Source organism: Zootoca vivipara, chromosome 11, assembly GCF_963506605.1.
Source record: "Zootoca vivipara chromosome 11, rZooViv1.1, whole genome shotgun sequence".
Classification (NCBI taxonomy): Eukaryota; Metazoa; Chordata; class Lepidosauria; order Squamata; family Lacertidae; genus Zootoca; species Zootoca vivipara.
The window spans coordinates 42,611,982-42,900,339 of record NC_083286.1 but is presented as its reverse complement, the minus strand read 5'-3'; the positions used below and the strand labels follow the sequence as shown (position 1 = coordinate 42,900,339).

At 43.2% G+C, this 288,358-nt stretch overlaps 4 protein-coding genes across 4 annotated transcripts; 3 read left to right on the top strand and 1 right to left on the bottom strand.

The window, feature by feature from the left end:
• The first annotated feature begins 135,077 nt into the window (after window positions 1–135,077).
• ITGA1 (integrin subunit alpha 1) lies at window positions 135,078–204,822 on the top strand. The gene is made up of 30 exons (XM_035100484.2): window positions 135,078–135,380; window positions 149,680–149,800; window positions 150,223–150,335; window positions 153,595–153,683; window positions 155,704–155,818; window positions 160,250–160,377; window positions 163,546–163,694; window positions 164,466–164,616; window positions 165,619–165,784; window positions 170,012–170,085; window positions 172,015–172,159; window positions 172,359–172,501; window positions 173,528–173,671; window positions 175,676–175,933; window positions 176,900–177,030; window positions 178,424–178,587; window positions 181,809–181,945; window positions 183,720–183,830; window positions 184,304–184,389; window positions 185,520–185,655; window positions 186,333–186,413; window positions 190,938–191,014; window positions 191,843–191,932; window positions 193,023–193,125; window positions 194,200–194,313; window positions 194,964–195,068; window positions 196,146–196,250; window positions 200,464–200,556; window positions 201,489–201,605; window positions 202,455–204,822. Exons 1-30 carry the CDS (start codon window positions 135,311–135,313, stop codon window positions 202,497–202,499), a joined length of 3,561 nt encoding a protein of 1,186 aa, XP_034956375.2. The 5' UTR covers window positions 135,078–135,310; the 3' UTR covers window positions 202,500–204,822.
• On the top strand, window positions 135,387–149,673 carry PELO (pelota mRNA surveillance and ribosome rescue factor). Its single transcript, XM_035100485.2, has 2 exons — window positions 135,387–141,144; window positions 144,228–149,673. Exons 1-2 carry the CDS (start codon window positions 140,419–140,421, stop codon window positions 144,657–144,659), a joined length of 1,158 nt encoding a protein of 385 aa, XP_034956376.2. The 5' UTR covers window positions 135,387–140,418; the 3' UTR covers window positions 144,660–149,673.
• A 6,795-nt stretch (window positions 204,823–211,617) lies between the features above and the next one.
• ITGA2 (integrin subunit alpha 2) lies at window positions 211,618–275,376 on the top strand. Its single transcript, XM_035100567.2, has 30 exons — window positions 211,618–211,903; window positions 227,128–227,251; window positions 231,490–231,599; window positions 232,599–232,690; window positions 238,418–238,532; window positions 238,645–238,772; window positions 239,083–239,231; window positions 239,522–239,672; window positions 240,898–241,063; window positions 241,683–241,756; window positions 242,009–242,147; window positions 243,558–243,703; window positions 243,926–244,069; window positions 244,756–244,959; window positions 246,019–246,155; window positions 246,495–246,634; window positions 253,366–253,517; window positions 255,197–255,307; window positions 256,758–256,840; window positions 256,988–257,129; window positions 258,093–258,185; window positions 259,158–259,234; window positions 259,382–259,465; window positions 261,801–261,903; window positions 263,071–263,181; window positions 264,761–264,865; window positions 265,638–265,751; window positions 268,126–268,215; window positions 272,162–272,278; window positions 274,940–275,376. The coding sequence occupies exons 1-30, from the start codon at window positions 211,828–211,830 to the stop codon at window positions 275,027–275,029; spliced, it is 3,567 nt and encodes a 1,188-aa protein (XP_034956458.2). The 5' UTR covers window positions 211,618–211,827; the 3' UTR covers window positions 275,030–275,376.
• A 4,936-nt stretch (window positions 275,377–280,312) lies between these two features.
• MOCS2 (molybdenum cofactor synthesis 2) lies at window positions 280,313–286,119 on the bottom strand. The gene is made up of 6 exons (XM_035100828.2): window positions 285,968–286,119; window positions 284,407–284,528; window positions 283,247–283,393; window positions 281,370–281,495; window positions 280,701–280,853; window positions 280,313–280,436 (listed from the first exon to the last, which is right to left on the bottom strand). Exons 1-3 carry the CDS (start codon window positions 285,977–285,979, stop codon window positions 283,267–283,269), a joined length of 261 nt encoding a protein of 86 aa, XP_034956719.1. The 5' UTR covers window positions 285,980–286,119; the 3' UTR covers window positions 280,313–280,436; window positions 280,701–280,853; window positions 281,370–281,495; window positions 283,247–283,266.
• Window positions 286,120–288,358: the final 2,239 nt, after the last annotated feature.

The window sequence follows — 288,358 nt, the reverse complement described above, 5'->3', positions numbered from 1 at the left end:
CCGCACGCTCCCTTAAATGCGTGAGCCGCGCCCCCGAGGAGCATCCCGATTGGGTGCGCCATGGGCGCGCCGCGGCGGGGAAGGAACCAATGGGCTGGGGGGAATGCTAGCCATTCCCCCTCCACGTGAAGGACTCATGGGCCCACAACATCTCCTCCCCCCGAAGAGGGAAGAGATTTTTTTGAATGCTCCCTGGTGTAAAAATAAATTAATAATCTTTGTAGATTGAGGGGGTGCTAATCTTTCTCCTAGGGGACGCAGGTGGCACTGTGGTTTAAACCACAGAGCCTAGGGCTTGCCGATCAGAAGGTTGGTGGTTCGAATCCCCATGACGGGGTGAGCTCCCGTTGCTCGGTCCCAGCTCCTGCCCACCTAGCAGTTCGAAAGCACATCAAAGTGCAAGTAGATAAATAGCGACCGCTCCGGTGGGAAGGTAAACGGCGTTTCCGTGCGCTGCTCTGGTTCGCCAGAAGCGGCTTTGTCATGCTGGCCACATGACCCAGAAGCTGTCTGCGGACAAACGCCGGCTCCCTCGGCCTATAGAGCGAGATGAGCGCCGCAACCCCAGAGTCGGACACGACTGGACCTGATGGTCAGGGGCCCCTTTACCTTTACCTTTAACAATTACCTTCCGGTGGGAAGGTAAACGGCGTTTCTGTGCACTGCTCTAGTTCGCCAGAAGCGGCTTAGTCAAGCTGGCCACATGACCTGGAAGCTGTATGCCGGCTCCCTCGGCCAATAACGCAAGATGAGCGCCGCAACCCCAGAGTCAGTCACGACTGGACCTAATGGTGAGGGGTCCTTCTACCTTTAATCTTTCTCCCTGATGTCCACCACTTCAAGATCCTACCATCACATTCTGCATTATTGGCAGAGGAAGCCTAACAAGCACAAAGAAATTCAGAAATGTGAAAATTGGGTCGTTCTTCTTCATGGAAATAAATGCAGCAAATTAATGTTTTGTTGAGGAAGTGCTGAAAACAAAATTGTGCCCGTCTAAAACCACAATTTCCTTTCATAGTACATGATCTTGAAATGCTGTGTTAGTGAATGGTGCATAGAGCTAGTTCCAAAGCCTTGTACTTTTTCCAGTCTCTTATTTCCTGTGCATCTAACCCATAAATTACCTTGGAAATAATTGCAAGGACTCCTCAAAGAGAGACTGTGCCCCCTTGTGTTCAGCAAAATCATCCATGCTGTAGGGTTTCACCGGGCGAAGCAAATGGACCTCTGAAACATAAAGAAAAGCTTACAGCACAGTCCAGTCTATTCAGAAGTAAATCTCACTGACTTCAAGGAGGAATACTCCAGGTAAGTAGTTTTAGGGTGACAGCCTTGGTCAATTACTGCACCTCTTTCTCATCATTCTATAGCATTTCTCTAATGGGTGAATGAATACATAAAGGAATAAATTAGCCACGCAGGTGCCTGAGATATTCCAGCAAGAATAATAATAAATGCATGAGAAATGATGGTTATCTTTTAGGAATATAAGCCTTTTAAAACAACTAGCACAAGGATGTTTGAGGAGGGGGATATTCAGAGTGAGATGGCAAGGTAATCCAATTGCTACCGGTATATATATTATTTTCCAGAAGAGCACTTGCTCTTCTTATTAGTAGAAATTATAATAAGTAAATATCAGATTCTGGACAAGTGACTTTAGAGGCAGTTGGGAGTAAGCATGCAATTTTTAATGCAATTTTGGTATACTGATTTATTTATTTTTAATGTTCCTTAAAGTCATTGTTTGCTTGTTTTTAAAGCAAAGTGTGGCAATTTTGTGGTGTCGGCCAGATTTTATTGATCTTCGTATATTTTGATATGGTGCCTTAGAACCAACCTCTGTAGCTCATCATTTGAGATTATTTGGGAGCATGGTGACTCCATCAAGCCTGTGGCAAGCTTTTTGGCCAGGTCTTATGACCGAGATGAACAGCCAGGATCCAGGTGAGGTCACCCCTACCCATCCCCATCTCCATCATGGGGAGACTTACACTGGCCTCAACTCAACTGAGCCTAAGCTGAGGCAGGATGAGCAAGTTTTGCCAGTGTATTTTCAACTGGGCAAAGTTTGGGGACTTAATGCCAGCTGATCTGGAGCTCTGCCACATCCTAAGCAGCTCATTCTGGCACATCTTGGCATAGGATTGCTTCCTCAGTGTTTTACATTCGCTGCTGCAAACTTCCTAAAATTATGGCCCAAGAGACTGGAATGTGAAAGATACAATATTTTAAGTTAACATTTATTATTATTATTATTATTATTATTATTATTATTATTATTATTATTAACAGGATTTAATTACTGGTTAATGGATGGGGGGTTGAGTGTAAGGAGTTTAGATAAAATAGTAGGAGATATTCATACCATTCATAAAGTATATAAAATGGTGATGAGACAGATTTTGAAAACAGTATGATGACCTCTGTTGGGAGACATACACACACACATACTCATATATATGTAAGTGAGGAGGAATTCAAAAACCTTTTAATGAGGGTGAAAGAGGAGAGCGCAAAATATGGCCTGAAGCTCAACATCAAAAAAAAACCAAGATCATGGCCACTGGTCCCATCACCTCCTGGCAAATAGAAGGGGAAGAAATGGAGGCAGTGATAGATTTTACTTTCTTGGGTTCCATGATCACTGTAGATGGTGACAGCAGTCACGAAATTAAAAGACGCCTGCTTCTTGGGAGAAAAGCAATGAGAAACCTAGACATCTTAAAAAGCAGAGACATCATCTTGCCAACAAAGGTCCGTATAGTTAAAGCTATGGTTTCCCCAGTAGTGATGTATGGAAGTGAGAGCTGGACCATAAAGAAGGCTGATCGCCGAAGAATTGATGCTTTTGAATTATGGTGCTGGAGGAGACTCTTGAGAGTCCCATGGACTGCAAGAAGATCAAACCTATCCACTCTGAAGGAAATCAGCCCTGAGTGCTCACTAGAAGGACAGATCCTGAAGCTGAGGCTCCAATACTTTGGCCACCTCATGAGAAGAGAAGACTCTTTGGAAAAGACCCTGATGTTGGGAAAGATGGAGGGCACAAGGAGAAGGGGACAACAGAGGACAAGATGGTTGGACAGTGTTCTTGCAGCTACCAACATGAGTTTGACCAAACTGCAGGAGGCAGTGGAAGACAGGAGTGCCTGGCGTGCTCTGGTCCATGGGGTCACGAAGAGTCGGACACAACTAAACGACTAAACAAATATGTATATGTGTATGTATGTGGATGCCTTAAATGTTTTGGTGGAATTGTTTGATTGTGCATTTTAACTATACTTGGGTATTTTATAACTGACTTTATACTTGTATACAGCTTAGAAGCTAATTTGGCATGTAAGCAGTATATAAGATAATAATTATTTACGGTGTTAGATTTTAAATTTTAAATTTTTGTACTGTTTTAAATACTGTACTGTTTTTATCTTCTTCTTCTTTTTGCCTGGACAGGCGTTTGACCAGAAAAATGGCCTAAAATATTTTCAATAAAGTAAAATAAATAAACTTTTTGCTTGTTTACACTTTCTTTGGTCTATTGGGAAGCACAGTTGCTCTACTATATGTATTTCTTGCGTGTCTCCTTAAAGTACTGAACGCATGAACAAATCAAGATTATTTGCCCACACTCTCCCTGGACAAGTGTGCTTGACAGGAGTAAGTGCTACAGCGCTAATCGGTGGTGGCTTCACAAGATCTGCACACCTTTGCACTTCGCAGTGGCACTGAGCTGCATGAAGTATCACTTGTGAGAGCATTTAGTGGACTTTCAACATGGGAGTCAATTGGCAGCTGACGTGGAAACTGAATATGGAATCCAGTACCAATGGCAATCGCTCAATTGGCTTCTGCAAATAACTTGGGTTTCTATGAGCTGCTCACAAGGATTTAAGAAAATTTAGAAGAGCCGTGCTGGATCAGACCAGATGCCCTTGTGGTCCAACATCCTGTTTTCCGCAGTGCTCACCTAGATGTCCCTAGGATGCTCATTCCAGGGTTTTTGACAGGAGACGTATCCAGCCATAAGTGGAGATTAAAACTGGGAGCTTCTGAAGAAAAATAGGTACTCTGCCGCTAAGCTATAACCTTCCCCTTTCATAGGCGAAAAGATGGTCATAGCTTGATCCAAAACCATCCAGAGATGTATAGATAATAATAATTGTCAGGGACTGGGCAGAGGAGGAATGGTGGAGACTGTCTCCCCAGCCTAACCCTTCCAGAGAAGAAGCAGACAGTTCAGAATTGCAACAGGGGTTTGAGGGGGATCACAGCTCAGAGGAAGATGGGGAAAGTTGGGAAGTAATGGGAGATGAGGAAGAGGCAGAGCCGGAGCAGCTGGCTGACACGTTATCACTAGAAAGCATTCCAGACCCACCATCTCCCAGAACCTGGCAAGCCTTAAAAGTAGGAGAGCAAAGGACTCAGAAGCAAAGGCAGAAGCACTCAGACTCAGAAGCACTGCCACACGTAGAAGGGATGACGAATGAGGAAGTGGGAGAGAAGAGGAGGGGAGATTTACTTGGTGGCAACACCATTATTCCAAGAGACTACCTTTCTTAGCCTCTCTCTGTGAATATTGAATTAAAAGCATTGGTAAGAACTTCCTTGTCTTATCCATTCCTGGCAACCTACCATGGGGGCTGGATCCTCTTGACACCTGACATAATCAGCCCTTTGAATTGTTCCCAGAAACAATCACATTACAGCAGACAGGGCCGTCTTAAGCACCCCTGGCGCTGTGGTGCGCCGGATCCCTCCAGCGCCCCCCCCGTTTCCCAGTGCGGTGGACGGGTGGGCGCAGCGCGCCTGCCACAGGCGCTGCTGCACGGACAGGCAGGCACAGCGCAGTTGCCGTGGGCGCTGCTGCGCGGCAGCATTTTAATCTGTGAATTGAAACAGTCTGTGAATTGTGAATTGAAACAGTCTGATAAATACATATTTCATCACAAAAAACATACAGTGGTACCTCTGGTTAAGAACTTAATTCATTCCGGATGTCCGTTCTTAACCTGAAACTGTTCTTAAACTGAGGTACCACTTTAGCTAATGGGGCCTCCCGCTGCCGACGCGCCGCTAGAGCATGATTTCTGTTCTCATCCTGAAGCAAAGTTCTTAACCTGAGGTACTATTTCTGGGTTAGCGGAGTTTGTAACCTCAAGCATTTGTAACCTGAACTGTTTGTAACCCGAGGTACCACTGTATTTTAATTGTGTCTCAATGTACACATTTCTAACTATATTTTATCCTATTGTTATACAGCACCTACTCCATAGTACTGCATATTGATATTGCCATGATGTTTCACCATATGTTCTCAACTGTTCAGGATATACCGTATCCCAGCTGATGTGAGCCAGCTGATGGAGGCTGTGATCTTTCTGGTCCTTAATTATTCGTGTACATGCCCAAACATGCACGTACCTAGGAGGCACAATGTTTCCAGAATTAACATCTGCTTTCTAGAAAACGTTGGAGAAGAATGCCTCACGTAACTCTCACCAACAACAAGTTAACAAGGAAACCTAAAAGGCAAAAAGAGGAACAGTGATTTACCAGCGATGGGTATCAGAAAACAGGAGTTGTGCCTTGTAACTTGGGGCAGATGTAGTGTTTGGGTATTGAAGCAGTCCTTGATATTTAAGTCAAGGGGAAGAGGAGTCATTGAAGTGAAAGGAAAAGTCTTCTTCACCCAAATGTGCCACAGCCAGGCTGATACTAGCATCTGACATCTTTGGGAAGCTGCTGGAGCAGCAGGTGTCTCAGCAGCATCACTGACCAATAGGGGCTGCCATTTTAATTTCCTACAATGGCATTTTTTTAGCCTTAAAAGTAACTATTAAAAATAAACCATAGGGATGTGAACAGATTAAGAGATTCAGGATTCAAACATGTTATGTTTGCATGGCCTGATTTTAATGAAAACCTACAACATCAAAATGGCAGACACTTTAATGAGTGTTCAACACTGTATGAATGTAATGGAAATTGGTTCTCAAGGAGTTGCGGGGGTAGATCTTCCAACAATTGCCTCCCTCTGTGGCTACAAGAACATCCAACTAGCCACTTAACTTTTGGAATATTAAGAATACTTATAGGCAGCAATCCTGTTATTTCACAATAAAACTTGAAAATAGTTTTTTCCCCATAACTCACTAAGAAAAACACACACATTTTCTTTTTAGAAAATGACCTCTTAAACCCATAACTGATAAATCAATGAAATATCCATAAGCGTATATTCTCTAAGAATCAAGGTTATGCATTTTGCCAGAGTAGCTCTGCCATTGACGTCTTTCAACACTGGTGGTTACCTTACATAAGAGGATTTGACAAGGTTATAATTTGTGTTACTAATGGAAATTCATTTCTAAGAATTAACCTCTAGGCTAGAAAGAATGACAGATATATTCAGTTTGTTCTCAAATGAGCATTTTGAATTGAAAATCCCTACTCTCTTGACTTCCCCTCCTCCACCCCAGCCCAACTTCCATCCTGCCTTCCACTGTGTCTCTCACACACAATTGAATTCTTAACAGCTGTCACTCAAAGGGGCTACAGAGAGACCATTTGAAAGTAATATTTTGCGCTGTGTGACATCTCATTTTTTTCCTTCGGAAATCATAATTTTTTTACACACCTAGTAGTCTTCCTAACAGGAAACCAGCTCTGCCTGTCATTCTGATTGGGGAGAAACCTTGTTTTCCAGGTCACCAGCCTGAATCTTGGAGACAAGATATTCATGAGGGACCTGTGCGGGGAATTTACATCTCGCCGCAGCGTTTTCCTCTCCATTTGTCAGCATGCCAGGTCAGTGAGCCGCTCCCTTGTCAGAGGGAAGATAATGGCTGCAGCATTGCCTCCTACTTATTACACACTCAGTGCACCTGACCTTCTTGTGAAATCCCCCCAAAGCATTTGGATTTTTGGCTACCTTCATACACAAATGCAAGATCCCTTTTAAGTGAACCCTGCAATCTGGATTGGAACTTTCAATGACACCGAGCTGCCCCTAACAACTACCTTTTAATGTGAGAGTTCCCCCATCACCACTGTCTCTATCTCACACACATGCCGTCCTTTCTACACAATATATATATATATATATATATATATATATATATATATATATATATACACACACACAATATTAATGTTTATCTGTGGTCCTCAAAGTGGGAGGTGATGTTTGATGTTAGTCAATGTGTGAGAAACTCACTGACCTTGACTATCCACAATCAAGGACCTTATTTCTGTATGAATAGTTTGGGGGAAATCACCTTTTCCTCCTTTTGTGCACTTAGGGCTTAATGGGAGACATTAGCCCTCCTAGTGGTTGGCAAGTCCAACTGGCAGTGACTCTCCCTGGCCTCAAATATTGACTCTCTTAAAGCTTTGCTGCCTAAGATCCTGTTAACTGAATAGGACAAATTGGGACTTTGTGTATATAAAGCATATGCTGCACTACTGAGTTATGTCAGCTAGAGCTAAATCCTGCAGTGTTGGATACTACAATGCACACTAGGTGGGACTGCCTTTGAAGGAAGGTGACTCAGAAACTACAACTAATCCAGAATGTGACTGCTGGGCTGGTGACTGGGAACGGCCGCTGCAACCGTATAACACCAGTCCTAAAAGACCTCCAGTGGCTCCCAGTATGTTTCTGAGCACAATTCAAAGTGTTGGTGCTGACCTTTAAAGCCCTAAATGGCCTTGGCCCTGTATACCTGAAGTAGCATCTCCACAGCCATTGTTCAGCCTGGACACTGAGGTCCAGCACTGTGAGAAGTGAAGTTACAAGGAACCAGGCAGAGGGTCTTCTCAGTAGTGGTGTCCTCCCTGTGGAACGATCTCCCATCAGATGTCAAGGAGATAAGGAACTACACAACTTTTAGAAGACAACTGAAGGCAGCCCTGTATCAGGAAGTTTTTAATGTTTGATGTTTTGCTGTGTTTTTATTATGTTGGAATCTGCCCAGAGTGGCTGGGGCAACCCAGTCAAATGGGTGGAGTATATGAGTAAATTGTTGTTGTTCTGGTCTGGTCTGAGCGCGGTGGCCATGTCTACTTTACTAAAAAATAGTCCTCTATTTGAAGGGATGTTCAGACCATGTCCTTTCAAAAGACAGAGAGCTACAGGGACAGAGGGAGAGCAGGGATCACCAGCAACCACCCACTTGTGCCCTGCAGTCCTACCAGTTTCTATCTTCAAGCCTCCATCTTCACTATACAATGCAGCATGTGAACCTTGCGTATAATTGTACAGAAGGCCTTTGAGTTGCATTCAGTTGTGGGGATTCCCTTTGGCCTGGTCCAGAAGTTCCATCTGGGACAGAATGCAGCAGCTAGATTGTTGATAGGGCCAAGCAGTCTACAGGATGTGAAACCTCTGCTAAAAAAATATATGCACTTCTTTTCTTCTTGAACTTGGGTTCAAGAAGAAAAGGGATGGACTCACGCATAGGCGTAATTCATTTCCTGGTACCAAGTGCATCTCAGCCAGAAAGAAAGAAAGAAAGAAAGAAAGAAAGAAAGAAAGAAAGAAAGAAAGAAAGAAAGAAAGAAAGAAAGAAAGAAAGAAAGAAAGAAAGACACAAAGTAGCTGCTGTCAAGGAATTAAAACAAAGAACCAGAAATCTGAGAACAACAGGCAATTCAAAAAATAATAGGCACAGCATCTCCGCAAATCATAGGAACAACAGGGTGTTCTCCCTCCCCTTCACCCCAAATTTAGAATGCATTCTTCCTGTTTTCATGTAATTATTTGCAAATAATCTGGTTAACTTTATAATCAAGGTATTTCCTCTTGGCTCCCCGGCTACCCATCAGGCTGCCTAAGAGGGTGGTTGACATCCTAAGGTGTTCACGAATAATCAGTGTTAAGAGCTGCTAATATTAAGAGTCTGACTAATGAGTTATTTTTTTATAGAAAAGAAGAAGAAGAAATAAAAGAAACAAACAAGAAAAGATGTGTTTGAAGGGGAGGGTGTTGTACATTGGCTTTACCATGATGCTTGCAAGGAGTTTGACTGTTTATCTTCCAATATCCATTTCTGTAATAACCAATTTAGCCGTTATATTTCTGTTTCTTTTCCTATGACTGATCTTTAAACTTCAGCTTACTTTAGAGGGGCATGAAAATGAGAAGCAGGGGTGTTCAACTATGTTTGTGTGAGATGGGGTTTTATGTAGTGGCACCTGCTATATTGAACTCTCTGCCACAAGAAGTTACAACATTTAGGGCTTTTTCTTTAGTTTAGGGCAGTGGTTCCCAACAGGTGGTCCGGGGACCCCCAGGGGTCCGCGAGCTATGCCAGAGGGGTCCGTAGGATGCTATTAGAATAAAAAATATATTAAATATATTTTGTATGATAACAGATTTTTTGTTTTGGCCACTTCCTGCATGAGCAGAGTCTAGCGCAAAACTAGAATTAGATAGAGGCAGTAGTTCTGCTGTATGCCGTTAAGTGGCGCTTTACAAACACTACTGTTTGCAAAGAGGCAGCGTGCGCATTCTACTAACGCTCACCTCCCCAAGATGCTTTGCGTGCGTCGGCTTCATTTGTGCGCTACTGCGCAGGTACCCTGTCTTCTCCATTCCCCTCCCTCCTCCCTGGCGCGCGCTGCCTCTTTGCAAAACAGTAGTGTTTGTAAACAAAGTGTTGTTTTTCGCGGAAGCTACAGTTCGCGTAGTTAAAAATGGACCGTTGGTTAAAAAGTGGTTCGTTAAAACGACAAAGGCCTACAGATGAAGAGGAAGAAAATGTGTTTGATGTTCAAGCAACTGTAAAAAACGTATAAATATAAAATATAAAAAGACTCTTAATTTGGCTCTCACTTTTTAATTTTAGGATTAGGAATTAATGGGGGTCCTTGTCACAATAGCGGCTCGATGAGGGGTCCTCGAGAAAATTTTGTTGGAAACCCCTGGTTTAGGGAAAATGTAAGTAGAGACAACATTCTAGTAGTGCACACACTGAAGCTGACTGTTGGAAGGTTCAAGAACCTACAATAAGAATTGTTCCCTTGAAAGGTGGTGAACTCCTTCCTTTGAGGTTTTCAAGCAGACGTTGGATGGCCACCTGTCCTGAATGCTTTGGTTGAGATTCCTGCATTCCAGGGAGTTGGACTATATGACCCCCAGGGTCCCTTCCAACTCTACAAATCTGTGATGTTAAGAGGCAGATCTGGCCCCCAACTTGGACCGCTTTAAAAGAGGATTGATTGAACAGCTGCCTTGAGGATAAGGCTACAAACAGCTGCTTACCCCGATGGCTACTTTATAATTTCAAGTTTTACTTAGTCAATTAAAAAAATAAAAGAAACAAGAAAGGGATTTCAAAACATACACCAAAAGTGTTCATATATGCTAAATAGAAAATCATATGGTATTTTAATTCAAAACTATTTCATAGGCTTATTGAAAGATACATATTTGAGTTAAGATTTAAGTTTTCATCCTTACCTATGTAAGGAGATAGATGATAGATAGATAGATAGATGATAGATAGATAGATAGATAGATAGATAGATAGATAGATAGATAGATAGATACTGTAGACAGATAGATGATAGATAGATATGCAAGCACAAAACTTTATGATTTCTATTTTCACTGTCCTTTCTGTTAGACTAATACATATTTGGTGAGGTTCTTCTGTGGGGCCTGTTAAAGCTTGACATAACTTAGGGACTCAGCATGTCTTAATCTGCTTCATCTCTTATAAGATAAGAGTGCTTGCCACTTGGGTCGGTTCCAAGCTCTCAGAGCTAATTCTTAAAAGAGACCTGCCAACATTTAGAGAGCCCTCGGAATCCATCACTGATATAGTACATCTTCTGCGAAGTGCTTTTTACCGTAAAGGTAAGGACCAAGGGAGTCTGAAATGAAATTAGAGTCTTTGCAGTAGCAAAGAAAAAGATAAATAAATGGGGGCATTCCCTTGCTGTTGAACTGGTTGCCATTATGTCTAATGTATCTCAGAAACTATGTTCAGCTAATTTCAGGGATCATGTGTTTATGGATGTGGTTGAATTCGTCATGGATACTCAGAGCTTTTAGAACTCCTAAAAAGCACTAAGACATGGGCACATATTTAGCAAAAGCCACAGCATTACAGACTTTGATTCCATGATGCTCAATAGAGAGCCACAATATCCCTGCACCTCCTGAAACAGGACCAATCACAGAATGAGTTGAGTCTGTGCTGCCAGAGCATGGATAAACTCCATTTCCCAGCTTGTCTCCCAGGATATGTTTTCATCTGATATTAGTGTTCCTAATACATTATCCCACAACCCTCTTAGATCATAGCAGATGATCTCTTCCATATCTTGACACACTGTCTCCTCTGGTGAGGAAAAGGGCTGCCTGTGGTTCATTCTGGCAATCGTAGTAGACAAGTGTACTTACTAGAAAACTTTTTGCACTGGTATGTAGCATATGGTTACCAGACGTCCCCGTTTCCCGGGGACAGTCCTTGGATTTACAAATCTGTCCCCGGACAAAATCCCCGGAATGTCCCCAGATTTATATTTTAAGTGTTGTAGATTTATTAGCAGGGAATGAATGTTGTGTGATTGGTTCAACGGCACAAGACACATCCTACGGGGACTTCCGGTGAGGCAAAATGGTGGGCATCACAGCAGCGAGCAGCTCCTGAAGCCAGCCAGAGCTAACCGTGCTACCAGGCTGGCTCTGGGCTGCTGAGACTGCCACCACTGCTGAGGGGGAATCGGGGATGCCCAGTGTATCACCTGGGGGAACCACTGACACACATACCCCGCAACCCAAGAGCGAGAAGCGCCCGGCCACCCGGACGACTGCCCAGCGGCGCTCTGTGGCCAAGAAAACCCCAGAGCCGACGCAGGGAAAAGGAGGGAGAGTAGAAGGAAAAGGAAGAGAGAGAAAGAGGAAGGAGAAAAAAGAGGGGAGCCCCGACCTTGCCATATGGCTGCCACTGCTGCCGCTGAGGAGGAGAGGTAGGAGAGCACTGGGAGGCAAGGACACGTGGCCAAGCCCAGGTCCAACCCGAGCCTACTTCATGGTAGCTAGTGCTCCAAGAGAGCAGGTCGGGGCCCAGAGAAAGGCCGTGCGACAGAGGAGACCACAAAAGAGAAGATATTACTTCTTTCTTCCTTTTTAATAACTTTCTTTTAATAACTTTTCTCTCTCTCTCTCTCTTTTAAAAGTGTCCCTGAATTCTTTGGAAAAAAAATCTTGTAACCTTAATGTAGCAAACCCCTCTGGCCTCCGTATAGACCAAACCAAAAACCGAAAAACCCCTGCACTAAGATCTGAGTGGATATTTCAATGGCTGTGTATTGGATTGCATTGACCAATATTAAAGCCAACTTTCAGATGTAGTATGGGAGTGAAGTAAGCTAACAGAATTATGGAGTGTGCCACTAGATTGCAAGTTTTAGCACCAGCCTCTCTGTGGTGTACTTATGATGTACAAGGAGTTTTTATTGTACATTCAATTCAAAAATATGACATATCCCTCCAATTCTGTAGGCCTGTAGGCCAGAATTCTACCATCTCATTATGTATTAGGAATAGAAGTACTCTTAGAGTCAGTAGTGCAAATACATAGATTGTTCCTAGAATTCATTGCCTGCTACAAATATATGACTATTGGCAGTCAGGCTATCTCACTGTAGAGATCTGTGACCCACAGGCACCTTCTGAATGTGTTCATAAAATATTTCAGAACATCTGGAGGGCACAGCGTTAACTACTACCCCAATCTGAAAAGCCCCAAATTTTCTCTCCCTGTTCTAATTAATAGAATGCCACCTCCAGGGATAATAAATATGTCAAATTGTTGTCAAAATTTCCAGATATCATGATCTCCGTTGTAAGTAGACTATTAAGTGGATCATGGGTTCTCTGTTGAAGGAACTTCAAAACTTGATAGGGATGCCAGTGAAGCCGCTCATGAAAAGCAATTGTAAATGTAATATATCAAATGCGTAAGTGGTTTAATGTTGTAAGTCAGTCTTAGTGTGTATTTGAAAGTGTACTTATGGGTGCTTACATTTAAAATTGCCTTCTGCAGCCTAGTGTCTTTCAGATTTTGTTAGACTTCAACTCCTGTTATCCCTCATTATTGGTCATGCCGGCGAGGGCTGATGAGAGTTGAAATCCAACAACATCTGGAGGATACCAGGTTGGAGAAGTCTGGCTTTGGAATGATTTTTTTTTTGGGGGGGGGGAGAGAAATTTGTCATAACATGCTGGGTCCCTTTTTTGACTTTCAAATGTATGTTACATGAATCTAGGAGTCAGATTCTTAAAAAAAATAAAAAATAAACTGTGTCCAGCTCTGGGCCCCACAATTTAAGAAGGATGTTGACAATCTGGGATGTGTGCAGAGGAGGGCAATGTCATACCTCAGGGACTCTGCTCCCCCCCCCCTTTGGCTGTAGATAAGCAGGACAAAGTGAAAAGCATCACTTGCAACCTGATCTCGCAACCACTGTGTCTTTTATGTAGCCACCTATGTGACCTTGGACTGGTAGGCTGGACACTTTCCAGTGTGAGAGAGAGTCTGTTAGCTCTCTTTCTTCCAGTTCTTCTTCACTTTGCTGTTCCCCCCCCAGTTCATCCCAACTTTTGTCTTCAGAACTATGCCCCTCTGCAAACCACTGTTCCAAATCTATACTGCTCCACTGTTCCTGGGAAGATTCAGGATCCTGGTCAGGAGCAAGGGGAGAAGGAGGCTCCCATCATTCCTCATCAGAGCAGTCTTCCTCAGCCTGGTCTCTGACAGGCAACCAAGATGATCAAAGGTCAGGAAAGCAAGACTTATTAGAAGCAGTTGAAGGAGCTGTATATGTTTAGCCCGGAAAAGAAGAGACTGAGAGGAGATATGGTAGCCATCTTCAAATATCTAAAGGGCTGCCACATAGACAATGGAGCAAACTTGTTTCCTCTTGCTCTGGAGGGTAGGACTCAAGCCAGTGGCTTCAAGTTATTAGAAAGCAGATTCCAACTAAACCTCAGGAAGAACTTTCTGACATAGCGGTTCGACAGAAGAACAGACTTCCTCAGGAGGTAGTGGACTCTCCTTCATTGGATGTTTTTAAGCATCCAACCGTCATGGATGCTTTAGTTGAGATTCCTGCATTGCAGGGGGGTTGGGCTAGATGACCCTCAGGGTCCCTTCCAACTCTACGATTCTATTATCTTCATTCTTATTGTGCTAAATGAAGACCCTAGAAAGCTGGTGACATAGCATTAGATATCTATATATAATCTACATCTAGATATTACTTCATCTTAAAGTCTAATTTCCTAGATGTTTTGAAATATTTTAATGATAATAGTGATATAAGAACAATACAAGTATTTAATGAGGTCGATTCTACACACACACACACACACACACACACACACACACACACACACACACCTATATACAGAATAGACATTGATAAGCCTGCAATAAGAACAAAGAATCTTCAACAGACTATTATACATGAAAAATGGATCAAAATGGAAAGGAAGGAAAACAACAACAAAAACTCTTTGCCTTGAATTACAGAAGACTGGTAAGACCTATATTATCACAGCGGGAATAGAGATGCTTCCATCTCAAGCTAACTGGATTGTTCATGCAATTGTTTTCGATATAGATGCATATCTAGCACTGTAGTTTTGTGGGACTGAAAGGCTTCCTAACCCATTAGTAGTCTCCTGAGCCATTTGGTCTTGGGGATTCATAAGTGGGCTATGGAACCATTTTTCTGAGAACTTACTGTTCTGAAGTCAGTGCAGTTTGCTCAGGCCAAAAAGTCATTACCATCCAATGACTGCCGGGTCAAGTGGAGCAAATTAGGAGGTAGTCTCTTTTGTCCTGGCAAACAATCATTTTTTCATGTCAATGGTAACTGTTGGCTCTTTGCCCCACTGATCACTATTTAACTTACTGGTATACACAAACCAAGTAAATGTAATATGTCGTACCTGAAGATATACTGTATGCTACGAATACAGTCAGGAATTAGCTACTTCTGGGTTTGTTCAATTGCCTGTGGACTATATAGTATGAAATAACTTAGGGGGGGGGCAACTAACAGTTTTGAGTTGGCAGTGTTACTTGTGGTAATAAACTAGCCAGACCTGGTTGTAAAAACATGACTAATCTAGATTTTCCAATTCCGTCATCACAAATGAAGACATGGGTAGCCTTGAACTTTGTGGTAAGCAACTACCGGTAATGTGAACTAAAGGCCACAGTACTGAACCTCAGAGGCAAAACCCATTGTTCTGTATCATAATTTATTTTAGGGGAATAATAGAACTAGGAAACTAAAAATGAGACAAAATAAAAAAAATGTCCAGTAGCACCTTAGAGACCAACTACGGTAAGTTTGTTCTGGTATAAGCTTTCATGTGCATGCACACTTCTTCAGATGTCATGATACAAATGAAAGCTTATACCCAGAACAAACTTAGTCGGTCTATAAGGTGCTACTGGACAATTTATTAATTTTTTAAAATTTATTTCAACTGTGTCAGACCAACACGGCTACCTACCTGAATCTAAAAATGAGACAGTTTCCAAATTCTAAGTGTGTGTGAGTTTCTTGTGGTGAGAAGAAACTGATAAGGGAAAGAATGTGTCAGGGCACTTCCCTTTTTAGGGATCAGCTGTCTAGACAATTTGTTGTTGTTTAGTCATTTAGTCGTGTCCAACTCTTCGTGACCCCATGGACCAGAGCACACCAGGCACTCCTGTCTTTCACTGCCTCCCGCAGTTTTGTCAAACTCATGTTGGTAGCTTTGAGAACACTGTCCAACCATCTCGTCCTCTGTCGTCCCCTTCTCCTTGTGCCCTCCATCTTTCCCAACATCAGGGTCTTTTCCCGGGAGCCTTCTCTTCTCATGAGGTGGCCAAAGTATTGGAGCCTCAGCTTCAGGATCTGTCCTTCTAGTGAGCACTCAGGGCTGATTTCCTTCAGAATGGATAGGTTTGATCTTCTTGCGGTCCATGGGACTCTCAAGAGTCTCCTCCAGCACCATAATTCAAAAGCATCAATTCTTTGGTGATCAGCCTTCTTTATGGTCCAGCTCTCACTTCCATACATCACTACTGGGAAAACCATAGCTTTAACTATACGGACCTTTGTCGGCAAGGTGATGTCTCTGTTTTTTAAGATGCTGTCTAGGTTTGTCATTGCTTTTCTTCCAAGAAGCAGGCGTCTTTTAATTTTGTGACTGCTGTCACCATCTGCAGTGATCATGGAACCCAAAAAAGTAAAATCTCTCACTGCATCCACTAGACAATTTGGATGGAACTAAATTACAAACCAGGTGACCTAGGACCAGCAATTTAGGCATATGCAGGGTTTCAAAAGGGAATGAAAGAAACCTAGAGAACTATGCATGTTTGTATAGCAGCTGAGGTCCAGGATATACAACATGGGATATATGTAAAACTGCCCAGGACTGTGTATAGATTTATCTAGGAACACAGAAAATGAGGTACTTCTAATGAGCAAAAGAAGCTTAAAACCATTTGTATGAAAGCTGCACTGAATCTGAATCTGATATCAAAAATATATAGAGCCTAAACAAATGTCATTGCTGATTGCGCAGATATACCGTAAATGGTTCAGATAACTTTGGATTTTTGTTTGTTTTGAACACCAGATTCTTTAAATGAGGTATTGTTTTACTGACTGTCCTATAAACTACTTGGTGACCATCCATGGTGAAAACTGATCTATAAATATTGGAAACTAATAATATGTAGGGGACCCCCCCCTTACCATATATTATCCCTCTTAACTATACAAAACGAATTCCACACCCTTCTAAATGGTGCAGAACTCCCTCCACACTTTGCTTCAAGATGTATACCAGATAGATTATATGCCTTGGGAGCAGTGCTGGATTGCATTGCATTGACCCCTAAGGCATTCTGGGACATATGGCCTGCAGGAAGTGGTGAAAATGCTTCATTCGGGGAAGGTTCTGTTGAGCAGGGGTGTGCAGGGGTGAGATGGGGTAACACACCTTGCCCCCCCCCTCAAACCAGATGCATTTTCAAAATAACCAGTTAACCCTCTCCTCCAGGACTAAATGGGATAGCACCTTCAGTATCTGTCTTATAGTAGCCAGAATGTTTCTCTTCTCTGCTACAGTTCATTTCAGCAACAGCTTCCACTTGAAGGCCCCTTGGGGCGCTTTCTCTGTGTGGAAAGTCATATAGGAACACAGAAAGCTGTCTTATATCCCATTGGACCACCTACCTTAGCATTGTCTATACTGATTGGTAGTTGCTTCCTGGGGAATTTTTTGCAGCCCTACTTTGAGATGCCAGAGGTTGAAATTGGGACCTTCAAAGCAGATGCTCTGCCACGGAGCTATGACTCTTCCTCCATGAGGTAGCCAAGACCCTGGTAGCAACCAGAATGTCTTTCTCCCCCTTCTGCTACAGTCTCAGTTATGTGCCACTATTCCTAGGCACACACAAACAGTAGGGGGTGCCTGAAATAAATGTCCCCCGTTCCTTTCTTTGCTTCCACAAGTCTAAGTCACCAGCTCAATGCGGTGGTATGAATGCCGTTTTCTTTCTGCCGTTTAATTACTATCATTATTATATAGATCCAGTAGCAATTATCTCTTCATACTGTCTCATTATGTTTTGATCAATTCACATAATAAAGGTTTCATGTAAATATAAGGTTAGGGAACATTCCAGAAAACATGTAATTATGGAATGTATAATCAAATACAATCACAACTGCAGAATGTTTTCCAACAATCTGAACAATTAAATGTTTGGTCTTTTTTGTTGTTGATTATGTGAAAAGAAAAGGAAAAAAAATCCAGCTCAGTCTCTCTCCCCCCCCTTTTTAATATAAAAAAGCCCAGATGTGGTGTTTTTTAAAAGTGATGAGTACTAGGGAGCTTTATTTGTTGACCTCAAATTACTTTCCTTCTGTTATATTGATAACATCTAGGCTTTGGGGGAACTTGCTTGCTGGCACCAAATCTTTTCAGCTTTATTAATGATTCAGATGGCAGTTTTTGAAGAGACAAGCCCCACAGAGAGGGAGCACTTGATTAATGACCTGGAAACACTTTTCCTTTTCAGCTGATTAAATAAAATTGACTGGATTTTTACATTTTTATAATAAAATGACCCGCAGGGCTGAGATGCCACGGTGAAAGCAGCATGTTCACTCTTCAGCAGATTTTTATTTTGTCACTTGTAAAAATGAAAGGGCTAACCACCCAAGCAGAAAAATGCACTTTATCACCGTCCACTGCCAACATGCTGACAATTGCTGCATACAAATACAGAAATGTGGAGGAAACGAGACGGTGTTTACACTCTGCCTGATTTTGTCTAATGATGACAAAAGGTTGGTGACTTCTAGGGGGGATGAAGAGGTGCTATTTAATTATTATGCCAAAGAGTCACAAACCTAGCAATGCACTAAACAATATTAAAAGTCTTTATAGAGTCATTTGCAAATGAGGTTGCATATAATTCTGCTAATATGTGTTTTACTGTTGGATTATTATTATTATTATTATTTACCTCCTCCCCCGCCCCCATTTATATCTGTCTGCCTATTGTGACTGTACAGGGAAATAAGGAGACAAGATACACAAGTTGGATGAATGAGGCTCTCGGTTTAATGATTTAAGTTGTGGCAACAGTGCAGGAGGCTGTAATATATGAATTATGGGGATTCGCCCAAATTTTCTGTTTGTGCTGCAATTTGTAGGCAAAATTCCATGCTTTCCAGGCATGGATCCTAGCAATGGTTGTTGTTGTTTTGTCCTGCTGTTTTCCCCAAGGAAACGAGCTGTTTATCCTAGAATCGAAACAAACGTCAGTTCGGTTTTCTGCAGATTGACATTTGTTCTGAACGGAACAACAAATGGAAATTTGGGTGAGTCCTGGGTGAGCCAACACTGCTAAGAGAGAGGGGTAGTACTAACTCCGGTTGCACTAGTGAAAACCCTCGTACTGGCTAATGCAATGATTTAGTTGAATACAGCTCACTGTATTCCAATGCAAGCTAATTTTTTTAATCCAAAGGGGATTAAGGGAAGAGGTAGAGTGAATACTATCCCTCTCTCTTATCAGTGTTGGCTCAGCCCCCCCCCCCTCCTGGGCACCACAGTTCAAGAAGGATACTGACAAACTGGAACATGTCCAGAGGAGGGCAACCAAAATGGTCAAAGGCCTGGAAACGATGCCTTATGAGGAACAGCTTAGGGAGCTGGGTACGTTTAGCCTGGAGAAGAGAAGGTTAAGGGGTGATATGATAGCCATGTTCAAATATATGAAAGCATGTCATATGGAGGAGGGAGAAAGATTGTTTTCTGCTGCTCCAGAGAAGCGGACACGGAGCAATGGATTCAAACTACAAGAAAGAAGATTCCACCTAAACATTAGGAAGAACTTCCTGACAGTAAGAGCTGTTCGGCAGTGGAATTTGCTACCAAGGAGTGTGGTGGAGTCTCCTTCTTTGGAGGTCTTTAAACAGAGGCTTGACAGGCATATGTCAAGAATGCTTTGATGGTGTTTCCTGCTTGGCAGGGGGTTGGACTGGATGGCCCTTGTGGTCTCTTCCAACTCTATGATTCTATGATTCCTCTTTCCCCTCCCTCCTCCCTCCCTGCGCCCCCCCCACCCTCCGGACTTTCCCCTCCCTCCTCGTGCCGCCACCCACCCAGTGCCAGATTTATGTACAGTGGTACCTCAGGTTACAAATGCTTCTGGTTACAAACACCTCAGGTTACAAACTCCGCTAACCCAGAAATAGTACCTCAGGTTAAGAGCTTTGCTTCAGGATGAGAACAGAAATCGTGCTCTGGTGGCACGGCGGCAGAAGGAGGTGCCACTAGCGAAAGTGGTGCTTCAGGTTAAGAACAGTTTCAGGTTAAGAATGGACCTCTGGAATGAATTAAGTTCTTAACCAGAGGTACCACTGTATAAGCTAAACAAGCTATAGCTTAGGGCCCCACTCTCTTGGGCGCCCCTAAAAAAATTAAAGGGAAAAAAACTGGATGTACATTTCCAAAATACAGTATAAGATTAAAAAAACAAATAAAATAAAACCTACATACAACAACAGTGTTTTGTGTTGTGTAGGCTCCTAATTTGTTATGTGCAAATGGTTTTAGATACCTATTAGGTCCATAAATTACCATATAGCATATAATCAACAACAAAAAACCAGCGGCAATTTGTTGTTGACAAAGGACTGCTGGACATATAAAGGGGCCCATTACCTTCAGTAGCTTAGGGCCTCATCAAACCTAAATCCGGCCCTGCCCCCACCCACCCATATTTGCTCCAGAGTTTTGGGAGAACTGTCAGAAGAGCATGTGGGGAGGAGGAGATGAGAGATAGTTCCATTGGGCAATGCTTGTGCTGATGGAACAATCCGCTATGTACTATGTTGAATTCAACCCAGTGGGTTTTTAGATCCTTTGAAGAAGCCCTTCTGGCTGGCTGCCAATAACTGAAGCACATTTAGTAAGAACTCAAAGAAGGGCCCTTCTCGATGGCTTCCGGGCTCTGGAATGCCTTGCTAAGAAAGGCTCACTTGGCCACATCTGACCTTCCATAGACAGGCAAATATATTTTCATTTAGACATGCCTTTAGTCCATATACTCACTTAGACATAAGTTGTAATTGGCTTTAAGTGGTTGGGTTGTTCTTTTTTTTTTTACTGATTTTTATTTTTATTCTACCTGCCTCATTTTTAAGGTTTGTTTATTTTACATTTTATTGCTGTTTTATTGTTTCCTATTATATCTGTGTTGTCATCTTGAGCACCATTTAATGCAGGCATAGGCAAACTCGTCCCTCCAGATGTTTTGGGACTACAACTCCCATCACCTCTAGGTAACAGGACCAGTGGTCAGGGGTAATGGGAACTGTATTCCCAAAACATCTGGAGGGACGAGTTTGCCTATGCCTGATTTAGTGGGAAGGTGGCATATAATTTTAACAAGCAAATAGATAATATATAGTACAAACATACAAATCTTGCTGTTTTTCAGTCAGTCATTGCAATCCAGTGGTTTCTTCTGGGTACAGCAGATGCGATGGTATTCTTGCATTCGTAAAGGCTCACCCCCATTCACTTTAATGGAGAAGGAGTACCTTCCAAGTGAGATTGCTGAGAGTCATTCATTTGGGTTGAATTACACTCATTTGTGGCAATACATTTGTGTATAACTTGACAAACCTCACTCTTTTTATAAGTAGTGTCTTTCATCATAGTTGCATAACTTAAGACCTCATTTAGCAGCTGCAGTAATCATGGATGTGATTATATGACTCAGTCCATTAGTATTAGCTTGGATCATTTCGTTCCAAATGAAATTAGGGCTCCTTCTGAATTTCTACACATTGGGTAGAAATTTTAAGATCCCTTCAGACAGAATCATGTCCTGAAATGATATGCAAATTTTCCAGGATTTATGCACGGTTTTGCTGGATTGATCCAGGCAGTGCTCGGCTGGTTTGAGTGACAATAGAGATTCAGTATTATCCTAGGTACAGTTTCTTAGTTTCATAGACAAGAATGCTGCTTATACGGCCTCCAAACTATAAAAACCCATAGTTTGTGAGTGAATGAAGTACAAATGTAAATCTGAGTAACGTACAAATGTAAAAACACCAAAGACTTGCAGTTGAGAACTTGTAAATATTGGAAGAATAGCAGTAAAATCATTAATGCATTCACAAAATGCAAAGTATTCATGATGAGTTTTGCATTTCCATACCCTTGAAAATACCATCCTTGCAAGTTTCAAGGACAAAGTCTTCTTTCTTTCTTTCTCTTTCTCTTTCTCTTCTCTCTCTCTCTCTCTCTCTCTCTCTCTCTCTCTCTCTCTCTCTCTCTCTCTCTCTCTCTCTCTCTCTCTCCTTTTAAGCAATCCAGATATTACATCCATAAATGTCAGTGGGAAACACACTAGAACTTAGCATGCAGTTATACACAGTGGCCTCCTGCTTTTAGCCAGTTAACCTCCTAACCTTTTTCCTGGGGTGAATATTAGAAGCCACAGTTTCAACACGAATGCCTTTCTACATGCAGAGCTACAGAACATATTCTTGTGGTACCTTTGGGGGTGAATAATTGTCTTGCTAGCAACAAAAAGGAACCATATTTCCCTCTGGGTATTCGTCAACACACCTTCATCTAGTTTACATGCAGGGAGAGTCACAGATCATTAGCACAACATATATTAATCCATCTAGCAGATGAGATACATGAGCAAAGACCACATAGACACAGTAAAAAAAAGTATATATATAAAAAATCAAACTACCCAACAAAGATTTGTTAGTATTCCCCCAAAGTGAAATAATATTAGACTGCCCCAAAGACATTGATCAAAACGTGTGCAGATCATTGCACTTGCAAAGGAAGTCTCTCTCTATCAACATCAAAATCATTGGACTGGGAAATCTGTAGTGTCTAAATGATGTTTATAGGTTTTTTTTTTCTGTGATGCCTCTATTTAGTGATACGATCCATGTAACTGCTTGCTGCCATAGGACACATATTTAAGACTCAATTGAAAAAGGAAATGGAAAATGTGGTCAGCCTGATGCAGGGTATTTAAGGCAGAGGGAATAATCTGTCAGTTCACATTGGCAATGTAATTTTTTTTAACTCAGTGGCATTCACTCACTTCTTGGGAACAGAACAGTGAAGAACAAGACAGGGAAAGTAATTCAAGTTGGATCCAAGAATCTAACCAATAGATCACATTATGACATATTTTGGCAGCAGCCCAGGAGATCAAGCATTAGGGTCATGATGCTGCTCAAGGACACAACCACTGACATCATCATCAGCCTTGGCTGAGTTGTCTTCTGCTAGGACACTAGAAGCTGCCTTATACCTGGTAAATCCACTCCACTTCCCAGTGGGGAGGAGTTGCGGTGGACCACGTGGCCACCCACTCCCCTCTGGGGGCAGGGGATGAAGTCCCACATCACCCGGAGGTTCCTGCCCACGTCATTGTCCAGACAGCCAATCTGATGGCAGGGGAGGTGTGGCCGTGCCCCATTTAAACTGAGGTGCGAGCCAGAGAGCTTCCGCTTGGCTCACTTCCTCAATCTTCCACCCTCCCTCTCTAATTTTCAGGTTTCGACATTTCCCTTGCTATGTACTTGGTTGGTCGCTATTGAGGGGCCTGGTAGGAATTTTTGGCTATTTGGTTTTCACCTACCTCGTAGCAATCATCACAACTTTGTAAGGTTTGGCAGTTAGGCATTGATTAATCATATGTTGGGATGCAAATCATGTGGTCTACAAGTGAGCTACATAAGAAAAACTCTGCTGGATCAGGTCCAAAGGTCCATCAAGTCCAGTATCTTTTTCTCACAGCTACCAATCAGATGTCTATGGTAAACCCACAAGCAGGAACTGAGTGCAACAGCTCTCCCCCCACTTGTGGAAAATAGCTATTGTGGCCAGCCCCTCCCCTCAAGCTGCCCATGATCCAAAAGCAAGTGGCCAAGTCTCCTCCATCTTCTTTGTACAATATTCTTGAGGTTTTTTATCAACAATGGAGTTTTGCTTAATCCTCCTTGCCATGCACACCAGTTCGGCCACTGGTGTGTGGCAGTGCAGCTAAAGCTGATTCATCAACTCAGCCTGGTGATGAGTCTTCTCGATATTCTTCTCTGGAGTCTCCTTGTGTTGAAGACCAACGTACCTTCCATAGTTTTATAAAAGTTTCACAATATAACCCAAGTAGGCTCATCATCTGCCAAGAGCAGAGATGAACTACAAAACTTCTAATAAGTTGAGGTGAAGCCTTGCTCAGCAACTCTTTGTGTTCTCTTGGGCTCAACTAGCTGTAATCTCTCTCTTCCTATTACAAATGGTCCCCGTATTTTTCTAACCCTCTAGAATGGGTAGGAGACATTTTTCAGTCCAAGGGCCTTCTGGACAACCATCCAGAGGCCAACACCCTTTGAAGACCAAAGGTGGATAGAGCATCATATGTGATGTGTGCGTAATGTGTGCGTAACTAGTTTCTACACTAGTTTCTACACACATTTGCACATCTTCCTCCATCCTCCATCCGGAGAAGCAGGGGGAATGATCAGAGTTCAACAACTCATTCCACCAGGCAAATGCCCTCAGGGTATGAAGAAGGACTTTTAAGGACTGCAACCTGGGGAGGGTTCTAAGGACCAGGTAAAGAGATTCAGAGGTCTGTATTCCAGCTCCAGGCCTGAGTTTCCTCATCCCTGCCAGAGCACTTTCTCATCTGGTCATCAGACATCGGTACAACAAAGCAAATACACAGCTCACAAATTTCATTGCTCATTCTGCCCCTGCTTTTTAAGCACCTGCTGAAAACTTGTCTACTCTGTAAGGCTTAGGAGGGCAGTTAAGAATATATCTTTCCACAATAGTTATCTGATTTCTGATTTCAACTTTTTAAATATTGTTTTTTATTATATGTTTTTATGTACAGCTGCTGTGACCCACTTGGATTTTTTTTAGAAATAAATTAGTGTTGCATATAAATATATTTATTTCACTGGGGCTAATTACTGTATTTAACCGAAAACTACACAGCAGATTCTAAAAGCAATTTGAGGAATAACCGCGTTACACACTGATATTACTACTTATTTGTAGCAACAAGCATTTCTCATCCTTATTTCTTGAAACCAAGCCAGCTGATTATGTATCTTGAACTGTAGCCATCAAATTGATTCTTCATTTCCTTCAATCATACCTTCATCACTGAAACCAGGTCACCATGTTATTTTATTTTTACAAAAATAAAATAAAAAATGGAAGTAATTATTTTAGCTGCACGTATTAATCAATAGCATCATTGTAGCATAGGAAAGGTCAGAAACCTATGATGGATGTGTTCTCAGGGACCGTGGTTTCACCTGCCAACATTTTGGTCCATTAAAGTAGTTTCTGTTTACCTTGGCTACTTTATAATACATTGCCTGTGGGAAATCTTGGCAATTATCTCAGCCATTAGGGACAGGAAGAAGCAAGGTAAAGACACTTGTTTATTATTGTTGCCTAGCAGGGATATGCCCCAAAATCAAAACACAGAAATTCAGTCCATTGATGTATGTCAAAGATGAAAGTGGACCATTGTCAAAGTGCATCACAAGATTTAAAGAACCTATTTAGTGTTTATGGAGGCCTGATTTCAATGTGACACTTGGTGTGCCAAAAAAATACACCCCTCCACAAGCATTCAGCAAGCACAACTTATTGCTTAAACCAGCTGAAGTCACCTGAGAAGTCTGTGGCCTGGGCAACCACTGCTGTACGACTGTAGCAGGTGCAGGATAACCATATATGCATCTCCTTAAAGAGAAAATGCAGCACCCAAAAATAGGACAAAAGAGGAGACAGATTTGCATACAATTTGTGCATATGCGGGTGGCGCTGTGGGTTAAACCACAGAGCCTAGGGCTTGCAGATCAGAAGGTCAGCGGTTTGAATCCCCACAACAGGGTGAGCTCCAATTGCTCGGTCCCAGCTCCTTCCAACCTAGCAGTTCAAAAGCACCTCAAAGTGCAAGTAGATAAATAGGTACCGCTCCGGCGGGAAGGTAAACAGCGTTTCCGTGTGCTGCTCTGGTTCTCCAGAAGCGGCTTTGTCATGCTGGCCACATGACCTGGAAGCTGTACGCCAGCTGCCTCGGCCAATAACACGAGATGAGCGCCGCAACCCCAGAATCGGTCACAACTGGACCTAATGGTCAGGGGTCCCTTTACCTTTACCTTTCAATATTTATTATTTGGCTCCATTTACAAATTGCTTCCCGTTAAATATCTCAAACTGATTTCACTGCAAAAGCAGCAGCATCAAGAACAATTTAAAATAATTCCATATATAAATATAATTTAAAACAATTTCATAGATGAAAACAATTCCAACACCAACACAGACTGGGATAAAGATCTGCACTTAAAAAGTCACATAGATGCAAATCTGGAGATAATTCCTATAATTTTAAAATAAAGACCATCCATTGCATCAATAAGAGCATGCACGAAACCTCCAGAGCAGAATTTGGGTGGATTCAGGAGACTGTAGAGGGCAATTTAGGGACATCACCTTCTCCCTTATGTGAGAAAAATTTCTGTAAGCAGATCTCCCCTCCTGGGATCTCTGAATCCAACCCAAAGGTGCTGATGATGGCTAACCTGTCCATAATCTGAATTTTGGCCACGGGGTTAATTTCAGTGGGACTAAAACATTGGAAAAACCCCACTGACTGACCCCCCCACCCCATCTTTATCAGCAGCACAACCTGAGTATGGCCACGAAGCTTAAGCGAAACGAGGCACTAATGGCAGTGTTGGATGTTGATCAACATTCAACTAAATCAATGGCCGCTTAGCCTAGTTACAAAGCGATGCAAAAACGGGAGATGGAAAAAAAGCTGGGCGAGCTCTTACTGCCTCTAGAGCAGGCCACCTCGTGCAAATAAACATGCAGCTCATTGAATTGATTAGTGCTGGCACTAAATGTATAAAACACTCGATGAAGAAGCCAGGCAGGGGAGCAGCAATCTGTCCCAGTTCTTCTCGATCCAATGGAAACTAGAAACTGAGGAATGCAAGTGTGGCAGCGAAGGGCAAGCCAGCCTTCTCTGAGTGCCCCTGCCCCTTAATGGCATCTTGAGAAACAGCTGGTCAAATGCACAAATATTGATTCAGTTTATGGATATCTGGCATTACACCGTTGCTGTCTCTGGGCAAACACCTTATCTAAACAGATCTGACATGATTATACCATCTGGTTTTATTTCCGGAGTGCTTCCCCCACATTTCTTTCTTTCCCTTTCCCCTCCTGAAATGGGTAGCCCGGGTGATTAATTGGAGTGATTTATAACTCGCATGCTCTCCCACACCAAATGCGCCCATTTGCTTCCTTCAAGGTGGCTGATCACTTTGCAGCAATAAAATAAAATAAAAGGCACAAATTTCGGCATCCAAGATGAGGAGAGTTTGCAGTTAATCGTTAACGGCATATAACAAATCTTGCCCCACGCATTCATGGGTGACTGCAGTGAGAGGTTGATAAGGGCTCCATCCTATATTTTAGGTGCTGTGTGCTTTTGACCACGCCACATTTACCACACATTAGTGAGAACAAACAAAAAGAGATGAGTGGTTCTGAAGAGACAAACAGGTAGCTAGCAGGCCTTTCATGGGGATTAAGAGGAAAACTGGAGATGAGACTAGATGGGGGGGGGTGGCCCTTGGGAGATGTGATCTGGAGCTTCTTTTTATCTGTATGAAACTCCCCACACATTGACAGCAAGGCACACACATTGATACCTCTTAACCTGCACAGGGCAAATGTGACTGAGGTGTGCATTCAGTAGGGATCGTATAGCCACATTCACACCATACATTTATATCATTATGGTAGCAACAGCCATGGCTTTCCCCAAATAATTCTGGGATTTGTAGCTCATTAAGGGTGCTGGGAGTTCTTAGGAGACTCACAGAGCTATAGTTTGCATAGTGGTTTAACAATCAATCCCTCTTCACAGGTTCCCCAACAACTGTTTTATATGGAATACTGCTTTGTCTGGGACGCAGGTGGCGCTGTGGGTTAAACCACAGAGCCTAGGGCTTGCCGATCAGAAGGTCGGCGGATCGAATCCCCGCGATGGGGTGAGCTCCCGAACTGCCAACCTAGCAGTTCGAAAGCAAGTCAAAGTGTCAGGCGTCCCTTTACCTTTACCTTTACTGCTTTGTCTTGGGGGTTGCCATGTCCCCAAGATATTTGGCTAGAGGAGGGTGGGCTCTCACTGGACTATGTAGCCTATTCTATTCCCCCACAATGCCTTGGGGATGATGCTACAGCATGAAATTTCAAATGAGACATTGTGGGGGATTGGAGGAACACATACAGCCTCGGATTATTTATTATTATTATTATTTATTAAATTTATAAAACCACAAAATACATAATAAAAACAAAAACCCAATGCCCCCCACAAAAAAACCCATTTCAAAAGGGCATAGGATGTAAATCAGATCAGCCAAAGGCCTGGTTAAAAAGGAACGTTTCTGCCTGGCACCTAAAGGTGTATAATGAAAGCGCCAAGTGAACTTCCCTGCAGGGGCTACAAACATGTTTAAAGGAGATGGGAACTAATTCAGACAATAATTAGATTTGAAACTAGAATTTCTCCTGTCCCTTCCCTCAACAGTCCCAAACTTTCTCTCTCTCTCTCTCTCTCTCCTTTTGTATGGGGACTTTTTAGCTCAGCAGCAGATGACACCCTTCATCATCGCTAATTGGTAAATTGTTGTCTGTACTCATTCTGCCACGTGGTCACTGTAGCTTGAGCCCCCATGTAAGTGCAGCACCAAACACAAGCCTTCAAAGGTAAAGTGTTGTGCTTAAAGCAAAGGTAATTCTCCCTTCTTCTTTTCCAACATGTGGCTTGCATTTCCAAACCAGGCATTTGTTATCTCATGTATAGGCAGCAGGCTGCGCTGGTGGAAAATGGAGCTAGGGTAGGAATTCCACTACGGATGTCATTAGACCAAGGCAGGTTGCTGCATTGTCCGATTCTGACAGCCATCATTTCAGGGGAACTCAACTTATTTCGTTTCTTACATTCCAGAACCCTGGATAGTTCACTGTGGGGAGGACTTGAACTTCGGCTATGTGCTAAAATGTATTTTAATGTTTTCGAATGTGTGTGTTTACAAGATTGTATTGTGGATTGCTTTAGGGACAGAAATATTGTTTGGGAAGATGTGGATGATAGAGCTACAAAACGAAACCCCCCTTTTTTTCTTCCCTTTCAAAATGTTGCCCAGTCTAGCAAATCAATAGTGTGTCTGACAAGACAATAACAAGCACCTAGAGAGGAATCTCAGTGCTATGGCAATCTTCTTCCACACTCCCTTCTTTCATGAGAGGATGTAAAAGTCAGGGATCATGGGAAATGTTTTCTATTGGGGGGGTTCCTGAACACGTTATCTACTATTCCATCTTTCTGCTTGTGTGTGTGTGTGTGTGTGTGTGTGTGTGTGTGTGTGTGATTTATTCTTACATATAAAAAGCTCCTTGCCTCCAAAGAGATCTAGGTGACTTACATTGATTTGCCCTTCCCCGTTTTCTCCTCACCACAACTTTGTGTGGTAGGTCAGGCTGAGAGACAGCAACTGGCCCAAGGTCACCCCGTGAGTTTCATGATTGGGAATTTGAACTCCGGTCTCCCAACATTATACCCACTATTCCACACTGGCTCTGCTAAATGACACTGAAACTGCCAAAGAATAAAAGGCGGGGGGGATACACTTAAAAGGTCAACTGCATACTTTTTCATCTGACAAGAAATCCTTCCCCAACTGCAGAGGCACTGCTAAAAGAGCATTTGGCAAGTCCTCATGGACCAACACAACTGAAGAACGTATGTGGGGGATTGCACATTTGGAAACACCCTCACACAAAAATATTTTTCTGTGTGTAAAGTTTACGCCTCTGGGAGAAGACTGCCTAACACACACACACACGCACACACACACACACACACACACACCCTCCATGTGTCTTCAGAGTTTGTATTAGCTCATGAGGACATCTCATCATGTGCTCTTTTAAAATGTTTTAAGCCAGGTCTGATCTGAAACACACTTATCTGTGCATGTGCACCCCTTGATGTCTTGCCAACTATCCTTCATCAAGGATTTCAGATGAGAGCATTGTTTAGGTCCTAGAACATGTGTGGTGCAGGGCAAGGTGGTGCTACTGAAATGTGCAAATAATGTCACATTCATGAGGGTGCCAGATTGGTACAATCTGCCCTCTTGAAGAAGATGAATCATGCAAAAACACAATCTGTGTCGAGTTTGTGTAGTGTTAGTTCTAAGGTGTTGTGTGCATGGCCAAGCGGGAAGTCCTGTTTCCCCACAGTTAAGTTATGATTCTGGTGGCGACAAGCCCAAGAGATATACTGTACCGAAAACACATCACTCCATTTCACCATGACATTTTGCAAGGTGTACATTTGGGGAAAGATTTTGCTGATTTTTCAGGAGGGCAGGCAAAACTTGCCCCGAAGGTAGGGGCTCTTGTCTGTTGTGTTTGAAGGGCCCCTGGATGAGATGCCATCTGGGCAGAGCTTGTTTACCAACTTGGCCAACTAAATGGCTTCCTATGGTGGCAAACGTTTGAGCTGGCAAAATTAGAGGAGCAGTAAAATTCAAAGGTGCCCCTAAATATTTTTCCCCTCATGGACATTTCTCCATTGAGGTGTGACCTACTCCTGAAGATGATGCCCAATTGGCTGTGTTCAACAAACCCAAATCATCACCTTTCCTGCCTCTCTCCACCTGGCCCAGGGTGGGGCCTGACAGGATTCATAAGAACTGCTGCTGCTGCTGCCACTCAGCAAGGACTGGGGTATTTGGGGAAAGGTTTTGTCGGGAGTTTTTACTGCTATTGATATTAATTTTTTGTATCTTTTTATGTGGAAATTGTTCATTTTGGTTATGTAGTTTTTGATGTGTTTTATTTATCTTTAAGGGACACGGGTGGCGCTGTGGGTTAAACCACAGAGCCTAGGGCTTGCCGATCAGAAGGTCAGCAGTTCGAATCCCCGCAACGGGGTGAGCTCCTGTTGCTCGGTCCCAGCTCCTGCCCACCTAGCAGTTCAAAAGCACATTAAAAGTGCAAGTAGATAAATAGGGACCGCTCCGGCGGGAAGGTAAACGGCAATTCTGTGTGCTGCTCTGGTTTTGCCAGAAGCGGCTTAGTCATGCTGGCCACATGACCTGGAAGCTGTATGCCGGCTCCCTCGGCCAATAAAGCGAGATGAGCACCGCAACCTCAGAGTCGTCCGCGACTGGACCTAATGGTCAGGGGTCCCTTTACCTTTATTTATCTTTATGACTACTTTGCTATGTTTGTAACTATGTAAAACTTTTCATATTGTAAGCCGCCTTGAGCATTGTTTTAACTGTGGAAAGGCGGCATACCAATAAAATGATGATGAGGAGGATGACAATGAGGATGAGGAGGATGCTCACTTCCACTCTTCCCCTGGGGTCAGAAATGATTTAAATTAAAACAGGCAGCTGGAACCCTGGTTGATTGTGCTGTATTCTGCTATTTGCTGCTGTGACCTCACTTTGCTGTCTTTGGGGTTGTTTGGGATCCCCTGGATTACCTAGCTTTCCAACACTGCTCCTCATAGTCTTCTTGCCTCCCTGTCTAGGCACCTGCCATGTACCCGATGGAACTCATTTCATTCATTCTGATTTGTTTGCACAAAGTTTGTGGGGATGTTTGGATGTCAGCTATTTACTGAGCATTGGTTCTGCTTTATTTGCAGAGAGGTTGTATGTGCAAAGCAATAATAATCCCACATTTTCTGGTGCACTTCCTATTCACTTTCCTTATTATTTCAGGAAGTCTGAGGAGGAGGGCAGTTTTCTTGCACAAGACCCCTTCTAATTGCACAACCTGGATTTGCTAGTAAACAATTGAATCCCACCCCCAAATAGCAACACTCTGGAAGCACCCATGGGATACCTCTGAGAAGGGCTTCTGCGGGGGAAAATTTTGACCTGCCCAGGTGACAACACAAAATATAAAGAAACGATAAAGGACCACCACTATGATACAATAGATAAAAGTCCCAAACTTTGGGGGGAATTGGCTCCCCGCAAAAAAAAAAAAAAGAATCACCGCCAAGTTTGTCCCTCTTTCTACAGCACCTGATGAAATTTTAACCTAAGCTCAGAGAACTTTTGCCTGAGCATTCAGTGCACTAGTTAGCCATTGGATTGTTCCCTTCTTTAATTCTTAAATCTCAGTTGGGAAGTTAAGATAGTGCAACTTAGTCTTTTTCCCCCTCTAATGTAAAGTCAGTGCAAATTCACCAGGGATAATTTTGCCCACAGTCTGAAAAAAAAAGTGTGTTATTCGCAGAGCTAGATACCAAGGCGTGTCGGGTGGAAAGGCATCAGGTTGAGAAGTAATCAATATGTGTGGGAGGCTGGAAGGGCGAAGCAACACCAATGTCATCAGAAAGTCATGAAAGAGGAGGCGGGAAAAGAGTCCCCATTGCAAACTTTCTGCTTCCTCCCAATTAGAGTGTTTGACCTCTTTTGTTAACTAGTTGTTGTTGTTGTTTTTATCATTCTGTGGTTAAATCCCAAACTTATGTGCATGGTATTCATTCCTACTTACACTTCTTTGTGCAAGGAAGGCTTGTGTGAGAAGGAGGAAGAAAACACTTTGAATGAAAAGGAAAAACTCCATTGGCATTTGTCTCCATTTTACATTAGCTATGATCTCACAGGTGTTCTAAAAATAGCTCCACAGCAAGTCGCCCACCGAGCAAGGTCTGACTAATGTATTATCAAGACTACAGAATGCTTGGGAGATACACGGGCCAGCCTATAGCACCCAAATTGTTATAGGCTATTGAGAATGGCCCATAGCTCAGGGGTAGAGCATCTTCCTTGTATGAAGTGGGTCTCAGATTTAATCCCCGGCATCTCCAGGTAGAGAGATGAACCACAGAGAGCTACTGTCAGTCCGTGTTGGCAATAGTGAATGAGATGTATGAATGGTCTGACTTGGGATAAGGTAGTTTGGGGATATAGTAGGCTGTCTTTGCATATCATTAGCATGAGGCAATTGGGAACAGCTCATCCAACAGTACTTTTTTTCACCCAAGGCACCATGTCTCAACCTGGTGTCCTCAAGATATTTTAGACTGCAATTCCCATCAGCCCCGGACAGCATAGCCAATGATCAGGGATGATGGTGGTTGTTAAAATAAAACAAATGTGCCTTGATTCAGTTTATTCCACCCTAATCATTGCCACCAGTCAACACAACACAAGGAATAAAGCTATTTCATTTTTCCCGCCCTTAAGAGGATGAAATTAAGAAGTCCCTTACTTTGCTTTTGGTACTTCTTAGTAGCACTATTGCAGAGGAAATAACTGGTCTTACATTAGAATTTGTACCTCTACAATCCGAAAAGCAAAACAAAGAAGCAAATTCCAAATATATGCTTGGTGGGAGAGTAGACCTTCATGGTGAGTTCTGGCACCTCTTTTTCTATAAAATTAGCACTGATTGTATTGGCAAGCTGCAATGTGTGCACAGGAGGGCGACCAAGATGATCAAGGGTCTGGAAACCAAGCCTTATGAGGGAGTTGGGTATGTTTAGCCTGGGTAAGAGACGACTGTGAGGAGTTATGATAGCCGCCTTCAAATATCTCAAGCGCTGTCACATGGAAGATGAAGCAACCTTGTTTTCTCCAGCTCCAATGGGTTCAAGTTACAAGAAAGGAGATTCCAACTAAACATCAGGAAGAACTTTCTGACAGTAATAGCTGTTCAAAAGTGGAACGGACTCCCTTGAGAGGTTGTGGACTCTCCTTGATTAGAGGTTTTAAAGCAGAGGTTGGATGGCCATCTGTCATGGATGCTTTAGTTGAGGTTCCTGCATTACAGAGGGTTGGACTAGAAGACTCTCAGGGCTCCCTTCCAACTCTACAGTTCTATGAAATGTTCCCCATCCTGTGCTCTCATAATTTCATCCCATACTCAAATGTACCCCACTATCTATTTACCTCCCTGAACTTGCACCGGTCCTGTACACATTTTTGGTTGCATACATCCTCTTCAGTCTCAAACTGGCACATAACAAGCACATAAAATTAAACCCGCAATGACCTCGTCCCAAAGCTACACGCAAGCGCCGGCCTCTCCTAGGACTTGATTCTTCTCACTTGCGCTCGCCGCTGTGAACTCTCTTTTTCTCTGGTGTCAGCTGCTGCCATCTATCAAAACAACACCTTTAAGAAGAACAACTGAGTGCCAGCACAGGGCTGCCAACCCTGAGAAAAATCAATCATAATATTGAATGTCCTGAGCTCTCTTTGCTTTGCTTTATGGTTACAAAAGGAGGGGGGAAAGTTGTGACAGAGGGCATGCTGACATTTCTTGAGCCGTTTTTGGGGGGTTTTTTTTAGTTGTGGGCAGGTTTAAGAGGTGGATATTGAAGCCTACTCTGGACGCAGCATGATAGGGCTGATAAAGAGCAGAAACCATGCCCATTTGGGATGTGACCTTTTTCTGACTTTATCTATTCCTGACGCAAGGCGGGTGGAATGCACCTTCTTTTATGGACTAGAAATGTTGCTGTCTTGTGGAATAACCAGACTCTGTTAATTAGCCTTCAGTCATACTGGAGATCATTAACAGGAAAAGGTCAGCCTTTGGCAAAGGACGAAGGCAGCTCTATCTGAAATGTGCCATCTCCCTTTCCTAAGCCAGCAATGGGCAATTATCGATCTCCTTTGGGCTGCTTTCTGTGTCACAGCTTGCAGTTTCTAGTCTGTAGAAAGATGCAGCCAGAAGAAGAGGAGGAGGAGGAGTTTGGATTTGATATCCCGCTTTATCACTACCCGAAGGAGTCTCAAAGCGGCTAACAATCTCCTTTCCCCTCCTCCCCCACAACAGACACCCTGTGAGGTGGGTGGGGCTGAGAGACTTCAGAGAAGTGTGACTAGCCCAAGGTCACCCAGCAGCTGCATGTGGAGAAGCGGAGACGCGAACCCGGTTCACCAGATTGCGAGTCTACCGCTCTTAACCACTACACCACACTGGCCTGCGAGCTCATTCATAGGGACCTCTTTACTTTTTCTTAAGAAGTGGATAAATTATTCTGATTGTCAGTCATTCTCCAAGTAGCCAACCCACATACAACTAAAAGAGCATCTATGGTTGAGAAATCAATTTTTGATTAATTATATTAGGGGGTGAGCAAACTGCTTCAGCTGGTGGACCAGATCCTCCACCCCTGGCAGGTTTCTTTGACAGGTGGATAGGGCCAACTATATGTCACTCACCTGGTGTCCATAGTCCCATTTTCCCTTTGTCGTGTGGCTGAGTTCCCAGCAGAAGATGGCTGAGCTACAGAATTCCCCATTGCACTTGACGTCAGAATTCCCAGCAGGTTTGAAGTCAGTGCCTATCAGCTGATAGGGGACTAACACAAGTCATAGTTACATGCAGTTAAAGCTTACAGTACACAGAATAAGTGGATGTGAAGCTTAGCACGTAGAGAAGGATTGGCCAAGAATTTCCTCCCAAAGAATTCTGGGAGCAGTAGTTTGTTAAGAGTGCTGAGATTGCAAAGAGGCCACTCACAGAGCTACAATTCCCAGAATTCCCTTTGAAGAGAGATTGTTAAACCACCCTGTTAATTGTATCTATTTGGGAGGAATAGAGGTCTCCTAGCAACTCTCCCAAAATCCTTGGTGGGGAGCCATGACTGTTTAAAGTGGTGTCTTAGTGCTTTAAGTGTATTGTGTGAATGTGACCACGGTGTGTTAGAAGATCAAATTTGCTTATCCTGTCTGGAGCAAGGACAAGGAATTGGGGCAATAGTGTCATCAGGCCCATCTTAGCCATAGAGGCTAGTGGCGTAGGGAACCACGGCACCGGGCACTGGAGGGCGCTGGAGGGCGCCAGGGAAGAGGAGCGGGGGGCATGGCTCGGTAGGGGCAGCAGCCTGCCTGCCGCCAGGGGGAAGGCAGAAGGAGGCAACTGGCGGCAGAGAGCCAGGTGAGCAGCAATCAGCCTTCCATCCCTCCCTCCCTTCGCCCGCCCCTCTCCGGCTGGTGTGCGCACCCTGCTCGGGAGGCGGGCGCGATCCCTGGCGGCCGCCCCTCCTCTCAGCGCTGCAGTTGGTGGCTGGAGTGCTTCTCCAGCCTGCCACAGCAGCCAGCCAGCACCCTCAGGGGTCGCCCTGCCATTTCGCGGCGGAGGGTGGGGAGCTCGGAGGCGAACTGGCACCAAGCAGCAGCTGCAAAGGAGAGCGGCAGCGGAGAGAGCTCTGCTGCCTTTTCCCACAGCCCCGTGCCTGCTGCTGATGCTGCTGCCACCTCCGCCTCCTCCTCCCCATCCCAACCACCATCTTCCAGCCCCTGCAGTAGCGGCGGCTTCTGTCTTCGTTTCCCTGCCTCCCCAACGGCACCCTCCGCCCCAGGCTGAATTTTGGAAAGGGAGGGGGCGCCGGAGGGACCTTTGCGCCATGGCGCTGGATGTGGTTAAGAAGGGGCCTGAGTGCAGGGCCGGTGCTAGGTTTTTTTGCGCCCTTGGCGAGATCACCTTCTGGCGCCCCCCCACACCTTCCCGCTCAGTGACTGGCCAAGGAGGCGCATGAGGGGAGGAGCCTGGAGTGTGGAGTGTGTCCTCCGCTGCCCCGCCCCGCCCCGCCCCGAAGCCCGCACACTTTTTTTCCTTTCCTTTTTTAAAAACCCGTCTGTCTAACAACTGGGCGTGGGCGCGCTCAGATTCCCCCGCCTCCCCACCTGCTTCGATTGATTGGTTTGAGTGACCCCCCCATTTCTGGCTCCATCGTGTGCCCCCTGCAGGGTATTGCAGGGAAGCGCCTCTGCAGCAGCAAGCAGCAGCAGGAGCGAAAGCGGCAGTGGCGGTGGCGGTGGCGGTGGCAGAGAGAACGTTTGCGAGTGGGGAGACACACCAGCGCCCCCTCCATTTTGGCGCCCTAGGCTAGTTCGCCTTAATGGACGCATCGGCCCTGTCTGAGGGAAAAACATAAATCTAGGAAGCCAGGGACACCCAAGCTGAATGGAGATAGCAAAAAGAGATAAAAAGCTTGTCATCTGCTGGCATAGGGAGGAAAGGGGAACTAAGACTGCATTCAGATTGTGTTCGTTTTACTGTTTAAAATGCTCGTGCTTCTGTCCCAATTTCTAACATTCCTTTAAGACTGCAGAACCTGTTGCATTTTTAAACTGTGGCTTTTTTATTTATATGTCATCATTTCAAATGGTGGGAAAGAACTGTATACGAGCATTCTGCCTCAAATGTCGTCACATGAAATTATCATGCAAAACTCCCAAGTTTTTCTGAGTTAACAGGGCAAGAAAAAAAATTTGTATAAACAGTTAACAAGGAAATGAGCACTAAACCTCCACTAGATTTCCAGCAGAGGCTTTTACATCATGTGAATAATCACATAAAATATGGAAATTATCAGGAAACAATCCAATTTGAAAAAGAAATAGTGGCTAATGTGGCAACAGAACTAGCCCTCTGGTGATAACTTTACATCGTCTTAATCACCTAGGTGTAGTTTAGGTAGGTTTTGGATTCTTGGGGACCAGCACCAGAAATGTACCTTTACGAAACCATCTGTTCCTTATCTATTTATCTGCAGGCCACCCTCTAGCAAAGATCTCAAGGAAATGGGCAATGGGATGGACAAGTGTGAAAAAGCGAAAAGTGGAAGCTGTCAAACCATCCAGGAGCAAAAAGAGAATCCACAGGAGTAAAAAAGAGAGTGCGGACCTCACCACCTAGGGGGGAAAGGGACAGAATTATGCAATGCCAGCTGCATGAGAGGTAACCAACCAAACTTTGCTGCTACATGGTCCAGAGAATATTCAATGTCTAAATGGAACTTTTAACATTTAAAAAGCCCTAACAGGAAAACCTTTGCATTCAGGAGGACATTTAGCTATAACTATGCACTTTGAAGAGGTGGTAATAGCAAGCTGAAAGTTCCTTATAATGCCCCTTAAGAAGTTCTGCTGGATAAATTATGTGCAGTTTTTTAAAGGATTTATTCAGGTATGCCCTATAAAAAAAACATACAGAAAAAGGATGGAAGAGATTGCTCCAGTGAGCACATGATGGTAGTCAAAATCTTGTTTCAAAGACCTCTGGGAAGCACTTGAGCAGGGCAGGAAGGCAATAGATGTCTCCCACAATTGCTCCCCAGAAGCTGGTCTTCAGCCAGATCCTCTGAATCAGGCATAGGCAATCTTGGCTCTCCAGATGTTTTGGAACTACAACTCCCATGATCCCTAGCTAACAGGGCTAGTGGTCAGGGATCATGGGAGTTGCAGTTCCAAAACATCTGGAGAGCCAAGGTTGCCTATGCCTGCTCTGAATTTTAAAGTTCAATATAACCATCCGGACCAGTAACATTTGATAACCAAATATTACTAAGATGGAGGGGTCACTACTAGCTTCTGTTGAGACAAAACACATGTGGAGTGTTTAATCACCTTTCAAACCAGTTAAGCTAGTAGTCATCCCCACACCTTTTGGCCCCAAATTTAATAAATTGATTCTGCATCGTGTGAGTAAGTGCTTTCCCATTTCTTGGTTCGTAATTGCAACACAAGCAGAGAAGCTCTGCTGGAAGCTGCTGGGGTGGAGTAGAGACAACAGGGTAATTGTCCAAGTGCATATAAATGCACATGCATGAAGCACACAAAGACAGCTCACAGGGCACAGTCAGCCATTTTGCAAACTGAAGCTGCTGGAGTATACTCTGAACCATTTGTACTGTAAGACAACGATGCACCCCCACCCCCACCTCAGAACATCCTTAGCCAAAAGAACAAGCAACCTCTTGGTTTTTAAACCCTTGTGCAGAGTACCATAATGGGGCGAAGAACAGGTGGAGCAGAGACTTTGGTAGAGTTTGGCATCAACACTTGGCATTCTAGGGCAGTAGTCAGCCCTGATATTTGCTCCAGGCCCATCTCATCAAGTAGCTGTGTCTGCAAACCTCCATCGTCATTTCCCATAATGCCCTGGAGTGGCACGACAGCAGGCATACCCGAGCACTGTGAGAAAGCGTGTTCTCCAATTAGGGAGAGCACGGGTTGCGGAAGGGTTAAAAGACATCTCCTGGGTTGGGGGTGGTGATGGTTGAGAGTGTGTGTGTGTGATAGGACCATTCTGGGTTGCTGGGGGGGGGAGCATGTAGCGATTTTTGATTGACAGGGACTGGCCCTTAAAACCTCAGCGTCCAGCAGTTAGTTTCACTTTTGCAAAGTGCTTCGTATCTCCCTCCCGCCCACTGCCTTTTTTCTAATGGTTAGCCTGACATTGCTTTGCCTGTCATGGGGTCGCTTGCCTTGTAAGGGCTCAGTAGGAATTTTGCCATTTGGCTGATTGACTGTTGCCATTGGTTTTTGCCTACTGCTTAGCAAATCGTCACAACTTGTTAGGTTGGCGGTTAGGCATTGGTTAATAATTCTGGTTGGTGGAGGGGTAAGGCATGGAGGTGCCTACCCCTCATTAAAATGCTGCTCCACATAGAAGTATTCCGTTAAAGGAATCCTGGGGCTCCGGGGCTCTAGTCCATTCACCCCCGCAACAGGCAGGGCTGGGGCCATTACAGAGCACGAGCCTTGGGGAGCATTTCTGGTCGAGGGGAGAGTGCCTGGACACAGCTACCTCCTCTCCCATGGGGTGTTTACTTGACTTCCCTATACGGCTAGGGAAGTCGGAGCTGATCTGTCCCAGGTGGGGGACAGATGGATTAACCAATGCCTAAGCCAACACTCACAGTTAATTGTATTTAAATAAAATTGTGGCCAAATTAATGCCAAAACCCAAACTAAAATTCTGTGTGTGGTGTGAGTTATTTAGGGGGGATGTCTGGCAACCTCGTCACGCAAATTAAAATGGCACCTCCCAACCATCCATGTTGTGCTACCACCATCACTCTAAGTTAGCCTGAGAGAGTCCATGAGCCTAAGTAATATTAACCCCCTCAAACGTGGAGCCACCTCTGACTTCAAATATGATTGGAGGTTGGAGTTGGTAAATAGGCCTTGGCATGCCATGTAGTATGTGTAAAGAGCGTGTTCTCGTTTTTATCTGCAAAATGTTGGGGATTCTGCTTTCCGGACAGGACAATGTGACTCAGGGATCAGCAAACTTTTTTTCAGCAGGGGGCCAGTCCACTGTCCCTCAGACCATGTGGGGGGGCCAGACTATATTTTGAAAATAATAATAATGAAGAAATTCTTATGCCCCACAAATAACCCAGAGATGCATTTTAAATAAAAGCACACATTCTACTTGTGTAAAAACATGCTGATTCCCGGACTGTCCGCGGGCCGGATTGAGAAGGCGATTGGGCCGCATTCGGCCCCCGGGCCCTAGGTTGCCTACCCATGACAATTTGTGACCTAATGGGACTAGCTTTCTTTTCTGGCAGTTTTTGCTATTATACTTTCACTATGCCTAAAATTCTTTTTTTCTTTTTAACCAAAATGTTGAATAAGGGGGAAAGGCTGCACAGATGCTGAGTCTGCTGAAAACAGAATTTTTTTTAAAAAAAAAAGAGGAGGAGGAAGAAGAAAAAGAGGAGCAAAGCCTAGCTTTTTTAATCTGATGTCTAGGCTGCATTTAAAAAATTGGATTGAAAAGAATTAGATTAGATTAGACCTTCTGGATTTAAAAATGTTAAAGCTCCATTTAGACCTTAACACAATCTCCTTCCATTTTCTGGAGCCATCAAGCTGAGCAGCCCCTCTCACAACTTGCCCCCTCCCCCAAAGTTATTAAATTTGCTGCTGCTGCTACTTCTTTTTTTTTCATTTTTAAATATCCTGGTTTCATATTGGTAATAGCAAGAAATCCTCCGAGACAGATCTAAAAGTTCCTTTTTGACCTGAGTGGAAGAGCTAGCATTTAAGCTCTGGATTTTACACGTATTGTACACCACTGCAAATATATAAATATTAATAGCTAGGTGGTGGTGGTGCTTTGCTTTTTTTTCCTTCCTCCCCAGAAGCGGAATATGTGAGAGTGCTTTTAAGTGCTTGGGGTTTTTCAAAGAGCAACAATGTTTTACAGTACGGCTTATTTATAGTGCATTATTATGAAGAAATGTACCATTAAAAAGCAGCCGTACACTTTATACCGTTTCTGAAGTACCTCTCTCCTGCAGTACCTATAAACAAAAATTACCCAGTTATATATGCAAGCTACTCCATAGCACTCCAAACATGCAGATGGAGCTACACTTATATCGTAAAAAAAAAAAAAAGATATCAGATTGCATTTCGGATTAACACTCACCCTGATCCAATGGAATTTGGATTGACTCTTGGCATAGGAGTGCAACAGACGGGGGGGAAATAACATTGCACCACTGTGTGGGGCTTCTGAATGAGGTTCCTGTTTGCGGAGGTGATCAAATGTTAGGCAGTGCTAACATGGTGGAGGTTGTCTGTTTCGATCAGGGCTGGTGGTCCTTCCTTGTTCATTTTCCATGCCCGAGATATACCGTAATCAGTGGCATTTGAGAGGCATCTAAGGCAGAGCTGTGGAATCTTTTTCAGGCTGAGGGCCACATTCCCTTCTGGGGGCCACATGCCAGGGATGAGCAGGGCAAAATGCAAAAGCGAGTAGAACAATGACTAGGAATTTTGCCTTTGTATAGTAGGCTAGTTTCCACTCACCCACCCGTCTCTGTTTCTCCATCCAGGCAAGCGAAAAGCACAATCAGAGTTCAACGAGAGGTTCCAGCCAAGCAAAAGCCATTCAAGGAAGCCATTCAGGGCTGGTGAGAGATTTGACTTGGAAGGAAAAGCCTACACGCTTTTTGTATGAGGTTGTAGATTGGTCCTGCTAGATCATCAATGGGAAAATACAGGCTCTGGGGTCAGAGGCCTCTCTGTATAGCCTTCTGTTGGTTTCGCTTTCTCATTTTTCCAATCCTAAATTCAGGTCTCCATAATTCCACATCTGTTTGTTGATTTATTTTACCCTTTAAGAAAAAGTCCTTGTGAAGATTCATAAGCATTTTAGTGCAAATTTCTCCTAAGTACACATTTTTAGTATACTTTTCCCCCTAACATACACATATCTTGCAAGGCAATTCCCCCCTAATACTTGGATCCGCTATTTTCACAAATACATGCATTTTTATGCACCATCTCCCCTAGTACAGTGGTACCTCGGTTTATGAACACAATTGGTTCCGGAAGTCTGTTCAGAAACTGCAGCGTTCATAAACTGAAGTGAACTTTCCCATTGAAAGTAATGGAAAGTGGATTAATCTGTTCCAGACGGGTCCGCGGAGTACTTAAACCGAAGCGTTCATAAACTGAAGTGAACTTTCCCATTGAAAGTAATGGAAAGTGGATTAATCCGTTCCAGACGGGTCCGCGGAGTACTCAACCTGAAGTGTACTTAACCCGAAGCCTGGGTGTAATTGGTTCCAGAAGTCTGTTCATAAACTGAAGTGTTCATAAACTGAAGCGAACTTTCCCATTAAAAGTAATGGAAAGTGAATTAATCCGTTCCAGATGGGTCTGCGGCATTCGTAAACCGAAAATTCATAAACCGAGGTGTTCATAAACTGAGGTTCCACTGTATATGCATTTTTGTACATATTACTTGGCTGGAGAACTTTACTGAAAAATTTGTAGAGCTGCCGACTTCCAAAGGAAATTCTGGTTTGTGGGTTGTTTTCCAAAGTGCACACTGAATTGAATTGAATAACTCATCTCTACTGCCCACCCCTATATGGGACCTGGAAGACCACCTGAATTTCCCCTTCATCTGGGGAAATTTTATTCATAGATTGTGACCTTCAAATGGGCATTCTGCCATTGCCCCTGGAATGCCTTTTCCTCTACCATGCCCGAAGAATCATGTGCCATTTCCTTCAATGACATTGCCCTCGCATATCTTTCTGCCCAGGCTAAGCCCTGTTATTACTGAATGTCTGTTTTTATCTGTTTGATAATAACTTCATTGGTTTTATGTTTGTATCTTTGTTTTTATGATACCGCTTTACTGTTTTTATGTTGTACTCTTTATGAAGCGTGAGAGATTTTTAAACACTTCAGTTTAGAAATGCTTCTGAATTAATTTGTTAATAAAATGACGTTTACAAATGTGCAGACTGAACTGGTGTGGCAGGATGGTGGGAGGGCTGCCAGTCAGTGTAGACAATACTGAGCTAGCTGGGATGGTGGCCTGACTCAATATAAGGCACCTTCCTACGTTCCTGGAATTTGACACTGAAGTATTGACCAGAGGTTTCCTGCAGGAAACAAGCGATGTATCAACTATACATTTCTCTTTGAATAACCTGTATTCACTTCCCCAGCAGTGCATGTGTAAGATACGATTCAGCAATTGCCCCTAAGAACAAAGCAGCGCCAAATGGACAGAGAAGGCTTGTTCACACATTACACTGGACACGGGTGCAACCTGCCTCAACAAGTGTAAAAGTGTTCATGTGAAAGATGGTGCATTTGTGGATTTGCACATCTCAGCTAGTCTGCACACACTGTACACTCGTTGAATGTTATGTGTAAATAGCAGCAGTAGTAGTAATAATTTAGTATTTATACCCCGCCCATCTGGCTGGGTTTCCCCAGCCACTCTGAGCGGCTTCCAACAGAATATTAAAAACACTATAAAACATCAAACATTAAAAACTTCCCTAACCAGGGCTGCCTTCAGATGTCTTCTAGAGGTCAGATCGTCATTCATTTCCTTGACATCTGATGGGAGGGCATTCCACAGGGCGGGCACCACCACCGAGAAGGCCCTCTGCCTGGTTCCCTGTAACCTCACTTCTCACAGGGAGGGAACTGCCAGAAGGCCCTCGGAGCTGGACCTCAGTGTCCGGGCAGAACAATGGGGGTGAAGACGACATTCCTTTAGGTACACTGGGCCGAGGCCATTTAGGGCTTTAAAGGTCAGCACCAGTACAAAGGCACAGCTCAGCTATCTCTGTACACAGACTGTACACTTGTTGAATATAACATTTGAACATCCCAATAAGTGTGTGCTGGCACTGGCTTTTATTTTGACCAATTTCTTCCTTGAAATGATTTTCACCTGCGCCCAAGGCTTTGCGCAAAGTGCTGTTGTGCTTTAGTTGGAATCTTTGGGTACCAGACTTTAATTTGATTTAAACAGCACATTGGATGCACTTAGCCTTATGTACTGACACACATTTCGTTGACAAGTCCTCGAAACGCTGCCTCCCCCAGCAATCGCTGTTCCTTCTAGTGCTGGTAGCTCTTCTTGACCTCCCTATAAGTATTTTCCCTCTTTGTTCAGCTTTAATAAAAAAAATAAAAATCAAGATCACAGTGTGAGATGCCTTGACTGACACTCAACTGGCATTCAGAATGTATAGGAAAAAAGCTGTTTCCTTGACAACAGTGGCTTATGTGTTGTTGCACGTCACCCCAATCTTCAAGCGGTGTGAGATTCCAGGGGTTCCAAGCACCTACCCAGGATTCATGTTTCCTTTGGGAATGAGGCGCCGTGGAGAATGTGGTGTCTTTATGATATATGGTTTATTTGCACATATACTGTATACAACCTGAGCCTACAATGGAGCGGATAACAGCATTAATATCCCATAAGGGTCTTGTTTCTCCCATCGACGCAGCCATGGATTTAAATCAAACATTCCTCTGACTCTCTCTCTCTCTCTCTGGTTTGCTGCTTTACTTCCAGGTCACATCACTGCAACTCAACTCTAAATTCTAGCCTCATCCTTCTAACTAACTGCAAACTGGGGGGGGGGGCTCACCCATTTGCCATCTCACACGGAGTTTGGATTTGGATTTGATATCCCGCTTTATCACTACCTGTTATGTACTGAGCTGAATCATAGAACAATAGGATCCAGAATCAGCAGTCTGATTGGTCCGCAGGAGCCACCCAATCCAACTCCAGGTGGAAGTGAATCCGCAACCTGATTGGCCTGCAGGAGCAGCCAATCAGGCGGCTGGCAGAAGTGAATCCGCAACCTGATTGGCCTGCAGGAGAAGCCAATCGGGCTGCTGGCAGAAGTCAATCCACAAACCGATTGGCCCACAGGTGTAGCCCTGAAGTAGCCAATCACGCAAAGCCCATTGTGTAAATAATGTATATAAGCAGATGGTTTGGGGGAAAGGGCATTCTTCTTCTCTTCTTCTCCTTGATGACTACGAGCTGAATAAAGAGCATGAAATTCACTCTTGACTCCGAATATATTTCACTACCCGAAGGACTCTCAAAGCGGCTAACATTCTCCTTTCCCTTCCTCCCCCACACCAGACACCCTGTGAGGTAGGTGGGGCTGAGAGACTTCAGAGAAGTGTGACTTGCCCAAGGTCACCCAGCAGCTGCATGTGGAGGAGCGGAGACGCGAACCCGGCTCCCCAGATTACGAGTCTACCACTCTTAACCACTACACCACACAGAGTCCCTTTCCTTTGTTTCCCTTAATGGCTCATCACCCAGGCTCATCACAGAAAGCTAGCCTGGCTTATATTTTAACACTTGCTAGATCCAGGGGTTAGAAGGATTTGGCATATACAGGCATACCTCGGGTTACAGCTGCTTCAGGTTGCGTCTTTTCGGTTGTGCTCTGCACCGAACCCGGAAGTACCAGAACGGGTTACTTAGCGCTAAATCGCACTTTGCACATGCGCAGAAGTGCCGAATCACGACCCCCCCGCGCGCACGCAGACACGGGTTGAGAACGCTGCGGGTTGCGAATGTGCCTCCCACACGGATCACGTTCGCAACCCAAGCGTCTACTGTAGGGGGAAAGAGGAAGCAGTCCCGACCAAAGAAGATTGGCAAACCAAGTTAATGGACTATGCTGAAATGGTGAAACTGCCGGTAACTGGAAAGCTCAGAAATCAAGATGACAAGATTTAAAAAAAAAAAAAAAAAAGAATGGGAAATCTTAATTATGTATTAGCAAAAGTATTGTAAACTGGTTAATACATTGGCAGGATTTTGAGAACACTTGCAATTTTAGAGATAGTACAGGAAATTTGAGGTTAAAAATATTTGGAGTAGAAATAATACGCAGTTGAAAAGAAAATCTAAGCAACCAGGGGTGGGGGTGGAGGGAAATAACGGGATTCGGAGAATCCCATTTTATGGATTTGATATTGTTTTCGTGTATATTTTTCTATGTTTGTTGATGTTATTTTTGTTGAAAATTTAAAAAATGAATGAAAGAAAGGATCTCGCATACAACCAACTTCCTCCCCGGCAAACTCATAACTCTATATACACTACTTTGCCTTTGCCTTTTACTCTGTGCATTTCAGATTTTCAGAATACTTGCACACAGACTTGTGCAGATGAAGAAAGAAGCCACAAAATGAATGGTGGTCAATGCAGAGGGACTTTCCAAATGTACATCATACAAATATACAGAGAAGTAACCGCTACTGAGAATTTCTTCCAGTAATACAGCAGCAGACAACCCTGGCATGCCTTTGAAAATATTACACAAACATTCTCATATGAGCAATGTGAGTTTGGAGTGACTCATAGAATATGTCTTCTTCTGTTCTGTGAACTAGAAAATATCAATGTCAGACTTGCCAGTGAAATAGAGAGAGCAGCTGTGATCTTACTATGCTGTGGCACCCTTTGTGTGAAAAGTCTTTTGTGTAAGTTTTTATTTTCCTTGTAAAAGCAAGCTATATTGTTGGAGCTGATTCAGGAATCACACTGATATTGTTTGAAATTCTCCTCACCTCCACTTTACCAAGAAGCGCTATAGGCAGTGCTGGCTCTACCATTAAGCAGAGTGAGGCAATTGCCCCAGGCGGCAGGTGATGGAGGGGCAGATGTTGGAAACCCTCTGCCTAGCCATTCCCAAACATACACCCCTAAACTAGATTTCTGACCAAAGAGAGGTGGGATTCCTACTAAGTTCCTGTCAAATTTGCATGGAAATGAAAATGCAATGAAGTCCCTTAGAGCAAGTGCCTGAAAAAAGAATGTCTGGCAGGTCTTCTATCTTGACCATGAAATGGATAGAAGAGTTGTGAATGGTGTTCTTTAAGGAGGGGTAGATTACTCATTGCTCATAAGGCCACATTAGTGTTGTATCCAAAGCAGGCAAAGGCAACCTTGGCTCTCCAGATGTTTTGGAACTACAACTCCCATGATCCCTGACCACTGGCCCTGTTAGCTAGGGATCATGGGAGTTGTAGTTCCAAAACATCTGGAGAGCCAAGGTTGCCTATGCCTTATCCGAAGGCATAGTTGCCAAGTTTTCCCTTTTCTCGCGAGGGAGCCTATTCAGCATAAGGGAATTTCCCTTAAAAAAAGGGAGAACTTGGCAGCTATGTCCGAAGGATAGCAAAATTCATTCCTGTTTTAACCTGGAACTCAGCTCAAGTTTTCATGATTTATCAAATTATTTTAGTATGAGCAGTTTTATACAGTGGTACCTTGGTTTTCGAATGTAATCCATTCTGGAAGACTGTTCAAGTTCCAAAATGTTCAAAAACCGAAAACTCAATACGAAAACTCAATATGGAAGTCACGTGGCATGTTTGACTTCCGAGGCGCGTTCAAAAACCAAAGCATTTACTTCCAGGTTTATGGCGTTAGAAAACTGAAATGTTCATCAACAGTGTCGTTCGAAAACCAAGGTACCACTGTATATGTAAACAATGAGGACCTGCTAAAAACATCTGATCTACATCCGCCTTCACCAATCTAAAGTCCTACAGATGTTTCGGGTGAGGGCCCAGGTTGGGGAAGCATGTTGTTTGCAGATTACATGGAACTAAGTTATAAGGAAAGAAAGGGTTTAGTTCAGTATTTGCGTGAATCAGACTTTGAATCATGTTTTCCTCTCTGGCCTTTCATTTGTGAGCGGACATTTTTTTTTATCAGAGAAGGACTTCTGTGAAGTAAGCCCTTGCAAGCAATTTCTCTTGAACTCTGGGCTTAGCTTAGCTTTATGAGTTCCTTTCTCCACCATTTCATTGTTGCTTTTTAAAAAAAACAACATATATATGCTTATTTCTCATTATAAAAGATCTTCATTTTCTCTGAAGGGTATCCATATTCTTTCTTCTCTTTCATGGCCCAGATGGGAGGGGGTGGTGGAAACAAAAAGGAGAACGCTTTCTTAAAAAAAAAAAAGATGAAAGGATGAAAGAAGATCAATGTTCCAATTAAGGGGAATATAAAATTCTACGTCCAAACTATACTTCACTGAGTGTGCTTTTGTGTGCGCACCGTGCTTTCTGAAAGAAATGTATGCATACTAATAAAAAGATAAGGGTGGATCAGAAGCCAAACACATACGCTGGTCAATATGTTACTGGAAATAATAGAAAGGGGTAGTGAAAGAAAGAAAGAAAGCTGTTTTTGAAATTAAGAATTGGCCTGCCTATATGAGCATGAAACAAGAAGCTTGTTTATTTGATATATGAAAACCTAGTAAACATAATGTGCTCTTATATACAGTGGAACCTGGGGTTACATACCGTCCTCCTTATGAACGCTTTGGGTAACGAGCTCTACTAACCCAGAAGTAGGTGCTCCTGGTAGCGAACTTTGCCCCAGGATGCAAGGGGAAGTCGTGTGCCCATGGCGCGGCAGCAGCGGGAGGCCCCATTAGCAAAAGCGCACCTCAGGTTAAGAACGGTTTTGGGTTAAGAACAGATTTCCGGAACGAATTAAGTTCTTAACCGGACGTACCACTGTACTTATGTCAGGAAGGGGGAACCTGTAGCCCCCAAATATTATTCAACAATAACTTGCATCTCTCATCCCTGACCATTGGCTGTGCTGGCTGGCTGAAGTCAGGAATCCAAAATAAACTACCAGCCCGAAGACTGCCTCGCCAGAGTGGTGCATGCTCTAGTTATCTCCTGCTTGGACTACTGCAATGCGCTCTATGTGGGGCTACCTTTGAAGGTGACCCGGAAACTACAACGAATCCAGAATGCGACAGCTAGACTGGTGACTGGGAGCGGCTGCTGAGACCATATAACACCGGTCCTGAAAGACCTACATTGGCTCCCAGTACGTTTCCAAGCACAATTCAAAGTGTTGGTGCTGACCTTTAAAGCCCTAAATGGCCTCGGTCCTGTATACCTGCAGGAGTGTCTCCACCCCCATCGTTTTGCCCGGAAACTGAGGTCCAGCATCGAGGGCCTTCTGGCAGTTCCCTCACCGCGAGAAGCAAAGCTACAGGGAACCAGGCAAAGGGCCTTCTCGGTAGTGGTGCCCGCCCTGTGGAACGCCCTCCCATCAGATGTCAAGGAAATAAATAATTATCTGACTTTTAGAAGACATCTGAAGGCAGCCCTGTTTAGGGAAGCTTTTAATGTGTGACATTTTAATGTATTTTAATCTTTGTTGGAAGCCACACAGAGTGGCTGGGGAAACCCAGCTGGATGGGTGGGGTACAAATAAATTAGTATTAGTATTATCTAGAGAGCCACTGCAAAACTATCGCTGATTTAAATTTATCAGTCTATCCTATGCTCCTATGTAGTGCTCTCTTTCGGGGGGGAGATGTAGGGGTACGCATACCCCTAAACATTTTGTGCTTAGATTTCCACTGCTTAGATTTTGTGAATCTAAGTTTGGCCTCTTTGAGGGGCAGTATTTCAATATGAGTAGGAAAATGAGAGTATCCCCAAACATCTTTTTAGGAAGGAAAAAAAAAACACTGTCCCTACCGCAGGGACTCAGAATAGTTGACAATATCCAAAATCAAAATGAATCATTGAGCTACAAGATACCTTGAATATTATGTAGCAAAATTCTCTAATTTTGCCACCCACAAGTGTGGTGGAATTTTGGGGGAGGACACCTCTGGCCACCTCATCTCCTTACAAGTTGTCCCCCCCTGCTCTCAAAATACAAGGACTTCCTCTAGCTTTGCCCCTCCCTGCCCCAACCCAAAATGGCAGTGCCATTTTTATGTATAAGCTAAACAAGCTATAGCTTAGGGCCCCACTCTCTTAGGGGCCCCAAAAAAAATTAAAGAGAAAAAAATACTGGATGTACATTTCCAAAATAGAAGATAAAAAACAAATAAAATAAAACCTACATACAGCAACAGTGTTTGGTATTGTGTAGGCTCCTATGATGTAAGTAATGGGCCCCACCTGCTAGCCTGCTCCCTAAAATATCACTGGTTTGCTCATTTTTATATAATAGGGTGCCTACATTCTGCATGGACTGGTTGTAACAATTGCTTTGATAAAATACATATTTTGTTATGTGTAAATGGCTTTAGATACCTATTAGGTCCATAAATTACCATGGAGCATATATTCAACACAAAAAAAAACAGTGGCAATTCGTTGTTGGCAAAGGACAGCTGGGCATATAAAGGGCCCTATTACGTTCAGTAGCTTAGGGCCTCATCAAACCTAAATCCGACCCTGGGCGGCAGGATGGAACCCCCAGCACAGCATGTGGGGAGAGGATAGGGGAATATTGAATTCCTTCCTATCTCCACCACAAACACACTGCAAGTGAAGGGTTGAAATCTTGCATGGCTCTAAGGAGCAGCCTGCAGGATTGAATCCTCTGGTGAGTGGAGAATTCAGTTCTCCTGCGATCTGCTTCCCCAATTCATTCCTTGCAGGGGAATATATTGGGGCTGCCTGCTTCTCCTTTTTCCTGCACCCTGACTGCCCTAGATTGCTCTGGGGACCAAACCAGGGCAATCCAGGGTTGTCTCTGTCCAACTTGGGCAAAAACCAGATTCCCCCCCTCCCCCCCAAAAAAAACACCTGGCCCAATTCAGTTTGGGATAAATCCAATGCACAGCCATACTAAATAAACTCGCATGAATTACTCAAATTCTCAGTCTGAATCAGCCTTTTTTTCAATAAAACCACCCTGATTTTATATTATATATTACATTTATATCCCACCTTTTCTTCAATGAGCTCAAAGCAGTGTACAAAGTTTTACCCTCTCCATTCTTACAACAACCCTGTTAAGTAGGCGGGTGTGCTGAGACTTTAGCCTAGGTCTTCCCCAGTCCTTTGAGGTTTTTAGCTGGCATTGCCAAATTGTGGAGTAAAGCAAGTGCATTTAGAAGCAGCTGTGCTGAAGGATAGCTCCTTATGGCACCAGGACGGGTCACCAAACGCGGTTGCAGCAAAGGGCTGCGACTTGGATTGGCCGCCATTGACAGACAAAGGTGGAAAGGTGCAGGACATCACTGCAAATTGGGAGCAGAAACAATTCCCACAGTGCTGCACTTACCAATATTAGTTCATAAAAGTAAAAGGAATTTGTTTTAGTCTCGGATAATCCTCATACTTGTTCAGTAATAGAAATACAGAGATGGAGCTTCAGCCATTTAATACCTTGGGTGGGATGCACGCAGGCCACTTTCCTGCGGAATGGTGAAAACTGTTCTAATTCCATCTGACAGAAGAGGAGATCTCTGAATTTAAAGAAGTGTAACTGCAATCACATTTGGCCCATAGCGCTTGGTCAGCTGGGGATTCCTGAGGATTTTGGCAGAGGGAGGGAATTCTATTATCTCTTTCCCCGTAGGCATCTCTTAACAGCAAATCAATGAAACTTAAAAGAAAACCCACAAATGTCTATACCAAAATTAGAAATACCATTAAGGGGACAGAGACAGGCTAGAGACCATCTTTAATATATATGAAAAGCTTTCTATAAAATTTGAAACGTTTCTAGGTGATAGCCAAGGAACAAGTTCATGAATTTCAATCGGAGTATGACTTGGTTGGAGTAGGGACGCGGGTGGCGCTGTGGTCTGAACCACAGCGCCTCTTGGGCTTGCCGATCAGAAGGTCAGTGGTTCGAATCCCCGCAATGGAGTGAGCTGCCATTGCTCTGTCCCAGCTCCTGCCAACCTAGCAGTTCGAAAGCACACCAGTGCAAGTAGATAAATAGGTACTGCTGTGGCGGAAAGATAAACAGTGTTTCCATGCGCTCTGGTTTCTGTCACAGTGTTCCATTTTGCCAGAAGCGGTTTAGTCCTGCTGGCCACATGACCCAGATAGTTGTCTGTGGACAAACACTGGCTTCCTTGGCCTGAAAGCGAGATGAGCACCACAACCCCATAGTCACCTTTGACTGGACTTAACCGTCCAGGGGTCCTTTACCTTTTACCTTATGACTTGGTTGGATGTCGTCGTCCCCACCCCAAATATTTGCCCTCTTCTCATTTCACTTTGCATATTTCCTCCCCCCCCCCCAAGGCAAAAAGAACATTGCACAGTTCCATCTAGATAGGTATTCTCCAAACTTGACAAGCAGCAGCTGTCCAGGGTTTCAGAGAACCACCCAATTTGGGACTGCAGGAAATTGAACATGCGGCATTGTGCATACACAGCATGTGATCTGCCAAAGGAGCTCTGGCCCTTTCTTTCAATATAGAGCTGCTCCTATTTTAAAGTGCTAATGTAACCTTCTCCAAGATTACTTTCAGCAGAGAATAAACATTTTAAGTAAATGAAATACTTGTACATAAGTAGAGGGCCTAATATAGGACTCTCAAGTTGTGGAAGGAGAGATTTCAGAACTTGTGCAGATTTGAGCGTACATTCTTATTCTCAGGTTAAACATTTTCTCATTCTCTGGCTAAACATTTTCACATTTCACATGAGGAATCCAGTTTTACCCTGCTACCCAATGGTGGTGCCCAGTGCCCAATGGGATTGATAAAGCAGAAGGAAAGGGGGCCAACATTAGATGGAGCCAGAGCCCCCACTGGCTGGTTGTAGGTAAGAAGATAGGCTGGTGGTGGCCAGGGAAGCAGTGCCTCATTTACCCTCATGCACCAGCCTCCACTTCTTCTCCCCTAAATATAAAATAAGTGCTACCTGACGTTTTACCACTCTCTTGATTTTTCCTATTGTCGAAAATTGGTTTCCTCCTAAAACATTCGCTTCTCATAGTTCAGGATACATTGCACCCATCGGTGCTGCAGTTCTGCCTAGATTTATCTGATCTTCTGAGAATCTCTCTGCCTAGTCCCAACAGTGGCTTTGTGAATGCTCTATAAATGGGCAAAGAGGTCCTGTGTTTGTTTGAGTGGGTGCTGTATTTGCTCTAGAGAGAATCAAGCCCTGCTATAGTAGGGGCTAATAGGTACTCAGTTCCATGTAAGTAAGCTGTATTGCAGGCCTCGTCGCAATACAGATCAGTGCTATTTTTCTAGAAAAAGGGGTGCTGGAGCTCACCATGAACTTCTCCCTTGTTCTCTTAGAATAGCAATGGTGCCCACCGGATAGGTGCCAGAACTGAGCTCTGGTGAGCTCCAGCTGAAGAAAAGCCCTGCAGTGGCGTAGCAAGGGGGCGATGGAGCAGGGCGGCCCGGGTGCCACCCTGGAGGAGGGTGACACTCGGCGCCCCCCACTGGGGAACATTTTTTTATTTTCTGTTGCATGAGATTTTTCAACTGTTCTTATATGTTCTTGCAATGCTGATTTCATATCTGAAGTCGGTTTTGTTCTGTAAGCTCTAGGTTTTTTTGTGTTTTTTTGCAATTCATGTTTTTCACTTTTCGCCAGAGCTGCATTAGTGGGGGGGGGGGTTTTGACACACACACAAAAAATCCACACTGGGTACCACCTGGGCTTGCTATGCCTCTGAAGCCCTGGTGGCAATTAGTGCCATGTAACAGGTGGCGCTGTGGTTAAACCACTGAGCCTAGGGCTTGCTGATCAGAAGGTCGGCGGTTCGAATCCCTGTGACGGGGTGAGCTCCCGTTGCTTGGTCCCAGCTCCTGCCAACCTAGCAGTTCGAAAGCACGTCAAAGTGCAAGTAGATAAATAGGAACCGCTACAGTGGGAAGGTAAACGGCGTTTCCATGTGCTGCTCTGGTTTGCCAGAAGCGGCTTTGCCATGCTGGCCACATGACCTGGAAGCTATACGCTGGCTCCCTCGGCCAATAATGCGAGATGAGCGCGCAACCCCAGAGTCGGTCACGACTGGACCTAATGGTCAGGGGTCCCTTTACCTTTACCTTTAAGAGGTTGTCCACACTGTGGAACATGCAATGTTAGGCACACCATTAAAAGATACAACTGGATATGACAAAGATCAAAAGTTCAGACCCTCCAAGTGTCTCTATTTTCCAGGGACAGTCCCAGATTTACAGAAGCCGTCTCGGTTTCTGATTTGATCCAAGAATGCCCTGCTTTTCCTTAGGATGTCTCTATTTTCATCAGAGAAATGCTGGAGGGTATGGAGTTATGCTACCCCCGAGCCAAGGAGACAAGTAACTACATAACCTTTAGAAGGTATCTGAAGGCAGCCCTGTATGGGGAAGTTTTAAAATGCTTAAGGTTTTATTATGTTTCTATGTGTGTTGGAAGCCACCCAGAGTGGCTGGGGCAACCCAGTCAGATGGGTGAGGTTAATAATAATAATGATAATAATAATAATAATAATAGGTGTCCCTATTTTCATCAGAGAACTGCTGGAGGGTATGAAAGTTACAGATGTACTAGAAATGTTAAAATGGACATGTGCAGGACATTTGGCAAGAGACAATTCGGGTTGATGGAATAAAACAGTGCTAGGATACAGACACAATAATTTCAAAAACCAAGGGGACAACTACCTATGCAATGGATGGTTGACATATATTCAAAGATGGTTGTGAGATGTTGCAGGAGAAGAGGTTGTCCACTAGGGGGCAGCATTCCAATAAACGACCTTTGCACACAGTGGTGTCTTAAGACTATATGAAAATGTAAATTTGGGAAGTCTACTTCTAAGAGGAGGCACATTAAGCAAAATGCTGCAAGCAGGTGAAATCTCCACAAGCTCTGAAGTGTGAACTTCCAAGTGGATGCTTGGATGATCTATTCCACTTTTATGAGTGCCATAAAATATTTACCAGGCCTACATCTTTGTGGATTTTTCTCTATGAATTCTGCATGCAAATAATAATGTCATGGTCAATTTATTTCTATGCCGCATTAAAACAGTTCACAAAAAGTTCAAAGTCTAAATACAACAACAAAACATAATAGGGCATCTAATATCCTGGCAGCATATCACTAAAAAGTCATAATCAACAATTAACAGTTTGTTTAACATATATAAACATTTAAGTAAGCATACAGCTTGCTAAGAGGTCAAGTAAAAGTATCAATTAAGCAGCTCCCTCTCTCCCGAGCAGTTCGGAAGGGGGAAAAGGTAGGGTTGCCATATTTCAAAAAGCAAAGTTCTTCAGCTTTTAGGAAACTACCACCCAAACTGTTGAACTTTTTTGGAGGAAACCTAACCCAAAAATTGTGATTTTAAGCTTTTTGAGCTGTTTCGGCTGCTTTTTCCATTGCGTTGCCATACATCTGGGTTTTCCCTGACATTTTGCCAAATTGAATGAATTGATGACTGCTGGGAAAGCAATTTTTAGGGGGGGGGCGGATCTCAGTAAAGACTAGATGTAATCTTTTCTGTGCATAAGAGCACAGGAAACAGCCTTATACTGAGTCAGGCCTATCCCAGTTCATCTAGAGATACTGGGGGTTAAACCTGGGACCTTCTTTATGCCAAGCAGATTCAGCCCCTCAAAGTGTCCCTATTTTCCAAGGATGTCCCTGATTTAGAGAAGCCGTCCCGGTTTCTGATACAATCTCGGAACGTCCCATTTTTCCTTAGGTAAAGGTAAAGGGACCCCTGACCATTAGGTCCAGTCGTGACCAACTCTGGGGTTGCAGTGCTCATCTCGCGTTTTTGGCCGAAGTAGCCGGCGTACAGCTTCCAGGTCAGGTGGCCAGTGAACCAGAGCAGCACATGAAAACGCCATTTACCTTCCTGCTGAAGCGGTACCTATTTATCTACTTGCACTTTGACGTGCTTTCGATCTGCTAGGTTAGCAGGAGCTGGGACCAAGCAACGGGAGCTCACACCGTCGCGGGGATTCAAACCTCCGACCTTCTGATCAGCAAGCCCTAGGCTCTGTGGTTTAACCCACAGCACCACGCACGTCCTTTTTCCTTAGGATGTTCCGATTTTCATTGGAGAAATGTTGGAGGGTATGGAGTTATCTGACCCCCAAGCCATCTGAAGGCAATCCTGTACAGTCATACCTTGGGTTGTGTACACTGCGGGTTGTGCACTTTCGGGTTGCGTACTCTGCGGACCCGGAAGTGTTCTGCTGCGCGCGCATGCACATAAGCGTTCTGCACACTTTGCACATGCGCAGAAGCAATCTATTGGCACTTCGCGCCTGCACTAAAGCACCGCTCGGGTTGAGTACTTTTCGGGGTGCAAACGGCACCCTGGAACAGATAGGGTACTCAACCCAAGGTACCACCATATAATGATCTTTGTTTTATTATGTTTTTGTATATGTTGAAAGCTTCCCAGAGTGCTGGGGCAACCCCATATGATGTGTGGGGTAAGGTAAAGGTAAAGGGACCCCTGACCATTAGGTCCAGTTGCGGACGACTCTGGGGTTGCGGCACTCATCTTGCTTTACTGACCGAGGGAGCCGGTGTACAGCTTCTGGCCAGCATGACTAAGCCGCTTCTGGCGAACCAGAGCAGCACACGGAAACGCCGTTTACCTTCCCGCCGGAGCGGTACCTATTTATCTACTTGCACTTTTAATGTGCTTTCGAAATGCTAGGTGGGCAGGAGCTGGGACCGAGCAACGGGAGCTCACCCCGTTGCGGGGATTCGAACCGCTGACCTTCTGATCGGCAAGCCCTAGGCTCAGTGGTTTAACCCACAGCGCCACCCGTGTCCCTTTATACCCTGTGTGGGGTATAAATTGTAAAATTATCTTTATGGAATGGGACCTCCCTATTTTCATCAGAGAAATGTTGGAGGGCAGGCAGGTGCTCTGCTACTAAAATGTGTGTCCCTGCCCCTTGTGCAAGTCAGTCAGGATGACCATTTACTAAGTAGGTCCTGCAACATCTGGAAGGCCACTTCCTTATGCATCAGCTTTCCTACATGGAGATTGTCCATGTGGGGAAAACTGTTGTGTGTGACACAACCTTGAGGACTGAATCATTCCTTACACCTAAGAACTCAGAACCAAGCAAGGGAATTTATGGCTCTTCCCATCCCCTCCACACACACACCCCCTTTAGCCACCAGCTAGATTTCATTCATATTCAGCATCAGCAAGGAAACGCACTCCAGGCATCCAAAGCTACATACCCAGGTACCAGTTTGTGATTTGATTAACCAGCTTAATCCCATTAGAAACTGATCTTTTAAACAGCAGGAAAACTGCTGACAAAATGCCAACAGGAACATTAAAATGCCATCCGTGGATGGAATTTAATATCACAATTAACTGCAGCAGTGCACAAGCATGGCAGGTGTTTATTTGTATTTAGCTGTTGGCTCAGTCAGTTCTGGGGTGGAGGAAAGGGTGCCTCTGGTTTTTTGATATCTGCTTGCTGTCATGTTCTGCATGATGCAGGCTTTCCATAGGAACCTGGAGAAGAGAAGGTGAGAACAGAATGCCGGACACCATGGACCTTTTTGTTGGATTAGCAGGGCTTGTCTTACATTGTAAGGCAAGTTAGACTGAGGGACTGTGCTATGATTTAGCAAGGATTTGAATCCAGGTCTTCATCTTCTAACCCTCTGGGTAATACCCAATGCTTGTCACACACAGAGTAGATCCATTAAAATCTATGCATGCAAGTAACTTCAGCTCATTTACTTCAGTGGATTCTACTCTGAGTAGGACTTAGTTGGATACTACCCAGGTTCTTACAAGTCTTATGGCCCTTTAACAGCAAACTAAGCGAAACATCCCTCAATCAGAATCTTTGAAACAAAAATAAATAAATAAATTCCTTCCAGTAGCACCTTAGAGACAAACTAAGTTTGTCATTGGTATGAGCTTTCGTGTGCATGCACACTTCTTCAGATATGAGAATCTGAAGAAGTGTGCATGCACACGAAAGCTCATACAATGACAAACTTAGTTTGTCTCTAAGGTGCTACTGGAAGGAATTTTTATTTTATTTTCTGTTTTGACTACATCAGACCAACATGACTACCTACCTGTAATCAGAATCTTTGCTTTGTCAATAAATGGAACAGGGAAATAAAGACCTAAACCTAAAACTCAACCTTAAAGCATTAAAATAGGAAGCATCTTCCTGTTTTATTGAAGCATACATTTTGTGCAATGCACTTCTTATTGCACAGCACTGAATTATATACCTTTGTTTTCTTAACTAGATTTTTCATAATGGGCCCTGTAACTGAGACCAGGAGCAGGGTAGAATAAATCAAGCGGCTTCTGAATATGCATGCAGACCTGCTTCAATGCATGTGGCATCTTAGAAAAATGGAACTATGGCCTTGGAAGTGTGTGTATTCTGGAGAGCCCTGAATATAATTTACCATGTCTGTACATAAACATTTTATGCTTATAGCATTGCACTACAACCATTTGAGCTTTTGAGAGCTATTTTTTCTTTTTTAAGAGGAAGAGATATAAACCGCACATGTAACCTATTCAATGCCAACTACTAACAAATCTAAAATATCTGTAGGTCATTTACTGCCCTCTTTTGGATCAATAATAGGAAGTAGGGAATGAAAAAGCCTCGGTTCATCAACTGTTAATAAACACTGCATATTCAGTCTCAGCCATAGTATTCTGTACAGTAATCTGATCACTCTTGTTTAGTTACAACAGCACTCCTCAACCTTCCAGATGTTTTGGACTGTAACACATCAGCCCCAGCCAGTATGGCTGTTATAGCCCGAAACATCCAGAGAAGGATGCTATATAGTTATGGGCTGATCAGCTCAAGACAGTGCTATTTTTCTAGACAAAGAGGTGCCAAACTCACCATCAACTCCTCCCTTGTTCTCTTATAATGGCAATGGAACCGAGTTCTGGCTGAAAAAAAGCCCCAGCCAGGAATGATGGGAGTTGCAGTCAAAAACATCTGGAGGGCACAATTTTTGAGAAAATAGTTGCACATGCCACCACAGAAATCTTAAAACCAGGAGCATAAAGTGCAAGTGTCATGTACACACAGAGATAAAGTCTAGAAGTTCATTTTAAGGAGGCTATGCTGTCTGGGCCAATAGTTTGCTAACACACACTAACATAAAATCTATCTCTTTTGCAATGGGCTTCCAGAGAATTGCAAAAGTCTCTTGCCCTAACCCAGGTAGCAGAATTTTCCATGTGAAGAGTTACAACACAGATACTAGTTACAGGTAGGTAGCCGTGTTGGTCTGAGTCGAAGCAAAATAGAAAAAAATTCCTTCAGTAGCACCTTAAAGACCAACTAAGTTTTTATTTTGGTATGAGCTTTCGTGTGCATGGTGTATCTGAAGAAGTGTGCATGCACACGAAAGCTCATACCAAAATAAAAACTTAGTTGGTCTTTAAGGTGCTACTGAAGGAATTTTTTTCTCTTTAACACAGATTCTGTCGCGGGCATAGGATAGGAAATATTGCAGGAAAATTTTCACGTTTTTGGAACAATGGCCAGTCATTCCTGAATAATTGCCCCTTCTGAACTGGAGCCGATGGGTGTTATTATGAATTTTGGTTCCCGGGGTGGGGTGGGGGGAATTAGTCATAAAGCGGGATTCCATATCAGAATAGAAACAGCACCCTTTGCTGCCTGTTTCTCCACAAGGAGAAAAAACATTGGCCTGCTTGCCAGAAGATCTATTTGGGACCCTAGAAGGAGAAGAACAGTAATGAGTTAGGACACTGGCCAAGGACACCGTGATTAATATCAGCAGCTCAAATTGCCCATTAGGCCATCTTGCAAGAGCCTGTTTTGAAACGACTGCATTTCTAAATTAAGGAGATTGTGCTACAAAGGACAGCTTGCTAAAGATAACATTATTGTGTGCTTAAGGAAAGGCTGTTTGGACCACTTCTGAACCAGTGTGTGCATAGGTTCAAATGCAGTGCTGGACTGCCCAGTACAATCTGTTATGATGCCTATTGTGGGGAAGAGGGGAAAACAGTATCTAGGTCTTCCCCTGTTTTTTAAAATACCCAGTACAGCTGCCTAAGCATTTCCTATATTTCTGTCTTTTATCCTAAACAATGAGCTCAGGGGCTAGAGTCACAATCTCAGGAGATATAAGCCTCTTTGCAAAGGGGGAGTTCACAGGTACATCGCAGTCCAAACAAACCAAGGTGAAGCATAAAGAATCATAGAACCGAGTAGAGTTGGAATGGAGCCCAGGGTCATCTAGTCCAACCCCGGGCAATGCAAGAATCTATATAAAGCATCCATGACAGATGGCCATCTTTAAACCTTCAGTGAAGAGTCTACAATCTTCCAAGGGAGTCCGTCCCACTGTCAGACAGCTCTTACTAAGAATTATTCAGTCTAGGTCTAAAATGTGATCTCTATATAAGATCATTTAACAGTTCAAGATCAATATCACCCAGAGTTCAGGAATCATACAGGACTATGGTATCTGTCGTCTCAACCAGCAGGAGACAAAAACCTGTGTTATTTCTACCAACTGGAAGGTTCAAGAGAGATCTTATACGGTCTGGCCTCCTTTAAAAAAGAAATGAACGTTTATTTTTTCATTTATATACATTGCAACACTTATTCAAATATAATTCTAACATTTCAAACTTCGACTCCCTTCCCCCTCTTGATGAGGTTCTTTACATTTATTTTCACCCTTTCCTGCATACTCCAAATTATCTTAATTTATTTTTATTTACCTAGTCTCATATGTTTTTTTAAAACTACAGGTTTTCACAATAATCCTGCCAGTGTCTTAATCTGCTTACGGTTTGTTTGTAAATACTCAATAAACCATTTCCATTTCTTTCTAAACAGCTTGTTATCTTGATTTCTTATCCTTCCGGTAAGTTTCGCCATTTCTGCATACTCCGTTAATTTCTGTAGCCCTTCTTGTCTCGTCGGGACTTCTTCTTCCCAATTTTGGGCATACAACATTCTTGCAGCTGTAGTTGCATACATAAATAAATTCCTATACTGTTTAGGTAGTTCTGACCCCATAATTCCCAAGAGAAAAGCTCCTGGGCTTTTTAAAATAAATAAATGTTATCTTAAACATCTTTTTTAAGCTTCAAGAGAAAGACCTCATATGGTCTGGCCTCCTGGATCACACCCTAACCAGAACTGCTGGCAGTGAAGGCATTTAAGGGATTGCTTACTCACAATGAATTCCCTTACTTATAATGACTCTTGGTCCCTGGATGTATGCTTTGCCATGGTTCTGTGGCCCAGACCCACTTGGTAAGGATGCTGAGCATTAGGATAGATGCTCTTGCACTCATGTCCTGCTTGCAGGTTCCCTATAGGCACCTGGATGGCCAATTTTGATAACAGGATGCTGGACTAGATAGGTCTTGGCCTGATCCAGCAGGGTTCTTTTCATGCTCTTCTACATGTACCATGTGATTTTCATCATGAAAACAGAGCTAATCCTAGTTACTTCCCAGAATCTTTCCCCTATCTCTTGTAGCTACCATTAACATGGGTGGCGCTGTGGTCTAAACCACTGGGCCTCTTGGGCTTGCGGATCAGAAGGTCGGCAATTTGAATCCCCGCAACGGGGTGAGCTCCTGTTGCTCTGTCCCAGCTCCTGCCAAGCTAGCAGTTCCAAAGCACGCCAGTGTGAGTAGATAAATAGGTACCACTGCGGTGGGAAGGTAAACGGTATTTCCGTGCAGTCTGGTTCCCGTCACGGTGTTCCATTGCACCAGAAACAGTTTAGTTATGCCGCCCACATGACCCGGAAAGCTGTCTGTGGACAAACACCAGCTCCCTCAGCCTGAAAGTGAGATGAACGTCGCAATCCCATAGTCGCCTTTGACTAGACTTAACCGTCCAGGGGTCCTTTACCTTTACCTTTTGCCTATCCCAAAAGTTGTCATTCTAAGTATATGTGCATCTCTCTCTCTCACACACACACACACACGCACACACACACACACACTATCTTGGCTTGATTTTGCTTAATATGGAAATGCATTCCTCAGGTTTTCAGAATATTTTCTTCCTTTTCCTTTGTGCATTTTTAAAATACTGTATCACCTTTAGAGGAAACAACTGGGGGGGGGGGGGAAACCCCAATCTTAAGAAAAGGAAGTGATTATCTTGTGCTAACTAAGGGCCCCTCTTTGGTTGCACAGCATCGTAGCTCTTTCATTTCCATTCCTAGGTTGTGCCTCTTTTTTCTTTTCTTTTTAAGAAAGAGGACATTCATTGTCTTTCAAAGAATGTTAGAACCAGTGCTGCTTTAACACATGTATAAGCCCTATACAGTAGTAGCTTGTGGATACTCAAGGGGTTAAGATAATAGGAAAGACAGAAAGAGAGAAGGTGAACCACAGCTGTCAGCTATTTTATGCTCAATTCTAGTTTCCTTAAGGGGTTTCAAACTGTCACTGTGATCAAAGGCTCGCCACTTAAGGCAGCCCCTCTGCAGCAGAAGGAGAGCAACACTGATCTTTTTAGTGTCTTCTCTATCAGAACCCATAATCTAGAGGTGGTGCATAACCTTCATCTAAACAGCATTTCCATATTGGAAATAAAACATATTGGCAAATGTATGCCCTGCCACAAATATGCACTTTCCCTGCATCAGCAGAGTAGCAGCAATATGGAATTATAGCTCAATATAGTGAACAGCTGCCATTCATGCAGGTATGGGCTCAGCCCATCATCTGTGCTCAGTGTGGAGGCAAAGGGAAAATGTGTGACACCATCTTTGTGTTCCACTAATCCTGGAAATAGCCATTACCCAGCCATAAATCTAAGCTGCAACTTTCCATTTTTACAATGTGTGCCTGCTTTGGAAAGCCATCGCCCAGCTAAGCCTGCTGCTTTCAGAATGGTACTACTACCCAATGGGACAGCTGGCTGGAGTTAGATACAATGCAATGCAAAGGGGGGGGTGGGAGAAAGGGGAGCCAAACAACTGGTATATTGTAATAGCTACAGGGATGAGGTTGTGAAAGGGGGTATAGCTCTCACCTAACTCAGACTGAATTAATTCAGACTGCAGAGGAAAGTCCTTTACTGAGAGATACTGTCACCTCTAGCATTCTGTCAAATGTCCCATAGTACCCTGTTTCTCATATTTTAAGACATACCCATAAAATAAGCCATAGCAGGATTTTTAAGCATTCAAGGAATATAAGCCATACCCCGAAAATAAGACATAGTGATAGGCGCAGCAGCAATGCCGGCCGCGGCAGGAGGAGGAGGAAAAAAATAAGACATCCCTTGAAAATAAGTCATAGTGTGTTTTTTTGAGGAAAAAATAAATATAAGACATGTCTTATAATATGAGAAAGACGGTACTGAGGTTATGGGGAAAAGCCTTGAATGAATCCCTGCCAAAACAGCCTCATGCACTATGGATAGCCATTTTGTTGTTGTTGTTTAGTCGTTTAGTCGTGTACGACTCTTCGTGACCCCATGGACTATAGCACGCCAGGCACTCTTGTCTTCCAGTGCCTCCCACAGTTTGGTCAAACTCATGTTCATAGCTTCGAGAACACTGTCCAACCATCTCGTCCTCTGTCGTCCCCTTCTCCTAGTGCCCTCCATCTTTCCCAACATCAGGGTCTTTTCCAGGGAGTCTTCTCTTCTCATGAGGTGGCCAAAGTACTGGAGCCTCAGCTTCAGGATCTGTCCTTCTAGTGAGCACTCGGGGTTGATTTCCTTCAGAATGGATAGGTTTGATCTTCTTGCAGTCCATGGGACTCTCAAGAGTCTCCTCCAGCATCATAATTCAAAAGCATCAATTCTTCGGCGATCAGCCTTCTTTATGGTCCAGCTCTCACTTCCATACATCACTACTGGGAAAACCATAGCTTAAACTATACGGACCTTTGTCGGCAAGGTGGTGTCTCTGCTTTTTAAGATGCTGTCTAGGTTTGTCATTGCTTTTCTCCCAAGAAGCAGGCGTCTTTTAATTTCGTGACTGCTGTCACCATCTGCAGTGATCATGGAACCCAAGAAAGTAAAATCTCTCACTGCCTCCATTTATTTCCCTTCTATTTGCCAGGAGGTGATGGGAACAGTGGTCATGATCTTGGTTTTCTTGATGTTGAGCTTCAGACCATATTTTGCACTCCCCTCTTTCACCCTCATTAAAAGGTTCTTTAATTCCTCCTCACTTTCTGCCATCAAGGTTGTATGGATAGCCATAGTGAACTATAATGGTGAACTATGATGGGTAGCCAATGATTTTCCACCAGCAAGGATACAGAGATGACTGTGCTGGTGTGAAGTGACTCAGCAAAAGCAACCTTCTTGGAGCAGTGCCCACTTGCTTGCCCAGTCCCATGGCTCGGGATGCCAACCACACAAATGACTGTGCCCACCTCACTCTTCAAAATGAGAGCTTGACGCCATGTCAAGTGTTGGATCAACATCAAGAGAAGTGACATGATAGCCATCTTCAAATATCTAAACAGGCCTTTGGCTGTTAAACAATCTATGGCCTTTTGAATGTGTGTGTTGTGTTATTGTTTGTTGTTGTTATGTTATGCATTTTGTGTTTTTATGTTGAAAACTGCCCTGTGATCTTTGGATGAAGGTGGGTATATAAACGTAATTAATAATAATAAACAGCTGTCACATCGTAGTGCCGGTTTTACATATAAGCTAAACAAGCTATAGCTTAGGGCCCCACTCTCTTGTGGGGGGGGGCAAAAAATTTTAAAGGATAAAAACTGGATGAACATTTCCAAAATATAAGATAAAAAACAAATAAAATAAAACCTACATACAGTTAGAGCCTAATAATTATTTCACTATTAATATACTTCTTAAATTGTATTTCAGTTCAACAATTACTTTGATAAAATACATATTTTGTTATGTGCAAATGGCTTTAGATATCTATTAGGTCCATAAATTGGTACCATATAGCATATATTCAACACACAAAAACAGTGACAATTTGTTGTTGACAAAGGACAGTTGTACATATAAAGGGCCCCATTACCTTCAGTAGCTTAGGACCTCATCAAACCTAAATCCGGCCCTGGTCACGTGGAAGATGGAGCAAGCTTGTTTGCGTGACAAAGCCCCCAGAAATCCCAAAATAACTCACAACTGACACGATATTTTAGGTTTGGGTTTTTGGCATTATTTTGGCCACAACTTTATTGAAAATACATTTTAATTCTGAGTGTTGGCTTAGGCTTTGGTTAATCTATCTGTCCACTCTAAGGGACAGGACCATTTCCATCTGACCCCCATTGGGTCAGGACCATTCCATCTGCCCTGGTTGGGCAGGACCAATTCCATCTGACCCATTTGGGTCAGGACCAGCTCCGACTTACCTAATGGTCGGTAAGTCAAGTAAACACCCCAAGGGATTGGAGGTACTGTTCGCAGGCACTCTCCTCCCCCAAGGAGTGTTCCCCAAGGCTCGGCTCTGTAATGGACGCACCATCCTTCATAGCTGCCAAGTTCTCCATTTTTTTAAGGGAAATTCCCTCATGCTGAATAGGCTTCCTCGTGAGAAAAGGGAAAACTTGGCAGCTATGCCATCCTTGCCTATGGCAGGATGATGGACTAGAGTCCCTGAGCCCCAGGATTCCTTTAACGGAATACTTCTATAAGGAGCAAGTAAGGGGGGGTAGGCATTTTTATGCCATGCCCCTCCTATACCATTTTAACCAAAGCCTAACGGCCTACCTAACAAGTTGTAACAAGTTGCGTGTCAGTAGGCAAAAACCAAATGGCAACAGCCAATCAGCCAAGTGGCAAAATTCCTACTGGGCCCCTGAATACAGGCGACCCCCGTGAATGGGCAAGCAGTGTCGACTAAGCCTAAAAGCAGCGGTGGGCGGGCGGGAGATTCGCAGGCTTTTACGAGAGTTAGGGAAAGAGAAACTAGCGTGGTCATTAAGTAAGAAGCGGCTGTCAATCAAACTCAGAGGCACGCCCCATGACTCAGCCTAACTACAGCCCACCCCCTCCCAGATTTCTTTTGGGCTCGTCCGCAACCCCCACTACACTCTATGAGCGTAATGGGCTTTTCTGTTGCTCCAGCGGGTAGGACCCAGACCAAGGGATTCAAATTATAAGAAGGGCTATTCCAACTAAACATTAGGAAGAACTTTCTGATGGTAAAAGCTATTCAACAGTGGAATGGAATCACTGGGAAGGTGGTAGACTCTCCTTTCCTGGAGGTTTTAAACAACGGTTCAATAGCCACCTGACAGGGACTCTCTGGCTGTGGTTCTTGCACTGCAGGGGTTTGGACTTCCAATGCTACAAGTCTATGATTCTATTATCTTAGCTCAAGCCTAGCCATGTATTTAGACTGCTATCGCACCTGCAAACCTGAATAGCCACACCTGCCTCATACTGGCCTACACATTAAAGTTGGGAGGCAAAGTGCTACATCCACCAGTGAGGGCCAGGACAACACATCTGTACTTGAGGCATGTTTGAAGATCTGGGCAGATGGGAACAAGCCTGAGAGTGCACACAGTGCCTTTATATAAAGAATCTAGAATCACCGAGAACTCCTGCACATCTAGAATTAGGGAAGAGCTAACTCACTGCACACTTCCCAGTCCGAAGATATGAGTTTTAAGTCCTCAGCACTAGGGGTGGATAGATCAATGTATTTGCAGTCCATGTCAGTTTCGCATGTTCAATCCATACCTGCCAAGTTGCTGTCAGAGAAATAAGAGACTGGGCCGGAAATAGCAGACCGGAAGTAGCGCTGCCGCCATTTTGGAACTGGGCGGAGCATGCTCAGAAGCGACTTTTGATGCTGCTTTGCCCAGTTCCAAAATGGCTGCCGTGCCAGAAGTCGCACTGCAGCCATTTTGGAACTGGGTAGAGCAGCATCAAATGTTGCTTCTGAGCATGCTCCACCCAGTTCCAAAATGGCCGCCGCGCCAGAATAAACCGGGGGGGAAACAAAAAAATCCGTTTTTTCAGCTAAGAACAGCTGGAAAAACGGGGATTTCCCGGGGAAAATGGGAGACTTGGCAGCTATGGTTCAATCATCAATCCATCCCCTCTTATTTAACTGCTTTTTGTTTTGTTTTGTTTAAAGTGCATGGAAATCTGCATTTAAATAGCATGCATCCCCCCCCCGCCCTAAAAGTTGACCATATTGATCTACTTTACAGGATTGTGAAAGGGATGTTTTTGTTAATGAATGTGAAGTTACACTGATTCAAAATGGTGCCTGGCATCCCAATGCACACAGATACCACTGCCTCTGCCTTGGGAAGCCTCATACCAAGATTGCTGCTGATATCGTGAGAGGTGTTTATAGCCACAGACAGACAACCTACTTTATAAAATATATAGCTGATTAATAATAATACCTCTTGATATTGTGGCGTTTTGTTTCCAGAACTCTAAATATTTTGTTATGTGCCATTTGCACAGATTCTTTTTTTTCGGGGGGGGGTGTAGATTGTAGAAGTAAGAAGTTTCTGGTTCTCTTTTGGGGAGAGGGGGAAATGTCCCTTTTTATGGGAGGGTGGGAATAGCTCAGGCTGCTGACATTTCAAGAAATTGCTGCTCACACTGAGAAGGCCTCCCGCCTTTGTTAGGCAGTAACATTACTGTCGCAGCTTGGCACTACAATATAAAGAAGATGTGCTATTGACATCTTCCTTTGAAGTGAAGTCCCAAAGCTTTAATACTGTGGGGGGTAAAAAAAAAAAATCCCTCGCTGAAGTAGTGTCACTCTGGTCTTGTTTCCTGTAACTCAAATATATATAGTCTTCTCCACAAATCTATCAAAGCCCTGGTAGAAATCCAATAAAAGATGTTAAAGGCTGCTAAGACTATTTCAGTGCCATTCTAGTCTCTCCCTCCTTCCTTCCTTCCTTCCTTCCTTCCTTCCTTCCTTCCTTCCTTCCTTCCCGCCTTCCATCCTTCCCTCCTTCCCTCCTTCCTTCCCCTCCCAACTTTTGAACTGTTTTGTACAAGTTTGCAAGAACTAAGTGCCATGGAACTTCATGTCATCCCCTGATTGGCCCATTTCTGTCATGCTATGCTAGATGGGATGTGACAGAACTTTCCATAGCATTAGAAGACAACATGGCCCCATGGAACTCGGGACATGCGCAACTTCGCTTCAGTGCTTCTTATTTTCTACCCTCCCGATAAAAGTTTAGCGAAGACTGTCAGACATCATCCGTCAATGCAAATGATTGATTACATGACAACGTCCGGCATAATTCACCACGTCTGGAAGTAACGCCAATTAGTTTCAAAAACAAATGCACCCTCTGAGGTACAGGCGAGAACGTATCACACAAATGAAATAGTATTGGTAATGTGCACTTCAGACTGGGGCATGAATGGGTTACCGTGTTTGGTCCCCAATAGTGGACACCACTGGGTCTGTAACATGCAGGAAGAGGGGGGAAATCACCACAAAAACAGAAAGGAGAACAGGCTCTGGTGCTTGCTCTACGCACTGCAGAGTGAAATGCTCTTTCTCCAGATGCTTGAAAATATTGCAAGTTGTGTCCTCCATCATGGAAGGCCCGTGTTGCAGTGAGATCACCCAAACTGGCTCCTCCTGGTTGTTGGGGCGGGACCGTTTGGATAGCCTCAACACCCCATCGGACGCCCCTCGGTTGCTGGGGCAGAACTTTGGCTTTTGGAAAGGCTATTGGCTACCGAGGGGCTATTTAGGCGGCTGCGCGTCGCGTGGAGCTTCCTCTTTGTCACAATGTGCATCGGATCACCCGCCCTCCTCTCCCTATATTTAGGGTTGTTTTCTGGCCTTGCTATGCCTAGTCTAGGTTGTCTGTTTTGGAGCTGGGGCCCGGTAGGAATTTTGCCATTTGGCTGATTGTCTGGTGCCATTTGCTTTTTGCCTACCGTGCTTACCTTCCAAGTCCCGGACTGCAGAATCCGGGACCGGCAGCCGTGTGACACCGGAAGTTGCGTCGACATAACTTCTGGTGTTGCTTTGCCCTTCTATGGGCACCAAAAATGGCCGTCTCCGGCTTCAAAAGTAGCTTCTACGCATGACCGGAAGTGTGTCGACGTGACTTCCGGTGTCGGCAGTGGCCATTTTTTGTGCCCATAGATGGGCGGGGCAAATCAGGGGAAAAAATGGCCGTCGGCAGGAGAAAATAACGGAGAAAAATGGGAGACGAAGTGATACGGTGGACCACCGGGAAAAGGTAAGTAAAACGGGGGTTTCCCAGGGGAAACAGGGTACTTGGCAGCTATGCTACCGTGTAGCAAATCGTCACAACTTTGTAAGGTTGGCGGTTAGGCATTGATTCAATGTTTTGTGGAGGGGAAGTGGTGGGCTGTGCCTGCCCCTCCATTGCTGCTGCTTCTAGGGAATTCCATTAAAGGAATCCAGGGGCTCACCTTGCTTTCGTCCGAACCCTGTCATGGGGCTAGGGCCATGGCAGGGTCCTTGGGAGCATCTGGGGTGACCTGGGAGAGTGAAGCCAGCTTCGGGCTCCCCCAGAATGTTTTCCCTTACTGACATCTGGTGGTGCCCAGTTGTTAGTTCTGCCCTGCTGAGGTCGGGGGCAGCTAGTCGGGAACCATTGCCTAAGCAACCACTCACATGCTGTAATGTAATCAATAAAGTTGTGGCCAAATTAATGCCAAAAACCTTAAACTAAAATTCTGTGTCTATTGTGTATTTATTTGGGGGTGGTTTGGGGCGGGGGGGGGGGTCTTCACACGCAGGTCCTTTAAATTCAGAAGCAGCTTGTTCTGAAAATCTAAACTTTGAACAAATTGTGAGGCAAACCTTTCTTCTCTCCTCATGAACTCAGTGGAAATCTGTTAGGGACTGAAGCTGTTTGCTCTTTCTGACGTTCCTCTGATGCTCTCTGTCCCCTTCTCTCCTTCTCTTGCTACGATTCTCTCTCTCTCTTTTTTTCTTGTACCCTGGTTTCTCCCTTCTTGCTAACCACATGAAAGTAAGCCAATGACTACATGGAAATGGGCTGAGGCTGAAATTTCAGGTTGCCCACCTGTGATTTAAAACAGCCCAGACGAAAACCAATAAATTAATTATAACCAATTCACAAGCCAAATGCCTTTCCAAAGAGAAATATAAGTTCCAGATTGCAGAAGACCATTAAAGAAGAGGGCTTCCTTAATAAAGGGGCGGCCAACTTTATATTAAAATTATACTTAAAATGATCTAATTTTACATCACCTTAGCTTTTTTAATAAGGCCATGAAATCATTAAAATAATGTATTTTTAAAAGCTACACAATCTTTGGGATTGCCAACATAATGCCATATAAACTGACTCAGACCCTGAGATCCTCATCTGAGGCCTTTCTTTGTGTGCCCCCTCCATGAATGGTCTGGAGGGTGGCAACAGGCCTTTTCTGTGGTGGCCCCCCGCCACTTGTAGAATGTTATCCCCAGAAAGGCTCACCTGATGCCTTTGTTACATACCTGTAGGCACCAGGCAAAAACATTCCTATATGGGTCCATCTCATCCCTTCCTTATCTCTGTGTGTTGTTTTGTTTGTGTGCAAGGTGTGTGCGGCAGTTATGTGGCTCCTGTCATTCATGGCCTAGTTTCTGGTACTTTATTGGTCTGTCAACGATTTACAGTATTAGTAGAGGGGTTCCTTCTTGATGTGTGTTTCTGTGGAGGTGGAGGGATCAGGAATCAAAAGTTTTGTGTCTCTTTTGTAGGAAATGTATACTTGTTTGTACATTCTGCAATTTCCAGTGGGGGTAGAGGCATGTTGTAAAATAAATGGGGGGAAATGTCAGTAGAATTTTTTTTTTTAAAAAAAAAAAAGAATGGCTTGTAATTTAATGCAGTCTGAAAGACAAAAGCTGGCCATGACAGCATTCTATAGATTTTGTTTGTTTGTTTGTTTGTTTGTTTGTTTGACTTATATGTACTGCCCATCATCATAAGATCGCAGGGCAGTTCACAAGATAAAAAATACAAGGCAGCGGTCCCAACTTGAATAAAATATTGTGGGGGCCCAGGTAAGCCCCGCCCCGCATAATCGATCACATGACACAGTGCGCACACACCATTTGAATGGGAATGCCCATAAACTTTGTGGGGGCCCAGCCCCCTGAAATACTTTATTGTGGGGGCTGAAACCCCTAAGGCCCCTAGGAGTTGGCTCCTATGATACAAGGTAAAGGCACAAATAAATGAAGCTGTACTAAATATATGTGCACAAATGTGCGTATTTTTTTTTGTATCTCCCTATAACATTTATCATATAAATCAATGCAAGGAGAAAGAAAAAGTCAAAGAAAAAGAGCATGTGCTCGTTAAGCAGCTGATGACTGCAAGTTACTATCTGTACTTTTTCTGGGGAACTCTCTCTCTCTCTCTCTCTCTCTCTCTCTCTCTCTCTCTCTCTCTCTCTCTCTCTCTCTCTCTTATTATGATTATCATTATTCACACCCAAGGCCGGTTATGACTGTATTTCAAATTACAGTAAGAGACAAAAATGGAAGAGGTCTGTGGAGTCGTTCTGCGGGAAGAACATTGTGTCATGCAGCCCAACAGCAAAATAGAAAAATTGCATGTAATTATTTCCGAAGCTGAGCTTGATGATGATGATGATGTGCATGGGAAGAACTAATGGTGATGCACTCTGCTTGTTAGACGCCTTCCTTCCTGGCACCTCAAGGTTACAATAAGTGCACTTTGCGGAGGCTATTCCCCCACCCTTCCTGCTACAGCCAGAATGGCACATCCACAAATAAATTCTGCGTAGAGGGGGTTAATAATGTCTCCAAGATATTCTTTAAAATAATTTTAACCAAAGTCTGGTGCAATGCGAGGCTGGCAGCAATTTCTCCTCCTCCCCGCCTCCCCCTTTAACTTCAGGCATCCTGTATTGATTGATTAATTATTCTCCCAATGAACTAACAAATATTGACCTCATACAGTTGAGCAGCATTTAGCCAAAAGTCCATAATCTACATTGATCACTTAATGGAACATCAAAGCTCAGCAGCTCTGACAGTTTTATGTCATTCAGCAAAAATCCACCCATGCCTCGACGATACCCTGACCTTTCCTGTTAGGCATCCTTCGCAGTAAACTCAAGCAGCGTAATAAAATTAAGGATTGTTGTGGCTAACGCTTTGTTGCAGGGATAGGAGCTCATCACATTGGCCATCCCAACAGATTTACCACCGAGTTAGGATCACGGAATTTGCGACCACCCCAGCCCCCAGGAACCACAAGAAAGGAATAATGACTCGTGACAACGTGTTATGGAATTGAAATTTGGTCACAACTTTATTAAACTTTCAAATGTAGGAAGACCTTGGCTTAGGCACTGGGCGTGTATCCCTCCCAGCTCCCCAGCCGGGGGAACTGGGACTCCTCAGGGTAAATGGGATATGGGGGTGCCCTGCAAGGCGCATGTGTACACAGGCAGCCCACCCCATATCCCCACACGCAGGGTAGTTCACTGACAACCTTTCAGTATATGGCCAGTGACACCCATATTACAACCCCTTAAAGAGGGGATCCTGGAATTGCTGCCACAGGGCGGGGGTAAGTCACAACTTTTTAGGGAAGAAAAGACAAAAGGATTCTGCCCAAGGCCTTAAACCGCCAAAGTTGTGACCAATTGCTACGAGGAAGACAAAACCTGCCAATGCAGGAAATAAATTTCCCGGTTCTTCAACAGCAACCAGTCAAAAGACTGTAGCGGCGCCCGTTAAACAGGAAGAAAAAAAAGGTTAACCTGCAAACAAGAACCATTAAACAAAGGGAGGGTTGGCTGGGTGAAGCCGCACCTCTCAGCAGTGTAACTTGACTACTAAGGCTGGGCGTGAACCTCCAAAGAATAACACTGAGAGGCAGGCCAGCCCGTGCAACCGGTAAGTTCCCTGGGGTCCGAAGCGCTGTGCACGATCCCGCAAAGGGCACCCACGGTGTAAAGTGTGAGTGCTCATTATCTTCAGTCAATGTTTCTCTCCCTGAAAATGGGAGGGGTTTTAAAAAGGAAAAGGGGAAAGGGAATCACTGAAATTTTGAGTTGGAAAGGACCAGTCAGGTCATCTGGTTCAGCCCACTCCTCAGTGCTGGAACTACACTGCCTGCGACAGACGACCATCCAGCTTCTACCTTAAATGAGACAGACAGAGCTCATCTAGTGCAACCCACCTAGGAATGACAAAAATGTTTATTGACCGAGTTCTTATGGACTTGCATAAAAAGCATGGGTTGCAGTGCTGTATACAGGAGACCTAGTTTATGCATTCTTCGGAATCACAAGTTGCACCAAGCTGGGCTGCTTGTGGTGGTGGGTTGCATTTTTAAAAATAATAAACTGTGTATAGGAACTGAAAAGGCTACCAGGCACCCAAGACTAGTGTTGTCACTGATTAAGGGAAGTTCTTCCTTTTGCTGTAAAAAGAAGACATCTTTCTAAGCTGCTTTCTGTAATACTAAAAAAGACTTAGAATTGTAGTGTTGGGTGGGACCCCAAGGGCCATCTTTTTTCATATCATTTTATTAGTTTTACAATACAGTAATACTTTCCATTGCAATATCTCCTCTTATACTATACATTTTGGCTTTTTAGGGCCCTGACTTCCTTCAAACCTTCCTTATGATTTTCTATCTTTCATTTCAAATTTCTGCATTGTCACTATTTAACCATTGCTTTAAAATCAAAAACATTAAAACATCATACATTCTTATTCTTATCTGCAGTGGTTTTTGTACCTTTCCTTGCAAAGCTTCTTGCAATCCTACCAACGTAGTGGATTGAATACAATTGTCTTTCAAATAATTTACAAATTTGGTCCAGTCCTTGATGAACTTTTGGCCCCCCTGTTCTTGGATTCTTCCCGTCATTTTGGCCAGTTCCACATACTCCATTAGCTTCAATTGCCATTCTTCCTTTGTCGGTAATTCCTCTTGTTTCCACTTCTGTGCTAATAAAATTCTTGCTGCCATTGTTGCGTATAGGAAAAGCTTAATATCTTGTCTGTTAATTTCTGTACCTACAATTGCCAGTAGAAATGCTTCTGGTTTTTAAACATATGTATATTTCAACATTTTCTTAATATCATTATATATCATATCCCAGAAGCCTTTTACTTTCTTCCACTCCCACCACATATGATAAAAGGTACCTTCTTTTTCTTTACATTTCCAACATTTGTTATTTACCTTATAAAGTCTGGCTAGCTTCACCGGTGTAATATACCATCTATACATATTTTCATCACATTTTCTCTTAAAGCATTACATGCTGTAAATTTTATTCCTTCTTTCCACAGGCCCTAATATTGCCTGGCCTCCTCCTTGCTGTCCTCTTCCTTCCCACAGGGCAAATTATAGCCTTCCTACCAAAATCTCCCTCCCTCTCACCCAACCAACCTGTGAGTCTCTATCCTACCCAGTCATCTGCGCAACTAGCTACTCTTGTCTTGACTCTGGCCTTTCTCTTTCCTCCTCTCCTAATCTCCCAACACTTACGGGACACCCATAAGGCTTACTGCAGAAAGTTCGTGAAACAGTTTAAACAGTCTAAAGTGTTAGATAAATGCTAAGATGGTGACAATGATCCCACTAGGATCAACTTATTTTATTTCCAGAAGACTCAGCTCTCATTAATCTTCTTGAGGACCATTTCATCATATTTAGCACATGTGAAATTGCAGGCTATTTTCAACATCTGGAATAAAGAACATTGTTTGTAAATCACCTGCACAAAATGAACAAATGACCTTTTCGCATGCTGCTGCTGCTCAAGTGTGTCTTTTGTATTTTCTGCAGGTTGCAACCCCAACACAAATCTGTTTGGGGGTGTGTGACTAATTTATGTTTGCCCAAGTTGCAGTCTTGAAAATGGTACATTCTGCTGCCGCCTGACGACATCCAGCAATCAGTGTCAATTACGCGTGGTTGCCATGGTGACTAGAGAGCCAACAGTTCTTAAATCTTCATTAGACCACGAGTTTTACAAATACAGTGCCATTACGAAGGGCTTGCTTACAATGGGCAGGAGTAAAATTGCTCCCAGGTCTTTCGCACAAAGTTTAAGAAACTGCTTTGTGCAAATAATTCTATAAATAATGCAATTCATTTATCGAATAAAAAGGATCACACCGTGTTTCCTCAAAGATAACTGATGGGTTCCCCCCCCCCCTCAATCTTCACAATGAATAAAATAAATACCAGTTAATGTTGTATTTTAGGGGATTCTAGCTAGGAAGGTATCAGACAGACAGACAGACAGACAGACATTAAGAGTCAGTTTTGAGAGTTTGGTCGGTGTGACTAAGAAAATGAATTCTGTATGGGGCTACGCAGATGGAAGTGTTAAGCAATATGGAGAGGACCAGACTCAATTTGCATTCACTTATATGGGGGGAGTAACAACCTGAAGTGTAGGTGGGTTCAGGCATGACCCAAGACTGAGATTCAGCTCAAAAAGGATTTATTGGGACATCAGGAACAAGAAGAACAAGAATGACAAACAGGGGCACTTGCCCATTATATATACCTTAAGCCGGCCCAGGCAAATGGGATGGCTAACAATAATCTAGGAATTGAAAAACACTTGAGAGAATAAGGTATATATAATGTGACCTATTGGATCAATGACATGGCATGCCTGTCTCCCTTTTTGTTTGTTTTTGTTTGTTGATAAGGAGCTTTTTCTTCTATTCTTCTTACTGATCTGCTAAAAAAATGTGTGTTTCACAGTGGGTTGATGTTTGTATATATATATATATATATATATATATATATATATATATATATACCAGTATAAAACATCATCTACATGCTAGGTATTCTTTTATTTGTCCTGAACTTACTGCCAAACTTCATTGGATGGTTTCCAAATTCTAGAGTTCTGAAAGAAAGAGAGACGTACACAGAGAAATATTTCTTCCTATTAGTGCTGCCATACTGTTCAAGGATGCACACTTAAAAGAAAATAGCCTTCGTCAGGATTTCCCTTGATTTCTTTCTTCCCTTGCCTTCAAGTTGTAGGCAAATATAATGGCAAGGGATACATCGAAACCCACTAAAAGGCTCCGTAGTGCAACCATTGTCAAACCACTTTAAGGATTTTCTAATATGCAGCTCCTATTTTTCTCAATTGACATCATAGTGGGTGCAGCTAATGGAAAGAGACATGGGACATAATGCACCAACTAGCTCCTGGCTGGGAAGAAGCAAATGGATCATGAATCCAGCTCTGCTCGCTAAAACAGGCCTAACGCTGAATAGGAGAGAGGATAATTCCCTACCCCCTGCTCCTGCCAGCCGCATTCCCTTCCAGACAGAAACCAAAAAACTGCCTCAAAGTGTTTTGCTTTCCTCATTATCCACCTCCCCACTCCATCATAAAAGCCAGCCAGCCAGCCATGCTCAAGGCTGTTTGCTTTTAAATGAATCATAGCAGTACAATAAAGATGCAACCCAGAGATTAAGTATAAATCAATGACATAAGCTGATGTTCGTATCCAAATGTCCCAAAGTGCAAATAAATAAAGAAATGCTCACAGTCATGAAAGAAAATAAAAAAAATCCTTCCAGTAGCACCTTAGAGACGAACTAAGTTTGTCATTAGTATGAGCTTTCGTGTGCATGCACACTTCTTCAGGTACACTGAAACAGAAGTCGCCAGATTCCCACATGAAAGGTTCACCTAATAATCTGCCACAGAGGTGAGCTTGGAGTAGTATGGTGAGTCCTGTATCAGCCTTGCTGCTCCTACGACATGATTAAGGGACTTGTGGAGATTTGGTCATGTGATCCTGCCAGCAGTTCACAACATTTCCTGCCAAACATGGAGACGTGATGGCTGTTTAAGGAAGACCACGAATTCTCATTAGCTCAGGTAATTTGGACTCTGGGAAGCGCTGTGCAAAAAGACCTCTCTCAAAAACACACCAACCTATTCATGGGCAGAAGAATCAGGGGGCGTGGGCGGGGGGGAAAACAATTTCTCTGAATTTTTCCAGGTTGTGGAGAATTTGTTTGTTTGTTTGTTTGTTTGCAGCATTTAACCAAATGAGCTTCCAAATGGCTTACAAAAATCTGTTCTAAGACCGTTCCTCCCTTGAGGCTCATGGCAGGCGAGGAAAAGGGAATAGACGGGAGAAGGAGCGGAAAGCAAGCTCAAACTTATAGCTACAGGGTCAAATTAAACATCATGCTATGACAAATGTTCTGTCTGCACAAGCATTTCAGCTTTCCAGATGAAACAAGGCCCCCCCAGCCCCCACACTGCATACTGTTCTTGGGGTTCTTCTGACATCCCCACCACCACCAATTTGGGGGGGCATGAGGGACACGGGGCAATGAGAGGGATGGAACCCATTGCACAAGCGGAAGTCCTTACACAGGGCTTGCACCGACATGCTTGTGAGGTCAATCCCACCTACCGTTCTTGAAGTCACAGCCAATGTCAGTGATGGTTCTGCTTGCCTTCCCTTTGATTTGGCCTGTGTCGTGTTTGGGAGGTATGTGACCCTCCTGCCCACCATTCAGAGTGGCTCATGGCCATAGGGCTTGCCCTAGCATGTGCCTCTGGCAGCTGTATACTGATGGAGGGTGGGGAGAAATGGGGTGGTATTGTACCATTTGGCCTCTTAGCCAGCCTAATTCCAGATGGGGGTGTTGTTTTTGTCCCATCCCCCTTACTGCCCTCCTTTTAAAATTGCCCAAGCTCCGAATGCAGTGGTTATCCCTTTAAGACCTGAAAGACTTGTACATATATCAGCCCTCACAGTGAACATGCCAGATGCTGCCACGGAGCTATATTCGCCTGCTTTTTGACAGCCTTAAGCCAGATATTCAGAATTAGAGTCCCTGCCTTGGCAAGTAATATGTACCTAGGTGGTATGTCCTGATTTACATTTGGCTTACTCCATCTTTTCCACGAGTGCATAACTCTTTTCTAGGTTTCCCTGAGTAAGTAAATTGTAACTCCTACTGAAAGCTCCAGTAACTGCTTTAAGCAGGATGGATTTAGCATTTGCAAATGTTACCTTTACAGCGCTTTTTGCAGCCTCTGCATTCCTGAAATTTGCAAAAGGACAGTGATAGTGGTTGCTGCGAAGATTTTTCAATAGCAGATTTTTACTAGTTTCTTCTTCTGAAACTGTCAGCAACAAATGATTCGGTAATAATAGATGCTTGCTCTCGCCGTACACTCTTACGTTGATTTCTTGTATGGTACACGCAGCTTTGATTTCTTGGGTGCATTTAAAGCACATTTCTTGTAATTGTTTTCTCAGAATGACACTGGCAAGATTGTCAGATAAAACAGTGGCCTTGTCCTCCACCATTTCTTTGAGGCCAGGGGCGGGGAAGTGCTGGCAGGTGGGGCGGCTGCAGAGCTCTGGATAAATGTTAAATGGAAAGAAATGTGTGCATACCCTCAGCCACCTCACAGCAAAAAGGTATGCTCAAGTTCAACCCCATGCCCGCTAAAATTATGAAGAAATTATAAAGTGCCCTGTAAATGATGCAGAAAAAACAGAAACATATTTTGTGGGGAAGAAACCTTTAAAGAAATTAGATAAAAGGTTTTGGCACACATGGTAGACTGGCCATGTCAACAGTTCATTATAAGCCTAGATCACAGGCAAATTATTTACTCAGACTAGAGTTTCACTAAATACACATCCAGTTCCTGCAAATGGAACACGTCAGCACCAGTGGGGGGGGGGGTAAGGGATGGGGTGAAATTTCAATTCCGTTTGCCTCTCAATGTGAGCCTACCTAATGTGGACTTTCCAAAACAATAGGTGAACCAAAACACTGTCATCCTTCATGATTTGCATTTCTCTGAATTTTGCAATACAGTTCTCCAGTCAAGTACAGTGCAACCTCGGTTTATGAACACCTCGGTTTATGAATTTTCGGTTTATGAACGCCGCAGACCCATCTGGAACGGATTAATTCACTTTCCATTACTTTTAATGGGAAAGTTCGCTTCAGTTTATGAACACTTCAGTTTATGAACAGACTTCCGGAACCAATTACACCCATGTTTCAGTTTATGAACGCTTCAGTTTAAGTACTCCGCGGACCTGTCTGGAACGGATTAATCCACTTTCCATTACTTTCAATTGGAAAGTTCGCTTCAGTTTATGAACGCTTCAGTTTATGAACAGACTTCCGGAACCAATTGTGTTCATAAACCGAGGTACCACTGTACTGTAATGTGTGCAGAAATGCATAGAGTGCAGTTGAGTGTCGGTAAAAATGCATATATTGGTGCAAATAACATACAAAAGTGCATTAGTTTAGGGAAAATGTGTATTTTGGGCAAAATTGCATAGAAACAAAATTGTGGACTTTTCTCTAAAGGAAACTGATGTGGGAATGTGGAGAACTGGATTTAGGACTGGAAAAATAAAATAAAAACTACATGCAACCAAAATTGACAGATTCACCCATCCCTAGATGTATTATGTACCAATTCTGATGGCTTTAAAAGGAATTTAGACAAACCCATGCAGAAAATGGCCTATTAATGACTATTAGTCTGTATTGCTTTCAAATATCTTCATGTTGCTGTACACTTCCCCTCTGCAAGAGGGCAGTACATAAATACTCATATGTATATATATAATATAAATATTAGTCATGATGGGTTTGTTCTACACCCTGTGTCAGAGGCAATATTCCTCTGGGAATCAGAACTGTGGAGACTGCTAGTGCACTTTGGTCCTGCTTCTGGGCATCACACAGAAATCTGGTTTGCAACTGTGAGAAGAAAGTGCTGGAATAAAACGGGCAGTAAGGCTGTTCATATGTTCTTAATCCAGCCAAGTCCCGTGTTGGGACCTTCATTTTCCAAACCTGGAAAATGTATTTGTTTTAATATGGATTAAAATTAAATTGTTGCCTGAGTGCAGTTTTATCTACCATATTGAGTTCTTCTCTCTTATGGTCAACAGAAGCCTGACTACGTTTCTCACCAGTTATGATAGCTATTCCATAGTGTCTCTCTTTATTTTCTTGGGAATTAAATCTCCTCTTGGGAAGTGCAGTGGTCCACACAGAAAGTCAAGGCATATGGCTCTTCAGCTTGTCAGTGAGCACAGGACTAATTTTCTCTGAGTATGGAAAACCTTATCAGATGAAGGTAGATTCTCTGCTCACAAACCAAGGAGGTGGGAGAAACACCTGCTAGGTAAATTGGAGTCATATTAATACATAAATTTAAAATCCAAGCAGAGAGTTTCTCCTTGGGAAATTAACATTGCCATTTTACTTAAAGTGAAATGAATGGCATGAGGTTACTCTTCTGCATATCAGATGCATCAAACACAGGAAGGGGGTGGGGAAGAAACTTGTTCCACTGAATACAGAGAAAACCCTGAAGTCACCATTGGGTTAATTGAATCAGGGATGATACGATCGTCAGAGATAAAAACAAAACAAAACCACATTAAACAAATGAGGGTCTTTTACAACCGGCTGTGTGATTTAAAACTCACCTTCTCCCAACTCAAGGTGAACCATGTGGTTAGGGGTTGATTAGACGAGTTGTCAGATTTATTAATAAAGCATTGGGTTTTTCAGGTACCATTCAGGACAAAAGGAAACTGGACTTTAACAGCAGTTGTGCAATAACTGAGGTAGGACTGCCCATTTAAACAGATGGTTGTTGGTTTATTTTGCTAATTATGCTAAGTATTAATGGTGGCCAACAATTTGGTGTGATTTCTTTTTCGTTTATTTCAACAACAACAACAACAATTTCTATCTGGTAGACCCTCCATTCCTACCTGGTAGAGCATATTAGGTGGAAGTCAGTGTCACACAATTACAAACATTTGCTCTGCACAAGCATTTCCCATTGCCAGGTGGAGTGATTCCTCCTTTCCTCCCACTATAACCTGTTCTGGAGTTTCTTCCAACCACTCTAAGCTAATTTCAGGTACTGCAGGGGAGAGGGACAAAGCCCCCTTGAGCTCTGTTAGCTGCAAATAAGTAAGGACTGGCAAGTGGGACTATTTATGATGACCAGTAAGCCGAAAGTATTACTCTTCCTGTTCTAAATGCATCAAAGGCTCTGTTGATCTCAAGATGTTAGAGCTTCAACACTGGCTAGGACCAGTTCTTACACTGTAGAATTGTCAGGATTGCCATTTCCTCTTTCTAGATAAAACCCACATCGTATCATACACTCCAACATACCACAGAGGGAAATCAGGACACATGTCATTCATGACTGTGCTCTTGCAGCAGCCAGTTGACTCATGCGAGATGGGTGTCTTTGGGAGCCGTGCTCTCATGGTAGCCAAAACAGGACAATCAGAAGCCAGGATGGCTTCTGTAATTCCGGCATGTCCTCCTGAAAGTGAGGCAATCGATGGGCATGGCATGTTGATATTTTAAGATGGGTGTGGGACTTTTTCAGCCTGAGGTCCTCATTCCCTTCTGGGCAAGGCCATATGCCATTGGTGGGTGGGGCCAGAGGCAATGGCCAAACTGTTAGGAATCGTCCTACACACAAATAGGACCTTGGCAAAGACACATGCCTGACTGGCATTTCTCTCCCTCATGGTCGCTCAGCTTCAAAAGCTTTCTTCTGCCCAAACATCACAGCGACTGATGCCAACAGACATCAGCACACTCAGGGATCCGCAGAGTGTTCGCAGTTTGTGTAACAGACATCAGCAACTCAGCATTTGGCTAATCTACTTTATTTACATATAAACACACATGGAGCACTGCAACATGGCTCCCCCTCTCTCTAGCATCAGACAGCAAAGATAAAGAACAAAGGAAAATAGTCCCACTTCATGGAACACAGTAACACAAACATCCTGTCTCCATCACTTCCCACTCTGTGGAATGAAAAACATACACTGTCATGTGATAGACAACAATCCCATGACTGCAGACACAGGGAATGAATCTTCAACACAAAGGTGGGTAGAGCAAAGAATATAAATGTTACATTTGTGTAGCAGGTTTGCGTCTACATGCACCCCTCTATGTCCTCCATCCAGGCAAGCAATTTCAGCCACACAAAAATCCTCAGGATGGTATGAAGCAGGGGGAGTGAAGGATGTGACCTTGGAACAGGGGTTGTGGCATGGGAAAATTTCCAAGCGCCCAGTGCCCTTATCAATGGTCATTGCAAGGTGGTGGTGGTAGTGAATGGGTGGGTGGGTCAACGCAGTGCAGGCAAGTGACTACTGAGAGACAGCACTAACTTTGTGATAAATAAATAGAGGGAAAGACAGGCAGACAGAGAATGTATTACTCATATGCTGTCATTGGTAGGTGTCCAGTAAACACTTTCCCCAAGGGAATGAGGTCCTCAACTCCACAAAGGTACAGTTGGAGATGATCATAAAATTTATTAGTAGGGAAATTGGCTGGCCAAGGGCTTAGTTACTTGTTTTCTTTGTCTAGCAACAACCACAACACTGAAACTGTCACCTCTCGTCCTACTTTCTTACAACGACCATCCCAGCATATAGGAGCATGATAAATCCTCATAGAAGGTGAGTGTTATTTTCAATAACGATGAAATATGGCCTTCCCATTTCCACACACAAAAACCAGCTAGATTCCTCATAAATATTATACTTCCATGCTCTTGCATTTCGTAACACTTGGTAATCTAGAGCATATTGCTGTGGAGATGCAATACCCCCTTCCCCAAAGCTCATATGTAAATGCATGGCACTGCTGAAATTTATGAAGGTGCTTTAGGCTGTCTTGAAGTATTTACTTGGAAGAGGACCAACAGAGATAAATTTAGTTGGTACTTTCTCTCAAAAATGGAGTTATTTGTTACCCAAATAAGCAAAACTTTGGCCAGAAGAGGACAAAGTACTTCAAATTTATTACTTATGCATGAAGTGTTATATTTGGGAGAGGGGGGTTTCCATAGAAGTTCCTGGTTTTTACCTTTTTGCTTGCTTTTTTAAATTGTGTTCTAATTGTTGTGGTTAAGAATGGCCTTTGTGGGATACTGTTTAAAGAGAAACTTGCAAAGAAATGAGGGTTTAGGCCATCAAATGTTTAACTTGGCAGAAGTCAAGGGAAGGACAACCCTACCACAGCAAACAAAAGATTATTCAAATGCATAGTTTGAGCAGCCTCTTATTTAGTCATTGTATATCCAATGCTGTTATTAACACTCCTTCTTCTTCTTCTTCTTTGGCGATCACTCGTAGCCGAGTAAGATTGTCTTCCATAAACACGGTTTTAACAATGAGTCCATAAGTGACTGTGGAGGCCATTTCTGGATCCGCACGTCCTTCCACAGTGAGGACATTGGTTTCCAGGCGGGAGTTGATCACGGTGTGGATTTGCCAAGTGTGCCTTCCTCTTGCCACGTTTCTCCCTTGCGTCCTGAGTTTGGTAAAGGCTGTTCTACAACTGGAGCACTTGTAGGCCAGTGTTTCCCAGTTGTCAGTGTTTATACTACATTTTTTAAAGATTTGCCTAGAGACAGTCTTTAAACCTCTTTGTTGACCACCAGCATTACGCTTTCTGTTTTTAAGTTCGGAATAGAGTAGCTGTTTTGGAAGACGATCATCAAGCATCCGCACATCATGACCAGTCCTGACCAGTCCAACGAAGTTGATGTTGAAGAATCATTGCTTCAACACTGGTGATCTTTGCTTCTTCCAGTACACTGATATTAGTTCGCCTGTCTTCCCAAGTGATGTGTAAAACTTTTCAGAGGCACCGTTGATGGAATTTTTCGAGGAGTTGGAGATGGCGTTTATAAGTGGTCCATGTTTCACAAGCATATAGTAAGGTTGGTAGTACAATAGCTTTGTAAACAAGCACTTTGGTTTCCCTGTGAATGTCCTGGTCCTCAAACACTCTGCACTTCTATCAGGAGAAAGCTGCACTTGCAGAGCTCCTATAGGGCAGAATTCAACTAATGAGTCCTGTTCAGTGGAAGCCCTGTACATTTGTTTGCACAATGGGGTTCCTCCATTCTCCTCTCCAATGTGCCCCTTGCTGCCACCACCACCACCACCACCACCCCAGATTGGGAGTCAAGAGAACCCCAGAACAGTGAAGGGGGGGGAGGAATCAGTTCATCCAGCAAACCAATGACAGAACCATCACCTTAGCACAATGTTCAATTCCTCCCATAATCCTTAATGGCTGGTTGCTGCAACTTACCTCAATTTAGCATAGAGTTGTTCCCCTCGAACCATGGGGCCCAACACACTTCCTGGAGCTTCTGTCTTTATTCATTTATTTCTCTTCCTCCCAAGAGCTCAGGGTGGTTCACTTGCCCCTCTTTTATTATCACAACAGCCCTCTGAGGTAGGCTAAGCTCAGAGAGAGTGACTGGCCAGAGGGTTTAAATAAGGACCTGCCTGTTTAAGCTCAGCACTCTTAACAACTGCACCACATTACACCGCCTGATTTGTAAATACAGGCTTGACCCAACCTCAAAGGAACTGAAAATGCCATGCCCTAATGCAGGCATGTCAAACATGCGGCCCTCCAGATGTTTTGGCCTACAACTCCCATGATCCCTAGCTAGCAGGACCAGTGGTTGGGGAAGATGGGAATTGTAGTCCAAAACATCTGGAGGGCCGCAGGTTTGACATGCCTGCAATGTGTAATTTTCCTGAGTTCAGTCTCAGAGCCCTGCCCTGTACATAACAGATCACAGAAAAGCAAGTTTTATGTATTATCACACATTTAAATATTAAGGTTTCCTAAGTTTACAGACATGATTTCCAAATCATGCACAGCAGTGACCGCACAACTGGGGGGAAAAACATGTAAATCAGCTCTTTGTATCTGAATTCTTGGAAGGATTTACAGTAAATTGAAAATCTGCTGGGAATTACGTATCTCAATTCCCAGTACAAGCACTAATATAAAATAGTAAAAATGCAGACCGAAATTCCAGAAGATGTTGACTAATACAATGAGATACGTAAAAGATTTTTTTAAAAAATTGCCATAGTTCGGTTTTTCATTTCCTTCCCTGATTGTTTCATGACTGTCACTATTAAGTCCCAGAGTGGAACTTAACCTTTGAAATTATTTTCACAGACCTACAGGAGCTGTAGCAAGTTATAGATGCACAAACACTGATGGAGCACTGCACTTGCTCTGTGCAGAACTCTGAGTTTCTCTTTCACCAAAATATGTACTGGTAATTCTGTCCCACTCTTTCTCAGTGCTACCTGGAAATACCCTAGATTGAACATGATGTCTTTTGCGTACAAAGTGTGCTCTCTGCCAGTGAACTATGGGCCTCCCTTCAAAACATCACATAACTATGAAAGATAGCATCATAATCAAACTTAACATCTGCATAATGCATAGGTCTAGTGTCAAAAAGGAATCCAGAGCATAAGCAAAGTCGTCCTTAATATATTTTATTCTGTAAAACTAATACCAAGTGAGAATGCATTTCTTTAAAATCTGGCTCTTGCAAAATCTTTTTATGATGCTCATTGGAACAAAACTTTCCATTGGAAATTGTCGGTTTTAATTACAGTTGGGAGGGCAGCTGCAGGACTTTTCATAGACCAGCAATGAAAACAGACTAAGCCACCTACTTAGGCAGAATGATTACATAAAACATAGAATATACTGAAAACAGTAAACGACCCTAACAGGCCAGGCTAAGGCTGCAACAGCAAAACGAATCAGATTTGGGCAGGAATGATGACAGCGTTGCACATTTGTAGGAGAAGAAAAGCAGGAAAATGAAAATACCGGTACCAAATGATAATTAAGATGAGGGTGGTATCATTCATATATATATATAATTTCAGTGGGAAAATAAATTGAAGGAAAGAAAGGAAGGAAGAAGGAAGAAGTGCTTGAAACTGTGATACAATGCAATACATGGGTATATAAGTAGTATGATTATTCCAATGAATATAAAATTATTAACAAGATGATGGTGGTATCTTAACACCACAACATGTCTCTCACATGTGTTCATACTTAAGAAATAAAAAGAGAGGTATGTGTGTCCCAGTGAAATAAATGGGGTTTAACTTGCTCCAGTCAAGTTTATTTGCCTAAAATTGACCTGGAAATAGATCGGTACAGTATAATGTTCATCATAAAGAACTGCATTTATGATAGAAACCTTTCAGAGCTAAAACAGCCCAGTGCCCCCTAATCTGAGACAACAATCTGTCTTATTTATTTTCCATTATATAACAACCGGCACTGCTCTTATCTTGAAGCAATTAGCTTCAATTTCTGATACTAAATCCCTGCATTAGGGTTTTGAGGCAATCGGAAGGGCATATGGGAGCTGCCAAGGTTCCTGTGAAAAACATGATGCTGTGGAGAGGATATATCTTTAATCACAAGCACCTGATCTGTGTATATGAAATAGTACATGTAACCAAGGTTAGGGATCAGCCTTAACTACTGAGTAGGGGGGGGGGGAGGCTATTTATATGAAATTAGCCAGCATACAAGATGAGACCCAAAGCTGTGAATATGAGGTATTAGGGTGCGAAGGGAGAGGTCAAGAGGAGGTAATGTCCTTCACCTTTTCTTTCCTAGCATAAATTCAAAACAGATGCAGTACAAGGTTGTTGTTTTTTCCTTAATGTTGTTGCGACCCGAGGCCCCCAGGACCTTCCCCAAGTAAATAACTTCACACTGACACGTAATTTTGGTTTAAGTTAATGGGCAAAATTTAGGCTACAACTTTATTGATTACAGCAAAGTGAGCGGTATTGGCTTAGGCATTGGCAACAGACTATAACTGACTCCTGCCTCTCTGGCTGGTAGTCTGTAAGGGTGAACACTAAATGAGAGTTTGGATTTGGATTTGATATCCCGCTCTATCACTACCCGAAGGAGTCTCAAAGCGGCTAACATTCTCCTTTCCCTTCCTCCCCCACAACAAACACTCTGTGAGGTGAATGAGGTTGAGATACTTCAGAGAAGTGTAGCCCAAGGTCACCCAGCAGCTGCATGTGGAGGAGCGGAGACGCGAACCCGGTTCACCAGATTACGAGTCACCACTCTTAACCACTACACCACATTGATGAAAATCAACCGAAGCTCACCCCGGGGTTCCTGTGGTCCAGGCATGGCCCTAGCCCAGGGGTAGGCAACCTAAGGCCCAGGGGCCGGATGCGGCCCATTTGCCTTCTCAATCTGGCCCGTGGATGGTCCGGGAATCAGCGTGTTTTTATATGAGTAGAATGTGTTCTTTTATTTGAAATGCATCTCTGGGTTATTTGTGGGACATAGGAATTCATTCATTTCCCCCCCAAAAAAATATAGTCCGGCCCACCACATGGTCTGAGGAATGGTGGACCGGCCCACGGCTGAAAAAGGTTGCTGATCCCTGCCCTAGCCCCTTAAGCGGACTTTGGATGAGATCCAGGACCCCCAGATTCCTTTTCCGGAATACCCTTATTCATGGAGGGGCAGGTGATGGCCGCACCTCCCCTCCCACATACTTCAATAAGCCAATGCCTAATCACCAAGGCTTACAAAGTTGTGATGATTGCTAAAGGGGTAAGCGAAAACCAAGTGGCCACTGCCAATTTGCCAAATGGAAAAATCCGTGCCCGGCCCCTGCTCCAAAACAGGCGAGCAACCAATATCCGAAGCAAAGCCGAAGCAGCAACACTTCCCCAATAGGGATGGGAGGGCAGGTGTTCGGCAGCACGAAGCAAGTGCCTCAGCCATGTCGCGCTGCCGTTTTTATAGGCCCAATCACGTCAACTGCGCTGACTGGCTCAAACGGCCTGGCATGATTGTGGGGCCAGCCGACAAGGCCTGGGCAACACCCAGCACCTTCAGGCTAGTGGGGTGTGTGTGTTAGGGGCCCCTGTGCAACCAGGACCCTCATTAAAGAGGATCCCATTTATCCATTGGATCATCCAGTGACTCACCTGAAGTGACGTGCTGGCCACAACTCATTTTACCATATGTAATATGGCCGTGAAATAAGCACAAATGGAGTAGATAAGCATGTTGTGCATATTCATTCTCATATTACTTTCAGCCACAGTAAAGTTTCGACAATGTGACTTTATCTGCCTTCCTCCCACCCCCTGCCATGCTGAACATTTCTTCTGAATATGCCAACCCCACCTCCATCACTGTGGATTGTGTTAGCTTCCTGTGAAAAAGAAGGCACCTTTCACCATATGTGGTGGACATGTGTGGTAGTAAAATAATTTTGGGAAATGATATATAATGAATTGGAAAAAATGTTAAAATAACCTTTTCTTTATTTTTTTTTTAAAAAACCAAAGCTTTTATTTTAGGAATTTTAGGTGCCGAAATCCCAATGGAGCAGAAAAGACTATTTGTGTATGCGACCACTGCTGCTCGGATGTTAATCACCCAGAGATGGGAAGAAGATAAAGTCCCTACCGGAGAACAACGGCAGATTAAGTTGATGGATTATGCCGAATTGGCAGAAATGACCGGAAGAACCAGAAATCAGGAAGACCAACATTTTAATAAGGAATGGGGGAAATATAAATTTTATCTTAAAAATCATTGTAAACAGCTAAAATCATTGGTAGGATTGGAATAGCACTTGTGTTTTAATGTTGAATTTTGGAAATAATGGAGATGTAAAAGATTTGTATTATTATAAAAGATGCAGGAGAAAATGGTTATCAAAAGGATCCACATAGGGGAGGAGAGAAGTCCAGCAGATTCTTTGGAATCTTGTTTTTATGGTGATTGTTAGATAATAGATTGCAAAATTTTAATCTGAAAATATTATTATTATTATTATTATTATTATTATTATTATTATTAAAAGTGTTAGCTCCCTGTGTAGATGAACCTTCCTCGGATTATTAGAACAGGCAAAAGAAAGTACTTTTTCACCTGGCGCAAAGTTAAATTATGGAATTCTCTTTTCCCCAGGAGGCAGTGATGGCTACCAACTTGGATGGCTTTATGAGAATTGGAGAAATTCATAGATGAGAAGGCTATCAATGGCTACTATCCATAATGGCTAGGTTCTACCTCCATTGTTGGAAGCAGTATTGTTATTATTAATAGTATTAGTAGTATTAGTAGTAGTAGTAGTAGTAGTAATACATACATACATACATGCATACATATATACATACATACATACATACATACATACATACATACATACATACATTTGTATACCACACTTCATCCCTAGATCCCTTTATGCCTCTTGCTGGGAATTGCAAACCTGGAGAGCCCTGTTGTTCTCAGTCCTGCTATAACCATCATCTTAGTGATACCCTTGGTGCCTTACATATGGCAGAACATGGAAACCAGTGGGGTTCGAGGTAGGTATGCTTATAACAATGTGTATTATATACATAATGCATATTATAAACATATAAAAATCATTTGGATTTTTGGTAGAAACGGTGGGTGGGAAACCACCTTTCTCTTCAAGTTCAAGGAGCAAGAAAAAAATTGCATGGATAAGCTCAACATCAAGATTCTTCAGAGAATTCTATCTCTAATTATCAGCATGGGAAACAATTCCCTGTATGGTTGCTAAGAACCATGGATTGCAGTAGGAGAGTTATCTATGCATGCAGCTCTGAATCAAAATTCCAATGTAGTCATCATTTTCTGGTATGAGATCTAACATTTTAGAGTTGTAATTCCATGATTATTACTGTACATGCAAAAGCAGGCAACAAGATGTCACATCATGGAACAAAGAAACATTGTGACATTATTGGCCGGTTCTTGGGAGAAATGTGTAATCTCCTGTTTTTGTTATTATTTTCAAATCCTCTATAAATCAGGAAAAAAACCTGGTGATCTATGAGTATTTCCACTTCTTAATAAACAGCTTCCTGTGTTCTGCGTACTTCCTGTTTCAACAGTTTTAGGCTGAATTGTCTATTACTATTTTTCAGTGTGGATTTAATTGGGTCATGTTGCTATCCAAAAGTGGGTCACTTTCTCCTATACAGAATCTCTTTTGTGCCTGCCCATTTATAGTTCAGTGGCTCTATTGTTTATTGGCCAAACTCTATTGTTTGTTGGCACTGTCCTCTAGCTTCGCCAAGAGGCACTGATGTCCCCAAAGAGCAGTATATGGATTGTCACATATTGAGAAAAGGGTGTGTTTCAAACAAGCCCAAGACTTGTGCATGTTATAGGACAACCATGAAACATGGACAAATCAGAATTTGCTCCAGGCTGACCCCACAACACCTGCTCTCATTCAGTATAACTCAATGCATCATCTGAAACAATGCCTCCCTAGATTGCCAGGACCACTGGCAATAAGCTCAGTTTTAGGTATATCTTGATATGACTTTGGCTATGCTGTGACCCCCAGAACTTCCAGACATGCTCAGCCAAACCACAAAATCGGTAATAAGCAACTTAGTCCTTCCGATGGGGAACCAGTGTGCCTATTCTTTCTGCAAAATACTTGCCTTTTTAGGTGATGAAGACAGAAGGACAGAGGAACAACTATTATTATTTGGAATACAACTAAATAACAACAGCAGGTCCCAGCCATGCTCAGTCTTGCACCAAACTCCCTTCCAGTTCTTGTTTATGTAACAAACCTGTATTTTTAGAGGACTGCTGGAGGCTGGCTTAAAACCACGAATAACAGTAAACCACAGAGACTCAGCTGCTGTTCAGTGCCCTTTAACTCAGGGCAAGGCACATCATCATCTTTGCCCAGCTCTTGCCAACTTAGCATAGCGGCGCTAGTACATAAATAGGTACCGCTGCGGCAGGAAGGTAAACCGTGTTTCCATTTCATCATGGTATTCTGTGCACCAGAAGCAGTTTGAAAGCATAGCGGCGCTTGTACATAAATAGGTACTGCTGCGGCAGGAAGGTAAACTGTGTTTCCGTTTCATCACGGTATTCTGTGCGCCAGAAGCAGTTTGAAAGCATAGCGGCGCTTGTACATAAATAGGTACTGCTACGGCAGGAAGGTAAACTGTGTTTCCATTTCATCACGGTATTCTGTGCGCCAGAAGCAGTTTAGTCATGCTGGCTACAGGACCTAGAAAAGCTGTCTGCGGACAAATGCTGACTCCCTTGGCCTGAAAGGGGAGATGAGTGCCACACCCAATACTCGCATTCAACTGGACTTAACCATCCAGGGGTCCATCCATCATCTACTATCCATCCTCCATAACAAGGTATTTGTATCTAGCTGAAAGGATATCTGGTAATCAAATGGATTCTTCCCACTGTGTCTGCTCTCTTCTGACCTTCCACAGACATTAACCTTCCTGTATTTCCCTCCCAGACTCGACACCTCTGGTGTTCTGTATCAGGGTGGAGAGGAGCCAGTCAAGAGCCATGGCAGTGAAGTAACCATGTAGACTGGTCAGTCTGCCACAGAGTCTTAGGAGAAATATTTATCACAAGGATGGGGGAACTCCAGATGTTGCTGGGATACAGTGCCCATTATCCCTCACCATTTGATATGCTGGCTAGAGCGGACAAGAGTTAGGGTACCACAACATCTGGAGGTTTATGGAAATGTCTGGAGGTTTATGGAAATGTCATGTTCCACAGATGTTTTTGAAAAAGAAAAAGGGTTTCCATATTGATAGAGGCTACCATTAACCCAAAATTCAGGTTATATATCTATTTGCTTAACATCTTACTATGGGAAATCATTTTAATAGTACTTTAAGTCAACAATGTTATCATGCTTTTATGGACTGTTTGATCGACATAAGCAGCAACTCTAGCTTGAAACCGAACCCACTTTTTCAAAAGCAGTATAAATCATCAGCTTTTACAACTTCTTGATTACCTCCTAATGTTCGCAGAAAACAAAGATAAAAACAAAACAAAAATCACCCTCTGATGAAAGCCTGCTGCGCACTCGAAAGAAACTTTTATTAAACAATATCTAGTTAGCAACACCCTATTGGGCCATCAGGGTAGAGTGGTGATTATGGAGTGCTTTTCTGCATAAACAGAATACATTTCATAAACTGTTGATGAAGGCTCTCTGGTGTATCATATATCTACCAACTTGCTCCCACCAACAGAGAGAAATTTGATGCAATTTGTTGCACTTTTATGACATGCAGCAGCATATAAGAAAAACGCTGCTGGATCAGACCAAAGGCCAGCAGCGGACTTTGGTAATAGGACAAAATTTGGTGCCCCTGCAACTTTGAGTAGGTACCCATATACATATAAATAGTAGTAGTAGTATGATGCACCCCCTCGATTTGGCACAATTTGCGGGAGAACCACCCGCACTACCCTAAATTCAGCACTGCCAAAGACCCATCTAGTTTTTACAGTGGCCAAACAGATACCTAGGCAAGCAGTACCTGAACTCTTCCCACTTGCTGCCCAGCAGCTGATATTCAGAGGTCTTCAGAATGGATATGCCACTCAGGGTAGAGAGTTGCACAAGAGAGATCATCCTTGGACAAGTGTCTGAGCCACCAGCGGTCCTCTCTATGGAGGGCTATCAAAGGACATCCCTCTAGTTAAAACAAAATAAAAAAATTCCGTCCAGTAGCACCTTAGAGACCAACTAAGTTTGTCATAGGTATGAGCTTTCGTGTGCACCAACACGGCTACCTACCTGCCTCTAGTTAAAGGCATTCTCTTTTTGAAAGTTTGTCTGCTCCAAGTCTGGTTTGAGTATAAAGAAGGAAGAGCAAAGGCATTGAAGTTGCCCATCAGCAATTAGCACCTGGGCAGCAAACTAATCAGGCACACAGATCAACAGGTCACACCTTTCTTTCCTCAGTATGGCGAGATGTATTTTTATTTAAATTACAATAAATGTAGAAGTTATCCTCTAAACTTGCATCTCCTTACATAAAATAGCATGTGCATATATTATGCAAATCCCTGTCATCTTGCCTTATGCATTTGCTCTTTGGGAGAGCAAGTGACAACCCTACAGATAGCACATATTACATTTGCCATGGGAATGCCACCTAAAACCACCTCCTTTGGGTGACTGATCCATGCCTCCATAACTTATGAAAGTTGTCACCATGTGAAGCATGTCCTGTGTGTGTGCGCACACACGCATGCACGCATCCACGTGTCTTCAACAATTGCCTGGAACATGGGACAGGTAAGTGGGGGATAATAATGTGAACTAGATGGTGAGAACTTCCATCTATTACAGCAAGGAGAAGGTCAGTCATCCTAGAGAGGCTGTTTTCTTCAGCATAAAATCACAAGGAAAGCCCTGGAGGATCAAACCCTAGATCTATATCATCCTGCTTCCCACAGTGGTCAACCAGCCACCTTTGGAAAGCCCAGAAGCAGGTTGTGACAGCAATACCTGCTTTAGTTCCCATAAAATGATATTCAGAGACAAACTGTCTCTGATGCTGGAGGTAACATAAAACCATCATGAGTAGCAGCCTCAATAATTTGGCTCACCCCCCTTTTGTAGGTATGCCAGTAAGTCAGTCAAGTTTATTGCTTATAGCCAAAGGCTGCTGCAATGTATGCAATGTCATTCAATAAAATATATACTAGTTTGATACAAAATAAAAAAATTCCTTCAGTAGCACCTTAAAGACCAACTAAGGTTATATTTTGGTATGAGCTTTCGTGTGCATGCACACTTCTTCAGATACACTAGAAACAGAAGTGTCAGACCCTATATATATACAGAGGGTGGTGGGGGTGGGTGGGAATGGGAGATGGGTGAGGTTGATGGACTTCCATTTCATGCGGCTCAATGTGGTGCCTTCCATAGTTCTAGTTACAGGTAGGTAGCCGTGTTGGTCTGAGTCGAAGCAAAATAAAAAAATTCCTTCAGTAGCACCTTAAAGACCAACTAAGTTTATATTTTGGTATGAGCTTTCGTGTATAGTGTCTGACACTTCTGTTTCTAGTGTATCTGAAGAAGTGTGCATGCACACGAAAGCTCATACCAAAATATAAACTTAGTTGGTCTTTAAGGTGCTACTGAAGGAATTTTTTTATTTTGCTTCGGCTCAGACCAACACGGCTACCTACCTGTAACTAGTTTGATACAAAAACTGAAAACACTTACATTGTCAAAACATTAATCTGCACTGTATGAAGAAGTGTGTCCTTTTTCCTTTTAGTTCTGGATCTCCCACCATTCAGTTTCACTGGATGACCCTCAGGTCTTACGATATGAGGGGCAGGGGACATCTCTCGCTCTCTCCACTTTCTCTGCTCCTGCCTTCTCCAATTTGGTGTGCTCCAAATGTTTTGAAATACAACCAGGAGTGACTCACCCAGTGGGGCAGATCCACAGGTTGCAATTTATAAAATTATTTAACCATATCTGCTTTGTAATACCTTTAAAAAAAAAGTCATTGCACAGCTCAGATAAAACACAAAATCCATATCATGAAGATCGACACTTGGTCCTTAGAACACTATCCACAGGATCCTAGACATGTTTGCTCCAAGTCATATCCTACTGAGTTCAGGAAGACTTATTCTAGTTCTTAGGACTGCAGCTTCAGTTCTTACTAATATTCCTCCACTGACTTCTGTGCTACTTTGGCACAATTCATGACTCCGCACAACACCAGCCATATAATTTAGCAAATAAATATGTTGGTGGATGAGATGAGAATGGACAGAGTCCAACTTGGGCCTGCAGAGGTAAGCAGAATGTAAAGGCCTGATGTCCTTGGCTGATGTGGGAAGGCACAGTACAGAATAAATGCTTGAAGAAGCAGATCTATCCAAGGAGAAGGTGTCATTGCCCCCAAAGCTATTGTTTCTGGGTTAGATATTGATTTAAAGGACAGCTGATAATCCAGCACCAGAATTTCGTGGTTACTGAAATTACAAATGATGCAATAGCCCCATAAAAGCTGGAAGCTGCAGTGAATCCAGAAAGGTCACCTTATTTTTTTTATTGAAATACAATATTTATTGTATGGTAATACCACCTGTCATTCTGAAGCCCATATTTCTTCATTCTCGTGTGCTGGACCCATGCCTAGTTTTTGTTTCTATTGGAGTGGCGAAAATATCAGGTTTCCATCAGAAGCATCTGAAGGGGGAAGGCAAGTTACTCTAGGCTTGAAGTTAGCAGGACACACAGGAACAGCAGGAGAATGTGAATTTCGGCCCATTTGATCAGTCCCATCAATTGATTGGCATTGGTATCTTACAACAGAACTTTTGCATAACATAGTGCTATATTATTTAACAATGCCCTTCCTCTTTGCCACTGCCTTTATATAATATTTACTCTCAAGCACATCCTCCTCAGCAAAGTCCATTTCCAGGGCCGTCTTAAGGGTATCCAGCGCGTGGTGCATAAATCCCTCTGGCACCCAACCCCCCCAACCCCGTTTCCCTCCGGCCTGAACTCTCCTCCAGGAAGGATCACCTGCTGTACTCTGGCCGCAACGAGGAAGGGCAGGCGGCGGGCATTTATTCATTTTTTAAAATAAAGATTTATTTATTTTTAAATAAATGAAAGTAAAAAAGTAAAAGTAATAATAATAATAATAATAATAATAATGATAAAAAGGTGGCAATAGGGGTGGCAGTGGCAGGGGTGGCAAGACTGAGGCTCCTTGCCTCAAAGAGTCCCTCTCCTCTTTGCCCCGTCCAGGGTGGGGATGGCAGCGGCCACAAGGCCGGGGCTCCCCCTCTTCCCCTCCGGAGCACCGGTGCTCTGCAAGCCGGGCTGCCCCAGGCCTCAGAGCTCCACTCGGTTGATGGCCGGGAGCCCTTGGCTCCAGGCTGGCATGATCGCTGGGGGGTGGGCATCAGCTCCCCGGCCAGTCCACCGGGTTCCCCTGGCACCCACGGTCTCAGTGGCTTTCAGCGGCTCGGGAGCTGCTCAGGCTCCAGTGTGAGCACGCTGGCCGCTCTCAAGAGCTCCACTGCAGTGTGCCCATTGCCATCTTGCCTCACCGGAAGTCCCACCTCTACCAATGAAATGCAGCACCGGGATCAGAGCCGGCCCTACGTGCAGGCTGGGTGGCGCAGGGCACCATGGCGCCAGCCTGCCAGAAGGGCGCCGCGAGCTGCGCCCACCTGCTGGCCGACCGGTCCGCTGCGCAGCTGCGCCTGCCCGCCCGCCTGCCCTGCAGCAGCGCTTGTTGCACCCGTGCTGCGCGCTGCACCCACCACCCGCCCACCCCGCTGGGAAACGGGGTGGGAGGGCGCCGGAGGGATCCGGCGGGCGCCGGAGAGATCCGGCGCACCACGGCTCCGGGGGCGCTTAAGACAGCGCTAACCGGGATGAGGGATGACCCAGGCACTGCAGAGGGGAACAGGGTCCTAGTGCCCCTGCTCTGCATCGCTTACCTCCCTGTTCTCCCCTGAGCGACGCAGGTGGCGGGCGTGCAGGAGGGAAAGGGGAGGCCCTGGCGCATTGCGCCAGTAAACCCAGTGGGAAAGACGGGCCTGTCCATTTCCAATGTGAATTAAAGTTGCCTGTTTTCAGGTCCTGCGTACAGAAAACACTGGCTTGCCACATTGTTTTCTAGAGGCGAGAGAGCAAAACAAAAGTAATTCCAGAGCAAAGGGCTCGCGTGGAATCAATAGGAGCAGAAGTGGGAACATGCTGTGTTGTTATTACTATTAATATTGATTGGATTTCCTACCCAACCTTCACCATAAAATTCCAGGGTAGATTACAGAACGGTAAAATTAAAATGAGTCAAAACAGTTTACAACCAAAAGATTAGGGTGGGATAAATGTACCAGGTGTCAACGTCAAGGTAAAGAGGTGTATCTTCAGCATATGGCAAAAGCTATATGATGAAGGTGCCATTGCCACCTCTGTGAAGAGGGAATTTTACAGTTTCGCTGATGCCCTCTCTTGGACCGCCACCGCCACCCCCAAACATCTGAGAATGGCCAGAGATGCTGGAAGTTCCAGTCCAACAATGTATGGAGAGATACAAATTCTCCATGCCTGAACAAGAGAGGCCAACAAAGAGCTCCTGCCAGCACAATCCTTGGCATTTGTACAACGCACAGTGCCAACTTTGACCTCCCAGTGCAGTGTCTGAGGGATGGTTTTAAGTGTATCCAGCAAGCTAGCTTAGAGCCTAAGAATATAAGAACACTGGCATAGCAAGGGTGGGGTGGTCCACTGAGGGTGCCACCCTGGAGGGGGGTGGCACTCGGCGGCGCCCTGCGACTCCCAAGCCGAGTGGCGCTGCTTCAGCGCTGTGCGGATGGTGCCGGGATCCTCTGCTCGTGGCCGTAGCTGTGAGCAGAGGGTCCCAGCGTCGTCCCCACGCAGCACTGGAGCAGTTTGCTGCATGTAGCGCGCATGCGTCGTGTGTGTTGACACCGCACATGTGTGCTGCGTGGCGATGCCCTGCCCCCAGGTGCATGCCTCCGGGTGCCGCTCCGGGTGCCCAAGCGGCTTCCTCCGCCCCTGCATAAGAAGAGCCTTATGAATCAAGCCATTGGCCCATTGGCCCAGCGGCATCCTGTTTTCACAGTGGCCAATCAGATGCTCGAAGGGGAAGCCTGCAAACAGGATCCAAACACAACAGCCGTCTCCCCTCCTGCAGATTCCAGCAGCTGGTATGCAGAAGAATTACTGTCTCAAGCTTCTTCTTAGTGGTCTCTTTTGCCTGAAATTTCCTGCTTCCCCCCGGTCAGCCTTTGATCCATCTCAAGTAACGGTTAGCTTTTACCATTTGTTAGACTAGCTGCTGCTATTAACTAAGAAGACATGCTTTACTGATTTGTATTGGGAGAATCTAATTAGACATTATTGTGTCTGCATTGATTTTAGCTAAAGTAGTGGAGCTCAGTCCCTCTCTCTTTTAATCAGAGCCTAATCTAAACAAATGAATGCATCATTACTTCAGGTGTCTTTGAGAAACAAACTAATTTTGTTTGTTTTATTTTTTTAAAAAACAACAACAACCACCACCGTTTAGCATTTACCACTTGAACCTTACATAGCAGCACTTTTCAAAGGGTGTGTATTTCTTACAGATTACTAAAAAGCAATTGCGTAATTCAGAATTATATAGGCTGTGATTCATATGCCCACGAGCATATGAGTTCCAGCTGAAAAAGAGCCCTGCATTTAGGGCTTTAAACACTGATATGAGCACCGTGAATTCAGCCTGCAAACAACCAAGCAATCCATGCAGCTGTTTTAGAACAGAGACTACTGTTATTATCATCATCATCATCTTCCTTCCTTCCTTCCTTCCTTTCTACATATTGAATTTATATGCTGCCCTATACCTGCAGGTCTCAGGGCAGTTTACAGAATAAAATCAAAATATAAAACCACAAAATCCATAATCAAAATAAAAACAACAACCCAACAACCCAATAACCCACCCAATTTTTTTTTTAAAAAAAGGCATAGGATGTCAATCAAATCAACCAAAAACCTGGTTAAAAAGGAACGTTTTTGCCTGGCACCTAAAGTATAATGTATAATGAAGGTGCCAGGTGAACTTCCTTGAGCAGAGCATTCCACAGACAGGGAGCCACTGCAGAGAAGGCCCATTCTCATGTTGCCACCCTCTGGACCTGCACAGCTCCGGCTATGTGAAGTTTCCGAAACCTTTGCTACACAATAGATGAAAAGCTCTTCCGTTTCTTAGAAGTGCCTTGCTAAAGTTCCTTGATTTTTCATCCAAGACCTTGTCACTAAAAGGAAGTCTGGAAAAACTCTCAAATATGACTGTCACAGAGAGCTGGGAAATTTAGGGTTAAGTTACAGAAAACACCTAAATATTTAAATCCCGTCGTAAGTAATCTGTGGCTAAAGCTTACTGAGAATACATAAAGGAGTGTCACCTAAGCTTTAGCTCAGACAGGAGCTTTGTCAGACAAACTCAGGGATTTCATAGCTCCTTTATGCCCAAGCCTGAGGCACCGTCACTAAAATGTGCCCTGTAGGCTGACTCAAGGACTACATCATTTACTGGAGCCTTAAGAATCAGCCTTTAGGGGCTTTTGCACAGCTCTTCACCATGATTATTACTTTCCAAGATGAAAGATGCTCAAATCTGTCAACTGTGGTTTTTCTCAGTTTCTCATTTTTTCCCCCAGTCATAAGTTCAGTTTTGCACATTTCCACATCAGTTTGATTAAAACTATCTCATGAAAATACATTTACAAATTTATCCCGAGTTGTGTGTGCAACTTGGCCTAATGTGCACATTTTAGCAAAGCATACTTCTCTCATGTAATATATAGGACTGTTGTTCTCGCTAATGTACACCTTTTTGTTCACACTGTATTCATTTTTGTACATATTTCGTGGTAGAAGAGCTGCATTGCAAAATTCAGGAAAGCTCACATTTGGCTGTGTTTTTGTTCGCATGTGGAGTAGGTGGGAATATCTTTAAATGTGAACTGGGTCAGGTTTGTCTCCCGCCCCTATGCAGGATTTCGATAAAAAGGAGGTGTACACTTTAGAGATGTGTGTGTGATTTGATTTGCTCTTCTCTCTCATCAAACATGAACATGTTGGCCTACAGGAGGAGAGAGAAAAGTGAAACGCACAAGATCTGGCTCACCTCTAGCACAAATCAAACTTCATTTATGAAGCCAGTATAATTTCTTGAGCTCTTAAAGAATGACACGTGCTTGTTTGTTTGTTTGTTTGTTTCCCTTTAGCCCTGGCAAGTTCTGTCTGAATGTTCGTTTCAGTTGCCTTCATATTTAGCACTGGCACGATGGCAGACTCTTTAAATAAATGCTGGCCCTGCTTTTCCACCTGACTGGAGATTAAATACTCAGTGACCTCTTACGAGCACATCCAGCTCTTCAGACGCACAAATCCTATTAAAAGGAAACAGAATTTATGTATGTGCTCCACACAGATTTCTTTGCAAAATATTAACACTCTGCATCTGAGTGTGTGTGTGTGTGTGCCTCAAAGCTTACAACTTGCAATCCTAAGCGCACACCACACACAATCAGGAGAAAGTCCTACTGAATATATACTGGAACTCGCTTCCAAGTTAGCAGGTACAGACAGGGCCGTCTCAAGCCGGTCAGGCGCCCTGGCGCCGTGGTGCAGAGATCGCTCTGGCGCCCCCACCCTGGTGGGCGGGCATAGCACACAGCATGGCTTCCAGAAAAGGGGGGGGAGAATCTCCTTTAAAGCACTCCTCAAAATCCACCCTTTTTGTCAACTCCTCGCTTAATAACACAGTCACCACCCCCTATTATATTCATTTCTTGCTGCTCTTCTTTCTCCTAACCCTCCCATTCCCTCCCATCGTCTATTCTCTCTCCCCCATTGCTAAAATGTGGCATGATATGGGAGGTGTGGTCACCCAAAAAACCCTGTGTTTGTAAAATAATAGCATCTGACCTCTCCTTCTTCCCACTCCAAAGATGCATACCTTTCAACATTTCTCTGATGGAAATAGGGACATCCGATTCGATGATGATGATGATGATGCTTTTATTTTTTTATACCCCACCCATCTCTCTGAGTTGCCCCAGCTACTCTGGGCAGCTTCCAACATATATAAAAACATAATAAAACATTAAACATAAAAACCTTCCTTATACAGGGCTGCTTTCAGATATCTTCCAAAGGTTGCATAGTTACTTATCTCCTTGGCTCAGGAGTCACATAACTCCATACTGTCCAGCATTTCTCGGATGAAATAGGGATATCCTAAGAACAAGTGGGACATTCCAGGATCAAATTAGAAACCGGAACAGCTTCTGTAAAAAAAATATGGATTATAAAAAGTGGGCTTTGTTTTAATTTTATTTCTTTAACAACATTTATATGCCACTTGATTTGTTGTAAACCTCTAAGCGGTTTACTAGAAATGTTTAAATTATCAGAAAAAAGCACCACTTGTTTTTTTCTGTGATAAACAGTGTGTTGGTTGGGCAGATAGTGAGAAGAAGCTCTTAAGAGGCTAAATGCCGTCTGGTGTAATTATATCTATTGAAAAGAATGACTAGCACAATTTCCTCAGTTCAGAATATGGACCATTTCACGTGAACTCCCAGAACATAACACCTGCACAAGGTCCCTTCTTCGTCCTGCCTTCAGTCACTTACAGGGCACAAAGACTGCAACTTCAAAGGTCGATACTCCCATCTTGTGGCTGATGCAGGTAAAGTATATGTTAATAAAAGTGTTGAAATGAGCAAGGAACAGTCCTGAAATGAGCAATATCACTGAAAGCCATGGATTTCTATTGTTTACTATTAGGATTGCATGAAAAGCGAGATCTGGGGGACTAGTCAAGAGCATCGGTTATGAGCTATAAAGTCTCTTTGTTCAAGAAAGCTCTCCTGGTGCGTGATCTAGTCACCCACGGAATATTGTTTGCATATATGTAAATATGGTTTTATTGCTTTTAGAGCTTTTTAAAGTGATTTTATTGGGTTTTTATTTTTTTGTGCTTCATACTATTTTTATTTTGTACACCACTTTGATGGCCTAGGACTGTGAAGCAGTCTTTACATCTGTTAAATAAAATAAATGCAAATGTAAAATGCCTTCTTCAATCTCACCTTAGCCCTAAACTCACTTAGGCAAGACTCATTCAGTTTACCATACATTTCTCCAGTGAAAACAGGAACATCCTATGGAAAAGTGGGACATTCCGGGATCAAATCAGAAACCGGGGCAGCTTCTCTAAATCAGGGACGTCCCTGGAAAATGGGACACTTGGAGGGTCTGATAGCAGTGTAAGTCACAGCTTGGTTTGCTATGTTACTTACGAGCATTTATAGGATTCTTTCTGAGTTCAATTGTTGAAGAATTTCTGCATAAAATATCACTGGGAAGCAAACCCTTGATTTATCTCCAGAGCACTTTCAGAGCACAGCGGTGTCTCGTCCTGCCAGTGTGGCCTAGCTATCTTAGAATATATGAATCTCTGTCAAACTAATGAATAAGTATCATGTAAGCACCTGAGTTGGAGAGCCTTTTTTCTACTTAAAGTGTTTTCACATTTTAAAATAAAAGGAAGCATTTGAAGACTTGAAAATGAAGAAATACGTATGACTGGATTTTCCTGCATGCTTGCAGGAATTGAATTCTTGAGGAACATACAGAAGTCTACTTGCTATCTCAGATGACAGAATATTGTTAACAATAACTTACATAGTGTATTGGCAATGGCTCACCTCTTCAAAAGGGGATGGGAGAATGTAATGCTAATGTCCAATACCATGACTGGGTGTTGAGCACGCTACTTCATGGAAGTGGGTCGTGGGCAACTTACAACAGTCAGGAGTGGTGCCTCAATGCCTTCTACATATGTTGCATCAGGAGGATTTTGGGCAGTGCCGGATTTATATATAGTCTAAACAAGCAATAGCTTAGGGCCCCACTCTCTTGGGAAGTCCAAAAAAAAATTAAAGGAGAAAACCTAGATGTACATTTCCAAGATATAAGATAAAAAACAAATAAGATAAAACCTACATACAGCAACAGTGTTTTGTGTTGTGTAGGCTCCTATAATGTCAGTAGCTTAAGGCCTCATCAAACCTAAATCCAGCCCTGATTTGGGGTTTTACATGGCAGGCTTATCTTCCAAGTCCTGGACTGCAGAATCCGGGACCGGCAGCCGTGTGACACCAGAAGTTGCGTCGACGTAACTCCCGGTGTCACTTTGCCCTTCTATGGGCACCCAAAATGGCCGCCGCCGGCTTCAAAAGTAGCTTCTATGCATGACCGGAAGTGCGTCAACGCAACTTCCTGTGTCGTCCCGCCCACTTATGGGCACCAAAATGGCCGCCGCCGACACCGGAAGTCGCGTCTACGAAAGAAAAAAAATGGCCACCAGCAGGAGAAAATAACGGAGAAAAACGGGAGACGAAGTGATACGGGGGACCACTGGGAAAAGGTAAGTAAAAACGGGGGTTTCCCGGGGAAAACAGGGTACTTGGCAGCTATGATGGCAGGACAGAATTCAAAACAAAGATGTGCTCTCCCAAGCCCACATTCCTAGCATGTTTGCACTGCTGTCTCGGCAACGTCTGTGCTGACTTGGTCATGTCCAAGCCTTGGTCGAAAAAGAGCTCCGCCTTGGGCCCAGGGAATATTTGCCATCCTGCTGACCTCAGTCCTCCTCAAAGCCCTCTCACTTTTGCAAGAGCCCCATAGCAAACGCTTGGTGCATCCCTAGAATTAAAAGCACCTAGAGTCTGCACCTAGAGGGCAGACTACAGGAATAAGGGCAGTGGGTCCAGCACCCAAATGGCCTGTAAAAGAACAACTCGCCCTGGTTTCACCTGTCTGAAGGGCCTGCTGTCTTCACATGCAGCTTAGGCCTATGGAAGGCTGAAGGAAAGAGAAAAGGAGCTCCACATTGAGCTGCCAGTCTCTTGTCTGCTAAGAGAACACAGATGAAGGACCTGTTATTAGGATTAGTCCCAGAGCCCAGATAACATGCTGAGACATACACAGTGACCCAATTGCAACACCAAGACCAAATAATTTCAGTACACGTCGTGGCTGGAGAATTATGCTGTTCCCATTTTACACCGAGAGTAGAATTGCACACTTGTTAATTCGCATTCCTACCCTTCTTTTTCACATACTGCATGCAATTATAACATATTTTGTACTCAGGTTGAAAGATGCATGCATGGTAGACTGGAATGTGTTTTATTTTATATAGGCAGGAATATTGTAAAGAATTAGACTCACCAGCAGGGTTTGAGTAAACACTCACAACTAACAAAACAGAATGTGGTAGATGTTGAAGAATGATTTGGAAATAAGTAAGTACAATATAGGATTTAAATGGTTTTATATTTTTTTAAAAAATGGAGGGAAATAGAGTATTCAGAGTACCGTAAAGAGAAATGATGTTAAGATTAGATTAGACTACAGTATGCAGAATGGGAAAATATTAGAAAGAACCGGAAGGGGGAAGTTGAGGGAAGTCTTTGGGTGGGGGGGGGGAGGTGGGGAGGGGAATTATGTCTAATTCTTTATGTGATTTATGTTAATGAATTATGTTGATTATATTGTAATACCCAATAAAAAAATTTAAAAATAAAGATGCATGCATGGTGTGATATGGGAATGACCATGCCAGTCTAAATTTTGTCACAATGTCTGCATATCAGGCACAGGAAGGAAGCATGATATAGGCCAGTAGCCTGAAGACACAACTGTGAAAAATGCTGAACTGGTTGAATTTTTGCCTGCCACTCAGCTGTTAAAGACAGCACCTCAATAGAAGTATATAAAAAGGTGGTCATCCTTTTTTGTTACTGTCCTTCAACTACGGAAGGTCAATGGGTAATGCACACTATATACACCTTATGCTTTTTTTAAAAAAGGAAGGTTTAAAATCTAGCCTTGGTGGAATGTCTCTGTTTATACAGAATCATAGAATTGTAAAGTTGGAAGGGATCCTCTGAGAGTCATTTAGCCCAGGCATAGGCAAACTCGGCCCTCCAGATGTTTTGGCGCTACAATTCCCATCATCCCTAGCTAACAGGACCAGTGGTCAGGGATGATGGGAGTTGTAGTCCCAAAACATCTACAGGGATCGTTTGCCCAACATCAGGCTCAATCGCACAGACCCTGAGATTAAGAGCCTCATGCCCTACTGACTGAGCTATTCATAGATAGGGAAACTGAACATGGAGAACAAAGCAGTCATGGGAGAAGGAGGAAAAAGAAATCATGTTGTGGAGGGTGCAGAAAGAACCTACAGACTCTTTGGACTAGCAACAGCAGCTCCTCCTCTCCCAACCTGGTGCCCTTCAGGTGCTATGGACTAGAACTCATGTCAGTCCCAGCCAGCATATCTGGAGGGCACCAGGCTGCCAAATGTTGTTCTACAACATTGCCTTCTCAGGTGTGATTATAGTTCAGCAGATATTAATGCTGGAGTCTGTGTATCACATTGCAGGAGCTGAAGCCAGCTCTTCCACTAACTTAACCTTGCAGGTTATGTGCCACCTAGTGGCTCATCTCTAACTGATGTCACATCTGTTTAGGAATATTGAACACAATATTTATCTCTATAAGGGCATGGTTTCTAAATGTAAGGGATGTAAGCATAGTGTTTTTGAGGCAAGCAGGTATTCAAACCATCAACTTTATTTTAATTGCTTATACTAAATATATGTAGATCCCAAGTTGTGATAGCATCACAGAACATGTGCTTTATTCATTCATTCAGATAGTTCCTCCTGGCTCCTCCATTATGTTTGTGTGCCACTTAAAATGCTGAGAAACTAAGATGGTACAATCTTTTGATGGGACTGTACCAGCTCCAGATTTTTTTTGTTGTTGTTTAAGGTGTTGGAGGTTGGGTGTTTCAAAGCAAGATGCCACAGGAATCTTTTTTTCAAATCTACCAACATTTCCCACCTAATGCTCTCCTGGTCCATGGTTGCATTAGCTGGAGCAGATGGGAGTTGTAGTCCGAAACATCTGGAGAACATTGGGTTGAGGAAGGTTGTACCACACTGACACATGGAGCAGTAGCACTTACTTTATGTTATAGGTTAAATCATAATTTTACGGTTTGTGCCCAGAGAGAAACCAACAATAAAATCAAACATCCCCTACAAAGAATATTCATTCCAAATCAAACTGTTCTTAAAAGCACCCATGTTAAATTTTCAGGGATTTGTTTGGTTGTTTTATACCCCAATCCTTCATAAATTGCTCTGCACACATTTCCCTAAACGTGGATAAATTTCATCCAGGTTCAGACTGAGGACTGGGAAAGAGGAATTGATTGTAAAGCCACTCTGGAAATTGTAGCTCTTTGAGGGGAATAGGGGTCTCCTAACAAAACTCAGAACTCTTAACAAACTACAGCTCCCAGAAATATTTAAGGGAACCCATGTCATCCCATGTGCAGTGTGAATGTAGACAGCGGGCCTCTGACATTTCACATATCAAACCGAGGATACATTTACTAAGGTGAAAAGGAAAATGGCATTAGTTCTTAGAGATGGTTGGACCAATATTGTAATCACATGCAATATTAAGCACAGATATTTCCCAAATGCTAAACTAGAATGTGTGTGTGTGTGTAGGTGTAGGTGTCATAGCTCCCTTTTTTTTAAAGGGAAATTCCCTTATGCTGAATAGGTTTCCTCGCGAGAAAAGGGAAAACTTGACAGCTATGGTAGGTGTATGTTGACAGATGTACAGAAAAATACAGAGTGATGATAATTATACAGTCCACACTGCAAGTTCAGTGCAATTGCTATGGTCGCACTGCAAACGAGCTCTTCCTCCTGAGGACAGATCACTCAGTTCTTCCTTTACGGGCAAAGAAAAGATCAGCATGGCTTATTTCAGTATTAGTGCAATAAACACAATATCCTAAGGAAACTGGCCAGGCTGCCATCTGGATAACAGGTGTACTGCCATTTATACAGTCCCTTGGCAGGGGTACATATGCCATGCCTATCTCATACTCTGCAACTTCCATCTCAGATAGCTTCTGCCCTGTGTCACCTTGAGCTCAGAAGGTGGTACTTAGTTTCAACAGCTGGAACTTGTTTCCACTCCGCCAAGAGCAACTTCTAGGAAGTACAGAATTTGTTTCCTAGTTTTAAAAAATAACCATTTATATCCTACTTAAGGAACAAACCTATTGACATGTTGTGTACATCATATATTTAACACACAGAGAGAGTTGTTCTTCAAAACAGTAGTAATATCCTGAAGAAGGAAGTGATAAATAATGGGGATTTCCTCAGCCTCTTTTAAACAAGAACTTCCATGGCTGTCTTCTTAATAGGTTTCAGGTGCAGCTGATCCCTGGAATCTGCCAGAGGAAGTGAAAGCTTTTAAGATGCCTGCAGATAAAACACGCCAGGGCAGGAGAACAGATGTGCTTCTTTCTTGTGGTTGCACTGGGAGATGCCGTAAACATAAAGTGCAAGGAAAAGATGAAGCATCATTCATTAAATCCGTATGACCTCCCATGGTCACACCCTTCAAGTTTTGTTGAAACACTGCCATCCTATTTGGTGATCCAGTCAACACAGAATCAGAAGTATGCATTTGATTCATCAAACTTGGTTTGGTTTGCTTGATTATTAGTGCAACTGACAAAATCTGTAGGCTTGGGGGGGCATTCAACTACCACATCCCAGAATAGGATGCTGGATTAGATTGGCCTGATCCAGCAGAGCTGTTCTTAATAATGCAATCTGTGTTGATCTTTGGTCCTTGCATCTGCTCCCAGTCACCAGTCTAGCTGCCACATTCTGGATTAGTTGTAGTTCCTGAGTCACCTTCAAAGGTAACACCACGTAGAGTGCATTGCAGTAGTCCAGGCATAGCCAAACTTGGCCCTCCAGCTGTTTTGGGACTACAACTCCCATCATCCCTAGCTAACAGGACCAGTTGTCAGGGATGATGGGAATTGTAGTCCCAAAACAGCTGGAGGGCCAAGTTTGGCCATGCCTACAGTAGTCCAAGTGGGAGATAACTAGGGCATGTACCACTCTGGTGGGCCAAACTAACAAAATGGATTTCAATACAGTCAAATGTAAGGTTCTACACATAGGCAGAAAGAATCAGCTGCACAAATATAGAATTGGGGGGGGGGCACCTGGATTGTCAGTAGTACATGTGAAAATGATCTAGGGCTCTTAGTAGACCACAAGCTAAACATGAGTCAACAGCAGAGAAAAAAGTGCTACAGTGGTACCTCGGTTTATGAACACAATTGGTTCCGGAAGTCTGTTCATAAACTGAAGCGTTCATAAACTGAAGCGAACTTTCCCATTGAAAGTAATGGAAAGTGGATTAATCTGTTCTAGATGGTCCACGGAGTACTTAAACTGAAGCGTTCATAAACTGAAGCAAACTTTCCCATTGAAAGTAATGGAAAGTGGATTAATCCATTCCAGATGGGTCCGCGGAGTACTCAACCTGAAGCGTACTTAACCCGAAGCATGGGTGTAATTGGTTCCGGAAGTCTGTTCAAAAACTGAAGCGAACTTTCCCATTGAAAGTAATGGAAAGTGAATTAATCCGTTCCAGATGGGTCTGCGGCGTTCGTAAACCGAAAATTCGTAAACTGAGATGTTTGTAAACTGAGGTTCCACTGTAATGCTATTCTAGCCTGCATAAACAGAAGTATAGTGTCCCAATCAAGAGAAAGAATGGTGCTTCTCTATCTGCCTTGGTCAGAATACACCAGGAATACTGTGCCCAGTTCTGGACACCACAATTTAAGAAAGATATTGAGAAGCTACAACGTGTGTAGAGGAGGGCGACCAAGATAATTAACAACCTGAAAACCAAGATATGATCGCCATCTTCCAACATCTAAAAGGCTATCATATGAAAGATGGAGCAAGCTAAGACCCAAACCAATAGATTCAAGTTACAGTGGTACCTTAGGTTAAGTACTTAATTGGCTCCGGACGTCCGTACTTAACCTGAAGCATACTTAACCTGAAGCATACTTAACCTGAAGCGAACTTTCCCATTGAAAGTAATGGGAAGTGGATTAATCCGTTCCAGACGATGAAAAACACCCCCTAAAACAGCAATTTAACACGAATCTTACTGTCTAATGAGAACACTGATCCATAAAATGAAGTCAATAATCAATGTACAGTGGTACCTCAGGTTAAGTACTTAATTGGTTCTGGAAGTCTGTAATTAACCTGAAGCGTACTTAACCTGAAGTGAACTTTCCCATTGAAAGTAATGGAAAGTGGATTAATCTGTTCCAGACTGGTCCGTGGAGTTACTTAACTTGAAAGTACTCAACCTGAAGCGTACTTAACCCGAGGTATGACTGTACAAGAAAGGAGATTCTGGCTAAACATCAGATGGTAAGAGCTGTCTGACAGTGGAACAAGCTCCCACAAGAGGTGATAGACTCATTCCCTGAAGAGGTTGGATGGCCATCTGTCATGTATGATCTATCTGAGATTTCTGCATTGCAGGGGATTGGACTATATGCTTTATGGGGTCACTTCTAACTCTACAATTCTATGATTCATGATATACAGGCTCCAGGATCAGACGTACCATGCCTCGGAATACCAGTTGCTGGAAACACAAGCGAGAGAGTGCAGCTGCATTCACGTCCAACTTGTGGGTGACTGTGGCGATTCACCACCGAGACAAGACCCAGCAGGGTGGATCTGCTCCCTTATTCAAAGGCAATGTCTGGTTTTAGGTGGCAAGACGTGGCGATTCACCACCGAGACAAGACCCAGCAGGTGAGGGGTTAAGCTTAGAGCAGATAGAACCCTCGGGGGCGGGCTCAGCCCAGGGATAAAAACCCCTCCCGAGTGGCAGTTAAGGGGAGAGTCAGTTGAGGTTGGAGTCAGTTGAGGTTGAGCTAGGAGTGGTTGGTTATATGCAGAGAGAGCTAATTTAATATATTGAGGAAGGAGAATAGGTGGTGATTTAGTCAGACGGGATACAAAGTTGGGAGATTATTAATAAATATTTACTTAGTTGACTTTAGCGGTAATAGGCCGGTAATTTATAATTAGAGGTAATAGGCCGGTATAGGAACCATCTGAAATTTAGAACAACCTAAGATTTGTACTGCAACCATTAAGCATATGAACACACAATAAAGCAACTTCGTTTTATTTTATCTGTATCCTGGTCTGTGTTGTTTTGGTGGAGGTGTTTATTTTGTAGTTGGCACATCACCAATCGACCGTAAAACGTCCAGTGGTGATGTGCAGGTCAGAGTGACCGCTACAGTGACCCAGAGACATCTGGTTAGCTACTGTGAGAACAGGATGCTGGCTATACAGGCCTTTGGTCTGATCCAGCAGAACTCTTCTTATGTTCATGCATCCATATGGTGAGCAGGAAGTTTGAGAGGGAAGCCAGAAATATATCCAGTTACAAAAGATGAACCCTAGGAAATGGATATAACAATGAGCATATGCTCAAGGTACACCATCAGTATCTATGAGAAACTTCAACAGATACCAGACTGCCATACAAAAGACTCGGCGCCAGGAATACATTGTTCTATTTATATTGTGCATTTCTTGTGACACATTAAAGGCAAGAAACACAGGGACTTAGGTGGTCTCCCACTGGCCATATTCAGACCTTCAGCGAGGTTCCTGTATCATGAGCCTTCAGACCACACCTTTAAAATACATAAAACAATTGTCAGAAAGGTTTCTCCACTTCATGTCTTGGTTTCTTTATGGCTTTGAACAAGTTCTGATTGCTCAGTTGGGTGCTGATCATCGTAGGCACCTTAAAATCATTGTAATCATGAGTTGGTAGATTAAATCAGGAGTTTATCTGAGGTGGCACTAAGCTCAATATGTCTTTCTCAAACATAATGGTAGAAGTCTGCTGAAGCCTATGAACCTGTCAACAATAGTTGCCTCTTCAAATATATAAAGTTACAGAAAGCTTATTATGGAACCACTCAGATACGCCTTACAAGGTATAGGTGTATCCAACTGAAATAGAGTAGACCCATTAAATTCAATGCGACAACTGCGGCTAGGACTTTGTTAGCCCCAAAATGGAAAACTCAGGAGTTACTGACGATTGAAGAGTGGCAGACAAAAATGATGGACTATGCGGAACTAGCAAGACTGACTAGCAGGATCAGAAACCAGGGAGAGTCAAAGTTCCAAAAGAACTGGAGTAAATTTGTGGATTATATGGAGAAGAACTGTAGAAGTTTAAAGACACTTGCAGGACTGAAATAAATCCTACGAATTGACTTTAGATAGAAGGAATAAAGAAACTGCAAGACAGGAATGGACAAAAAAAACCGACTGGGGGGAGGGAGGGAAGTCAAAGCTCGGCAGAGCAAAGAAAATTGTAATAATTGATAATATGTTTAGAGGAAAAAATCTGTGTTTATTATGCTTATGTGATGTTGTGTTTGTTGTTGTTTGTTTTGTTATTGTTTAAATGTGTTTAATTGGAAAATTTAATTAAATGTCTTTTTTAAAAAATTCAATGCAAGGACTAACATTGGTTATAACCATTTGTATAATGAGGGAAGAAAAGTGAGTGCAATGGTTATAGACTTGGGCTGTTCTTGTTTTCTAAAAAAGATATTGCAGCCTTGGGTGTTGTTTTGTACTTCCTTGGAGTTCCCCCAAGCCTGCTTGCCACCTCTCTCTTGTTTCTGAATGTCCCCATTGTGGCCCCTACCCTATCAGCACTACAACTCACATTCACTATGAGAGGGAGCAATATTGCAGATGAAGGCTGAGGCTAAGAAAGTACGTATTGCCTTAAAAAACTACTAAACGAGTCTGTGGCTAGTGTAAGACTTTCTGCCTCACACTCTTAGCCACTATAGACTGCATAGCATAAGACATTCACTCTGGATAGCTTTAATTTAATGTTTATATGCTGTTTTGACAATGCAGCAATACCAGCATGAACCTTCAAGAAAGGGTTAAAAACCCGACTTTCATAGATTCTGATGCTGAAGGTTTGGCAAGGAGTCAAATGCAGAGATACATATTAGATGGAAGGGAAATTGTCTTCAGCAATTAGACTTCTGAGTTTGACATTTCACTTTACAGCCACCAGATAGCAGAAGAACCGTTGACTTGATCTGAATTCTGGATGGAGCAGGAAAAGTTTGATTCCAACGCAAAGTGAAGCAAAACATACCCCAGACATTCCTGAGTGACCCGCATGCCAATATTCTGCTGCGCTTGGAAATACAGTGGTGGGAACCTTGAACATGGTCTAGGTTACTGTGTTAATCATGGGAGCACTTCAGTTTGCTACTTCATAATCCCCACGTTGCAATGCCACTGCCATGTAACACACCATATGTTTACAGTAGGGAAGGAATTCCATTCTCTTTGAATACGGGCTGAAATGCAAGTTTAAAAGAACTCATCAATTATCCTTCTGCATCCATCCTGGAATGAGCTTTGTGCCCTGATGACTGATACATAAAATGACACATTTACTGGATCTTTCGCCTGTGTTTGTTTTTAGTTCAGGGTTGGGGAAGGTTTTATCAGCCCGACAGCCACATTTCCTTGTGGGCAATCTGATTGGCTTGCCTGCCATTTCCACCAATTGGTTCTAGTCCTGCCCTCTAGAGCAACAAAGAACAAGACTGTTCTCTCTTCTGTGTGTCACAGCCCTTCCTATGTTTGGTCCTCATCCAGCCTATCATTCAGACACTGTGTGCAGCTGAAGAGGGAGAGGGGAGTTACTTACCAACCATTTGTCAAAGAGAAATAAGTGCTTTGTCTAATACAAGCACACCTGAGTTCTCTCCCTAAATCACACTCCACCTATGTGTGAACTAGGTGCTGTGGTTAAACCACTGAGCCTAGGGCTTGCTGATCAGAAGGTCGGCGGTTCGAATCCCTGTGACGGGGTGAGCTCCCGTTGCTTGGTCCCAGCTCCTGCCAACCTAGCAGTTCGAAAGCACATCAAAGTGCAAGTAGATAAATAGGAACCGCTACAGCGGGAAGGTAAACGGCGTTTCCATGTGCTGCTCTGGTTTGCCAGAAGCGCCTTTGTCATGCTGGCCACATGACCTGGAAGCTGTACGCCGGCTCCCTCGGCCAATAATGCGAGATGAGCGCGCAACCCCAGAGTCGGTCACGACTGGACCTAATGGTCAGGGGTCCCTTTACCTTTTATGTGGGAATGGCATTGTGATGGACCTATATGGGGGGGGGCTGAAGCTTGAACTGTTAGGGTGGCCCTTCACAACCAGCAATGAGGTCTGGGTAACCATTGTTAACTTCATCAATGGGGTTGTTCCACGACAGATATCACCACAAATTTTCTGTGAATTTGCATTTTTGTGAACTCGTCCTCATTCCTCTAGGGTCCTCTGTTAAAAGGGGGGGGGAAATACATTAGCCACAGCAGAGCGGCCAGCTTACTGCAACACTCCACCTTTACAACATCAGTGCTACTGACAGATACTACTGACAGTATTTTTGTTGTTGAAATAAATACCAAAAAATAAAATAAAAATAAATTTCAGTCATACTAGACCCCCAAAATTTAAGCAATGTGGATTAAAGTTACCTCTGGGGCCCCTCCAGGATTAGGGGCCCTGAAATTTAAGCTTCATTAGTTTCATAGTAGCTCTGCCCTTGATTGCAACTAATATGCCACATATTATGAAGGAAGTGTCCCCGTGGCTTCACATTGGGTGCTTATGCAGTTCGATGATGAAGCATGTTGCTGTTGGCACTGCAGCAGCTACATAAAACTCAGGGAGAACATTTGTTATATTTTCCCTACACAAAATGTAGCTCTCTCTTACTTCAAAGACAAAAGGAACACTTCTAAGACTTACCAAAGTGCAGCATGACACAGGGGCCATGAAACAGAAAGTCTGAAACCTTGTTATGGTGTGGGTGGGAGATTACAGCAGCAGTAGCTGAACAGTTACACTGTCCAGTCCCGGAAATGAGGAAATGACGTTTAATCAGATGCAGATGGCAAGCAAATGCACCGTTTCCAACTATAAAGCACACAATTCTTCTCTTCCCCCTGGAAGCATGTATGCTGGCGCTGCATAACTTCTCTTTGCAAAAATTCCTGGGAGGGGGGAATTGCAAGGTGGGTGACCGTTGCCAATGGACTAGGTCCAAATTAAGAAGTAGTGAACTGTGTTCCCAGGATCCAAAGTATAACACAGCTTATTCTACATTGAGAATGGGGAACCGCAGCCACCCCAAACAACTTTATGCTTACCGTGGGAAGTCAGCTGTGTCCTTCTGATCCAGATTGTAGAGATCATTGTTTATTTATTCCACACAGTTTATACACTTCTTGATTGAATGCTCAGTACAATGATGTAATTGACGACATGCCATTATATAGATTCTGCCCCAACAAAGAACTCTGTGTAAAATGTATGCTGCAAGTCTCATTCTTCCATAAGCCTTGAAGAGAACCTGTAGCTTTGGATGAAAATGTCTGGTGGTTTTTTTCTATTCTTGTGCCACTTAAGAAAACACTCCAATAATCTGTCACGAAAGGTTTGGGGCCTGAACCAGAAATGCTGGTATAACAGAAACACTCGTAAGTATTCATACAAGGAGATTCAGATGCTGCAGAAGACAGGACTGGAACTAAATGGGTGGAAATGACAAGGAAGCAGATTTCAGCTGAACGTCATAACAGTAAGAGTTGTGGTTCTTCGTGGGTGATAGGCTCAAAACTACAATTCAATAACGTAAAAGGTTTCTAACCAGATAACCAGTGCACATGGGCAGGAAGTTCACCCCTACCATGATGCTCAAAGTTCTGATGTGTTCTTTCTTTCTTCTTCTTTGGCAATCACTTTGTAGATTGCCTTCCATGAACACAGTCTTAACAGTGAGTCGGTTGGTGGCTGTGGATGCCAATTCTGGATCCACACATACTTCCACAGTGGGGCATAGGTTTCTGGGTGGGAATTGATCACAGTGAGGGTTTGCCAAAAGTGTCTTCCTCTTAGCACATTTCTCCCTTTTCGTCCTGAGTTCAAGCATCTTCGAAGTCCACGACACCTTTGGTAAAGGCTATTCTCCAATTGGAGTGCTTGCAGGCCAGTGTTTCCCAATTGTTGGTGTTTATGCTACATTATTTTAAGATTTGCCTTGAGAGAGTCTTTAAACCTCTTTTGCTGGCCACCAGCATTACGCTTTCCATTTTTAAGTTCAGAATAGAGCTTTGGAAGATGATAATCAGGCATCCATACAACATGACCAGTCCAACGAAGTTGATGTTGGAGAATCATTGCTTTTTAGACTGGTGATCTTTGCTTCTTCCAGTACACTGGCATTTGTTCGCCTGTCTTCCCAAGTGATGTGTAAAATTTTCAGAGACACTATTGATGGAATCTTTCAAGGAGCTGGAGATGGTGTTTATAAGTGGTCCATGTTTCACAAGCATACAGTAAGATTGGTAGTACAATAGCTTTGTAAACAAGCATTTTTGTTTCCCTGTGAATGTCCTCAAACACTCTGCAGAGTTCTGATGTGTAGCCTTGATATGACAGGTAGATTTTACTTCTAGCATTCATGAGTTGCATTTGTACTCTCAAAGCAACATGCACAATATTAAATAAAAATCACAAGGAAACACATGATCAAAACAGGTAATAAAGGCAACATAGAAGCATATAATTCATCAAAGTGATCAGTGGAACTGTCTCCCTCAGGCAGCTGTGGACTTTCTGTAGCTGGAGGTTTTTAAGCAGAGGGTGGGTGGCCATCTGTCATGGATGCTTTAGCTGAGATTTCTACATTGCAGGGGGTTGGACTAGAAGACCCTTGGGGTTCCATCCAATTCTACAATTCTGATTCTATGATCAATTACACCATACAGATGACTTTAGAAAGAAAGTTTGCTTTTGATCAAAACCACATGTGGAATGGTCAAACCGAAGGGAGACTGGAAGGGTAAATCTTACAACTGCAAAGCCCCCACTGCTGACCCCCTCCTTACTATTGTAACCAGACTAGAAGGAAGGTACATCAAAAATCCCAAAAGGTAACTCAGATTAGTGTCTGGTGAGATCCTCAAGTCTTCTTAAGACTCCATATCCACTTAAATCAATAGGTTCTACTTCTAACTAGCCTCATGTATGTTTGTGTGTATGTGTCCTCTATGTATATGTGTTCTCTATATGCATATATAGGAGCTCCTTGGGTGCTCAGTGTCTGAAAGCAATCAATAAGTAGGAGAAAGTTTGTTAACACATATGCTTTGTTAGGCAGATTTATGGAAGAAAACAACTTTCTCATAGATACTCAAGACACAAAAGGAAAGGAAGTGGAGGAAGCTGATGAAATCAGATCCATCGTAGCTTTGATATCTCATTCAAAAACAGAACTGGCTCAGTTTCAGAGGCAGGACCTTATGATTCCATGTTTCCTGCTTCACTGGAATCATTGACAAAGGACAATGACTATCTATTCCTTAGAAGCAGGGGGTGGAGCAGAGAGCCATACATGGGACATCAAGCCAATAAGAAAACAGCAAAGAAGCAGAGAGAATAAGCCCAGTGATTTCAACAAACCATGCTGGATTCTAAATGCAGGCAGCTGCTTTTCATTCATTCATCCATTTTAATTGCTTCAAAATCTACCTAATTTATTAGCATGTCAGGGGTTTTGTCGATGCCATTAGAAAATACTTCCTAGATCATCTCACACACTTAGTTGTATTGAGTTCAGTAGAACTGTGCACTCCATAGATGTCTTAAAAAAGCTTTAACTCAACAAATGTCAAAAGGCTAATGCAGCTTCTCGATCCTCTGCTCTCAAGGTGTTTTGGACTGTAACTCCTACCAATCCCAGATACAGTACCTGTTCTTGTAGCCTAAAATACCTAGAAGGATCGTTTGAAACATTATCTTCTAAGTCAAAGATCGTTTGAAACATTATCTTCTAAGTGTACACTTCCCAGTGGATTTTTTGCATATATTCATTTCATTAAAGATAAAAATGTTTGTACATATTTAGTGTCCTTTAACACTCTAGTTTAAACATGCTGAGTTCTCAAGGAAAACAGAAAGTGATGTGCCATCAAAACTAGCCATCACCAACTGAGGCAGCCAAAGATAAAACATGACCGGAGCAGCTTAAATAAGTAAAGCATGACGACACAAGGATAGATCCTGAATTAGATTGTGTCACTTCCACTTCAAGTAGCTTCACCTTCTGATGTTGTTAAGAGATTCACCAAGCACCCCAAAAGCATGAAACCAAACGTCCAGATGAGCAAATCCTGCTTCTGCTTCATCTTTTGACAGCTTTTTCTTCATATTGCATGTGGCTTAGAGCCATCTCCGTGAGGACATACAATGACTCCTCTTTGAAAGAGAAGATCCTTGCAGAGAATTTCTTTCCCTTTTGGCCCACCACAGGAGGGGCCAATCACACCCATGTTTAGCTTGTTTGTGTTATCAAACCATCTGTAAAAACAGCACAAAGTTCAGAAAAGGACTCTGGGCCTCGGTCACTTGGAGACATTTCCTGTGCAACACATTTCCTTTGGGTAACAGCAAGCGTAACATGGGATACAGTTTGTTTACCTATTGTGACTCCCCATGAGGTTATAGCAGACTTCCCCACACTGATGCCCTCCAGATGTTGTTGGAGGACAATTCCCATCATCACTGGCCACTGCTTGTGCTGACCAGGGCTGATGGGAGTTGTAGACCAACAACTGGAAAGCATCCCATAGCAAAAGGCTGAGTTTTAGTAACTGAAGCTGAACACCTCAGGAAAGGTGCTGGGTATTCCTACTTGTTTGGTGCAATAGTCAGTCACCATGGAGGGCAGTGACTATCCTAAGAACAACTTCATCAGCTCAAGCCTTGGGTCTCAGTGAATAATTATAAGCTCTCCACACATTCTGCTGATGGGTGAACTTGGAATCACCTTAGCAATAACAACTTTCTTTTTTAAAAAAAGGTTTCATGGAGGTATGCAAAATACTACAACAAACAAGAGATAATGCCATGTTCTATCACTCGGATAGCATCAAAGCATATGGATATGTCCATAGGAGAAGTCTTTAGATGTCCATACTTCATGCATTGGGAAATTGAGAGAGTTATTGAGATCCTTTGAAGTCGTGCAAGAAATAAAGTCCCACTGTGCAGTCTAGAAATGCTCTGGGTTTTGTAGTCCATTAAAGATTCTCATATTGTGCATTGTTCTTTCAGCAGTTTCTAGATTCCATATGTTCTCCTATCACGGTGGTTTTTGTAGACCTTGCAGTACCAAGCAACAACTTTCTCAGAGAATTCTTGGGCAAAACTCAGCTCTTTTCCAGGATTACACTCCTCCCATCTCTGAGTGCCCCTCCCACTTCAGCATTGTTGATGTTGTTGTGCACATGTGGCTAATCATATCACACACTGAGCAATTTACAGTGATACACCAAAAGCCAACTGAGACTAATGGTATGTTCACATCGCCACTTACTCAACATCCAGCATGCTGCTCTGCTAGTTTTTAAAGCAGGCATAGGCAACCTAGGCCCTCCAGATGTTTTGAGACTACAATTCCCATCATCCCTGACCACTGGTCCTGTTAGCTAGGGATGATGGGAGTTGTAGTCCCAAAACATCTGGAGGGCTGAGTTTGCCTATGCCTGGTCTAGGCCATGGCAACTTTCGACCCTTCCATGGGCTAATTTCATTCAATCTAGATTAACCATTGGCAAAGAACTGCAAATGGTCAAAAGGGAATTTGTAGTGAAAGTCAATCCAGGCTGAGATCCATTTATGGTGAGGGCACATACATAAACACTTCATTGTGAGGTGATGCAATTGTGAGCCTGTATGGGCCGGTATGTTTGCTGCAGCTATTATAGACTAAAGTGGCTGTAAAGATGAGGCCTTAACTCATTCTGACTTAGAATGTACAAGGAGGGGCTTTCTTTGGTAAGACTGCCATTAAAAAAGTGCAAAATAAGACGGCTTGCCACTGTGAAACTCATATATAACCACCTCAGCTTCTCCACTGTCTTCTTAAGGTGAGCTCTCTTAAATTGCTTAACAAAACAAAACCTTTCAGTACTGGCAAAAAAATAAATAAGGAAATAAAACTGCTCCTATTCCCTCCTCTGACACTCCCCCAAGGGTTTTTATTCATACCCAAAGAGCATGGGATTTATGGCTGACACAAAGGAGTTTTTTCTTCCAAATGAATTTCATTTTTATTATTCTTCCTCTGTTTTCTTCTCCCTGTCAAGCTATTGCTCAACTAAATCTTCATTTTATTACCTAGGGAAGTTGTGCTCTACGGTGGCCTGTCTGCTCCAATATCAAAAGAGAATCTTTCCCACCACCCCCTCTCTCTGTTTTGAAAACTCATTCATCACAATGGAGACGGCTCCATAACGAATCCTTCAAGCAGCTATCACCACAGTCATTAAATGTGCAACACAAGCCTTAAAAGGCAGGTTCGAATGCACTTTGATGCTCTGCTATAATCGTTTTATCGGGCCTGCAATGGGTGTCCAGATAGCTATCATGGGGATCTGTTCTGGTTGATGCACTGCTGCCATAAAACTGGCATTTAGTTTCTATGAACTAAAAGCATTTGGGAAATTTAGGCAGCATGTCAGGCCATCAGGAATGCCGTACAATAAGGAAGGATACACTATTGTATTTTTCAGCAGAAATATGTCTGATGCTATTTGTGCTTTTATTTAGGCACATGATAAAACAATGTCCCTAGAATCCTTCCGCAATGTAACTTCCCATGTGGCGTGAAGCGTTGTCTATAGTGAGAGCTTGTCAGATGCATGTCCTTACATTCTGAGGTCAGCCAAGAAGAAGTGTGAGAGATAGTATTCCTGGGTCTTTCAAAGAGTGGGGAATCTGGAGACTGGGTTTTCCCTACTTTCCCAGGAGAAAGCATAAATATGAAGCCAGCCCATTTGAGAGACAGAAACAAACATCTGGAGATTAAGAAGAGCACCGCTGCTTCGCATGTTGGCATGCAATAGAGCATCCTTCCCCAAAGGGGTGCAATCCAGATGTTTTGGAAGCACAACTCCCATCAACCCCAGCTAGCGCAACCATGCTGGGTGAGGCGGACGGGAGCCGTAGTCCAAAACATCTGGAGGGCACCACGTTGGGGAGGGCTGCATCAGAGGTTTATATGCTTCTGTTTGTTGTCGTAGTTGTCAACATCACCACCGGTGTCGGCTTGGTATCAGCAAATGACAAGTGTCAACAGAACTGCGCCACCAGGGAATGGCATCTACTGGCTTCTCAGAGTTCTTTGGGAGAAGTCATGTGGTTTAAAGCTGTATTGGATGTGCTATAAATGTGTGGTGTGGACCCGCCAAAAGGAGAAGGTAGGAGGTTTGTTGTCCTAAGCAACTGGTTTCCAAAGGCAAATGGGCACAAATTTATATTAAAAGAAGCATAAAGTTGTTGCAGAGGGAGGGACACCTTGAGAAGCTTCTATTTTCCTTTTCTTTTGAAAGGCAAAAGGGATGCATTGATGTTCCTTTCTGAAAACATTTCAAAAGTCTGCAATGAGGAAACAAAACTTCATTTCATTAAGTAAATTCCAGAAGTAACGCTCACACCTATGGATCATAGTGGTGTAATGAGTTAGTTAACCACACAAACTGGACCCAGGTGGCGCTGTGGGTTAAACCACAGAGTCTAGGGCTTGCTGATCAGAAGGTCAGCGGTTCGAATCCCTGCAACGGGGTGAGCTCCTCTTGTTTGGTCCCAGCTCCTGCCCACCTAGCAGTTCAAAAGCACATCAAAGTGCAAGTAGATAAATAGGGACCGCTCCGGCGGGAAGGTAAACGGTGTTTCCGTGCGCTGCTCTGGTTCGCCAGAAGCAGCTTTGTCATGCTGGCCACATGACCCGGAAGCTGTCTGTGGACAAACGCCGGCTCCCTCAGCCTATAGAGCGAGATGAGCACCGCAACCCCAGAGTCGGACACGACTGGATCTGATGGTCAGGGGCCCCTTTACCTTTTAACCACACAAACTATTATGTTTTAAACAAGAAATCCACATCTTTTTTTCATATGATCCTTGCTTTGTGATAGAAACAAATGTTCAGACGTAAAACTAAATACTCTTTTAGTAAGTAATTAAATCCAGCAAGCCAAATTAAATTATGTAGTAAATGCAAGATTGCCAAATAACTGTTCTTCCAGTATCTTTAACATGAAGGTTTTTTTAAAATAAATAAAAAACCCTTGATTTCAAAACTTGAGATGAACATTAATTCAGTTTTCATTTTCTTAAGCTTTTAAGTAGGAAAAAAAACTCAAAAAACTTGAGTGCTTTGAAACCACAAGCAGATACAACTTGTATACATGATTCACAAATACATTTTGGCTTTGAAGTTTTTCGGGCTGCAAATTCTGCAAACACTTTCCACATGCCTGCTAAATCAAACTCAGTTTCCTAAAAAGAAAAAAAAGAAAAACACATGGGGGGAACTTAGAGCGCAGGATGAATAATTTCCGCAAACACATTTCATGTCCCAAAATTTCATCTGGTTACACAAGCCTAACAGACTGTGGCTGGTATGCACATTTCATCGCAACCGCTGTTACAAAAAGGACCAGCAACACTTTGCGTGATTTGGGTGGGGCACTAATGTTTTGCATAAACATCAAAATGTTTCAATAAGTTCTGGAAATGTATCTTATGCAATGTTTAGGAAATCATTGATGGACAAGACATTATGGGAGCTAAGCTATTGCTTTCTATTGTATTTCTCCTTGGCAATAAGAGAACATGAATTCAGGTTCTCACACATCTATGAACTCTGCAAGGTATGAGCTCTAGGCTGCAACAGTCATAGAATCATAGAGTTGGAAGAGACCACAAGGGCCATCCAGTCCAACCCCTGCCAAGCAGGAAACACTAAAATTATTTATTAATCACTATTATTTATATCCTGCCTAGGTAAAGGTAAAGGTAAAGGGACCCCTGACCATTAGGTCCAGTCGTGACCGACTCTGGGGTTGCACGCTCATCTCACATTATTGGCCGAGGGAGCCGGCGTATAGCTTCCAGGTAAGTGGCCAGCATGACAAAGCCGCTTCTGGTAAACCAGAGCAGCACATGGAAACGCCGTTTACCTTCCCGCTGTAGCGGTTCCTATTTATCTACTTGCATTTTGACGTGCTTTCGAACTGCTAGGTTCCTATTTATCTACTTGCATTTTGACGTGCTTTCGAACTGCTAGGTTGGCAGGAGCTGGGACCAAGCAACGGGAGCTCACCCCGTCACAGGGATTCGAACCGCCGACCTTCTGATCAGCAAGCCCTAGGCTCAGTGGTTTAACCACAGCACCACCTGGGTCCCTACCAGGAGCCAAACCCTTCCAAGGCAGCTTACCCAAAAAATTAAACTACATTAAACACAACCCCCAATTTATTATCAGCGTATTAAAAAGTCGTCAGAATGCTTTCCAGCAGGATACTTACCGGTAATATGTGGCCTATTTTTATTTATTTGAAAAATTGCCTACTCTCTCTTTAGAGGAGAGGAGCGATGATTTGGTTGCATCCTATTTGGGAGGATATGAGCTGTTTACCTTTCCTCCCCCCCCCGCCTATTTTATAATAGATTGCTACTTATTTTAATAAGCTGACCAGTTTGATCAGTAGGAGATTTAGTTTTGCCCTGCTGTTACCTTCCATGTAGTATTTTGTGTATCCTCAGCTGCATGTCTGCTTTGCATCTCTTTTTGGCGGGTGAAACGCAGAAGAAACAGGAAAGGCCAGTCAAATTATGGATGTTTTAAGAGGTCAGCATTATGCCTTTCAAGGCATGTGGAGGAATTTTAAGTATATAAACTCATTTCATGTTCTGTTATGGGTAACTAAAACAGAAAGGAACATGACATGACCTCTTAGTCTTACAGTCATTGACACTCTGGAATGGGAAAGAAGACAAAATTGTGGATACTATCACTGTGTCTATAATCCCAGCCTTGGCTGCTGGCTCAATCTCAGTAGCTTTGCAGTAGCTAGCATATACCTAGGGAAGGAAGAGAAATTGGTTCACTCTTCCCAAACCCAATATGTTAACCCAAATCCAGAGTGAACGACCCATTCAACTGTGTGAATAGATAGGTTGGTTAGAGCAATCATGCTTAGTTCTTTTTTCAGGGGGTACTCAAGGATCTGCAGTAGTGTGGCACTTACTGCAGTGTTTCTCAACCAGTGTGCCTCCAGATGTTTTGGGACTACAACTCCCATCATCCCTAGCTAGCAAGACCAGTGGTCAGGAATGATGGGAGTTGTAGTCCCAAAACATCTGGAGGCACACTGGTTGAGAAACACTGACTTACTGTAACAACTTTATGGTGAGTACCAGCACCTATTTTTCTAGGGGGGAACGCACTGATCGTGCTGAAAATGCCAAGGTTGTGGGTTCAATCCCCATAAGGGACAGCTGCATATTCCTGCACTGCCGGGGGTTGGACTAGATCACCCTCATGTTCCTTCCAACTCTATAATTCTATGGTGTTAGCTTTCCTCTGAGTAGATTGCACTGTCAGCGGCTGTGTTCTTTAATCTTTCATCAAGCCTTTTAGCTCTGCATGCTTCCTTAACACGAAAACCAGACATTTCTGCTGTTTACTCCCTCTTTGATCCACAGCAATGCTGATCTGTAGGGCTGAATAGCTACTTTAATTACGAACTATAAATAAATCTTTAGAAAGCCATACAAAAATGCAATATAATCTTAATTGCCACTGCAGATACTAATAACTGCCTTCCAGGAGAGAATATATATCATCTTCAGTAGAGCACACTGTAACTAGTAGTTATGGAGCAAAATGAGATAGTGTGATGTATTGAAGAGCTAAATGAGCATTTCCTCTTATTGAGTGTTTGCCGCTGTTCTCTGAAATGAAGCATTGACTGAAAAAGCAGCAGCAGAAGGAAGCTAGAGACCTAACATTATGCAGCAAGAGACTGGCAGTCTCATACTGATCAGGTGTTCAGGGTCACTTCTCATTGTACCTTCCTAACCTGAGTTCACAAAACATGTGTAGGAAAAACACAGTAAATGGCCTCCTTTCCCTCTACAAAAGTACATGTAACTGCATGTTAAACGCAAGAACCCTCTGTGTGTTCAGGGAAGGCTCAGCTTCAATGCTTGGTGATAGGAGCCCAGGGACTGGAAAAGGAGCCCTAAGTGGGTGGAACAGTTCATAGTTTACATGCAGGCTTCCCAGGAGGGGTGGGCTTTGTATTCTCTCTGTGAGGAAGTCCACAACCACATTTCTTAATATGCTGAGGTTAATCTGGTGCGTGTGAAAAGTTGCCAAGAGGCTGTATCTGTGACATCAAGGTAGGCTTGCCACAGACTCAGGATCTCATTGCCCTGAAATCCCAGGTCAATGTCTCCAGGCTGTCATTCAGACCTATGGACTGATGGTTTCTTCTTGAGATGCAGCTTGTGAGAACATTGTTGGAGTCTTGCGGGGGCAGGGAGAAAGCCAGCCCTGGAAAATGTGAGCTCAAGAGATTGGGGTAGGGTTGCCAGACTCAATAGAGGACAGGACTTCTGTGCCTTTAATTGCCCTGCTCTCTTTTGAGTCTGGAAACCTTAAAGAGAAACCAGCAGACCCTTTGTTTAATTTCCAAGCAAAGGGTCTGCTGGTTTCTCTTTAAGGTTTCCAGACTCAAAAGAGAGCAGGGCAATTAAAGGCACAGAAGTCCTGTCCTCTGTTGAGTCTGGCAACCCTAGAGTGGGGTGGTCCACCATGCACCCACTACCAAGCAAAAGGCGCCGTCACAGTTTGAGGACACATTGCAGCAGAGGAAATCAGTGAAGAAGGGTGCAAAGTAGAGTTGTGGTGGGGTGTGTTCTAGGTTGAGGGCATGGCCAAGGAGAATCCCAAGGGCCCTAGGTAGGCCTGAAAGGTTGCACTTGGCTGTTGTGCCTGACATTCCCCACCTCTGCTTTACCATAAAATATAAATTGCCCTACGGACTAGTCCTTTTATTCTAGGCGATAAACTGAATTCTTGTCCGTACACAATAGTTGTAGAATATCGTCTTGGAGCATTTACTTCCATGTTCCGGGTCAATTTTAACAAAAGGAGCATTTGCATCCTGCATTTCAGGAAAAGGAGTGGCTGGCTTTCGGCACTAACTTTCCTAGGACTTGCTTTTTAGTCACAGTTGCCACAAAGAAATGTTGAATGCCTCCTCCACAATTCTTCCAAGTGTATAGAATCTGTCTGTCTTGTATTTCCAGCAGCCAAATAAGAAAGACGTGGATTCCCTGAAAGATATTGCTAGCATGTGAATAATCATTATATGAATCATGTGATAAATTCAAAGCTAGCCAAGCCGCATCCTAAATGAAATGAAAACTGCAGTTTATTTAGTTTTCGTTAACATGACTGTGCTGTGTCTGATGGGAGAGAACAAGATTAGAATTTCTTGGAAATATTTATAAGCTGTTCTTCATGTAAATCAGGTGTGGGAAATCTTTGTCCCTCCAGATGTTGCTGAGCACAGCAACCACAGCCAGTAATGAATGCTGGGAGCTGTAGCTCAGCAACACCTGGAGGGGCAAAGGTTCACCACACCTGATCTGAATAATACCAGAGCTGTTCACAAAATGAAATAGGATGAAATACACATTAAAGCCAATTTGATCAAATCGTATTGATTTTTATTATCAATACCACAATGATGCCACATACTTAAACCAGAAGACCTGCGTTCAGAAACCATAGAAAGTTAGGCAGATTCCAGAAAACTGAAAACCTACCTGTAGATAGGTGACTCATTGCTATGCTTGTTTCTATGTCCTTATTTGCTCTAACAATTATCTGTTTAAATCCTAAACGCTATTTTATAATATGTTTTTTCTTATGCTGGTCTGTGACCGTAATAAAGTGAAGAAGAAGAAGAAGAAGAAGAAGAAGAAGAAGAAGAAGAAGAAGAAGAAGAAGAAGAAGAAGAAGAAGAAGAAGAAGACTCATTGCTAGACTGAATGTGGGTGTACAAGAAACACCAATCATCATTGTTGTCACTGGCAATTTTTTAAATTTCTCATTCTCCACTAGTAAATTGGTGCTCAAAGCAGTTCACACAAAAATCTAAGTCTAAATACAGGAACACAATAACAAAACAGAAGACAATCTTAATGTTTAGGGAAGCTTTTAATATTTGATTAATTGTTGTATTTTAATATTTTGTTGGAAGCTACCCAGAGTGGCTGGGGAAACCCAGCCAGATGGGTTTCCAGCCAGGGTATTTAATGATAATAATAATAATAATAATAATAATAATAATAATAATAATATTTCTCTCTGCCACTAGAGAGGTCTGGGTGTCTGGCTGACTTATGAACAGCCAAATACAGGTTTGGCAGGAACACTGAGTGGCCACCCATCCCATTTGGGCTTCCATTCATGGTTGCCATGGCAGCTGAGCCATGTCTCCCTATATTCTGGTTTCCCTCTCGACTAACCTCAGTTCTGCCTTTGCTGACCAAGCAACTGGGACATTGTTGGATTGAATCCTTCTCCTATTGAACCATGAGGGTGGCCTTCTGCATGATCACTGGTTGGCCTTCATTGGAGTCCTAGCAGGAAACTTCCTGCTGCATCCCTGCATGGCTCACAACTCTGGCCTTCTCTCTGTGTGATTGGGTTCAACTGAAGGTGAGTAACTCTACCGTCTCTCTGCGTCAGTTTTGAATGGAACATTTAAGCACGACAGACTGGCTGTGCATCTCTCATAGCATTTTGGACCATTGCTTTTCCAACCAGGAGGCATTTTCAGAACACAAACTCACACAGAATGCAAGGGGTGTGCTTCTCTTAGGGAAGGACTCTTACCAGTTCAACATGCTAAAGTCAACACTGGAGATGTTAGTAATGAAAGGACTGGAAGGCAAGCAAACTGCGCTGTTCTCCACTAATGTTGTCACAGACAATAACACTGGGTTATTGTCTGATAACTGAGGCAGGCATTCTTCTTCTTCTTCTTCTTCTTCTTCTTCTTCTTCTTCTTCTTCTTCTTCTTCTTCTCCTTCTCCTTCTCCTTCTCCTTCTCCTTCTCCTTCTTTTTCATTCTGCAGGACGAGGTGGCTACTGCAGGCAGCTATTTGGGGTATCATGAAAGAGAAGGAAATTGTTAGGAATTTAATATCTGTATATATATTTTTACTGTCCTTTGAAGAGAAGCACCTGTGAGGATTTTCTGCTAAGGTGCCAAAATAATTTGACTAGCCTTAGGTACTAAGGTACCTTGGCTTGGGAGAAGGGCACTGGAATGTGTCACGACCATCCTTGATAACTGGCAGCATTTTTGTGAACTTATTTTTTTTCTTTTTTGAAATGTCCTTGGTGGCTGCCCCAACACTTGAGGAACTGAGTCTCTCCCACCACCACCAACGCTTACAAAGACCCTTAGTTCCTTCTTGTCGTTCCTTATTTCGTTTTTGTCCTTGGTGCCTTCTCATACTACAATAACAGAGCAAAGTGCAAATGTAATAGGTGGTTCAACCTTGCCTGCCTATTTTCTGATAACTAATATTAGCACACTTAACAACCACTCCAAAGAAACTTGAATACAGCAATTCAAGTTTCTGCTAAGCTGCCTACGTGCAAGTATTTGGAGAATTGTAGGTGACCTGTTTCAAGTCAGCTCTCATCTCACTGCGAGTCATATGTATTGGCAAAGCCTGAATGTTGAAGGTTAGACTACCGGAGCGAGTGGAGGGACCCAATGCTTTTTCCTGCACTGTGAAGAGCAGAAGTGTGGCATGCTAATATGCTTTGTAGATCACATTTCCCCCCATAATTTTATTTTATTTTCCAAAGGTATACAGTATTCAATTAGCAATAACAATACAAAATAATAACCAAAGAAAAACAAAACAAAAAAACAAAACAAAAACATATCATACACCCATGTGGCTTCCCTCCCCCAATACTCGTCATCTCTTAATCTTTAGAATCTTATTAACATTGTGTCTTTGGGTCATCCTTAATATCCTTAATAGGGAAGCGGGTGGTGCTGGAGCCTAGGGCTTGCCGATCAGAAGGTCAGCAGTTCGAATCCCCGCGACGGGGTGAGCTCCCGCCAACCTAGCAGTTCGAAAGCACGTCAAAGTGCAAGTAGATAAATAGGTACTGCTCTGGCGGGAAGGTAAACGGTGTTTCCGTGTGCTGCTCTGGTTCACCAGAAGCAGCTTAGTCATGCTGGCCACATGACCTGGAAGCTGTACGCTGGCTCCCTCGGCCAATAATGTGAGATGAGCGCCGCAACCCCAGAGTTGGTCACGACTGGACCTAATGGTCAGGGGTCCCTTTACCTTTAATATCCTTAATATATTACTTTTTTCTAGTTCTACTTTACAAACTTAGTCTATACATATCAACATATTATCCTAGAACAGTGTTTTTTCATGTAATCCTTAAAGCATTGCCATTCTGACCTTAAATTCTGATTAGTCTGATGCCTTATGGTTGCTGTTAACTTCGCCAACTCTATGACTTTGCTTAATTTACATATCCTCTCTTCCTTTGTGGGAATAATATTTCCTTTCCAGTTCCTTGCAAGTAGTAGTCTAGCTGTGGCTGCGGCATAGAATGTGAAGAGCAGAAGTGTGCCGTGCTAATCTGATTTCCAGATGACATTTTAGCCCCCCCCCTTTTCCTGAAAGTACCATAGAATGCTTCTCATCCCCATTTTTATGACTTTTCATAAAATCCTAAGAAGAATCCTTCTGGATCAGGCCAATGATCCATCTAGTGTAACATTCTCTTCTCACAGTGGCTAACAAGATGCCGATCAGAAACCCATGAGCATAGGGTTACCTTGAGCTTTAGGGGGCCAAAGTTGTTGAGTTGGTGTGTTTTTTGGGTTGTTGGGGTTTTGTGTTTTTTTCTTCCAAAATCTCCCCCCAAAAAGAAGCCTTTGAGCTATGTTTTTGGAAATTCACCAACAAATCTCCACTTCCGATGTGGCTGCCCATACTTTTTAACCTGTTTTTGAACATTCCCCAGGTATGCTATTTTCGACAGACGAATCTCAGATATGTCCTGGAAATTCTGGACGTACAGTGGTACCTCGGTTTACAAACACAATTGGTTCTGGAAGTCTGTACTTGAAGCGTACTTAACCTGAAGCGAACTTTCCCATTGAAAGTAATGGAAAGTGGATTAATCCATTCCAGACGGTCCGTGGAGTACTTCAACTGAAGCGTACTTAACCTCAAGCGAGCTTTCCCATTGAAAGTAATGGAAAGTAGATTAATCCGTTCCAGACAGGTCTGCGGAGTACTTAAACTGAAAATACTCAAACCGAGGCGTACTTAAATCGAGGTATGACTGTATGGTGCTGGAGGAGACTCTTGAGAGTCCCATGGACTGCAAGAAGATCAAACCTATCCATTCTGAAGGAAGTCAGCCCTGAGTGCTCACTGGAAGGACAGATCCTGAAGCTGAGTCTCCAATACTTTGGCCACCTCATGCGAAGAGAAGACTCCCTGGAAAAGACCCTGATGTTGGGAAAGATTGAGGGCACAAGGAGAAGGGGACGACAGAGGACGAGATGGTTGGACAGTGTTCTCGAAGCTACGAACATGAGTCTGACCAAACTGCGGGAGGCAGTGCAAGACAGGAGTGCCTGGTGTGCTCTGGTCCATGGGGTCACGAAGAGTCGGACACGACTAAACGACTAAACAACAACAACATGACTGTATGCCAACCCTACATGAGCAGGAAATACAATACTTCTCTCACACTCACCCAAGCAACTGATGTTCAAGAGCAAACTGCCTCTGACATTGGATGACAACATAGCCAGCAGCCTTGAAGACATTATCTTTCACAATTTGTCTAATGTCCTTTTTAAGCCCTCCAAGTTGGTGGCCATCCTTGCATCCTGTCACAGCAAATCCCACCGTTTAGGTGGACACTGTGTGAAAAGGGACACCCTTTCCTTATCTTGGATCTTCCAGCAGTCAGCTTCAGCTTCTCTCTCGCTACTTGTTGTTGTTGTTGTTTAGTCATTTAGTCGTTTAGTCGTGTCCGACTCTTTGTGACCCCATGGACCATAGCACGCCAGGCACTCCTGTCTTCCACTGCCTCCCGCAGTTTGGTCAAACTCATGTTCGTAGCTTCGAGAACACTGTCCAACCATCTCGTCCTCTGTCGTCCCCTTCTCCTAGTGCCCTCCATCTTTCCCAACATCAAGGTCTTTTCCAAAGATTCTTCTCTTCTCATGAGGTGGCCAAAGTATTGGAACCTCAGCTTCACGATCTGTCCTTCCAGGGAGCACTCAGGGCTGATTTCCTTAAGAATGGATAGGTTTGATCTTCTTGCAGTCCATGGGACTCTCAAGAGTCTCCTCCAGCACCATAATTCAAAAGCATCAATTCTTCGGCGATCAGCCTTCTTTATGGTCCAGCTCTCACTTCCATACAACACTACTGGGAAAACCATAGCTTTAGCTATACGGACCTTTGTCAGCAAGGTGATGTCTCTGCTTTTTAAGATGCTGTCTAGGTTTGTCATTGCTTTTCTCCCAAGAAGCAGGCGTCTTTTAATTTCGTGACTGCTGTCACCATCTGCAGTGATCAAGGAGCCCAAGAAAGTAAAATCTCTCACTGCCTCCATTTCTTCCCCTTCTATTTGCCAGGAGGTGATGGGACCAGTGGCCATGATCTTGGTTTTTTTGATGTTGAGCTTCTTACTCCACACTCCACACAGTAGCTGTTCTCGCTACTTACTCCACACCATACACAATTCTATACCCCTATATGATGCCACCCCTGACCCTCCTTGGCTTTTTTCAAAGTGAAAAGGCTTCAGATGTTGTAACCATTCATCATAAAGGAGTTTCTCTCTAGGACCTTTTGCATGCACTGAGCTACAGCCCTTCCCTAATGTCTGCCCTATGTTCTCCTGCCATTCGCCTTCATTGAATGGATAGCTCCTTGGGAGCCAACTCTTAGGGGACGAGCTCCCTTCACCCCCGCAATAATATATTTGAGGGGGCCAGCACACACACCCCAAGTTGATAGGCACTGCCATTCAAATGGTGCATGTGTGCCGCGTCTTGTGATCAATTATGTGAGGCGGGGCTTACCTGGGTCCCCCCAATATTTTGTTCAAGTTAGCACCCCTGGATAGCTCAATCTATGATTCCAGGCTCTGGTATTTCTACAAGAGGGAGCTAAACCTCTCCCATGCATATTTCTATAAGCCAAAAATCTGTTTCTATTGTGGTTTGTCAATTTGGGGTCAGGGGGAACACACACAATGTTTACTTTGGCTCTACAATTCTACAATACTTCAAATCAATGTCACCAACCCACACATATTCACAAACCGAATGCACAGTCTAGGGTTAGTGAATAGCTAACCATAATTCCTACAACAGTTTTTTTTTTAATCATTTTAAAAAATCAACATCAATGCTACTTACTGGTTTTTAAGCCAGCTATTGTATGTATTTTAACAATGGGCAATTTCCCCCAGTCTTGGAATGATCTGGCAGCCCTGAATGAATATGGATGGACATAAGAGCATTCATTTCTCTGTACCTTCTCTGTTGCAATTTAGTCTTAAATATTCCTGAAAACTGCCTCTTTTAGAGCACTGACATATAGAAAGTAGGTTCAACATGTTCTCACAAAATCCAAGACCGAAATAGCAGCTACATTTTAACTAGTGCTTGCAGTCATTAGCAGCCGTTTTTTATTACCCTCAAAGGAGCAGAGGAAAATTCCATGAACTTCCGATTATTCGCCAAAATCCTGGCTCCAGCTCAGGAGGGTGTGGGTGAAGAGAGTCATTACTAATCCCAGTATCTCCAAATATTTGAGATAAGTCTGGTTTGAGCTGCATGCTTTTGCAGCGCTGCAAAAAGATGTGCTCTTAGCTCCTACTGTTTTGCAAACAATAATACAATGAGATCAAAAGCTGAACCATAAAGGAGGCACTTTGAAAGGAAAGTGATTAGAAAAAAGAATGTATAGAGAAAGTTGGGGGGGGGAGAGAGAATTGCAAACTAGAGAGCTAACATTGTGAAGCAAATATTAAAAAATGGCCAGAACATGATAACAGCTTAGGAGTTTAATGCTAGCAGAATATATGGAGAATTTCCAAGAGGAAGGGTTTAAAGGACCCTGAAAAGGAATCTAAAATCTGTATACTGAGTTAAGGTTTGCTTTTTGCTTTTGTCCACACTGCAAGGCATGTCAGAATACAGTAAGAGCAACTATCTCTACTGACTTCAGGGTTTGGGGGCCCTAAGCTGAAGGAGGTGGAACATGCAAACTGAGAACTCTCTGAAGCTGTATCTGATCTCCTTGAACAACCTGTGCAAAGTGGAAACACACTCTTAAGGGCCCACTGCGAGTTTTGGGGTCCTGGCACATGCCCAACCCTGCCATCCTCTGGAGCCAGCCCTGGCAACTGTGGGTAATGCTGGATAAGAGCTGGGTTTCAAACACTATATTCTCAGTTGATTCTTCAAATGGCCCTGGGCAATGTATTGTTAAGCCCAAGGATAGCACTGCCCTGTTTAATTACTTTTAGATGAGAGAGATCTGGAGACTTACGGTGTCTTTGCTATATTTAGGTTTCTTATATTCAAAGCTGGATAAAATTAATAAATCATATATCTTTAAATCTCCCAAAGCAGCAGGAGCTAAGGCAGCAGTTATGACTTGCCCTGCCTGTCCCCATTCACCAGACATGTAATCAACCCCTTCCCCCAACCTGCTATAACTGATCAGGCATGGAAGCTGTAGAGAGAGGCTGCATGATACTTACTTCAATGATTCGTTCCCTGCACCTTTCTCTTTTCTAGGTCCATTATTTAACGTATTTTCTAACATCAATGAATTTACCAATTTGGTTACAGGTAGGTAGCCGTGTTGGTCTGAGTCGAAGCAAAATAGAAAAAAATTCCTTCAGTAGCACCTTAAAGACCAACTAAGTTTTTATTTTGGTATGAGCTTTCGTGTGCATGCATCTGAAGAAGTGTGCATGCACACGAAAGCTCATACCAAAATAAAAACTTAGTTGGTCTTTAAGGTGCTACTGAAGGAATTTTTTTATTTTACCAATTTGGTTACAGCAAAGTGTAGACATTCTCTCTTACCACCAAGAGCCCTAATTGTCTGTGTATTTGCCAAACCCCCCTTTTTCCCCTGCTGCCCCCAAAGGCAAAACATTTGGCAAGCTAGAGTTTGCAATTCCTAGGCATCCCAGGGCTCTATTGCTGGGAGCATTGAGCACCACCATCCAAACACATTTCCCCATGCAGAGTAAAATGCTCCACACTGGCACAAATATCTCAAAAGGGTGCCAGTAAAATCCTTTGTGGTCAGTTTTTGAGGCAAATGCATATCCCCCTCCCAGGCTTTTGCTATCGCCAGTCCCCTGAAATGTATCTTTGTTCCAGTTGATAACTTCTCGTTTGTCTCAAATGTCAGTTTATCATGATTCTAACATACCCCATTTAATTCGAGGGGGGGTGTTCACCCAGTACTATTCCCTTGATGAGCTTTGGCTTCTCTTCACTTTTGTCCTTTGGCTGAATAGAATTGTTGTATGCCTGTGTGTGATTCCTGGTGCTTGGCAAATGATCTCTGGCTACATTTCCATCATAGTCATCTAAAAATTCCAATCACATTCTCAGTGAAGTGGTCTTTGCCAAGGTCTCCCATCATGCATCGCAGCAGGCATCTCCATATGCCCCAAAATCACAGGACTCCTCTCATCTACTCTGAAAAGGGTACCTCTTTCTTTCTCCTGCTGCTGCTAAACTGATTCCCAGGCCAATCTAACTCATACCCTAAAACCAACCGTAGATCTAAGGCAGCCTTCTCAAAAACTGGTGTGTCCCCCAGATGTTTCAGCTACAACTCCCATCAGCTCCTACCAGCATAGTCAGGAATGATGGAGATTGTAGTCCCAAACCTCTGACATGTGCCAGGATGAGGAAGGCCAATCTAAAGCATTGAACAATTCCTTGCCCTGGGGTATGCTGTGCCCGACCAGCAGGCCAGGTCCATTCTGTCCAGGCAACTGCAAGTAAACTCATTTTCTCGCCATTGTCCCAGTCCCTATAGGGGCAAGGGTCTCTTCTGAGAAAGATATGCTTTGGGTCTCATTATTCTTGCAAAATTCATGATTACACAAAGGCGAGATACCAGCTCAGTCCTATTCAGAACTGTGCCACTGAAATAAATTGACTTAAGTTATTTCAGTCCGTTCATTTCAGAGGGTTTGCTCTGAGTATGTCTGGCATTGGATATCACCCTGGGCACCTGCCAGTATACATGAGCTTTAGGGAACTGATCCCACCCACTAAAATACTCATAGGAAACAACTGGATTTAAACAACAACTCTATATGCTCTCTTTTTTCAGCCAGGTCTGCAGTCTGTAGCTCAGAACTTGTGGCTCTCCAAATGTTGCTAAACTACAATCCCCATTGTCCCTGACCATTGGACATCCTAGCCGGAGTTGTTGGATGTGAAGCCAACAATATATGGAAGGTCACAAGTCCCCCATTTCTGCTCAGCTGGTCCCTTCTTCCATTCCCTTAATGAGTGGGCTGCTAATCATTTATCTCTTCCTGTAATTTGATTTCCTAGCAGCTTCCATTTCCTGGGATTCTTCCACCACCTTTGCATTCCCACCACTGTTGGCAGTCTCCTGATTAGATACTAGCTGTAATATTCCACAGTCCACGCCTATCAGTTGCCGATCCACCTCCTGGAGTTCCTCGGCCAGGCACAACTGGACTCTCTCTAGCTAGATGTTCACCCTTCTCTTTAAACACCCCTTTTCTCCTTCACTTTTATTTTAGGTTCTTCCTCAAATGCCTTACTTGCTTGATTTCTCAACCTGCTCAGTTACTTTCCAAGGTTCCAGAGCTATGTGATCTACAATCTCCAGTGGTAAGAAGGGCTACATTGCTTGTTTTGTGCATAAACAGACTACCCATGTGCCAGATTTCCAGGCAGCTGTGAAAAAGGCAGCTGTGTTGATCCATAAGGGACTCCACCCCCACCCCAAAATCCATAGTTGGCCCATATCTTTATTAGGTCCAACAAAAATGTCACACAATAGTGAGCAAGTTTTTGAGTTCTCCAGACTTCTTCATCAAATCTAGCCTCAGGAATAGATCTGGACAGTTCAGAAGCCTGCTTGCTGTTTTGGTTGGTTCCTTAACCCCAAGGCACTTCATCTGAAGGCAAATCACACCTCTCTGCCCATCTCTCTGCTGAGAGGGTGCCACCTTCACAAACACCAATGTGTTTTTTCATTCTAGGCTGTGCAGGGACCCCCAGCTGTCAATGAACACTGAAACATTACTATGGCAAAACCAGAATGACAAACTGGTACAGAAGTGGATCGAATGTTGCTGGTCACTGAACAATTCAGAATATATGGGCTGTCATTGGGGGGGGGGGGATGTCACCAAACAGGAAACTAGAATTTTCATTAATGATATAGCACTTTACTTGGTCTTACTATAGCTCTCTGAGAACTGTCTCTGTTGTTCCCAATTTACAGCTAGGGTAACTGAGGCGGAAAGATAGCAGCTTGACTGCAGATTTAAAACTGTATGTGACAAGGCTTGCTAACAGGAATGATTCAAATAATTCAAATAAGCAGTAGGTAGGTGTTAATCTGAAATACAAATTGCACGAAATAATTTGCAGCCTCCCCCCCCCCACTGCCACTGCCTTCTACAAAGGCTTGATTTAGTATATATGCTACAATACAGAACAGAAACATTTTTAAAGAGTGATGTAAGTGGAGGAAAAATTAGACCCACAAAGGGCAGCTTCAGCTTGGAAGTGTCTTGAAATCTGAATTTGACACACACACTTCTTAATAGGGATCTTTGCAGTCTTGCAAAGAAGAGGGTATTATTTAGGACCAAGGTTTGGGAAGAAAGGTGGGGGTGGAGGGAGAGAGGGGGGGAGAGAAGAGGTTGTTCCCAAAACCTGCCTTCTCACTGTCAGCATTTGGTAAAGGCTGGCTGGTAGCTGGAGACACCCATTAATTATAAGCATGCAGATGTCCCTTTAAGGTTTGCTTCGCAGCCTGCCGACTTCAGCCTAAACACGAGCTGTTAAAGATCTGACTTTATTTGTACATGTCTCTGAGCTACGGGATCCAGCCACGTGGGGGTTTCAAAGGCTCAGAGCCCACTTGGAACAGGAGAGGGAGGGGGGCTGTGGAGAGGGGGGTGCAATTCATCTTGATGTGTAGGGGGAAAGAAACTTAAAGGGCTTGAACAACAAACAGGAAATGCCTGGCTGGGCTGCTGTTGCTGCTGCTGCTAATGCAGAAGGGACCAGAAACAAGAGCGGCAGCGGGAGCGCCAACAGGGCTGTGAAGTTAGCAGCCGAACAAGAGAACCCCTGTTGCTAACAAGGTTGCCTCGTTTCTTTCTTATTTTTCCCCTGCACGGGCTCCTTTTGCAATTGCAACCATGGGCTCCTGCTCCCTCAGTCCCAGAGGCAGCATTCCAGGTGCCGCTGTCCCCTGCTTGGTACTGACAGGTGAGAACATCTTTCTCTTCTTTCCGAAGGCTTCGCATCTGCCAAACTGGGAGAGGAAAGAAACTCTCCCTCTCCTTTTGGATCCCCCCAGAATTGAGCAATTCATCATTCCCACTTCTTTCAGTCTGTCTGCTTTTCGGCCAATTCCACACCCACCCCACCCCGGGTTTTAAGTCAACTTTACAACCAGCGATTCAGTGATTTTGGGTGACAGAAGCTCTAAACTAAACAGAAAGATGCAAAGAAAGAGGAAAGTGGGGAATTAGAAATCATAGAACTAGGCAAGCAAGGAAAGGGGTGACCGGGTTGAAATGTACTGTTGTGCAAGCTTGATTTTCACTTTTGCAAAGCATTTTGGGCAGTGAAGCAAAATGCGTTCCGTTAACTGCACAGGAGATAAGGGAGCTGACTTACTCTTACTTAGCATAACACTGCCAATGAAACATGTGGCGTTTCCATTTCAGGATTCCGTGTTCTCGAGGATTTCTTAGAGCACCACAGACTGAGGGGAGTTCAGATTTTCCTGACACAAACCATTTTCTGTTTTGGGGTGGTGGAATGGGAGGAAATGGAAATGGAAGTGGGGGTGGGAGAGGAAATGAACACAATTGCAATTGCTCAATGCTTTGTGGGTCTCGGAGGGATGGTTTTGCTGAAGTATGTGGGCGAAGCAGAAAATAAAATAAATAGTGGGGAGGGGAGCATCACATTGACAAAGGCTAAGAGCAGCCAGGAAATCTTATAGAAATCACCCCAAGGGGAAATGAAAATATAATTTTCTGTCGCTTGTGTCTTTTGTAATGTTTGGCTCTAGTTTGTAACTCACTTTCGACAGGCTAGTTTTATTGATTTTTAATGAGACAACTTTGGGATGAGTGGTTTAAATTTTCAACTTTTTGTCTTTGCTTTGGGGGTTGTTCTTTGGAAATGTGCGCTGCAGTTGCAGCAATGCCTGATTATAGTGATCCCAGCTTACCGAGCAATGGCAGCACAAGTCATATTATTATAACATCTAAAAATTATAGCATGGTACTATTCTCCTTCCTATACACAGTGGTGGTGATGTTTAAGGATGTTTTTCATACACATAATGAACTGCTTTGTTATACCGTTTCTGGATTTCTTTTTCAACAAGCTCTGCAACACCTTCCAGCCACTAGTAGTTGAATAATTTACTGTTGAATTTACTCTGAGCTCTCTGAGCTGAACATCTAAATACAAACGTAGGGCACTTGATTGAAAGGAGGTATTGGACTTGTACATATAGTCAGTGCATAGATTGTTGGTCATTAGATACCATCCAAGTTCCTGAAAGATAGCAGAGAGTAAACACAAGGTGGAATATTCCATTATTGCTTTAGGTGATTGGTTATTTTCATCTTCAGGATAGTATCCATTTATGTCATTGTTGAAGACAGGATGGAGGTTAGAATTTCTAAGAAGACAGGATGGAGGTTAGAATTTTTAAGAAGTGTGAACTTCAAAGAAGTGTGGGCTGCTGCACGTCATACCCTTCTCATCACTTGATTTGTCAGTTCTTGATGACTTGGAACAGGCACCCCCAAACTGTGGCCCTCCAGATGTTTTGGCCTACAACTCCCATGATGCCTAGCTAACAGGACCAATGGTCGGGGAAGATGGTAATTGTAGTCCAAAACATCTGGAGGGCCAAAGTTTGGGGATGCCTGACTTGGAAGCTGGATGTCTGAACTGTTTACCAGATAATTTAACATAATGTGAATACAGAAATTTACTGATGAACAAAAGTATGAATTGGCCTTCAGGTTAATTTTTTGCTTTTTTGTTTTCTCTTGCCCCCAACTGATACTTTGCCTGGCTTCAATTTTTTACATTCCTTACCTGTAGAACTGAAACTGATCTAGCTTGGACATACTGAGTAAGATATGGATATAAGGTAAAGGAAGTATAGAGCAAGATACCCTTGTTGATCATACTGATAGAGAAAAATCTGATAAAAGCCAGCTCTTATCAGACCATCAGCTCAACAGCAACATCACAGCCATTGCCAACATGTAACTGAACAAGAGTTGAAGCTAAAATTACAGATCTAAGAATGCTTCATAGCAAGCCGGTCAAATATGTCTAAGGGTTGAACTATAGGCCTGATAGGTCCACTGCCTTCCAATTTTCCTTCCCCTTTTTGAAAACCGAACAGAATATAAAAGTTAAGGATTTGCAGTATAATATTGCATACTTTCCATGGTAGTTTCTGAACTGATGCTAAGCAAAATATAAACATGAACTTTAAAGATTTTCAAATGTGACTGAACAGGAAAGGGTACACAGCTGATATAAATGAAACTTTTTTTCATAAGGCCAAATTCTGATCCCAAATACAGAAGCCCCATTGTGTCTTTTATTAGGCCAAAATTATAGTCCGGTATAAATCAGCTATTTGGCATTTTTGAGGATTTGATTTAAAGTTCTCCAATTCTTTCTTTTTAATGTAGGCTCATCAACTTGGTATCTTTCTCAGAATATTTATTTCCCTTTTCCCTGTGCATGTGAAGAACTGAGCTACAGGTGAAAAAAATCTGTGTTTCTCTGTATTGAAATGGCATATTGTTGTGAGGTTGCATGCCACCCCCAGAGCCGTCTTTTCCATAGGGCATAGTGGTGTGTCATGCCAGGGCGCCAAGATTTGTTTTAAGAAGTATGGGTGGCTGAACTGCAGAAAATGTTACAAATTTCTACCGTACTGTTTCTCAACAAACTCCTTTCCTATCTTATTTGCTACTTATCAAATATTTTCTATTCCTATACTGTATAACAAAAGAATAGTCTAATAATTTGTTGCTATTTCTCCCTCCAGCAATTGTTTCCAAGTTTGGGTATCAATTAAGAGAGTTAATATCATGATTCATCTCCATAATAATGGCAATAGTATTTCATATTAAACCTCATTACTATTATTGTTTTGAAAACACGACCCACTACTTCTGCCTTAAAAAGCTGTTGTTGTTTTTAAGTAACCTAAATGATGAAAATGGCTTTTGAAATGGCTGACTTTACAGCTGTAAAATAATGCCATCAATTTAAATATTTGTCAGACTAGGAGTTATAATAAAAAGTGGTGAACCAAGGTCCTGTCATATGCTGCAGTGGAATAGCTTCACTTTTTATTACCTGTTTTTAAAAAGAAAAGATGTTAAGGCACATCATTTTCTGTTCAAATGTTCTTAGAACTGAAAAAACAAGGACTTGTAATGAAACCAATTACTAATATATTTTGTGACTGTTGTTTTCAACTGAGTCCTCTTTTGCATAGCTGGTTTTCCTAATAAATAAACCAAAGTTACTGCAAAAGTATTTCCTAATCGTTTTCTGAACATTGCACAAGGGTCAACTGAACATCTTCAACTGAAGACTGCATAACCCACTTCTTATTAAAAAACACACACAATTTTCTGGGTTACAAAGTAGATCAGAAACTTAATTTATTATCTTGAACAGGAGAGCTAGTCCTGCAAAAAAGAAAAAAATACTTAATTGGTTAAAGTCTTTATCACAGATTGTTAAGAGTTAGAATTAGAACTTGCTAAGAGTTAGAATGAAGTCACTTGCAGACTACCTGTTTACTGGGCACTGATCCTGATTTGTTTGCACAAAGTTTGTGGGGAGGTTATATGATGTCACATCAACTACCTGTCTTCCCACACTTTCCGATTTTTTCCCCATCACATTCATTGCTGCAAATGTCTGTTTTTAATTTTTTTAAATGGTCCATTGTGCAAGAGCCCAAATCTATTTTAAATGCACAACCTGAATTTGTGGTTATGCATGGAATCCCACAAGCAAAAGGCAAGTCAGGAAGCACACTGGGATTCACAAAGAACTACAGTTCTTGCTTTCAGAGTAATTTATATAGGCAATTTGTAGCACAGGATGGTTAAGATTGGCTGTTTCTATTGCCTTTATATGACAAGCAAGGCACTATGAAGAAACAGTGACTCTGCCTCAGTGGTTCAGCAGGTTTCCCTTTTTAAATACCAGTCTTTTAGCATCCAGCGGCACTTGAGCCAGAGTATTACAAGCTCCATTTAAATGTTTTGCTGTTCAGGGGCTGTTAAAGCAAGAGATCAGGAGCTGGAAATGTACAATAGTTCCAAAAAATGAAATCGGGTTTAAGAACCAGCTATGCCAGGAGACGTGCCGAACAGCTGAAAAACACCTTATTGTAATCATCTTTATTTGGGAAGCGGGGGATCACAGCCCGCTTCTCCTGTTCATATTTGCACGCAAGCAATTCTAACTGAATAGGGCTTACTCCCAGGAATGTATGCATTGCAGAAGCGAAGTCTTTCTGGAAATTATTAGGCAAGAATAAACTCAACTGCAGGTAACGGGATCTACTACTACTCGCCTTGTGGGCGAGGAAAAGTTTGCAGTGTCACGCAGCTCGAGCGCATTTCCTAGAAGAGGCTATTTACTGTACTGTTAAACTATTAAAACCAGAAACTTGCGCGGTGGCGGGCAAACGACGCGCATGCGCTGTGTAGCACAAACTCAGCGAGCCGCTCCCAACTCTGCTGCGACCGCGATTCCCGGGCAGAGCCGGCCGGCAGCTCCGCGCATGCGCCTCGGTCACCTTGCCAGCCGGCGACTTTCCGCTGCCCGGCGACGCGGGAAGCACAGCGCAGGCGCTCCTAACGCGGCAGGAGCGCAGTGACGCCAACGCGCATGCTCGGAGGGAGGAGAGGAGGAAAAGCCGCCGACTCTTGGCCGGGCTCCTCCTATCAGGACCCGGCGGGCACGCAGGCGCGTGGGGGAAGCGGCCGGAGCGCGGCTGTTGGGCCGCGGATGCTGAAGGGATGGGTCGCTGAGGGGAATTTTCTCGCGCGCCGCATCGGGAGGCCTCGCCCTCGGCAGCCCAGTCATGAATAGCTGACCCTCATCCTTTGCACTCACTGAGAGGAACCAGGCCTCTGAGGCGGCGGCCTGGCGTGTTCCCCTCTTCCCGGGGCTTGAGCGGCGGGTGCGGCAGGGCCGCCCGCCTGCTCCCTGAGGCGCCGGCAGGATGAAGCTGGTGCGGAAGGACATCGAGAAGGACAACGCCGGGCAGGTGACGCTCATCCCCGAGGAGGCCGAGGACATGTGGCACGCCTACAACCTGCTGCAGGTCGGGGACAGCCTGCGGGCCTCCACCATCCGCAAGGTGCAGACGGAGTCGGCCACGGGCAGCGTGGGCAGCAACCGGGTGCGCACCACCCTGACGCTGTGCGTGGAGACCATCGACTTCGACTCCCAGGCGTGCCAGTTGCGCGTCAAAGGCACCAACATCCAGGAGAATGAGTACGTCAAGATGGGCGCCTACCACACCATCGAGCTGGAGCCCAACCGCCAGTTCACGCTGGCCAAGAAGCAGTGGGACAGCGTGGTTCTCGACAGGATCGAGCAGGCCTGCGACCCGGCGTGGAGCGCCGACGTGGCGGCTGTGGTGATGCAGGAAGGTCTGGCGCACGTCTGCCTGGTGACGCCCAGCATGACCCTGACTCGGGCCAAGGTGGAGGTGAACATCCCTCGGAAGCGGAAGGGCAGCTGCGCCCAGCACGACCGGGCGCTGGAGAGGTTCTACGAGCAGGTGGCGCAGGCCATCCAGCGCCACATCAACTTCGACGTGGTGAAGTGCGTGCTGGTAGCCAGCCCGGGCTTCGTGAGAGAGCAGTTCTGCGATTACATGTTCCAGCAGGCTGTGAAGACGGACAACAAGCTGTTGCTGGAGAACCGCTCCAAGTTTTTGCAGGTAAAGTTCAAGGCAGCGTGCTCTGTTTAAGTTCAAGGCAGGAGTGATCGTTATTCGATAGTGGAACGGATTATATTTATATAAATTGGCAGGTGTGCAAACGGGGTTTGCCAGAGCATGCAAAGTATCAGCACGTGTCTACATAAAACTTAGATGAATGCATCTAAGACAGCCGCAAAAAAAATGTTCACAATACATTAACGGCCATCGTATAATGTTCACTTGTATTAAGTAAAAGGTAAAGGAACTCCTGACTGTTAGGGTCCAGTCGCGGATGACCTTGGGGTTGTGGTGCTCATCTTGCTTTACTGGCCGAGGGAGCCGGCGTACAGCTTCCGGGTCATGTGGCCAGCATGACTAAGCTGCTTCTGGCATACCAGAGCAGCGCATGGAAACACCGTTTACCTTCCCACCAGAGCAGTGCCTATTTATCTACTTGCACTTTGACGTGCTTTCGAACTGCTAGGTTGGCAGGAGCTGGGACTGAGAAACGGGAGCTCACCCCATCGCTGGGATTTGAACCGCCGACCTTCTGATCAGCAAGCCCTAGGCTCTGGTTTAACCCACAGCGACACCTACGTCAAGTACAGTAATGGTATCATTTCAAATGCTTATTCAGCCAACTTGGGCATCCCAAGTTCAATGCTGTGGGTTGGATGTGGATGCAGGCCTTATCTGGGAGTAAGTATGGCACTGTGGGTTAAACCACTGAGCCTAGGGCTTGTCGATCAGAAGGTCGGCGGTTCGAATCCCTGTGACAGGGTGAGCTCCTGTTGCTCGGTCCCAGCTCCTGCCAACCTAGCAGTTCGAAAGCAGATCAAAGTGCAAGTACTGTAGATAAATTTCCATGTGCTGCTCTGGTTCGCCAGAAGCGGCTTTGTCATGCTGGCCACATGACCTGGAAGCTGTACGCTTGCTCCCTCAGCCAATAATGCGAGATGAGCGCCACAACCCCAGAGTCGGTCACAACTGGACCTAATGGTCAGGGGGTCCCTTTACCATTGATTTAATGGGGCTTACTTCTGAATAGAGGGACCCAGGTGGCACTGTGGGTTAAACCACAGAGTCTAGAGCTTGCTGATCAGAAGTTCGGCGGTTCGAATCCCTGCAATGGGGTGAGCTCCTGTTGCTCGGTCCCAGCTCCTGCCCACCTAGCAGTTCGAAAGCACATCAAAGTGCAAGTAGATAAATAGGGACCGCTCCGGCGGGAAGGTAAACGGCGTTTCCTTGCGCTGCTCTGGTTCGCCAGAAGCGGCTTTGTCATGCTGGCCACATGACCCGGAAGCTGTCTGTGGACAAACGCTGGCTCCCTCGGCCTGTAGAGCGAGATGAGCGCCGCAACCTCAGAGTCGGACACGACTGGACCTGATGGTCAGGGGCCCCTTTACCTTTACTTCTGAATAGACATGCATTGGATTGGGCAATTAGATTTAAAGTAGACCTGTTGAGATAAATGGGACTTAATGTCCTTTGAAGACTTTCTCCCCGTCCTCTTGGGATATGTATCTGTAAGATGGATGCTTTGAATCCCTTCCTCTGAAGGCTTCAGCCCTAAGCATGGTTACTTTTACGTAAGTTGACTGGCTTTTGTGGAACTTATTTATGGAAAAAAACATGATTAATTGGCTAATATACATCAGTTTCAGATGCCAGTCTAATACAATCTCATCTTGTTATTTTGGTTGCAGTCCTGTGTCCTTTACCTGGGGATAAACACAATTGACCTTACTGGGACTTACTTTCTCAGTTGGCATGTGTAAGATTGCACTGATAATCACTTACCCGGACCTTTCCCTTTTTTGATGCCAGTTCCCTTGGAACTTGTATTTAGTCTACATTGGTTGAAAGAGCCAGAACATCAGTTTGTGCCTGAAGCCCTATCATGAATGATGTAACGAGGCCCACTCTTCAACATTTATTTGATATCTAAATCTGTAATATTTATGCATGCTAATATAAGTTGCATTGCATTATTAGATTGCTCAGATTTATTAATTTCTGCTATGCAGTATTGTACTTGGTCAATTTAATATCTTTCAAACTACATGCATGGTCCTTTGGAAATTCATGTACTTGTAGGCATACATGACAGTGCTGAAACTTTTGGTATCAGAAGTAATAAGATTAATACAGCTTTAAAGCATGGCTGAATAAATACTGCTCAAGGAAAAGAAGAAATCTTGTGGGCTGTATGTAAATCCATCAGAAGTATTATTTAACTTTGCTTCTAACCGCATGTAGCTTTTGGAAAGGAGAGGTGAAAGCATGCTTCTAATGCCAATGAAACCTTCCCAAAATTTAAGATTCTTTAACTATATATGTGAAAGGAGAGTGGCAGTATTAAATACCAGTTTTTTATTCTATATTTTAAAAATGCCTGCATGAGCATGAAATGTTTGAGCTTATTGAAGCAAATTCTCATGCTAATGAAACTGTTTCCTATTGTGCTATTTGTACTTAATATGGAGGATGTGATTAAGAACTCTTCCTAGCAGGCCATAAAGTTTGTGAAGTAGTGTATGTTTACACAAAAGTTATCCTAAGTTCAATTAGACTTAAAACTAGTAAGCATGCTTAATATGGCAGTCCTTCTGATGGTTGTAAAAAGTGAAATGCTCTGCCACAGTGTTGGAGAACCTGCCACCATCCAGATATTGTTGAACTACTATACGCCCATCAAGTATTGCCAGTGGTCAGCTTGTGATGGGAGGTGTAGTCCGGCAACATCTGAAGGGCTCTATGTAGTATGTGCATCACTGAAACATGTTTTTTTTAAAAAAAAAAAAACACCTTATTTGTAGGAGGAAGTCACTAGTAGCACTGTTGTTTTTAACGTATCTAGCAAATCTAAGCATAGGGCATAGTTCCAATAACTGAACATAAAAACTTCTTTGAATGATGTAAATAGTTATCATGATGGTCAATCATCATGTCTCACCACAAGAGACAATTCTGTAACTTCAGGGACTTTTGCATTTGAGAACCTTTACCTGAAAACAACTCAAATTTAAGGAATTCAATTTTCAAGAGAAATAAAAGTCATTATCGAAGTTGTTTCTTTTCTTTCTTTCTTTTTGTTCTAGGTACACTCTTCCTCTGGACATAAATATGCATTAAAAGAAGCTCTGTGTGACCCAGCTGTGACTAGTCGACTTGCTGATACTAAAGCAGCTGGTGAAGTCAAAGCCTTAGATGATTTCTACAAGATGCTACAACATGAGCCTGACCGGGCTTTCTATGGTCTCAAGCATGTGGAAACAGCCAATGAAGCCATGGCTATTGATACCTTATTGATCAGTGATGAACTTTTTAGGCATCAGGATGTGGCTGCGCGCAGTCGTTATGTCCGGCTAGTTGATAGTGTGCGTGACAACATGGGCACTGTTCGCATCTTCTCCAGTCTTCATGTGTCTGGGGAACAGCTTGGACAACTAACAGGTGTGGCTGCCATTCTGCGTTTTCCTGTTGCTGAGGTCTCTGATCAGGAAGAAGATTCCAGTTCTGAAGAAGATTGATGATGGTGTACTCATTCACCCTTCTCATGTAATGACTGCTTCAGCAGGGGAGGGGGTGTCTTTGTCCCAAATATTATATGCTTCTGTACCATGCCTTACCAAAAGGAAAAAAAACAATGGGAACCCTATTTTTTTAAGTGACTGGTAAGGTGAGCATTTAGTGTGCTGCTCTAGAATATTGCATATTTATACATTTTCCTTGTGTGAGTGGTAATGATTATGATAGTTCTCTCTTAGCAAAACTGGACTGACGTATCTAATTGGAAAACATTGCTGGTGCTTTGTGGAACATGTGGAAAACTAATAAACTGAAACCATGAAAGAAGATAATGCTTTGCTTAAGTATTTTCTGTGTTTTGCACACACACACACACACACACACACACACACACACACACAAAAGTTTCTCCCCCCTCCCCCCTGTTATCATGGAACTTGTTTTAATGCTAGGATGTTATAACTGATTATTGTTGAAGTGTTTATTAAGTTGAGATGGTGTGACATATTGTAAGTGTAATTGTGTTTTAGTCGTTATTTGTGTGGCTGAAAGATTGTGGCTGATTTTGCACAATCCTTTCAACTTACTACTCAGATGGGCACAAGCTACAAGCACCCACATGTAGCTGATTTATTCCTTTCTTCACATGAGTGGCAAAACAAAGGTTAATGGCTTCCAAACAAACCAGTATACAAAGCCACAATTTAAAATTGTTTGGAAGCCATTAATTATAGGTTCAAATAACAGGAAGGTATGGGTAACTGGATTCCAGTTTTGTTTCCTAACTTACATGAACAGAGAAATGAAATGGGAGCAAAGGGGCTGGATATGGGTGCATGATGCTTGAGTATATATTGTTTATTAAGCTGTGATTTGATCATGCCAACACGGCCATTGATTTACTCTGTTGTTGAATTAAGAATTTTAGTTGCAACAAATAGCCATTTAAAAAAATTAAAAGCAAAAATAATATTTGATTTATTAAAAAAAGGATCTTAAGCAGAACTCCATGGACATTGTTAATGTGTAAGGTAGGTCATGTGTGGCCTACCCATATTTTATTAAATATTGTTATTGCTGGATTAATCATAACTGGCACATTTCTCATGGCCACTTAGATCATAAAAAGCAGTTTTCATAGAATAGTATAATCACTAAAAAGCTAAAACATGTTTTAATAAAATGTTGGCAACAAACTTATTTTGTAAGGATTTTACTAGTCTTGCTCATGTGTCCTATTAGTTTATTTTATTAGGAAGTAAGCACAGATTCAATAAGTGAACAGCTAAACAAAATCAGTGAAAGAATGAGCTGGGAGGTGGTTGGATTGGGGGAACCAAGTCTTTGTTCCCAGTGTGCAGTCTACTGATCTAAGCCCTCGTTTCTAGGCACCTTTCTCTAAAGATAAGTTCCATTGAAATCTGTGGGCTTACTTGCAAGTCTTTTTCTTTCTTTTTTTTGCAAGTCAACATATATAAGATTGGGCTGTTATTCAGGAATATTTTCTCCTTGTGGGCTTGGATTCTGCAATCCCAAAATTTATTATTATGTGTGTGTCTAATCTTCTGGATTTGGGATTATAGTCTCTTTACTTTCCTTCCCTTATTTATTGCACTTGACCACCTTGCCTTTAAGGAGCTCAAGACGGTGTCTCATAATTTCCCCCCGCTCCTCCCAACATTTATATTCCTTTTATAGCTGTGTGATACAGTGTCCACCATCTTCATGCCTTCCATCATCCTTGACTATTGACCATCCTTGTTGGACCTGATAGGAGTTTTGGTCCAAAACATTTGGAGGGCCACAGGTTGGTGAAGGCTGGTACATAGGTCAAAAGACTGGTGAATATTCAGCTAACTTAATTGCAGAAAAGCTTTCTTCACTGGCGTATACTGTTATTTGCACTTCTCACTGCTAATATGTTAAAGTGATAAATGTACTAAATCAAGGCTTTGTATTTTTTTTCCAAGCTGAGAAAACTGGAAGACTTTTTTTGTGGGGGGCAATAGAGCTCAAGAAAATGGAACTCAATTAACTGTATACCAAGGCCAGTATGACCTAGTGCCTTTTACCAGTTGCTTGACACCACAGGAGGGAAGAGTGCTCTTTTCTCTTTTGCTCAGTTTCTGCCTGCAGGTTTCCCACAGTTCAGTAACTGTGAAAATAGAGGAGGCTAGACTACATAGGCCACTGGGTTTATGCAACAGACTTTTACGTTGAGATGAATTAGAATTAAGGTGCCCTGAGTTTGAATTCCCATTATTTGCTGAATTTGAACAAAGCCCAGTGTTGGATCTGAACAACACTTAATTATGAAGTCTGAGTCATCTGCAGGATTCTTAGCTCTGTTTTCCTCCAGTAGACAGTTGTCTACTTTTTTACAAACAGCATTCTAATTCTTTTGTATAGTTTACTGGAAATTCTCCAGAATCTTAGTTTATTATTCTGCAAATGTTAAAGATTAAGGCAGAGAAGCTCAAACAAAAGTTCTTTTATGGTCTGTCGGGGGGGGGGGGGAGAGAACTGGCAGATTTGAATTCTGAGCTGGAAAACTGAAAGATTTACACTGTATAAGGTTTTATCTGAAATACTGGTGTTTAGTCACAAATGAAATTAATTGCTACATGAATTTCAGTTGCAGCATTTTGAGAGTGGGTTATAAGAGCTCTGAAAAATGCACATACAGTACTCTGTATGTGATGCACATTTTGCTGGAGAAAGCTGGGATTGGAGTAATATATGACAACCCAGAAATGCTTGGTGTTGCACTAAGCATGTTGCATGTTGAGCATACCATTCCCCACCCCCCACCCAGGGAACTGCAGTGTGCTCTGAAGTTGATTGTATCAGTGGTGCAGTTAAAGACTGGAGGAAGCCAAAGAAAGAATTAATGGTTTCAGTGTTTAGGAGATGCCTGGATGCCACGTGTAACAATGGAGGAGTAGATTTAGTGTACAAGAGAAGGCCAGAGCTCAGTACTACAATATCTACTCCACACGCACAAAGTCCCAGGTTCAATCCGTAGCATTTCCAGGTAAGGCTAGGAATGCCCTGTTTGCAACTGAGTAGTTGCATCAAGCTAGTGCAAACAACACTGTTAGATGGACCAATTCATTACTGTTGCTAAAAAATAAAAATCCTGCAAATGTCCCTGGGTGGACACACTGTTGCCCCGCTGACAATTGCAGACAGCCCTATCTTTTATCCCTGGGAACAATAGTTTTTCAGTATGAAGCAGGAAATTGCCTACCCAGGCATGGATATAGGTTCCTCCCCCTTTTTAATATCATTGTCTTTGCTTCTCCCTTCAGGTTGCTCAAGTCCATTGCCTCCTTTTGACAGTTCTTCCCCCTGTGGTGTCTCAACATCTCATGCTATTAAGTTCTTATGCAGCTGTTTTGGGAGTGCTAACCCAAAGGGATTTCTTCCAATATATATGTGTGTGTATTTCTGAACACCTTGAGAATACCCCAAATTTGCTGATGCTTCCCTCTTGTTTTGGCTACATAAACATTGGTGCTTGAGGAAAATTAGTTGGCAATAATATATAGGTAACAACAAGAGACTTCACTTTTTCAGTGGTTTTTTCTTTCTAATGACAATAGTTTTCTTTGCATACAGGTTTTTGAATAACGTCTACAGCCTTCTCGCAGGCTGCCACCTGAAAGTATTTTGTTAGAGAATAAATAACGCTGCAGTGTGATTCATTTTCCTTTATTTATTGGTCAAAAGAGCAGAGCCAGCAAAATGTCTCTTCCTCTCTCCTTTACTGATAATAACTTTTTAAACTACTTTTTTGCTGTTTTCTGGGGATCATAAGAGCACTAATGGAAACAACGAGATTTTTACAAGCAATAATTCGGTTCTTGTTATCGACTTCAACTACTGTAAAAGGCACTGAAAAGCTTGATCATGGCCTCATAAAATGCATTGTGAATCCTAGCACCACTTAATTATCAACAACTTTTTATGAGATGCACTCTTCTTCAGAGAACGTATAACCCACAAGAAACCCCTTCATTACAAGGCCCAGTAAAAGGAGAGGGAGGAGCAAAATAAACGTGACCATACTCTTTTTGCATCTTAATTTTATTTTGGCTTACATAGGACTGGACCCTTTGGCCCTTAGCCTTTACTTGGAGATTCTGTAGTCCTCTAGAAGTTTCGCACTACAAACCCAGTCAGCAAGGCTATCATTTGAAGATTGTAAGAGTTGCCGTCTGAAACATCTGGAGGGCACCAGGTTGAGGAAGGTAGCCACTGAAGAACAGAGTCTGTTGTTTAGATAAATCACCATGTTAGGCAGTGTGGTCATACTTTGTTCCACTTGAATCAGTCCTTGGAAACCTATGATGCTGAGCTTCTCCCACCAACCCCCCCCCCCCACCTTATGCTGTTTTCCCAAAGCTGGGTAAATGAAGTGCTGGGCTTTGGGAAAGGGATATAAGGGCTCTGACAGGGTCCTAGAGTCCTTCATCCTACTTTCCAAAGCCTAGTTAGTGCTTCCCCAGCTTTGAGAAGGAGGTAGAAAAGTTCTAGGACTCAGACATGAGTCTCACGCCTCCCCAAAACCGAGTGCTTCACTTAGCCACCTTTGGAAAGACAGCATGAAGTTTGGTGTGGACATCAAATTTTGGACTCGCTTCCCTCCTTCTGACGTGACAAGGCAGTGTGCAGCCCACAGGTTCCATGTCGAAATACTCTTGCGGTCCACTTGGTATGAAATGTTGGACTGCCCTGGTCTAGCCACTCGATAAAACTGGCCATAGGCTGTCACAAAGGCGGAGTAATCACATTTGCACATACACTGAACATACCATGTTTCATCTAGTTCCATATCCTGCTCTGAAAGTGGCCAGCTGTGACTACGATGACTATGGGAAGCTGCCAAGCAGGACATGAGCACAACAGCCCCCTCTCTACTTGTAATTCCCAGGAACTGGTGTTCAGGCATTGACCTCAACAGTGGAGTCACGGTGATTCATATTCTTTCCCCCTACATTTTTCTTTTCTTTTTCATAGTGCTGTTGCATCTCGCTCTGTCGTTCAATGTTGATGTGAAAGATACAATGACCTTCAGTGGTCCAGTAGAAGATATGTTTGGATACACTGTTCAACAGTTTGAAAATGAAGAAGGAAAATGGTACGTGTTTTTTTTAATTATTGCCAGAAACACTCACACATCCATAAACATAAACAGTTGCCACCTTCTCTTTCAGAAATGTATGTTTTCCTCTGGGATCTTAGTTCTGCATATTATTTGCTCTATGCAGCTGATCACATTTATTTTATTTTATTTAACCTATTTATACACCGTTCTTCCCCTGAGGAAAACCACAGCTGTTCACAGTATGTAAATGTAAAACAAAAGCCCACACATATTAAAATATTAAAAGCTACATTAAAATTACTTCCGTCATGACACAAAATATATATAGGACGCTAAGGAGTTGCAGTCTAGAAATATCTTCAAGACCACGGATTCCCTGTTCCTGCTTTATAGGGAGCAACAGTAAAATTACCTGCTATATTGAAAAGATGACAGGCTTTCTTTGTTTTTTTCAGGGTGCTTATTGGTTCTCCTTTAGCTGGCCAACCTCAGAAGAAAACGGGTGATGTCTATAAATGCCCCGTGGGACAGGGCCATGGTTTGCCATGTGTAAAACTTAACTTACCAGGTAAGAATGTAAGTGGCTGGCAGAAATTTGGCATAGGTCCAACATAGGAATGTTTAAGACCTTGTCTGTATTTTCTTTGTAATTCTCTGCATCATTGTAGGGTTGTGTCACATATGGCATTCTTCCTAGATCTATATTTATCCATGGAAAATATTCTCATGTGCATCACTACATATAAAATATGATGTGAATGTTTCTTCTCTCATGCAGACCCATTTTTTAAAAAGGCTGGTTTGCACCTCATCATTTTCCCATACACATGCAGATTACCCGATGCGACGAAAGACCCTTGCTTCCGTATTATTTATTCTACCTCTCCTGTTATTAACAGAACTAACAGGGATGGTCTGTTAGCCTCCCCACTATTGCTCCCCTTAGCCTTTCTGTATTCCCTCATGCAATCGAGGGTTTTATTCTATTTCCTCTTCTTTTATACCAAAGAGAGTCCTTTTCCAGCACAGCCGTGGCCAGGTACCTATTAAAGTTCAGGGCTGAATCTGAGACTATCCCTTGTGTCCACAGTATAGGGAGTTCTGCCTCTAAGAATCCCTTCCTGTAAAAGTTTGCCCCTTCCCTGGGGTAACTATGACACCCTGGGTCTGTCTGCCTGGCTCGCCCTCTTGGTGCACCCCAAAGTTACAAACTAAGAGTTCCACTCTTGAAGGAAATGTTGTCCTTTTAATGGGTGTCCTCATGAATGAGTTTCATGTACCTTGGCTGGAAAATAACACAGACGATTTTCTGATTGGCACTTTAACACTGGAAATTTTATTTCTGAAGAACGTTATGGTTGCTTTAAGGTATTCCTGTTGTACAAGCTTAGTTTCAATGGTAATAACCTTGTTACTCATGTACTAGATAACCTAACGACTACCTAACCTAAACCTACTCTCCTAGGTCTTCTTTACAACCACCCTCACACTCCCGCTCCCCCAGCACCCTCTCAGCTGACCAAAACGGCTGTCCCTTCTCTTTAAACATCCAACCATTCCCCTCCCCTCATGGAATGTCCAGTCAGTCGACACGGAGTCTGAGTTAACCCTTGATGGGTCGGGTTGATAAAGCTATAACAAACAGTGTAAAAACGTCACACCTGACATGTAATCTGTGAAAAAGTTGTGGGAAAGTACAAACCAAGGCACTATATGGGACGAACCAGAGCAGTTGGTGGAATGGGGTAGCTTGGGGATAAATGCAGCTGAGATCGCAGAAGAACATCTCCATGATGCTGCAGTGTTAATGCTAATGCACCTCCGTACAGTCAAGCGCCTGAATACAAAAGTGTGGAGAAAAAAAGCAGGCCTTGAACTAGTCTCTATGAGATACTCACAATACAAACAAGATATTTATTTAAAACATTTTGCGGTTCATGCATTTTGCTCTCCTTTTGTTAGATCCCTACTTTTGTTACTGTAAACCTTGGCTTAATACTGCACACAACTGCCGAAACAAGCCTGAGCAAAGCTTTGGGCTTGTGTGTTCCCCTTACTTCTCGCAGGCAGCCTGGAGAAGCACTTTGGCAAAGTTTAGTTTCAGTTTTCGCAGAATCCTGATGAAGTTCAGTGAAAACAGAACAATGAAAGTTCTTGCGTAATACTAACAGACAGGGAGTTCCAGAGCATAGGTGACACCATGCTAAAAGACTGATTCCCTGCAAGTGCAGAAAGAATATTATATGGAAGTTGTAAAAGTGCCACTTCAACATGTCAGATGAGTCCAGTAGGTACGTATGGTGTAAGTCGTAAGCTGTTAAGGGATTTATATACAAATAGTAACACCTTGCTTTTGGCCTGGTAACAAATCAGGAGCCAATGCAGATCTTTGCATAGAAGTGTAATATATTCTGTGTCCTGTTGACAGTCCTACTGCACCAATCTGTACTAACTGCTTTGGTTACTCTCTGCCTTTCTTACAGAGTGTGAAAAATGTTTAGCTATCAGGCAGGACTCTTAGTTTTCAAATCATGCATTAAATTGCTGCCTGTTTCTTTTCTGGAACGTTTGCAAAGCTGTTGACACTCCTGACTTCACAGGACTTTTATGACTGCACAGTTATACATAAAAGCAGGAACAAGTTTTTTTTAAAAAAAACAAAACCAACAACACAAAACCCTTTTTGACACCTTTATACATACCGTACCTGGCTCTAGAGTGAAATCTGAATCAACTAATGGAGAGGCTCAAGAGGCAGATTGTTTACTATGCTTTCAGACTGCTCCCGCCAAAGTGGGTATGGGGTGCCATTCAACAAATTCTTACTAAGTCCTACTCTTAACTTCAACGATCGTGACTAAGTTTGGTCCATTTCAATGGGTCTGCTCTGAGTATGATGTCATTGAGTCCAACCCATATGACAGCCAGATAGTTGCATAATATATGCGGGCCCAGCACAGGCTGAATGTCTTAGAAATATGAATTTATTCTATCCAGAGCTGAAATCCAAGCTCTGGCTCTCCAGCCCAGATTCCATTAGCCTGGAGGCTGTTTCCTTCTGGAGATAATGTCATTAGCACACACCCCTCTTCCGTGGATAGAGAACAAAGACTCACACAAAATGGATGCTCACAGATTAACATATGCAAGGGCTGAAATTCAGTCTTTTTCATGTGACCTAAGTTAAACACCTTGTGTCAGAGCAGCAGAGATACATCATTAACCTGTTAGGCGCTCTGAGAGATTTTGTTTTGCCCAATAGATGTTTCCATATTATCGCTCTAGCAGTACACATACAGTGTTATTTTCCATTTCAATGTACAATTGAACAGGTGTACTTAAGTGTGTCCCTACATGGATCAACTTACTAATAGGGGGACAGGTGTGAATTCTAATACCAGTACATATCCTGTCCAATAACTATTTCACCTTTCTACTCATTGAACTGTCATGAATGCTGCTGACATTAATATGCTATCAAATGATTTAGTAGTTTTACAAGAGAGGAGTTGGAAAGGTTCGATTTGTTCTCATTTGTAATTTATGTGAATGCTTGTCTCTTGCTGTCACTGCATTGCTGTTTTGACATCCTCTTTGAGCATCAAGAAAACTATGTGAAGCAGTGTCCCAGACAAAGTTTCTGGGATGAGAGCCAGGCCTTTGACTTGTTCATCAGAATCCTAATCAAGAGGGAAGAGGAAGGGAAACAGAAAAAGACTTTGTTTTATATAGAAAAGTTTGGGTGATTTGGTTTAGAGAAACTGCTACATGATTTAACATCTTGCTTGCACGTTTCCACATATTTTACATTTCTGATCTATTTATAGATGACATCTCCATTCCTCACGTTGCGGAAGTAAAGGAGAACATGACCCTTGGAGCAACTTTAGTGACTAACCCAAATGGAGGATTTCTGGTGAGTGAATAAAGTATTTTAAGGAAACAAGTGACCAGCAATTGCTTGGCAATTCTGAGCGAGGGGAAATCAGGGCAGTTTTGAAATCAGTGGTTGAAAACAGTGCAGTTTTGAAATGTTCCATCTGCCATATTGATTCAAAATGGTGTCGAACTGTATAGAAGTATAGATGAAAATCTACTCCTTGATCTCATGAATCTACAGACAAAACCTTGTTACAGTAGGTCTAGCAGGTCTATTGACTTCAGTGGGTCAGTCTTGAGTAGGAGTGAGGCAGATACAACTCGAGGTACTGTTTTGGGGGGACAGGAGGTGGGCAGGTGTGGAGGACTCCCTGGTCCTGGGTGGGGTAACTGTGCTCCTGAAGGACCAGGTGCGCAGCCTGGGAGTCATTTTGAACTTACAGCTGTCCATGGAGGCACAGGTCAATTCTGTGTCCAGGGCAGCTGTTTATCAGCTCCATCTGGTACGCAGGCTAAGTCCCTACCTGCCCACTAACTGTCTCTCTAGAGTGGTGCATGCTCTAGTTGTCTCTCGCTTGGACTACTGCAATGCACTCTATATGGGGCTACCTTTGAAGGTGACCCGAAAACTACAACTAATCCAGAATGTGGCAGCTAGACTGGTGATTGGGAGCAGCCGCCCGAGACCACATAACACCGGTCTTGAAAGACCTACATTGGCTCCCAGTACGTTTCTGAACACAACTCAAAGTGTTGGTGCTGACCTTTAAAGTTCTAAACAGCCTCCGTCCAGTATACATGAAGGAGCGTCTCCATACCCATCATTCTGCCCAGACACTGAGGTCCAATACTGAGGGCCTTCTGGAGGTTCCCTCTCTGCAAGAAGCCAAGTTACAGGGAACCAGGCAGAGGGCCTTCTCGGTAGTGGCACCCACCCTGTGGAACGCCCTCCCACCAGATGTTAAAGAGAAAAACAACTACCAGACATCTGAAGGCAGCCCTGTTTAGGGAAGTCCTTAATGTTTACGGTAATAGATTATTGTATTTTAATATTCTGTTGGAAGCTGCCCAGGGTGGCTGGGGAAATCCAGCCAGATGGGCGGGGTATAAATAAGAAGTTGTTGTTGTTGTTGTTGTTGTTGTTGTTGTTGTTGTTCTTCTTCTTCTTCTTCTTCTTCTTCTTCTTCTTCTTCTTCTTCTTCTTCTTCTTCTTCTTCTTCTTCTTCTTCTTCTTCTTCTTCCAGTATCTTGTACCCAAATTGCAACCAGAAAACTGCTTTTCAAAAAATTTAGTAGATGTGTTTATATAATGGCTTGGACCAGCAGAGTCCTTCTATGAATGGAGGGAGTCATTCAACTTAAAGAAATATCCCTTCTCTTTGCAGCATGGGCTTGGATCCAATAGAGTTTCTGCAAAGAAAGTATTGGAAATAGGCAATTATCACCAATACTCTTGTCCCCTGCCCCCTTTGTCACCTCTGGGTGGTCCCCCAGCCCAGGGTTAATTGTGTGATACAAAGTTCTTTCCTCATGATATTAATGTTGGGAGTAAGCTAGCCTAGCAGGTCTATTGACTTCAGTGGGTCAATCTTGAGTATGAGTGAGGCAGATACAACTCAAAGCATGGAACAACTGTTTCTTACAAGTTGAGTTTTTATATAATGTTGCTGGTTATGTTTCCCTTATTTTTACCTTGATAAAAATCTGGTAGAGATAAGAGGGAAAATTTTATTTTCACAAATTGTTATGGGGAATGGATCTGGTTCATGGGTCGTCTATTAGCCAGTCCAGCTGTAGTTAAGGTCATCTTTGTCTCACAATTACGTTTGTATTATATTTTCATATACCACTTTTCATCACCAGAAGAACTCAAAATGGTTCACATAAGGATATATAAATCATAACACTGAAGCAATGACAAGAAGTTTTCCTAATGTGGCATCACACTGGTGTTGCCATGTGTTTTACACTGCCATTTTGTGATATCCCCTGACCTTGGAATTATTGTGAAGTAAGCTGACTTGTTCAAACTGTAACCTTTTTCTCCTTTACTCAAGGCATGTGGGCCTCTTTATGCTTACAAATGTGGGCGCTTACATTACACCACTGGTATCTGCTCCAATGTCAGCTCCACTTTTGAGGTTGTAAACTCCATCGCCCCATCTGTCCAAGGTATGTATATGAGACTGCTGCTCTTCTACGTGCTGAAATTATTGAGCACCGAGGGAGACGAATGTACACACAGAAGCATACCAAAAAGCAGAAACTATTTTTCAAGGCCACCAGCATTACCAAGTTAAGTAAATGTTATCATAGTCTGTATATTACCAAACTGTTTGCTGCCTCTGGCTGCTGCTTAGCATAAACAGAGTTTGGGATGCTATGTCATGAGCGAAGATCAGGCTAAAAATAATCTTTATGTAGTCACAGCGAACTGAGTGCCTCTTTAGATTAAGAAGACAAATGACTTGAAATGCCCTCATAAACTTGTTTTGTTGACTATTGTTTGATATTTGGAGTGCGAGAGGGCCTGCTCAAGTTTAGATCCCAGAATAAAACTCCCTTGAAAACAAGGGGCCATGTCTAACTCACTTGTTCCATCAGTTCAAAGATTTTTGCTTGAAAAATGGAACTTTCACTGCCTCTCCTACCCCCAAGAACCAGAACAAATTGGTTCTGGTGCAAATGTGTACATTTGGGTGATCAGAAGGTTGGCGGTTTGAATCCCTGCAATGGAGTGAGCTCCCGTTGCTCTGTCCCAGCTCCTGCCAACCTAGCAGTTCGAAAGCATGCCAGTGCAAGTAGATAAATAGGTACCACTGTGGCAGGAAGGTAAAAGGCATTTCTGTGTGCTCTGATTTCTGTCACGGTGTTCCATTGCGCTAGAAGCAGCTTAGTCATGCTGGCCATATGACCCAGAAAGCTGTCTGTGGACAAACACTGGCTCCCTTGGCCTGAAAGTGAGATGAGTGCCGCAACCCCATAGTCACTCTTGACTGGACTTAACCATCCAGGAGTCTTTTACCTTTACGTTACCGACCCAGGTGGCGCTGTGGGCTAAACCACAGAGCCTAGGGCTTGCTGATCAGAAGGTCGGCGGTTCGAATCCCTGTGACAGGGTGAGCTCCCGTTTCTCGGTCCCAGCTCCTGCCAACCTAGCAGTTCGAAAGCACATCAAAATGCAAGTAGATAAATAGGAACCGCTATAGTGGGAAGGTAAACGGCGTCTCCATGTGCTGCTCTGGTTTGCCAGAAGCGGCTTTGTCATGCTGGCCACATGACCTGGAAGCTATATGCCGGCTCCCTCGGCCAATAATGCGAGATGAGCGTGCAACCCCAGAGTCGGTCATGACTGGACCTAATGGTCAGGGGTCCCTTTACCTTTACCTTTACCATTAGTAATAGTAGTAGTACCCACCTTTTCCCTAGAAAGACATGTGATTCTATCTAGAAAGCTGGACTAGATGGCAAAAACATATTTTCAGCTGCTGGAACTCACCCATCCTGAAGCATCATGGCTATATTTCAAAGGATGTTTTTTTTTAAAAAAAATTGTTCCTCAGATTTATATCCCACACTTTTGCCACCAGCTAGCAGGGCAACGTATAAGAGAAAAAGTCCAGAATATATATAATAATGATACAATAATAATTTGCAACACAGCAACAATTTAAAACAGCAGTGGAACGCAGCACATAAACCGCAACAGAGCTTTATAAACATGTATGTTCTCAACAGCTTCAAATAATTAAAAGGCCTGGGAAAATGTTTGTGCCAGGCACTGAAATGGCATCTTCACAAGGGGCCAGGCAAGCTTCCCTTGGGAAGGCATTCCACAAGATGCAGTATTTTTGCATAAAATGGCCTGGCGGTGGCTGCATTCTCATTCTATCTATTTCTGATGTTCAGGCTGTGAGCGTCATTGGTTATGTTGCCAAAAGGGCACCCCATGCAGAAAATAAGATATCAAACAGGCTTGAGGGAACCCCAAACTTTGCAGAGAGATGTGAAACCTTTGAAAGAAAATGCTAGGTGAGGATTAGGAATGGGGAAAAAATTGGAACCAAAACGCAGCCATCCTTGGAAATTTGCATTTGCCTGAATTTTGAGGTGCGGTTCTCAAGCCAACAGTGTGTACAAAAAGGCATCTAATGGAGCAAAATGTCCACAAAAACAAATATTTTAGTAAAAAAATAAATACCTACAAAATGCATTATTGTAGGGCAGGCACCCCCAAACTCAGCCCTCCAGATGTTTTGGAACTACAATTCCCATCATCCCCGACCACTGGTCCTGTTAGCTAGGGATGATGGGAGTTGTAGTCCCAAAATATCTGGAGGGCCGAGTTTGGGGGTGCCTATTGTAGGAGGAAATGCTTTGGAAAAATGTGCTGGGCAAAACAGGATGCAGACATTTATATTTTAGGAGAACTTCCCAGTAAAATGCTGGTGGATTTTCTTGGGAACAAGAGAAAAAAATCAGGAACTGATGTGGAACACTGAACTTTAGATTGGAAAAAAAAATGAGAAAATGAGAGAAACAAAAATTGACAGTTCCATCCATCCCTAGCGAGGACCCAAAAGAATCTCTTTAGCAGTGGGCATATTCAGTGGCTATGGAACTCTGACTGAATATTAGAAATGGAGGAATTCACAGATGGCGCTAGATTGGAGTGGCTGGACTCCTAAACAATGGTACTTCATCCTGCAACCGTACATTTCAGATCCCACTCATATAAACCCTACACTACTAGAGATGTTTTTAGGTTTCTCTTGGACCTTTCCAGTATGTGACTTGACTGGCCTGCAAGGCAAGATGTTCAACACATTACCAACCTGTCCTACTGTTATATGAATGGCATTCCATTATTTATATTGATTCCCAGGGGTAGATCCCATTGAAGAAATGCACTGTCTTGCTTTCATAATTACTTTATGATCCGTTTCCCAGAGAGCATGCTGTGGGAACATATGGTTTTGCTTCTCCTTTCTCCAATTCTTCTTCTTGCTCCCTGGCTGAGGACAATTATAAGTAATGCCAGACTAACCATATTTCTTTGGTTTTGTCTGAGTCATAGCTGAAGAAGCCAGAACAGTTGTTTTCTTGACTTAGGGCCACTTTGAATGTTGCATACCTCGCACCCCCCCCTGACATATGTGACCCATCCCAGACATTTTTGCACATGTCAAAGTACGTGAGAGCCAGGAAATGCTGGATGTTATTAGTTGCTCCGATTCCTGGAATCTTGGAGGCATCCTTTCTATTAGAAATCACAGACATTTCAGCCAGCCAGTAACAGCAACTTGGATCACGTGTTTTATTTATGTGCAAAATCACATGCTCTGGGATAGCCAGCAACTGAAAAACGTGTGGCAAGTGTAAAACATCTGAACTATCTATTGAGGATGATCACTAGTGTAAAATGCCCTTTCTGAAACAACTGGGAGTCAGAATCCTTGCTGATCTGCTGCCAAGACAGTCATATCCCAACATCACCTTTGCAGTTTTGTGTTCGTCTTGGTTCCCCCCCCCCAAAAAAATATGTATGTGTTTTTTTATGCAAACATTCCCTAATATACGCATTTGTCAGCACATTATTTGGCTGCAAAATAGCATCACAAAATTTGGGGAAGTGTGAATTTCAAAGGGTAGCTGTGCTTCAGTTCACATCTTGGCTCAAAAAGTGTGAACTGGGTAGTTTCTCATTTGGAATGCCAATGAAATCCTGAGCTGTAGTGCATTAGGGATAAGGCCAGCTGTTCCCTCTGCCTGCAACACGGTTCTAGCAGCACAAGGGAAAAGGCACTAGTGTGCCACTGGCAAAGTATCTGGGTTCACACTTCCACTGCCTTAGATACATCCCAACGGAAGTATCCTCTTCTATGTACCACTACTGTAATAAATTTACTGTTCCTTCTTAAACGCCACCCTCAGCTGTATGTCCACTATCTGGTTGGCAAGCGTGCATGTGGTGCTTATTGCACACAGTGACATGCATTTGGAATATAATCTATCAGGGAAATTGGATATTAACTTTTCTACTCACCTTTGTCATCCTAATGCTCTTGCCCAGCAACCAGGCTTCCCAGACTGCCTTAGGCTCAGACTTTAAAGGTCAGCAACTGAGGATCTTCTTCTTTGTTAGCTCTGGGATGGGAAAACTGTGACCTTCCAGATGTTTTTGGATGCCAACTCCCATCAGCCCCAGCTAACACAGCCAGTACTCAGGGGTGATGGAAGCTGAAGCCCAACAAGACCTGGAAGACCACAGGTTTCCTCCCTATATACTCCTGCTTTCAGAGTTCCCATTTAGAGTCTCAGCAAGACTCAGTTGTAGAAATTAACTCCAGAGGAAGAAATGTCAATGGGATTGTAGAAGAGGTATAAGTAATGCCATCAAGTCCGAACAATTAAATTTTGCAGCCTGTGATTTCAGCATATTTACCTAAGAATAATTTCCACAGAAAGTAAAGGGGACGGGTCCTTGCAAGTAAAGTTATTGAGAGTGCCAGCTAAGATTTAGTTTAGGTTTTTTAAAGGCATTATTAATTTCCTCCTGGTGCATTGGGGCACTTCTTTAAGATCCAACCATTCACGTTGCAGAATGCAAGACCCAGCTGGACCTTGTTATTGTTCTTGATGGCTCCAACAGTATTTACCCATGGGAGAGTGTCACTGCTTTCTTGGACAGCCTGCTGAGAAATATGGACATAGGCCCCAAAGAGACACAGGTATGGTAAAAAACACATTTTGCCTTCCTTTTTTGACTGGGGATGAAGGGAAAAGAGTAAGGCTGAAGTCCTGAATCTACTTACCTGGAAGTAAGTCTCAATGAACTTGATGAAGCTTACTTCTGAGTATTTATTAAATTTCTAGCTAGAAATGTGCAGCATTACACTGTAAGCTATATAACCAATGATATTTATGTTCCAGGCATATAGTGTTGTATCCAGTGAAGTCATGTCATTAACACAAGGACTTCTGCATATAATGGTATTAAAAGTGTTGGTTATGGCTGAAAATATCCTTCACTGACCTGAAGGACACTTTTCTCCAATATGTGGCAGCCTAGGTGCTAAAAATTTAAAGAGAGACTCTCTTGTCCTACCTCTAAGGTGTGTGTGGTGACGACTTAGAAGAGGGCCTTTTCAGCGGCTACACCCAGGGTCTGGATCTCTTTTCCTAGCGAGGTTCATCTAGCCCCTTTACTGAATTTGTGTTGTTATTTACATTTTTAGTCACCTTTCTTTAAAAAATACCCCAAAACCAAAGGTCTCAAGGCAAAATTTGAGTACATGGAAGCAAAGATCTCAGTAAACAGCAGAGCAAAGGTTATGTGTTGTGGGTCTCAAATCTAGTACTTTTTTGTTACTGGTTCACGCAGTCCTGAATTCTAGTATAACTGGTGGGGGAAGAATCTTTGTACAGTGGTACCTTGGGTTACAGACGCTTCAGGTTACAGACTCCGCCAACCCAGAAATAGTACCTCGGGTTAAGAACTTTGCTTCAGGATGAGAACAGAAATCGTGTGGCGGCAGCACGGCGGTAGCAGAAGGCCCCATTAGCTAAAGTGGTACCTCAGGTTAAGAACAGTTTCAGGTTAAGAACGGACCTCCAGAACGAATTAAGTTCTTAACCCGAGGTACCACTGTATCTAGTTTCTTTTCTGCGATCATAATGTAAACTTGCTCCTTCTCACTTCCTGCACCCTGGACTTCAGCCTGCTTCCTTTTTCTTTTAGCTGTAACGCATTTGTAAAGGCATGTCACACTTGAAACAGAAACCTCATAGTCAAAGGTGGAGGTTGGTATGACTGCAATTTGCGTCAGGGGTTTCAGATTTGTAATAAAATAACTATGAAGTGTCATACTAACATTTTATTTTCATAACTGTTTGTGGTTTTCATGTTTCCTTCAGGTGAAACTCTATAATCGCAGTAATAACTGTGGTATCATTATTTTAATTTTTGTAACCGTAAAACACCTGTGCTTCTGTTCACATTATTCGGTTCAAATGGCAACAGTGAGTGCCAGTAAACAAAGATTTTTATTTTTTTTACTAAAAAGAGATGGGTTATAAAACTGATTGGGAAGCACATCTGCAAAGCCTAAACTAAAAATGCAAACTGGCCCGGCTATAAAAGAATACGATAAGATAAAACCTGTAGAGGCCTTATTGATATTCAATCTGTCAATGTTACAGGGCTTTTAATAATAGATGAGGAACAGATAAATATGCCAAATCAAGGTGCATTATCACCCCACAACTGAGCGCTGTGTACTCAAAATATCAAAGGCAAACATAAACTTGAAATATGCTAATGGAACATTGCACAGATCACCTCTAGTCAAGAACCTCCCATAACATCAAAGCAAGTGGAGATGAAGAAAGAGGTTATTTTTTGGGGTGGGGAGAGAGTTGTTTATCTATCTTTCTTTTCTGTTTCATGTTTATTTTACAAGCGAAGTTGGGGAAATTAAGGAACTTCGCGTACAGTGTGTGTTTGATGAGCACGCACATGTGCAACTGTACTGCCAAAAGTGCAAGGGGGCAGCTGCCACCAGTAGCAACGTCTTGCCATGTGTTCATGTGATGGATATGTAAGGATTTGTTACAAATATGATCCATGCAAATGTTCTACCCAGAACAGGTTTTCCATTAGGAAGCTTTTGCCAAGTGTGAATCAGTTTTCACATTTTAGATGGCTTCTATGTCTTGAGCAGAATGCAAGAGGAGCACACTATAAGCACATAGATGTGGGCTCTGCGCAACCCCATTCAGGGCCCAATCTGGTGCTCTGGAGTGGCCTTGATTCGAAGGCCTTGCACTTCTTTAGTTGGGACTCTCCCAAGTGTCCCTATTTTCCATGATCCTCCTTGATTTCGAGAAGCCATCCCGGTTTCTGATTTGATCCCAGAATGTCCCACTTTCCTTAGGATGTCCCTATTTTCTTTGGAGAAATGTTGGAGGGTATGGTAAGATATCCCTTTTTTCATTGAATAAATGTTGGAGGGTATGGAGTTATCTAAACCCTGAACCATCTGAAGGCAATCCTGTATAGGGAAGTTTTTTTAATGTTTAATGTTTTACAGTGGTGCCTCGACTTACGAATTGAATCCGTTCCGAAGGCACCTTCGTAGGTTGAAAAATTCATAAGTTGAAAAGTGCCATTGGAAACGCGATTTCCCATAGGAATGCATTGGAAACGGAAAAATTTGTAAGTCGAAGCAACCCCATCTAAAAATTTGTAAGTAAAAAAAACCCTATCTAAAACCGCCACGGTTTCCATTTGGATGTCGAGAAATTCGTAAGCATGCGGCCATTTGCCCCATTCGTAAGTCGAAAAATTCAGTTGTCAAGTCGTTTGTAAGTTGAGGTACCACTGTACCGTATAATGTTTTTATATATGTTGGAAGCTGCCCAGAGTGCCTGGGGCAATCAAGTAAGATGTGTGGGGTATAAATAGTAAAATTATCATTATGGAATGGGATGTCCCTATTTTCATCGGAGAAATGTTGGAGGGTATTGGCATAAAGCATGCAGTTTGGAGGGCAGGAGAAGGAGATGCATGCAGACTGCTGCTGTGTGTCTCCTTCTCCTGCACCCCCTCCACTTGTCAGGCCAGGTGCCAAGAGTAGTTCTATTGTGTTTTTGTATATTCTGTTGGAAGCCACCCAGAGTGGTCTGGGGCAACCCAGTCAGATGGGCGAGGTACAAAAAACTTCTTCTTCTTCTTCTTCTTCTTCTTCTTCTTCTTCTTCTTCTTCTTCTTCTTCTTCTTCTTCTTCTTCTTCTTCTTCTTCTTCTTCTCCTCCTCCTCCTCCTCCTCCTCCTCCTCCTCCTCCTCCTCCTCCTTCCATCATTGCAATGCTTACTTTAGCAGACTTTATGTGTTATAGGTTGGGATCGTTCAATATGGAGAAAATGTCACCCATGAATTTAACCTCAACACATACACAACTACAGAAGAAGTGCTTGTTGCAGCAAAGAAAATTGGTCAGCGGGGAGGACGCCAAACCATGACAGCTCTTGGAATTGATACAGCAAGGTAAGTACTGCATACAGTGCAATATTTATCAAGGTTAAGGTGCTATACCAGCCCCCATGAGCTACCATGTTGGTTTTTCATATGCTCACCAATTGTCACAAACTGTCACCAATTTAGTGCAAGTTAGTATTTGTAATGCAGACCTGTGATGCTGGAATTAATTTGGCCTATCTGCCTGAAAGTAGGGTTGCAGGATCAGGAGGACTGTGGTAAAAGGAAGGGAGAGGGAAAATTCTGATCCACAAGTGGAAGTACTTGCACAAATGGGATGACTTTGTTGGATATAACTCCAAGTTTGTTTATTTATTTAGAACATTTGTTTACATTTATTCATAATACAAAGTCTGGGTAAGGAAGGGTGACTGACCCAGTGAGCTTCCTGTTTGAGCAAGGATTTTAAACCAAATCAAACACCCCAACCCAATGATAGGGAGACTGTGACCTTCCAGAGGTTGCTAGACTACAACTCCCATCATCCTTGACCAGTGGTCATGCTGGCTGGGGCTGATGGAAGTTGGAGTCCAACTACACTAAAGGGCAACAGGTTAGTCATCCCTGTTGCAGAAACTCTGTTCAGCCAATATAATTCTGTTGGTTCTACAGATGTAGTATTAGGCTTTAATAAATAATTACTTATTGCATGCCATGCTAGTTACTGTGGATCCTGCTTAGTTTGGTACTTGCTGCTTATAATTGGTTACAGCCGTTAGCTGGGAGAATGTTTGCAGCTGCTTTTCTCTTTTGCCTTGCTCTCTTTCTCTGACTGTTTAGGAAAGAAGCTTTTACAGAAGCTCGTGGAGCACGCCGAGGGGTCCAGAAAGTCATGGTAGTTGTGACAGATGGAGAATCTCACGACAACTTCCGATTAAAGAAAGTGATTGAAGATTGCGAAAAAGAAAATATACAGAGATTTTCAATTGCTGTAAGTGAAGGGTGGCACTTTCAGGAGCCTAAAGACCCATAGAACGTTCTCCTTCCATTCCCCTCAAGTTTATCCGGAAACATGCTACATTAGCTGCATGACCATCTTTTCAGAATTGAGTAATAATAGTGTAGCACTTGGCCTACATCATCTCAGTAATTCATACCACATACAAGGTAGATCTATATTATTTTCTTCACTTTGCAGATGAACAGCTAAGTAAGGGAGTGTGCTTGTGCTTGTGCAAACTGTGCACATAAGTTTGATTCTCTTTGTTTGGGTCTGAATAGAGACAATGGCCAAGGAGATCTGTTTGGCAAAGCTTAGCTCCTCTTTGGGCAATAGACATGTTTAGCTTTGGGCTTCTCCCAGTTCCCACCATAATAAATCCATGTAGCACATTTCTATAATATAGATCTTATGGATGATTTCCATAGGCATCTGGTTGGCCACAGTGAGACAAGGATGCTAGACTAGATGGACTGTTGGCCTGATCCATCAGGTTCTTCTTTTGTTAAATGGCCAGCTCCCCTTCTACAATCAAATATTTGGCACCCACAAAGCTTTTCCTTGCTGGGGTATATTGTTTCTCAAAATTACAATGGCCAGTGAAGCAATAATGGTACAATATAGCTGGCTTTGCAACCTTGGACAGTGCTCTCCAGATCATGGCCAACATCAACAGATGGCATAGTCAGGCATCTGCCAAGGACACACATCCCAGCAGAAGGTTCAGTGATGGGAGCCTCCCAGACTTTCTCCATCATGCGACCTGATTGCTGAGCTCCACAAGCCAAGTCCAGACTTGAGTGGTGTTTCTGTCTGGGCTGGTCACAGCAGGGCAATTTATATAGTTATATAACATCCATGGCTAAGCGATCTCCCAAGGCAATGGTTCCTGTATTTGCTTCTGCAGTTTTCCATATGGTACCACTTGTGAGCTACAGGAATGTCTTTTTGAAACCTTGCAACACTAGCATGTCTTTTTTGGAAATGCCATAGATTCTTGGCCACTACAACAGAGGCAACCTAAGCACTGAAAAATTGGTTGAGGAAATAAAATCGATTGCAAGCGAGCCAACAGAAAAGCATTTCTTCAATGTCTCGGATGAATTAGCCCTGCTTACTATTGTTGAAGCTCTTGGAGAGAGAATATTTGCTCTCGAAGGTATGTTTTGGTTGCCTCTTTTCTTTAATTTGAATGTGTTCCTGCATTATATTCATGAGGGAGAAATGGTTTCCTGCTGCTGGCGTTTTCCATTATGCAGTTGAAGCAAGAAAGGGCAATTCTGGAATTCATCTTCTTTTCACTCCAGGGTCAACAGTGAAATTCCCTTTTTCAATTTTTCAGGAATACAATAAAATAACAATTCCTGCAAGAGGCCAGACTAATCAGAGCTGGTCCTACCATTAGGCAGTTTGAAGCGGCTGCCTCATGCTGCACAGTGTCTTGGCCAATCCTGTGACCAATGATCCATTCGGTCCATTTGAACTTTCATGATGTGGCAGCAGGATTCTGGACTACAAGTCCCATCAGCCCCAGCCAGATTCAGCTAGTAGGGAAGATGACACAGGGGTTTTCTGCTACTGACTCAATAACTGTTCTTAGGCTAGTTGGTTAATATTATGCCTCAGTGTTCCTCAGCTGTTAAATGGAGTCAATATCAACTTAAATGACATAAATGCAGTTTAGTGTCCTTGCAGTATCTGCTTGCAGTTTGCTTCCCTGATTTTCTCTTCTGTAACCACCTTCTCGCATAACTTTTAGTTATTACTTTCTACTCAGGGTGCCGTTGAGTCTGGATTATGTCTTATTGGCCCCTTGACATGGTGCTGAATTCGACACCAGTCCAACCTCCTTATATAGATAGTCATCAATCTATTACATTCCAGAGGCCAGGAAAATAAAAGCACCCAGTATACATACCTTCATCTTAAGCACAGAGCGAAATACAAAGCAAACCATATCGTAAACACCATCAGCTCAAATATTCACATAATGATTATTCCAGCTTCAGATGGTTAATCGGTTCTCACTACCATTGCTAGAAAATTGGTTGCTACTAACACCCGTGGGATTTTATTTCCCAGCAAATATTTAACATAGCATTGAGCTGACCTTCCTGCTAGTTGGGACAATAAGGGGAAATTATTTGATGACGAGCTTCAGCATTAAAAGGGCAAAACAATATAACATGTTGTACAAATTCCATCTCCTGGTTATACAAGAGTGAACCTAATCTCTGAAAAGGTGGAGGGTGTGTGCTTTTGTCATGCCAACCTTGCCCACAAGGCTACGTGGTGCCTGGCACTACTCAGACTCGCCCCAACGCACCTGTTCACTCTTCGTAAGATGTATGGATTTAAGCTGGGTCTCTGATATAAAACCTGTTACTGCTGCCACCACAGTACCTGAACATTTTCCACTTTTGACGTAGACCTGTGGTAAGGTAAAGGTAAAGGTACCCCTGATCATTAGGTCCAGTTGTGGATGACTCTGGGGTTGTGGCGCTCATCTCACTCTATAGGCCAAGGGAGCCAGCGTTTGTCTGCAGACAGCTTCCGGGTCATGTGGCCAGCATGACTAAGCCGCTTCTGGCGAACCAGAGCAGCGCACGGAAACGCCGTTTACCTTCCCGCCGGAGCGGTACCTATTTATCTACTTGCGCTTGATGTGCTTTCGAACTGCTAGGTTGGCAGGAGCTGGGACCGAGCAACGGGAGCCCACCCCGTTGTGGGGATTTGAACCGACAACCTTCTGATCAGCAAGCCCTAGGCTCTGTGGTTTAACCCACAGCGCCACCCGCATCCCTAGGGATGACTGATATAACAATGCTGGTGCTACGTATCAAACCAATCCTGCTGCCATCCAAATGCTCTCTCTGCCTACAGCTTTCACTGCAGCTACCACCCATTCCCAAACTCAACTGACTCTTAAACTGTCTCCCACCAGGATTCAAACTTTCCAACCCTTATCCAATCACTTCCAACTTTCCCAGATACCCTCTCCCACCCACCCAGCCTACATCTACATATTATACTTACAGACACTTTTACCCTAAAGACATATTGTTGGCATCCATCTGTCTCGAGAGACAATGGAGTGTGCCTCCAGGGGTGAAGTCAAACCACTGCATAGCAGCATCAAAGTGGCCTCCCTGGATGCAAGCCTGGGCAGTGTGTAGGGAGGCTCTGGGCTGCCCAGGTGACCTTTTGGCCTAGCTGATGTGGTCTAAAGTAAAGCAGAGCAATACATTTGGCACCAGCTTGGCTGCAGGAGTTGCCAGAAGGAGGCAAACAGGGGTCATCCAATCACCTTAGGGACTCTACTCTGGCTTTTCTCCTGAAAATATCTCACAAGGCAGCAGAAATATTATATATGCACACAATATTATTTGCAGAAACACCAGAAGATCACAGCGTTGAGTTATTGACAGATATCCTTTGGAACCAAGATTCAGGGCCTGCTGTGACCTAAAGCCCTGGCATGTTAAATATCAGTCAAACTTCTGTTCTTGTTAATCTTTTGCATGGCTCTATTCTAATCTGTTCATTGCTTTCTAAGCCATCTTGGCAGGAACAGTGTTGCTTCTGTGTTCTTTCTAGTGCTTAATGTGCTAGTGGTGCTTTAAAATGTTAGGCAACAGTACAAGTAATTTGTAAATGATTATATTTCCTAGCAGGGAAAACATCTGTGGATACTTCACATTTAAAAATCTCAGTCTTTCCTGAATAATCATTATAGGCTTGCTTGTGGGTGACATTTGCATCAGTGTCAACAGAGAGCCTAAATATAGGAATTCACTTATGAAAATACACAAATTAGCATTTCATTGCTAACAAATAATTAGGAACCTCATTAGAATGATTGGATTTGTACAGAAACAATGTTTGGGCACAATGGCTTCTCAGCATTGCAGCTTGTTTCAGTTAAGGGTGATATATATATTCTTGGCTAGTGAAAAGTATTCATTTCCTCACTTATAAATTGGTTGTACTCCAACCAAGCTCTGTGTATCTGTATGTGCAAATGGAAAACAATCTATACAGCCAGATATTTCGTTGCCATTTCCACAGCAGTGCTTCATGCTGCTGAAGAGGACAGCTGCATTTTCAGCAGAACCATGGCTAGCCTCTTCAGCAGTGTGACATGGGGGTTAAACAGAGGCTGCTGAAGTAGTAAAATTCCTTATGGCAGGTGATGTCCTTTGAAGCCCCTGTTGCATTTTATTTTGTAAATGACTTTTAGTTTCTTGACTGGAAAGAAGACTATTAATGATTTTAACAAATAGCTAGATCCAATATTATATTCTTCCTCTCAACTTAATGAGACTGCCTTAGTTCACTATACCGATGCCTATGAGTGAATCTTCCCCTTGGATTTCTTTTGATGTCATAACATAACTTCCAGCCCACAACTGGTTAAGTTGCCTGGTAGTGCAATCCATAGATAATAATTCTGGTAATACATGCGGTGCTCAATCTCAACATTTATAGTCTGCTGTTAAAAAAAAAAATTCCAAAAAAAATCCAGCTGCATGATATTCCTATCCTCTCGTCCTACATGTAATTGGAGATGTTAGTCAACTTGATGACCTGATAAAAATAACTTTCAAACCGCAAGATAATGAAACAGAGAACACATCTGTTTCTTATTATCCCTGATTGTACTTTTGAAAATTAATAGCTTTGGTGCTTTTAAAGAAGGGAAACAGTTGGCAATAGGAAGGCCATTTGTGAGTTGTCAAAAACAGTGCATCCTCACCAAAGGGCAGGCATCCCCAAACTGCGGCCCTCCAGATGTTTTGGCCTACAACTCCCATGATCCCTAGCTAACAGGACCAGTGGTCAGGGATGGTGGGAATTGTAGTCCAAAAAATCTAGAGGGCCGAAGTTTGGGGATGCCTGCCAAAGGGTGAAGACAGGACACAGATTTGCATAAAATGTTTGAGTTGTATTCAATTAAGTTTAACTTTGAGTAGACCCTACTCAATGGTTCTGAGTTTAATCATCATGCTCTCCCTTAAATGACGATGTTTCAACCAGACTTGCACAAGACACCTTCCAACATTTTATTTTCACAGCAGCCCTGTGAGGTAGGTTAGTCTGAGAAATAGTGACTAGCTCAAAGTCATCTAGTGAGCTGGGTAGGGATTTGAAGACATCAGATGGTTGATACTTCAAGAATTCAGGATTTTGCTACTTGAGAGAACTGGATAGATTTTTGACATTTCTTCTAATAAAATATATCTGTTTGAAATGTTTCTCTCAGTGTCCAAGTTAAGGTGCTGGTAACTCTTAATAAATGGTCTAGTCTTTCCTCTGGTTTGGAATTATTTATAGTCAGCATTTTGATCCATTTGTGTTGAAACAATAAGCATTTCCTGTTTTATAGCCACGAAAGACCAGCTGGCATCCTCTTTTGAAATGGAAATGTCTCAAACTGGAATCAGTGCTCATTATTCCCAGGTAAACTAACCAGTCATCTATAGCTATCACTATTCTTTAAAATAAATTGTTCTTAAGAAGGGGTTTGATCTCGAATATCCTCAAACAGAACGATCACTGTAATGCTTTGGCCAGGTGTGTGTTATTTTAAAAAATTACCATTAACCCACAATACTGATGATACCTCCCTACTTTCAAACTCCATGCAATTTCTAAACACTTCCAAACAGTATCATTGCGCCATTCAGACACATCTCATTGCATTGCTGCATGGTAGGACTTGACAACTTTTCCCCTTTTGGGGGGCTCACTTCATCCCCACATCCCCACTCTCCTCCTCCCATGCACTCCCCATAATTGGCTCAGAACTGCACATGTAGGAGACAGATGATTGTTCCATCTGGCAAGCTGCAATGCTTGCACAGACGGAACGACCGCCACAGTGCTACCTTGAATTTCACCCAAAATAATTAAACAGCGCAAGGAGGTTCACAGGTCCCCTAGTCATGGTTTTGGACATTTGGCAGAAGGGTTTTCCTGGTGATTTGCTGATTGTTCCCAAGGAAGTCACATGCTTCCTCCTCGGTCCCCTTTTAAATTATGTCTCTTAGCCCATGTCTTATTCCAGCTTACTTGAGAGTTGCCAGGCACCCAGTCTGTTAACTTTTAGGAATCCGGTTGAGACACATTTACTCTCTCAGCCATTTTAATGGGAAGTATTTTAAGTATTGGAAGGATGCTATGTTTTAAACACTGGAAATGTTGCTTTCACAACTAATTGGCATTTAATCATCTCCATTTTTGCTTACTTTAATTGTTTAATTTAGGAGACATCTGAAGGCAGCCCTGTTCAGGGGCGTTTTTAATGTGTGACATTTTAATGTATTTTAATTTTTTGTTGGAAGCCGAACAGAGTGGCTAGGGAAACCCAGCCGGATGGGCGGGGTACAAATAATAAATTATTATTATTATTATTATTATTATTATTATTATTATTATTATTATATTATACGAACATGGCAAAACATTGGGTGTGTGCACAGACTGCATTTCTGATGATGTGGGGCACAAGCCCTATTTGAAACTAATGCTCAAGCAAGAAGAAGGGAAGCACTGATGTGTCCCACCCACAATGGCTTAGTGTGACAATCTACAGTGGGGTAGATTTCCTGTATACATCTGTACATGCAAAGTCACCCATGAAACCTGGAAGCCTGTGCAAATGGGGTTCCAGGTCGCATGGGCAATTTTGCACGTACATGTTGCACATGTTGCTCACTGCAGACGTTTGTGCTGAATCTGCAGGTGCCAGGCATGGGGCAAGCTGGCATGTGCAATGTTAGGGCTGGAGCTAGCTGGCACGGCCCTGTCCCTATGTTGCTTTACCACATGAGTGCTAATTGGGGGGGGGGGAATTGTGGAATGAGAGATTAATTAGCCACCTTGAAAATGAGGGCAACATATAGTTGACAATGAATAAATAAATAAATGAAATTTATATCTCATCTTTCTACCATCATGGAACTCAAGCTGGCATGTGCAGTGTTTTTTTCGGGGGGGGGGGGGACAGAGGGGAACACAGACCCCTAAACATTTTGTGAAGCTAACAGGAGAAGAATCTTAAAATTTTAAAAATTTTAGTTTCTTCTCTAGCACAGTGAATTGTCAGTTCTGTTGCTACCCCCGATGGCAACCTCATTTCCTGTCACGGTGTTTCCTGAGCCTCAGACGGAAAGATAATACCCCTAAACATTTTTTTGTTAAGAAAAAAAGCACTGGGCATATGTACGTATAATTCTTATGAGTTCACCCACATAGGGTTCCCATATATCCTCTTTTTCCAGGACACGTCCTCTTTTCCATGGTTATGTAAAATGAGAGTTGTCGTAGAGATCCATAGTTTAAAAGTAGATGGTTTATGTAACTAATTGATTTCTCCTGCTATGCAAGGATTGGATCATGCTTGGAGCGGTTGGAGCATATGACTGGAATGGAACTGTCGTCATGCTAAAGGACAATACCTTTCAAATCCCAAGAAACGACACATTTTATAACAAGTCTTCAGAAAGAAACGAGCCTCTTGCAGCATACTTAGGTGACTCCAGTATTCCAGTTCATTCTTTTCTCTCAGCTAGACAACCTGCTGTATACCCTTAGTTAGGGTTGCCCTGCATTGGCCTATTGAAATATATTTATTTATGCATGCTTTCTTCTTCTTCTTCTTTTAGAAGCACAAGTAGTTATTATCAAAGTATCCTGAGAATGAACGTTGTCTCTCCCATCCTTTACTTTAGGTTATACAGTAAATTCAGCTTCAGTGCCTGGAGATGTGCTGTACATTGCTGGCCAGCCTCGATATAATCACACTGGTCAAGTTATCATATATCGAATGAGAGGAGCAGATATAGAAATAATTCAAAGATTAAATGGGGAGCAAGTAAGTGGGGTTATTGCAATTCACATACTTCAGAATGCTATATATTTGTCCCAGACTGAATATTGCCAGAAACAAAGTGTGAACAGTAGAGGAAAACCAATGGAGCATGAATCATTGCTTCAGTTCTGAACAATTCTACCCTGTGTCTGGAGCCGCTTATAAATCAGTAATGCTGAATGTATGACTACACAATGTTTATTTCAAGTATCAGATGCAGGCATGTATTCAGATAATAAATTCAGCAACAGATCATTGAAGGATCTTTGGGGTCATACCTGCAGAGCCCCTACAAATTGTAGGAATTGAGCCTCCAGGGTTAGCTCAGCAACAACCGACCACACTGCAGCAACCCTCTTATCTTTTTTGTGGTCTGGTAGACAAGTCAGTAGCTGCCGCTGTTTCCACTCTCCACTTCTAGAACCAGCAACAACATCCTCCTTTTATTTGTACAGTGGAACCTCGGTTTATGAACACCTCGGTTTATGAATTTTCGGTTTATGAACGCTGCAGACCCATCTGGAACGGATTAATTCACTTTCCATTACTTTCAATGGGAAAGTTCGCTTCAGTTTATGAACGCTTCAGTATATGAACAGACTTCCGGAACCAATTACACCCATGCTTCGGGTTAAGTATGCGGACCCATCTGGAATGGATTAATCCACTTTCCATTACTTTCAATGGGAAAGTTCGCTTCAGTTTAGGAACGCTTCAGTATATGAACAGACTTCCGGAACCAATTACACCCATGCTTCGGGTTAAGTATGCGGACCCATGTGGAATGGATTAATCCACTTTCCATTACTTTCAATGGGAAAGTTCGCTTCAGTTTATGAACGCTTCAGTTTATGAACAGACTTCCGGAACCAATTGTGTTCATAAACCGAGGTACCACTGTACTGAGTATCTCTTCATTTTTGAACACACTGCTTTGGCATCTTTAACGATACGTGGTTTATACATTAAATAAGAATAAAATGCATATTGGTTACAAACATGAGGGGATCCTATTTTGTACAATTACAGATTGGCTCCTATTTTGGAAGTGTTATCACAACCATTGACATTGACAAAGATACATTTACTGACCTTCTTCTCGTGGGAGCACCTATGTACATGGGGACCGAAAAAGAAGAACAAGGCAAGGTGTATGTTTATTCATTGAACCAGGTAAGGAATAAATGAACTGTGTTGGGATTTAAAGAGCGAGAGCATAAGAAGAATCCAGCTAGATCAGGCCAAAGACCTGTCATGTTAGAAATCTTAGGTGAGATACCCATATAGTTGCTCCCAGTACCAGTCAGAAGCAGTGAAAGGTTCAGATAGTTTACTGTTGCAGAAGATAAGGCTCAGTAAAACAGTTCTGAATGTAGATATATATAGCTTGTAAGCTTTTGATACAGATATATAGAGATAGATACAAGGACAAAACATCTCCGTTGCACTAAATGAGTTCAGCAATTCAAGATATATCACTGGAAAAGTATTACCAACAAAAGACAGACTAACTTCAGGCTCACAGACTGACTCACCATTGAGCTGACGTGCATTAATCACAGATATAGTTGGGGCCCTGTTCCATTACCATAGCAACTGGCTTAGCTGAACTTGCACCTGCAATTAGTTTATCCATGGGGTGATTTACGCCCATTAAGGCTTTATTTCATCTGGTAAGCAGGCTGAGACCCTACCTGCCTGCAGACTGTCTCACCAGAGTGGTGCATGCTCTAGTTATCTCCCGCTTGGACTACTGCAATGCGCTCTACGTGGGGCTACCTTTGAAGGTGACCCAGAAACTACAACTAATCCAGAATGCGGCAGCTAGACTGGTGACTGGGAGCAGCCGCCGAGACCACATAACACCGGTCTTGAAAGATCATGTTGGCTCCCAGTATGTTTCCGAGCACAGTTCAAAGTGTTGCTGCTGACCTTTAAAGCCCTAAATGGCATCGGTCCAGTATACCTGAAGGAGCGTCTCCACCCCCATCGTTCTGCCCGGACACTGAGGTCTAGTACCAAGGGCCTTCTGGCGGTTCCCTTGTTGCGAGAAGCCAAGTTGCAGGGAACCAGGCAGAGGGCCTTCTCGGTGGTGGTGCCCGCCCTGTGGAACGCCCTCCCATCAGATGTCAAAGAGAAAAACAGCTACCAGATTTTTAGAAGACATCTGAAGGCAGCCCTGTTTAGAGAGGCTTTTAATGTTTAATAGATTATTTTATTTCATTTTTCTGTTGGAAGCCGCCCAGAGTGGCTGGGGAAACCCAGCCAGATGGGTGGGGTATAAATAATAAATTATTATTATTATTATTATTATTATTATTATTATTATTATCATCATCATCATCATCATGTCTGATTACTCTAGCATGTCCAGCATCCTTTTCTCACATTGGCACCCGGATGCCTGTGGGAAGCCTGTAAGCCAAATGTGGGTGCAATGATGTGCTCCCCACTTGTGATTCCTAGGAAGTGGTATGAAGTTGAACATTGCTATTGTGGCTAGTAGTCATTGATAGCTTTATCCTGCATGAATTTATCTAACCCTCATTTACAGCCATCCAACCGTGGGGGCCAATCTTGTAGGAAACAGGTTCCATGGTTGTTGTTTTTTAAAATGTATTTAGATAAAAAAATTCAAACAACAAAAACATACAAAAATACAAAACACAAAAAGAAAATACAAAACACAAAAAATACAAAAACAAGAATTCTAACTTATAACCCTTATTTCTAATCTATTGACTTCCTCATTCCACCTACTTCTGCGATTCTTTACATATCATCCTTAGTAAACTCTAAATCTTATATAAACTCTAATTATTACTTTAATTTTACCTCATTTCTCTATCTTTTACATCTTATCCTTTTACACTCTATCTATATCTTACTTCTTAATTAAATTATCATTATCTTCTAACAATACTTATTTCACACCATTCTATTATCTATAACCTCTTTGTATCTCCCTCACTTCCACTGATCAGGTTCCATGGTTTAACCTTGCACTGTGGGAAGAAGAACTTCCTTTGGTCTGTTCTGAATCTTCCAAATTAGATGACTCTGAGTTGTAGTATTATGAGAAGGACTTCTAGTATTATGGGTGAGATGCACTAGAAGAGCATCAACCAGGAAAAGTTAGCAAAGTATATAGAAAACCATTGTTATTTTTTTCCACAGAAAACATTTGAACATCAGGTGACCCTTGAGCCTATAAAGCAAACATGCTGCTCACTACTGAAGCACAATGACTGCACAAATCACAACAAGAATGAACCTTGTGGGGCCCGTTTTGGAACTTCAATTGCTTCAGTAAAGGACCTCAACCTTGATGGGTTTAATGATATAGTCATAGGTGCCCCCCTTGAAGATGACCATCGAGGAGCTGTGTATGTTTACCATGGCAACGGAAACACTATAAGGAAAGAATATGCCCAGGTATATGGAAGAAAATTAAGAGTATCTCTAGATACAATAATGGGGGAGAAATAGGGGGCTGTTAGAAACTTGGTAGTTCTCAATTTTGCAAAATTCACAGATTTGTTTATAAAGTCACTCTGGACCAGGCACCCCCAAACTTTGGCCCTCCAGATGTTTTTGGACTACAATTCCCATGTTCCCTGACCACTGGTCCTGTTAGCTAGGGATCATGGGAGTTGTAGGCCAAAACATCTGGAGGGCCACAGTTTGGGGATGCCTGCTCTGGACTGACTTTCTATGTTTAGATTAATTTAATACAGGGATCCCCAAACTAAGGCCCGGGGGCCGGATGCAGCCCAATCGCCTTCTAAATCTGGCTCACGGACGGTCCAGGAATCAGCATGTTTTTACATGAGTAGAATGTGCCCTTTTATTTAAAATGCATCTCTGGGTTATTTGTGGGGCCTGCCTGGTGTTTTTACGTGAGTAGAATGTGTCCTTTTATTTAAAATGCATATCTGGGTTATTTGTGGGGCATAGGAATTCATTTATTTATTTATTTTAAAAAAATACAGTCCGGCCCCCCACAAAGTCTGAGAGACAGTGGACTGGCCCCCTGCTGAAAAAGTTTGCTGACCCCTGATTTAATATGTTAGCAAATGACACATTTTGATGAATATCAATCTGAACTTGGCTTAGATTCACCTCTGAATGTCAGCATTAACCAAATTTTAGATATTTCCTGTAATGTGAATATTTGGGTATTTATAATCTAAAATTTAATTTAAAAATTTAATTTTTGGGACTTGGTGCCTGTCTGGTTTCATTCATTTTTAAATACAGGAAAGGATTTGATTCTCCGAGAGTGTTGAACAAAAAAAAGTAAAGAAATAAATAAGTATCCCTATCCACACTGCCATCTTGAAGTGTCAAGCCTACTGTATTTCCCTGTTGACTGTAATAAAGTCATTGTGCTTTCCACAGCGCATTGCATCAGGTGGCGATGGGGAAAATATGAAATTTTTTGGCCAATCGATACATGGTGAAATGGATTTGAATGGAGATGGACTGACAGATGTCACTATTGGAGGGCTTGGAGGAGCAGCCCTCTTCTGGTATTTATGATAAAGCTTTCACTTTAAAGAATGCTCAGTTTGTCAGCAATTGTTACCTGGGACTTTCAGTTAACTTGTTCCTTAAGTGTGTGGATCCTTGTCTAGCCAAAACAGCACAAAACATCATTCATATTGGCCAGGACAGAGGCAAAATTATCTACACTATTTCTGGGTGGAAAAACTGCAGCGAGAGGCCAAATACAGTCATACCTCAGTTTATGTACTCTTCGGTTTGAGTACTTTCAGTTTAAGTACTCCGCGGACCCGTCTGCAACAGATTAATCCACTTTCCATTACTTTCAATGGGAAAGTTCGCTTCAGGTTAAGTACAGACTTCCAGAACCAATTGTGTACTTAAACCGAGGTACCACTGTATTATGAAGGGAGAGGTGAAATTCTCCAGCAGTTTTGCTCCAGAGACTCTATTGTCGGAGAAATTTGGGCTTGTTTAATTCTGTATATAAAAAAAATATTGTTAGTTCATATTGGTAGAAGAAGGAAGGACTGGGCGACAACTGCAGAAATATAGGACAAGCCCATTGCATTACATTCAGTGTTAATCCTACTTAGAGCAACATGACTAAGGGGGCAATTTCTAAGGCAAAGATCCAGGATTGAGCAGATTGCTGGCTCCGTCAGCTGATTCCAAACTCAGCCAATCTCAGCCAACATCCGCAGTTCTGGCTCAGCCAAAAATGCAGCAATATAATTTGCTCAGCCCAGGGCTCAGACACCCAAACTGAAGCTGGCCGAGCCAAGGCTGGTGAAAGTCCCCCAAAAGGGGTGTGGGGCAGGGCAGGACCAGATAGGGAGGTACTTAGGTTGGATCATAAGCCCATATTGCTTAGTCACATGACCTGGCGTAGAACACTATTCTAAAGCAGGCATAGGCAAACTCGGTCCTCCAGATGTTTTGGGACTACAACTCCCATGATCCCTAGCTAACAGTACCAGTGGTCAGGGGTGATGGGAATTGTAGTCCCAAAACATCTGGAGGGCCGAGTTTGCCTATGCCTGTTCTAAAGGCTTGTTTTCCCTCTGCTGAATGAGGTTTGGATTTAGTATAACTTTATGCCAGCTAATTTACACTAACTTGCTTTATGCTAGCTTCTTATGCATAAGATTGCTCTCTACCTTAGGTCCATTAATTTCAATGGGTCAACTCTGTAACTTAGATGGATGCAGCCCATTATTTCTTTCAACAATATTAAAATACAGTTTCGAAAGTGGGTCCACATTAAAAAGGACAAAATTGGGGAGTCCATATCTGTTATAATCTGGAGGACGACTGAAATTCACCAATAGGAGGGGCTATAAGAAGAAAGAGCATTTTTAAATTAATGCTCTTCTGAGGAATCTTATGCTTGTGTTTCATGGATGGCATCTGTCTTAGGTCTCGAGATGTTGCTGAAGTAAATGCTTCCATGGAATTCACGCCCAGCAAAATTAATATCCAGAAGATAAACAATGACATGCAAAAGCAACGGGTCTTCATCAACGCCACAATTTGTTTTAAAGTCAAATTAAAATCAGTGGAGGCCCCAATGAATGAAACAAGTAAGTAGATTAAGGTTACCAGATTTTTTTCAAAGAATCCGAGGACACTTTTTTTTTTGAAAAGGGGGGGGAGTTATTTTTTAAAAATATATATATATATATATATATATATATATATATATATATATATATACTGTATTAAGAAGTAATATCTTCTCTCCTTTGTCGCGTGGTCTTCCTCTGGGCCCCAGCCTGCTCTCTTGGAGTGCTAGCCGCCATAGAGTAGGCTCGGATCGGACCTGGGCTCAGCCATGTGTCCTTGCCTTCCCGGTGTTCTCCTACCTCTATTCCTCAGTGGCAGCAGCGGTGCAGCAAGGTTGGGGCTCCCCTCTTTTTTCTCCTTTCTCTTTCTTTCTCTTCCTTCTCCTTCTCCCTGCATCAGCTCCTTTTCATGGCCCTGGAGAGCCGCTGGCCGGGTGGCCGGGCACTCTCGCTCCCAGCTCTATTTGGGTCATGGTGGGGGGAGGTCAGCGGTTCCCCCAGTTGATGTGCCAGGCATCCCCAGTTCCCCCTTGGCAGTGGCAGCGACAGCGGCAGTCTCAGCAGCCCGGAGCCAGCCTGGTAGCGCAGTTGGCTCTGGCTGGCTTCAGGAGGTGCTCGCTGCTGTGGTGCCTGCCATTTTGCCTTGCCGGAAGTCCCTATATAATGCATCTTGTGCCATTGAACCAATCACGAAACATTCATTTCCTACTAATAAATCTACAACATTTAAAATATAAATCCGGGACATTAAATGAAATCCGGGGACATTCTGGTGATGGATTTTGTCTGGGGACAGATTTGTAAATCCGGGGACTGTCCCTGGGAAATGGGGACATCTGGTAACCATAAAGTAGATTGCACTGAATTTTGCTATGTAGATTGTCTACCAACTTTTTTTTAAAAAAACAAACCTTTCACTTTAGAGTAGTTCCTTGAGAGTTTGCTGGAGAACCTACAGGTAAATGACTGTAGGTCAAAGGCTTTACTGCATTTTAATTTGCTGCATGCAAAGATACAATAGAATAGAATTACTGTTTTGTAAACTGTTCTTTCCATTACAATATTGTATTTCATATTAGACTAAAGCAGTAATCAGGAGATTCCATCATCTAAAGCATTTGTTGTTGTTGTTGTTGTTGTTGTTTAGTCATTTAGTCATGTCTGACTCTTCGTGACTCCATGGACCAGAGCACGCCAAGCACTCCTGTCTTCCACTGCCTCCCGCAATTTGGTCAGACTCATGTTGGTATCTTCTATGACACTGTCCAACCATCTTGTCCTCTGTTGTCCCCTTCTCCTTGTGCCCTCCATCTTTCCCAACATCAGGGTCTTTTCCAGGGAGTCTTCTCTTCTCATGAGGTGGCCAAAGTATTGGAGCCTCAGCTTCACGATCTGTCCTTCCAGTGTGCACTCAGGACTGATTTCCTTCAGAATGGATAGGTTTGATCTTCTTGCAGTCCATGGGACTCTCAAGAGTCTCCTCCAGCACCAGAATTCAAAAGCATCAATTCTTTGGCGATCAGCCTTCTTTATGGTCCAGCTCTCACTTCCATACATCACTACTGGGAAAACCATAGCTTTAACTATGCGGACCTTTGTCAGCAAGGTGATGTCTCTGCTTTTTAAGATGCTATCTAGGTTTGTCATTGCTTTTCTCCCAAGAAGCAGGCGTCTTTTAATTTCGTGACTGCTGTCACCATCTGCAGTGATCATGGAACCCAAGAAAGTAAAATCTTTCACTGCTTCCATTTCTTCCCCTTCTATTTGCCAGGAGGTGATGGGACCAGTGGCCATGATATTTGTTTTTTTGATGTTGAGCTTCTAAAGCATAGTAAACATTAATAAAGAGAAGGTCAGTTCCCATGTTCTAAGGAAGGAAATGAGGGAAACATTATGGATTTGTGTTTCCATGCTTGATTGAACCTGGACTGTGGGGTTTAAGCTTCACAATGTTATATAGATCTCCCAGGCCTGGGTAGAGATTCTCTTAAGATGGGACACAGAGAAAGGCCTCTCTGCTAGATTCTAGGGTGCAGGCAGCTCAGCGTGGAATATGACAGCCTTTTAGATGGTAGGAGAAGAAGTGTCTTCTGTCACTCCTTCAAAGTATCTGAAGTGGGCAAGAAAGCAAAGGACAGCGAAAGAGACAATGGGTTGTACCCAACGTTGTCATTCCACTCTTGCAAGAGACTTCTGCTCCTCCAATAACACTTCGCCCTCCTCTCCTCTCCTGTCCAGAGGACATGATCACACTTCAAAATGACCTTAACAGATTAGACAACTGGGCCAAAGCAAACAAGATGAATTCTAACAGGGAGAAATGTAAAGTACTACACTTGGGCAAAAAAAAAATGAAAGGCACAAATACAGGATGGGAGACCCCTGGCTTGAGAACAGTACATGTGAAAAGGATCTAGGAGTCTTGGTAGACCACAAACTTGACATGAGTCAACAGTGTGATGCAGCAGCTAAAATAGCCAATGCAATTCTGGGCTGCATCAATAGGAGTATAGCATCTAGATCAAGGGAAGTAATAGTGCCACTGTATTCTGTTCTGGTCAGACCTCACCTGGAGTACTGTGTCCAGTTCTGGGCACCACAGTTCAAGAAGGATGCTGACAAGCTGGAATGTGTCCAGAGGAGGGCAACCAAAATGGTGAAAGGCCTGGAAACAATGCCTTATGAGGAACGGCTTAGGGAGCTGGGTATGTTTAGCCTGGAGAAGAGAAGTTTAAGGGGTGATAGCCATGTTCAAATATATAAAAGGATGTCATATAGAGGAGGGAGAAAGGTTGTTTTCTGCTGCTCCAGAGAAGCGGACACGGAGCAATGGATTCAAACTATAAGAAAGAAGATTCCACTTAAACATTAGGAAGAACTTCCTCTCAGGAAGAGCTGTTCAGCAGTGGAATTTGCTACCAAGGAGTGTGGGGAATCTCCTTCTTTGGAGGTCTTTAAGCAGAGGCTTGATGGGCATATGTCAAGAATGCTTTGATGGTGTTTCCTGCTCGGCAGGGGGTTGGACTGGATGGCCCTTGTGGTCTCTTCCAACTCTATGATTCTATGATTCCTCTCCTCTCCTCTCGCCTGCAACTTTCACACACCTTAATTTATTGTCCAGGGAGTTGGGGAACCATTTGGATCAGATTTTTTTGGGGGGGGGGCTTTCAGGGAGGAAAACTATATTAGGGTGAAGCTCTACAAATGCAATTAATTGTACCTGTTCACCCTCCCCTTAGGTATCCAGTATTGGATTACACTTGACGCCCAAAGAAAGTTGTCACGAAGCCTTTTCACAGAAACTCTTGAACGGAAGATGCAAAAAAATATCACAGTCAAAGGGTCAGAATGTGTTAACCATAACTTCTACATGTTGGCAAGTAAATCATATCAAGTGGCTCCCCTCCCCTCATTGCCTTCTCTCTCTCCCCTTTTTTGCATTAGTGGAAAGGATGCATACAATTAAAAAATAATAGTGGTTTTTATGTAATGGATTAGTTAGAGAGAATTTATACTGATTTGTATGTGAACAATATTCTCTTTAATCTCTGGGGTATCATTTCATTTCTCTTTATCAGTGCTTTCAGACAACCCAATAAGTTTGCCATGCATTGATTTCTATATATTAGACTGATGATTTATTTACAATTCTTGATTCCTTTTTAGTATGAAATGAAGCTGCATATAATTCTAAGCACCCTATCTTATGCACACCTTTATAATATAAGCATTTTTGTACAAATGATTTGGTTGGAGGACTTAACAGTGTTATTTTTATGGTGTTCTAGTTCCCCAACTCACTGAGGAGTCTGATTTGCATCCCTGTGTGGGGCAGGCAGAGGGCGACATGCTCTTTTTATATGCCGCTTCCTTGGTGGGATGGGATGGTCCACTTTGGGAGGAGAGAGCCAATCTGCTACAGTTCTTGGAATTCGCAAGGCAGGGAATGGACCAAACTGAAGACTCCATTTGGTCTGGTCCAGTTCCAGATTATAAAGGGGATTTTTCCTAATTGTGGTACATACTCAATTGTAGTACACCAAGTATTTTGTATAAATAGATAAATGTGAACTGAACCAGATTTCTCTCCATCCCTTCTGTATCCCAGACTAGCTATATCTGAAGCGAGTGGGACCCTCAAGAGTATCATTCTATTTGATGATAAGGGTTGCTACCTGTCAGGGGATTGTTAACGGCTACTCCCGAGTAGAGACGTTCCAATCCGTTCTGTCTTTAAGGGTTTTATTGTGCTTACTATTTACAGTGCAGAGATAGCAGAAAACATGACCTCCTAGTCACTCGCAGAATCCAGCTATGGCGCCCTTCTGCTTCGGGGCCAGCATAATAGCTTGGGGACCCCGAAACGCCACCCCCTAAACCTGCGTTTGGGCCCGTGCCTCAATTCGGGCACCGGAAGCGACTGTGCTCCCTCTTCCACTTGTTGGCTTGAGCGGTGCAGGGGCTCTGATACATCGCTGAGCCTTCCCTGCTCCATTCCGCTCCACTCCTCATTCCCTCCACCTGACCCGCTGCTCTCTCTCTCACTGGGCGAAGTGCTGTAGGGAGTCCCCTTGACACTACCAAAAAAAAAAAAATCATTACACAGGCACTTTGTACATGCTTGAGCCTCTTAGGATCTCAGCCTTAAAAAGTCTGTTAGTCTCTTACTGAGACCCAGCAATCTTCTTTGGGATGCAGAAAAAAAAAAGATCTGTGCTCCTGGGGATTATTTTCCATTGTTGTCATAGCTGGCACACCAAATTGCATCTTAAATTCTCTCCATTTTAAAAAAGTGTTTGTGGTCTGAGGCCTGCTATGATGAGCCTAGCTGAAAAATCCTGAAGGCTGCTTTTTATTCAGTGAAACCTGGGTTCTGACTCATAGTCTGCAATTTCAAGATAAGAAAAAGGGTCAGTTGGAGTGCATAAGGGAAAATCCTTTGGATATGTTGTCTCTAGTATGGTCCTTAAGCTCCCTGTTTTGTCTTGGATTTGCTGTTTGGCATGCTTCCTTTTAAGTGAATAATACAAAGTATAGACCACCCACCAAATAGTCGTTTTAAAAGCATGCCTTTCTTTTTTGTATCCTGATGATTGGAAGAAGGGGGAAGGTTGCAATGACTGCTTTCTTTGCCTTCACTTTCTTTGTAGGACCAGCCTGACTTTCGTGATTCTGTAAAGGTTTTGTTGGACTTCAACTTCTCTGATCCAGAGAATGGACCGATCCTGGACAGTGCAATGCCCAACTCAATATATGAATATGTGAGTCACCACATTGTGGAAAGTGGTCTGGTTTCTTGATCTGATATGCGAATTAGTGCATCAATCTATTTCTGTATTTATTTAATTTATAAACACATAAAATATAAAGGAGGTGGAGAGCATAAGATACCATAAAACAATACAAAATGATGCCATAAGATACCACAAAACAATGCAAAATAATCACAAAACTGACTGGCTCATCTAAAAAAGAAAAGAAAAAGAAGTGAAGAGGCTTGTCAACATTAAACATTAAAATAAATGTATGTTCAAGAAACATCTGAGGGTTAACATTGAGCTAAGTATTGTCCCAAATTATTAGTATGTTCTTCAGCAAGAACTTCTGAGGCATAGAGGAACTTGTTGCACAGTCCATAAACTGCTTTGTAAACCACTTTGAGGTTTTATTACAGTCAAGCGACATATAAAGGTTGTGGAATAAGTAAATGAATGAATGGCTAAACTTCTTGCAGATCCCTTTCACAAAGGATTGTGGAACCAAAGAGAAATGTATTACCGATCTACAGCTGACTGCCAATGCAGCCATAGAAGGAAGCAGGTAACATGGACAAAGCTACCTTTTTATATTATGCTTGTATAGATATCTTATACAACATTCAGCATGGTTGGGTCAATGAAACTAATGTTACAGAAAGCATAAGACAGAACTGTTTCAAAATTGTTTATTACCTAAAAATGTTTTCTTTTCAGCTGATTAAATTGATGGATTATGCCAAAATGGCAAAATTAACCGGTGTGCTAGGAAACCAAGAGGGGGGGAATTATTAAGGAGTGGGGAATATTTGTGGAATATTTGAAAAATCATGGTATGCAACTAAGTGCATTGGTAGGGTTGACTTAAATCAAGTACAGTGGAACCTCAGTTTATGAACACCTCGGTTTATGAATTTTCGGTTTACGAACGCCGCAGACCCATCTGGAACGGATTAATTCACTTCCCATTACTTTCAATGGGGAAGTTCGCTTCAGTTTATGAACGCTTCAGTTTATGAACAGACTTCCGGAACCAATTACACCCATGCTTCGGGTTAAGTACGCTTCAGGTTGAGTACTCCGCGGACCCGTCTGGAACGGATTAATCCACTTTCCATTACTTTCAATGGGAAAGTTCACTTCAGTTTATGAACACTTTAGTTTGAGTACTCTGCGGACCGTCTGGAACAGATTAATCCACTTTCCATTACTTTCAATGGGAAAGTTCGCTTCAGTTTATGAACGCTTCAGTTTATGAATGCTTCAGTTTATGAACAGACTTCCAGAACCAATTGTGTTCATAAACCGAGGTACCACTGTAGTCAAAAGTATCAAGAACAGGCATCCCCAAACTGCGGCCCTCCAGATATTTTGGCCTACAACTCCCATGATCCCTAGCAACAGGACCAGTGGTCGAGGAAGATGGGAACTGTGGTCCAAAACATCTGGAGGGCCGAAGTTTGGGGATGCCTGATCAAGAATAATTGTCGAATAATTCAGAAATGGAATAAAGTGGGAAATGCAGTGTTAAAAAATAAGAGAAGAAACCACAAAAGGGGTGAGGGAGGGAAGCCTGCTATATATTTGTATTGGAAGTATATGACTATAAGAGGAGCATTTGTAAATTCTTGAAAACTGAAAATAAAACTCATAAAAAATAATAAAATAAAATAAAATGTTTTGTTTATTTTTCAGTTCATCGCCATTCATCATCAGGTCGAGCAATCTGAAGTTCTGGGTCCGGATGCTTGTTAAGAATAAAAAAGACAGTGCTTATAATACTAGAGTCATTGTTCAGTATTCTCCAAATATTATTTTTGCTGGGATTGAGGTACATGGTTTAATTTTTTTTTAATTTTTTAATTTTAAAAATAATCCTCTTGTTGTGATGGGGAACTAGTAGAGCCAGCTTGTCTGTTTGATGGAATTGATATGTATAATAATTCAGGTTAGAGAGCCAGGGATTCCTATGCAATCATTGATTTTTTCCTATAGGTAGATATTGGTCCTTTGCTCTGCAAACAGTACTAGAGAAATATATGTGTAATGTAAGAAAGACACATATAACTCATGCCCCTCCAGATGTTGGCCTCCAACACCCATCAGTCCCCAGCCAGCACAGTCAATGTTCAGGGATTATGGGAGTTGTAGTCCAACAACTTCTGAAGGGACCTAAGTTTCCCAGGTCTGTTGTGGTGACTTGAGTGTTGGACTTGGACATTGGGCTGGGTTCAAATCCCTGTTCATGTATGAAGTTTACTTAGGTCAGTGTCTCTCAGCCCAGTTCACGCAGTGTTGGTGAAGATACCTCTTCACAATGAGCTCCTGAGAATAATGAGCTCCTGAGAAGAAGAAAAATGTGGCATGAAAATATGGCTGTTACAGCCTTCTTTGGGGATATATTACTGAATTTTTATCTTCAGATTTTGCAGCTTTTTTCTTCAAAAATAAATCAGAAGTAACTCACATTACATCAAGGTGAAATAATTTCTGTCATTTTATGTGCAGAAAATATCAAAAGATAGCTGTGAATCTGGGCCTAATATCACTTGCAAAGTGGGCTACCCCTTCCTAACACCTGGAGAGGAGGTAAGTTGTTGTGAATGAGCTGTTTTGGTTAATTATATTTTTTTCTAACATCAGGCTCTTTTTTGAGCCAAAGCTTGCTAATGTGTTATTAATGAAAAATGTGTATGTCCCAGTCTTCATGCCCCATCACTGGCAGCTAATGACATTTAAAACACCATAATGTGAAAACAAATACACTACCATAGATCAAACATTTGATAACAGTACAGAGCCTGAATTCTGACCCACCACTTCCCCTTCCTAAAGACTTGAGTAAATAGAGATGCTTTTTATACTTTTTATTCATACAGGTAATAAATACAGGAAAATGACACTTTTCAGTGGTGTAGATCTGTGGTAGACCATGTGTGTTACAAGCAAAAGGACCTTTCGCCTATCCTATACATCACCTGTTTTCATACCATCAGAACACTGGGTTGGAATTCCCACTCTACCTTTAATTGTATACTGGGAGATTCTTCATGATTGAATTTGTGTGCCCTTAGTATTGCTGCTTGCTAACCACCACAATTTTTCTCTCCCAGTTACTTTGAGTGGCACCCATGAACTGCTGAAGCATACATTTGGGACACAAACACAGGAAGTGTTTTCACAACAGGGCTGAAGAAATAGCGTGTGATGTTTGCCTTGGACATTGCTTTGAAGCTCTGACTGTGCCAGAATTTGAAACCTAGGAGCATGGTGTACATGGGAATATATAAACAGTAGCTTCTAGAGTGGTCCTAGTATCTGACAGCACCATCCTGCAGCCAGCATATTTATTTATTGTTTAATCCCTAAATCAGAAAGGGTTCTGTTGCAGAGGACCCTGCAGTCTTTGCCTTGGGATCTTCTTAGTCTCAGCAGCTGCCCTTGCAACCTTTGTACAACAGAAGAGTCTCGTTTCTGCAGATGGACAAAGTTTATGCAAAAGATCCTTTCATTCGGAGCTTCCTCTGAAGACCAGAGATCTTATTTCAGTGTATGTAGGAGGAAAAATGCACTTTGGCCTACATCCACACACTACAAACTTTCCTTGCATAAGCTACTTCCCGGGAGAGAATGTTAGCAAGGCTTAGGTCACATCATTTATCCTGTGCAGAGGACATAAACCCAAGCCCATTCCTCCAACCAGTGGAAATCATATTCAGTGATTTCTCTTCATTAGGCCTTGCTGACTTACATTGAAGCTTATCTTCACTGCAGTAATGGCTAGAAAACAGCCAGTACAGTGGTACCTTGGTTTACAAACATAATTGGTTCCGGAAGTCTGTACTTAACCTGAAGCGTACTTAACCTGAAGCGAACTTTCCCATTGAAAGTAATGGAAAGTGGATTAATCTGTTCCAGACGGGTCCGCAGAGTACTCAACCTGAAGCGTACTTAACCCGACGTATGAGTGTAATTGGTTCTGGAAGTCCGTACTTAACCTGAAGCGTACTTAAACTGAAGCGAACTTTCCTGTTGAAAGTAATGGAAAGTGGATTAATCCGTTCCAGACAGGTCCGCGGAGTACTTAAACAGAAAATACTCAAACCGAGGCATACTTAAACCGAGGTATGACTGTATGTATTTGAAAATGAATCCCTAAGGCAGGAATGGGAGGTCACAGGCCTGTGGGCCACATGCAGCCCTTGAGACTCTCCCCATGGCACACACTCTCCAAAGCCACACCCTTCACCAATTGCCAGCATGGGGGCCCAAACAGTCTCAGGATCCTAGCATGGGGTGGGCAGAGGCTCCCAGCCTACAGTGTGCATTCATTTCAAATCAGATCACTCACAGATCAGGTCTGGTAAATGCTGAGACCTTGTGTTTCTGTATTCTGCCTGAGGGTCTAACAGATGACCAATTAGAATCCTTCAGCATGTCATTTTTTTTGCTTTGGGGGCACAAAAAAAAACCTGACTTCAAAGATTATAGCACAATGTATTGGCCAAATGCAATAACAGGGGTACGTTCTTAAGGTTTGAAAATACAGCCTGAAAATGAGATTTGTGTAGGAGGTGATACTACTGTTGCTAATAGGATTTCACACCTGCCCTCAGGTCTCAGGGTGAGTTACAACAGTAGTAAAATGCAGTATTTAAATCAGTAGGGCAGTTCACAAAATATATACAGTGGAACCTCGGTTTACGACTACCTCCATTTACGAAAACCTCCGTTTACGGATGGCGCGGACCCAGAAGTGTTTACATCTGGGTTCCGCGGCGTCGGATGCGCAGACGCAATCTGCACAGCTCGCGCATGCACAGAGCGTGCGCAGGAGCACTCTATCGGCGCGCGGGCAGAAGCATGCCTTCGGCGAGCGAATACCTCAATGAGCAAACGCCTCCGCGGAACGGATTGCATTCGCGAACCGAGGTACCACTGTATCCCTCTGGTGTCAAAGATAAAGAGGCGCATTTTCAGCATATGACAAAAACTCAGCAATGAAGGGGTCAGGTGCACCTCTGTGAGGAGGGGATCCCACAGCTTAGGGGTTGCCACAGAGAAAGTTATTTCCAGGGCACAATGAGGGTGCCCTCTATTGATCTGAACACCCAAGAAGGTCTGCAGGGAAGGAGTCAGTCTTTCAGGTATTTGGGGCCTCAGTCATTTAGGGCTTTACAAAGCAATGTGAACCCAGGCAAACAATGCAGCTTCATGCAAGTTCTGGAACCCCAGCCAGCAATCTGACTGCTGTGTTTTGGACCAGGCAAAAATTCCAAGTTGTCTTCAAGAGCCATCCCACATAGGGCGTAATGCAGTCTAGAAGTTGCCAGAGCATGGAATAATACAGTGGCCAAGTCACATCTGTCCAAAACAGGCCATAGCTAGAAACAGACACTCCTGAGCCTCCATTGACAAGGGTGGAGCCAGGATCAAAATTACAATCTAAGATAGCCCCTGACCAGTCCACCAAAGCCTCTGCTGGAAGTCTAAAATCACTAGGAATTAAGGTGCTCATTGTGTTAAAACATTAAGTTTATCTGATTTTCTTCACCCTGGTTATCTGGAAAGGCTCTGAGGCTGAGGCTGACAGCAGCTCTGCTCTGGTGACCTGAAATATTCAGCTTTTATATTAACCATGGAACTCACTGCTCTGTTTTTAAAAGTGAAATTCTACACTTCGCCAAGGCTTTTAATAACCTTACAAAAACAACTTGTGTGGAATTTCAATTTATTCCCAGTTCCTCATTCGGTGACCTGGCTCGGTTCTCTTGACACTAAACTGGCTGACGGCAAACTTTCCCACAACTTCTCCTCCAGAGACTTAAAAGCAACACGATTAAACAATTGCAGTGTCTCTGTGCATTGTTCGCGAAATACTTTTTAACAGCCCCAATTATGCTGTGTCAATTCAGAGTAAATGCGAGTGAGAGAATAGGTTGTATCCATGCTGCAAGGATGGAAAATAAGCTGCCAATTGCCACTGGTCTCTGTATAGATCAAAAAGTATCTCCAGACGGTTGCAGGAGAACTACCAAATGTCGTGGACCGTTAAGTTATGTAGTAGCAGTGGGAGAGGGGAATTGTCGAAACTGAGCACCTGCAGCTGATACCTGCCCACTGTAGCCTTGCAAGACACAGCCTATGTTGTTTGGAGGGTTTCCCCCCACCAACCCTCTGTAGATGCCTTCCAGCTGATACAGGGATCTCCAGGGGGAGAAGGGAAAGAGGCATTGTGAACTGCCTTCCATTGGAAGATTCAGGACAGATAAAAGAAATCACGACTTCATGGGCTGCATGGGTAAGCTATGCTACCCACTCCCACAGGAGCCAGGGGTGACCACCAACTTGATGGCTTTAAAAGACAATTCAACAAATTCATAGAGGATAGGGCTCTATCAGTGGCTGCTACCCGTGATGGCTGTGCTCTGTCTCCACAGTTGAAAGCAATGTGCTTCTGAATACCAGTTAACTGGAAACCACAGGAGGGGAGAGGGCTCTTGTGCTCAGGTCCTCCTTGCGGGTTTGCCATCATGGCATCTGGGTGGCCACTGGAAGGACAGGGTGCTAGGCCATTGACCTGGTCCAGCAGTCTCTTTTTATGTTCTTGGGTTCACTCCTGCAATCTACGGTACAACTCACTATATAAAATTGGAACCAATGTTTCAAGTTAAGATATTGTCCTGACCGAAAATACAGCACAACATTATCCTAGAGTAATTTTCTTTTCCCCCCCCATCCCTCCCTCTCTCTGTCTCTCTCTCTCTATCTGTAGGTGGGAAGGTGGTGAAGGGGAGAGAGAGAGAGAGAGAGAGAGAGAGAGAGAGAGAGAGAGAGAGAGAGAGAGAGAGAGAGACCACTCCAGTTAGGAACAAATGAAATGGATATTGCCCCGCTCCTTGAGATCTTTAATAGGATACAACATTGCATCTTCCACGTTCAGATTTTAAAATACTACTGGAAAGGTCTAAACATGCATCTGTAGTTGAGAGTCACATTTTCTTTGGATTTCTTTTTTTACGATTTTTATTTTATTTCGAGTTTATTTTACAATTTGGACATTTTATTTCAAATAATTGTGAACACCATTAATTTGATGCACTTTTCATTTAGATCTTCTTTGAAATAGCGTTCCAATTCAATGTGTCTTCACTTCTGGAAAATACTGTGATTCAGTTTTCTGTCACCAGGTTAGTTCTGACCATTATTTGTAGTGTATTGTTAATCTCCCCACCAACGCCTAATTTTGCTTCCTAGGCTACTAAGTGAGATACCATTTCCATATGAACGTTTATGAAGGCCCCATTTATAAATTGACAGTAGCTATTTATTACATGGATGGTAACAAATCAAGCAGGTTAAAGAAATAGATTCTGGCTAAATATTAGTAAGAACTTTCTGATGGAAAGAGCTGTTCAGTGATTGAATGGACTACCTCAGAAGGTGATGGACTCCTCTTCAGAGGTAGGATGGCCATCTGTCAAGGATTCCTTAGATGTGATTCCTGCATTGCAGTGAATTGGACTAGATGATCCCTGATATTACTCCAAACTCTACAATTCTATGTGTCTGCATTCTTGATGCACAAGTGCATCTGGTTTCATAGCTGCCCCTTGGCAAAGTGTTCGGAAAACTGATTTATACTTTAACATAATTTAATGTCTCAGTCAAGTTGAGCCCTGAGGTTCAAACAACTGCTCAGCTGTAATCATTTTATTTCCTGATGTAATATTGGTTGTTGCCAGAAATTCCAGGGAAGACAATTATTGGGTAGTAGGACAATTTTTATGTCTTCAGCACTTTGTCTTCAGGTTTCTTACCTGAATGTGGAGTTTTGTCTGATATACGGTACCTTATTTTTGGACACATATTTCATTTTATGCTGAAAACTGTTGTATCTTAAAACAACAAACAAACAGATGTGTTAATCCACAAGAGCAAACATTTCAATCTAGCAAAACCTGACCCACCAGTAGTGCATGAATTTCATATTTGATCTTAACAATTTTTCGTTTCAGTGACGGTGAAGAACACGAAGAGACCCTCGCGGATAACAGAGGAAGTATTGCAATACCAGTCAAATATGAAAGTGGATTAATATTTAAAAGGTACCTCTATATATTTTGCTAGAGCAAAGTTGTCCTAAAGCACAATTCTATACATATTTACTCAGAAGTATCATCAAATGGGGCTTGCTCCCATGTGGGTATAGGATTGCAGTCTGGCGGTATAATTTTATGCAAGTTTACTTAGACATAACTCCCACTAGACTTACTAGGGATGTAAGAAGCATTGTTTTCTGTCCCTCCCTGTATTGGTCACATGCAGCACTGTTTCCATTCTGCTGCAGTTCATCTGACAAAAAACTACATTATTCTACTTGGTGTCTGTTTTGGTGTATGTAAGTTACATCTTTTATGTAATTAATTACATATGTTGCAACATCATCACATGATTCCACTACATAAGTTTCAATGCAAAGGAAACACAATGTAAATAGCGTACACATCAAACTGAAAGCAAATACCAATCATATTTGGTAATCTGAATTCTGGTCTAGACATGGGACAGATAAGGGAACATTGGCAATTTCTGCTCCCATTTCTGTTTTCAGCTGAATTCTCGGACAACCTTACTTCCTAATAACCATATTTAGGATTTCAGCCTTAGAGAGATAGCTGCACCTGAAGCAAAAAGGCACATATTCTATCCCACATAAGATGTAAGAAAAGCCCTGCTGGATCAGGCCAAAGGCCTATCTAGTCCAGAAATCTCTTCCCACAGTAGCCAACCAGATGCTTATGGGAAACCCTCTCCATATTATAGTTATTTATTACCTGTCTTTCACCCTAGGGCCCCAGGGCAGGTTACAACATTAAAACAAAATATTAAAAACAGTTTAAAACAATCTACAATTGCAGAAATAAATATACATCTAAAGTGTCAAAAGCCAAGATTAAGAGGTGCATCTATTCTCCATGTTCTCTAGAAGCTGTAGTTGACATCTATGGCTGATAGTGAAAGACCATGATTTTTGTTTCATTACTGCATGGTTTTCTCAGCATCAGCCCCAGTATATTGAACACTGATCTACCTTTTGATTATTTTATTTTATGTTACTGTATTGATGTATGTGGGATATTTTGAAAACTCTAAATAGCTACTGTACATACATTTTTGTTTTGTTTTGTTCTTCAGAGAACCCAGTTCATTTCACATCATTATTGCTGCAAATGATACTTTCCCTAAATATATTAATTCCACTGAGAACATCGGAGATGAAATTAACATAAACTACATGGTAAGGAAAAGCCTGCAAACATTTACTGCCTGCTGTTCTTTTCCGTATCTCTGTGTGTGTGTGTGTGTGTGTAAGTAAAAGCAAAATTCTACCTATGTAAATCTACCCTAACCTCTGACGGTTGAAAAACATGTTGTGGTGATCAACTTTATAATTGTCAAAATGTGGGTTTTGTTTCATATACGGTTTTTATTTGGTTTTGAACTGTATCACATGTGTTTTGTAACCCACTCTTAGGCACCTTAGACTGAAGGGCCATTTCCGATTTCAGTCGGAGTGTTGGCATGGGGTGAAAGAGATTCAGTGGGAGACTGATAAGAGTGATAGCAAAGTCACTCTAGAGTGATAGCAAAGTCAAAATTTAATTGCAAACAAAGCCAAAAGTAAGATAATCAGTCTCCACTTACATTTTAAATGGACACATCCATACATTTCGAGACCATTTGTCCTGGTTACATATTTGTAAGGTAAAGGTAAAGGGACCCCTTGACCATTAGGCCCAGTCGTGACCGACTCTGGGGTCGCGGCGCTCATCTCGCATTATTGGCCGAGGGACCAAGCAACGGGAGCTCACCCCGTCACAGGGATTCGAACCGCCGACCTTCCGATCAGCAAGCCCTAGGCTCAGTGGTTTAACCACAGCGCCACCTACCTCTGTGTTAATGCAGGAGTAGCATATTCAGCCAGAAAAAAAGAGCTGAGATACTTCTTGGCACATCTTTCTTAGCCATTTATTTATCAAAAAGTATGACAGCTGTTCTTCTTTATAATTTACTCTTTTATGCCATTCAATTTACCATTTATGAAATTATATAATTTATACAGAGTATACTATGATCTGCTATTGTAAGGCTTTGGGATTGCAAGAACTAATAATATCCTATGGGCAGGTGCCAAACCATAGCTAGTATTCTGTATTTTGCACATTGAATAGGCATTGCCCCCCCCCCCAGCTTATAAAAAAACATAGCGCATAGTTCAAAGAGGTCTGGAGTAGGAGGGTGCTGGATATTGATGAGGTCCTTAGCACTGAATGGACTAATCAAAGTGAAACTTCCATCCTTTTGTCCATAGATTGAAAAAGGGGACCATTTTCCAATGCCGCCACTTACACTGCAAATCTTATATCCTAACCTGACTTCAGTCGAAAACTATATCCTCTACCTGACCTCAATATCTTTCTCAGAGGTAAGTTAGTTATATGCAAACAGCATTGCCCAGTAACTGGAAGTTACGCTTCTTATCTGCATTGTGTGAATTTAATATTGTGAATGACAAGAAGTTCCATGTCTCTTTCCTTTGATTTTTCTAAATGGAAAATGGAAAACCATCATCTTTCATATTTATTGCAAAACGCTTACAAGTTTTTACTACAATATAGTGGCATATCAATTTTGGTAAATGGAATAAAAACCTCTAGAAAGTTTAAGGGATAAGAATAGAACAGTCTGCTCAGTTTAGGTTAGAAACCAGAAAATCCATAATGTTGTCTCCAGCTTTGGACCAAATATTGTAGTTTGGGCAAGAAATTTCTTTTAAAAATTTTACGTGTCCAAGCTCACAAGCTTTAGTTATAACCAAATGTGGAATAGTGATTAAAAATAATCTACCCTGTTTGCTGTACCCTTTTCTGTTTATTATGGTATATTTTTCTTAGCACTGGGCTATTCTGTTCAAAATTATTTTGCTTTTTAAATTACTATTTTCTGATCCTTTATACAGTTTATAACAACTGCAGAGGCATAAGCCAACTTATTTGTGAAATTAACTTAAACATGGTTAAAACTGTCTTGGACTGTCAATAATATTTGTTTTCTGGTTGCTTTCCCCGCTAACAGAATGTTAACTGCAATTCTAGCCACTCCACAAATCCGTTGAGAATTGGAGGTGGCCCTCCCTTCGAGACATCAGGAATAAGACAACCTCTAAAGGATCCAAAAATAGTATGTTTCTCCGAATGTCTGTTTGCTTGGGGAGGCTTAAACTGAACATTATCACACACATGACTAGTTTCAGTTTGGGTTATGTTAGGAAACATTTTCCTGTCATTGTTACCTGTAATCATAATCATATTTTTCTTAGCCTTTGCTGGGAATATTATGCACAGGAGTAAGAAATGCATAATAAGGAGAAGCAGGTTAGTGGGAGGGGCAGGAGGGGGACGGATGAGGCAGTAAGGGAGGTATGTACAGTGCAAATGTACTGTAGAGCCAGTCCAACACTTCTGCTGGTGCATTTGCACCATGCTGACCTCACCGTTTCCTCGCCGCTTCCAAGAAGCAAAAGCAACTCACCTGCCTGGAAACTAGCACTGTGGCTCTGCTCCACCCAATAAACCGCTTCTGATAACCAGCACATGCAATTACAATAGCCCCATTGTCAGACGTTTTTACCTTATTTAGATATGGTGAACATACACTCTTAGGAGTATAATTTTGAGCTTTGAGGGCCTTTATCGAAGAGAAGAAGAAGAGAAGAAGAGTTTGGATTTGATATCCCGCTTTATCACTACCCGAAGGAGTCTCAAAGCGGCTAACATTCTCCTTTCCCTTCCTCCCCCACAACAAACACTCTGTGAGGTGGGTGCGGCTGAGAGACTTCAGAGAAGTGTGACTAGCCCAAGGTCACCCAGCAGCTGCGTGTGTAGGAGTGGATACGCGAACCCGGTTCCCCAGGCTCTCATAGCCTTTTGGACCTGAGTTTCCTCCATCTTTCCATTGCCGTGAACAGAAATATGCACTGATTCTTTCCCCCCATTATTTTACAAGTCAGAAATATGCGTACAGGTTTAAGTTGCTCTCTTTCTCAGAGTCTGTGGGACCCTTTTTCACCACATACCCTATATGACGGCCACTCTGTACATTTCAACAGAAATAATATATAATAATAGATGTTGAATGACTTTTATTTTCAGTGGGGTGAAGAAAATGGCTGTCAGGATATCTGAAGTCAGGCTATTTGGGGCAGTCAAGTTTGGCAGAGGTTTAATTAATAACGTCTGTCTATGATCTTTCAAACAGAACTGCGATTTTTATCGCTGTGAATCTATTAACTGTACGGTGGCCCCGTCGAATATAACTCATGTGAACATTTCATTCCGGATCTGGAAACGTACCTTTAAAAAGGTAAGCGAACCCCCCCCCAACTTTGTCACAGTTGTGAGTCCAAAACAATATGCCACTGTCACAGTTCTATATGTAGGTATAATTGCCCAATGTATCTATAAGGGTTGCGCACTGGATTTGGCCAAGGCCACAACCACATCAGCTCTACCTAATTTGGGTGTCAGCTGCAGTGCTGGATAAACATCCTATAGCTTAGGGCCCCACTGTCTTGGGGGCCCCCAAAACAATTAAAGGGAAAAAAATGGATTACATTTCGAAAATATTAGATAAAAAACCGAATAAAATAAAACCTACATACAGCAACAGTGTTGTGTTGTATTGTGTTGTGTTGTGTAGGCTCCTATGATGTAAGTACAGTGGTGCCTCGCTTAACGAATGCCCTGCTTAACGAAATTTCCGCTTAATGAAAGGATTTTCCGAGCGGAGCTTGCCTCGCTAGACGAATGTGTTTTACGAAAAATTCGTCTAGCGAATTGCGGTTTCCCATAGGAATGCATTGAAATTCAATTAATGCGTTCCTATGGGCAAAAAAAATAAAAAAAATTTCAATGCATTCCTATGGGATTCGCTAGACGAATTTTTCGCTATAAGAAAAGACCCGTGGAACGAATTAATTTCATCTAGCGAGGCACCACTGTAATGGGCCCCGCCTGCTATCCTGCTCCCTAAAATAATACTGGTTTGCTCATTTCTATAAACAGGGTGCCTATATTCCACGTGCAAATGGTTTTAGATACCTATTAGGTCCATAAATTACCATATAGCATATATTCAACACACATAAAAAACAGTGAAAAGTTGTTGTTGTCAAAGGACAGCTGGACATATAAAGGGCCCCATTACCTTCAGTAGCTTAGGGCCTCATCAGACCTAAATGTGGTCAGCTGCGTTGGGTCAGGATAGCCATTGAGCACTGCAGGACAGGTTGGGCAACCCAGAGCGGTCTAAGGAACTCCATGAAAGGGCTGAGGCCTATCTGATCACCAGCTGCCTGACGCCCCATCACTGAAGCGGCACCCTGCAAGATCGATGCCTCAGCTGTTGCCTGGAGGCACCGATCCTGCAGGTTGCTCCTTTGCAAGCAGCTCCCCTGTAGAGAAGCCACTCGTGAAGGAGCGCTCTGCTGAGCTGACCCCCTGCTTTCACTCAGGAGCAGGGAAGTAGATGCCAAACCAGGGTGAAACTGTAATTGTATGTTACTGAATGGGTAGATACTACCTGGATACTACATCTGAACCTACCCTGAGATCATCCTTCGTGTGCCTCCTCCTTGAGAGGTCCAGAGGGTGGTAACACGAGAACGGGCCTTCTCTGCAGTGGCTCCCCATCTGTGGAATGCTCTCCCCAGGGAAGTTCGCCTGGCGCCTTCACTATACACTAGGGTGATGACTTTTTTACAACCTCATTTCCCTGTATCATAATTTGATGAGCTTTCATTGAAGATTAGATAAAATCTTACTTTCAAAGAGATTTGATTTTTAAAAAGACCTCACGCACAAAATGATTTTAAAATTTTTATTTATCAGTTTTTTGACCATTTTTGAAGTCACTGTAAGCAGATATAAAATTGAACCCAAGCTTTAGGGTCACATATATACAACATTATATATAGGGTCATCAAACACACAATGAAGCTTTTTTTAGCTGCAGTAACAGTATAGCCGCTAGAGGACGCTGTTTTGCTACCTCTCCTGTAGGTTCTTTTCCCAGCATGCCCGGCAGGGTCTGCTGGCTGAGTTTTGAGGTCCCAAAAAGGGGCTTTTACCTTGCACAGATGTGACATTTGTATACCCTATGTTGCTAAGAACACTCCCCATTGTGGAATGTGGTGTTGTGTCCAAATTTGATACAAAATATATATAGATATATATATTTGATACGATATATATATATTTGATACGATATATATATATATATATATATATATATATATATATATATATATATACACACACACACACACACACACACACACACACACACACACACACACATATATATATAGTGCCTGGCGTGCTATGGTCCATGGGGTCACGAAGAGTCGGACACGACTAAATGACTAAACAACAACAACAATATATAGAATTGTTAATACAATTTTATGAAATGGTAAAACGGCATACAAAAAAAATTAAAAACGGTTTGTGCATAACCTTTTTTAATATTTCAATGGAATATACCTCATTTTAGTCTTTAATAGGCAAAAGTTCATCCATTTGTGCTACAGGAACTAATTTTTGAGGGGGGAAATGAAAAAGTCATCACCCTATTATACACCTTTAGGCGCCAGGCAAAAACATTAACCAGGCCTTTGGTTGATCTGATTGACATCCTATACCCTTTTAAAATGTGGCTTTTTAAAGGGTGGGTGTTATCAGGTGGTTGTTTTTATTTTGATTATATATATTGTGGTTTTTATATTGATCTTTTCTGTGAACTGCCCTGAGACCTCTGGGTATAGGGCAGTATATAAATTCAATAAATAATAATGATAAATAGATACAGTTAAAGGTAAAGGGACCCCTGACCATTAGGTCCAGTCGTGACCGACTCTGGGGTTGCGGCGCTCATCTTGCGTTATTGGCCGGGGGAGCCGGTGTACAGTTTCCAGGTCATGTGGCCATCATGACAAAGCCGCTTCTGGTGAACCAGAGCAGCACACAGAAACACTGTTTACCTTCCCGCTTGGAGCGGTACCTATTTATCTACTTGCACTTTATGGTGCTTTCGAACTGCTAGGTTGGCAGGAACTTGGACCGAGCAAAAGGAGCTCACCCCGTCGCAGGGATTCGAACCGCCAACCATCTGATCAGCAAACCCTAGGCTCTGTGGTTTAACCCACAGGGCCACCTGCATCCCATGTCCCATAGATACTGTTGTTGTTGTTGTTGTTGTTGTTGTTGTTGTTGTTGTTGTTGTTTAGTCGTTTAGTCGTGTCCGACTCTTCGTGACCCCATGGACCATAGCACGCCACGCACTCCTGTCTTGCACTGCCTCCCGCAGTTTGGTCAAACTCATGTTCGTAGCTTCGAGAACACTGTCCAACCATCTTGTCCTCTGTCGTCCCCTTCTCCTAGTGCCCTCAATCTTTCCCAACATCAGGGTCTTTTCCAAGGATTCTTCTCTTCTCATGAGGTGGCCAAAGTATTGGAGCCTCAGCTTCAGGATCTGTCCTTCCAGGGAGCACTCAGGGCTGATTTCCTTCAGAATGGATAGGTTTGATCTTCTTGCAGTCCATGGGACTCTCAAGAGTCTCCTCCAGCACCATAATTCAAAAGCATCAATTCTTCGGCCATCAGCCTTCTTTATGGTCCAGCTCTCACTTCCATACATCATAGATACTGTTAGCTTTTAACAAATGAAGAAGTGGTTAATGACAGGCATAGCTGCCAAATTATCCCTTTTTTAAAAGGGATTTTCCCTTATGCTGAATAGGCTTCCTCGCGAGAAAAGGGAAAACTTGGCAGCTATGATGACAGGCGATCGGCCTTTTATAAAGCAGGACAAAGTAGCAGAAAATGTTTTGTTTGCTTCTTAAACACACACACACACACACACACACACACACACACACACACACAATGACACACACCATTATATATCCCTCATGCTGCAGTTAGCTTTATGGGAGAAATTTGGAGCAGACAGGGATGTTCATTGGCATCACAGCTGTGGTTAAACATCAGTACAGCCCCAGTGAAAATTTTCCACCCCACCCTCTTTCTTGATGCCTAAGATTGAATAAAATAAATACACTGGTGTAGTTCTGGTGGCAGTGGAGTGGGGGGCAGCTGGGGGCAAGCGTTACGAAAAGGCACACAACTGACTTGCTCCTTTATTTCCCATATTTTACCAGTAAGGAAGAACTTGTCTTGTTCAACAAGACAAGAAGCAAGTGCCAATGCAATCTCACTGAGACAGCTGACAGTGGCAATGGATGTCATACGTCAAGGGGGGGGCAATGTTTATCAGACGGAGGGTTGCATTGGTACATGCTCAGCACATGGCAAAGTTATGTGCCAAAGTGCCAGAGAACAGACAGTGGGTGGGATAAGAACTGTAGTTCTCAGATCACCTCTCAAGCAGGTTTTCCATCTGCTGTTCTACACAGTTTTAAACAATTTCCTCTTGGAAGCAGAAATCATACTCTGTTCTGATTCATCTCTGGAAATTTGATGCTTCGTCAAACTGCTTTTATTCTGCTTTATTCTAGGCAAATCTTCATAGTGCAGAGGTCAGCGTAAGAGCATTACTTAGGAGCGGAGACTCATTACTAATACTGAAAAAGGAAAATGAAAGAATAGAGGTAAGTCCCACCAGACTCTTGCAAATACTGGAAGCTCAATCCACAAACCAGTTAAGGCAGGAAAAAAGGCTGTCATCCTAAGATTATGAATTATGCTGTGAGGCTCACTGAATTTACTTCTAAGTAAACATGCAGACTGGCTGCTCATTTGTCCAGAAATATTTATCCAGATTCCCAAATACAATCAAATGGAAAGGCAGGAAAAACATTCTGCTCATTGATTTTCACACGATGTGGAAAAGTAGCCACCTAATTTCTTCTATGCCATTGCACTCTTAATTAAATTAGTGCATAATGAGGGTGCTTATTTTTAACATTAGCAGCTTTGCAGCACAATTCTCTGCATATTTATCCAGAAGTAAGTCCAATGGGGCTTTCTCCCAAGTAAACACTTACTTCTGAGTAAACATGCCTGTGGTTGCATCACACAACAGCTGCTCAGATCTCTTGGGATGCAGTTCTTTACAATGTTTATTGGAAGGAAGTCTCATTAAACACATTTGGATTCACTTCTGAGTTAGCATGTATAGGATTGTGCTGCTAGTATGCCTTGTTCAGCCTAAAGTGATTGGTAATTACATCTCATCGACTTCAGTACTACTTGTGTACACAAAACCTTGAGATCAATTGCAGCCGTTTTTATTTCAAAACACATTTTGGGACAGCACTAATTTGCACAGGTAACTAGTAGAAGAAGCAAAACTCTCACACAGCTTTCCCCTGGATATTATCACCACATAATAGGCTATGAAAAGCCTCTTTTTCCCCTTCACTTGCTTTTGTGTATTTGCATGAAATCTTCAAAATTAAATACAACTAAAAGGTTGTGTGTGTTAAGACACAATTAAATACAGATTAGATTAGACCTAGACCCTTGTTCCATCATTACTGAAATACTGATTTATTTTTGTCTGTGTGTTTTCAATTTTCAGACCATTATTAAAATTTCCAAAGAGCTTCTTCCTGGTCATGTGCCACTATGGGTTATTCTGCTGAGTGTTTTTGCTGGACTTTTGATTCTTACGCTGCTTATATTTGCATTGTGGAAGGTATGCCATATTTGAGCTTAGTGTTTCAGAATTATTCCACCCCTCAGTGAAAAATCAGTGAAATTCATAACAGGGTGATCAGTAGTACAGCAGAATCTGATTGCTCCCTATTGATAAAGGCAGCCTTGTGCCTCTATTGTTGCAGCAGGAATATCATACAAAGGAATAATGATCCCAGTTCCCCAAATGCCGGTTCTTATACTGCCAAAATGGCACCGTCCATGCATGGGGAAGTGGTGGCTGATTTCAACGAACCTGAAGTTTTGCAGAATTAAAAAACATATTTTAAGGGAGGGGGGACCTTCAAGGGTGAGGAGGGCCCCTGGAACAGAATGCTGACTAAAGCTACAGCTACAGAATTCTGACTAAATGTTACACATACTCAGAACAGATCCATTGATTTCTAGCATTGAATTTCACCCATAGTACATGAAGTTGTATCTGATGACATCCATTGCAGTAAGTATCTGGGTGACATTAAGCATTTGACCACAAGTGGGCGCCCTTGCCAAAGCCAAGGAAAGAAAGAAACGGATTAATAACACAAAGCAGATTTAATAAGTATGCACAATTTGAATCAAGTATCACTGTCTTAGGAGTTGCACAATGATCGTCTTAATTCAAGTGTTTCCGTTCTTTGCGTGACTGAGTGTCCTATTTCTGATGTTTTATAACAACTAATCACTTACTCAAAACCGATTTTTGATGGCAAAACCCCTCTTGACAGAGAAGTGCATGTTAGGTAGATTGGCCTTAAATACAAACGGAAATGAATTCCCCCCCCCATCTTTGCACATGCCTGTAAATTTTCAAACCTGGATTAAAATGTTGTTACCCCTTTCCTTTCAGGCTGGGTTTTTCAACAGGCCATTAAGGAAGAAAATGGAGAAATGAGAAGGGGAAACCCTCCAGAAGAAAACTAGGAATTCTACAAGGACTTGTCCTCAGGTCTTCTTCAGAACTGTGACTGTAAAACACTGACTTGGCGCAATCTAGATGGTCACAAAAGTTTTCTTGAACACTAACAGAAAGTGCCTAACACTAAACACACACACACAAAAAAAACACACAAACGCACGAAGCCAACAAATCAATGATAGAAAAGGGCACACAGCACATGTTGTGTGTCTAAGGAGACTTTGGGCTTCTGCATCTCAAGCAACCCTACATGCCATGGGGCATGCAGACTCCTTTTGAAACCGAGGAGAGCTTTAAAAGCAATTTGTGATATGGCCAGAATGGAGACTGGTCTACAGAGGAAAGGAAACAACAGTGGAGTTGTGGGTTGGGACCAACTGGCTGAAGGTAACTTAGCTTAGCTCTGCAGCTCTGCAGATCCCAGTCATTACCCCCCCCCCAAAAAAAGAGCAGCACTCCTCTAAGGCTTTCATATTTATAGGGCAGTGTGTTCTACTGAACTAAATGGGATGCACTTCCTAATAAGACAGGTTTCCCACCCATCTGCCACCCTCCTGATGTTTTGGAATACATACAGCTGTGTTAGCCCCAGACAGCACAGCCATCCACCCCCCAGGCTGAGAGAGGGTATTGGATTTGGGATCAGTCTCTGATACGTACAGCAAACGTTTTGTAAAGTTGCTGTTTTGTTGTTCCAAAAGAGGGGCGAAGGTGCAGAATCATTTCCCATAAGTAAAATAATTCAAAGCTTGGTCCTTCACTGCAAGCCTGACTTTCAAATCCTGAACATAGCTGTTGGTTTGAGTGGCAAACATTTGCTTCAAAGAACAGCCCTCAGAATGCATCGTTTTGAAAAGGAAAGATTTCCCTGCTCTATTTTTAACGAGACACACAAATGTGTTTTGATCAATTTTGATCAATTTATTGTATGACCATCAAAAAATATATATACAAGTGCAGTGCTGGTGCTATTGTACAAAAGGAGGTTTGTGTGCCTTGACAAACTTCGTTTCTGTGGTTTCACTAAGATTTTTGAATGGATAATCAAATCTGCACACACCTTTTTCAAACATTTAAGAGATGGGAAAATATGGTATATGGGTGGTTTGTGAGCTCTATGATGCTGGTGGGCATTTAACCATGTGGTTGTAATATATTTCCTCCATTAATCTGGCAATTATATTGAGGGTGGGTAGGATGTAGACAATGCTGGTGCTTAAAAAAAGATGTGCTGGTCAGAGCCTCTCATACATGTGGCTTGGAATGGAATATTTGCTTAAATAATTGTTTCCAATTTTTAACTGGCACATTGGAATTTTGGAAATGTGAGCAAGTATTTCGTGGAATGACCAAATATCATTATGACCATTGGAGGGCATTGTGTCCAAATCCAAAATTTATCTCTATGTTGCCCTATTGCTACAAGGTTACAGAACAGCTGTATTAGCATATAACTACATGAGGATTGCAAGTGGCCATAATTGTGACGTGTGAGGAATTCACAGCATGAATTGATCATAATCACACATATTTGTTCGGTACGGCATACATTTCACACTGGATATTCTGTTGTTTGCCATTTAAGATATTGTCAGAAAAACTCGTCGATAATCCTGTTATTTGCACATAAATTAAAAGGAATGGAAACTCAGATTTAGGATTATACACTGATTACCTACAAGCAAATTGCATCACAATATCAAGCAATTAAAAAGAAACAACAGTCTAGCGCTACAATGAAGCAAGGTGACCTCCCTTGGTTTTCCTTTTTTGCTACTTGAGTGTCCAGGAATTATTTAAACAGTAGCTATGTTAAGTGTCTGTCTGAAACACTATTATGTACACTGTATCTATAGAAATACACTGAAATAGATAGAATGGTTTAAAATCCTAATAGAGCACAAAACACAGTGGCCCAAATCCCACTAAATTTAGCCACAGGTGGCTGAAAGTACAAGAAGGTGATTTAGATACAACTAAACAACAACAACTTGTTGCAATTAGCCACTTAAAAAAGGGAATTCCATTCATTTTAATGGAACTCAATTTAAAAGTAAACTTGCTTAGGATCATGGCCTGAAGATTGCACTCAGTGGTCCATTTAGTCTAATTTAAGACAGTGGAGCTCTACTGGAGAAAGTTGGCTGCATATTGTTATCTAATATTGTTTAATGCAAGTCTAATTATCTTTCCCCAAATACAGTATATCACCTTTCTTTGGCACTATGAAAATGTTTTGCTATACATTCACAATTTGAGTAGCTTGGTATGTATATAAATGTGGATATTTTAAATGTAAGCTTGGTACATATTGTTTAATTTCAAAAGTTTTATCTCTTTTATGCTACCCTATCTGAAATTTTCACTATTATTGGTTGGTAGGTTATTCCTATTCCCAAGAATGAACACGGACATATGAGCTAGTTCACACATGACAGCAAACCACAGGAACCAATCTTGTCCCTGTGCACTTCTTCCCATCGTGTGTTTTCAATTAGTTACTTACTGTTTGGCAATAAATAAATAAATAAATAAATAAATAAATAAATAAATAAAGCCTGTCATTACATCTGATCTGGGAAATAACAGTTTGCACTAATCCTTCAATCTAGGATTGTAGAGCCAACTTCAAACTGGCTTACAATCCTAGTTCAGAAGGAAAGCACAAACCATGGTTTACCGATCTGGGTGCAGCAGCAAGCTATGGTTTGCACTGAAGTGAGAGTTAACTACAGTACCAGTAATTGAAATAGAGAACACAAGGAGACAGGAAGAAGTGCAAAAACAATGTGCTAGCTCAAGGTTTATTCCAGTAGTATCAAACCATTAGCTTTAAATATATTTGAGTATACATAGAGTTAAATAAATTTCCTTTTATTGTTTTAAGTGATTATATCAAATTGATGTAAGGAGTCTGATTCACGCTTTATAGTATCCATAGCATTCATAAGTCTGAAACAAACCATGAGTTCATTCCTGAATGCATACTGTTTGTTTGTGTATGCTTGTTCCTAATATGATTTCACAATCCTGTCTGAAGAAGCCCTTTGTTTAATGAATATAACTTAGCAGAAACCACAGACAGACCCACAACTTGAGACTTCTGAATAATTATGACTCTGTAGGTTGCCAGTTCTTGAGCAATTCCTCAAGATCAGTCAGCTGTGCACCTGGAGAGATGAGATAGGAAATCTTGGCCTCATTCTATTTCACCCTCCTTATGTGGAATTTCTAGTATCGTAATGAACTGGATCCAACCTCACAGCACTATCATTCAGTGTCTATTCTGAAGCAAGTCCCACTGAATTCAATTGGGATTACATTTCTAGGGATGAAGTATATAGCATTGCAATCCAAATCAGTTGTACCTGTGACCCAATGAAATCAGTGGGACGGAGTCGTGACTTAATCTTACTGTTTGGATTGCTTCACGTTAATTTTTTCATGCAACAACCCTGTCAGGTGTAGGTATTGTTGATGGGGCAGAGAAAGTAATCACAAGATGGCCTTAGGCAAGCCAGAGGTGAGAGATCTGAACCACAGGAGAGGATATTGCTGTTGCACTCAAGCCCTGGCCACTGTGAGAACAGGACGTTCGACTAGATGGGCCTTGGCCCTGATCCAGCGGAGCTCTTACGTTCTTAACGTGGAGGCACTGTCATACAGTGGTTCTGCTCCTTCCTCCTTCCTCCTTCAGAGAGTGGTGGTGGGGGATGAGTGTTCAGACCCCTGGGCTCTCACTTGTGGGGTGCCTCAGGGTTCTGTCCTCTCCCCCATGCTTTTTAACATCTACATGCAGCCGCTGGGAGAGATCATCAGGGGGTTTGGGCTTGGTGTCCATCAGTATGCGGATGATACCCAGCTCTACCTCTCTTTCAAATCAGAACCAGTGAAGGCGGTGAAGGTCCTGTGTGAGTGCTTGGAGGCGGCTGGAGGATGGATGGTGGCTAACAGATTGAGATTGAATCCTGACAAGACAGAAGTACTGTTTGTGGGGGACGGGAGGCAGGCAGGTGTGGAGGACTCCCTGGTCCTGAATGGGGTAACTGTGCCCCTGAAGGACCAGGTGCGCAGCCTTGGAGTCATTTTGGACTCACAGCTGTCCATGGAGGCGCAGGTCAATTCTGTGTCCAGGGCAGCTGTTTATCAGCTCCATCTGGTACGCAGGCTGAGACCCTACCTGCCCGCGGACCGTCTCGCCAGAGTGGTGCATGCTCTAGTTATCTCCCGCTTGGACTACTGCAATGTGCTCTACGTGGGGCTACCTTTGAAGGTGACCTGGAAACTACAACCAACCCAGAATGCGGCAGCTAGACTGGTGACTGGGAGCAGCCGCCAAGATCACATAACACCGGTCCTGAAAGACCTACATTGGCTCCCAGTACACTTCCGAGCAAAATTCAAAGTGTTGGTGCTGACCTTTAAAGCCCTAAACAGCCTTGGTCCAGTATACCTGAAGGAGCGTTTCCTCCCCCATCGTTCTGCCCGGACACTGAGGTCCAGTGCCGAGGGCCTTCTGGCGGTTTCCTTGCTACGAGAAGCTAAGTTACAGGGAACCAGGCAGAGGGCCTTCTCGGTAGTGGCACCCACCCTGTGGAATGCCCTCCCACCAGAGGTCAAAGAGAACAACAATTACCAGACCTTTAGAAGGCATCTTAAGGCAGCCCTGTTTAGGGAAGCTTTTAACATTTGATGGATTTCTGTATTTTAATGTTTTGTTGGAACCGCCCAGAGTGGCTGGGGGAACCTGGCCAGATGGGCGGGGTATAAATAATAAATTATATTATTATTATTATTATTATTATTATTATTATTAATCTTCAACTCTGCTTCTTAACCATAATGCTAGAAGGGACATGGCTCAGTGATAGAGAACCTGGTTTGCATGCAAAACATCCCGGGTCCAGTCCCTGGCATCTATACACCCGTCTGAACCCCCGGAGAGCTGCTTCCAGTCAGTGCTGATGATACTGTGGAGGTTTAAAGTGATATGATGATGCTTTACATGTTGAGTGCAGATAGGGCCTGATGCTAGAGTTGAAGAAAGAGCAACAGGTACTAATGAGCATTATGGCATTGGTATTGTGCAACTTATTTGAGAAAGCTTATACCCAGAGCAAACTTAGTTGGTCCTTAAGGTGCTACTGGACAATGTTTTATGTTTTTTATTATTTGAGATACACATTTTAAAAGATAGAGAACAGTAGAAAAGAAGAGCTTACTTCTGCACAGTTTTTTTTTTTTTGGTCTTTCTACATTCTTCTTGGCATTGTTCTATTAAAAAGAAAGAAAGCACACTCCAAGTATTTGTGTGTCATTATATGTATATGTATATGTATATGTATATGTGGTATATGTATATGTATATGTATAAAGCCCTCTTTCATGGAAAATGTGTTTTTCCAGGAACAAAAAGTTGGTGTTAGAGATTTTCCCACAACAGAAGCAGCTTTATTGATATTTGAATGCGTAGACATTTGAAAGTGCAACACTAAAAACCTTTTGATCACAGGTGCAGAATATGAAAATGTTGACATAATTAAAAGGACAAATGATTGTTGTTGCATATAAACATCCAAGTTCAAGATAATCTGTTGCATGAATTTCTAAGAGTTTCCTTACTAGCACGTATCTAAATGACTCACTGACTACTCCCACACTGTTTAACAATGTTACTCAAAAGAATTGCAACATTTTGTGTTGACACAGGGTGAGCATGCATGCAGGGGGTGGCCTTATCAGATGAGACGCGTATCTTGAATCACTGCATCTCCAGAAAAAACATCCTGCCCATTCATGGTGTGCATTTCATCAAGTTCTTGCTGCATGAACCCGATTTTTAGAGGGCAGAGCCATTATAAAAAAATGTTTCTAAAAAATAAATGTCAGAAATGAAGTCCATTTGGGAAAAAAATTCTCTTAGCAGAAAGCTGTAACAAAAGTCCACAAAGGGTGTAAGAATGTGTATTTCAAAAAGTGATAGCCAACATTAAATATACCCAGAGGAGACCTATTAAAATCAATGAATTTAAGTGACTTTATTTCAATGGATCCATTGTGATAAAATGGTAAAACTGTACCCTTTTTTGTATGAAAATTGTCACATGAATAAACACTCTTCTCCTCCTTGTAGGTTTCCACTCCTTTTTGGTTCATTCATGAGTTGGTGGCATTAAGTTTTAAGCCACCAGTGTTATCTTTCAAAATATTAATAAGCTCCTTCAACATTTGTTTAAAGATGAGCCAGAAATTATTTTGGCTTTGTGTCTTGAAATAATCTGTACAGTTTTTCAGACAGAAATTCCATCCTAAACTGAAAAATGCAAACACAAAACATTTGGTAAGTAATAAATGACACTTGCTTCATAGTGTGCTAAGAGAGTACCAACCCCAACCCAGCTATTTAGCATGAGATTTCTATGGCAAGAGTTTCTGAGTATTCTATTGACCACTGGAATTGTATCAAGGTTAACATTCAGCTAAAGATCTCCAATATGGGGAGGAAATTTTTTTGTTGCTGTTCTTTCTGTTCATCTATTTATACAATATGGGTTGCATATGCACATGGATCCCCCAAAATAATTATGGGAGCTGTGGTTTGTTAAGGGTGCTCCGAGTTGTCAAGAAACTCCATTTCCGCTCACAGAGCTACAATTCTCAAAGTTCCCTGGGAAGAGAGTATCATTAAATCACTCTGGAAATTGCAGCTCTACAAGTACAAATTGCACTAGTACTGGTGTGTATATTTCAGGGAATTCATATTATGGTCACTAGGGTGCACCTGTCAGAAGAACCTGAGCCATGGAGGCAGGTGGTGCTGTGGTTTAAACCGCTGAGTCTCTTGGGCTTGCCAATCAGAAGGTTGGTTTGAATCCCTGTGATGGGGTTAGCTCCTCTTGTTCTGTCCCAGCTCCTGCCAACCCAGCAGTTTGAAAGCACGCCAGTGCAAGTAGATAAATAGGTACCGCTGCGGCGGGAAGGTATATGGCATTTCCGTGCGCTCTGGTTTCCGTCATGGTGTTCCATTGTGCCAGAAGCTGTTTAGTCATGCTGGCCACATGACCTGGACAGCTGCTTGTGGACAAACGCTGGCTCCCTCAGCCTGAAAGCGAAATGAGTGCCACAACCCCATAGTCGCCTTTGACTGGACTTAACCATCCAAGGGTCCTTTACCTTTTTTTTGTAGCATGTGAGGAGCACTTCTTGTCTTCATTGCTAATGTGTCCCTCTCGGCATGGGCGTAGGCAGGGGGGCAGGAGGGGGCAATTGCCCCCCCTAGAAGCAAAGGCTGAGGGGCGCAGCAGTGCTCCCGGCGCGAAGCTCCAGAGTCACGCAGGGAACGCGAGCCTGTGGCTGCATCCTCCGCGCCTCCCAGGTCTTCGGAGGAGGCGGCCCCAGGCTCCCGCTGCCAACACGAGCCTGGGGCCGCCTCCTCCGAAGACCTGGGAGGCGTGGAAGAGGCAGCCACAGGCTTGTGTTCCCGGCGTGACTCTGGAGCTTCGCGCCGGGAGCGGGAGCCTGGGGCCGCCTCCTCCGAAGACCTGGGAGGCGCGGAGGATGCAGCCACAGGCTCGCGTTCCCGGCGCGACTCTGGAGCTTCGCGCCGGGAGCGGGAGCCTGGGGCTGCCACACTGCTGCGCCCCTCAGCCTTTGCTTCTAGGGGGGGCAATTGCCCCCTCCTGCCCCCTGCCTACACCCATGCCGAGAGGGACACAATAGCAATGAAGCTTCGCGCCGGGAGCGGGAGCCTGGGGCCGCCTCCTCCGAAGACCTGGGAGGCGCAGGCCAAGTGGCCCCGCCCACATTTCCGCTGTGGCCCCTCCCGCCCCTTGCCCCCCCTAATTTTGATCCTGGCTACGCCCCTGCCTCTCGGGCAACACTTTCCACCTTCCCAACTGCAGCCCCTTTTGGAAAGAGATGATTTGGCCACGGTACTCCACACTCAGTTTACTTCCAGACTGGATTATTGCAAATAGCTTGTGTGGGACTTCCCTTGAAGACAACTTGGAAACTTTAACTGGTTCAAAATGCAACAGCCAGATTATTAGCTAGGGGTCCGTTTAGAACTGACATAATAACCCTTGTTTTAAAATAGCTGCATTGGTTTGCCAGCGCATGTCTGAACCTAATGTAATCCTCACAGCACCCCTGAAAAGTAGGCCAGTATAATTATGTCCATAGTGCAGGTGGAAAAGGTGACACTGAACAAGTATGGCTTGGAAGGCCAGCCAGCTTTGTGATGAAGGCAAAATTTCAGCCTTGGGGCTTCCAGACTCACACCATAGATCCCGACACTAAGCCAGTTCTCAGACAGAGGAAGGAGCTTCCTTACATCTGTTTATGGAAGCTTAGGTGACGGATAACTCAAAGGAAACTATGGTACAAAAATGGTCCTCTGCTGGGCGTCTCTCTTGCATGCAGTGGCAAAAGTGGGCATGAACAGGCAGGTACAGCATACTAGGAAAATTATGGGGAAAAGTGGTAACAAAAAGCCCACACATTCTTAGTCATCCCTCAGCTCAAGAAGGCACTAATACAATACAATGGGCGCATTAAGGAATTTTACACGAGTCTTCGCCAACCTGGTGCCCTCCATGTTGTTGGACTACACCTCACATCATCCTTGACCATTGGCCGTGCTGGCAGGGGCTGATGGGAGTTGTAGTTCGGGGAAAAAATCAGGATGGCACCTCAGGGTTGTTTTAGACGCAGAACCTCCTTTTTAGATGTTCACTTCGCTTTATATGTTACTTCACTGACTTTAAAATATAGTTGCGCTGAATAGGTCCTGGCCATCCGCCCTAAAGTCCTGCCCAGCTAGCACCGCGGGCGACAAACGAAACAGCCGCCCGTTTCCGTCACTTCTGACCGGCCCGTGAGACGAAAAAGTTGAGCTTTCCGGGGGGGGGGCGTGCTCGGAGTTCGACTTATGAGGCAGGTGAATGGAGAGCTCACGCAAAAAAGCTCGCGCGTTTGTGGCGGGAAACCGCGGGCCCTGAGAGACTTCTTGTCTCTGGGCGGCGACGTCCGTCCGCAGGAGGTGTTTGTTGGCGAGGGAAACGGGGAGGGGCTGCTGCCTTCTCTCTCCCTGGGGACTCCTTCCACCAGCAGGAGCGTGGCGGGGGTGGCCGGCGGTGGGCGGAGCTGCCCTGCCCTCTCACGACTTCTCGTGGCTCGCGCAGCTCGTTTCACTCGCTTGCCGCGGCCGAGCTGCACCTTGCGCCCTCGCCTCGACCCTCCTCCCCTCTCTCTTTTTTTCCGGTTTGGTACAGTCGCCAGCGCGGTCCCCTCTCCGCTGGGAACTATGGGCGCGAGAGGACGCAGCGTGAGTTGCCTGGCTGTGAGGCGCTTGCTGCTGCTGCTGCTGCTGCTCAGCCCAGGTAAGTCGGCGGCTTTCTTGTCGGGCAGGTGGGAACTCGCCCGGTGCAGCAGGGCCAGGGCAGGAGACGCTTCTGCTGTCGCCTCGGGACGCGCTTCTTCTGCCAAGTCCTGAACTGCAGCGGGATGCGCAGCGCTTGCAAAGGAAGGGCGCCTCTCTGCTTAAACCCCCCCCCCCCAATAACCCACCAGCATTTCTAGCGTCGGAAAGATAAGTCTCATTTTGGGCTCCATTTTTAAATCTCCCCAGGGGGGAAACACAAACAAATCAACTCTTCGCTGCTGCTGCTGCTGCTGATCAAAACTCAGGATGCCATTCAGCTAAGTTTTAGAGTAGGCCTATTGAAATCAATGGGCTTGACTTTCGGTGGATCTATAAAGCTTAGTCGCACTACTATCAATCATGGTGTGTGTGAATGGCGCTTTTAACTCTCTTCTGTTGGAACCTGAGGGACTTGACAGTCTTTTTTGATTTGGGCTAGATCTTCGTAGACTATCATAAAATTGTTAAGTGTTGGAAAGGAACACGAGGGTCATCCAGTCCAACCCCCTGCAATGCAGGGATCTTTTGCTCAATGTGGGGCTTGAATCCATGACCCTGAGATTAAGAACTTCATGGTCTACTGACTGAGTTGTCTTTATAACAATAACCACAACAATAACCACAACAACAACAACAACAAATTGTTGTGGATAATATATAGACCAAGGGTGTAGATAAAGAGGAAGAGATTATAAATCTAGGCAGCCCATGTGAATGCAGGGTTTCTTCTTGGACTAAGACTGGGGAGATCGATCCATGACACTTGCTTGGGGACCTTATACCAGACACTCTCAGCCTCAGCTACCCTGCAGGGCAGGTGTGAAGATAAAATGGGAAGAGAATTGGGTATGCTGCCTTGGACTCCTTGGGTAAAATTATTATTACTAATTTGCTTTTTGTTAGTGTTTTAAAAAAAACAACCCACAAGCATTTCTGTACTAGCTCTCAACTGTTGAAAACATTTCAGCCCAGTAATTATTACACCATTCTTGCAAGGTAGGACCGGTATTATTATATCCATATTGCCATGTGATCCTTAACGTGTTACCTCAGGAGTAAGCCACCCATGAGATTTACACCGAGATAAGCATGTAGGATTGAGGTCCAGTGAATTAATGGCTAAAGTGAATTTTTAAAACAGGGACTTCATGGCTCATACTCTTAGCCACTACAGCAGACCAACTCTTATTTCCAGTTGATGACCAAAAGTTATTTCCAGTTGATGACCAAAAGTTCAATCCCTAGCATCAACCCTACAAGGGGATGCTAGGGATTGAATCTGGGCAATGCAGATACTCCACCACTGAGCTACAGCTCTTCCCTAAGAAACAATAAAGCAACACTTTGGTTATACTGCAGAGAGCTACATGAAGTGGCATTGTTGCTTTTAACTTTGACATGTATGACTAGGCTTGCTTGCACTACTTGTCTAGACAGCAGACTCCCGGGTGTTCCTTCAGCTTGTGTTCCTCACCTTCTCGCACAGCAACATTCAGCAGGGCAGCGATGCTTGCCTGACCTCCAGTTACCAGTGAGCTGCTGCAGAAGGGTAGGGATGAGACGATGGTGAGGGCAGCACAGTGTGAATGCACTGGCAGAGGCAATCCAGCACCCCCAGCAGTACATTTGCGCCACGCTGACCTCACTGTCGGCTCACTTCTTGACCTTTTGCTCCAGATACAGCACAGTTTTGGGAGGTCATGTACACACTTCTGCCACACCAGCTGCTGCTGGTCTAACTTCTAGAAGTCTCGCAATACCCTGTAGCAAATCGGGGTGGGGAAGAGGCATTCTGCGCAGGCTCAAAAAGATTCCTGTCCTTACTGTTATTTCATATTTTCTGGCCTGGAATAGGAGTTCATGTTGTATAATGTCAACAACAACAAAGCTGGGACTGATGGAGTCCAACAAGATCTGGAATGCCCACCCCTAGCTTAAGCAAACCACTGTATTCTTTCAGCTCCTAGTTCTGAAATATGGAGATACTGGTGTAGTAATGATCACGTAATTATAGGTTTAAGAACCTTAAGGTGGTTTTTAAAAAAATTATTTATAGTTGAATAACTATAACTTTAAATAATAAACTAAACTTGAGGTTAACTTACATGCCATGTTCATCCTTGGTCCAAGATGAATGTAAAGTTTGGAAATCTAAACTGCCTTGTGTTTTTGGATAAGTTTACACATACCAGTATTTTTATGGGAACAACAGCTGTGATATTCTCATGTCATAGCATTTTCCTTCAACGTTTCCAGATTGTAAAAATCAGGGTGTTTTTTTATCCATCTGAGCTAATGGTGGAGTTGGATGGCATGCAAAAACATTTACCTGTAAGAAGTTCCAACATGTTATTTCAGTAACTATGGGAAACATTGTGGAATGCAGTGCCAGAGGGAATGAAATCAGATACAAAGACATTAACCTTTTGGAAGAACTGTGGCATGAAAACCACCCTGTGATTCCCCTCCCCCCCTTTTTTTTCAAGAAAGGATGAAGTCTCAGTTCATGAAATGTTCTATCTGCATTTTTGTCTAATCTGCCTTTTATTCCCATGGTGAGAGTATTTGGACCTTTAACAAAAGCACCAATTCAGGCTGTAAAAGCCACCCAGCCTAGAGTGACAGTGTGTACCAATACTGTCCAAACAGTGTAGATCAGCAGTTCTCAAACTTTGTGTGTGTGTGTGTGGACCACATGGAAATTGCTGGGGACTTGGTAGACCACTATTTTTGTTCTAGAAAGCAAACCACATAACTCACATTTTAACAGCCATGGTCTTGCTTTTCTAATACAGTGGTACCTCGGGTTACAAACGCTTCAGGTTACAAACTCCGCTAACCCAGAAATAGTACCTCAGGTTAAGAACTTTGCTTCAGGATGAGAACAGAAATCGTGCTCCGGCGGCGTGTCGGCAGCAGGAAGCCCCATTAGCTAAAGTGGTGCTTCAAGTTAAGAACAGTTTCAGGTTAAGAATGGACCTCCGGAACGAAATAAGTTATTAAACAGAGGTACCGCTGTATGATAGATGTGCCTGTTTTGGTTGTGAGAAGAAGAAGAAGAAGAAGAAGAAGATATCCCGCTTTATCACTACCCAAAGGAGTCTCAAAGCAGCGAACATTCTCCTTTCCCTTCCTCCCCCACAACAGACATCCTGTGAGGTGGGTGGGGCTGAGAGACTTCAGAGAAGTGTGACTAGCCCAAGGTCACCCAGCAGCTGCATGTGGAGGAGTGGAGATGTGAACCCGGTTCCCCAGATTAGGAGTCTACCGCTCTTAACCACTACACCACAGAAAGTTCTGTGAAGTCTTGTAAACTTTCGCCTCAGGTCAGGTTCAGCATTAACCCTGCTTTTGCATTTAGACTTGAGGGTGGCAAGTGATGAAATCCCAATCTTTCACCGTTTTGAGGAAAAAAAAATATTTTTTAACCTTCAGAGCCAAGCATTAGAATTAAACTCATTATAGGAGCCATCTCCTAGATCAGGCACCCCCAAACTTCGGCCCTCCAGATGTTTTGGACTACAATTCCCATCATCCCTGACCACTGGTCCTATTAGCTAGGGATCATGGGAGTTGTAGGCCAAAACATCTGGAGGGCCGCAGTTTGGGGATGCCTGTCCTAGAGGCTGAGGTCCCTTCAGCCCCGCAGTAAAATATTTGAAGGGCCTGCCCCCCCACAAGTTAATGGATTTTGCCATTCAAATGGGGTGTGTGCCATGTCGTGTGATTGATTATGTACGGCGGGGCTTGTCTCCCCCCCCCAATATTTTATTTAAGTTGGCACCCCTGAAACCCATCACCATATTATGAAACCATGGGCCCTAGGGCCCTTTCACTGATAAATGTTAAGGGACAAGGCCTGCTTAGCCTGTCAAAAAGCCTAGCCCTGGTCAAAACAGCCATGATTTCCATTGTCAGTACAGTAAAAGCAAATCCAGAGCAGAGCAAAATACAGATGTCCTTGAACGTTCTGGGTTACTTGAATGGAGTGGTTCACAGACCACAGTGGTTAACCAGGCAGCCGTGGGAAACCCGCAAGGAAGACCTGAGTCCCACAGCAGCATTCAACAATATTTTGCCAATGAAATCAAATAATATGTAAAGGACAAGAAGTATGTACTTTTTAAATGTATCTAGGCAACCCCTTTTCAGAAAATTTCTAAGCTGAATTGCAACTTTATTAGCAGGCAGAGGTAAATATTAAAAAGGATTTCAAAACAAATTGAATGTAGTTAAATTTGGGGGCAGAGGGAATATATATATATGTATATGTATATATGTATGTACAGTGGTGCCTCACAAGACGAAATTAATTCGTTCTGTGAGTTGCTTCGTCTAGCGATAATTTCATCTCGCGATGCACGGGTTGCCGTGGCAAAACAAAAAAACAAGAGAAAAAAACCGCCCAAAAATTTGTCTTGCGAAGCGCAGCCATAGAAAACTTCGTCTTGCGAGTCACCAAAAACATCGCAAGACGCTTTCGTCTAGCGAGTTTTTCGTTGCGCGAGGCATTCGTCTTGCGAGGTACCACTTTATATGTATGTATGTATGTATGTATGTGGGTTTCTAAGTTCTTTTTACTTCAGAAGGCTAGACCAAGCCATTAGCACTCTGAAAAGTCTTGAACATTCACAATTCCCTGTTGTCATTTTCACTTACTCATTTCAAGGTTTCCATTGTTCGGCTTTGAGCAGGCTTGTCCCCATTTCCATGGTTACCGTGTTGAAATGCAGACAGGACACAAGCTGCATTCCGATCAGAGTTCTACATGCTGCTGCATGCCAGCAGCATATGCTTCGGTTGTTTTGGGGCATAGTGTTTAAGAGCCCATGTATGCAAAACAGTCAACATTTCTGTGTTTAATCCTTAAATCATTGTTAGCCACTGAATGAAAAAGGGTTGTAGCCAGTGTTTCGCTGGCAGAAAGCCCATGTAACTGATCTTCCCCTTCCCATCCTCCCCACTGCAGCCTCCTGCACCTTTGCCCCCAAGCAAGTCTCACAAGAGAGCATGGGGAACCTGCCCAAACATTGTGGGCTAGGTCTTCTGCAGCTGCACTGGGAGAAGAGACTGGCAGTGATCTAGCCAAAGTTGTTGGGGGGGGAGTGTCAGGATCGACCACAATCAACCACAGACCCCCCCCCCACGATCGACCAGTAGATCGCGATCGACCTGTTGGGCATCCCTGGTCTAAATAAAGAACGTTGCACAAGTGGGGCAAGAAACTTCTGCAGGATTGGGGGCAATTTCCCCTCCCATGGCTGCCGCACAGTATTGGTTTGGTTCCACCAGGTACAGAGAACTGCAGGTGGGGGAGGGAAAAGTCAAATCAATAGTGTCTCTCTAGGTTCAGCATCGACCTGAAGCTTTGCTGAGGTTTTCAGGTAGGGCAAACCTTTCTTTCTAAAGCTTAACCACAGTCAGCAAAAAGAAAAGAAAAGAGGCCAACACTCTTCCTGAATTACCAGCACATAATCTGCAATCTACAAATGACTTCTTTGTGACAACCACATATACATTTCGTACTTATCTTTGCATTTGACAAACTCCATCATGCATGCATGTGAATCTAAAATGTCCAGCACATTTCAGAAATACTCATTTTTAGTGAGCCACAGTTAATAAATTTACTACAGGTATGTGTAGGCGTGTGTGCATGTGTATTCACTGGAATTTAATTTAATTAGTAAAAGGTAAAGGTAAAGGGGCCCCTGACCATCAGGTCCAGTCGTGTCCGTCTCTGGGGTTGCGGCGCTCATCTCGCTGTATAGGCCAAGGGAGCTGGCATTTTTCCGCAGACAGCTTCCGGGTCATGTGGCCAGCATGACAAAGCTGCTTCTGGCTAACCAGAGCAGCGCACGGAAACGCCATTTACCTTCCCGCCGGAGCGGTCCCTATTTATCTACTTGCACTTTGATGTGCTTTCAAACTGCTAGGTGGGCAGGAGCTGGGACCAAGCAACGGGAGCTCACCCCGTTGCAGGGATTCGAACCACCGACCTTCTGATCAGCAAGCCCTAGACTCTGTGATTTAACCCACAGCGCCACCTGGGTCCCTCAATTTAATTTAATTAGTACTGAAGTTTTATTTGGGATATTTTTTGCAACAAGAAATATGTACTTTGCTTTTAGAATGTGTTGCAGCCTAGTCAAACCAAACCAAATAATCAAGTAGTGGTGTGTTTATATCTGTGGCTGCAGTGGAGCAACATTCTGTCCTGGTTGCTTTCAGATGGGCTTAGTTTGCAGGTGGGTCATTGAGATACTGCAAATGAAGTGCTGGCAATAGTTTTACTTTTTACATACCAGATTTCCCCTGGTATTTCCCTACACACATCATGCCAGTGATGTTGTGTAGATGCTGAACAAAACATGTATGCATAGAAAGTGTCAATTTACTATTAGTATACAAAGCCCTTGACAACCCTAGAACTAGTTTACCTGTGAGATCGGCTTACTGCATATATGCCTACTCAACGGCTTTGATCTGAGGAACTGGCACTGTTACAGGTGTAACATAATACCCATTCTACATTTATGTTGTTGTTGTTTAGTCGTTTAGTCGTGTCTGACTCCTCGTGACCCTATGGACCATAGCACGCCAGGCACTCCTGTCTTCCACTGCCTCCCGCAGTTTGGTCAAACTCATGTTCGTAGCTTCGAGAACACTGTCCAACCATCTCGTCCTCTGTCGTCCCCTTCTCCTTGTGCCCTCCATCTTTCTCAACATCAGGGTCTTTTCCAGGGAGTCTTCTCTTCTCATGAGGTGGCCAAAGTATTGGAGCCTCAGCTTCACGATCTGTCCTTCCAGGGAGCACTCAGGGCTGATTTCCTTAAGAATGGATAGGTTTGATCTTCTTGCAGTCCATGGGACTCTCAAGAGTCTCCTCCAGCACCATAATTCAAAAGCATCAATTCTTCAGCGATCAGCCTTCTTTATGCTCCAGCTCTCACTTCCATACATCACTACTGGGAAAACCATAGCTTTAACTATATGGACCTTTGTTGGCAAGGTGATGTCTCTGCTTTTTAAGATGCTGTCTAGGTTTGTCATTGCTTTTCTCCCAAGAAGCAGGCGTATTTTAATTTCGTGACTGCTGTCACCATCTGCAGTGATCAAGGAGCCCAAGAAAGTAAAATCTCTCACTGCCTCCATTTCTTCCCCTTCTATTTGCCAGGAGGTGATGGGACCAGTGGCCATGATCTTGGTTTTTTGATGTTGAGCTTCAGACCATATTTTGCACTCTCCTCTTTCACCCTCATTAAAAGGTTCTTTAATTCCTCCTCACTTTCTGCCATCAAGGTTGTGTCATCTGCATATCTGAGGTTGTTGATATTTCTTCCATCAATTTTAATTCTGCATTCATAAGAAATTGATATTTTAGTGTGACTGTACTTCTACTTTACAACTCCCTGCTTATTGATATCAGACAGATGCCTTCATTGTACATTTTTGGTGCTTGCCAAAACCATATTTGTTTAGATAAGCTTACCCAGATATGTGGGTGCATTTTTAGTTTATTGCTGGTTTTATTTTATTTTAAATTCTAAACAGTTTTTTTAAAAATCGTTCTTACCAATAATTTTATTGTTTTATGCTTTTTGTAAACTGCTTTGAGGGTCGTTGCTCTCTTTTTTACAATCAAGTGATATATAAATAAATAAAAGCACCGATTTCACAATAAGCACCCATTTAGATGCACTCCTAGTTGATCAGAAGGTAGCATCATTTTAGCCTCTGCACTGTTGCAGATTGTGTGAGCACAATGTTTCGAAGGAAGCAAGAGCAGGTATGTAAAAAAAGCCATTCAGCTGGTTTATTGTGGGGACTAAGATCAGGCAAGGGAACTTAGGTGTGGAGGGGGGTGAGGAAGTGTGGTTACCTCTTTCCATTGTACTGTTTTCTACTGTCTTTTGGCTTTTGTAGACATACATGCAAGGTTATGCATGCCTATCTCAGTACCCCCTCCCCTTAATTCATTCTCCAAATGAGAAAAATCTTTTTGATAAAGATAAAACATTGCACAGAGATGTAATTTCTTCTGGTTTGGGGATGAGGAAACATGTTCTAATGCATTTGGTAAGAGCTTCAAGAAGCATCACCATTTAAAGGAGAGCCTGAAGGAAGCAAGTTTGTGATGGGTGCAACCATGCATGCTCATATTGTTATCATTATTTATCTACAAGAAACACATTGCATTTTTGTCTGGTTGCACTACTATTTTTGGAGCTGGTAGCAAAGCCAGCCTTACCAGGATATTTTATGTGTTTTGTTTTGTTACCTGTAATATTTTCTTCCTCATTTTCTGAAGGCTGGCTGTTGGCAGAGGCTTGGGGTTTAAGGCTGGATTAGAGGCAATTCAATACTTCAAAATCCTTAAAGGTTTACCTAAAAGTATTTTAGGCAAACAATCTACAGAAATGTTTTTTCCCTCCCTGCTGGTTTCAGTATGATGGAACACATTTCCTTTACTTCCTTTTGAGGGCAGTGCTTCATAATTCTATGAGGTGCAGCATGAAGTTGCAACCCAAAGGGAACACCAGCAAAATATTATTACAGTATTATTATTATTATTACTACCACTACTACTACTATTACTGTTTCTGCCCTGCCCATCTGGCTGGGTTTCCCCAGCCACTCTGGGCGGCTTTCAACAGAACATTAAAAACAGAATAAAACTTCAAACATTAAAAATCACTTTAGCTATGCAGGAGGAGGGTACATGGTCAGGGATGCTGTAGTTGTAAGATTCCTGCACTGAGCTGCTTTATCATTCTGTGATTCTAAGTTATTTAGAATCTAAGTTATTTTTCTGGCACGGCATTAGAAAGTTGCACATAAAGTCAATTGACTTTTGCTGTTATCCAGCAAAACAATGCCTTACTGTACTCTGACAACTGCCATTCAACAGTAGGAAATAGGAAGTAAGCAGCTGGTGTTATTAACAGGTACAGCGTACAAAGTACAGGAAGGTAAGATGGGAAGATTGAGGAGAGGAGGATATGTAAATTCTATTGAGACAAATGCAAGTGTCACAGTACTAGCAAAAAATCCTAGCTTGTAGATCTGTATAGTATTGTTCTGTGCTTGAAATTCAGATGCTCAGTGACTAATTTACTCTATAAATGTAAATTAAAAAAGAAGAAGGCCTTATTTGTTTAGAGGCTAAAAATAAGTATGAAGCAAACTTAGCTCGGTCTTTTTTTAAATATGATTTCCTGTGCACTACAATTTAATTCAAAAGTACAAACCAGTAAAAGGATCCTAGAACAAAATATACCCACATTCCATTTGCATCACATTTTGTGTACATTCAGCAAACCTACAGAGTTATAAATGATTTCTAGCAAACAGTTCATGTCTGCACCATCTATTTACTTAGGAAGGCAACCGCTGTCACAATGTTTCACTTCATTTATTTGGGTTCACTGAATCAGGTCATAAACAAAATCATGCCAAATTTATTAAGAATGAGAGCAGCTCTTCATCTCCAGTTGATTTTTATAAAGACTAGTTTTCAAGTTGTGATTTAGGAGCACTCCCTCAAACCATTTGCTGTGTGATGAATTGCAGGCAGACTCTCATAATAATCCATAAAGCTAAAGGGACCCCTAACCATTAGATCCAGTCACGGACAACTCTGGGGTTGCAGCGCTCATCTCGCTTTATTGGCCAAGGGAGCCGACGTACAGCTTCCGAGTCATGTGGCCAGCATGACTAAGCCGCTTCTGGTGAACCAGAGCAGTGCACGGAAAAGCCGTTTACCTTCCCGCCGGAGTGGTTCCTATTTATCTACTTGTACTTTGACGTGCTAGGTTGGCAGGAGCTGGGACCGAGCAATGGGAGCTCACCCCGTCATGGGGATTCGAACCGCCGACCTTCTGATTGGCAAGCCCTAGGCTCTGTGGTTTAACCCACAGCACCACCCGTGTCCCATGAAGCTCTAATTCAAAGGAAACCTCATCTATCATCAATGATTTTAATTTTTTAAGTTAATCATTTTTATTGTGCTAGCCAAAGGCCATGGCAACAGGCAAAGAATGAAAAAAGCAGTCACTACATATGCAGTAAAACCATGATCGAATCCACCAAAATTTCTTGTTACACAGAATAAAAAATAATTCTGAAATAAAATCTGCAAATTAGATCTCAGAGTCCCCTTTGCAATTGACTGCTAACCCATCTAGTTCTTTTTTCCTAATCTTCCTAGCTGCCAAGGCATAGAGAGCCACCTTGTAAGTCACAGAGTCATCAGTATCACTCAGCAGCCATTTCACACTCTCCGCCCTGGTTAGATTTGTTTCCTTCATGAAAAGGGGTTTTATGAATTGGTTTCTTGGGTCTGTATATAGTGGACATGGTAGTAAGTAATGGCAAATGTCCTCTGCACATGGTTGCCCACACAGACACAGTCTCTCTTCATAAGGTATTCCGTTGTATCCAGGGCCGTCTCAAGCAGGTTGGGCACCCTGGCGCTGAGGCGCGGAGATCGCTCCGGCGCCCCCGCCCTCGCAGCACACAGCACGGCTTCCGTGCGGCTTTGCCGCAAGCACCCCCCCTGCCGGCCCAGCGCCCTGGCGCTCCGTGCCACCGGGACTACACCTAGAGCCGGGCCTGGTTGTATCACCCATCTAGAACCGCTGAGGGCATAAATTGAAAGCGTAGTTCTGTGAAGGCGACTCTTAATGAAGCAGATGGAAGGTTTGGCAAATATCTGGCTCGAAAGTGCATCATTTTAATAAGCAGAAACCATGGTGAACACTTAGAAGAAGTAATAATCATTAAATCTCTTTCTGCTTCAGTCCTATAAAGGCAGTCCCTTAAATGCCTCTTCCCCATGTTCAGGGACACCTGGAGCTCTTGTAGGTGATATTGGCTCAAGTAGCGTTGGATACAAACCTTCCAATGTTGGGTCTGTTCCAGTTCTTTGCTGCACAAGGCAGGAAATCTCTCATCTGACAAGGATCTACCGGTAGGGCCTTTCACATAATTTAAGCACAGATAGTTGATTCTAGCCTGTATTGTTGTTACAAACTTCAGTGAATTTAGAATGGGTCTGTGTACACTGGTGACTGCTCTGATGACAATGGTTTCCGATTTGTTTGTGCACTTGCAGCAATGTGCTATACAGTATACAGAAATGATGCGACCTTTATGATTGATGGAGGTAAGGAAGGAAGAAAAGGTCAGGGGCTGACAAGTGGTGGGGATGGAACAGGGTTAAGTCAGGAAATCATGGTGGAGTCCTTAACAAGGTGGCAGGTGGCTCAGGAAAGCTGTTTGCCTGCTTAGTTTCATTTTTGAATTGCTTCCAATAAAACATCCCAAAGCAATTTTAACCATAATAACAGTCACAGTAAAAAGAATTTCAAGTCTGGTGCAGATACAGACTGACATTGAAATCTTCATTCTAAAGGCTTGTTGCAAACAGAAGCCCCTAAATAGGCACCGAAAAGATAATTTAGACGGTGGCTGTTAGATGTGTGAACTTTTCAAGTGTTTCAAGTGATGGGTGATATGAACGTTCTTTCTGTGATCTCTAATGGATGCTTCACACATAAAAGACATAGCTGTTGTAGTCAGATGCACGTATGAACTTGACCTTAGCTGGTTGTAGCTAAAGACAGCAATGAATTCAGCTTTTAAATCCAGTGTTTGCCAAGCAAGGGTCCATGCTCGTTGAATGCTGGAAACATAGTGGGCTTGAAAGGGGGGAAGGCATTATTAGTTGATAAATATAAAGGACATGAATATATTTTTAACTGTGTTCTGATGGGAAATTGGTCTATATGTCCAGACTGTCACACATAGCATTGCCTTGACTTGCCTGGGAATGCCAAACACCATTGCATTGTCCAGAAAGCTCTTATCTATAAGCAGTTTGTGTCCTCATTTTTAAAAGCCCCCAATTCCCACAACAAATCTGAGTCTTTCATTCTTGGAAACACTAGTTGCTTCCCTATTTTCATTTTATTTTCATGAGGTCTTCCTTGGCCACTGGGCGCAGCTTGAACTAATCAACATATAAACTGTGGGTGCCATGTGCATATACAATGCATCTTAATAAGGGTCACCACTCTTAAAAGAAACAAACAATTCTTCTCTGATCAGCTGCTTATATTGAGTAAGGAAAACAGCGCCTGGCCTTCAGGGCTTTCAGCCTGAGCTGTACAATTCTCTACAGGAGCCCAGTGGTTATTTTCCAAGAGCTGCTCATTGACCAACCCCTTGTATCTGAAACGTCAGTAAAAGATTTGTAAGTGGTTGTGACTATTTCAAGGAGGAGTGTTTGGAAAATGACTGCATTATTATGTTTCCTGCTGTCCTCCTACACAATTCCAGTCCAGCAGTTAATGAGACAGGAAGTTGGGTTGGTTGGTTTTTTTGTGTGGTGGTTTATCTTTAGATGACAAATTATATCACTCCATAGCAATTTTGCACGAGCCCATATATAGATATGCTTAGTGTTATTACTGTATTACTTCCTGTGGGCAATAAAAGTTTACATGCTCCAGCTTTGTTGAATTTGCTGCCCGTGGGCTGAGTTCAACGTCACTCTGTGAAGAAAGGTCTGTCTGCAAAAGCATTGCAGCTTGCTGGGAGGAATTGCCTCTCTTCCCCTTCCCCTCCCCCCTACAAGCTGTTCGGGTAGTTCTCCTGATCCCCTCCCCCTGAGTGAATTATGGGTGAAAGTCCCATTGCACGAGCTTTGTTTGGTGAATCCCACCCTATATCAGTAGTTCCATAGAATAGATGGTGTTCAATGCTAGTCCCACTCAAAGTCGGCCGATTGAGGTTAATGAATATGGCTAAGAGGTTCCATAATTTCAATGGGTCTACTTTGAGTAGGACTTAGTTGACTACAGCCTCATAATTATGGGCTGAATTCAACTGTCTGTTACTCAAAGCAGACCCATTAAGATTGCTGGCCATGTCCAACTTTAGACCCATTGATTTCAGTGGGACTACTCTGAGTAAAAGCTAGTGGAATATAACCATGTTAAATAGTCTCAGAGACTTCCTTAAGCAGAGAAAATGATAGCCTGGAGGGTGTACCATTTATTGTTAGCCTGGAGTGTTTTTATTCTGATCCTTAAAAAGCATACTGGTGTGCCAAGTGGCTTCTGCTGTTATAATTACGGTGGAATCTACACACATATTTTTAAAAAAACACTGTGAAAATGCTTAGAAAACATTTTGCAAAATACGTTGAATTTGGCATAGCTGATTGTCGTCATCTAGTGTCACATTTGTATATTGCACTTTACAACACATTTACAACATTTTATTTGCAGCTGTGTAACTGAGTCCTAATGCTGCATACTGTTGAAGACAACACTTATCTTGCTTTGTTGCCTGCTGTTTCTCATTTATGTAATACCTTCTTAATACCTTTTACATATTGCTAGTTCTGGGCACCACATTTTAAGAAGGACATTGACAAACTGGAGCTTGCCCAGAAGAGGCAACTAGGATGCTGAGTGGTCCATTCTTGTCCCCATAGGCTCTGAGGAACAGCTGAAACTGCTACAGGACAATACAAACCCAAGATCTATCGGGATAAGGAAGTTAGTACAGTATCTGGTCGATCTTAAACCAGCCAATCCCCAGTGTAGCTGAGCTATGCCAGCATAAGCTCAACATCTTGGCTCAGCTGGAGCTACACAGAGGCAACACCCTTGTCCCTGGAGAGCTCAGCCAACTGAGCTGTGATTGGATGACTTTATGCTGGTGTAAAATGGGTGGTGGGGGCAGGACCATGCAAGGGGGGGTGGAGTTAACTCTATTCAGCTTGATCACACGAGAAGAGGAAATTCATGTGATGAAGCTGTCTTCATATATCTGGAGGGCACACAGAAGGCGGAGCAGACTTCTTCTGTTTCTCCAGAGGTCAGAACTAGAACCAGTGGGAGGAAATGGAAAGGAAGCCACATTTAGATAAACATTAGGACAGACTTCCTAACAGGAAGAGCAGCTTGACTGCCTTGGGAAGCAAGCTCATCTTTGTTGGAGATACTTAAGCAGTGGCTGGACAAAGGATGCTATACTACACCCATCCTTCACTTACAGAGTCAGCATTGAGCAGGGGTCAGCTCTAACATTTTAAGATCCTACAGTATGTATGCAAAAGTACCATCCCTTGAGGCAGAGTGCTGTCACTTCTGTTTTTCACATGAGGAATTGAAGCCAGTGTCTTTGACCATGCCCATCCACTTACAGAGGTTGTTTTCAGGAGTACAGAGGCTATTGATTCAGAAGTATATTAAACTGAAATATTGAGAATAACTTATGTTTATAGTCTAGGTAGGCCAGAATGGATGAAACAAATCATATCTTCATTCCTTCGACACTGGTGGTCTCTGCTCCTTCCAGTACAGTACACTGGCATGAGTCCCCTGAAGAACTACCACCAGACAGGCTATCCTAATCCAATGCACCACAGCTCCCTGTGTCCCTGCTGCACTCATACACTTTCCATCAGCTTCATTTTCAGGGTTAAGGTTTTTTGTGTTGTTGTTTTTAGAACATTTTTTTAAAAATCTGCTCCAGCTGCTTTATTCAGCCCCAGTACCATTTGTGGGAATACACTAATGTGCCATGCCCTGCTTGTGGGTTCTCCAAGGGCATCTGCTCGGCCATCTGATAAGAACAGAATGTTGGACTTTGTTGTTGTTTAGTCGTTTAGTCGTGTCCGACTCTTCGTGACCCCATGGACCAGAGCACGCCAGGCACTCCTGTCTTCCACTGCCTCCCGCAGTTTGGTCAAACTCATGTTCGTAGCTTCAAGAACACTGTCCAACCATCTCGTCCTCTGCCGTCCCCTTCTCCTAGTGCCCTCCATCTTTCCCAACATCAAGGTCTTTGGACTAGATACACTTTTGGTCTGATCCAGTGAGGCTCTTCCTGTGGTTCTCATGCTGTTGCCTTTCCCAGTGCAGCTGTGGAAATGTGGAAACAGCAGTGCTGTTTTTCTAGGGAAAAGAGGTGCCGGAACTCACCACGACTGAGGCCTTGTTCTCTTATAATGGCAATGGCACTCACCTGAGTGGTGCCAGAACTGAGTTCTGGCGAGTTCCGGCTCAAAAAAGCCCATGCTGAGCAGAACTGGCATGAAGAACCAGGAGTACGTTGGCTTGTTTTCTTAATTGTTCTATTATGATAAATTACTCTTCCTCTCAACAGGCATCTTTGAAAACCGCTGTGAAGCATACAACGTCGGGCTCCAAGGAGCAAGAGTATTTTCTGGCCCCTCGAGTGAACAATTCGGATATACAGTCCAACAGCTTTTAAATCAAGAAGGCAAATGGTAAGCATTTCCTGTTCTTCGTTCATAGTGCAGGGAGGAAAGCAATGGGCAAGTATATTAGGAACACAGGAAGGTGTCTTATACCGAGTCAGACCCAGCAGCCCATCTAGTTCTCTATTGTCTACACTGCCTGGCAGCTGCTCTTCAGGATTTCTGATGGGTGTCTGGGGATCAAACTTGGGAACTTCTGCAAATTGGTTGGTTATGGAGGGGATGAGGTAATATTTCAGGATACCTGAAAGATACTTGCCCCAGTGAGCAGTTGAGCTATGGCTTCTCTCTCTGACCCATAGGGCTCTCCCCAGGCCACACATCTTGCTAGCCCATCTTGCCTTCCTGGAATGTGCCTTGAACTATGCTGATGTCTCTTGCTTGCCTGAATAGAGGGAAGTGTGTGGGCATAGGTGTGTGTAGAAATTCTACTTCTGCGTGGTGGAAATAAGACATACTGGACAAAGGCATGCAATGCTCCATCTACTCTTGCCTCTGGCCATGCTAGGACTGGCTTGCAGGCGGCCCTGCAGCATTTTCCATAAGGGACAGTCCCTTGGACTGTAAAATAATGTTTCCCACCCTTGTGCTGAGACAAACTACCATTGGATGCAACCCCTAGTAATGCTAATCTGACCTTTTTGTGCTAATATTTTACCACATAAGAACAACATATTGAAAACGGGGGTTTTCAGAACTAGAACTGTTGAATTTAAAAGTCTATGCTAAAAAATTTAGGTGTTGGTTTTTTGCTTATTCAGTGAGTGTTTCCTGATTGGGCCACCCTGGCAATAGAAATTAACTGGTGCTTCTAAATTGCATCACCTTGGCTTGTTGATTAATTTCTTTATCAACTTTCTTCTTTTAAACAATGCAAGGAAAAGAGAAAGGAGTGCCAACAACTGCAGATTGCAAAGGATTCAAAGTTGACTTTGTGTTTGCAAAGGATTTAAAGTTGACTTTGTGCTGCACCCATTTTAATTAGGAGCTACGTCATAATTTGGCTCTGACAAGTAACTCATTGTACTTTCATCTTCTCCCTCCCACGGTCTGCTGTATGTTTGCAGTTGCGTCTGTTTAGTTGTTGACTTCCTAAAATCCAGACCCATTAAAAGGCTATTTAGTGGAATGATGCTTAGAAAGGTGACTAATAGTACTCCACAGTAGTATTGTACATTTAGTCATAACATTGTGTAAGGTAGGACAGGAAGTTCATTGAACAGCAGAATCAGAGTACCGTATAAAGTAAACAGCAAGCAAGCCAAATTATATGAGAATTGGGAACCGGTGGCCACCCAGGTATTGCTGAAAAGCAGCTTCCAACGTCTCAGACATTGGCTATGATGTCTGTCAGTGATGGGCATTGAGAAGCCAACAACATCTGAAGTCCATAGTTTCCCTACCCTGAAATAAACAAATAAGTAAATTTAGCTTCTGGGATTAACTTCACTTAATTATCTGTATAGATATGGAAACTAAGATGTTTCCATATTCTTTTGAGATCTCTCTCTCTCTGCTTTTTTAAAAAGTCATGTTTTAAAAAATCAAGTTGACTTTCAAGCTATTTTATGTTCTTCTGTTCTGGATTTTTAAAAAGTTTCACAAACTGGAAATCATTTTAATCAACAGGGTCATGATTTGGTGTTGTTCTTTAGTCATGTCCGACTCTTTGTGACCCCATGGACCAGAGCACGCCAGGCACTCCTGTCTTCCACTGCCTCCCGCAGTTTGGTCAGACTCATGTTTGTAGCTTCGAGAACACTGTCCAACCATCTCATCCTCTGTTGTTGCCTTCCCTTGTGCCCTCCATCTTTCCCAACATCAGGGTCTTTTCCAGGGAGTCTTCTCTTCTCATGAGGTGGCCAAAGTATTGGAGCCTCAGCTTCAGGATCTGTCCTTCCAGTGAGCACTCAGGGCTGATTTCCCTCAGAATGGATAGGTTTGATCTTTTTGCAGTCCGTGGGACTCTCAAGAGTCTCCTCCAGCACCATAATTCAAAACCATCAATTCTTTGGCGATCAGCCTTCTTTATGGTCCAGCTCTCACTAAAATACCCTTTCAAAGCTCACTCTTCTGAGTGACCATGTGGTGTAGGGCAGTGTTTCTCAACCTTTTTTGGGCCACGGCACACTTGTTCCGTGAAAAAAATCACGAGGCACACCACCATTAAAAAAGTTAAAAAATTTAACTCTGTGCCGCCCTATATTGACTATAATTATGACTGTAAGAAACACTTGCCAATTGCTGTGTTGGTTGCAATCTCCTGTAATAAGGCTTCACAAGCCGTCCAACGGGTTAGTGTTGTGTATTGGCGGCCGCCAGGCTTGTTTGCACTGAGCTTTGGGAAAGAGGAGGAGAAATATTGCTTTCCGGCGGGTTAGTGTAGCTTATTGGCGGCCGCCAGGCACGTGACAATGCAAATCGCCCTTCTCGTCGCTGCACGTCGCGGCACACCAGCCAGCGTCTCGCGGCACACTAGTGTGCCGCGGAACAGTGGTTGAGAAACGCTGGTGTAGGGAGAGAACTTTTTGGGGTGGTGGAGGGGGGGAGTTTTCTGGGTGTTAACTTGGAAATAGTCACAGTGATAGATTTTCCAAGTTTCCACGATTGGAATAGTAAGTAACCTTTACTTACTATTGACTTCATTGTTTGCATAGCAAAGATTTAACCCATCTTTGCATAGAGGGAGGTGTGCCTCGAGTAATAATTATATTGTCACTAATGCCTACTCACTAGGGTCTCAAACCCTTGGTGAATTAGGGACTTTCCCTGCCTGTGAAGACAGGCTCTAGTGTATTGAGCTGACGAGATCAATAGTGGGTCACACTAGGCAGTTTCCGCACATGCTGTGGAGGGAAGTAAGGGGCAGATGGGGCTCATCAACTTAGAAAGGTAGCCCATCTAGGAGAAAGAAAACTCCAATCCTAAACCTCCACAGCCTTGTGGAATATCTTCAGGAGAAGAAAAGGCTATACAAATTGGGAGTTGAGTTCCTAGGATGGTGAAATGGTGCCTTGTAACCTCCTTCCTGCAACTCTTGCAGCACAATTGGTGCCAATTGTATTGCTCTGCTTTCCTTTGGACCACATCAGCGAGGCTGAGAGTTGGGTCTTGTCATCTAGGCAGCCCAGGACCTCCATAAGCACTGCCCAGGCTTCTGCCCCAGAGAGATCACTTTGGTGCTGTTAATCACAGCGGTTTGACTTCACCCATGGAGGCGCACTCCATTGTCTCTTGGGATGGATGGATGCCAACAGTAATGCCTACTCCCTAGTTGACACAAGTTGCTCACACAAGTGAAAATGAGGTACCGTAGTTTTCACTCCATAAGATGCACTTTCCCCCTCCTAAAAACGAAGGGGAAATGTCTGGGCGTCTTATGGAGCGAAGGCACTGGATGGCAGTGGGATCCCTCAAGCGGAGGGATGCCTCTGCTGCTGGAGCCATGGCTCCCAGCGGTGGGGGAGGAATGAGCAGCCCGAAATCGGGCTGCTCCTCCTCCACCATCGCCAGCGGCTGAGAGGCGGGGGAGGGACGAGCAGCCCGAAAGTGGGTTGCTCTTCCCTCCGCCGACAGCGGCATTGATTCAGAATATTTTTTTCTTGTTTTCCTCCTCTAAAAACTAAGTGCGTCTTATGGTCAGGTGTGTCTTATGGAGCGAAAAATACAGTGGTGGAATTGGCTAGATGTTACCATGTAAAAAATGAAGGAACGCAAAATTATACATACATTTCTGTCATATGATGAATACTCAGTATGTTGCCTGACAGATGTTATGGACTACAATTCCCATGATTCCTGACCATTGGCTGTGCTGTTGGGAATTGTGGCCCATAGCATCTGGCGTGCATCATGTTGACCTTGTTTTACAGAGACCAAAGAAACAATCATAAAGATAATTATTGTAGTAACCTTGAGCTCATACTTTCAATTACAGTGGTACCTCTACTTACAAATAACTCTACTTACGAATTTTTCTACTTACAAATGGAGCTCCCTCCGCCATCTTGGATGCGGTTTAGATAGGATTTTTTCTACTTACGAATTTTTAGATAGGGTTGCTTCGACTTACGATTTTTTTTCTCCCAATGCATTCCTATGGGATTCGACTTACAATTTTTTTCGACTTACAAATGTGTGTTTGGAACGCATTAAATTCGTAAGTAGAGGTACCACTGTACTGTTTTTAGAGTGGAGTATTTCAACTGAAATGCCCATACAGTTGTAAAGATATGTCTGTTTTCCAGGTTGCTTGTTGGTTCACCCTGGAGTGGATATCCAGGAAACAGAATGGGCGACGTTTATAAGTGTGATGTTAATCAACCGGGAACTCAATGTTCAAAGATGAACTTGCAGAGTAAGTTCTAAATTCAGCAAATAAATTAAAGAATAAATTGTATATTCTGCCTTTCTTCCCATGGACCTCAGCATACGTAATCATCATCTTGATTATTGTACTTCTTGTTATTATTTCTTATCCACCCAAAGTTGGTGATAGCATATAAAAACACAATGCACCACCCACAATTGCTAAACAGGGGTGGCTCTGCTGTCATCTCTACATATATGTAGGCTCAGTTCCATTTGGAGACCGAAAACCTACGTTTTGTGAAAGATCTGTACATAGCATGTATGGTCATATATTTTGGTTGCTGAGTGCAGGAATAAACTTGGAGCACATCATCGCAACTGCTTGGGGGTGGGGGAATGCCAAATCGAATTTCTGCACACGGCAGAAATCTATGACAATTTGTCACAAGTTGGGAAGAAATGTACATGGAATGTGTGATAGAAATAGAGTCCCTAGATAAGAAGTGAGGAGCATTTATTTGAGCTTGTGTTGTGCTCAGTAGCTCAATACGTTTAATGCAAACCAGGGCATTCTGTTACTAAAAATAAAGATTATTCCCGTATTTTTCCATGTATTAGGCTAGGTTCTTTTCCTAAAACATAATGTCAAAAATTAGGGGGCATCTTATATACAGATACATCTCCCCCCATTTTCTTAAATCTGAGTCTCCAAAAATAGACATTGGGGCGTCTTATAGACGGAAAAAATACTGTACATGATTTATCCCGGCCTCAAATGGTGGTCAGAACAGTAAGGTCCTAAGTTGCTCCCTGTGCTGAGTTTCTGGGGAAAAGCAACTTCATGAATGGAGGATTCTTAACACAAACAATTTTTCTAATAGTTCACAGATGATGCTTATTAAGAGAGCTTGTATTGTTTTAGGGGATTATATGGGACATAGGTAAGAGATAGCATCAAACATATACAGGGGTCTGGCTGCTTAAATTGAAAATGGCAGCTTGAATTTTACTTGAATGTGTGCATTGTTGTATTGTGTCTTTTTAGCTTTCGCAAGTGTCCCAAATGCTACTGAGATAAAGAAGTATATGAATCTAGGATTGACCTTAGTAAGAAACTCAATAACCGGAGGATTTTTGGTAAGTGCTGGAGATGCAATATAAAATATAGCTTGTTTGGCAGTCAGTGATGAAACTATAACCTTTCCTAGCTTTTCCTGGGTCACTTTTTCATTACAGTGTATTGTTCATCCAAACAAGTTAAGATATAAATTGCAGTGATAAATGGGTCTGTTTATAGGTACATATAATGTCAATCCTGGTCCAACTACTCTGGCTATTAATTAGTTTCTGGGCTCAATTCAAAGTGCTGGTTTTTACCTATAAAGCCTTAAATGGCTCAGGAGTGCCTCTCTGCTTGTAAACCGACCCAGAGCCTGCAATCATCACCTGAAGCCCTTCTTTGTGTGCCTCCTCCGTGAGAGGTCCAGAGGGTGGCAACATGAGAACGGGCCTTTTCTTCAGTGGCTCCCCACTTTTGAAATGCTCTCCCCAGGGAGGCTCGCCTGGCACCCTCGCTACATACCTTCAGGCACCAGGCAAAAACATTCCACTTCTCCCAGGCCTTTCCCTAATTAAGCAGTCTATGGCCTTTTAAACTTTTGGGGAGGGTATTGTTTTTGTTTGCTACTATGTTCCTGTGTTTTTATATTGTTTCCTTTGGAGGAAGGACAGTATAGAAATTTTATAAATAAATAAATAAATAATAATATTTCCCTCTAATTTAATGTTTTTTTATTTTTATTTTATTTTCTAGTCAGTTCCAGACAAAGACTGGAATTTGATTGTTGTTGTTTTCCTGCTGCTGTAGGTGTTGTTTCATTAGCTCATTGTTTTCATATTGTAGCATTGCAAGCGGCTGGTATTTTATTGTACATACTTTTGTATGTTTCATTGCATTCATGTAAGTTGCATTGAGATCCTTGGAGTGTAAGGCAATGAATAAATAAAGAAATGATTATCATTGACCCAGTCTAAAATTCCATATATCTTGGAGGAAGTGATTAATAATAATTGCTCCTCTCAGTGCTTTGCTGCTTTTCAGAAGGATCATCGAATTGCCTACCCACAGTTGAGAAAAGCTTTCATTGAATTACCATAAGATTTCAACAGATGCTGTCTGCTTATTTGGATGGCAGATATAATCATGAAGAATGCAGCTGTTAGGCTGGTAACTGGGACAACCTGATGGGACCATTTGCCACCAGTCCTGAAAACGCATTGGCTACCAATGAGCTACTGGACAATTCAATTTCTTCTTGGAATTTCAGTTTATTGTTTCCGGTTGGTTTTCTAACTGGGATCAAACCTTGCAAAGCCGATTGTCCTTAGATAAGAGAAAATAATTGCAGCCAAATACTTGGAGTTATTGTTGGCAGGGAAAAGTTTGAGTTAAACTTCTTTTTCCATCATCTAGAGCAGGCATCCCCAAACTGCGGCCCTCCAGATGTTTTGGCCTACAACTCCCATGATCCCTAGCTAACAGGACCAGTGGTCGGGGAAGATGGGAATTGTAGTCCAAAACATCTGGAGGGCCGAAGTTTGGGGATGCCTGATCTAGAGTCTAGACTTTAAAATGGGATTCGTTCTTTGTTGTGCATATTGCACTATATAATGCTGACGCACAAAATTTACAAACATTTAAAGTTGTGATCACTTTCAGAAGCATTCCCTGTGCTTGTTGATAATGAAGTCTGAAATTATATTCCGAGAAACCTTTTAGTGCATGTTATTTGCATAGTCTTGAGAAGCGTATTCAGTGTGTTGAGCTTGCATGCTGCAGATGCAACGAAAACAAGTCCCTTATGACTTGTTTGCATTATGCACAATATTTCTTATGCTATACAGACCAGTCTAAAGCTGCTCTAACATTTGTGGGAATTGTTTTTTTTTAAAAGGAGATGTACCAAAGAGTTATGCATATTGAAATACAAATATTTTAAATTTTGAACATGAATACACAAAGGGAAAGGGCTAATGTGCTGATGATATAGGAAATCAAGACAAGGCTGTAATTTTATCCGAGGCATGGATGAAAAATAGCCATTTAAATAAAAGTTTTTCAGGAGCCATACTATGTGCCAACTTCTTCATGTGCCTATTCAGCAGAAATCATCCGGAAGGCAAGGCGCTCCAACACACCATTGCTGTGCACATATCTGAACCAACAGACCTTTACATTGCAATCCAATACCCATTTATTCAGAAGGAAGGCCCATTAAATCCAATGGGACTTCCTGCCACGTAAGCAAGTATAGGATTTCAGCTATAAACGTAATTATACTGCCCACCCTTTCCATACTGCTGTTGCCTCTGCTTTTTAATTATTATTATTATTATTATTATTATTATTATTATTATTATTATTTTAAAAAACAAGTTATTTGATCTATAATATTGCAACTGAAATACTTTAACAGAACTGCAGTCCAGAATCTGAAGCAGCTTGCATCACCATGCCTCATGGAAGGGTTGCCTTTATTTTATCTCACAGCCAATGCAATTAATAACTACAACATTATTGTGCTGTTTCTTGTGCTCCAGATATTTTTTTAAAAGGGCTGGGGAACCTGTGACCCTCCAGGTATTGCTAGACTGACCATTGGCCATGCTGGGTGGGATGGATGGGAGTTGGGGTCCAGTAAGTTCTGGAAGGACGCAGCTTTCCCATCCCTATGTTAAAACAACGAAAGAGCTTAAGAACATGATCCTAAATATGCTTAACAAGGGAGTGATCCCCACGGAACTCAGTGGAACTTAATTCGGGGAACAACACCATAGGATTGCACTGTTACAATGCAATCCTATACACTCAGAAGTGAGTTATTTGGACTACAGTGGGGTTCACTCCTTTGAAAGTGTGCTTAGGATTGTAACCTAAGTGATCTGTGAATAAGAAAAAAGTATTAGCTTCCTTTCTAAGGAAAGAAGCGGGACATTTTCCTGAAAGTATTGCTGCACAGGAAGGAGTAAATGTAACCCAGGGTTCCCAAACTAAGGCCCAGGGGCCAGATGCGGCCCAATCGCCTTCTAAATCCGGCCCGCGGACGGTCTGGGAATCAGCATGTTTTTACATGAGTAGAATGTGTCCTTTTATTTAAAATGCATCTCTGGGTTATTTGTGGGGCATAGGAATTCGTTCATTTTTTTTTCAAAATATAGTCTGCCCCCGCCCCCCCCCCAAGGTCTGAGGGACAGTGGACCGGCCCCCTGCTGAAAAAGTTTGCTGACCCCTGCCCATTCTCCAGCAGAGCAGCCTTCCTCAACAAGTTGCCCTCCATCTGTTTTAAACTACTGGTACAACTTCTATCAGCCCTAGCCAGCATGATGGAAGCTGTCTTCCAAAATATACTGAGGACACCAAGTTGGGGGAGGCTGCAGGAGAGCTATGGAAAAATGTCAGACTTGCAGAATACTTTCGCCTAATAATTAATTACACCCCTGATTGTAGATTTGATTCAGGGGGGAAATGTGGCTACACCTACACCTGTTCCTGGGCTTTTAGAAAGCATGGCATGATCTGAAAGGTTAGGGCTGAACTTGTTTATTGCTGGTCCTCATAAAAGAATGCAGTGAATTGAAGTAATGGAGAACTGACTAGTATAAGTTCACTAGGATGATGCCATCTTCTGGCCAGTTCCAGTTAATGTGAAAGAAATTTCACTATCTATGGCTGAGACAAAACAATTTCAGGTGACCTTTACTGATCTGAAATGGATTTGGGGTTTGGGGGTATGAAAGATTTAATGGAAGGGCCCTTGCTGTTTTTTTCTGCTGCCTGCTTGGGGTTCTGGGGGTGGCAACAATCCTAGTCTCCACTTCTGATGGGCATATTCCCTCTTTGGCTACAAGATGCCAGAATTAGGGCAGGAACTGTTGGCCTCACTCTGATTTGGCTTCATGCCAATACCATCTGGACCCAATTTGAATGAGGGCAATGCTTTCTGCCCTCACTCTGTGACTTGTGAGTATGATACAAAATTGTGCCCAGTAGCTGAAGGAATGTCAGGGCTGCTAGTGCTGGTAAGTGGGGCAAACATAATGCTCACTTGCAGAGTCTACTAGAAATCATCAAAATGGGGCATCACCCTTCACAGGTCTTGAACAGGAAGGGCGCTGAAGTTGTGAGGTAACAGTACAGCTTAACCTAATATCTACTTTGAGGTGCATAGCTTTTTACTGCTCTGCAAGTACATTAGAGTTGGTATGTAGTTCAGAGATTGTAGCTATTTTAGATTCCTAACATGTGTGAGCAAGACCCAAGGGCTGTGTTATTTGCCACTAATATACTGTATTTTAGGTTTGAAAGGATAAGGCTTCTGATTATCAGGGATAAAAAAAAAATTCTGAAATTACTCTCCCGGGAACTGCTGTGATAAGAATGAACCAAATGGTTTTCAACACAGGCTTGGATTAATTTTAGCTCTAGCATGATTTGTGAACACAGCCAGTATGCTAAGTGGCAAGGATCTCCTTTATCAATGTCTTGAAGTATGCAATGTTTATAGTGTTGAACTGAGAAATGTGTAGTGTCATGCCATAGAGTCAAGGACTAGTGCAGCAAGCCACGCATGGTTCAGAGCCATTTATCATGCAAAATGGTTCACTAGATGATCATTGACAAGGTGCAGAAAATACTAGCTTAAAGACCTCTGTCAGCTATACAATCCTGCCTATATGCTAATATCTGTTTCAGGGGGTCCTTCTCGAAGGCCCACCATTATGTTAGGCTAAGCTGTTGGTGTGACCTTCTTGGTGGTGGCCCCAGAGCTATGGAATCCCTTCCCATTGACTTGTGCACATCTGTACAGGCATTTAGACCTTCCTCTTCAGTGTTGCCTTTAACTGAGATTCTTATTAACAGGGTTTTACACAGCAGCTACTTAAAAGTATACCGTATTCTTGGTAATTGAGGCTCCTGTATACTGCCCTGCTCTTGCATGTTGAAGCCTGAAAAAAGTAATGAAACCTATTTTAAATAAACAAACAGCGGGGATCCAATGCTTAACTGAACCTGCAACCACTAACTGATTCAAACCTATGGTCTGGCTTCGGGCTCAGATTTTGCCCTTACAGGAACTGCAAAACCAGGTGCAGATTCCCCAGGAATTGCACTTTGTTCACATTTGAATCATTTGTTGCTTCAAATTGCAGAATGCACGAAAGCTATGCATTTCTTACAAAGGAGACACAAAACTTTTGATTCCTGAGTATGCTAAATATTAGAAGCTATCCAATATACATGCCAAGAGTACATGTGGAGACGCAGGTGGCGCTGTGGTCTAAACCACTGAGCCTCTTGGGCTTCCTGATCAGAAGTTTGGCGGTTCGAGGCCCCACGACGGGGTGAGCTCCTGTTTCTCTGTCCCAGCTCCTGCCAACCTAGCAGTTCAAAAGCACACCAGTGCGAGTAGAAAAATAGGTACCGCTGCAGCGGGAAGGTAAATGGCGTTTCCATGCACTCTGGTTTCCGTCACGGTGTTCCGTTGCGCCAGAAGCAGTTTAGTCATGCTGGCCACATGACCCGGAAAGCTGTCTGTGGACAAACGCCGCCTTTCTTGGCCTGAAAGCGAGATGAGTGCCGAAACCCCATAGTCACCTTTGACTGGACTTAACTGTCCAGGGGTCCGTCCTTTACCTAACATGTGAAGCACTCTTGCATGGGTGGTCTAGCCTTGTATTGAGGGAGAGACTGCACAATACACCTTCCAGCGCAATATTTCTGTCCCACATTGTAGGAGGGAGATTAAATGCTTTGCTGTAATAGGTGCTTCTAAAGACTTATTCCTCTTCCTCTTCTTTTTAAAGACGTGTGGCCCTTTGTGGGCACAACAGTGTGGGAGCCAGTACTATGCAACAGGGATCTGCTCTGAGTTCGGCCCAAGTTTCCAGATCATGAGAAGTTTCTCCCCTGCTGTGCAAAGTAAGTACTTAAGTATGATTCAGTAAGCAATTTCATTTGCTTTAAAAACAAGACAAGAGTCCATGCTGCTAAAGTAACTGGCTCAGACTTTTTCTATCCCCTTCTTTTGTAGAATGTTCTTCCGCCATAGATGTGGTGGTGGTATGTGATGAGTCAAACAGCATTCATCCCTGGCACGCTGTATCGGATTTTTTGAAAAAGTTTGTTCAAGGTTTAGATATAGGTCCCACAAAAACTCAGGTGCGTAAAACTGGGCCACAGGGGGTAGGGTCAGCAAAACTGAGGTGCCATGCCTTATGGGGTGGGGAGTCTTTCCTGTTAGTGCAAAGCCACCATTGGATACAGCCCATTATGTATGAGTTGGCAGTGTAAATATTCATTTTTTAATGTTAGGGGTTAGGAACATGTGTCCGTCCCCCAAGATTCTGCTGAATTTAGAATTTCCATCTTCCCTGGCTGGAGCTGATGGGGACTGGAGTTTATAGATGTATTGGACTGGTTTATTTAGTACTATAATACTTTTTCCTCTTAATTTTATCTGAAATTTTAGGTAGGCTTGATTCAATATGGTGTTTACCCAAGAGAAGTGTTCAGGCTGAATACTTACCAAGATAAAGAAGATGTTGTAAAAGCAATGTCAGAAACCTTTCAGAATGGAGGGGTCCAAACTAATACATTCAGCGCAATTGAATATGCCAGGTAAAGCACACCGAATAGCAGCTAATGCTCAGCTAAATAGAGATCCTCTTTTCTATTTAAAACGGAACAACTCTATCATTGCCAAAAAAAATATTAATCTGTATGTGAGGGTAAATTAAAATGATGTTTGAATACTACTTTGAATGCGAATATACTTGATATCAGCTAAGGATTTCGTAGTGACGCTGTTTTCCTGCAGCTTCACTCTGTTGGTGGTAAAAGTACTACGTGAAAGCATGTGTAAAAAGCGGTATTTGTATATGGTAAATCACACATGCTGTTCGTTACAGACGTAACGCTTTCTCAAAAGAAGCTGGGGGGCGGCCAGCAGCCTCTAAAGTCATGGTTGTTGTGACAGATGGTGAATCACATGATGGCTCGAGTATGCAAGAAGTGATAACTAAATGTAATGAGGACAACATCACTAGGTTTGGCATAGCAGTAAGTAAGGGTTTCATTATTGCGACTGTAACTTTACCCCCCCCCCCCGCTTTCTTTAATGCATGGATTACAAGGAGACTAAAATAATTGTGACAATGAGTCTAGAATGTAGTTCCTCTGTGAGGAATATTCATAAGGGATGGGGGGGGCGGGCGGGCGGAATTGTTTGAGTCACATTTTCATGCAAACCTGACTAGTTCACACTTCCCAAAGCAATAAGCAAGATGGACTATCCATCAGATTTTGAACTTCTCCAAATTTTGAGACGCAGTTCTCCGATCCAAAACTGTGCAGAAAGATGCATGTATCAGTGAAACTATCATACAAAATTGCATTATATTAAGAGAACTTGCTTGTAAACGTGTATATATTTCAGAGAGTTTTGTCCATATATGTACATATTAGGAGAAATGTGTATGAAAACGCTTTTGAATTTTCACACAGACTTTTAAACCAAAAATTTGCAAATTGATGCGGAAATCAGGTGAACTGTACTTAAGCTTGGAAAAATGGGAAGCACAGGGAAACTGAAATATTTGTTTGTCCCCAATATGCATTTGTCAAGTTCATAGCTCCATAAGCGCTGCGTTCTTCATACAGAACTCTTCAGTGTGGTTTTCTATATCCATTTCAGTCAAAAGAGATGCTTTGTGCATTCATCTTCACAGTTATCTGCTTGTGCGACCCACTTAATTGTAACCTTGCCAGCGGATGGTAACAACATTAAGTCTAACCACCTCAGGGAAATGCCACATTTAAAAAAGTTTCCTTGATTGTGGTTTGCACAAGGAAATAATTTATAGTGAGGCACACATGAAGCAATGTCTGAAGTGGGCATCAGTGAGAACTGCACAGGTACTGAAATGCCCTTAAAGTGCATTTAGCTATTCCCCCCCCCCCCAACCGCCTGCCAGTATGGCCTTAGCAAAGAAGTACATGGTGCCAAGACAGAAGTAGTAAGAGGAGACAGAGGTAGTAAGAAAAGTGTGATTCCCTTTAGCAAGACACTTCCCCTCCAAATGCATGTACACCCCTCATGGGTTAATTAGCATGTGGTGACTGGGTGGACAGAGCTTTCTATTTGATCTGCTATGCCCAGTGGAGGTTGTATGAAGGGACAAAATGGATAAAAAATGTTCTGTGACAAGTACGTAACCATTACAAATACAGATGTATCTGAATGCTTCTTATTAAAATAAACATGATCATTCTCTTTTTTTCCAAGGTATTAGGATACTTAATTAGACAAGACATGGATACTAGAAATTTAATCAAAGAAATCAAAGGAATTGCCAGTGTTCCCACATCAAAATATTTCTTTAATGTGTCATCTGAAGCTGCACTTTTAGAAGAAGCAGGAACATTGGGAGAGCGTATTTTCAGCATAGAAGGTACTAAAATAGTTTCCCTTTCTACTAATCACTCCTATCCAGGTAGGGTTGCCAGACTCAATAGAGGACAGGACTTCTGTGCCTTTAATTGCCCTGCTCTCTTTTGAGTCTGGAAACCTTAAAGAGAAACCAGCAGACCCTTTGCTTGGAAATTAAGCAAAGGGTCTGCTGGTTTCTCTTTAAGGTTTCCAGACTCAAAAGAGAGCAGGGCAATTAAAGGCACAGAAGTCCTGTCCTCTATTGAGTCTGGCAACCCTATATCCAGGACTAGCTAGCCTGTCACTTGCCAGATGTTACAAACTCCCCATCATCCTTGGCTTTTGATCAGGCTTCCTCAAACTCGGCCCTCCAGATGTTTTTGGCCTACAACTCCCATGATCCCTAGCTAGCAGAACCAGTGGTCAGGGATGATGGGAATTTTAGTCTCAAAACATCTGGAGGGCCGAGGTTGAGGAAGCCTGACTTTTGACCATGCTGGCTGGTTCTGACAGGAGTTGGAATCCAACAACATCTTGGGGGGGGGAGCACAGGCTTCCCACCTACTGAAATCAGTGTGTCACAAAATTTATTTGTAACTGGGGTGATAGACATACAAGTAAACATCTTTTTTCCCCACCAGGTACTGATCAAGGTGATTTATTCCAGATGGAAATGTCACAAGTGGGTTTCAGTGCTTCATACTTGCAGCAAAAGGTAATGAACAGCTTGTAAACCAACACTGCATTTAACTTACATTACCAACAATACTACTTTTTTTTACTTGAAGAAGAAACTGTTAGAATGGTAGAGAATCACAAAACGATAGAAATGTATAAGTAGAAAAGTATATTGAAAACTACTTGTCTTGGGGATGTGTCATTGCCTCTTGTGTCATTGAAAACCATTCACTGAAAATACCTGAGTATATTTTAATTCCCGTTTGCCTTTGTTTTCCTTTCTCTTAAGGAAGTTCTGATGCTGGGTGCTGTGGGGGCCTATGAGTGGACTGGAACGGTGGTACAGGAGACAGCCAAACAAGCTGCTATATTTCCCAAGCAAGCATTTGAAAAAGTTTTGCAAGACAGAAATCATACCTCCTATTTAGGTGAGGGTTCAAAGGGCAGAGTGAAATATTCATCAAATGTGCTTGGATACTTTTATCACGTTCCTGCTTTAGAACTGTGGAAAGCCAATTAAAGATTTATCATTCCAGAGCAATTTTTTTTAGATACTTGAACTTGGGAACTGTTGCCAGAAGTTTCAAGCACTTGCTGTCTTTAAATGAACAGTAATTTGTCTTTTAACTAATTTATTGGTTAATAAAATACAGTTTTCTAAAAACCAATATGGGTGTTAGGAACTTGATTTGACTCTTATTTACATGCCTTTTGAAGGGGGGAAGCCTTCAAACTCACGGGGGTCCTTGACAATTCATGTAGTTTTCAAGGACAAAATGCATCTCATAAGGCAGTCACTTCAGAATTATATTGGCAAGTGATGGAGAATTCTTTCTCCTGATTTCTATGATTAAATATTGTAATGGGGAAAACATTATGGACTTCAGTGCTATTTTCTTGAGATGTTACTAAGCCCTATATACATCCATAAGCTTGCTAAACCTGAAAGAGTTCTCAGATCAAGACTCTGGACAAGAAATAATCAATATAGAAATAGCTGAGGCAACAGCTATAAAATGGATTATGTAGCAGCTAAGTAAGGGCTGTGTCTGGTGGATAACTTTGCGCTAGCAGAAAGCACTTCCACTCACAAAAAGCAGGACACCCAATTTTTGCCAATCCCTCTTACTTATTGCAGCCCCTCTCCCTAAGCCAAGTCCTGTACTGTTCCAGAGGAATTCAAAGAAGCCAGAAACAGCTTTTCAGCGGGTACAATGGGCTGCAGGGAGTAGGAAATATTGTCAAAATATTTGGGTACTTAAGGTTCCTAAAGCCCAGAATCTGGGAAAGAAAAAGACCCATAAAATCATGGGGGAAGTAAATTGTGTATTTGTCAAACTAGAAATAAAGTGGCACTCCACTTCCTGGTCCATTCAGGACAAGAACGGAGGTCCCCCTAAGGGCTATGGAGTCTTCACATGTGTGTTAATAGTGCCACTGTGCTTGTGTGGGTCTTCCTGAACACAGCTGTGCTCCACATGACAGAGAACATGAAGCTGTATGTAGGGGGAACATAACACCCCCTGCCCCCATTGTTCCATCTGTTTCAGAGCCTGCCATTTAATGTGAATGGTCCCAGATCATCACTTGTCCTAAAATATATCTATCACAGTGGTTAGGTCAGCCAGCTCTTCTCCCTGTGAGGTTTAATCAACAAAAGTTTGCAGCTAATCAGAACCTCCTTTCTGTAGCTGGACCAGCAGTCATAAGGATCTTGGCATGCAGCAACCAAAATAGAATCTACATTTCACTTTTAGAATACTTTTCATGCTCAGTTGCCTTTTTGGACAACTGCACCACTGTTGCTTGATAACGATAACGATGATTTTGCTTTTCAGGTTATTCTGTTGCTGTTCTTTCCACGGAAAACGCTTTCTATTTTGTTGCGGGTGCTCCACGGTCCAACTACACTGGCAGAGTGGTGGTTTATGAGATTGATGTCCACGGCAATGTAACTATTGTTCATTCTCAAAGAGGAGAGCAGGCAAGTGCAGAAGTTGGCATTGAGTTTTCTTGTTTGTGTTATCTATGTATAAATGTCACAGGCACTGGCTGCCGCGAGTAGGGGTTAAAACTGATATTTACTTGCATTACGAGTTTGCCTTTCCAACGTTGTGTATCTTGTCTGCACAAATCCAACTACAATGTATGGCTGTAACTGGCACTTACATGCGCCGTCTGATAAAAAAATGTTCTGTCATTTCAGATTGGTTCCTACTTTGGTAGTGTACTATGTTCTGTGGACGTTAATGGAGATTCAGTAACAGATGTGCTCTTGGTTGGCGCACCAATGTTCATGAATGAGTTAAAAAAAGAAGAAGGGAGAGTCTATATGTTTTCAGTCAGAAAGGTACATGAAATATATTGGGATGCCAAGAGAGTAGCTCAAAGCCCTGATGTTTTCCTAAATACTATGGATAATCCAAAAATTCCAATTGGCTCTCATCCATACGGTACCTTTCAAAATGTTTGAAATTCTACTAATTGGTCATTTGATGGGCAAGGGAAAATGGGGAGGTGAAATCCACTCCTTGTTACCCCTTGAAATAGCTGATAAGTGTTTTTAAGTGTTTTTTTTTTAAAAAAAACATTTTTTCAAGATGTCTGCACATCTTGTTGAGCTTTTTGAATGAATGGAACAGCATGAGACCCATTTGAGCACAATATCCTTCAACACACTGAGGACGCCTTTCATTTCAGTCCCCTTAGTTGGATCAATGAACCTGATAGAATGGCGGTGCTATTTTATGCAGACAGCAATAATTACTGATAATATTGGGAAGTATGCAGAAGCTACTTACCTTAGCAATAATTCCCGAGATACTTAATGGAAAGTTTTTATTACTTCCTTTATAGCTGGCACAACAAAAATGGACAAGGGAATAAGTATTTCCACGTCTGATTTTTCTATTTTGTAAGAACTAGGAAATTCCATTTCTTTTTCAAAGAATTGCATTCAGTTTCAATAATATTTGTCTTGTGTGTTTCATAAAACTCTAATGCAAGACCCCCTCTTTCTCTGGCCTTTTCTCAAAGGGTGTTTTGGGCAAACAAGAACTTCTAGAAGGGCCTCAAGGGACTGAAAATGCTCGGTATGGATCTGCTATTGCTGTTGCCTCAGATATCGATTTGGATGGTTTCAATGATGTGATAGTTGGAGCACCACTAGAAAACCAGAATGCTGGTACTATCTACATTTACAATGGTAAACAGAGGACAATACACACTAAATATTCCCAGGTAAATTACTTTTTTTACAGAATGCTATAGATTAGGTCTTGTTATACCCTGGTCTGAACTGTTCCCTGGTCTGAACAGTCATACCCAGTCATTGGCTGTGTTGGCTGGGACTGAGGGGAGCTAGAGTCTAGCAATATTTGGTGGGCCACAGACTCCCCAACCCTGATTTAGAGCTTTGTCCAGGCTCTGAGCATGGTTATTTGTCTTCTCCTTTTGTTGGTGTCTTGCATGTTTTATGAGGCCTTTTCTGTCATTACGTTGTACGACTCTGAGGAGCAAAATTTTCCATTGCAAATCCTAGTTCCTATTCCCATGTGAACCTCCCTGTAGTTTAAGATCAGATGAGGAGGCCCATCCAATAGGACATCAGATCTGGTGGCACTCAAATGATCTAATAATCCCCAGCCTCTCATTAGCATTGCTTGATAAGATTGGTTATGAAGTTCATTGTGTGACTTGGGTCAGTCTGTGTCTTTCAGCCTAATGGACTTCACAGAACTGTTGCAAAGATAAAATGGGGTGGGAGAACAATGTACACCAATTTGAGCTCCTCAGAGGAAAATGGAATATAAATGTACTGTAGTAATGTTAAAAATGTGGAAATAATTAACCATACAGCTACTTCTTTCTTCTTCTTCTTCTTCTTCTTCTTCTTCTTCTTCTTCTTCTTCTTCTTCTTCTTCTTCTTCTTCTTCTTCTTCTTCTTCTCCTCCTACTTCTTCTTCTTCTCCTTCTCCTTCTTCTTCTTCTTCTTCTTCTTCTTCTTCTTCTTCTTCTTCTTCTTCTTCTTCTTCTTCTTCTTCTTCTTCTTCTTCTCTTCTGTTAAGGTCTTGTGGCACTTTAAAGGTGAACACATTGATTGCGGAATTATGCTTGCAAGGCTAGATACTACTTTGTCAGATGCATGTGCTTTTCAAAGTAACTCAAAAGCCAATGATGAAAACCAATAACAACGACTTCATTGCTAATATGAAATATTTGAGCAGGGGAGAATCCTCAAAATAACACATATGTGCCTGAAAACATCAACATGCCTGATACAAACATTTCTCTTCTCAGAAAATTTTGGGATCAGACCCTGCGTTTGGACGGCAGCTCCAGTATTTTGGAAGATCAATAGATGGCCATACTGATTTAAATGGTGATGGGATCACTGATGTATCTGTCGGCTCTGATGGAAATGTGATTCAACTCTGGTGAGAGGTGGAATTTATATATATATATATATATATATAAAACAACAAATATCTTTAATGGCCCTTCTCCCACTGCTTCTCTTCCAGTCCCTAACTTTATTCTGAACGAGAGAAAGAAATTTAGGGTGGTATTCAACTCAGTGTTGAATATATGTTTAGCCTAAGGTTTTAGTCCCACTATATTCTATGAGACTTGCTCCCTATTAAATGTGTATAGGAATGCAGCCTAATTGACTGTTGGTTTTTTTTTAGTATAAATTCTAGGTAGATGCCTCCTCAGAACAAATCTCCCTTTTTTGCAATTAAGTTTAGAGGCAAATCTGCCTGTTTGCATTTCAGGTCTCAGAGTATTGCTGCTGTGTCCATACATGTATCAGCTACACCAAAGAAGATAAGCTTGCTAAACAGGAATACAGAGGTAGTTCTCCACATATGTTTCAGTGCAACCTTTAGACCTGCTCACAGGACAAATCAAGTGGGTAAGTATTTCTACAGTCTTGTTTTATATGATTTTTTTTAAGAGCACTACTTGTTGGGCCAAGATGACCTACTACTGTAAAGTTGCAATTGCAAGATCCCCTTTTGGGCATAAGCTTCACTAGACTTGGTGGGATTTACTCCTGAGTAGACATGTATAGGGTTGCCTTGTTGATTTAAGTAAAATTTTCCAGGGATGGGATGGAAATATTTTAAATAATTTCAAATAAAAGAATAAAGGAGATATGTGTGGTTGTGCCACTGAAAAGCTGTATCAAAAGTGCAGAATTGCTTGTCCTTCTATGGACAGCACCAGTGCATCACCAGAGCAGGTATGTTGTTGTTTAGTCGTGTCCGACTCTTCGTGACCCCATGGACCAGAGCACGCCAGGCACTCCTGTCTTCCACTGCCTCCCGCAGTTTGGTCAGACTCATGTTGGTGGCTTCGAGAACACTGTCCAACCATCTCGTCCTCTGTTGTCCCCTTCCTTTGTGCCCCCCATCTTTCCCAACATCAGGGTCTTTTCCAGGGAGTCTTCTCTTCTCATGAGGTGACCAAAGTATTGGAGCCTCAGCTTCACGGTCTGTCCTTCCAGTGAGCACTCAGGGCTGATTTCCTTCAGAATGGATAGGTTTGATCTTTTTGCAGACCATGTGTTATGTACTGAGCTGAATCCTAGAACAATAGGATTCAGAATCAGCGGGAGCTACCCAATCCAACTCCAGGTGGAAGTGAATCCGCAACCTGATTGGCCTGCTGGAGCAGCCAATCAGGCGGCTGGCAGAAGTGAATCTGCTACCTGATTGGCCTGTAGGAGCAGCCAATCAGGCTGCAGGCAGAAGTCAATCCACAATATAATTGGCCCACAGGTGTAGCCCTGAAGTAGCCAATCACGCAAGGCCCATTGTGTAAATAATGTATATAAGCAGATGGTTTTGGGAAAAGAGCCATTCGTCTTCTCTTCTTCTCCTTGATGAATATGAGCTGAATAAAGAGCATGAAATTCACTCTCGACTCCGAGTATATTTCACTGGCGACGAAGGTGGGATCCTGCTGAGCTGACCGCCACCACGCACTGCACCGCAGCACCGCCACCTGCTGCACCGCTGCATTGCACCGTGCATCCAGGCTTCAGCTCCAGGACCCAAGGAACCCAGAATGGCAACCGACAGCAGCTTCTTGCCATTCAAACCAGCATCAGGAGACTGGGAAGGGTACGCCGCCCGTTTCAACTTCCTCCTGCAAGCGAAAGAAGTCACCAACGATGCCATGAAGAGGGCGACATTCTTCAGCGTCTGTGGAGAGGAGACGTTTGAAATCGCCCGGGCTCTCCTTGCACCTAGAGATGTCGCTACCGTCTCTTACAAAACAATAATGGAACGGCTGAAGGAGCACTTTTCACCACAGCCCTCGGTGGTAGCTTGCCGAAATGCCTTCTACGCAAAGCGGCAAGCCCCAGGGGAAACCATAACTGGGTTTGTGACCTCCCTCCGCCAAGCCGCCCGGTTATGCAACTTCTCAGAGTTGGAGAACATGCTTCGTGACCGCCTCGTCGGTGGCCTGAGGGACGAGATGTTGCAACGACGCCTCTACGCCAAAAAAGACCTCACGTTCCAGATTGCTCTGGAGGAAGCCCTGGCAACCGAAGCCGCCGAGAGGTCAACGCAAGAGGCACGACCGGCCCCGCCATCCCAACCGAGGGTCTACCACGAAGACCTCACCGACGAATCCGAATCTGACAGGGAGGAAGTACACCGAGTACATCGGCGCACTCAAGCAGCACACACACCACAGCAGCCTCGACGAGAAGGAGGGAACTGTGCAAGCTGCGGGGAGAACCACGAGAGGAGGACCTGTCGTTTCCGCAACGCAGAGTGCAGGCAGTGCAGAAAATTGGGACACATCGCCCGGGTGTGTCGGGCTCGACTCACCCGCCGACAAGCATCAGATGACCGACCCAGGAGCCCCAGGTCACACGGCACCATGCACCAAGGCAACTCGACGGAGATCACGGACTACCAGGTATTCCAGTTGCCCCATCCCAGCACAGAGAAAATTTATATAGAGGTACAGATAGAGGGAGCCCCATGCCGCATGGAGCTGGACACGGGTTCAACTCTATCCATAATCTCGGCCCGAACATTAAGGGAACTGTGCCCTAATGGGGGTCCCAAACTAAGGCCGGCCCCATTCACCCTCCGGGACTTCCAGAAACGTAAGGTCCCTACAATGGGGGTGGGGACCTTCAGGGTGCAATATCGAGGGCGAAAGCAACAATTGGACTTGCTGGTAGTTAAGGGCCCCTACGTTAGCTTACTGGGACTGGCATGGTTTGGACCTCTGGGGCTAGCCGTTACCGGGGTGAACCGCACTAGCTTACAAGTGGACGTGGACGCCATATGCAAAGAGTTTCCAGGGGTTTTCGATGGGGCATTGGGACGATATACAGGACCCCCCATTGCCCTACAGCTAGACCCCGCTGTACGACCCATCAGGCACAAGGCCCGCCGGGTCCCGTTCGCCCTGAAACCCCGCATAGACGAGGAATTGGACTGGCTCGTGGAGCAAGGAGTGCTGGAGCCGGTGCCCAACGCCCCCTGGGAAACTCCAATTGTCACACCCGTCAAGCCTAACGGTTCGGTCCGCATCTGTGCAGACTACAAATGCACCATAAACAAGGCTCTCACGGCCCATGCATACCCAGTGCCAGTGGTCAGCCATGTCCTCGCCACCCTGGCTGGGTCAAAAATCTTTGGCAAACTGGACTTGGCCCAAGCGTATCAACAGTTGCCTGTGGACGAAGCCACAGCAGAGGCTCAGACGATTGTGACGCACAGAGGGGCATTCAGAGTAAAGCGGCTGCAATTTGGCGTTAGCGTGGCACCAGGCATATTCCAGAATCTAATGGACTCTCTCCTTAAAGGGATTCCTGGCGTCACCCCCTTCTTCGATGATGTACTGATCGCCGGGCCCACACCAGAGGAATTTGAGGACCGCCTCCGCTCCGTCCTGCACCGTTTCCAGACGGCGGGCCTCAAGGTGAAGCGGGAAAAGTGTTTACTGGGAGTGCCGCAGGTGGACTTTCTGGGATTTAAGGTGGACGCAGAAGGGGTCCATCCAACCGGTGACAAGGTACGGGCCATTTGTGAGGCCCCAGCGCCCAAGAGCAAGCCCGAACTTCAGTCATTCTTGGGACTATTGAACTTTTACCATGCCTTCCTTCCCCATAAGGCAGCGGTAGCGGAGCCCCTACACAGACTCCTAGATAAAAGGGCCCCTTGGGTGTGGGGCCAGCGACAAAGGGCCGCATTCCAGGCAGTCAAGGACTTGCTCGTCTCGAACTCGGTCTTGGCACACTTCGACGAGAGGCTGCCAGTGGTGCTGGCATGCGACGCCTCTCCCTATGGCATCGGCGCTGTCCTGGGACACCAACTCCCGGATGGAAGAGAGGTGCCGGTGGCATACTTCTCCCAGACGCTTGCTGCAGCCGAACGAAACTACTCACAGATTGACAAGGAGGGTCTGGCAATCGTGAAGGGCGTAAAAAAATTCCATGATTTCTTGTACGGGCGGCCCTTTACCATAGTGACTGACCACAAGCCGTTGCTTGGCCTGTTTGCCCCCGAGAAGCAGACCCCCCAAGTGTTGTCTCCACGTGTCCTCAGGTGGTCAGTTTTCCTTGCCGGCTACCAGTATGCACTAATCCACCGCCCTGGGAAGGCGATGGGCCACGCAGACGCACTCAGCAGGCTACCACTACCAGAAACAGGCCCCGACCCAGCGCCTGCGCAAGAGGTTATGACCCTGGAGCTGCTTCCCGACCGACCCATTCAGGCACAAGAAGTTGCGCACCATTCCACAAAAGATAGGGTCATCTCCCGGGTCCTGGACTGGGTGTGGCGAGGATGGCCCAGCAGCAGCCCCGGGCCAGAATTCGCTGGCTACACAAACCGCAAACATGAACTGTCGGCCCACAAGGGGTGCCTGTTATGGGGAAGCAGGGTTGTTGTTCCCCAGCCCCTCCGCAAAAGGGTCCTCACAGCCCTACACGAGACACACCCAGGGGTAGTGAGGATGAAGGCCCTTGCCAGGAGTTATGTGTGGTGGCCGGGGATTGACAGAGAGATAGAGGCCTGGGTCCAACACTGCCAGACCTGCCAAGAATCCCGCCCGGATCCCCCAAGGGCCCCAGTCCAGCCCTGGGAGTCCGCCCGACATCCATGGTCACGCTTGCACGTGGACTTCGCTGGCCCCTTCCAGGGAAAAACATTCTTCATAGTGGTGGATTCCTACACCAAATGGCTGGAGGTCGCACTGGTACCGTCCACTTCTACGGCGGCAGCCATCCGGGTACTACGTAAGCTGTTGCAACCCACGGGCTCCCTGACACCCTCGTCTCGGACAATGGAACCGCATTCACGTCAGAGGAGTTCCAGACCTTCACAGCGCAGAACGCCATCCGCCACATCCGCTCAGCACCATTCCACCCTGCCACCAATGGCCAAGCGGAGCGCATGGTGCGGACCACCAAGGACAGCCTCCGCCGCATAACACAAGGGGACTGGGAATACCGCCTTGCCGCATTTCTTCTAGCACAGCACAGCACCCCAAACACAACGACGGGCCGGAGCCCAGCTGAACTACTCATGGGCCGGCGCCTTGCAACTAGACTGGACCGACTTCACCCCGACAGAGCTCAGGATGAGGTAGTGGTGGGGAAAGGCAGGAACCCCCGGACATTTGTGGCCCAGGACCCAGTGTATGCAAAGAATTTTGGGGCAGGCCCAGCATGGGTACCCGCCACAGTCACCAAGGTGACCGGTCCCGTGTCGTACGAGGTACTAACGGAAGGGGGGCAATGTTGGCGCCGCCACTGCGACCAGCTACGGCGACGATTCCCAGGAGGAACCCAGGAGGAGAGCGGGACAGAGGGGTCCCAAGGGGACAGCAGGGCAGTGAGGCCTGTAGAGCGAGAGGGGTGGGCAGGGAAAGCAGAAGCAGTAGGCACAGAGGGGCGCCCCGAGGCTGGAAGGACACCGGAACCAGAGTCACAACCTAGTGGTTCAGTGGCGCCAGACCAGACAGCCCCGGCACAGCCAGCAGCCTCGGAACACGAGCCAGAACCAGAACCCCTGACCAAGGAACACCCCAGGCCACAACGCACACGGAGGCGGCCAGCAGACCTTGGGGACTACGAATGCAACTTCCCGGGCAGGACTGGAACTTAGAGGGGAGGGGTGTTATGTACTGAGCTGAATCCTAGAACAATAGGATTCAGAATCAGCGGGAGCTACCCAATCCAACTCCAGGTGGAAGTGAATCCGCAACCTGATTGGCCTGCTGGAGCAGCCAATCAGGCGGCTGGCAGAAGTGAATCTGCTACCTGATTGGCCTGTAGGAGCAGCCAATCAGGCTGCAGGCAGAAGTCAATCCACAATATAATTGGCCCACAGGTGTAGCCCTGAAGTAGCCAATCACGCAAGGCCCATTGTGTAAATAATGTATATAAGCAGATGGTTTTGGGAAAAGAGCCATTCGTCTTCTCTTCTTCTCCTTGATGAATATGAGCTGAATAAAGAGCATGAAATTCACTCTCGACTCCGAGTATATTTCACCATGGGACTCTCAAGAGTCTCCTCCAGCACCATAATTCAAAAGCATCAATTCTTCGGTGATCAGCCTTCTTTATGGCCCAGTTCTCACTTCCATATATCACTACTGGGAAAACCATAGCTTTAACTATACGGACCTTTGTAGGCAAGGTGATGTCTCTGCTTTTTAAGATGCTGTCTAGGTTTGTCATTGCTTTTCTCCCAATAAGCAGGCGTCTTTTAATTTCATAAAGGATGTCACCATCTGCAGTGATCATGGAACCCAAGAAAGTAAAATCTCTCACTGCCTCCCTTTCTTCCCCGTCTATTTGCCAGGAGGTGATGGGACCAGTGGCTATGATCTTAGTTTTTTTTATGTTGAGCTTTAGGGCATATTTTGCGCTCTCCTCTTTCACCCTCGTTAAAAGGTTCTTTAATTCCTCCTCACTTTCTGCCATCAAGGTTGTGTCATCTGCATATCTGAGGTTGTTGATATTTCTTCCGGCAATCTTGGGATTCATCCAGTCCAGCCTTTCGCGTGATGAATTCTGCATATAAGTTAAATAAGCAGGGAGACAATATACAGCCTTGTCATAAATCCTTTCCCAATTTTGAACCAATCAGTTGTTCCATATCCAGTTCTAACTGTAGCTTCTTGTCCCACATAGAGATTTCTCAGGAGACAGATGAGGTGATCAGGCACTCCCATTTCTTTAAGAGCTTGCCATAGAGCAGGTATAGTCCTGAATATTCCAGTTATTTGTGTTTGAACAAATATATGTGAACTTAGGCTCTCCCCCCCCCCCCCCACACACACACAGTAGGGTAACCTGATGCTCCTTGAATAATTGTGTAGGAGGGATAATTATTTCTGGTGTTCTTGACAATTCATACTAGCTGAAATTCCCTTTCCTTCACAACTTTTTTTTCTTGTCTTCTTCTTTTTCACTGGGCTGCCGAAGAGCAGTTATAAAAGGATCATAAAGATATGATGTGTTTTTCAATTGCTGTTTGAATTGTGGTTTTTTTTTTTATTGTTTTAAGCTGCCCCGAGTAATACATTTGCGTTAGAAGAGTCTGATATAAATTTCTCAATAAACAGTTGCCTTTAAAATACGTACCATTTTCTTCTTCTTTTTAGATATCAGATACAACCTGACATTGGATGCTGATCTCTTGTCCTCTCGAGTGACTTCTCGAGGATTGTTTAAAGAAAATAAGGAGAGGTATCTACAGAGTAATATCCTAGTCCGCTCCACGGAGAACTGCAAGGAGCATGTTTTTAATGTCCAGGTAGATATTAGCTAACTAATCTGTATGTTATCCATATTTGTAGAAATGAATGGTTGTGGCCTGGCCCTTACAAACAGCAGATAGCAGTTGCAGCTTGCAGCTAGTCTGCCTGTACAACTTCAGAGAGCCATTGAGAGACCCATAGCTGCCAAGTATCCCGTATCCGCCGGGAAAACCCCTTTTTCCTTACTGTTTCCCGGCGGTATCCCGTTTGGCGATAAATCCCGGCATTCTCCCTTAAATTCGCTTCTTCCCGGTGGCCATTTTTCTGGTGCCGCTTTGCCCTTCTATGGGCACCGGAAAATGGCGCCGCCGGCGCCGGAAGTCGCTTCCGCGCATGACCGGAAGTTGCGTGAAGCGACTTCCGGTGGCGCTTCGCCCTTCTATGGGCATCAGAAAATGGCGGCGCCGGTGCCGGAAGTCGCTTTTACGTGTTTCCGGTCATGCGCGGAAGCGACTTCCGGCGCTGGCGCCGCCATTTTCTGATGCCCATAGAAGGGCGAAGCGCCACCGGAAGTTGCGTCACGCAACTTCCAGTCATGCGCGCGCTGCCGATCCTGGATCTTTATGACCCGGACTTGGCAGCTATGGAGAGACCATATGATGGAATGTTCCATTGGCATCTGTATATAAGCTCCATCACCTCCTATCAATAACAACCATCTCAGACCTTAGGATTGGCAGAGGAGGTGCTGCCACTGGGGACTGCCCAGTTGGTGTTGACAGGGCCATTTCAGTGGAATTTGTGGGGTGCTGTTCCCAATGTGGTGTGCCTGTCTCCCTAATTGTTGACTTTCAGGAGGAATATAAAAACATCCCTGTCTAGGCATTTGGTGGCTTAAAAACACTGCACCTGGTAACCCTGAGGTAACTAGCTGAGATAATGTTTTTAACTGCAACTGTTTTTATTTTTTATTGTGAAGGTGTTAGCCACCTTGGGCAGGGCCGTCTTTAACATACGTGGCGCCGGGGTGCAAAGATCTGCCCACAACACCCCCAATTTGGGGGGGGGGCAGGTCAAAGTTCTTGAGCTTTTTAGGGGGCCAAGTCAAAGTTGCTGAGCTTTTAAGGAGGGGAGCAGCGAAAACCACTAACATGAAAAAATAAAAAGGGGCAGAGATAACTCGGTCTTTCCGTTTTTGGAAAGAGGCTAGGGCTTGCTGATCAGAAGGTCGGCGGTTCGAATCCCTGTGACGGGGTGAGCTCCTGTTGCTCGGTCCCAGCTCCTGCCAACCTAGCAGTTCGAAAGCACGTCAAAATGCAAGTAGATAAATAGGAACTGCTACAGCGGGAAAGGTAAATGGCATTTCCATGTGCTGCTCTGGTTTGCCAGAAGCGGCTTTGTCATGCTGGCCACATGACCTGGAAGCTGTATGCCGGCTCCCTCGGCCAATAATGCGAGATGAGCACACAACCCCAGAGTCGGTCACGACTGGACCTAATGGTCAGGGGTCCCTTTACCTTTACCTTTAGTACTGTGATAAGTTAGTCTTGTGCAAAAACAAAATGTTCGGCAGAATGCAGTGTATATTTAAAAAAATCTTCAATATTATTTATCAGAGTATCAGATCATTTGACCATTGAATTACAGGTATTCTCAGCCAGAAGTTGTGTATATGAGAAATATTAACTGAAGAGATTTCAGTTGGTGGTTTGTGTTTCTATGTTTGTGTATACAGGAACCCTCTGATGCTGTCAACTCTCTTAGTGTGCGTGTTGATATTGGCCTCAATAATCCTGGTTCAAGTCCTGCTCTTGATAAAACTTCCCCTGCATCTGTTACTTACAGTGTAAGTATATTAACACACATTACTCTTATTGCATAATCCATAAATTGACACGTGATCAATATGAGTCCCACTATAGGAATAGAAAACAAGGTTGCTTTAGTGGCACTGATTGGATAAATCCATCAGTGCCATGACTAGGCCAAAAATATAGAATTTATTAACAAGCACAGGAGCCAGCATTCTTTGGACCCAGATTCAAGGTTCAGGGACTAGAAATGCCTCAGTTGAGAACAGCTTTACAAGCCCTCAAATCCTGACTCACATTGAAAATTTCATCAAAGAATACTTCCTGGCTTACCATCCATTTGCAAAATGTTTGGAGGGAGCAAATAGCAACCTACCACTGTCAAAAAAAGACGGCCTTCAATGGCGAGTTTCTGTCTGCTCAGCAGCAGCAGCATGTCAACAAAGGGAGCTGTCAGTTTCCTTAAATCGGCGCTGTGGTCTAAACCACTGAGCCTCTTGGGCTTGCCGATCAGAAGGTCGGCAGTTCGAATCCCCGTGACAGAGCGAGCTCCCGTTGCTCTGTCCCAGCTTCTGCCAATCTAGCAGTTCGAAAGCATGCCAGTGCAAGTAGATAAATAGGTACCACTGTGGCAGGAAGGTAAATAATAATAATAATAATAATAATAATAATAATAATAATAATAATAATAATAATAATTTATTATTTATACCCCGCCCATCTGGCCGGGTTCCCCCAGCCACTCTGGGCGGCTTCCAACAAAATATTAAAATACAGAAATGGCGTTTCCATGCGCTCTGGTTTCCATCACAGTGTTCTGTTGTGCCAGAAACAGTTTAGTCCTGCTGGCCACATGACCCGGAAAGCTGTTTGTGGACAAACACCAGCTCCCTCGGCCTGAAAGTGAGATGAGCGCCACAACCCCATAGTTGCCTTTGACTGGACTTAACCATCCAGGGGTCCTTTACCTTTTTACCTATGGTTAAGGAAACAAAAACAAAACCTCATGATACACTGTTGAAAGCAGACCAGGTGCAGTCTTGGAAAGATACTTGGAGACAGGGAAAGGATTTGGAGAGGGTGGTGTGAGGCTTAAGTACTTTCAACATCTCTTTGTCAGCCTCATTACAGTTAAAGCAGAATTAATGATACGAAGTAAGGCATATTTTCTTGAACTTACAAAGTTCAAAAAGTTCAAAGTTCAAAAGTTCAAAGTTCAAAAAAGTTGAGTAGTCTTCGGGCAGGAGTTGGGTTACAGAATTATAAATGTGTTAATTTATTAGCATAGATACAGAGAACCACAGAGACCCTTACGATGACACAGGAACTAATAACAGCTGTTTGGATTTTTATTTCATTTTTATTCATTAAATTTCTTTCCTACTCTTGCTCCCAACGAAGACCAGAAAGAAATATGGATTCCCCCCACCTTGAACAAAGAAGATGGGAGTATTTTTTTAATTTAATTTTAATTTTATTTTGTAGATACCATTTGTTAAAGATTGCGGTGAGGATGAAGTCTGCAACACCGACCTCGTGCTTGATGTTCAACAGAAAGGAAATAATGGGTAAGAGTAGTTTAGATTAGACCCAATTTTGCATTTTGGTTCAAAATTTCAGGTTGGGCTTTGTATTACATATATATATGTTGTAGACTCGAGTCCAACCACATTAACTGTGTGTTTCTGTTCTTTCTTTTTCATCCCTGGCAACAGCAAACAACACTTTGTTATCAGCAGTAAGAACAAAAGATTGATATTCAGTGTGAAACTGAGAAACCACAAGGAAAATGCATACAACACCAGAATTCAAATTGCTTTTTCCGAAAACTTGTTTTTTGCTTCATCTTCTTCACCTGTATGTGTTTATTTCGGTTTCTACCGCTGTCATTGGTAGTAGTGATACCACTTATTATTTTTAGAAGAGTATTTACTTTTAGATTTGTGCCACTTTGTTAGCTAGTGTGAATCCCACCCAATCTCTTCACCGTTGAAAAGATATGGCCTGAAATATCAAAACTGCATAATGTTCTATTTTGTCACAAATCAGACCTGTGCAAGTGTAGTCCTAAACATGTTTACTCAGATGTCCCACTGAGTTTAGTGGGACTTCGTCCCTAGTAACCGTGTGTTAGAATTGCAGCCTAATTCTAGTAGTTCAGTTTGCCAAGCTTAAGAAAGAAACGAGCCAGCCATCTTAACCAGGGCCAGATTTAGGTTTGATGAGGCCCTATGCTACTGAAGGTAATGGGGCCCTTTATATGTCCAGCTGTCCTTTGTCAAGAACAAATTGCCGCTGTTTTTTTGTGTTGAATATATGCTATATGGTAATTTATGGACCTAATAGGTATCTAAAACCATTTGCACGTGCAGAATGTAGGCACCCTATATATAGAAATGAGCAAACCAGTGATATTTTAGGGAGCAGACGAGCAGGTGAGGCCCATTACTTACATCATAGGAGCCTACACAACACAAAACACTGTTGCTGTATGTAGGTTTTGTTTTATTTTATTTGTTTTTTATCTTATATTTTGGAAATGTACATCCGGGTTTTTTTCCTTAAATTTTTTTGGGGGCCCAAGCTATAGCTTATACATAAACCTGGCACTGATCTTAACGCTTAGGGGGAAAATCAACTGACTTGTGCCCTTTTTCTCCCACCCCAGTGTATGAGACTTTCAGTGTTATAATCACTTACTTCAGAGTAAGCACTACTGAACTCAGTATCACAAGAACCACCCTTTAAAATCATAATGTAAGCCTTCTCTGTTTCTGTTCTACAGTTTAATGCTGAAAAATGTCTGCTTGTTACCTTTAGGTAGACGGAACTGAAGTTTCGTGTCAGATGACCACTATTCAGCAGCTTGTTGTCTGCCAAATTAGCTACCCTGTCTTTAAAACAGGACAACAGGTAATCTGTTAGAGTTCCTATGTATGCTAGGTTTTGCAGAAACAACCAGCTTTGGCTTCATGCATGTGTATTGTAGCTCTGCTGATGTGAACAAGCATCCCAGAACTCTCTATGCCTGATTCTAACCAATTGAATGAACAAATTCCTATGCCCCACAAATAACCCAGAGATGCATTTTAAATAAAAGCACACATTCTACTCATGTAAAAACACCAGGCAGGCCCCACAAATAACCCAGGAATGCATTTTAAATAATAGGACACATTCTACTCATACAAAAACACACTGATTCCCGGACTGTCCGTGGGCCGGATTGAGAAGGCGATTGGGACGCATCCGGCCCCCAGGCCTTAGGTTGCCTAACCCTGGGGTAAGTATTAGGAATTAGTGTGGTTTTCATTGCATCAGTGCCAATGGTTCTGATTTGGTGGTGGTGGGAAAGCAATGCATATTTACAGCTGAGTTCTTTAAGACAGGTCCCTCGGGTGTTTATCTTCAGCACAAAGTAGCTTGCGGAAATATTTTGATGGCTAAAAGCTGAACTCAAACTATTGCAATACTTTTACTATTAATATTTATAGGTGAAAATTAAATTCTAATTCAACAGCTGTGATACTTTTATTTCCATGCTTTATAACTAAATAACAAGTTGATACTAGTATAATATATAAACTTCAGATTAGCAGCAGATCAGCTGAAGTACAGAAACCGGCTGTAGTATGTACAGGTATATGTGCTTGGAGCGAGACAGACAGTGAACCTGGGTTCAGGTGTAATGCTAAGCCAAACAATTGCTTAGCCCCAGGCGGCCTGGCAGCAGTGTGACTGGGGAAGGTGCTCTAAGAACTCACATGTTTGCTCATTCGTTCTAAGCCATGATTTGGCTTAGTGCTATGTGCAAACCGGGTCATTGCCATAAATAAAAGTGGCTTTGCTTATTTTAATTTCATCTTTTATCTCTGTTTGTCATAGGTGTCTTTTGATGTTCATTTTGACTTTAATTTGAAAAATCTTCAGAATCTGGCAGTTCTGCGTTTTCAAGCTCTGAGGTATAGTATAATATTTCGTATAACATTTTTAGCACGTTTCTTGCAGCTTATAGCAACAGTTAAGGTATTATTATCAGCCTGTGTTTATAAATGTGTTTATAAACGCATTGGACGTTTAAAATATGCAGTTCTTTTTCTTATTGATAGTGCAAGCAATGAAGAGGATGATACCAATAATCAGGTCAACCTAACAGTTCCACTTCGCTATGATGCAGAAGTTCACTTAACAAGGTAACTCTAAAATGACCAACAGTTTTTGCATTAACAAGACTAGTCAAAATTCTGGGCGACTGTAAAAACTTTTTTTAAAAAAAAGAAGAGAAAAGGAACAATAAATACAGGCCTTATCAGTCATAATATTAAGACATAACCAAAATACACATTTTACATATATAAATGTATTGCTCTCCAATAGTTATTTCTGGATATAGCCAGCACATATGCATAAAGGTGCCCTCGAGTGCACCCCCTCTGGCAGGTACCAACTTCCCTTTTTATCATCTGTACTACCGTATATGCTGGCATATAAGGCGACTGGGCGTATAAGACGACCCCTTACTTTTCAAGTTAAAATATAGAATTTGGGATGTACTCCAGCCCTTTTTTGGCGGGGAGGGGAGGGGAGGCTGTCTTCTCCAGCACTCAAGTCTGCAGCCGGGGAAATGGTGGTTTGTTTGCTTGCTTGCTTGCTTAGTTATTGAGAGGGGAAAAGAAGCCAGAGAGAGGAGAGATAGAGAAGCAGAGACATCGATCAAAAGGAGGGAGAGGGAGAGGGAGGCAGAGACATCGAGCAAAAGGGGGGGAAAGAAACCATAGAGAGGATAGCGATAGAGGGGCAGAGACATCGGAGGCTCACACAGCCAGCGAAAGACGCTGAGCAGCAGTAAAAGAGAGAGCAGAGAGCGATGGACCAGATTCTTGGACCCGGCGTATGACGGGCCCCCAACTTTTGAAAAAAATTTCCTGGGTTCAAAAGCCGTCTAATACGCCAGTATATACGGTAATCATGAAAGTGGCATGTGCCCCCATGAATTAATTTCAATTAATTTTCTCACATAGTTGCTGGTGTGGCTTTAAGGAGAATTCCCACCACCCCCATAACAGATCTGAAAGAACAATCTTGGAGACAGTCTAATGGTTCTATTGAGGTTTCCTATCTTGATTCTAGCGTCCATAGGGGAAAGAGAAATTAGGACACATAAGTAATAGAAATGTTGACATTTTTATTAAGCTACTAGCTGGCCCTGCCATGCGTTGCTTTGGGTTATTTGTGTGATCCTGTGCCGATCCATGATGTATCCCTGTGATTCCCCCACTCCTCCCTTCACCCCCTGGCTTATCCCTGTGATTCCCCCCCTCATCCCCCTCCCTCATCCCTGTGAATCCCCCAACTCTGTCCTGATCCATGACCTATTGTGCCTCCTCTTACCCCCACCCCTGGCTTATCCCTGTGATTTCCCTCCTCTCCTCCGTCCAACCCCCCCCCCCGTGTTATCCCTGTGACCCGTTCATTTTGCACACAATCATTCCCCCAATGCGCATGTTCTGTAAAATTTTGCCCTGTCCCAAAGCTGACTCCCCTACCCATGTGTGTTATGTGAAATAACATTTATTCTACCCAAAGGCACGGCCCCTTGTAAAAGGCCCATATTCAGTTGATTCTATGCTGCGGCCTATTCACCCCCCATCCCCCACCCAGGCAGGCCCCTAAATCCACTTAGCCTAGTCTGCAAAGCTGAGGCGAGATACTGTGGAGAGGGCAGGTTTCATCCCTGTGTCTCCCCCCCACCCTGCTCTGACCCATTACCTATCCCTGCCCCCTATTTGGCCCCGTCACACACACACACCCAAGTAGGCCCCTACCTCCACTTGGCAATGTTGGGCCTTGTTGCTGCAAAAGGCCTGTTTTCAGTTTACATTTATATATATATAGATTGGTACAAGCGAATGTCTGACATTCTAATATAATCTGAATCTGCTGACATTCTAATATAAAAGTTGGCACTTAAGGGTGTCCAAAAGAACTCAAGGCACACAGCAATGAATGTTGACAGTAATCTAAATGTTGAGTGTCACGGTTCATTTCTGTACGTCTGGGGAGAAAAGGAAATACATATATAATTCTGGGCACTGACACAATTCATCTGGGATTTCCAGCATTAACATGTGAATGATCACCACACGTTGGCCATTCACTAAGAACAACCCTGAAGGAACAGGTCAAAGGATGCTATTCCAGCATCCTTTTCTCACAATAGCCAACCAGATGCCTGTAGGAATCTCAAAAGCCTGGCATGAGTATAACAGCACTCTCCCACTTGTGATTCCAAGCAACTGGCATATAGATGTATACTGCTGCCAATATCGGACACAGTATACTGCCATCATGGCTCTTGGCCACTGATAGGCTTATCCCCCATGATGGTGTAATAAAAATAAACCAACATATAAACAAATCTTTTCCAAATATGCTTCTGAACTCAGTGCCTCTGATTTAATACAAAAACAGAAACCACCCACTAAGATTTCCAAAAGAATGCTTATTGATACTCTTATTTCTGCTCAGGTTCACCCAAATGAACTTTTATGAGGTTTATTCGGAAAACCACATACCTTCAACGGTGAACAGTTTCAATGAAATTGGACCCGCGTTCAATTTTTCTGTTAAGGTTGGTAAATATCTCTGCTAGCTTTTAAATCCCTAAGAAATATTTAGTTTTTGCATTTCCTCCTAAAGCGTATTGAACTAAACACTAAGCCGGGGGCAACTTACTGGGCTGGAGCGAGAATAAGCAGTGCATGCCAGTCCCAAGACAACGTGGCCATGGGTAGGTTGCCACGTATCTTCTTCTGCACAGCCCTGGGCAAAGGTGGGAGGGAGCAAATTTGGGAAGTCAAACTTACCCCATCTGCTCAACATAGTCTACTTTTGGTCTTCCACCAGTAGCACTGCTGTTTTATGTTTAGGTTCTTAATTTATCTGCATTTATTAATATTCTGCCTTTGCTGCAAGTATCTCAAGACCACATACATGGCCTCACCCTGTTATATCCTCACGGCAATTCAGTAAGAGAGAAAGTGACCGGGGGGGGGGGGTTCCTCATCATCTGAGACAATGATGATGGGCGTGTCTGGCAAGACTGTGCTGAAAGGACTCATTGAGTTTCACTAGTGAACATCTGAAATCCTTTCCACATTGCAGCTGTGCATACAAAGCTCTGTGCCAGTGCTTTGCCTGAAGGCTTAATGTTTTGGAAACTTTGCCAGTTTTAAGCCAAATGCACACATGCCACCACACCCTAACTTCAAACCCAAACATTCTGTGCTTATAATTTTTTGTTGGCATCCAAGGGTTTCTGAATTTTGTTTTTGAGAATTCAATGTCTTAACAAAAAAAAAAAGACATGTTAAAAATTGAGGAGGGTATATGGGCCAAGAGAAGCATTATAGAGAATGAGAAGAGGAGCTAGGAAAACTGTAGGGAGCACTAAAATCATATCCCTTGGCTTCTGGAAGCTTTCTGCATTCCTTGTTCTGATTTTAATGCCTTGAGAAAATATTCCCTGCACATCTTCGTAGAATTGTTTTGACATTGAGAATTAGAATGTCGTGTATCTTTTTTTTTTTTAAGGTTAAGTGAAAGCTTTCAGGAAGGCAAATTCTGCCCTGTGCTTTGATTGTGGTTCTACAAGTCCAGTTCATAAGCACATATGTACATTTTATAGTGGTAACCATTTTTAAAGCTTGCACTTCCCCACTGTTAGTAATAACAGAAAACAGGTCTTACAAGATAAACCAACATCTGCAGGTTATCCAGATAATTCTTTGTTTTTCAGATCACAACAGGAAGTATTCCCCTAAGCATGGCATATTTAAAGATCCGTATTCCAGAGCACACCGAAGGGAACAGTCCGTTGATGTATGTGACAGCTTTGCACACCAGTCAGGTGAAAAGACAGTCTAGATATTTGAATTACAGTTTGGTCATCTGCATACTATCCCTTGCTTTTTTCTGTAGGACTAATTGCAGTCGTTAACAGTTGTCAACAGGTTTACCATACCCATTGAGCCAATCACCCATCTCCTACTACCCTTCTGAGAAAAACCCCACCCCACCCTCCCACTATGTAAAAGGGTCTAGTGACTTCTGTTTCAGTGTATCTGAAGAAGTGTGCATGCACACGGAAAGCTTATACCCCTAACAAACTTAGTTGGTCTCTAAGGAGCTACCAGGGCTGTCTTACCCATTAGGGTTAGTGGTGCCCTGCACCATTGCGCCCGCTCATCAGGGGCGCCCAGCAGCAGGAGTCCAGGACCAACTGGGAACAGCTGCGAGGGCATGCTGGGCGGCGGCAGTGGCAGCTCATCCTACAGCCAGCCGCGCTCTCTAGCTTCCTGCCTGGGAGAGGAGGCAGCGGTGGCGGCACACAGAGCTATGCAACGCCCTTCTCCCTCCTGCCCGCCCCATGACAGTAATGGAACTGCTCGGGAACATAGCTGCCAAGTCTCCCATATTCTCTGGGAAATCCCCATTTTTCCAGCTGTTCTTAGCTGAAAAAACTGATTTCCCCCCCCCCCGGTTTATTCTGGCGTGGTGGCCATTTTGGAATTGGGCGGAGCATGCTCAGAAGCGACTTTTGATGCTGCTCTGCCCAGTTCCAAAATGGCTGCAGTGTGACTTCTGGTGCGGCGGCCATTTTGGAACTGGGCGGAGCATGCTCAGAAGCGACTTTTGATGCTGCTCCGCCCAGTTCCAAAATGGTGGCAGCGCTACTTCCGGTCTGCTACTTCCGGTCCGGTCCCTTATTTCTCGGACAGCAACTTGGCAGGTATGCTTAGGAAGCCCACGCAGCAAGCGAGCCTCGAGCTGCCGAGCGCAGGGGGTGGGGAGGACGGGGAGGGGAAGGGGCGCCGAGAATGTGGCGCCCTCCCCTTCTGCACCGGATATGCTTAAAACAGCCCTGGGTGCTACTGGACAATTTTTAATTTTATTTATTTCGACTGCGTCAGACCAACACGGCTACCTACCTGAATCTGGTTTACAACACAGTAATAAAGGTGACATGAATGCAATGCAATATGGAAAGATTAACAATGCTAGGACATCCTGTACCACCATTCCATTGTTTTGCCACTGATTAAGGCTGCAATCCTATACATACTTACATGGGAGTAAGTTCCCTTGAACTACTGAGCCTGACTTCTGAGTAGGTATGTATGTCTGTAGTTCAAGGCTGCCATCAGGTATGGGAGTAAAGCTCTCTATGCTCAATTGGACTTTGCTCTTAAGAGATATGAAAAGGATTGAACTTAATGCAGTGGGGGCTGCAAAACAGAAATGCTGCCTTCTGCTTTTGTGAAATGTCCTGTCAGTTCTAGTTCAATAATACATTTTTTATTTGTCACATGTAGTAAGGCCATTGCATAGATAAAAACAGTTAGCATGAGCTAATTAGCTAGATAAAATCTCCATGTGCTCCTTCACATCTATTATTAGTATTAGTATTATTTGTATACTCTTTCTAGGGTACTGATATCAGCTGTGATGCACGGATCAATCCATATAAAATAGGACAACAAAGCTATACTGCATCATTTAAGAAGGAGAACTTCAAAGCTATGAAAGAACTGGTGAGTTGAATTTATGACAGCTGAGACCCTAGTTATTTCATTGTTATTTATAGAAAGTGAATACCTGGACACTTCATAGTTCAGTTTAGTGGCTTTGTACACCCCACATGTCAATCTAGCTATGACTTAATCATCATGTGGTTCGGGTTAACCAGCTCTGTCTTAACTAGAAACTGTCCTGTTTGAAAGGAAATGGAAAATTCAGGGTGACTATATGTCAGAATTTACTGGTTGCTTGTAGTAACGCATGAAAACATTCTTGCAGCTGGAAGAGTTGGTGCTTTGGGTAGCAGACTAGAGATGAAATTATATGTTTTCCTCCTTTGCTATCTCAGGTTGTTTACCTGACACAAAAGCATGATGGTAAAACTATACTTTGATATATTCATTTGCCATTGATTTTAAGGTGTTGCTGTAAGTGCACAGCTAGATTTAAATGCACACTTGGAAATGTAAAGAGTGAATGAAATGAACATAAGTTTGAAACACCTGTGTCATACAGGCACACTCATCAAGAGCCAGGATATTGATTATATGTTCAGTGGCAACCCAGATCTGTTACTGTATAATGTGTGGAGCTCTTCAAATCAGCAACATAGCTTTATGTTTTCTACGACACTGCAGGTTTCTGCTGAACTGTGGAAGAACTTTTAATGAGAAACAATGAATTCCTAAAATAGAATAAAATTAGTGAATTGCTATACTGACACATTTTAAGGTAGTAATGTTATATTATCATCATTTCCCTCCCCCCTTTTTTTTTTTGCAAAAGAACTGCAAGAATGTCCAATGTGATACAATTGCTTGCACACTAAAAGACATCACACTGAAAGCAGAGTATTATGTTAATGTTTCTACCAGAATCTGGAATGGGACGTTTGCAGCTGTAAGTAACATCTATGCTTTAATGAGTTACTGGATATTTTCTGTTGTTTGATATTCATGGAGCTAAAAAAAGAAGGTGGTAAAGAACCCCTGGACGGTTAAGTCCAGTCAAAGGTTATTATGGGGTTGCAGTGCTCATCTCGCTTTCAGGCCGAGGGAGCCAGTGTTGGTCCACAGACAGCTTTCCGGGTCATGTGGTCAGCATGACTAAGCCACTTCTGGTGCAACAGAAACCAGAATGCACAGAAATGCCATTTACCTCCCCACCACAGTGGTACCTATTTATCTACCGGTACTTGCACTGGCGTAGGTAGGCAGGAGCTGGGACAGAGAAACAGGAGCTCACTCTGTTGTGGGGATTCGAACCGCCAACCTTTTGATCGGCAAGCAGTGGTTTAGACCACAGCACCACCCACATCCCTTTAGAGCTAAGCACTAAAACACAAAGTGAAATTGTTTTGTCTTCTGTTACTTTGCATAACATTGTAAAAAGAAAACATAAATGTAAATGGAGGCTAAATTAGGTGCAATTAGGGGGGAAACTTTGTTGCTACTTTAAAACTATAAGAGATGCTTTGAACCGCTAACTGGGAGACATGAGTGGCGGGGAAAACCCAGCCAGATGGGCGGGGTATAAATAATAAATAATAAATAATGAGGTACACAAGTAGTGAAACCGGATGTTGGAGCGCAGAAAGCTACAATGGGTTTTGCCACTTTAGGCTGCGATTGAGAGACACCACATTCAGATTCAGTCTCATCTTAAAAGCTTCCTGCAAGTTGGAAGCTAGCATATTAGGGAGAGGGAGAAAGGTTATAACCTAGCCCTTTACTAATTATGCTGGCTTTCTTATTTACAGGGAGATTTATTTATTTATTTTAATGTAGCAGGTGTGATTTCCTGCACATGCAGTCTGAAGTGGTGCTGCCAATTTTATTTATTTACTACATTTGTATACTACTCATCCAACCAAATTCTCTTGGTAGTTGACACACAAAAAATAAATAAAATGCAAATTACAAATACGATATAAATTGCAACAGCCGAAAGTCCAAAAAACCCCCACAAACAAACAAACAAACCAACAACTGATATTAACAATTAAGCCCAGCAGCTAAAATAATGTGAAACAATGTAAATTAGGCATAGAATCCAACAAGGGGAAACGTCGTATAAAAACATTGAATAGATTTCTGCTTTAAAGGAAGAACAAGAAGACCATTACCTAGTACATGAAATACAATCTGCAGGTGTAAACCAGGCCAAGATAGAAGTTCAAATGTTCTTCCACAGACAAAGCTGCCCAATTTGTAATTGTTCGGAATGGGAAAGATGTCTCGAATGTCACAGTGGGACAGTTAGCTTAAGAAAGTACTATAGGCATTGCTATCCTGGAACGAAAGCATTAAGTGGAAACGCAGATCCTGAAGACTTTGCAGCTGTTTGGTGGACTTTTATGACATATATGAGCAATCGTCCCCATATGAATGTTGCAGCTGCCAAATATGACTTTATATGGAATTATTCACGATATGCCTCGATGTGCAAGCAGCCTTTAAAGCCTGCTGTGTCTTTGGTCTTCTCTTGGATCATATGGTGACCTCTTGCCACCCATGTCTAGATGCTCTCTTTTCTTCCATTCCTTCCAGAACAAGGAAGAGGGGCAGATTTAATATCTCACAGCACATAGCTTTAAAAGAGGTTTAGACCAGTGTTTCCAAAACTTGAGTCTCTAGCTGTTTTTGGAGTACAACTCCCATCATCCCTAGTTAGCAGAAGCAGTGGTCAGAGTTGATGGGAATTGTAGCTCATAAACAGCTGGAGACCTACAGAGGACAGAGCAATCCATAGCTGCTCTTCCTGCTGGCTGCGTTTTGCCTCCACGGTTGGAGGCAGCTTGCCTCTGAATGCCAGCTTGGAAACCACAGGAAGGAAGAGTTGCCCTCAGGTCATGCTTGCAAGCTTCCCATAGGTTTTGGTTGGCTACTGTAAGAACAGGATGCTGGATTAGATAAGTCCCAGGCCTGATTCAGCAGGATCTTCTCATGTTCTTATCAGATTTACAGTGCAATCATATAAATGGCTACACAGAATACCGCTGAAGTCCCATTACTCCCAGATAAGTGTGTTTAGGATCGCAGTCTTAAATCCTTGAAGGACTCAGCATGGAGCTTAAAATAAGCCTCCTAAAATGGAACAATTAGCACTATGACCCCTTCATATAAAGGTTGAAAGTCAGGGGGTAGCTATGCATGCCTTTTCTCTAATACCATTGTGTTCCTTTTAAAAAAGGCTCTATGCCTTAAATAATTGCCTACACTTTATGAAAACCATATATACTTTAATTGGAATATGCTACATTTTTCTGTTGCAGTCAGCGTTCCAGACAGTAGTGTTATCGGCAAGTGCAGAAGTGGATACAAATAATCCAGATCTATTTGTGATTGGAGAAAATGCTTTATCAGTGAGTCTGACTGTTTTATGCTCCAGTCTTGCCACGCCAAATGCTATTATGTCATTTTCATGCTCATTTAAAAACACATGGCACGCTGTATCTTCCTCTTATAAAAATGCTACACTGCTGTTACTGACATGTATAAATTGATGTGTGAGTTTTAAAGTTTCTGGAAACTTAACAGTTTTATGGCATTTGATCTGGCCAAGTTTTGGCTCAAAGGAAACCTAAAGCTATCTATAAAACTTTAAAACTTTGTTATTCAAGACACTTTTATTCGAAATGGATGTTTGCATGGATCTGATAAAAGTTGGTACAAAAGCATATTTTTTATATTAAATTAGGAGCTTGCAAACCTTTGGAAAAGAAGGTGGCTTTAGATGCATAGCTAGAAGGGAAAGCAGCAATGGGATATGGAAGTTTGATTCCCAATGCTGAAAGATAGACTCTATGGTAAGGTCTACTTATGGAGAAGGGCTAACTTGCATTGATGCCTCTCCATTCTGCCAGATCTTCAGGAGAGGCTCTAGTCCAGGCCTACAACTCCCATGATCCGTAGCTAACAGGACCAGTGGTCAGGGATGATGGGAATTATAGTCCACAACATCTGGAGGGCCGAAGTTTGGGGATGCCTGCTCTAGTCTGTCAGGTGTCTCTGTGTATTATTGGGATATATTATATAATAGATACTATAATACATTGGGAGTGGTAAGGTGAGCCTGCTGTCCAATGGTGTGATGGAAAATGAAAAATGACAGGTGTGTTGATTTCAGAGCAGAGCTTAAAGGTTATATGGAGTTGTTTCTCTCACTCAACGAAGACACTTCATTCCAGTGATGGTTTCCTTGAATGGAAGGAAAAAACAGGGGTGGGCTTTGGTAATATGGTAATTAGAGTGGTGAGGCCATCTACATGCCCTCTTGATCCCTGTCTGTCAAGACTCAGGAAAGCTAGTTGGATGGGATGGCAGGATGGGCTGGTGTATCATTACACAAAAGGCATCATCTTGAAGGAGAGAGTAGTCTCCCCACTCCTCGGAGACCTCCCAGGACCTGGAAGAGCTGAATAACTATCACCCGGTCGTGAATACCCCTATTTCTTGCGTAGGTGATTGAAACTGCTACTGTGGAGAAACAGCCCACCCCCTCTGGCAGATCCCTTTGCCCTAAGGGTCTGCCACAGGAGGTAGGCTTTTGCCTCCAAGTCCCAGTTTCCCTAGGAACAGCCCTTCATAGCAGCAGCTATCAAAAGCGATGGAGGCATTTGAAATGCTGCAGGAGGGCAAAATGCCCTGCATGGATGCCATTGCCACACGGGTCTCTTGTTCCGCAGTGGGCAGTCATTGAAAGCAAGCCTAGGCAAAGCAACAAATGCTGGTTTTGTTTTGCATTTGGTGCTGTGTTGAAGGGCTGTCTCCCCCCGCATCCCAGTGAAACTGGGACTGCTGGATAAGGCAAGAGGCAAGAGACTGTGTGTAAAAACTAGCCTAAAATTTCCTTTAATTGCTGTCCTCACTTTTGCCTCTGAACCCCTCCTTACTGGCATGTCACACACTGTCACACACATGCAGAAGGGGTTGAAAAATGTTCCCAGCCCCTGCTCTATATAAACCAGGCATAGGCAAACTCAGCCCTCCAGATGTTTTGGAACTACAACTCCCATCATCCCTGATCACTGGTCCTGTTAGCTAGGGATGATGGGAGTTGTAGTCCCAAAAAATCTGGAGGGCCAAGTTTGCCTATGCCTGATATAAACCTTCCCATTTTTAGATCCGCATCAAGGCCTCACTCCAATTCCCAGTGCCTTCAGAGCCGAGTAGGGACTTTTTCTTGGTGGCACCCCGGGTGTAAAATGATTTCACCAGAGTCTCTCAACTGGTGCCTATTTTTCTGTCTTTTCAGCAGTATGTGAATACAATTACATCCCTCACCCAGTATTGTAATAGATAATTGGTTACATTAATGCTGTTAAAGCTGCTTTTACTGCTGCTTTATAATTATATGGGTTGTAATATTAAATGCTTGGTTTTATTTTTATTAGCCATTTGGGAAGACAACCCCCCCCCCCCCCGAAAGATGGAACAGAAATCTCTTTAGCTAACTTTAAAAAATAATAATTTTTGATTTATTGTGATTTAATTGAATGTAATTGCTGTGCGAGAAGTCTTGATACATGGATCAAATTAAGGAAATTGTTGTGGTTTCCCACACAGAGAGAGCGGGAGTTAAAATGGGCTGTTATTTGCAGACTGCGATAATGAATGATTCCGCCTCTGCAAAAATCATTATCATGGTCATTTTGTTGCAAAGTATGTAGAAGACAGACACAATGAAATGTATCAATGTGCCAACACCCAAAACAGCAGAATAATCATAACAATAAAGCTCTGCTTGGCAATACATCTGAAATATCCAAGTGGTTTTCATGGTGGAATTGGCCAGAAGTTATGAGATTATATTGCATCAAGCAATTTAATTGTAGCTTTGCCTTCGCAAGTGAAAAATATATTAAAATGTCCTTCCAGATTTTCAGAGCTAAACTTGAATTCCCATAGATCTTTGAAAACCCTAAATATATTTCGAAGCCAGCAAGATCATCTTTATTTATAATTATATTCACTTTATGGAAAGGCTGCCAGCTCCTTGGTTAATGTCAGGGTATATTGGATGATGAAGAAGAAAACAGCAAATCCTTAAAGTCATATTCTTCCAATTATCCAACCTGTGGGTACAATGGCTGTGCCTACAAAATGTTTAGGAAGGATGTATTTCATTTACTTGATTTCATTCATTAGGTGCATCCTAAAATATTCTCTAGGTGGAATACAATGAAACAAAATGCAGTGAATACATCAATTCAGAAATTAAATCATTCACCACCCAGCAACAATTCAACAACAACAAAATCCAAGCAGAGCAAATCCTGCAGTCTTCCATTTTCTGTTTTCCCCCTCGAAGGGAAATACTGACCCCAGAATTTCTGAGTTTAAGGAAGCCTGTTAAGTAGGGATGCTGCAGGAATCTGCCTTCACTGAAATTCCGTCAGGGAGTCTGGAGTATTTTAATGGGATAAATTTGCATAGGTGGAATTCAAAATGTCGGAATATCTTATTCCTCCAAAGGTGCAAAATGTATTTTGCAAGATATTTGAAAGAAAATAAAAATGATAAATGACATACTTGCAGCACGCAACACAGTTCCTTCTTTTTGTCTTGGCAGATGAATAATAATAATAATAATAATGGTGTGTGCTTTTTTGTTTTAAGTTATGAGTGTATGTGTCAGTTTCTGCTTTTTTTATAAAAAAAAAACTTGTTTCAACAGGAACACACAGAGACCTGCATAAGCCAAGCTATCTGGAGATGAAATTGCAGTAACTTTGCTGTTCCTTTTTACTGCCACAAAGTTAAGACACACTAAGTTTAGCTTAGCAGGTCATCCAAACCCAGTCTCGTGGTTGACCTTTCTCCTCACTAACTACAAACTGTAGCCAAGAACAACCCCCACCCCCACCCCAATACATTTTGTGGTTAGTGAGAAGAGAGCTTCTTAACCGGGTTTGAACAACATGATAAGCCAAACCTTGGTTTAGCTCAGTTCAGTGTGGTGGTAAAAAGAACCAGTAAAGAGGGATGCTATTGCAAACATCTCTCCGGCAGCTTGTATATTCCCAGTATGCTGAACTTTGGCTTACTGTATTGTGTGAACCAGGGCAAACTGAAAGATTTTTGTATCTTATTATTTTGAAAGTGCAAGTACAAAATTTATTACCAATGTTCTGAAACCCAGAATTTCTGCTGGAATTCAAATGAAGCAGAACCAAAAGGAGAGACCACAATTCCACTTGCCGCTCTCCAACCAGTGGCCAAAGAATGCATGCAGAATGCATTGATCACTTTTATTTGAGAATTGCTGCTGCCTTACCTTATCTAACTACAACAATTGTTTCTTTTAAGATTCCACTCACAATAACAAAGCCCGATGAGAAAGCAGACGTGCCAGTTGGAGTTGTGATAGCAAGTGTCCTGGTCGGCCTCCTCTTGCTGCTAGCTCTAGTTGCTGCCTTATGGAAAGTAAGTTAATGTTTAGGAAGTGTCAGAGGGTCGTCGTGGCTACTCTACAGTAACTCCGCTTGAGTCCAGTTTGTCTTTAAAGACTTTTATTGTGCAAAGTATTTACAGTGCAGAGACAGCTTAAAACATGACCTCTCAGTCCAAATCAGAATCCGGCAATGGCGTACGTCTGTTCTTACGCCAGCAAAGTAGTCAGGGCACCCCAAAACGCCGCCCCCTAGACCTGCATCGCGGTGCTCTCCTTAACTCTTGTGCCGGAAGGAGCGATGCCCTCTCAGCCTCCTCCCGCTCAAGGCGGTGGAAGGGCTCTCCAGCATCCTTGAGCCCTTGCCTACATCTCTCCTCCCCTGAGCTTTCCCAACATTCTACACACTGGCTTCTCTCCCCCTCCCCCCTGGCTGCTTCAGACCCACTGCTTCCGTCTGTACTTGGTGAGGTGGACGTTAGGATGATGGGGGCTGGCTTCCTGTAGGGAGTCACCCTTACAGGAAGCAATCCTAGGGAGAAGGCAAATTGCCACAGAACTCCCACTCATGAGGTGAGAGGCAAAGATCCACCACTAGAGGCAGAAAGCTCCTGCACAATCCACTCCACTCTAGCGGTAAGCGTTGAAAAAGGGTGTTGTCAAGCTTCAGGGATTCAGCTTCCTTCCCCCTCCCCCACTTGGCAGTACAGAAGAACAAAGGGAAAGGAGTCTCTTACCAGTTTGGAGTATTAATGATTACAGCGAGAGAACAAAGAGTCTGTTCCTAGGGATGAATGTGCTCCCAATTAAGGGTTCCACCCACTTCCCCCCTAGTCACCCACATCACTGAGTGATCTCGCAACCACTTTGTTTTCTGTGCTGCCACCTTATCTGTTCTCCTTGACCTTGGGCTGAGCGGATGAACGCTTTCCAGTTAAAATTGACTCTGTTAACTCTATCTCTCCCAATTCTTCTCCTCCTAGCTGTTCCCCATCCAGTTCTTCCAAACTTCTGCCTTCTGAACTATATCCCTCTGCAAACCCCTGTTCCAAATCTATACTGTCTTCCTGCTCCTGGGAAGATTCAGGATCCTGATCAGGGGGAGGCTCCCACCATTCCTTCTCAGTGCAGCCCTCCTCAGCATGGTCTCCTGAGACTGATAAGGAGAAATCTTGGATCTATAGGATCCAAAGCCCTCCTGCTTTCCTGACACCCCCGCACCTAGCTGAAAAACATTTTTGTTGTTGTTAAATGAGGGATATTTTTAATCCCCTGAATATAGTCCAAATTCTTTTTTAAAAAGGCAAAATAAGCATGTATATACACACATAACAAAAACATATTCTGATCCAACTTCCATGTGATTGTTCTTTGGGAGAAACTTGTAAAGTAGCCATGTAGACTTAGGAAATGCAATACAGTACGTGGAATTTGGGATATGAATCTCATTACCAGTTTTAACTACTGTCACAGTAAGTGTTGGAATATTCTAGAAAGAACTTGACAATTGTTCTTGAACAGGTTGCCAGGCAACAGAAAAATCTACCCAGCAACAGGTGTCTGTATTAAGGGCATGCGATCAATAAGAGTCAGAGTAAAGTGTCAGTGTGTAAATGAGCACGAGTCAGTATTAGGTCTCTGGTTGGATGGCTGGAAGAAGAAAAGATTGTGTTATTTTATTTGTATTCGGCCAGTGTAATTTTTTGGGGTAAATAATAAAGATACTCAATTAAAAGGAAACTGCAGCAAGTCTATTAAAAGAAGAAAACCCAAGAGTAGATGCTGCACACACATCAACAGTAAGACACCTGATAAACAATTGAGCTGTGCTCCTCTTATGTCGTGTAGTCATTTTCTCAAATATATTTCATTATGTGGTTCATGCTCAATAGTAACCCAGTCATTCCCAGCATAGCAGAACTTAAGAACCGCTTTCCAAAAATTCCCAGAAACCACTGAGAAATCAGCTGTGCCTATCTTGAACTCACATACTATAGCTTTATCTATGGCTGGATTTGAGCATAATGCTAAACTAAGGTTTAGGATTATGTGCATGGGACACCCATTTTCATGGTTTGCCATTATGTCTGAACCCAGAACTGTGGAAATATAAAATAAAAAAATTGTCCAGTAGCACCTGAGAGACCAACTAAGTTTGTTCTTGGTATAAGCTTCCGTGTGCATGCACACTTCTTCAGATGCATGCACACGAAAGCTTATAGCAAGAACAAACTTAGTTGGTCTCTAAGGTGCTACTGGACTATATCTATCCATCCATCTATCTATCTATCTATCTATCTATCTATCTATCTATCTATCTATCTATCTATTGACTACATTAGACCAACACAGCTACCTACCTGAACCCAGAACTGTGATGAATATTAACCTTGATTTAGGGAAAGAAGCAAAAGTCAGAAACCAGAGTCTGGTGTTGGCTTGTTTCTGTAAGCCATAGTTATCTGTGACAAACCATGGTAAGTTGAAAACGAAAGCAAAATCTTCCATTCTCATGGGCATGCTGGAGGGAAACAGGTGCCCTAGTCTGAGACTCATGCATGTAGCACTAAGCCTTTAATTAAATGTATGAGCTAGCCTTAAGTATCATATACCATACATAAGGAAATATTTTAAATAACTGTATTTTGGTGGTGTTTGCTAATCTCTTTCAAAACTTCTCAAAACATTTTCTACAGCTCGGTTTCTTCAAGCGAAAATATGAGAAGATGGCAAAGGATGCGGAAGATGCGGATGAAATTGCAGAACTCACTAAGGACAGAGAATGAATATACTGTAGCAGGAATAGCACTGTGTACACCGACCTTCTGATCCACAGACATTGCTTGCAATCACACTGGTTCAACAACTTGGGAGTGCCTTATGGATTATTTTATTCTTTTTTTCAATGAAAATGTCCTTTTTTAAATAGTTGGGGGAAAATTTTTTACAGGTACTTTTATTTTAGCAATAACTGCTGGTCAGTTTGGGGTTTTGTTTACAAGGGTTTAAAATATTTTTATTTTTCTTGTTTGTATTTTTTTGTATTTTATTAATAGCTGTTCTGAATCAGCAGGACTAGAAGCAGTAAACACTGAATTGTGCCAGAATACTATAATGATTGATACACACACACACACACTACTGATTGTCAAGATGTTGTTGTTTAGTCGTTTAGTCGTGTCCGACTCTTCGTGACCCCATGGACCATAGCACGCCAGGCACTCCTGTCTTGCACTGCCTCCCGCAGTTTGGTCAAACTCATGTTCGTAGCTTCGAGAACACTGTCCAACCATCTTGTCCTCTGTCGTCCCCTTCTCCTAGTGCCCTCAATCTTTCCCAACATCAGGGTCTTTTCCAAGGATTCTTCTCTTCTCATGAGGTGGCCAAAGTATTGGAGCCTCAGCTTCACGATCTGTCCTTCCAGGGAGCACTCAGGGCTGATTTCCTTAAGAATGGATAGGTTTGATCTTCTAGCAGTCCATGGGGCTCTCAATAGTCTCCTCCAGCACCATAATTCAAAAGCATCAATTCTTCGGCGATCAGCCTTCTTTATGGTCAAGATAGTCTTTGTTAAAACATTAGCACAGTTGTAGTCTAGAGCTCCTTGATGTGTACAAAAGGCCTATAACGGGGCCCAGCAGCATACTCTCTGACCTATTCACACATAACTCTAACTGTGGCTTAATATGAATAAGCAATAATAGTGTCACACTCAGGTCCTGCTGGTGGACTTCCTGTAAGCCTCTGATTGGCCACTGTGAGAACAGGATGTTGGACAAGATGAGCCACTGATGTGATCATGCAGGGATCTTTTTATGCAGGCTGTGGCTGGAAGCTCTAAGGCAGCAGGAAGTATCCACTCCTTCTGCTGCAGATATTCTCTCTTGCATTTGTGGGTGACCATTTTTATTATGTATTTATTAAATGCTTCCTGGGGCAGAGTTCCATGGCCCAAAACGCCAAATTTCACCAAAAATGCATGGGAGCCCATGGCTAGATCTACATCTGGGGCCACATTCTAGAAGTATTGGGCTATCGTTATTGCAAAATATATCTGCCTGATAAACTGTTGGACCCTTACAAAGGGATACAGCCCCCCCCCCTTGTGTCTTTAAGATCAGGGAAATAACTTTTGCTGAAGATTTGAAATGATAAGTTTTCCAGCCCTTACGGCAGTTTGCAATCCCGCAACTTTCATTCATTTCCATTAAGCCACAATGTTGCAGTTTAAACACTCCATAGTTTCTACCACCGATACTAATTTTATTGCACTTTTCAAACCGGCACGATTCTGCAGTCCTGCTGTAAATCTAATGTAAATATATAGGTTTATAAACATGCACACCTTTAAAAAAAGATATTTTGAAATGTGTTTTTGTACTAAAGAATTCAGTAAGGCATTATTTTAGTGGAATGTGAAGCAATGTTAAGTGTAACAACAGAATCAGTACTGTTCTAAGAGATGTTCCAGAGGCAACCGTCACTCAACTGCACAATTGACTTTCCCTACATATAGCTCCTCTTTTCTCAGGTGCAAATTCTTCCACCTTCCTTTACAATGGATAATCCTGTCTGACCAACTTTACTCACCCAGAGAAAGCAGGGCATGTTCTGTGCCCAGGATTCCTTAACCCTATTTAATGACAAAGCTTTGGATTTCAACTACACCAGCACTGTTCATTTCAAACTAGTGTACCGAATACAGCATTTATTGGAAACTGTAACTCCACGGAGCCTGGCTCTACTAATATATATTCTGCTGTTTCAACACCAACTGCGATTACCAGGAAGCTGTGAGCAATTTTCATAAAGGCTTTATTTGTACAGGGCAAAACTTACCTCTGTGAAACTACTCAAGGGTCTTCTGCAAGTAACCTGAAAGATGGTGCTGCCACAACCTGAACTCTCTGCATTTGGGGTTTGTGCAGATGTTCAAAGTAAACCTTGTCCTCCCCACATTGTTATGTACATTTGCACTACCTTTTAAATCCATTGTATATAGCATGTTCTCATTTTTATATGATGCATCCAGGTGTAATAGTTTGCCTTTGTGTATGTATATTTTGCACTTTTATTTCAGAAATTCAGAACGGAAATAAAAATGGATCTGCCTTGAGTAAAATTGAAACAAACCTGGTGTAGACTACACTGAGCTCTTATTTCATATGCCTGCAGTTAGTTTCTATTCATTGTGCTGGGCATGTAGCTTAGGAAGACTTAGCCCAGCTCTGCCTGCAGATCAATGTGAGTTCCAAGTGACGAGATTAAGTTAAACATACAAGTCAAAACTTAACTGTAAGTTGATAAGCTGTCCTTAAACCAGAAGAAAACGTACTATTTGCTTTAGTTATCATGGAAACAAGCATCGTTTTACACCTTGCAGTGGAAACCAAAAAATCTGCTTTTCTTTTCCTTTGGTAAACATAGAAAGTATGTACTGTATTGTCACAGACTTGTTAGCATAGCAGTTTTTCCACTGACCCCTACTGGTTGTTCGCAGTACAGGACCAAATACTGCTCATCCAGATGTGTATTGCAAATTCTCTTAGAAATGTTGCAGGGAAATTCAAAATATATCTCTTTACAGCACTGTACAAAGTGGTGCTCTGTTGTATCATAAATTCACAGGATATGCAAAGCCTAACAATACCTCCTCCCTTACTATCGTTTTAATGTACGGTAATTCAATGTATTTAAAATTTTAATATAAATATTTACCATTCAGATCTTATATAAGATATACAGTGGTACCTCGACTTACGAAGACGATCCATTCCACGGCGCTCTTCGTAAGTCGAAGTCTTCGGTTGTCGAAGCGCCTGTTTTGCGCATGCGGGACCGCGCGCACCGCTTCTGTGCAGGTGCAGAACGCGCACGCGGTGAAAAGACTTCCGGGGTTGTTGACTTCGTAAGTTGAAACATTCAGAAGTTGAGTCATTCGGATGTCGAGGTACCACTGTATATTTTCACCCTCCTTTTTAAATTTAGGATTGTTAATTCTTAAACTTCAATAAAACATGCTAACCACCCAACCAGGGAAAAACTGTAAGCCTGTGGTCAGCATTCACATCTGTGATTTTATCCCACTGAATGCAGTAGCTCTTTTAAAGTGCATATACCTGGGAGTAAGATAACACTGAATTAAATGGGACTTATTTCTGAGTGGACATGCATAAGACGGTGGTTGCTTGCAGGTCCACAACACATTTACACATGGCTTCACAAAACGTATTGGTGCATCAAATAATTAAACAAATGTAAAATCTGTTGCAGGCTTTTGGGCACAACTGAGTTTAATCTGCTTCTAAAGAGGAGTCCACATTTTCAGAAATAAAGGAATGGGCTGAACATAAATAATGGTCAAACAAAAAAATAAAAATAATTCAGTGCTTTTGCATCACATTTTTAACCATCTAAATCTGTCCACAACTCCCGGCAGACTTATGTTTGAAACCAATAATAAAAGCATGAATGCATGATGACAGAAGTATTATCTTCAGACACTACCCAAAGGCTTAAGTTTATTCTGTTATGAGGCAGCACTTATTTTAATAAAAAACTTTTTACTCCTTAACTGTTCCCATTGATTGTGATTATCAGCCTAACCCTTTTGAGCTACACTACTTCTAGGGTTACAAACGGCTTGCGCTTCTGTAGCTGCATAGCAGAAATGGCTTGCGCTTCTGTAGCAGCCCAGCAGAATGATGGGCTGATGCTACACATAGTCAAAGGAGCCTAAGTCACCTTCCCATGGCCACTGGCATGTACTAAACCCATCTGAGAGTTATGACAGCATTCAGACTCTAATAAGCCCCAAAAGTTCCACCCAATGCTGGAAAAATTCCATAAGCCGCTAGCAGCATGGCAGAAGTAGTTGCCCAAGTAACTTTTCAGGGAGCGATGGCTCAGGAGTGCCTGTGGCTTGTGTTCAGCAAATGCGATTCAGTCTAACTGCAACTATGAACTACGATGAGCTGATGATTTGAACTAGCAGCACTGCAGACACCCCATTGTTACTCAGAACGAATCCACTTTAATGAGCAGGTTTGAAATAAGAATTTGCTAAGTGTGAACAACTCCCACGGGGATAGTAACTTTATGTTTGCATACCTTTGACCCCTAGAAGAAATCACTAGAATAAAAAATATATATTGCACAACCATTAGTGTATTTCCAATTATATACAATTAATTGTTTGATTATCTTTTTTTAAAAAAATAAATGACTGTGTAGGCTATGAAGCTGCCTTAATCAAATGACAGTGGCTTAGGGTCCAGTTGTCAGGTGAAAGAGTTGTTAATCTGAAACAGAAGCTTCTGATCTCATCCTTGCAGCCACACTCTATTATTTAAGCACAGTTAGGTAGTCTTGTTGGCAGAGCTTTATTTCAACGTCTTGGCCCAAAAGCACTCCTTGTTTTCTTTCCAAGAAGATTCCTCTTCATAGACCTCCTGCAACCAGAGAGCATCATGGATGGTAACTGTTGCAGATCAGCAAACACAGATGAGGAGAGGAGAGAGAAAAAATGTTCCTGTGACTGCTACCAACCTGAAGCATCTAGATTTTTAAACTTCCTGTCAATGATGGGTTCTATTAAAACCTTTAAAAACAATAACCCCACAGCACAATTCAGGAGAACAGCTAAATTTACACAGGAGCCCTGGAGAGCAGGAATACTGAGTGCATATATGGATGAATGCATAGACTCTCAAAAGCTAAGGTCAGTGTCCTTCAGTGAACAAGCCTGAAAGGCAGAGCAGAGCTCTAACGGGGCCCAGAATCCCTGCCCCATTGCATATCCTCATTTACAAAAGATACGTTTTATTTAGATTAATCAAATACCTGGATCAAACTGATGGGAGTTTTGGTGTGTGTGCAGCACATGTTTTTAGAAGTCACAGCAAAATTTTGGCGGGCACGTGTAGATTGACACTTTTGTTTTTTTGTTGAATAACACTTGGAGAAACTTCACCCTTCTTCCTAAACTGTCCCTACCAGGCACACATGGAACACATGTAGCTTATTGTATTTAAAAAAAAGAAAGGATGGGAGGATTGACGCACAGATACCTTCTTCCATATAGGGACGGTTGCTTTCAAAGCATTGATGCCATATTGCACAGCCTCAAGAGACTCTGTTCTGTGAGGCGAAGAGATTGCGACCATCACACTCGCTTCACTAATGGGAACCGAACTACAGAGAAAAGCGAAAGGAAATATTAGTTGTTGTTTTTATCCATATTAGCTTAATCTTTAGAGGGCTAAATAAAAGCCAGTGTCTTTCTGCTAATTATTTCACACTCTTACACACCATATCCTAAGAATCTCAAGTTAGAACTGTCATGTCCCTCTCTTATACTTTCTGAGGTAGGATTCAACAGGAAAATTAAGAAAACAAGAGACAAAAATTACAAGAGCAACTTGAGGTGACAATAATTGGATCATTGGTCATACAAACCCAAGTCTATGGTATATCGCTATATGTTGCACTGAGGCCATTTTAATCTAATATCTGTGCATATTTTCTTGATTTCCGCTTCCGCCATCGGTTCGTATGCTTCATATTCTAATTGTTTGACCTTTCTCCCCTCAAAGTTATTCCTGGTAGTGCCTGAAATGAAAGGACATGTTCAATTGGCTGGTTGGGAAATGTCAGCAGGACAAAAGCACCCACTTCAACAGTTTTGCTAAAGATGGTTAACAAGGTTACCAGTGATTTCCCAGACAGTGGTCCCAGGTCCAAATGAGACCAGTCACCTGAGGAGGGTCCACAGCACACTAACAGAACACAAGCTCTGTACATGCAGGCCTAGTTCCCAGACCCGGAGAAGTTGCGGCACTTCTGCTTGTGGCTGCAGACCGGAAAATGGCACACTGTTGGAAACCAAGAGGGTTCACCATGAAAGGTTGTTTTGACAGGGTTTGGGATATAACTATCTCTGGATGTTCACATGCTTAGAGGGGTAACTAAAAAGGAAAATTCTGACATAATATGGATGCTTCTTTCTTTCTGGGAACCAGCTGCAACCACCTATGTAAGTTCTGTAAGTGTGGTTTTAACAGGGTTTTTGTTTTTTTTACTGGGTTTCTCTTATTCCAAAATTCATACCACGTGCATCAAACCTACCTATAAATAAAGACACAGCTCCGCAGCAGGGGGAAACTACCAGTGCCGATATTTCATCTGCTGAGAGCTTCTCATGGTTTAATTTTATCAAGTCCTTGGGCTCATCCTCACTTACGCTCATGACTTCTGTAGGAGTAAGCAGTGGTGAAATTAAAGTTATTACTTCTTGACCTGCTACTGGAATGATAGAAATTCTAGGTCAAAGCCTTAAATGAGTGTATTTAGAGCGTGGATGCTGGAAAGAGAGAGAGGCCAGCATCACAGTGTATCTCGGCCCTCATCTGCACTGTACATTTAAAGCAGTATCATGCCACTTCAAACAGTCAGGCAGTGGTCTTCAGGCAGTGTGCCGTGGCACCCTGGGGTGTCTTGAATGATAGTCAGGGGTGCCATGGACAACACTGGCCCTCTTTCCTCCCCTTCCTTCTCTGATGCCCTCTCACGTCTCTGCCTCCCAAAGGCTTGCATGGCTGTTTGTTGCAGCAACCCTGACTACAAGCTCCACGGACAAATGGTGCCTCTGAGGCTGGCCAGGGGGTGCTGGTTTCCAAGAGCTGAGGTGGCCTCGGAGTAAGCAAGCAAGCGGGAGACGGAGCCCAACCAACCACTCTGCCAGCCCTTGCTGTTGGGAATGGGCAGACCAATCCCAGGCCCCTGTGGGGCAGTGTGTGGAGGCACACACACTTTGGGGCAGGGGCAGCTCAGATATCAGGGGGCAGCGGACTCCCAAGGCGAGGGAAGAGGAGAGGAGACTGAGGAAACACTCCACGAGGGAGGGTGTTCGAAAAAGGGTGTGAGGCTGCCAGCTCTGCAGGCCATGGGTGACATAACTGGGCTCCTGTGACCCACAGGGGTGCCGCAGAAAGAATGTAGTTGGTCAAGGGGGTTGTGGACTCAAAAAGGTTTAAAACTTCTGTTTCAGACACCTATTCAGGGATTTTTCCCTTCTGTGAAATTGTGCGGGGAGCCCCATAATTAGAGCTAGTTTCCTACTCATTCATCCCCAAAATGTGGAAAGTAGAAGGAACATGGTTGAAGAGGGAAAGTCTGTCTAGTGGGACTTTGTTTCCCTGCTTCTAAATCACACAATTGGAAACATATGAGGAAGATCTGAACAGGGATTAGGTTATTCTTAATTACTGCCACTGGACCCAGGTGGCGCTGTGGGTTAAACCACAGAGTCTAGGGCTTGCTGATCAGAAGGTCAGTGGTTCGAATCTCTGCAATGGGGTGAGCTCCCGTTGCTCGGTCCCAGCTCCTGCCCACCTAGCAGTTCGAAAGCACGTCAAAGTGCAAGTAGACAAATAGGTACCGTTCCAGCGGGAAGGTAAACGGTGTTTCCATGCGCTGCTCTGGTTCAGCAGAAGCAGCTTTGTCATGCTGGCCACATGACCCGGAAGCTGTCTACGGACAAACGCTGGCTCCCTCGGCCTATAGAGCGAGATGAGCGCCGCAACCCCAGAGTCGGACACGACTGGACCTGATGGTCAGGGGGCCCTTTACCTAATTACTGCCACAGGACACAACTCCTCTGTCTGTGTAGAGAATCGTTACTTTGGCACCTGTACCCATATCATCTGTGCAGACCCACCATTATTCATACCCCGTCGAGTGCCAAAAGGCTCATTCACTTGTTACACTGGACACAAGAAAAAGCAGTCTCGACACATGCACAAGCACTGGTTTCCAAGGGTGTACATTTGTTGATTTGCACAGCTCAACTGCTGTGTATTCACGGGACACAGACTGCATATCCATTGAATGTTACCTGTGAATAACTGTCCCAGTGTACAGCACAACTCTTTCTGTGCACTCATTTAACCTAACATGTGAACTCCCCTAATCGAATCGCCCTTTAGAAAGACAAGAGCACACACCTGACTCCGTCTTTCCAGAGCTAACCTCCACTAATAGGGGGGATAACAGCAACCTCGTCCCCTGGGTTGAGGACCACCAGCTGATCCCCAAGAAGCACGTATTCCTGGCGGACAGCAAAGACGACTTGATCCTGTATAGCAGCGAGCCTAAAGAACGACATCAGGAGAAAGATTAATGTTTCCTAGGACGCCACGGGCCTGAGGCCAAACAACTAAAACCAGCTGAAGCGGAATCAGGTATCCCAAATGTAAAACCAGTTCCTGAAGCTGGTGGCAGAAGAGACTCACAAGGTGGGATAGAGCTGCTATGCTAGCTTTCTAGCAGGCAAGCAGTAGGGTTAACGCAGTCAGGAAGTCCCAGCTGCCTTGCCCTTCCTGGTAAGCAACAGGGAACCACCTGCCATGAAGCAAATCCGCTCCCTCTGGTACGCCCCACAAGTGACACTCACTTATCAAGACCAGTTCCTAAACTCTGATTTCCCAAGCAACCAAGAATTCAAATGGACAGTAACAATGCTGTTTGCCGCTTGTTTCTTTGAGGAGACCATCCGCCTACAAGGAAATAGGACCACCACTACAAGTGGTGGGAAATGGAAATCAACTGGGAAATGGAATCTCAGTGTGATGGTCATAGTAGCCTTTTCTAACCTGGTGCATGGGCGTAGCCAAGGGTGGGGGCAGCTGCCCACGAAAATCAATAAAAATACTGTACGTAACTAACTGAGGTTCTGCCCCCTTCCCCAACATGAAGCCTGCCCCCTCCCAATAAATCATGACCTGGTGCCCTCTGAATGTTTTGGACTACAAGTCCCATCAGCCCCTGCGCTACCTAGGCCTGATTATTATTATTATTATTATTACGGTATTATTATTATTTATTCAATTTATACACCACCCTATACCCAAAGGCCTCAGGGCAGTTCACAACAAGACCACAACATATAAAATAAAAAAGCAGTAACCCAATAAACCGTGCCTTCCCCACATGGCATGCTAATTCTAGAACATCTGGGCAGTACCAGTTTTGCAAAGGCTAAGTTAAGAGGGTCAAACAAGGACCAGGAGAGCTGGTCAAGTTTGGCTATGATGTTTACTGGGTGATCTTGGGCCAGTTACACACTCAAGAGGCAGCATCTTTTACCAGTCAGAAGTCATCATACCTTGAATGCCTCTTGACAATTTCTTCCCACAGCTGCAGGGATGTTATCTGTTGGGGCACGGAAATGGTCTCAGTGCGGACACCGGCTAATTCGGCACTTCTTGCAAAGTACAGCACTACCACCTGTTTTAGAAATGCAAACCAAATGGATGGTAGTTGCTCACATATGCCTACACAAGCTACTACTGAGTTCTTCAGAGGAACAAGAGCAGGGTTGTGAGCGAATGAAGCTACCCTTTTCTTAGTTGCCCACAACATATGCTATCTCATGAATTGTACAACAGCCCGGCACAATTGACTAGCATTATTATTCCTATACCGGCTGAAGATCAGGATAAAAATACAATCTTAAAATGGTGCAATTGCAAATGTTAGCAATGGCTCGCATAAGGCCATAGGGGCCTGTGCTGGACCATCAAGAAGTACAGTGGAACCTCGGTTTACGAACATCTCGGTTTACGAATTTTCGGTTTACGAACGCCGCGGACCCATCTGGAAAGGATTAGTTCACTTTCCATTACTTTCAATGGGAAAGTTCGCTTCAGTTTATGAACGCTTCAGTTTATGAACAGACTTCCGGAACCAATTGTGTTCATAAACCGAGGTACCACTGTACCGGTAATTTTTTCCCTCCTTCCTTGGTCAGCAAACCTGCTTGGAAGCAAGTTCCACAAAGGCCAAGTCAGGCTTTTTAAACACAAACACAACAGATCACTGGTGCTGCTTTGTTCACTGGTCTCCACTGTAAACAGACCAAATGCACTCAAGTAAAATAAAATTTAAAACGATTTCATGCAGCTCGGTTCACATCAGTTAAGAGCATGGAACCAATGTATATATTTCCAATAAAGGGATAGTGGATAAATGTGCAGAATTGCAAGCTTTTATTAAGAAAACGAGAAGTGCAGAAGTCCTTCTATGTACACCTGTGGGATTGTACCGCACAGCACAAAGCCAGGACCAGACGCCAGAACAGCATGTTTACACCCACTTCTAAATGATTGATCTGGGTTTTTGAGCTGTGATTGAACTCCTACTGCTGTTGTTTCTCCGTGAAATTTTATTATTCTGCGGCTTTTTCCGAGGAAGAAATTGTTGCTGTTGGTGTGCAACTTCTACTTTATTCTCTAAGTTCGTTTCACGCTGCGAACCACCTCCTTGGGCAGCTCCCTTATGATCCCGAAAGTCAAGACGCTGAATCTTGCCTTTCCAGCAGCGCTCCCTAAAGCCCAAACCCCAGGGACCAAACTCGAGACGACCGTGCCTCTGAGCGCATGCAGAGGGCTTACCGCCCAAGCAAACCGACGATCCCCTCTCTCACCAAGGCTTCCGATCAGAGGCCACGGCTTCCGGGGAACCAGGTGTCTCCCCACCCTGCTCAGAAATGCCCACTCCGGGAGGGAGTGGGGACGACGGGGACACGTCTCATGGCGCCTAGAAGCAGAAGGCCCAGGGCCGGATGATCGAAGGGACCGAGGGGGGGATCGCAAGCCAGCGATCGCGGAGGGAGGCCGGGAGTTCTGCAACGCGAGGCTTGCAGGGGAGCTCCTCCTTCTGCGTACCTCGCAGCTCATGGGCGCGCCGTCCCGGGCAGGCAGCTGCCCCGCTCTCCCTTCTCAGCGATCGGCTTGCGGGTTTCTCCTTTTTTGCGCCTGCGTCGGCTCCGGGAAAGGCCGCGGAGACGACTGAGCCGAGCCAGCCTCTTTCGGCGCCGCCTCCCAGCGGCTCCACCTCCCGGTGGGCTGGCTTCTCGGAGCGGAAAACCGGGGGAAGCGAGGAGCAGGAGGGAAGCCGGTCGCTTTGCTGCGCCTGCAGTCGAGGGGAAAGGACGGAAGGCTCCAGAGGGAGCTGCGATCGTGCACCCACTTACCTAGGAGAACGCCCCGTTGGACTCCACGAGGCTTGCTTCCGAGTAGACGCTCGCAGGATTGCGCTGTAGGGCTGCAGCCTTGTAGAGATCGTGGGGATGCACTTGCGAGTATAGACGCGTTGGATCAGGCTGCACAACCCGGGCTTGGCTAGGATATGAACACACGCGTGCAACTAAACCCCAGTATGCTCCTCTGCTTGCGGGATATTTGTACAAGGCCCGGAAGGCGTGTGTCCTTGTCATTTCATACACACGTGATGTAAGAGATGCGTTGTAATCGGGGCCGGATTAAGACCTTTAGAGGTCCTAACACGTAAAAGATTTTGGTGCCCCCATATTTATCTGAATCAAAATATAAACAATAATGAACCGTGATGATGGAAAAAGCCTACAATAAGATGGAAAATAATATTTTTCTATACTTGCCACTTTATATTTGAAAAATGTTATCCTACTTTTTCTAATTGCAAAGTCTGATCAGATCCTCAAAACTAATTGAGATAAGTTTTCCAGCCTCCCTTGTCACATAGTTGTTCTGTTGAGATTTTTAATATACTTCAACTGAGAAAAATGAACACTCACATGAGCAGGGCCGTCTCAAGCAGGTTGGGCGCCCTGGCGCTGAGGCGCGGAGATCGCTCCGGCGCCCCCGCCCTCGCAGCGCACAGCTTCCGCGTGGCTCCGCCCTCGCAGCGTGCAGCATGGCTTCCACGTGGCTTCGCCGCGAGCGCCCCCCCCCCATCGGCCCCATGCCACCGGGACTACACCTAGAGCCGTGCCTGCACCTGAGCAATTTGTGACCATTAATGTTAAAAATCTGGCAGTGGAGCATTTCCGTGGTGCCCCGCCCCCCGCCTTAATGCTCTAAGCATGTGCTTATTTTGCTTAATGGTTCATCCATCCCTGGCTATAATCCATACACTATATTTATACGTATAGATTGCAGAAACTAGTAACAATTTGTAAAACACTTCTGCTCTCTCCCCTACCAAGAAGGCACCCGCTTACTGATCTTAATGCCCAGGATGGTTGGTAGGGAAGGAGGTGGTCACTCAAACATTTGGAACCAAAGCCATTTTGGGTTGTGAGCACCTTGAATCAGGCCTGCAAAGACCAGACAACCAATTCAGCTGTATCCAAGTCATCTTCAAGGGCAGCCCTATGTAGAGCACATTGCAGTAATCTAATCTGGAAGTTACCAGAGCATGGAGTACAGTGGGCACTTCTGCCCCAAGGAAGCCAGAGCTGGAAATTTTAACAAGAGCAGGGCCGGCCCTACAGCAAGGCTGGGTGGCGCAGGGCCGCCTGGGGCGGGGGGCGCTGCGCTGCTGTGCCCTCCAGACAGCCGCGCTGGGAAACGGGGGGCGGGCGTTGGAGGGATCTTCACACCAGGGCGCCAGATATGCTTAAGACGGCCCTGAACAAGAGAACACTTTCTCTAAATAGGGAAGGAAGAACTGCAGAGTGGACCTTTCCTCTAGGGCTTCCCCAACCTGGTGCCCTCCAGATGTTTGTGGCTACAACTCCCATCAGTTTTTATCAAGTTTTTCTGTTTTACAATTTGGAATATTCATTTAAACAACCTTAAAATATCAATGACTTCCCTTCCTCTTTCCATGGTTCATTTTACATATCATAAATCCCTGCATATTTTACATAAACTAAACCATTCATCATTCCATTACTACATCCATCAAAACTTATTTACACTGATGAATTTACCTTAATGGGGCCAATGTTTTCAAATGTACACAATTTTCACCCATATATTCAACAAACATTTTCCAATCTTCTCCTTGTTTTCTTATTCTATATGTTAAGTCCGCAAGCTGCACATATTCCATCAGCTTAAGTTGCTTCAGCAAGCTTTAAATGTTTTTTTTGGGGGGGGTAGCATATAGTTAGCTGAAGTTTTCAAACTCCACCCGTTTTAATTTGCAAGCCCTATGAGACACAAGAATAATTCTGCAGGCAGACACAATGCGCAGATACTGTGATTCTCTTAAACTTCATCCCATTTTTGTTCCCTGTTTGTAATTTGATTTAGAAGTGACATGTTTTATTGTCCGTTTCATTGCTATGA

Excerpts from the sequence above, each read along its gene's own strand:
- ITGA1 (XM_035100484.2), top strand. The coding sequence starts at position 135,311 with ATGGGCTCCTGCTCCCTCAGTCCCAGAGGCAGCATTCCAGGTGCCGCT. Across the intron at positions 153,684-155,703 it reads ACCCAAATGGAGGATTTCTG|GCATGTGGGCCTCTTTATGC; the intron begins GTGAGTGAATAA and ends CCTTTACTCAAG. Across the intron at positions 172,502-173,527 it reads AAAGATTAAATGGGGAGCAA|ATTGGCTCCTATTTTGGAAG; the intron begins GTAAGTGGGGTT and ends GTACAATTACAG.
- PELO (XM_035100485.2), top strand. The coding sequence starts at position 140,419 with ATGAAGCTGGTGCGGAAGGACATCGAGAAGGACAACGCCGGGCAGGTG. Across the intron at positions 141,145-144,227 it reads ACCGCTCCAAGTTTTTGCAG|GTACACTCTTCCTCTGGACA; the intron begins GTAAAGTTCAAG and ends TTTTTGTTCTAG.
- ITGA2 (XM_035100567.2), top strand. The coding sequence starts at position 211,828 with ATGGGCGCGAGAGGACGCAGCGTGAGTTGCCTGGCTGTGAGGCGCTTG. Across the intron at positions 243,704-243,925 it reads ATTCTCAAAGAGGAGAGCAG|ATTGGTTCCTACTTTGGTAG; the intron begins GCAAGTGCAGAA and ends CTGTCATTTCAG. Across the intron at positions 261,904-263,070 it reads CGTTCAATTTTTCTGTTAAG|ATCACAACAGGAAGTATTCC; the intron begins GTTGGTAAATAT and ends TTTGTTTTTCAG.
- MOCS2 (XM_035100828.2), bottom strand. Across the intron at positions 283,394-284,406 it reads ATTGTCAAGAGGCATTCAAG|GCTCGCTGCTATACAGGATC; the intron begins GTATGATGACTT and ends GTCGTTCTTTAG.